Here is a 288,358-nt window from a genome sequence, read left to right as displayed (position 1 = left end):
GGGGAAATGGGGAAATGAGGGAGGTGGGGGAAATGAGGGTGGGGTAAAAGAGGGATGGGGAAATGAGGGAGGTGGGCGGTGATGATGGAGGGGGATATGAGGGAGGGGAAATGGGGGAGGGGTCAGATGTGTGGAAATGAGGGAGGGGAAGGGGAAATGAGGGAGGGGCAATTGAGGGATGGGGAAATGAGGGAGGTGGGTGGTGATGAGGGAGAGGGAAATGAGGGAGGCGGGGCAAATGAGGGAGGTGGGGGAAATGAGAGAGATTTTTAGAAATGAGGGAGGAGGGGAAATGCAGGAGGGGAAATGAGGGAGGGGGTGAAATTAGAGAGGGAAGGGGAATGGAGAGTGAGAAAATGGGGTAAATGAGGGAGGGGAAATGAGGGAGGGAGGGGAGAATGATGGAAGGAGTAGGGAAATGAGGGGGAAATGAGGGATGAGGGGGAAATGATGGAGGGGAAAGGAGAGAGGGGTCAAATGGGGGAAGTGAGGGAGGGGGAAATGAGGAAGGAGGAAATATGGGAGGGGAGGGGATATGCGGGATGTGGGGGAAATGAGTGAGGAGGGCAGGAAATGAGGGAGGAGGGGGAAAAATGAGGGAGGAGGGCAAAATGAGGGAAGGGGAAAAGAGGGAGGATGGGGTAAATGAGGGAGGGGAAATGAGGGAGGAGGGGAGGGGGAAATGAGTGTGAGAGGGAAATGAGGGAGCGGAGGGGGAAATGAGGGAGGAAAGGAAATGAGGGGGAAATGATGGAGGGTGAGGAGGGAAATGAGGGAGGAGGGGAGGAGGGAAATGGGGAGGGAAGTAAATGGGGAAATGAGGGAGGGGATGGGAGATGAGGGAGGGGAAATGGGGAAATGAGGGAGGTGAGGAAAATGAGGGTGGGGTAAAAGATGGATGGGGAAACGAGGGAGGTGGGCGGTGATGAGGGACGGGGATATGAGGGAGGGGGAGGGTGAATGTGTGGGGAATGAGGGAGGAGTGGGGAAATGAGGTTGGGGAAATTAGGGAGAAGGGGAAATGAGGGAGGAGGGGCAGGAAATGAGGTAGGAGGAGAAAATGAGGGAGGAGTGTGAAATGAGGGAGGATGGGGTAAATGAGGGAGGAGGGGGAAATGAGGGAGGAGGGGCAAAATGAGGGAGGGGAAATGATGGAGCAAGTGAAATTAGGGAGGGAGAGGGGAATGGGGAGGGAGAAAATGGGGGAAATGAGGGAGGGGGAAAGAAGGGAGAGGGAGAATTGAGGGGGAAATGAGAGAGGAGGAGGGAAATGAGGGAGGAGTGGGGAAATGAGGGAAGTGGGGGGAAATGAGAGAGGTTGGGGAAATGAGGGAGGTGGGGGAAATGAGGGAGGGGGAAATGAGGGAGGAGTGGGGAAATGAGGGAGGAGTGGGGAAATGAAGGAAGTGGGGGAAATGAGAGAGGTTGGGGGAAATGAGGGAGGTGGGGGAAATGAGGAGGTGGGGGAATGAGGGAGGGGTGGAAATAAGGGGAAAGGGGAAAATGAGGGAGGGGAATTCGAGGAGGAAATGAAGGAGGGGTTGAGGGAGGGATCGGGAAATGAGGGAGGGGGAAATTAGGAGGGTGAAATGAGGGAGGGGGTGAAATGAGGGATGGAGGGAGGAAATGAGGGAGGGGCAGGGGAAATGAGGGAGGGGAAATGAGGGAGGAGGGGGAATGAGAGGGAAATTAGGGGTAAATGGGGAGGGAAGGGAATGAGGGGAGGGAGGGTAATGAGGGAGGGGGAGGGGGATGAGGGGGGAAGTGGAGAGGGGTAAATGGGGAGGGAGAAATGAGAAAGGGTGGGAAATGAGATGGGGGAAATGAGGGAGGGGCCAAATGGGGGGAAATGAGGGAGGGGGTGCCAATGAGGGAGGTGGGGGTAAATGTGGGAGAGGGAAATGAGGGAGGGGAAATGAGGGAGGGGAAATGAGGGAGGTGGGGGGAATGAAGGAGGGGGGGGAAATGAGGGAGGGGGAATGAGGTAGTGGGAGGAGAGGGGATAAATTAGGGAGGTGTGGGGAATGAGGGAGGATGGGGGAAATGAGTGTGGTGTGGGGGAAATGAAGGAGGGGCAGAAATGAGGGGTGGGCAGTGGAAAGGGGGAATGAGGGAGGGGGAATGAGGGATGGAAGGGGAAATTAGGGAAGGTGGGGGGAAATGAGGGAGGAGGTGAAATGAGGGAGGGAGGGGGAAATGAGGGAGGGAGGGTAAATGAGGCAGGGGGAATGAGGGAGGGAGGGAATGAGAAAGGAGGGAGAATGAGGGAGGGGAATGGGGGAAATGAGAGAGTTGGCAATGGGGAGGGAGGGAAATGAGGGAGGTGGGGGAATGAGGGAGGTGGGGTGAAATAAGGGAGGGGGAAATGAGGGAGGGGCAAATGTGGGGGGAAATGATGGAGGGGGAACTGAGGGCAGGAGGGGACAATGACAGAAGGATGGGGGAAATGAGGGGGGAATGCGGGAGGAGTGGAGAAATGAGGGAGAAGTGGGAAATGAGGGAGGAGGGGTGAAATGAGGGAAGGGGAAATGAGGGAGGAGGGGGAAATGAGTGGGAAGAGGGAAATGAGGGAGGAGGGGGAAATGAGGGAAGGGTAATGAGAGAGGTGGGGGGAATGAGGGAGGTGGGGGAATGAGGGAGGGAGTGGGGGAATATTAGAGAGGGGGAAATGAGGGAGGGAGCAGGGAAATGAGGGAGGTGGGGGAAATGAGTGAGGTGGGGGAAATGAGGGAGCTGGGCTGGAAATGAGGAAGGTGGGGGAATGAAAGAGGTGGGGGAATTGAGGGAGGGTTAATGAGGGAGAGGGAGGGGAGGGGGGGAAATTAGGGAGGTGGAGGCATGAGGGAGGTGGGGGGAAATGAGGGAGGTGGGGAGGGGAAATGGGGAATGAGGGAGGCGGGCAAAATTAGGGAAGGAGTGGAAATGAGGGAGGAGGTAAATAAGGGAGGTGGGGGGAAATGAGGGTGCGGTGGATATGTGGGGGAAAAGAAGAAATGAGTGAGGAGGGCAGGAAATGAGGGAGGAGGGGGAAAATGAGGGAGGAGGGCAAAATGAGGGAGGAGGAAAAGAGGGAGGTGGGGGTAAATGTGGGAGGTGTAAATGTGGGAGGGGGAAATGAGTGAGGGGAACTGAGGGAGGTGGGGGCAAATGAGGGAGTAAGGGGGAAATGAGGGAGGTGGGGGAAATGAGGGAGGGGGAATGAGGTATTAGAAGGAGAGGGGATAAATTAGGGATGTGGGGAAATGATGGAGGTTGGGGGGAAATGAGGGTGGTGGTGAGGAAATGAGGGAGGGGCAGAAATGAGGGAGAGGGGAGTGGAAAGGGGGAATGTGGGAGGGAGAATAAGGGAGGAGGGGGAATGAGGGGGAAATTAGGGGGAAATGGGGAGGGAAGGGAATGAGGGGTGGGAGGGTAATGAGGGAGGGGGAATGAGGGATGTAGGGGCAAATGAGTGGGTTGTGGGGGAGAAATGAGGGGGAAATGGGGGAAATGAGGGGGAAATGAGGGAGGGGGAAATGGGGGAAATGAGGGAGGGGGAATGGAAGGGAGGAAAATGAGGAAGTGGGAATGAGGGAGGTGGGGGAAGTGATGGAGGAGGGGGGAAATGATGGAGGGGGAATGGGAGAAATGAGGGAGGGGGAAATGGGGAGGGAGTGAAATGATGGAGGAGGAATGAAGGATGTAGGGGAAATGAGGGCGTTGTGGGGGAGAAATGAGGGGGAAATGAGGGGGGAAATGAGGGAGGGAGGGAAATGAGGGCGGGAGGGGGAAATGAGGGAGAGGGAAATGAGCAAGGAGGAAATGAAGAGGGGGAAAGGTAAATGAGGGAGGTGGGGGAAATAAGGGAGGTGGGGGAAATGAGGGAGGGTGGAAATGAGGGGGAGGGGAGGGGATAGGGGGAATGAGGTTGTGAAATGAGTGTCGGGGAATGAGGGTGTGAAATGAGGGAGGGGGAAATGAGAGAGGAGGTGGGAAATGAAGGAGGAGGGGGCATTTGATGGAGGAGGGTGAAAAGAGGTAGGGGGAATGGAGGAAATGAGCGAGGGGGAAATTAGGAAGAGGGGAAAATGAGGGAGGGTGTGCAAATGAGGGGCATCGGGAATGAGGGGGGAATGAGGGAGGGAGGGGAAATGAGTGAGTGGGTAAATGAGGGAGGGAGGGAAATGAGGGAGGGGGAAATGAAGGGGAAATGAGGGAGGGAAGAACTGAGGGAGGGAGTGGAGAATGATGGAAGGAGGGGGAATGAGGGAGGGGGAAGGGGAAATGAGGGAGGTGGGGGGAAATAAATGAGGTGGGGGTAATGAGGGAGATGAGGGAATGAGGGATTTGCGGGGGAAATGAGAGAGGTGGGGGAATGAGGGAACTGGGGGAAATGAGGGATGGGGCAGAAATGAGGGTGAGGGGAGGGGAAAGGGGGAATGAGGGTCATGGAATGAGGGTGGGAAATGAGGGAGGGGGAAATGAGGTGGGGAAATGGGGGAGGGAGTGGGGGAAATGAGGGTGGGAAATGATGGAGGAGTAATGAGGGAGGGGGAAATGAGGGTGAGAGCTAAATTAGGGGGGGAGAGGGAAATGAGCAAGGGGGAAATGAGGGAGGGGAAATGAGAGCGAGTGGTAAATGGGGAGGGGGAAATGAGAGAGGGGATGGGAGAAATGAAGGAGGGGAGAAAAGAGGACGGGTGTAATGAGGGAGGGTGGAATGGGGAGGAAATGTTGGTGGGGAATGAGGCAGGGGAAATGAGGGAGGGGAAATGAGGAGGGTGGAGGAAATGAGGGAGGGGGTGAAATGAGGGTGGGAGGGAAGGTGTAAATAACGGAGGGGGAAATGAGAGAGTGAGGGGAAATGAGGGAGGGGAAATGAGGGAGGGGAAATGAGGGTGGGAGGGAAATGAGTGGGGGAAATGAGGGAGGGAGGGGGAAATGAGGGAGGGGGATGAGGGAGGGAGGTGGGAAATGAGGGAAGTGGAAATGAGTGAGGGGAGATGAGGAGGAGGGGGAAATAAGTGAGGGGGAATAAGGTGAAGGGGAAATGAGGAAGGGGAAATTGAAGGTGGGGGAATGAGGGATGGGGAAATGATGGAGGGAGGGGAGAAATGAGGGAAGAAGGGGAGAATGATGGAAGGAGTGGGGAAATGAAGGGGAAATGAAGGAGGGGGGAAATGAGGGAGGTGGGGGGAAAGGAGGGAGGTGGGGGAATGAGGGAGGGGGATGAGGGAGGGGGAGGGGGAAATTAGGGAGGTAGAGGCATGAGGGGGTGGGGAGGGGAAATGGGGAATGAAGGAGGGGGAAATGGGGAGAGAAGGAAATGAGAAAGGGGGAATGAGGGGGAATGGGGAATGAGGGAGGTCAGGGGAAATGAGGGGGGAATGAGGGAAGAAGGAAATTAGGGAGAGAGTGGAAGTGAGGGAGTGGGGGCAAATGATGGGGAGGGTGAATAAGGGGAAATGAGGGAGGGAGGGGAAATAAAGTGGGAAATGAGGGGGGAAATGAGGGAGGGGGTAAAATGAGGGAGTGGGTGAAATGAGTAGGGGGAATGAGGGAGGGGAGGGGGAAATTGGGGAGGTGGGGGAATGAGGGAGGTGTGGGGTAAATGAGGAATGGGTGGAAATGTGGGAGGGAGGGGAAATGGGAGAGGGGGAAATGAAGGAGGTGGAGATGAGGGAAGGAGGGGGAAATGAGGGAAGGGGGAAATGGGGGAAATGAGGGAGGAGGGAAATGAGGGAGGGGTGAATGAGGGAGGAGTGGGGAAATGATGGAGGAGAGGGGATATGAGGGAGGGGGAATGGGGAAAGAGGGAGGGGGAAATGGGGAGAGAGGGAAATGAGGAAGGGGAAATGAGAGAGATGGGGGAAATGAGGGAGGTGGGGGGAAATGAGGGAGGGAGGAAATTAGGGAGAGAGTGGAAATGAGGGAGTGGGGACAAATGATGGGGAGGGTGAATAAGGGGAAATGAGGGAGGGGTGGGGCAAATGAGGAATAGGTGGAAATATGGGAGGGAGGGGAAATGAGAGGGGGGAAATGAGGGAGGGGGAGATGAGGGAAGGAGGGGGAAATGAGGGAGGAGGGAAATGAGGTGGGGAAATGGTGGAGAGTGTGGGGGAAATGAGGGCAGGAAATGAGGGAGGGGGAAATGAGAGGGGGGAATGAGGGTGAGAGCTAAAAGAAGGGGGAGAGGGAAATGAGGGAGGGGGAAATAAGGGAGGGGGAAATGAGAGCGAGCGGTAAATGGGGAGGGGGAAATGAGGGAGGGGATGGGAGAAATGAAGGAGGGGAGAAAAGAGGGCAGGGTAATGAGGGAGGGGGAATGGGTAGGAAATGTTGGTGGGGAATGAGGCAGGGGGAAATGAGGGAGGGAAATGAGGAGGGTGGGGGGAAATGAGGGAGGGAGAGAGAGGGAAAATAAGGGAGGGGGAAATGAGAGAGGGATGGGAAATGAGGGAGGGGAAATGAGGGAGGGGAGATGAGGGAGGAAGGGGGAAATGAGGGAGTGGAAATAGGGGTAATGAGGGAGGAGGGGTGAGGGGGAAATGAGGGAGGAGGGGTGTATGATGGAGGAGGGGAAAAGAGGGAGGGGGAATGGAGGAAATGAGGGAGGGGAAATGGGGATGGAGGGAAATGAGGGAGGGGGAATGAAGAGGTGGGGAAATGAGGGAGGTGGGGGAAATGAGTGGGGAATGAACGAGGGAAGAAGTTATGGACGGGGGAAATGAGGGAGGGTATAAATGAAGGAGGGAGGGAAATGAGGGAGGGGACATGAGGGAGGGGGAATGAGGGTGGAGGGGGAAAGAGGGAGGTGGGGTGAATGAAGGAGGTGGGGGAAATCAGCGAAGGGGGAATGATGGAGGGGAAGTGGGAAATGAGGGAGGTGGGGGGAAATGAGGGAGGTGGGGAAATGAGGGAGGGGGAATGAGGGAGATGGGAGAATGAGGGATGTGCGGGGGAAATGAGGGAGGTGAGGGAAATGAAGGAACTGGGGGGAAATGAGGGATGGGGCAGAAATGAGAGGGAGGGGAGGGGAAAGGGGGAATGAGGGAGGGGGAAATGAGGGTCAGGAAATGAGGGTGGGAAATGAGGGAGGGGGAAATGAGGTGGGGGAAATGGGGGAGGCAGTTGGGGAAATGAGGGAGGGGGTAATGAGGTGGGGGAAATGGGGGAGGCAGTTGGGGAAATGAGGGAGGGGGTAATGAGGGAGGGGAAAATGAGAGAGGGGGAAATGAGGGTGAGAGCTAAATGAGGGAGGGGAGGGGAAATGAGGGAGGGGAAATGAGGAAGGGGAAATGAGAGCCAGTGGTAAATGGGGAGGGGGAAATGAGGGAGGGGATGGGGAAATGAGGGAGGGGAGAAAAGAGGGAGGGGGTAATGAGGGCGGGGGAATGGGGAGGAAATGTTGGGGGGAAATGATGGAGGGGGAAATCTGGAGGGTGGGGGGAAATGAGGGAGGGCTGAAATGAGGGAGGGGAAAATAAGGGAGGGGGAAATGAGAGAGGGAGGGGAAATGAAGGAGGGGAAATGAGGGAGGGGAGATGAGAGAGGGAGGTGGAAATGAGGGAGGGGAAAGGGGGGCAATGAGGGAGGAGGGGGAATGAGAGATGAGGGGGAAATGAGGGAGGAGGGGGATTTGATGGAGGAGGGGGAAATGAGGGAGGGGAATGGGGAAATGAGGGAGGTGAAATGGGGATGGAGGGAAATGAGGGAGGGGGAATGGGGATGTAGGGGGAAATGTGGGAGGTGGGGGAAATGAGGGGGAATGAGCGAGGGAGGAATTTAGGGATGGGGACATGAGGGCGGTGAAATGGGGATGGAGGGAAATGAGGGAGGGGGAATGGGGATGTAGGGGGAAATGTGGGAGGTGGGGGAAATGAGGGGGGAATGAGCAAGGGAGGAATTTAGGGACGGGGAACTGAGGGAGGGGATAAACGAGGGAGGGTGGGAAATGATGGAGAGAGGGGGAAATGAGGGAGGGGACATGAGGGAGGGGGAATGAGGGTGGAGGGGAAAATGAGGGAGGAGTCAGGGAAATGAGGGAGTGGGAAATGAGGGAGGAGGGGGAAAAAGGGAGGTGGGAGGGAATGAAGGAGGTGGGGGAAATGAGCGAGAGGGGAATGATGGCAGGGAAGGGGGAAATGAGGGAGATGGGGGGAAATGAGGAAGGTGGGGAAATGAGGGAGGAGGGGGAATGTGGGAGGAGGGGAAATGAGGGAGGTGGGGGGAAAATAAAGGAGGTGGGGGAATGAGGGAGGGGCATAAACAAGGGGAAAGGGGAAATGAGGGGGGAATTGGGGGTAATGAGGGAGGGGATGAGGGAGGGGGAAAGGAGGGAGGGGGAAATTAGGGAGGGGAAATGAGGTAGAGGAGAAAATGAAGGAGGAAGGGGAAGTAAGGGAGGGGGAATGAGGGAAGAGGAGAAATGAGGGTGGAGGGGGAATGAGGGTATGGGAAATGAGGGAGAGGAGGCGGAAATGCAGAGGGGGAAATGAGGGGGGCAATGAGGGAGGTGGGGGAAATGAGGGATGGAGGAAATGTGGGAGGGGGAAATGAGGGAGGGGGCGCAAATGATGGGGAGTGGGAATGAGGGAGGTGGGGGAAATGAGGGAGGTGGTGTGAAATGAGGGAGGTAGAGGGGAAACGGGGCTAGGGGTGGATATGAGGGGGAGGGGGAATGAGGGAGGTGCAGGAAATAAGGGAGGTGGGGAAGAAATGAGGGCGGTGGGTTGAAATGAGGGAGTGGAGGGAAAACGAGTTTGGGAGCGGATATGAGGGGGAGGAGGAATGAGGGTGGTGTGGTGAAATGATGGAGGTGGAGTGGAAATGAGGGATGGGGTGGAAATGAGGGGAGTGGAAAAATGAGGGAGGAGGGAGGAAATGAGGGAAGGGGGAAATGAGGCAGGAGGGGGAATGAAAGAGGAGGGGGAAATGAGGGAGGACGGTGGAATGAGGGAGGGGGAAAGAGGGAAGGGGGAATGAGGAAGGAGCAGGTGAAATTAGAGAGGAGGGTAGGAATGAGGAGGGATGGGTGAAATGAGGGGGAGGGGGAAATGAGGGGAGGGGAAATGAGGGTGGAGGTGGGAAATGAGGGAGGGAGAATGATTGGGGAAAATGAGGGAGGGGGAAATGAGGGAGGGGTGGGGAAATGAGCGATGGGAAAATGAGGGAGGAGGGGGAATGAGGGAGGGAAATGAGGGAGGAGGTAGGGGAGAAATGGGGAGGGAAGGAAATCAGGGGAGAATTAGGGGGAGGGCGGGAAATGATGAAGGGGAAATGAGGAAGGTGGTGGGAAATGAGGGAGGGGGTGGGAATGAGGGGGAGGGGAAAGGGGGAAAGAGGGAGGTGTGAAATGAGGGGGTTATGAGGGAGGGAGGGAGATGGGAAATGAGGGGGGTGAAATGAGGGAGGGAGGGAGGAAATAAGGGAGGGGGAAATGAGAGAGGGAGGGGAAATGAGGGGGGAAATGAGAGAGGGAGAGGAAATGAGGGGGGAAATGAGGGAGGGAGGGGGAAATGAGGGAGGGGGAAATGGGGGTAATGAGGGAGGAGGGGGAATGAGGGACAAGGGGGAAATGAGCGAGGAGGGGGATATGATGCAGGAGGGGGTAAAGAGGGAGGGGGAATAGGGGAACTGAGGGGGGAAATGAGGGAGGTGGTGGGAAATGAGGGAGGTGGGGAAAATGATGGATGTGATGGAGAATGAAGGAGGTGGGGGAAATGAGGGAGGTGGGGGGGAATGAGGGAGGGGGTGGGAATGAGGGGGAGGGGAAAGGGGGAAAGAGGGAGGTGTGAAATGAGGGGGTTATGAGGGAGGGAGGGAGATGGGAAATGAGGGGGGTGAAATGAGGGAGGGAGGGAGGAAATAAGGGAGGGGGAAATGAGAGAGGGAGGGGAAATGAGGGGGGAAATGAGAGAGGGAGAGGAAATGAGGGGGGAAATGAGGGAGGGAGGGGGAAATGAGGGAGGGGGAAATGGGGGTAATGAGGGAGGAGGGGGAATGAGGGACAAGGGGGAAATGAGCGAGGAGGGGGATATGATGCAGGAGGGGGTAAAGAGGGAGGGGGAATAGGGGAACTGAGGGGGGAAATGAGGGAGGTGGTGGGAAATGAGGGAGGTGGGGAAAATGATGGATGTGATGGAGAATGAAGGAGGTGGGGGAAATGAGGGAGGTGGGGGGGAATGAGGGAGGAATGAGGGAGGGAGGAAGTTAGGACAGGGGGAAATGAAGGAGGGGGTTCAAATGAGAGGGGAATGAGGGGGAAATGAGGGAGGGGATAAATGAGGAAGGGAGGGAAATGAGGGAGAGAGGGGGAAATGAGGCAGGGGAATTGAGGGATGGGGAATGAGGATGGAGGGGGAAATGAGGGAGGAGTCAGGGAAATGAGGGAGGGGGAAATGAGGGAGGAGGGGGAAAGAGGGAGGTGGGTGGGAATGAAGGAGGTGGGGGAAATGAGCGAGGGGGGAATGATGGAGGGGAAGGGGGAAATCAGGGAGGTGGGGGGAAATGAGGGAGGTGGGGAATTGGGGAAATGAGGGAGGGGGAAATGGGGAGGGAGGGAAAAGCGGAAGGGGGAATGAGAGGGTGGTGGGAAAAGAGGGAGGTGGGTGGAAATGAGGGGAGAATGAGGGAGGGAGGAAATTAGGGAGAGGGGAAAATGAAGGAGGGGCACAAATGAGGGGGAGGGGGAATGAGGGGTGAATGAGGGAGGGAGGGGAAATGAGGAAGTGGGTAAATGAGGGAGGGGAAATTGGGGGAAATGAGGGAGGGGAGAACTGAGGGAGGGAAGGGAGAATGACAGAAGGAGGTGAAAATGAGGGGGGAATGAGGGAGGAGGGGGAAATGAGGGTGGAGGGGGGAAATGAGAGAGGAGGGGGAAATGTGAAAAGGGGAAATGAGGGAGGAGTGAGGAAATAATGCAGGGGGAAATGAAGGAGGGGGAAATGAGGGCTGGGGAAATGGGGAGGAGGGGGAAATGAGAGGGGGAATTGATGGAGGAGGGGTGAAATGAGGGGGGAATGAGGTAGGGAGGAGATGAGGGAGCGGTAGAAAATGATGGAGGGGTGCAAATGAGGGGAGGGGGAATGAGGGGGGAGTGAGGGAGGGAGGGGAAATGAGGGAGGAAGAGGGGAAATGAGGGAGTGTAAATGAGGGTGGGAGGGAAATGAGTGGGGGAAATGAGCGAGGGAGGGGGAAATGATGGAGGGAGGAAATGGGGAAATGAGGGAGGTGGTTGGTAATGAGCGAGGGATGCGGGGAGAAAGGAAGGGAGGGGGAAATGACGGAGGGAGAACTGATGGTGGAAATGAGGGAGGAGGGAAATGAGGGAGGGGAAGTGAGGGAGAGGAGGGAAATGAGCGGGAAATGAGGGAGGAGGGAGGAAATGAGGGAGGAGGGAGAAATGAGTGAGGGGGCAGAAATGAGGGGGAGGAGAGGGTAAAGGGGGAATGAGGGAGGGGGAAATGAGGGGGTGAATGAGGGAGGGAAATTAGGGGGAAATGAGGGAGTGAGGGGGAAATGAGGGAGGGAGGAAATGAGGGAAGGTGTGTGAAATGAGGTATGGAGGGGGAAATGAGGGTGGAATAAAGGATGGAGGGGAAAATGAGGGAGGGGGTGAGGGAGGGGGAATGAGGGGGAAATTAGGGAGGGGGAAATTGAGGGGGGTGAAAAGAGGGAGGGAGGGGGAAATGTGGGAGGGAAGGGAGGGAATGAGGGTGGGGGAAATGAGGGAGGGGAAATGAGGTAGAGGGGAAAATGAGGGAGGAAGGGGAAATAAGGGAGGGGGAATGAGGGAAGAGGAGAAATGAGGGTGGAGGGGGAATGAGGGTGGGGGAAATGAGGGAGAGGAGGGGGAAATGCGGAGGGGGAAATGAGGGGGGCAATGAGGGAGGTGGGGGAAATGAGCGATGGAGGAAATGTGGGAGGGGGAAATGAGGGAGGGGGCGCAAATGATGGGGAGTGGGAATGAGGGAGGTGGGGGAAATGAGGGAGGTGGGGAAGAAATGAGGAAGGTGGTGTGAAATGAAGGAGGTAGAGGGGAAACGAGGCTAGGGGAGGATATGAGGGGGAGGGGGAATGAGGGAGGTGCGGGAAATAAGGGAGGTGGGGAAGAAATGAGGGAGGTGGGTTGAAATGAGGGAGTGGAGGGGAAACAAGTTTGGGAGCAGATAGGAGGGGGAGGAGGAATGAGGGTGGTGTGGTGAAATGATGGAGGTGGAGGGGAAATGAGGAATGGGGTGGAAATGAGGGGAGTGGAAAAATGAGGGAAGAGGGAGGAAATGAGGGAGTGGGGGAAATGAGTGAGGGAGTGGGGGAAATGAGGGAGTGGAAAATGAGGGAGTGGGAAATGAGGGAGGGGGAAATGAGGGAAGGGGAAATGAGTGAGGGGGAAATCAAGAAGAGGGGAAATGAGGGGTAAATAAGGGGGAGGGGGAATTAAAGGAGAGGCAGGGAATGAGGGAGGGGGAAATGAGGGAGGGATGAAATGTGGGAGGCGAATGAGGGGAGGGAAATGAGAGAGGGGAAAGGAGGGAGGGGAAATGAGGGAGTGAGGTGGAAATGAGGGAGGGGGAAATGAGGGGTGTGGTATATGAGGGAGGAGGAGGGGGAAATGAGTGAGGGGGAAATATGGGAGGGTGTGAAAAAAGGGATGGGGAAATAAGGGAGGGGGAGAGGGGAATGAGTGGGCTGGGGGAAGTGAAGGGGCGAATTGAGGGTGGGGGTAAAATGAAGGAGGGAGGGGGAAATGAGGGAGGGAGGAATGGGGGAAATCATGAAGGGGAAATGAGGGCAGGGAAAATGAGGGCAGGAGGTGGGTTATGAGGGAAGGATAGGGGAATGAGGGAGGGAGGGGGAAATGAGGGAGGGGGAAATGAGGGAGGGGGCAATCAGGGAGGGGGAAATGAGGGAGAGGGGGAATTGATGGGGGAATGAGGGAGGAGGGGGAAATGAGGGGAAAGGGGGAAATGAGGAAGGGGAGCAGAAATGAGGGGGAGAGGGGAAAGGGGGAATAAGGGAGGGGGAAATGAGGGAGGGAAATGAGGGGGGAATGAGGGAGGGAGGGGGAAAGAGGGAGGGGAAATGAGGGGAGAGGTAAATAAGGGAGTAGGGGGAAATGGGGGGAAGGAGAGGGGGAAATGAGGGATGGGGAAATGAGGGAGGGTGGGAAATGAGGGAGGGGGAAATGAGGGAAGGAGTAGTGGAAATGAGGGAGTGGAAAATGAGGGAGGGGGAAATGACGGAGGGATGGCAGAAAATGAAGGAGTGGAAATGAGGGAGGGGAAAAGAGGGAGGGGGAAATGAGGGGAGAGGTAAATGAGGGAGGATGGGGAAATGAGGGAGGACGGGGAAATGAGGGAGGGGAAATGATGGAGAGGGATACATGAGGATCTGGGAGGGGGAAATGATGGAGGGGAGGGGGAAATTAGGCAGGAGGAAAAGAGGGAGGGGATAATGAGGGAGGGGGAATGGGGAGGAAATGCTGGAGGGGAATGAGGCAGGGGAAATGAGAGATGGGGTGGAAATAAAGGGGAGGGGAGGTGAAATTGGGGAATGAGGGAGGGGCAAGATTAGGGAGGGGGAAATGAGGGAGAGGGAAATGAGGGAGGGAAGGCAGAAAATGAAAGAGTGGGAAATGAGGGAGGGAGAAATGATGGGGTAAATGAGGCAGGAGGAAATGAGGGTTGTGGTAAATGAGGGAGGAGGAGGGGGAAATGAGGGAGGGGGAAATGCGGTAGAGGGGTTAAATTAGGGATGGGGAAATGTGGGACGAGGGGGGAATGAGGGAGGGGAGCAGAAATGAGGGGGGAGAGGGGAAAGGGGGGAATAAGAGAGGGGGAAATGAGGGAGGGAAATGAGGGGGGAATGAGGGAGGGAGGGGGAAATGAGGGAGAGGTAAATGAGGGAGGAGAGGGAAATGGGGGAAAGGAGAGGGGGAAATGAGGGATGGGGAAATGAGGGAGGGTGGGAAATGAGCGAGTGGAAAATGAGGTAGGGGGAAATGAGGGAGGGATGGCAGAAAATGAAGGTGGGGGAAATGAGGGAGGGGGAAAGAGGAAGGGGGAAATGAGGGAGGGGGAATGAGGGAGAGGGATAAATGAGGATGTGGGAGGGGGGAATGATGGAGGGGAGGGGGAAATTAGGCAGGAGGAAAAGAGGGAGGGGATAATGAGGGAGGGGGAATGGGGACGAAATGCTGGAGGGGAATGAGGCAGGGGAAAAGAGGGAGGGAATATGAGGGAAGTGGTGGGAAATGAGAGATGGGGTGGAAATAAGGGGGGGGAGGTGAAATTGGGGAATGAGGGAGGGGGAAATGAGGGAGAGGGAAATGAGGGAGGGAGGGCAGAAAATGAAGGAGTGGGAAATGAGGGAGGGAGAAATGATGGGGTAAATGAGGCAGGAGGAAATGAGGGTTGTGGTAAATGAGGGAGGAGGAGGGGGAAATGAGGGAGGGGGAATGAGGGAGAGGGATAAATGAGGATGTGGGAGGGGGGAATGATGGAGGGGAGGGGGAAATTAGGCAGGAGGAAAAGAGGGAGGGGATAATGAGGGAGGGGGAATGGGGAGGAAATGCTGGAGGGGAATGAGGCAGGGGAAATGAGGGAGGGAATATGAGGGAAGTGGTGGGAAATGAGAGATGGGGTGGAAATAAGGGGGGGAGGTGAAATTGGGGAATGAGGGAGGGGGAAATGAGGGAGAGGGAAATGAGGGAGGGAGGGCAGAAAATGAAGGAGTGGGAAATGAGGGAGGGAGAAATGATGGGGTAAATGAGGCAGGAGGAAATGAGGGTTGTGGTAAATGAGGGAGGAGGAGGGGGAAATGAGGGAGGGGGAAATGCAGTAGAGGGGTGAAATGAGGGATGGGGAAATGTGGGATGAGGGGGGAATGAGGGAGGGAGGAAATGAGGGAGAGGGAGGAAATGAGGGAGGGGGCGCAAATGAGAGGGAGGGGGAATGAGGGGAGAATGAGGGGGATGAGGGAGGGAAGGGAAATGAGGGATGGGGGAAATGAAGGAGGGGAAATGCCTGACTGGGAAATGAGGAAGAGTGGAAAATGAGGGAGGGGCAATAAGGGGGCGGGGGAATGAGGAAGGGAGAATTGAAGGAGGGGGAAATGATGGACATGGTAATGAGAGAGGGAGGGGGAAATGAGGGAGGGGGAATGAGAGGAGGGTAATGAGGGAGGTGGAAATGAGGGATGGGGAGAGGGGAATGAGGGGAGGTGGAAATGAAGGGGGAAATGAGGGAGGGGTGAAATAAGGGAGGGGGAAATGAGGGAGGGGGAATGGAGGAAATGAGGGAGGGGAAATGGGGGAGAGAAATGTGGGAGGGGGAATGAGGGAGGTGGTGGGGAAATGAGGGAGGTGGTGGAACTGAGGGAGGTGGTGGGGAATGAGGGAGGGGAGGGGAGGGGGAAATGAGGGAGGTGGAGGAAATGAGGGAGGGTGGAATGAGGGAGGGGAGGGGAGGGGGAATGAGGGAGGTGGGGAAATGAGGCAGATGGGGCGAATGAGGGAGGTGGGGGGAATGAGGGAAGTGGGGGGAAGTGAGGGAGTTGGGTGGGAAATAAGTGAGGTGGGGGAAATGAGGGAGGGGGCAGAAATAAGGGGGAGGGGAGGGGAAAGGGTGTGAATGAGGGAGGGGCAAAATGAGGGGGGAATGAGGGAGGGGGTGGGGGAGGAAGAGGGAAATGAGGGAGGGAGGGAGTGGGAAATGAGGGAGGGGGAAATGGGGGAAATAAGAGAGTGGGGAATGAGGGAGGAGGGGGGAAATGAGGGAGGGGGAATGGGGGAAATGAGGGAGGGGGAAATGGGGAGAGAAATGTGGGAGGGGGAATGAGGGAGGTGGTGGGGAAATGAGAGAAGTGGGGGAAATGAGGGGGGAATAAGGGATGGAGGAAATGAGGGAGGTGGTGGAAATGAGGGCGAGGGTGGAATTGAGGGATGGGTGCAAATGATGGGGAGGGGGAATGAAGGGGAAATGAGGGAGGGAGTGGAAATGAGGGAGGGAAATTAGAGGGAAAATGAGGATAGAAGGGGAAATGATGGAGGGGAAATGAGGCAGGGAGAAATGAGGGAGGGAGTGAGGGGAAATGAAGGAGGGAGGGGGGAATGAGGGAAGGAGTGGGAAATGAGGGAGGGGTGGTTGAAATGAGGAAGGGGGAAATGAGGGATGGGGAAATGAGAGAGGGGGAGAAGGGAATGAGTGGGGAGGGGGAAATGAAGGGGCAAATGAGGGAGGGGTAAAATGATGGAGGGAGTGGGGAAATGTGGGAGGGAGGAAATTGGGGAAATGAGAGAGGGGGAAATGAAATGGGGGAAATGAGGAAAGGATGGGGAGTATGAGGGAAAGGGAAATGAGGGAGGGTGAAGTGAGGGAGAACAAAATAAGGGAGGGCAAAATGAGGGAGAGAGAAAATGAGGGGGAATGAGGAACGGGGAAATGAAGGAGGGGGAATGATGGAGAAATGAGGGAGTGGGAAATGAGGGGTAGGGCTAAATGAGGGAGGAGGGGGAAATGAGGGAGCAGGAGGGGTAAATGAGGGAGGGGAGGGAAGGAAATGAGGGATGGGGAAATGAGGGAGTGTGGGAAATGAGGGAGGGGAAACGAGGGAAGGGGTCAAATGGGGGAAATGAGGGAGGGTGGGGGAAATGAGGGAGGGGGATTGGGGAGGAAATGTTGGGGGGAATGAGGCAGGGGAAATGAGGGTGGGGGAAATGAGGGAGGTGGGGGAAATGAGGGAGGTGGTGGGGAATGAGGCAGTTGGGGGGAATGAGGGAGGGTGGAATGAGGGAGGTGGGGGGAAGTGAGGGAGGTGGGTGGGAAATAAGTGAGGGAGGGAGTGTAAATAAGGGGGATGGGAGGGGAAAGGGGGTGAATGAGGGAGGGGGAATGAGGGGCAAATGAGGGCGGGTATGAGGGAGGAAGAGGGAAATTAGGGAGGGAGGGGGAAATGAGGCAGGGGGAAATGAGGGAAGAAGGGGAAATGAGGGAGGAAGGGGGAATGAGGGAAGAGGGTGGAATTGAGAGAGGAGGGGGAAATGAGGGAGGGGGAATGGAGGAAATGAGGGAGGGGGTGCAAATGAGAGGGAGAGGGAATGAATGGGAAATGAGGGAGGGGGAATGAGGAAGGGAAATGAGAGGGGAAATGAGGGTGGAAGGGGGAAATGATGGAGGGGAAATGAGGCAGGAAGAAATAAGGGAGGGAGGGGAAATGAAGGAGGGATGGGGAATGAGGGAGGGGGGAATGAGGGAAAGAGGGGGAAATGAGTGGGGGGACATGAGGGAGGGGTGGGTGAAATGAGGGAGGGGGAAATGAGAGAGGGGGAGAGGGGAATGAGTGGGGAGGGGGAATGAAGGGATGAGGGAGGGGGTAAAATGAGGGAGGGAGTGGGGAAATGTGGGAGGGGGAAATGAGGGAGGGAGATGGGTAATGAGGGAAGGATGGAGAGTATGAGGGAGGGGGAAATGAGGGAGGGTGAAGTGAGGGAGGAGCAAAGGAGGGAGGGCAAAATGAGGGAGAGGGAAAATGAGGGGGAATGAGGGAGGAGGGGAAGTGAAGGAGGAGGGGGAAATGAGGGAGGGGGCAGAAATGAGGGGAAGGTAAGGGGAAAGAGGGGGAAGAGGGAGGGGAAATGACAGAGGGAAATAAAGGGAGAATGAGGGAGGGAGGGGGAAATGAGCATGGGAGGAAATGAGGGAGGGGTGTGAAATGAGGTATGGAGGGGGAATGAGGGAGGGAGGGGGAAATGAGGGAGGGGTAAAATGAGAGAGGGAGGGGGAATGAGGGAGGTGGAAATGAGGGAGGGGAGGGAAGGAAATGAGGGATGGGGAAATAAGGGGGCAAAGTGGGAGGGGGAAATGAGGAAGTGTGGGAAATGAGGGAGGGGGAAATGAGGGAAGGGGTCAAATGGGGGAAATGAGGGAGGGTGGGGGAAATGAGGGAGGGAGATTGGGGAGGAAATGTTGGGGGGAATGAGGTAGGGGGAAATGAGGGTGGGGGAAATGAGGGAGGTGGGGGAAATGAGGGAGGGAGATTGGGGAGGAAATATTGGGGGGAATGAGGTAGGGGGAAATGAGGGTGGGGGAAATGAGGGAGGTGGGGGAAATGAGGGAGGTGGAGGAAAGGGGGAGGGGGAAATGAGGGAGGGGGAAATGAGGGAGGGGGAAATGAGGGAAATAAGGGAAATAAGGGAGGAGGAGGAATGAGGGAGGAGGGCAGAATTGAGGGAAGATGACGGAACTGAGGGAGGAGGGGTAATGAGGGAGGGAGGAAATGAGGGAGGGTTGTGAAATGAGGTATGGAGGGGGAATGAGGGAGGGAGGAGGAAATGAGGGAGGGGTAAGATGAGAGAGGGGGGAATGAGGGAGGGGAGGGGGGAAATGAGGGAGGGGGAATGATGGAGAAATGAGGGAGCGGGAAATGAGGGGTAGGGTTAAATGAGGGAGGAGGGTGAAATGAGGGTGCGGTAGGGGGAAATGAGGGAGGGGAGGGAAGGAAATGAGGGATGGGGGAAATAAGGGGGCAAACTGGGAGGGGAAATGAGTGATGGGGAAATGAGGGAGTGTGGGAAATGAGGGAGGGGGAAACGAGGGAAGGGGTCAAATGGGGAAATGAGGGAGGGCAGGGGAAATTAGTGAGGGGGAATGGGGGAAATGAGGGAGGGGAATGAGGGAGGTGGTGGGGAAATGACGGAAGTGGGGGGAATGAGGGGGGAATAAGGGATGGAGGAAATGAGGGAGGTGGTGGAAATGAGGGAGTGGGTGGAAATGAGGGAGGGGGTGCAAATGAGAGGGAGAGGTAATGAATGGGAAATGAGGGAGGGGGGAATGAGGAAGGGAAATGAGAGGGGAAATGAGGGTGGAAGGGGGAAATGATGGAGGGGAAATGAGGCAGGAGGCAATGAGGGAGGGAGGGGAAATGAAGGAGGGATGGGGAATGAGGGAGGGGGAACTGAGGGAGGGGGGAATGAGGGAAAGAGGGGGAAATGAGTGGGGGGACATGAGGGAGGGGTGGGTGAAATGAGGGAGGGGGAAATGAGGGAGGGGGAAATGAGAGAGGGGAGAGGGGAATGAGTGGAGAGGGGAATGAAGGGGGAACGAGGGAGGGGGTAAAATGAGGGAGGGAGTGGGGAAATGTGGGAGGGAGGAAATTGGGGAAATGAGGGAGGGGGAAATGAGGGAGGGAGATGGGTAATGAGGGAAGGATGGGGAGTACGAGGGAGGGGGAAATGAGGGAGGGTGAAGTGAGGGAGGAGCAAAGGAGGGAGGGCCAAAATGAGGGAGAGGGAAAATGAGGGGGAATGAGGGAGGAGGGGAAGTGAAGGAGGAGGGGGAAATGAGGGAGGGGGCAGAAATGAGGGGGAGGTGAAGGGAAAGAGAGGGAAGAGGGAGGGGAAATGACAGAGGGAAATAAGGGGAGAATGAGGGAGGGAGGGGGAAATGAGCGTGGGAAGAAATGAGGGAGGGGTGTGAAATGAGGTATGGAGGGGGAATGAGGGAGGGAGGGGGAAATGAGGGAGGGGTAAAATGAGAGAGGGAGGGGGAATGAGGGAGGGGAGGGGGAAATGAGGGAGGGGAGGGAAGGAAATGAGGGATGGGGAAATAAGGGGGCAAAGGGGGAGGGGGAAATGAGTGATGGGGAAATGAGGGAGTGTGGGAAATGAGGGAGGGGGAAATGAGGGAAGGGGTCAAATGGGGGAAATGAGGGAGGGTGGGGGAAATGAGGGAGGGAGATTGGGGAGGAAATGTTGGGGGGAATGAGGCAAGGGGAAATGAGAGTGGGGGAAATGAGGGAGGTGGGGGAAATGAGGGAGGTGGGGAAATGAGGGAGGTGGTGGGGAATGAGGCAGGTGGGGGAAATGAGGCAGATGGGGCAATGAGGGAGGTGGGGGGATTGAGGGAGGTGGGGGGAAGTGAGGGAGGTCGGTGGGAAATAAGTGAGGTGGGGGAAATGAGGGAGGGAGCGGAAATAAGGGGGATGGGAGGGGAAAGGGGATGAATGAGGGAGGGGGAAATGAGGGGCAAATGAGGGAGGGGGTGAGGGAGGAAGAGGGAAATTAGGGAGGGAGGGGGAAATGAGGCAGGGGAAATGAGGGAAGAAGGGGAAATGAGGGAGGAAGGGGGAATGAGGGAGGGGAAATGAGGGAGGGGAAATGAGGGAGGGGGAAATGGGGGAAATAAGGGAGGAGGAGGAATGAGGGAGGAAGGTGGAATTGAGGGAGGTGACGGAAATGAGGGATGAGGGGGAATGAGGGAGGGAGGGGGAAATGAGTGTGGGAGGAAATGAGGGAGGGTTGTGAAATGAGGTATGGAGGGGGAATGAGGGAGGGAGGAGGAAATGAGGGAGGGGTAAAATGAGAGAGGGGGAATGAGGGAGGGGGAGGGGGGAAATGAGGGAGGGGGAATGATGGAGAAATGAGGGAGCGGGAAATGAGGGTAGGGTTAAATGAGGGAGGAGGGGGAAATGAGGGTGCGGGAGGGGGAAATGAGGGAGGGGGAGGGAAGGAAATGAGGGATGGGGGAAATAAGGGGGCAAAGTGGGAGGGGGAAATGAGTGATGGGGAAATGAGGGAGTGTGGGAAATGAGGGAGGGGAAACGAGGGAAGGGGTCAAATGGGGAAATGAGGGAGGACGGGGGAAATGAGGGAGGGGGATTGGGGAGGAAATGTTGGGGGTAATGAGGCAGGGGGAAATGAGGGTGGGGTAAATCAGGGAGGTGGGGGAAATGAGGGAGGTGGTGGGGAATGAGGCAGGTGGGGGGAATGAGGGAGCGGAGAGGGAAATTAGGGAGGTGGGGGAAATGAGGGAGGGTGGAATGAGGGAGGTTGGGGAAATGAGGCAGATGGGGGAATGAGGGAGGTGGGGGGAATGAGGGAGGTGAGTGGGAAATAAGTGAGGTTGGGGGAATGAGGGAGGGGGCGGAAATAAGGGGGAGGGGAGGGGAAAGGGGGTGAATGAGGGAGGGAATGAGGGAGTGGGTGAGGGAAGAAGAGGGAAATTAGGGAGGGAGGGGGAAATGAGGGAAGAAGGGGAAATGAGGGAGGAAGGGGGAATGAAGGAGTGGGAAATGAGGGAGGGAGGGGGGAACTGAGGGAGGGGGAAATGGGGAAATAAGGGAGGAGGGGGAATGAGGGAGGAGGGGGAATTGAGGGAGGATGACGGAAATTATGGAGGAGGGGGAAATGAGGGAGGGAGAATGGGGGAAATGAGGGGGGAATGGGGGAGAGAAATGTGGAAGGGGGAATGAGGGAGGTGGTGGGAAAATGAGGGAAGTGGGGGGAAATGAGGGGAGAATAAGGGATGGAGGAAATGAGGGAGGTGGTGGAAATGAGGGAGAGGGGGAATGAAGGGGAAATGAGAGAGGGAGGGGAAATGAGGGAGGGAAATGAGAGGGGAAATGAGGGTGGAAGGGGGAAATGAAGTAGGGTGGGGGAATGAGGGAGGGGGAACTGAGGGAGGGGGGAATGAGGGCAGAGTGGGGAAATGATGGAAGGGGAATGAGGGAGGAGGGGGAAATGTGGGAGGGGGCAAAATGCGGGAGGGGCGGAAATGAGGGGGAGGAGGAATGAGGGAGGGAGGGGAAATGAGAGAGGAGGGGGAAATGAGGGAGGGGGAAATGAGGGGGGTAAATGAGGGAGGGAGGGAAATGAGCAGGGAAATGAGGGAGGGAGGGGGAATGAGGGAGGGGGAATGAGGGAGGGAGGCAGGAAATGAGGGAAGGGGAAATGAGTGAGGGGGAAATCAAGAAGAGGGGAAATGAGGGGTAAATAAAGGGGAGGGGGAATTGAAAGAGGGGGAAATGAGGGACGGGGAATGAGGGAGGGGGGAAAGGAGGGTGGGATGAAATGTGGGAGGGGAAATGAGGGAGGGGAAATCAGGGAGGGGGAAATGAGGGATGGGGAGAGGGGAATGAGTGAGAGGGGGAAATGAAGGGGGGAAATGAGGGATGGGGAAATGAGAGAGGGGGAGAGGAGAATAAGAGGGGAGGGGGAAATGAAGGGGGGAAATGAGGGATGGGAGTGAAATGAGGGAGGGAGAAATTACAGAGGGGGAAATGAGGGAGGTGGGAAAAGAGGAAGGGGGAAATGAGGTGGGAGAAATGGAGGAGGAGAAATGAGGGAGGGAGGCGGGGGAAATGAGGGAGGGGTAAATGAGGGAGGGAGGGAACTGAGGGGGGAAATGAGGGAGGGAGGGGGAAATGACAGGGGAAATGAGGGAGGTGGGGAAAATCAGGGAGGTGGGGGGAATGAGAGAGGTGGGGGGAAATCAGGGAGGGGGTAAATGGGGGAAATGAGAGGGGAATGAGGGAGGTGCAGGGGAGGGGGAAATGAGGGAGATGGGGGAAATGAGGGAGGTGGGGGGAATGATGGAGGTGGGGGGTAAATGAGGGAGGTGGGGGAAAATGAGGGAGGGGGAAATGAGGAATGAGTGGGTGAGATGGTATGGGGAAGTGGGTGGGGGAATGAGGGGGTGGAATGACGGGAGGTCGGTTGGAGGAATAGGGGCTATGGGGGAATGAGGGGTGGAGGAATGGGGAATGAGTGGGAGGGGAATGAGTTGATGTATGGGGGATTGAGTGGGAGCGTGTGGGGTAATGAGCAGTTGGGGTAATGAAGGGGCATGAGGGATGAGGCGGCGGGGTATGGGGAAGTGGGTGGTGGAATGGGTGTGGGGCATGGGAGAATGAGGGGGCGTGAGGTTGAGAAGGAGGGTGTGGGAGAATGAGGGGGAGGGGGATGGGCGGATGAGGGGGTAGGGGATGAAGGGGAGGTAGAATGGAGAAGTGAGTGAAGGAATGAAGTTGGTGGGGGAATGATGGGCGTTGGGGATTGAGGGGGAGAAAGTGGGGAATGAGGAGGAGGTGGATGGGAGAATGAAGGGGATGGGGTTGTGGAATGAAGGTGAGGGGTGTGGGGTAATGTAGGGCAGGGCTGTGGGAGAATGAAGGGGAGGGGGTGAGGGAATGAGGGGCAGGGGAATAAGGGAATGGGGGGTCAGGTTGGGGGAATGAAGGGGAGGGGATGGGGGTATGAGGGGGAGGGGGAAATTGGGGGAATGGGGTGGAGGGATGGGGAATGAATGGGAGGGGAATGAGGTTGAGGTGTGGGGGAATGAGTGGGAGGGGATGGGGGAATGACGGATGGGGGGTAGATGAGGAAGGGGAAATGAGGGGTTGGGAGAATGGGGTGATGAGATGAAGGGGATGGGGGTGAGGGAATGAGCTGGGTAGAGGAATGAGGAGGAGGATGGGGGTATGAAGCAGGTGGGGGAACGGGGGGTTTGGGGGAATGAGAGGGATGAGGGCAATGGGGTTGGAGGAATGAGCTGGAGGGGTGACGAGGGTGGTGTGGGAATGATGGGGAGTGGGTGGGGGTCTGAGTGGGTGGGGGGATGAGGTGGGTGAGGAATGAAGGGGAGGGGTTGGAGGAATGAGGGGAAGGGTGAACGGGTCTGGGGCAGTGAGGGGTGGAGGGATGAGGGAAAGGGGGTATGGGGAATGATGGGGTGAGTGAATGAGGGAATGAGTGAGAAGGGGTGAGGGAATGAGGGGTGGTGGATGAAGGGCGATGGGGATAGAAGAGTGGGGGAATATGGGGGTTTTGGGGTAGGGGTAATGAGGGAGGGGTGGGGGAATGAGGGAGGGGAGATGGGGGTTTGGGGGATGATGGGGATGCATGAGGGTGTGGAGGAATGAGGGGGTGGGGGAATGAAGAGTTTGGTGGAATGAGGGTGATGGGTGAATGAAGGGGTGGGGGAATGAAAGGGGTTGTAGAATGAGGTGGTGGGAGAATGAGGGGGATTAAGGGATGAGTGGGAGGAGGATGAGGGAGGTGGCGGTTTGGTAAGGTGGGTGGGGGAATGAGGGTGGTGGGGGTATTAGAGACAGGCGCCATGAAGAGGTGGATGGAGGATGTAGGTGGTGGGATGGGGGAATGAGGGGTGGGGTTGGTGGAATGAGGGCGAGCGGGTTGGCGGATGAGGGGGTGGAGGAATGCAAGGGAGGGGGTATGGGGAGCTGGGTGGGGGAATGTGGGGGAGGGGGTTGGAGAATGAAGGGTGGGAGGATTTGAGAATGGGGGAAGGGGGATGAAGGGTATGGGGAATGACAGGGATGGGGAATGAGGGGAGTGGGGGAATGAGGTGGACAGGGAATGAGGAGGAGAGGTGGGGGAATGAGGGGTGGGGGGATGGGGCCCCAGGGGAATAAAGGGGAGGTGGGATGAAGGGGAAGAGTGTGGGGAAATGAGGGAGATGGGAAAATGAGGGTGTGGGGAATAGATAGGGAGGGGGAATTAAGGCGTGAGGGAATGGGGGTGGTGGGATGAAGGGGGTGGGGTGAGGAAATGAGCTGTGTAGGGGAATGAGGAGGAGGGGGGTGAGAGAATGAAGTGGGTGGGGGAATGAGGGGGATTGGGGGAATGAAGGCGGGTGGGCGAATGAGGGGAGGGGGTTGGGTGAACGAGAGGGAGGGGTGTTGGGGGAATGAGGGAGAGGTGGGCAAAAGGGGTATGGGGCAGTGAGGGGGGTGGGAGAATGAAGTGGGTGGGGGAATGAGGGGGATTGGGGGAATGAAGGCGGGTGGGGGAATGAGGGGAGGGGGTTGGGTGAATGAGAGGGAGGGGGTGTTGGGGGAATGAGGGAGAGGTGGGCAAAGGGGTATGGGGCAGTGAGGTGTTGATCAGTTGACTGCAGGGGTGGGTGGTGGTGGGGGAATGAGGATGTACGTTTCCTTGTTGATGTTTGACCTGATGCCATGAGACTTCAATGTTGAGGACTCCCAGGGCATCTCCCTCTTGACTGTATACCACCTGTGGTATACTGTGCCCCCACCTCTGTTGGGTCTGTCCTGCCAGTGGGACAGGACATACCCAGGGCTGGTGACGGTGGTGTCTATGGTATTGTTCATGAGGTATGACTCTGAGTATGACAATATCAGGCTGCTGCTTGGCTAGCCTGTGAGACAGGTCTCCCAATTTTGGCACTAGCCCCCAGATGTTAGGAAGGATGACTTTGTAGGGTCAGTAGGGCTGTGTTTGCCATTGTCATTTCTGATGCCTAGGTCAATGCTAGGCGGTAGGTCTGGTTTCATTCCTTTTAGACTTTGTAGCAGTTTGATATATGTGAGTGGCTTGCTAGACCAGTTCAGAGGGCATATAAGAGTCAACCACATTGCCGTGAGTCTTGAGTCACATGGAGGCCAGACCAGGTAAGGATGGCAGGTTTCCTTTCCTAAATGTAATTAGTGAACTAAATGGGTTTTTACAACAACAGACAATGGTTTCATGGTCATCGTCAGACTTTTAATTCCAAGATTTTATTATTCAATTCAAATTTTACCATTTGCCATGGTGGGATTCAAACCCAGAGCATTACCCTGGGTCTCTGGATTATCAGTTCAGTGACAGTATCACTACGTCACCGCCTCCCTCTGCATCCTTCCAAGAATTCTTGCATTCTTCCTGAAATGTGGTGACCAAAACTGAATGCAATACTTTAGTTGTGGCCTAACCAGAACTTTCTAAAGATTCAGCATAACTTCCCTACTTTTTTACAGTATCTCTATTTCTGAAGGTTAAGATTCCCAGATACTTTACCAACTACTCTCTGAATATGTCCTGCCACCTTCAAAGCTCTTTACTCATCCTCTATCCCTGCACACACTTTAGAACTGTACCATCAAGTATATATTGTGTCTCCCCAGCCCTTCTGTCAAAATGCATCACCTTGTACTTCTCCGTATTAAATTCCATCTGCCACTTGTCTGCCCATTCTGCTAGCCTACCTATGTCCTGTTGCAGTCAATTGGTATCATCCTCACTGTTTGCCACATCTTCAAGTTTCATATCATTAGCAAATTATGAAATTCTATTCTGTTCCTATATCCATATAAGACCATAAGACTATAAGACATTCATATATCAATAAAAGCAGTGGTCCTAAACACTGATCCTTGGAGGCCAGCATTTATTCCCCATTCCTAATTGCCCTTGGGAAGGTGGTGGTGAGCTGACTTCTTGAGTTGCTGCAGTTCATGTGGTGTAGGTACACCCACAGTACGGTTAGGGAGGGAGTTCCAGGATTTTAACCCAGTGACAATGAAGGAACAGCAATATATTTCCAAGTCAGATTGGTGAGTGGCTTGGAGGGGAACTTCCAAGTCTTCCCACGTGTCTGCTACCATTGTCCTTCTAGATGATAGCACTTGTGGATTTGGAAGGTGCTGTCTAGGGAGCTCTGGTGAATTCCAACAGTGCATTTTGTAGATGGTACAAACTGCTGCCACTGTGCATGTTTGAATGAGTGAATGTTTGTGGATTGGATGCCAATCAAGTAGGCTTCTTTGTCCTGGATGGTGTCAAGCTTCTTGAGTGCTGTTGGAACTGCACTCATCCAAAAAAGTGGAGAGTACTCCATTACACTCCTGACTTCTGTCTTGTAAATGGTGGACAGGCTTTGGGGAGTCAGGAGGTGAGCTACTTGCTGCAGGATTCCTAGCGTCTGACCTGCTCTTGTAGCCACAGTATTTATATGGTTAGAACATTTCCGTTTCTGGTCCATGGTAACCTTCAGGATGTTGCTAACTATCCATTTATGTGGTACTTTGTCAAACACGTTCTTAAAATCCATATAGTTAAAATTTAATACACTCCCTTCATCAACCTTTTCTGTTACTTCTTCAAAAAAATTCAATTATATGATTCCAACATATACAAATTGGTGCTGACTCTCCTTAGTTAACTCAAACCTGTCTAAGTGCCTGTTAATTTTTTCCCTGATTATTGTTTTTAAAACCTAATCCACCACTGATATTAAACTAACTGGCTTGTAGTAACGAGGAAAATCCTTATACCCTTTCTTAAACAAGGGTGGCACTTTTGCCACCTTCCAATCCTTTGGGACTGCCCCTGTATTTTGGGAAGATGAGAAAACTATGGGCAGCCCTTCCTTTATCTCCACTCCCGCTTCCCTTAGCAGTCTGGAGTGCGAGCCATCCTCACTGGGTGACTTATCCACTCTAAACATAGCCAACTTTCTAGTACATCTTGCCTATCAATTTTTACCCCATCTATTATTTCCACTGTCTCTGTTTCTACCGATATTTTGTCAGCACCCTCTTCCTTAGTAAACGCAGATACAAAGTACTCAATGTTCTAGCTTTGTCCTGCATGCTTAAGCACATATCAGCCTCTTTGTCTCTTATAGGCCCCACCCCACGTCTTACCATCCTTGTACTATTTATGTGACAGTGGAACATTTTAGGGTTCCCTTTTATGATAATTGCCATTCTATTCTCATATATGCTCATTGCCAGTCTTATTTTCTTCTTCTTCATTTCATCTTCAACTTATTACATTTGGCCTTGCTCTCACTTGAAGAATTTATCTGACATGCATCATACACCCCATTTTTTTCTTGTTTCATTATATTCTCTATCTCTCTCATCATCCAAGAAGTCCTGGATTTGGTTCCTTTCTCTCTTGTTATAATGTATCTAGCCTTTATCTGAAACAGCTCTTCCTTAAAGATCACCCATTGTTCCATTACGGTTCTTCCATCAATCTTCGATTCCATTTTATTCCATTGAAGTTATCCCTGCTCCAATTTAGAAGTTCCACTTCAAGGGCAGAATTTTACATTCGGCATGCGGGCATGTGCCTGACATGATCGCGTAGTCGCTCGATATTTCGTTCGGCGGGCGCATGCTGGAGTCAGCTACACACCCGCTGATACCTGAAAGGCCTATTAAGGTAATTGAGTTGAGTTTTACGCTACCCATCAAACCTTGGTTGGCGGGCAGGTGAAAAGGCGAAGCGGCTTTTACATTTTTTAAGAAACCTCATCCTCAAGCGGGATGAGGTTTCCTAAAGCTAATACTAGTTAAATAGAAACTTTCTTTTGAATATAAAAACATGCCCCATCTCATGTCACTAAGGGGGCATATTTCATTAAATTTATATTGTCTTTAGTTATTTTTTTAAAAAGCGCTTCAGTTTCCCTGAGGCAGCTCAGTGCCTCAGGGAGATTGAAGCGCTCTTTTGCGAACTGCGTGCTGGACTCGACTCTCCCTCCTCCCCCCTCTGGCATAGGTAGCATTCAGCACTACCGCTTGCGATCCACGCAGGGCGGGTCTTAATTGGCCTGCCCGCATGAAATCGCGGTGCGGAGCCGGTCGCAGGCAATGGTTGGCTCTGCAACCGCCCCCCTGAGCCCACCCAAAGACTGGAAAATCCTGGCCCAGGTTATTCCTTGCACTTCTCCGCTATGAGCTAAACCAGTCACAATGGTTTTGCAGTTTGTATTTATTACGAGAAGATTTGTGTACTGAATTTAAAAGTAATGAGTCTACTAACGCCTTTAGAGATTTTCAAAGTAAAATTAAAACACTTATTAACAAAAGAAAAGATTTTATGCACATACTTAAGTTTACAGTTTTTTAAAAATTAATTAATGGGATGTGGGCTTTGCTGGCTAGGCCAGCATTTATTGCTCATCCCTAATTGCCATTGAGAAGGTGTTGGTGAGCTGCCTTCTTGAAACACTGCAGTCCATGTGCTGTAGATACACCCACAGTGCTGTTAGGAAGGGAGTTCCAGGATTTTGACCCAGCGACAGTGAAGGAACGGCGATATATTTCCAAGTCAGGATGGTGAGTGACTTGGGGGGAAACATCCAGATGGTAGTTTTCCCATCTATCTGATGCCCTTGTCCTTCTAGATGGTAGTGGTCGTGGGTTTGGAAGGTGCTGTCGAAGGAGCCTTGTTGAATTTGTGCAGTGCATCTTGTAGATGGTATACACCGCTGCTACTGTGCAATGGTGGTGGAGGGAGTGAATGTTTGTGGATGTGGTGCTAATCATGCTTTGTCCTGGATGTTGTCAAGCTTCTTCAGTGTTGTGGGAGCTGCACGCACCCAGGCAAGTGGGGAGTATTCCATCACACTCCTGACTTGTGCCTTGTAGATGGTGGACAGGCTTTGGGGAGTCAGGAGGTGAGTTACTCATCGCAGAATTTTTAGCCTCTGACCTGCTCCTGTAGCCACAGTATTTATATAGCTAGTCCAGTTCAGTTTCTGGTAACCCTCAGGATGTTGATAGTGAGGGATTCAGTGATAGTAATGGCATTGAACTTCAAGGGGTGATAGTTGGATTCTCTCTTGTTGGAGATGTTCATAGGCTGACATTTGTGTGGCGTGAATGTTACTTGCCACTTGTCAGCCCAAGCTGGATATTTCCAGGCCCTGTTGCATTTGGACATGGACTTCTTCACTATCTGAGGAGTCACGAATAGTGCAGAACACTGTGCAATTATCAGTGAACATCCCCACTTCTGACCTTATGATGGAAGGAAGGTCATTGATGAAGCAGCTGATGAAATTGGGCCTAGGACAACACCCTGATGCACTCCTGCAGTGATGTCCTGGAGCTGAGATGACTGACCTCCAACAACCAGAACCATCTTCCTTTGTGCTAGGTGTGACTCCAACCAGCCGAGAGTTTTCCCCCAATTCCCATTGACTCCAGTTTTGCTAGATCTCCTTGATGCCACACTCTGTCAAATGCAGCCTTGATGTCAAAGGCAGTCACTCTCACCTCACCTCTGGAGTTCAGCTCTTTTGTCCATGTTTGAACCAAATCTGTAATGGGGTCAGCAGCTGAGTGGCTCTGGCAGAACCCAAACTGTCAGTGAGCAGGTTATTGCTAAGCAAGTGCCGCTTGATAGCACTGTTGATGACCCCTTCCATTACTTTACTGATGATCGAGAGTAGACTGATGGGGCAGTAATTGGCCGGTTTGGATTTATCCTGCTTTTGGTGTACCGGACACACTTGGCCAATTTTCCACATAGCCGGGTAGATGTTAGTGTTATAGCTGTACTGGAACAGCTTGGCTAGGGGTGCGGCAAGTTCTAGAGCACAAGTCTTTAGTACTATTGCCAAAATATTGTCAGGGCCCATAGGATTTGCAGTATTCAGTGCCTTCAGCCATTTCTTGATATCACATGGAGTTAATCGAATTGGCTGAAGACCGGCATCTGTCTTGCTGGGGACTTCCAGAGGAGGCTGAGATAGATCATCCACTTGACACTTCTGGCTTCAGCCTTATCTTTTGCACTGATGTGCTGGGCTCCTTCAACATTGAGGATGGGGATATTTGTGGAGCCCCCTCCTCCATTGAGTTGTTTAATTGTCCACCACCATTCACAACTGGATGTGACAGGACTGCAGAGCTTAGATCTGATCCGTTGGTTGTGGGATTGCTTAGCCCTGTCTATCACTTGCTGCTTATGCTGTTTTGCTTGCATGTAGTCCTGTGTCATAGCTTCACCAGGTTGACACCTCATTTTTAGGTAGGCTTGGTGCTGCTCCTGGCATGCCCTCCTGCATTCTCCATTGAACCAGTTTTGATCCCCCGGCTTGATGGTCATGGTAGAGTGGGGGATCTACTGGGCCATGAGGTTACAGTTTTTAAACCATCAAATGCATTCTGACACTCCTGCGCCCATTGAAACTTCTTGTTCTTTTTAAATAGTTCAGTCAATGGAGCAACCACACTGCTGAAATTTGGCACAAATTTCTAGTAAAATCCACTCATGAGGAGCATAGATAGGAAGAAACTTTTTCTCTTAGCAGAGGTGCCAATAACCAGGGGGCACTAATTTCAGGTAAGGGGTAGTAGGTTTAGAGGGGATTTGAGGAAAGATTTTTTCACCCAGAGGGTGGTTGGAATCTGGAACACACTGTTAGAGTAGGTGGTAAAGACAGGAGCCCTCACAACATTTAAGAAGTATTTAGATGAGCACTTGAAATGCCATAGCAAACAGGACTATGGGCCAAGTGCTGGAAAATGGAATTAAAAAAGATAGGTGCTTGATGGCCAGCATGGACACGATGGGCTGAAGGGACTGTTTCTGTGCTGTATAACTCTATGGCTTTACATGATACACCCTCTGCTTTTTCCTTCTATCTAAAGTATTTCTAAATAATTTTCCTCACTCAGTTTCTTTACAATTCTGTAAAGTCCACTAAATCTTGCCTTTAGTGAGTTTACCCAATACTGGTAATATATCTAACACTTTTTCCCCAGCAACAAAACTACAATCTGTGGCTCTCTTATCTGCTTTCACCTTCATCACCTGCTGTGATATCTTTAAATGTTCATTAACTAATTCACATGCTTTGTTCAATCTTTCTCTGAATTTTGTCACATAATCCAAGAGAGTAGTTTGTGAATTCTGATCCACTAACTTCTCTTGAATCAACTTAAGTGGTCCCCTTACCTCATGACCATAGACTAATTCAAAAGGACTAAATCCTGTCGAGTCATTAGGAGTATCCCTAATTGCAAATAACAAGAATGGAATTCCCCTTTCCCAATCCTGTGAATCGTCATAGAGGTCTTCAGCACAGAAAAAGGCCGTTCGGCCCATCGGGTCTGCACCGGTCAAACAAATACCTATTCTAATCGCATTTTCCAGCACTAGGCCCATATCTTTGTATGCCATGGCATTGTAAGTGCAAAATGTTCCCTTTGTTTTATTTGATATATTTGATTTTTAAGTAAAAGCCCAGAAAGGCCCTATCAAGGATCAAACTCGTGACCCTTCATTTATAAGACTAGTGCTCTAACCACTGAGCTTAATGGAGTCTGAAACACGATCTTGACTATAAGCTCTCATTGTAGTTTTTAAAGTTTGATGCCACCTTTCCGAAGCACCTTGTAAGTCAGGATGATAAGCTGATGACTTACTATTTTCCCCCCAAGCTGTTCATTTCCTTAAACAACTGTGACATGAAATTTGAACCTTGATTTGATTGTATTTCTTTTGGTAATTCATATCTTGTAAAAAATTCAATCAACTCTTCTACAATTCTCTTTGCTGTAATATTTTGCAAAGGTATTACTTCCAGAAACCTTGTAGACACATCCATTATTGTCACCAGGTGCTGATTTCCACTTTTAGTCTTAGGGAAGGGCCCTGCACAATCGATCAGAACCCTGGTAAAAGATTCCTCAAATACTTGAATTGAAATTAAAGGTGCTGGTTTTTTCCTGTCACCTGACATATGTGACATGTTATACAGAATTTGACTACATCTCTTTGCAATCCAGGCCAATAGAAATGTTTTTGTATTTTCGCCTGCGTCTTCCCAATTCCTAAATATCCCCCTTTTGGAATTTCATGAGCTACCCTCAATATCTCATTTTGGTATCTGGATGGTATAACTATCTGATGCACCACCATCTGTTCCTCATCTGCTTAAACATGAGACAGTCTCCACGTCCTCATTAACACATTATCTTTCAGGTAATAACATGCTGGAATACATTTTGCCTCTGTTTCCGAATAAGCTGTGTGATATAACTGTTTTATTCATGGATCCTTCTGGTGTAACTCTATAAATTTCCTTGAGCTAAACACTTCAGCTTCATTCTCTTCCATTATCTGTCCCTGAACAACCTCATCAAAGATAGTATCAGCTAATTGATTATCAGCATCTTTTCCCTGCCCTTTAAATTCCTCTTCTTCCTGTTTTAATTGTGAGTTTATGATCTCATTACTAGACAATCTGGAAACAATCCAGGATATTCTTCCTGCAACACTTCTGTTGAATGCACCTCCACAGGCTGCTCGACTAAAATAGGCATCATTAACATCTATGACCCAGCTATATCATTACCTAAAATAAATTGAATGGACAATTTTTCCACGGCTCAAACAATAACCTCACGTTTTCCACTTACTCTTTAAATGCACCTTCCACAATGGAATGGGTTTAGCATCTCCATGAACCCCACTTACTATCAGTTTTTCCTGCAATACTCCCTCTGAACAACAAATAGCACTATTCCATAACAAGGATTGACTAGTCCCTGTTTCTCTTAAAATTTTAATATCTTTACCTGCTCCATCCTGTGCATATGGAAAGACTTTTCCTTCACATACAAAATCTTCAAACATTTCTGTAACTTTAGCACTCCCTTGGGTAAATTGTGAACACATTCCCACTTCTTTACCTATCACTGATTCTTCTGGCTTTACCTGTATACAAACAATGATTCTTTCCTGTGACTGGACCTCAGAACTCACAGCACTCTTATTTCCAGAGCTTTTCTGCCTTCTAACTATTGCAACAGATTTTCCCTGTGACCTTTAACACATTGACTTTGTGTGCCCAACCTTATTACAATGAAAACACCTCAGTTTTCAAGTGTCACTTCTACCATCAGCACCTTCCTTTCTGGTCTGAGAAAAAACTTCCTGAGATTCTCCAACTGTTACTTCTCTTCCCTGACTACCTGTCTTCCTTTCACCTTTCCACTTTCTAACCTTCTTGGATTTAAAAGGGTGACAAAAAAAGGTTTAGATCTATGAACTAACTCAAAATCATTAGCTATCTCTGCTGCTTGCCTTGCTGTTTTAACCCTCTGTTCCTCAACATGAGTTCTCACTGCTGAAGGAATTGAATTTTTAAATTTTTCCAAAATAATTACTTCTCTAAGAGCTGCATATGTTGTCTCTATCTTTAATGCCTGTATCCGCCAGTCAAAATTACTTTGTTTTACTCTCTCAAATTCAATATAAGCTTGGCCAGGCTGTTTCCTTATAATTCTAAATTTCTGCCTGTATGCCTCAGGAAGCAACTCATATGCAGGCAAAATAGAATTTTACTGCTTCATAATCCACTGGTACTTCTTCTGAAAGTGAAGCATAAACCTCATGAGCTCTACCTACCAACCTAGGCTATAAAAGCAAAGTCCAGATTTTTTGTGGCCATTCCATCTGCTTAGCTATCTTCTCAAACAAAATAAAGAATGCTTCTACCTCCCTTCAAACTTTGGAAGAGCCTGCACAAATTTAATTATCTTTCTACTGGGTTTTAGATTGAAAGTGGCTGTTTCATCCCCAGAATATCCCTCAGCCTCCGAGATCTCTTTCTTAACTTCCAGCTTTTTAAGCTGATATTCCTTTTCTTCTTTCCCTTTCCTCCATTGCTAATTTCTCCATTTCCAATTCCCTTTCCTGTTTTCTTTCTCTCACTCCCTTTTTGCTTGCTCCTTTTGGAATGCCTTTTCTTGTTCATTTTCTTTTACTTCTGCTGCTAGCCTTTTCAATTCCAATTCTCTCTCTTTTTCTTCTTCCTTTTCTTTTGCTTTCTTCAGTTCCATTGCTTGTTCAAGTTCAAGCTTCTTCATTTGTAACTGAAGTCTCACTACCTTCAGCCGTGACTCACTAGTTTCAGGTATCCCTTCCAATTTCAAATGTTACTTCAATTATGCCTGATTTCTTTGCCCTACAGTTAACCTCAACTGCAACCTATCCTTCAATTCTGTTAACTTAACCTGAGATACTTTTTGTAAACCAAATTAGAGTTATATCACTCACTCCCAGAAAAGTTTTAACTATGGATAAAGCCATTTTTGCAGTCTCACCACCTTACAACCCCTCAACACCAACTCCTGAGTTCAATGTGCTTCTCGTACTAGTAGCCATAATATTCACCAACTCAAAGCCAATAAAGGAATTTCAAAAAATCCCATAAAGAGCCCCAATTGTGTTTTATGTGGCAGGTGAAGTGTGCCAGGCAGACCAAATCCAAAAGGGAAACTTGGCCATGATATCACAATGGTTTTGCAATTTGTATTTATTACAAGAAGATTTGTGCACTGAATTCAGAAGTAATGAATCCACTAATACCTTTAGAGATTTTAAAATTTAAATGAAAACATTTATTAACTAAAGAAAATAATTCAAACATAATCCACAATAATATACAATCATACATAAGATTACAGTTACTTAATACTATAACACATTCCAAAATTCCTATTTAACCTGAGTTCCAACTACACACCCTCTTTAAGGAAACAGTCCAAAATAGATTTTAAATTTAGATAGGCAATCCAGCAAGTTTACCACAGCACCCACACAACAATGGAATTTCAAAGGCATTTCTCCAACTTTGGTTACTAGATACAGCAGACTTTTGCAAAAGTGGCTGGAGGCTTTTTCCCAAGGCTGTTTTACATGGTTCTTTTAGATCTTACATGGCCCCCCAACATAGCCTTCCATCATTCTTTATAAATGTTTCGCTCTCTTTAATCAATAAATTCCATTGTTCTATATGTCTTTGGAAATTTACTTTCCCCATATTATGTAAATCTTTCATGTTGCCAATATGGCCAGGAGCTTTGGGAAAAATAAATATACTGCTTGGCCTTGCTTATCTTGTTATCATCCCTTTGAAACCTAGACAACCCCATCACTTATCTAAATATGCAAATTTTCTTCACACCCTACATGCTAAGCCTTCATCCATTAGCATTTCAAATATCTTTCGTATACTTAACTTCTTTTGAAAATTTCAAGCTTGCAATCTATCTGACTGTAATTCAATTAAGTCACACAGTATCATTCCCACGCACACTCATAAACCTATTTTACAATAAACCACAATAATATTATGAAAAATATCATAGTTTCATGGCAACTACAGAAAGAATAGTAAACAAGAAAGAAAAAGAAAAACCCAAATGTTGGATAGTTCAAATAAAACATATAAACACTAGTATCTCAAAGTAGATCAGTATACCCTGTGAAGAAAATGGCCCAGAAATTCTGGTGCTGATCCCACTGTTAGGTGCCACATGGGCACCTAAGCCTTCAATATGGCAGGCATATTGGTATGCTCTATCATACTAAGCTGGAAATGTGCTACTGCCATGTAGATTAAAAAAAAGACACAACGCCTGTGCCTGATACAGCCATTTGGCCCTTTGCAAACACAAAATTCAGTTGTTCTGAATGGTATGTGATCTCAATAGAAATCCCTAAAAAGACCACTGTGGACAGTTAGGAAAAATGGAATATTTGAAATGAGTGCCAAAAGGAACAAGAATGTTCCTCTTAGCTCTACATAAATGTAGACCACTGATGGACATCTCTTACTTGCCACACCGCTACCCCCCCCACCCCCACCCACCCCCCACCATACCGTTTCATCTCCCATCTCAATGTTCCATTCACACCCCTGTCTGGATTGTCCCAGCCTAGTCATTAGATTAACCCTCTCCTGGTTCTCCCCCTGCCAGTCACATTCCCGTTCCCAATTGCCCTCCATTTCTCCTTTAACCTCCTACCTGCTGTTGCTAGCAATGCAGAGGCCCAAAATTCAAATCTCTTAACTGGTAACCTACCTGGCGATGCCCAAATGGATGTTTGTAGTTCACCTGTCTCATTTATCGGAGGTCCAATATCACATGTGCCTTTGGTCCACCTGTTCAGTCTCAGAGATCATTCCCTGCTCCTTGTTGGCATAAAGGAATTTCAAGTCCAATGTTTTCAGTCTAAGCCTTCGTCAAAATGGTTAAATGCAAATTTTGTTTTCTATCTTGTTATATGTGACAGACTTAATTGTCCTTTAACCTCAGTTGCCTCCGTGTCATCTACAAGATGCACTGCAGGAACTCACCAAGGCTCCTTAGGCAGCAGCTTCCAAACACACGACCTCTACCCTGCTACCATCTAGAAGGATAAGGGCAACAGATACATGGGAACACCACCCCCTGGAAATATCCCTCTAAGCCACTCACCATCCTGACTTGGAAATATATCCCCGTTCCTTCACTGTCACTGGGTCAAAATTCTGGAACTCCCTTCCTAACAGCACTGTGGGTGAACCATACCACAGGGAATGCAGCAGTTCAAGGAAGCAGCTCACCACCACCTTCTCAAGGGCAATCAGGGATGGGAAATAAGTGCTGGCTTAGCCAGCAACGTCCATATCCCATAAATTAATTTTTAAAATCTGACCATCATAGACAAGCATTATTTATGGATGTTTGTGGGTGACTGCAGTGTCATTATCGATTAGTTTGCGGCCAACTGCAATGTCATTGCCCACTCTGCACCAGATTTACAAGCTATTCTCGATCTTTTCAATTTTGCAAGCGAGAAACTCAGCCTGTCCTTGAATGTACGCAAAACAAAACTCACATCAACCCACACCTGGTCAGCCAAATATTTCACCTTCCATATATGTTGAATGAGAGATTCTGGGAAATATTGAGCACTTCCCACACCTTGGCAGCCACCTCTCTCAAAAGACCACCATTGACGAGAAGATCCAACACTGAATAAGTTATGCCAGCTCAACATTCTACAAACTATAACAGCGAGTGTTTAACAACAAACACCTTGGCAAGTCAACAAAAGTGCTAATATTCAGAGTAGTTGTTGTAGGGTGTTGGATACCATTGGTAGGTCTTAATGAAGCCTTCATAGTCTTATGTAGGTTAACTGTATGCATTTATTAACTACAAGAACTATATACATATATACAGTAATGGGTTCAAGCTAGGAGCTGTCTCCATGCTTGCTTGTACACATGGCTCTGTCCAACAGTAGACTTGGTGTGGGTCATATGCTCTCTTAGATCACTGTGGGAAGTACTTTACTCAGTCTCACAGCAACCTTATATGTGTCAGACACTTATTCCACACCTCCCCCAGGTCTTTATCCAATGAATTTCAAGTATTCTAGTTTACCCCATGTATTGACATTGCTGTTACTGCCGCATCTCCCCTTTTCAAGTCTCCGAGTTCTATATCTTGTTCGCACTACTGCCAGAGCATTGGTAGGCTCTGTCACTGTAGGTAAACTCTGTTGATTTAGATGTTGTTCTGGCATCTGGGTATCCTCTTCAATGTCTCTCCACTGTACTATGGGAATGGGCAGTCTAGGGATGAGGATGAGACTCCTCCTCTTTCTCCTGTCTGCACCTTCTGGGTGCCAACCCGGTAGGACCGAAGTAGATCATTGTACTTCTTGTTGATAGTACCCTCTCCCTCTCGAGGTTTTTAATCCTCGAGGGAGTGGCAGCACAACAGGAGATGTTGGCCCTCAGGGCGGGAGGAGGAGGCTCCCCCACATGACCAAACGTGCCTGGGAGAAGGTGTCAATGCGGACACTAGCCGAAGCAATGAGCCACATGTCCGAGTGCCAAGCGTCCTCCATGGAGATAATGGCAACTCTTGTGGGGATCCTCCTCCAGGAGACCGTCAGGGCTTCCTGGCGATGCGCTCTGACCAGCAAGACCTCACCTCGGCACTGACCTCAGCTGGTCACTGCCAGTGTGGGAGATGGTGTGGGCATCAAGCTTCCCAGCTCGTTACCCATCCATCCATGGTGAGCAAGGAGGTCCGAAGCAACCTCATGTCAGTGCAGCAGCTGCCTGTCATCTCTGCGGGCCCCTCTCAGGGCACTCCGGATGAGGGCGGCAGATCCTCCGCCCCTTTCCCAGTGACTGTAGCATCTAGTGAGACTGCGACGACTGGGGAGATGCCAGCTGCAAAACAGGCAGCTCCCTCCCAGGTAGGGCCAGCACAGGCTCCACGGGCCAGAGGATGACCGCCAAGGCCATCGAGGCCAACAGGCTGGCTCATGTGCCACTCCAAGTGATGAGGCAGCACCAAGACATAGCAACTGTAAACGAAAGAATAAGTCACCTTAAGCACATCGCAGGTTTTTCACTGGTGCTTTTGTGTTGGCCTGGGATGAGGTCCTAAAGATTTCTTTTTGATTGTTAACACTATTATTTTCTTTTTGTGATAAGTTCTTTTGCTTCACACATTAAATACAGATGTGTGACCATGGCTGAGGGTGCCTCATTTCTTCTGCATGTGTATGGTTGACAAAGGTGTAATGAGTGATTTATTTAGAAGGCTCTTAGTTAGTGCTGGTGACCTGGCACATTTTGCACTTAGGTATCGAATAGGGAGCCTACAGCCCAGGCTTGTCCTGGTGGTCCCTCGGTGTTGTGCCAGCTGAAGGTTTGTTGGATTAAAGCCTCCCTGGAGTATGCCTGGGTCAGCGTCTACCCCCTCAGCGTTCCCCTGTGCATGTTCATCCTCGGAATCACTGCTGGACTCATCGTGTGCAGCCGCAGCCACTGCATCGACGTTTCCATCGTCCACTGCATCCTCCCTTTCCAGTGCAAGATTGTGGAGAGCGCAGTGTGCTACCACTATCACAGAGACACAATCTAGGGGGTAGTGGAGTGCGCAACCTGAGTGCCCAGGCACCGGAAATGCATCTTGAGAAAACCAATGGTTCTCTCCAACACAGCCCTTGTGGAGGCGTGGATCCTATTGTACCGCTGCTCAGCTTCTGTTCATGGATGGCAGAGAGACGTCATGAGCCACCTTCTGAGAGGATAGCCCTTGTCACCCAGCAGCCAACCATCAAGCTGAGCCAGAGCACTGAAGACCTCCGGCACCTGGGAGTGTCTGAGGATGTAGGCGTCGTGGGAGCTGCCTGGGTACCTTGCACAGACTTGTATAATCAGCAACCTGTGGTCACACACTATCTGCACGTTCGTGGAGTGGAAGCCCTTCCTGTTGACAAAGGCACCAGGCTCACCCTTTTGTGCCTTGATGGCCACATGTATGCAGCCTTTGCACCCTGGACGCGGGGGAAGCCAGCAATGGCCGCGAAGCTTCTGGCTCACTGTGTCTGGTTTGCCTGGTCCCAACAGAAGTGGATGAAGGTCAATGCCCATCTGAACAGAGCATCTGTAACCTGCTTGACACAAATATGGACAGCTGATTGGGAGATACCGCAAAGATCACCCACTGGGCCCTGGAAGGAGCCAGAGGCATAGAAGCTGAGGGCAGCTGTGACCTTCAGAGCCACTGGCATGGGGTGTCTGCCCAGTTAAGGGATATCTCAGGCCCAATCATCTGACAGATATAGTTGACCATCTCCCTTGAGAGACAGAGCCTCTTTTGGCATTGTACCTCAGACATATTGAGGTAACTGCTTTGCCGCCTGTAGACTCTGGCAGCAGGATAGTGGCATCTTCTGTGGCCCCTTCGCCTTGGACTACCTTTTGGCCCTGTGCCCCTTGTGCCTGTCCTTCCTCCCAAAGGTGGCTCCCCTGGAGGCTGAATGTGCACTCCTGGCCACCTCCCCCTCTAGCCCTCCCTTCCTCCTCAGAGAAGTTGCCTCCAGTGGACAGATCAGCTCCTGTACCCAGACAAAGGGAAGGCTTCCTGAAACCTGCAGGCCCGGAAAAGATTTCTCACTGCAGAGTGCTGACGTGAAGGTCAAGAGTCCAGAAAAAGCAGCTGGGATGTGTTCTGCAGTACTGCAGATCACACAGGCAAGTTTCAAAAACTTTCAACAATAAATACTTCACAGAGCAGATTCACAACCCCACTGAACCCTCTTATCCTGCCCGTGGATGAGGTTAGTAGAAATGTCTCCTACCCGCCTGCCTGTTGTGTCCATGCGCCAACCCAAAGATTGCACGGGCGCCGGAAAATCAGCGTCAGTTGAACACTAAAGGGCCTTAAGTGGCCTGTTAATTAATGGAGGGCACGTGTTGCACTTCATCGTGCGCCTGCCCAGTGAAATATCGCAATGGCGAGTGATGACATTGGGACGTTCGCCCGACGTCACCGCACGTCATTTTACGTGCGGACATGTGGGGGCCGCACCACCCCCCGCGCCCCACTCCCCCCACCCCCACCCCCGCTCCCCCCTCCCCGTGTGTCAAACGGAAAATTCTGCCCCATGTTTACCTAGTTAACATTTCAAACCTAACTTTTCTTCTTACGTCAAAGCACCCAGACCAGCTGCCTCTAATTCAATTAAGTCTCACACACACACACACCACACACACAGACACATATAGACACATAGACACATCCCACTACTATTCTATTTAACTATAAATTCCAATAACATTATGAGAATTATTGTGGCCCAGGAACCAAATTGATGTTTTAGAGAACTCACATTTCTCATTTAGCATCAGCCCTACTTCCTGAAGATGTTCTAAGACTGATGTGAATCTCTTTTCATATTCTTCCACCTTTGTACCATGAACCAATACATTGTACATGTCGCAAATGTAAGTCGTACAAAACAGCCAACATCGTACATTGAAGTAGTTCTGGAGCCAGAGAGATTTCAAACAGCAGGCAGTTAAACATACGAACAGGCAAATGAAGAGCAGGAGTAGGCCATTCAGCCTCTCCAGCCTGTTCTGCCATTTAATAAGATCATGGTTGATCTGACAGTAACCTGAAATCTACCGCTGATAACCTATCACCTCCTTGCTTACCAAGAATCTATCCACCTCTGCCTTAAAAATATCCAAAGTCTCTGCTTCCACCAACTTTTCAAGAGGAGAGTTCCAAAGACTCGCAACCCTCTGAGGGAAAAAATTTCACCTAACTTCTGTTTTAAATGGCCGACCCCTTATGTTAAACAGTGACCTCTAGTTATAGATTCTTCCAATAGAGGAAACATCCTTGACACATCCACCCTATCAAGACCTCTTGGGATTTATATGTTTCAATCAAGTTGCCTCTTACTCTTCTAAACTCCAGTGGACACAGTTCTGTCGAAGGGTCATGAGGACTCGAAACGTCAACTCTTTTCTTCTCCGCCGATGCTGCCAGACCTGCTGAGTTTTTCCAGGTAATTCTGTTTTTGTTCCAGCAGACACAAGCCTAGTCTCCCCAACCTTTGCTCATAAGACAACCCACCCATTCCAGGTATTAGCCTGGTAAACCTTCTCTTAAGTGCTTCCAACACATTTGCATCCTTCCTTAAGTAAGGTGGCCAATACTGTACACAGTACTCCAAATGTGGTCTCACTAGTGCCCTGTACAACTGAATCATAACCTCCCTTCTTTCATATTCAATTGCCCTCGCAATAAATGATAACATTCTAATAGCTTTCCTAATTACTTCCTATCCCTTTTGTGATTCATGCACTTGGACATCCAGATCCCTCTGCATCTCAGAGTTCTGCAATCTCTCATCATTTAGATAAAGTGATTCTCTTTTACTCTTCCTGCCAAAATGGATAATTTCACATTTTCTACAATTATACTCCATCTGCCAGATCTTTGCCCACTCACTTAACCTAAGTATATGTTTGTAACCTTCTTATGTCCTCTTAACAACTTACTTTCCTTCCTATATTTATGTCATCAGCAAATTTGGCAACCATCCCTTCAATCCCTTCATCCAAGTCATTTATATAAATCGTAAACAACTGAGGTCCCAGCACTGAGCCCTGTGGCACGCCACTCGTTACATCTTGCCAACCTGAAAAAGACCCATTTATGCCAACTTTCTGCTTCCTGTTAGCCAGCCAATCTCTATCCATGTCAATATGGTACCCCGTATACCATGAGCTTTTATTTTCCTCAATAACCTTTGATGTGGCACTTTATCAAATGCCTTCTGGAAATCTAAATACAGTACATCCATCCCTTTAACCACAGCACATGTTACTTCCTGAAAGAATTCCAGTAAGTTGGTTAGACACGAATTCCCTTTCACAAAGCCATGTTGACTCTGCCTGTTGACCTTGAGCTTATCCAAGTGCCCAGCTTTAACTTGTTTAATAATAGTTTCTAACATTTTCCCTAGGACAGATGTTAAGCTAACTGGCCTGTTGTTTCCTCTTTATGTCTCCATCCCTTTTTGATTAATGGAGTTACAGGTGCGATCTTCCAAACTAATGGGACTTGGCCCGAATTTAGGGAGTTTTAGAAAATTATAACCAATGCACCAAAAAACTCACTAACCACTGCTTTTAAGGCACTGGGATGAAGTCCATTAGGACCCAAGCTCTTGTCAGTCCGCAGCTCCAACTATTTACTCAGTACCACTTCTCTGGTGATTGTTATTTTCCTGACTTCCTTCCCCATTCCCATTTCCTGGTTTATAGCTGCTTCTGGGATGTTACTTGTATCCTCTGCAATGAAAACTGATGCAAAATACTTGTTCAATTCAGCTGCCACCTCCTTGTTTTCCATTATCAATTCTCCAGACTCACTTTCTATAAGATCAATGCTCACTTTGTTAACTCTTTTCTTTTTAAAATATTTACAAATCCTCTTATTATCTGTTTTTATACTCTTAATTTTTCCCTCCTTTTTAATTGTTTATTCAGACTTTGCTGTTCCTTATATTCTGTCCAATCTTCTTGGAATTCCACCTATCTTTGCACAATTATATGCTTTTTCTTTAAGTTTGATACTATCTTTAACCTTTTTAGTTAACCACGGATGGTGTGTTCATCCCTTGGACTTTTTCTTACTTGTTGGAATGTATCTATTCTGTGCATTCCGACATATCCCCTTAATATTAAACACTGCATCTCTATTGACCTCTCCCTTAACCTAATTTTCCAATTCACTTTAGCCAGCTCAGTTTTCATGCCCTCTTAATTGCCCTTATTTAAGTTTAACAACTTAGTCTCAGGCCCACTCCTCTCTTCCTCAAGCTGAATATAAAATTTAATAATATTATGGTTGCTGCTACCTAGGATTGCCTTCACTATTGAGCTGTGTCAAGTTGACGCAAATATGGGTGAACCTGTTTGGCTTTGGGACTGGGACCATCCTGGAACACCATGTGGTTGGTTGTGTGGCTGGGAAGTGACTCATGTGTTTGTCAACTTGTCCAGCTGATGCTGCACTTGTTTTATGAGCGGGTGGGGAATTTTTCATAACATGAACAGGCACACGGGTTTAGTATCCTCTCTGTGTGACCCTGTATGAGTTTTTCAGTTGCCCTAGTCCTGTGAAGAGCTTTGGGAGCTCACTTTATACTTGGAACCAGGCCCTTGTTGGTTGACCTCATCAATTTTTTTGTAGAAGGTTAAGTTCAGCACAAGCTTAGCAGCTTAGTAGTGAACAGCCTGGTTGTGGACCATGAACAGAATCTCTTGGATCCTTGTACCTCAGTGTCACCTACAGGGTGCCTTTCACCAAGAGCTTTATGCCTCCTGCTCTGTATAGGTGTGTTGTAGGTAGCATCTGCCACTGGGTCACCAGCCATGGTCCCCTGTACGACAGGACTTTAACACTGGCTCCTATGTCCAATTTAAAGTTTGTGAGATGGCTGTTAACCGAAATGTCTGCATTACAATTCGAAAATCCAGGATCTTTGACCTCACCCTAGAAGCATGGCTGTGTTCTCTTGGTGTGCAGTTTCAATCTCTTGAATCACCTTCGGGTCTTCTATGCATTTAGATATTTTGGCCTTGCACAGTTTGACAAAGTGTCCAATTTTGTTGCATGGAAATTATTGGGCTGAAATTGCAGGACATTGATCTCACCTGTGGGGGCGCTTTACTCCACAGTGCTGACATGGTCAATTTACTGCTTGGTTAGGGTATTGCTTCTCTTGCCTGGAGTGTCCCTGTTTCTGTGCTGTTTAACTAGCTGGACTGTGGGGTTTCCTATGTACCACAGTTTAATTTCTCCTAAAATGGACCTGTGCTGCACACGGAGTTCAGACTGTCTAACAATCTGGATTACTTTCTGGAGGGCTAGATCTTCATTTGCTTGCAGCATGTCTGAGAAACCTGCTGTCCTTACCTGGTCTGGCCTACATGTGACTCCAGACCTGCAGAAATGTGGTTGACTCTTACATGCCCTCTGAATGAGAGCAATTAGAGATGGGCAATAAATGTTGGTCTGGCCAGCATCCCACATCCCATGAATGAATAAATTTCTGATGGATGAATTATTTAAAAGTTTCTCAGGACTTGCTTTATCCTGGGATTTAAAAGTTTTTGCTCACTCCTGCTCAGTCTGCTGGCTCAGCATTCTGGGAATTGAAGCTAAAATTCTAAGAGATCCTATGGAATCTTTTGCTGCAATGAGGAATTATAAATTTCTGCCTTCAGCTTCCAAGCCTTTTTTTGGAGCTTTTCCTGAATGATTTTCTTTTGCATGTCTGCTTCTTGAGCTTTTCTTCAGGTCAGAATGCTTCTTCAAATGTTTCTTCAGTCTTGCAAGATTTTAGTTTTTCTCTGCATTTTTTGCGAGGTTTTGGGATTTTCCATTCTCAGCCACCATGTTGTAGGGTGTCAGATACCATTCGGTCGGTCTTAATGAAGTCTTCATAGTCTTATGTAGGTTAACTGTATGTATTTATTAACTACAAGTCTCCATGCTTGCTTGTACACATGGCTCTGTCCAACACTCGACTGACCCTTAGGTGCGGGTCATGTGTTCTCTTACATCACTGCCTGGGCAGTACTCTACTCAGTCCCACATTAAACCATATAAGTGCCTGACCCTTATATTACAGTCACCACACTCTTGTACTGCAGTGTGAACTGTGCTGTGTATCAGCAATACAGAAGAATGTGAGGGAAATTCCACTAGCAATGCCTCTGCTGCATCTTCTGGATTCAATGGGAGAACTGTCAAACAAATGCTAGTGTCCATCTTGAAGTCACATTCACAAGCATTCAGGTAAAACTCTTGTAAAATCGACTTTTGATGGTTTGGGCACTTGTATTCAAATAGCAAAAAAGTGTATCCCCTGCCATGTCCTGTTTTCTTCATTCTCAAGTGTCCAGAATTACAGGGAACGACAAAGAAGGTGCTTCAAAGAAACTCTGAAGCTCTCCTTGAAGCATTGGCTGAGAGGAACTTGCTATCAATCATTCAAACTGGTGACAACTTTCCCATCAAGCTGCTTCAAGTTTTGAGTCACAACGTCTTAATGATGAGAAAGAGTGGATGTATGTCAAATTAACTTACCATTCTGCTTGTGAATCGTATTCATGAAGCCTCAGATGGAGTACCAGTCATTTATGTACCTTTTTGCTCTGGGAAGTAAATAGCTCCAACCCAGTAGATATTCTCCTCACATTAACATAATAACATAAGAACTAAGAGCAGGAGTAGGCAATTCAGCCCCTCAAGGCTGCCCCGCCATTCAATACAATCATGGCTGATCTAATTTCGGCCTCAATTCCAATTTCCCGCCCTCTCCCCATAACCTTTCAACCCGTTACTAGTTAAAAATCTGTCTATCTCCTCCTTAAATTTATTCAGCGTCCCGGAATCCACTGCACTCTGAGGTAGTGAATTCCACAGGTTCACGGCCCTTTGAGAAAAGTAATTCCTCATCTCTGATTTACATCTACCACCCCTTAGCCTTAAACTATGGCCTCTCATTCTAGAATGCCCCACAAGGGGAAACATCCGCTACACCTCAACATTGTCTATCCCCTTTAGCACCTTATACACCTCAATTAGATCTCCTCTCATCCTTCTAAACTCTAACGAGTATAGACCTAAACTGCTCAATCTCTCCTCATAAGACAAGCCCTGCATCTCTGGAATCAATCTAGTGAACATCCTCTGAACCGCCTCCAATGCAACTATGTCCTTCCTCAAGTAAGGGACCAAAACTGTGCACAGTACTCCAGGTGCAGTCTCACCAATGCCTTGTACAGTTGCAACAACACTTCCCTATTTTTTATAATCTATTCCTTTAGCAATAAGTGCCAAAATTGCATTTTGCTTCCTTATTACCTGCTGTACCTGCATATTAGCTTTCAGCGATTCATGCACAAGGACACCCAGATCCCTCTGCACCAAAGCATTCTGAAGTTTCTCTCCATTTAAATAATAAGTCACCTTTTTATTCTTCCAACCAAAATGGATAACCTCACACTTATCCAAGTTAAACTCCATCTGCCAAATTTTGGCCCATTCACCTAATCTGTCCATATCCATTTGTAAATTTCAAATCCTTCATTGCAACTTACTTTCCCACCTATTTTGGTGTCATTTGCAAATTTAGCTATAGTACCTTCTATCCCTGAATCCAAGTCATTAATATAGATTGTAAATATTTGGGGCCCAAGGACCGAAACCTGTGGCACCCCACTAGTTACAGCTTGCCATCCAGAAAAAGACCCATTTATCCCGACTCTCTGCTTTTTGTTGGTTAGCCAATCCTCTATCCAAGCTAATATATTACCCCTAACTCAGTGTGATCTTATCTTATGTATCACTCTTTTGTGCAGCACCTTAGCAAAGGCCTTTCGGAAATCCAGATATACTGCATCTACAGGATCCCCATTATCCATTTTGCTTGTCACATCTTCAAAGAACTCTAGCAAATTAGTCAAAAATGATTTACTCTTCATAAAACCATGCTGACTCTGATGGATTGCATTTTGACTTTCCAAATGCCCCATTACTACTTCCTTAATAATGGATTCCAACAATTTCCCGACATTACTTGTATCTATCCTGTTTCTTTGCCGTTTCTGTCACAGATCAACCTGAGCCTGTTTTTCTACCACCTGCGCCTATCTTTAAATATAGACAGTTGCAAATCTACAAGTCTCCTGGCACCACTGGGTATGTTTTACTGCTGACTGGTAACACAAGCAGTGAAATTTGTGTGAATATGTTAATGGTCCAGTGGGAAGAGCGAGGCAAAGAAACAAATGGACTGACCATCCAGATGTGGAAGACAAGGCAAGAGAAATGAATATAAAAGGGAAAAATTGAATTAGAGAAGAATAAAATGGAAGTACAAAGAAAAAGTAAATATTAAGAGAAAAATTAAAAATAAATTAAAATATAGCATAGTCACTGATTGTGGTGAGAAATATATTGGTCAATCTATGATTCTGGACAAAAACAGAATTACCTGGAAAAACTCAGCAGGTCTGGCAGCATCCGCGGAGAAGAAAAGAGTTGACGTTTCGAGCCCTCATGACCCTTCGACAGGACTTGGCGAATCCCAGGAAGGGGTGAAATATAAGCTGGTTTAAGGTGGTGGGGGGAGAGAAATGGAGGGGGGTGGTGTGGTTGTAGGCAAAAGCAGTGATAGAAGCAGATCATCAAAAGATGTCACAGACAGCAGAACAAAAGAACACATAGGTGTCAAAGTTGGTGATATTATCTAAACGAATGTGCTAATTAAGAATGGATGGTAGGGCACTCAAGGTATAACTCTAGTGGGGGTGGGGGCAGCATAAAAGATTTAAAAATATTTTAAAATAATGGAAATAGGTGGGAAAAAGAAAAATCTATATAATTTATTGGAAAAAAACAAAAGAAAGGGGGAAGAAACAGAAAGGAGGGTGGGGATGGAGGAGGGAGCTCAAGACCTAAAATTGTTGAATTCAGTATTCAGTCCAGAAGGCTGTAAAGTGCCTAGTCGGAAGATGAGGTGTTGTTCCTCCAGTTTGCGTTGGGCTTCACTGGAACAATGCAGCAAGCCAAGGACAGACATGTGGGCAAGAGAGCAGGGTGGAGTGTTGAAATGGCAAGCGACAGGGAGGTTTGGGTCATTCTTGCGGACAGACTGCAGGTGTTCTGCAAAGCGGTCGCCCAGTTTACGTTTGGTCTCTCCAATGTAGAGGAGACCGCATTGGGAGCAACGAATGCAGTAGACTAAGTTGGGGGAAATGCAAGTGAAATGTTGCTTCACTTGAAAGGAGTATTTGGGCCCTTGGACGGTGAGGAGAGTGGAAGTGAAGGGGCAGGTGTTACATCTTTTGTGTGGGCATGGGGTGGTGCCATAGGTAGGGGTTGGGGAGTAGGGGGTGATGGAGGAGTGGACCAGGGTGTCCCGGAGGGCATGATCCCTACGGAATGCCGACAGTGGGGGTGAAGGGAAGATGTGTTTGGTAGTGGCATCATGCTGGAGTTGGCGGAAATGGCGGAGGATGATCCTTTGAATGCGGAGGCTGGTGGGGTGATAAGTGAGGACAAGGGGGACCCTATCATGTTTCTGGGAGGGAGGAGAAGGCATGAGGGCGGATGCGCGGGAGATGGGCTGGACACGGTTGATGGCCCTGTCAACGACCGTGGGTGGAAAACCTCAGTTAAGGAAGAAGGAGGACATGTCAGAGGAACTGTTGTTGAAGGTAGCATCATCGGAACAGATGCGACGGAGGCGAAGGGCAGGAGTCCTCTCCCTGTTCAAAGGATCCTTTCACCCAGCTCCAATATTCTCCCTCCACCTGGACCCCTCCCTTTGGATTCTTACCTTCTCTTGATCTTTTCATTGAGAACTGTCGGCGCGACATTAGTCGTCTGAATTTCTCTGCTCCTCTCACCCATTCTAATCTCTCTCTCGCTGAACTTACTGCACTCCATTCTCTCAGGTCCAACCCTGACATTGTCATCAAACCCGCTGACAAGGGTGGTGCTGTTGTTGTCTGGTGCACTGATCTCTACCTCACGGAGGCTGAGCGTCAACTCTCAGACACTTCCTCCTACCTCTCCCTGGACCATGACCCCACCACTGAACATCAAGCTATTGTTTCCAGGACTGTTACTGACCTCATCTCCTCTGGGGATCTTCCTCCCACAGCTTCCAACCTGATAGTCGCCCAACCTCGGACGGCCCGCTTCTACCTCCTACCCAAAATCCACAAACAGAACTGTCCCGGTAGACCGATCATGTCAGCTTGCTCCTGCCCCACAGAACTCATTTCTCGTTATCTTGACTCCCTTCTCTCTCCCCTTGTCCAGTCCCTCCCGACCTACATCCGTGATTACTCTGACACCTTACGTCACATCAACAATTTCTAGTTCCCTGGTCCCAACCGCTTCCTCTTCACAATGGACGTCCAATCCCTCTGCACCTCCATCCCCCACCAGGATGGTCTGAGGGTCCTTAGCTTCTTCCTCGAACAGAGGCCCGAACAATCCCCATCCACCACTACTCTCCTCTGTCTGACTGAACTTGTTCTCACACTGAACAATTTCTCCTTCAACTCCTCTCACTTCCTCCAAATAAAAGGTGTGGCTATGGGTACCCGCATGGGCCCCAGCTATGCCTGTCTCTTTATGGGGTATGTGGAACATTCCTTGTTCCAGTCCTACTTCAGCCCCCTTCCACAACTCTTTCTCCGGTACATTGATGGTTACTTCGGTGCTGCTTCTGCTCTCGTCAGGACTTGGAAAAATTTATTAATTTTGCTTCCAATCTCCACCCCTCCGCCATTTTCACGTGGTCCATCTCTGACACTTCCCTTCCCTTCCTTGACCTCGCTGTCTCAATCTCTAGTGATAGACCGTCCACCAATATCCATTACAAGCCTACTGACTCCCACAACTACCTTGACTACAGCTCCTCACACCCCGCTTCCTGTAAGGACTCCATCCCATTCTCTCAGTTCCTTCGCCTCCGTCGCATCTGTTCCAATGATGCTACCTTCAACAACAGCTCCTCTGACATGTCCTCCTTCTTCCTTAACTGAGGTTTTCCACCCACGGTCGTTGACAGGGCCATCAACTGTGTCCGGCCCATCTCCCGTGCATCCACCCTCATGCCTTCTCCTCCCTCCCAGAAACATGATAGGGTTCCCCTTGTCCTCACTTATCACCCCACCAGCCTCCGCATTCAAAGGATCATCCTCCGCCATTTCCGCCAACTCCAGCATGATGCCACTACCAAACACATCTTCCCTTCACCCCCACGGTTGGCATTCCGTAGGGATCGTTCCCTCCGGGACACCCTGGTCCACTCCTCCATCACCCCCTACTCCCCAACCCCCACCTATGGCACCACCCCATGCCCACACAAAAGATGTAACACCTGCCCCTTCACTTCCACTCTCCTCACTGTCCAAGGGCCCAAACACTCCTTTCAAGTGAAGCAACATTTCACTTGCATTTCCCCCAACTTAGTCTACTGCATTCGTTGCTCCCAATGCGGTCTCCTCTATATTGGAGAGACCAAACGTAAACTGGGCGACCGCTTTGCAGAACACCTGCGGTCTGTCCGCAAGAATGACCCAAACCTCCCTGTCACTTGCCATTTCAACACTCCACCCTGCTCTCTTGCCCACATGTCTGTCCTTGGCTTGCTGCATTGTTCCAGTGAAGCCCAACGCAAACTGGAGGAACAACACCTCATCTTCCGACTAGGCACTTTACAGCCTTCTGGACTGAATATTGAATTCAACAACTTTAGGTCTTGAGCTCCCTCCTCCATCCCCACCCTCCTTTCTGTTTCTTCCCCCTTTCTTTTGTTTTTTCCAATAAATTATATAGATTTTTCTTTTTCCCACCTATTTCCATTATTTTAAAATATTTTTAAATCTTTTATGCTCCCCCCACCCCCCACTAGAGCTATACCTTGAGTGCCCTACCATCCATTCTTAATTAGCACATTCGTTTAGATAATATCACCAACTTCGACACCTATGTGTTCTTTTGTTCTGCTGTCTGTGACATCTTTTGATGATTTGCTTCTATCACTGCTTTTGCCTACAACCACACCACCCCCCTCCACTTCTCTCCCCCCACCACCTTAAACCAGCTTATATTTCACCCCTTCCTGGGATTCACCTAGTTCTGTCGAAGGGTCATGAGGACTCGAAACGTCAACTCTTTTCTTCTCCGCCAATGCTGCCAGACCTGCTGAGTTTTTCCACGTAATTCTGTTTTTGTTTTGTATTTCCAGCATCCGCAGTTTTTTGTTTTTTGTTATCTCTATGATTCTGGAATCTAATTTCAAGGAAAGTCTGTCCTCAAACAGTAGCCTGAACAAACAATGCAGCAGAGAGTGTGGCAATCACATACCTGGGACGAAGCAATGTCAAAGTCATGTACTATAAATATGTTTTCAAATTATTTTAATGTCTACTTTTGGCTAACCAATAAACAGAGTGGGTGTTCATCTAGCGATGTAAATTACGTAAACTATATTTGTCAAGGTGAATGAGGATAACTAATGTTTTAAAACCTGAACTATGAAATGATTGACGTATACTTATGATATTCTAAATGCATTTTGCACCCTAATAAAGGTATTGCCAGAGGCAGAATATATGTCCTTGCTTACTGCCCATGATCAGTATGTTTGGTATGGGAAGAGGTGTGCCTTTTCTTACCCCCTTTGAGGGTGTATCCCAATTAAATAATTCAGCAGCAAAGAAGGTTGTTTATTCTCGCACACTTACCCTGAAATAAATGCAATGTCAGACATACTCATGGTCACTCACACACATAAATATTAGATACAGATAAAAGTCATGCACTTTTATGGAGCACAGTTATCTAAGCCTTTGGTTTATGATCTCTGGTCTCCCACATGGCAGGCCTGTAGTTTCTTGGATTTTTTTGAGGCTTTAAAGCTGAAGGAAGGATCTTGAAAAGCAAAGAGTTCACAGCAGGTTGTGAGGTTTCTTGTAGTCAGATTTATAGGAGGCTGGTTCTTGGGTGAACTTTAACTGGAACAGGTTATGTACCCTCGCTGCCTGCTGTCTCGCAACTTGTTTCTGTGTTCGTTCCCAATCAAGCTGAACCGATGGTTCGACAGCTTTGGTGGACCTTGCTGCAAACAGCTCTTAGCTGTCCTTTTAAATGGGCAAAGATAAAATGGTTGCCTGCATGTGGTTTTTCCCAAGTTCAAAGTCTTTTTCCAAATAAGGTGTTCATGTTGATTACACATCCAGTGTTGTGGTTTCATAGTTCCGGGGATTTGAGACAGTCAATGTTTTTGTTTTCAAATGACCCATTCAAATCAGATAATACCCTTTCGATTGGTTTTAAGGAAGAGTGTTGACTCACATAAGTTTATGTTCTTTATTGTTCCCTCTTGAGACAGGGGAATGGTCCTAATCTACAAAAGAAATCAGGTGACCTTGGGTAGCCATCTTTACCAGCCTTCTTGTGTCCAGTTTTAAAATATAAAATTAGTCTGAAGTTCAGGATATGACATGCCAGCACTCGGCATGGTAGTACGTTATGAGAAAGGGAAATGTGATGATCCATGAATGCTATTTCAGAATCATTGCAGCTAGACTTTACCTTGGCTTTCAGAATAGAGATTGAACTATGAATATGACTTAATTATTTCAATTATTAAATTAATTTTATAGATTCATTAGGTAGCCATTACTTGCACCCATTATTTCCAGAATCTCCTTTGTGTCTTCTGCTGTGAAGACAGATACAAAGTATTTATTTAATGTCTCTGCCATTTCCTTATTCCCCAACACAATTTTGCCTGTCTCTGCCACAAATGTAACCATGCTTACTTTTACTAAACATCTCTTCCTGTATATGTACTTATAGAAACATTTACAATTTATTTTTATGTATTTTTCTCATTTACTCTCATATGCTCTTTAACCTTTTCTTATCAGTTTCTTAGTCCTTCTTTGCTGAATTCTGATACCTTCTCAATCCTCAGGTTTACTACTTTGGCAATATCAGACTCTTCCTTTGATTTAATACTATCTTTAACTCTCATTGTTAGTCACAGTTGGATCACAGTTTCTGTGGGTTGTTCTGTCTTGAAGTAATGTGTATGTGTTGCAAATTATGTATTAATTCTTTAAGAGCCAATTACTTGTCTACCATCATATCTTTTAAGATAAAAGCAAAATACTCCGGATGCTGAAAATCTGAAACAAAAGCAGAAAATGTTGTGAAACGTCAGCAGGTCTACTAGCATGTGTGTGTGAGGAGTCAACTCACCCCTCACACCTACATGGCTTGTTTTGTTTAGATTTAAGGTTCCAGTCTCAAACTTTACATAAATCACTTTCAATCTTAATATAAAATTCTATCATATTATGGTCACTCTTTCTGGAAGGCCCTTTACTACAAGATTATTACTTAACCTTTCCCATTGCAGAATACTAGATCTAAAAAAGTTGTTCTCTAGCTGGTTCCTCGACATACTGATCTAGAAAACTGTCTGGTCTACATTCTATGAACTCCTCCTCCTCACTTTGACTGCAAGTTTTATTTGCCTAGTATATAAAATCTCCCACGATTACTGTATTACCCCTTAATACGTATGTTTTCAGTTACTTGATTCATACTCTGCCCTACACTGCAACTACTGTTAGGGAACCTTTAAACAACTTTTTGCAATGTTTTCTGCCTCTTGTTTCTTAGCTCCACTTAAACTGATTCTACTTCTTGACCTTCTGTGTTAAAATAATAGCAGGACTACATTTCCTCCTTTCCATTTTGCACATCTCTTCTGAAATTTAAGTATCATGGAACATTTAATCCCTAACCTTTATCACTGCAATCATATTTCTGTAATGGCTCTTAGATCAAACCTGATAATTTCTATCTGTGATATTAATTCATCTAATTTGTTGTGAATACTTTGTGTATTCAGGTATCATACTTTTAGTTTTGACTTCTTAAAAAAAATTCCCTGACATCACCTTATTCGCTAATGCCCCATTACCTTTCATGGTCTCAATGTACCCGACTCACTGTGCTTATTTTTACAGCGAACACTGCTCTGCTCTAGAACTTTGATATTTCTCTTGCTACTTTTCTTGTCTGGCATTACCCACTCCATTTTATTAGTTTAAAGCCCAGTTTATTGCCCAATTTATTTTCTCACCAGTTAATATAACTAACAACTAATGTACACCAACAACCAATTTAATGTTATCAGTCAGGCTTGCGGTGTGGCTCACTTATGCATGCTAGAAGCTTTATATATTCACACTCAGGGTCCTGGCCTTTGCAAACAAAAAGAATATGTCCACCGATTGTGCCTTTTTCAACTAAACAAAAGCTTAGGGGCCAGCCATTCTCTGATTCATTTCCCATGGCAATGCCTTGACCAATCAGAGTCGACATGCCTGATGTGAATTTAAACAAAAGCTTACAGTTAACTGTTCCCTAGTAAATTCTCCATTGCAATGCCCCTATCAATCATAGTCTATTAACCAACCAATCAGCACTCTCTTCTCATGCAGTATAAATTGTTGTTCCCTTTGAGATTTAGTATTCTTGTGATTCTGTCCTGATGAGTGCAAGAAAGAAAGTTTCAGCTGCATGTCTCTTTTTTCAGCAATATTCAAGTTCTGTACTACCAAGCAGCTACTTATATATGGTTGTCTGGGATTGCAATGCTCTCCACAAATGCCCACACGCTGCATCCAGTTCTTATTAGTCTTATATTTAAGATTGGAAATTTAAGTGGGGGTTATCTAGGAATCATTTTATATGCAAGTTACTGTGCTGGATCATACTGTAGCTGAGTTTGAGAAGAATGCTTGCTCCTTGACTGTTCCCATTCTGGAATTTCCAGAGCCACCTTTTCCTCCAGTTCCCAGTTTCCTATTCCATTCTCTCAGTTTGCCTTTCTGACTCCTAGGGGACGATTTTTCCCTCGGGCTCGATTAGGGCAGGTGGGGGTGGTTGGGAAGCTGACCGCCGCCTGCGATGGGGGCCAGACCGCAATTTCATGCTGGCGGGCCAATTAAGGCCTGTCCAGCTTGAGTTGCACATGGCAGCACTCAGAGCTGCCTGTGTGGGCGGGAGGGTGGGGGGAGGAGGGCAAGCGTGAGCTTCGTGTATGCGCGCAGGTACACACTGGAAAAGCTTCCTGAGGCACAGAGCTATATCAGGGAGATAAACGTTTTTGAAAATTAAAAATAAAGTTTTCTAAAATGTTATAAAACATGTACTCTCATGTGGCTCTGTCAAATGAGCAGGAATATGATATTAATTAAATTTTTTTATTTGCTGTTGGAAATCTCATACTGGCCGTGGATGAGGTTTCCTAAAGAATGCAAAGGCTTAATGATGTCAGGACACATGCCCAATGTCATCACGCATCATTTTACCTTCGGTTGGGTTGGGCGTGTGCCCGCCTGATGAGCGGAAAATTCTCCCCCTGATCTAGCTGCATTTATGTGGTATCACATGAAAAGAAGTAGGCCATTCAGTCACTTGAGCCTTTTGCTCCACTAAATTAGCTCATGGGCTGACCTGTACCTCAACTCCATTTTTTAAAATCCATTTATGGGATGTGGGCTTCGCTGGCTAGGCCAGCATTTATCTCCCATCCTTAATTGCCCTTGAGAAGGTGGTGGTGAACTGCTTTCCTGAGCTGCTGCAGTCCATGTGGTTTAGGCACACCCACAGTGCTGTTAGGAAGGGAGTTCCAGGATTTTGACCCAGTGACAATGAAGGAACAACGATATATTCCCAAATCAGGAGTGGCTTGGAGGGCAACTTTCATGTAGCAGTGTTCCCATGTGTGTGCTGCCCTTGTCCTTATAGATGGTTGCGGTCATAGGTTTGGAAGTGCTGCTTAAGGAGCCTTGATGAGTTTCTGCAGTGCATCTTGTAGATAATATATACTGCTGCCACTGTTTTTCGGTGGTGGACTGAGTGAATGTTTGTGGATGGGGTGGCAATCAAGCAGGTTGCTTTATCTTGGATGGTGTCGAGCTTCTTGAGTGCTGTTGGAGGTATTCCATCACACTCCTGACTTGTGCCTTGTAGATGGTGGACAGGCTTTGGGGGAGTCAGGAGGTGAGCTACTCATTGCAGGGTTCCTAGCCTCTGATCTGCTCTTGTAGCCACAGTATTTATATATCTAGTCCAGTTCAGTTTCTGGTCAATGGTAACCCCAGGCTGTTGACACCTGTACTCAACACCATTGTTTTTTTACTTGCCCTAAAATTATCATTTCAGTCATTTCACTTTCAAATTTCAATTGACCTTGCATTCATCATATTTTTGGGAAGGAAGAGTTCAAGATTACTACTACTGTTTGAAAAAAATGCTTTGTGATTTCACAGTTAAATGGCATAACACCAATTTTAGGATTAAGTTCATAATAAAGCAAAATACAACGGATGAAGAAAAGCAGGAATACAAACAGAAAATGCTGGAAATATTCAGTAGCTCAGACAGCACCTGTGAAGAGAAAACTAAAGCTTGGATTTTCATCTGCAAGTTGGGTGTGCAGAGCCAGCAGAAATCCCAGATCCGCAAACCTGACCTTTAAAAATGGCTGCCCAAGCATCATATTATGTGGAGATGTGGGGTGGGGGGGAGGCGGAGAGGGTGGGGGCTGGTGGTGGTGGGGAGAGGGCTACGTCTAACGCAGATTGGAAACCTGAGTGAGTGATGCCAGATATAGTGAGGAGGATTAAAACTGGGGTGGGCAACCCCAGGAGTAGTAAGGAGGATGGCGGGTGCAGAGGTGTGTTGGGTGCAAGACCTGTTTTAGGGCTCTGGCATTGTGTCCAAAAATTTTAGAAAAAATAAAGCATCCCTCCAGCCCTCACCCTTCTCACCCCAATATCTCCCACATACTCTCCATGCCAACCTAAGCCACATTATGCCCTGTACCCACCCCCATGGCCCTTCATACCCTTCATGCCATAGTATGCCCCTATATCCAGCTGCATGGCCCTTCATAGCCCTTATGCCAACATAGTGCCAACTGATGCCAACACATGCCACCCACCCACCGCTCTTTGCCCTTACACCAATCATGCCAACTTATCCATGGACATACCTCAGGACCCATGCAGAGATGAGATAAAATAAGGTTCTATCAAATGAAGTTCTATGTTCTATTGCAGACTTGTATATTGAAAAAAGCACTCATTATAAAACCCCATTTAGTACATTTACATTCCTTCAACCACATAAAGCCTTATAACAACAAACATTTCATTGATGCACAATCCCTTATTAAAACAAGCATTGGAATTCATTGTCCCACTTCAAAGAGTCTATAATCGAGTAGAGCTGCTAATCAAACTGAAAGGGCAGGTACCTTACTATGATAATGAATGGTTGTGAAATCAGTCATGCAGCAGTTACCCAGTAATGGAAGCCCTCAGGCTTATGTCAACAGACAGAGTGAAATAGCAAGTTTTTTTTTACACTCCAAATATTTTTCTTCAAAGGTTTAAAAGATGGTATTTTAAATGCCTTGACAGCTTGACAGCTCCCTTGGACAGGTCCTCTTGACAGGTCATCTTGACACTTTTGATTGGTCCTCTTGATAGGCCCTCTTGACAATTTTCACAGGTCCTCTTGACACTTTTCACAGATCTCCTGACACATTTTACAGGTCGTTTTGACACTCTCGACAGGTGCGTTTGACAATTTTGACAATTGATTTTGACAGGTCTGTTGATAGTTCCAATGAGCTTGACAGTTAATGAGTTTATGCGCTTTTTATGTATATTCATGCCTACATTTAGCACTTCCAAATGGAAGCATATCTCTCCCAAAGGACATCTGACCTCCACCAAAGGGCACCTGACCTCCCCAAAATGTGTACTGGGACCAGATCCAAAGGGGTAAGTTGCCTCCTGGTTATCCAAATGAATCCACAAATTTCAGACCTGCTCTTACCAAGTCTACTCTGCACACTTTGGATTTCACACTCCTGGGCTACCAAAATCCGACTTCAGTGAAGGCAGCCAATGACTTAAGTGGCCATCTGCCTCTCTAAACTGCGCATGAGTGAAACATGAACCGCCCCCATTCCCACACCCGCAAAAATGGGAAGTGTCGTATTCAGGCACTTTTGCCATTTTCTGCAAATATTTCCGCAAGTAACATTTTTTGCAAAATCTGGACCAGAGTTCACATTTTGGACCTGGTTACGCAGTTTATTTTGAATTGCCCCACCAAAGGAAGTAGTTTATGTATGCGTATACTTTCAAATTCCTTTTATCATTTTAAAGACCTCAATTATTTATTCTTTATACTCTATCTTTAAACTCAAGGGCCTACTAGGCAACCTGTCCTCACAATTTAATGCTTAAAACATTACTATCACCCTAGCGAATCTACACCAAATTCTCATGATGGATAACATATCTCTCCTGAAGCTCAGTGCCTAGAACTGAACATAGTACAGCAGATGGATGAGATCTGATCTAGGTTCTGTACAATTGAAGCATGACTTCCCAGTTTTTATATTTCAAACTCCTTGAGCTAAAGGCCAGCACTCAGTTAGTCTTTTTGTAAACAAAAGTTAATTTTTTGTACCTGTGTACTAGCTTTTAGGAACTTATGTTATTGGGATGTGGGCAGGCATTTTAAGAGTCAACTGCATTGCTGTGGGTCTGGAGTCATATGTAGACCAGACTCGGTAAAGATTGCAGATTTCCTTCCCTAAAGGTGAACCAGATGGTTTTTTTTTTACAACAATCAGCAATGGTTTCATGGTTTTCATCAGACTTCTAATTCCAGACTTTTATTGAATTCAATTTCACCATCTGCTGTGTTGGGACTTGAACCTTTGTGATTCCAACCAATTACCAATCCTTGTCATAAGGTTACCTCCAATTTCATGCACTTTCATTTTTGCCAATATCTGGTTCCAAACCTTTCAATGCCTTCTGGAAATCCATATCGACAACATTCATAGACATTACCTTATTTACCATGCTGCTACCTCCTCAAAAAATCCAGCTAGATTAGTCAGGCATGACTATCCTTCACAAATTCATTCTGTGTCTCTTTGATCCACTGATAATCATCCAAGTGCTCAGCCAATCTATCTCCAATCACAGATTCTAGTAACTTCCTCAAAACTGGTGTTAAATGGAAGGCAGAAAATTATTGTGTTTGGAAGGCAGAGGAAACAAAGGCTAGAACATAGATAACAGTTTGTTCATCAGTGCTAAATGGTATATACTTCAATGCAAGAAGTGTAGGGAATAAGGCAGATGAGCTGAGACCACAGATTGATATGTGAGAGTATGACATAGCTATTAATGAAAGAAGGGCAGGAATGACAGCTTGACATTCCTGGTTATAGACAAGGTAGAGAGGGAGATAAAAAGGGAACAAAATCAAAAATAGCTGGAAAAACTCAGCAGGTCTGACAGCATCTGCGGAGAGGTACACAGTTGACATTTCGAGTCCGTATGGCTCTTCATCATACGGACTCGAAACGTCAACTGTGTTCCTTTCCGCAGATGCAGTCAGACCTGCTGAGCTTTTCCAGCTATTTTTGTTTCAGATTTCCAGCATCCGCAGTATTTTGCTTTTATTTTTGAGATAAAAAGGAATATTGATATTGATATTGATTAAGGAAACAATTATAGCTGTGAGGAGGGATGATATGGTAGAAGAATCATCAAATGCCATATGGATTGCATTGAAGAACAAAAAGGCATTCTCACAACTGGGAGTGGACTATAGACACCAAAACAGCTATAGGGAGATAGAAGAGCAAATATGTAGGCAAATCTTTGAGAAGCGTGTTATGACCAGATGAAAAGGAGTGAACTGTCTCCCCTCTATTCAGCCTCCTCAGATGGTCACAACAAAGTTTTAAGTTTTTTCTTCATGAGGAAATACCTTTCCCGAATCCAAATGTATTCAACAATTCAGGTTGTGAACAATAAAGAGCCAATCAAACAAGATTTTCTTGAGTCAAAGAAAGAGCGAATTTATTAACCATAAACCAAGAGGAAAATATTAAATAAACATGATGTCACACACACAGAAATAAGGGAAGCTAGAGTCCAATCAAAAAAAGTTAAAAGAATATATGGTTAAGTGTGCTTTGATTGTTCTTGAGGCGTGGTTTTTTAAACATTGTGGCCGATTTGGATCAGCTGGATTCGTGGATGTGGTCAGATGTAGAAGATTATTACGAGATCTCAGTTTGCAGGTAGATTTCTAGTAAATTTGGCTTCCGAATTAGATAATACCTGTTCCAAAAGAGAGAGCGAGAGCGTCCATTTCAGCCTGTCTCTTCTGCTGTAAACTTTCTTGCAATCTCTCTGCAGTGGCTGGCAGACCTGAAATACTTCACCCATTGTATATTTTCAAGGGGTTTTGATTGGGTTTGTCTGTGATGTAGTAGAAGGATCTGGAATATTAAGGGTTAACCTGGTACAGTACCTCCCACTGGTGATATAAGAAGGTGCCTGACCTAGATCATGGGTCAGCAGTGTAGAGCTAGATAACAACATGGAAGGACATGCCATGGAGTCCTTTCCATACCTTTACCCTCTACTATAAATAGGTACACAGTTCAGTAATGCTAATAAAGACTTCTTGGTAACTTCTACAATGCTGTTTAGTGGTGCCTAAGCAGTGCGCCAGGGATAGCAACAACAAAATAGCAGCCATTGTTTTAATATCCAGCACTTTGCATTTTTAATGTCTCTTCTTTAGATAAAGATGAGTTTCAATGGGTCTCTGAATTGTGTGTATTGTCTCTCTCTTTGCACTCCCCTGAGGGTGATTTGTTTGTTTTTTTCACCTTCACCTTGGAAGGTGGCCTTGCATTTTTAAGTAGCTTGTTCTGTCTCATTCCAAATTGCAAAATTTCCAGTCAATTAAAAGTTGAAAAATCACATTTTCAAAAATAAAGTGGCATAGCCTCATGGCAAATTCAAAAACAATAGGACAGTATTAGTGGGGGATTTCAACTCCCCTAATATTAACTGGGATAGAATAAGTTTGAAAGGCACAGAGGGAGCAGAATTCTTAAAATGCATTCAGGAGAACTTTTTTAGCTAGTATGTTGCAAGTTAAACAAGAGACAGAGTGGTTCAGGATTTAGTTTTAGGGAATGAAACTGGGTGGAAGGAATATCAGTTGGGAAGCGTTTTGGTGGAAGTGATCATAATATAGTTCGATTTAGGGTAGTTATAATAAAAGGACAAAGATTGACCAGGAATAAAAGTTCTCAACTGAGTAATTTTAAATAGTCTTTTGGTAGTACAGAACTTGAGTAATGCTGAAAAAAGACACTTTGTTGAAGCTTTTTGTCTTGCACTCATCAGGACAATCACAAGAATGCCAATATCAGGGGAAGAAACAACTTTATACTGTATTGAAGAGAGTGCTGATTGGTTGTCAGGTGGACTCTGATTGTATAGTAACTGAAGGTATAGCCTCTCCTTCTGTCTATCATGGGTCACGTGATGTTTTGGGAGGCTCCGACCAATCAGCCCTAAGCACGGGCAATCTGGGGAGTGAGACTTCCTGACGAGAATCCTGGTCGAGCGTGCAGCACCTGAAAAGCCTCTCTATAATAAAGTTTATTTGTTTTTTTGTTGAAAGCTGTCCACTCCATCAAGTCATTACATTTGGTGACAAGGGTAAAATAGCTCCAACGCTGCACCTCGCCTTGTTACTGTGAGTGCAGTAATCTCAAGAAAAAGAGAAGACTACTCACCAATCATGCCACTCTTCGGCAGAAGCGATCCTTCTGATGCGATTAAGTAAGACTGAAGCCAGTATGTAGAGCGCCTTGGATTTTATTTCGTAGTGAACTAAATTACCGTAGAGGAAAAACAGAAATCTATTCTTTTGAGTGTATGTGGCAGGATGAAGTACAATCTCAACCTGACGGCCCTGAGCGCGCCCAATTCTAAGTCCTATAATAAATTAGTGGACCTCACGAAAACGCATTTCCAGCTGAAGTGAAGTAATAATGCAGCGTTTTAAATTTAATTCAAGAGTTAGGACCCCGAGAGAGTCTATTGCAACCAATGTAGCAAACCTTAAGCAGCTGACAGAACACTGCAACTTCGGAGATGCATTAAATGATATGCTGCGGGACCGATTAGTTTATGGAGATCAGGACGACGCAATTCAGGGCCATTTACTCGCTGAGGTTGATATTGATTTTAAGTGTGGCCTAGAAATCTCCCTTGCCATGGAAAGTGCTGTGAGAGACCAACAGGCTTTGCAACACATACAATGAGGTGCTGTTCTTCATGTGGGGTGGGAACCTACCATTGGGCGTGGCACAAAACCAGACCCACAGCATCGAAGCGAGATGCAATGTCTGCTTTTAGAAACATGGAAAGGCCTAGTAAAAACACCTCAGCTGTGATTCTAAGATTAAGTTGGTATAGATGTGGTGGTGACCACTGACTGGACACCTGTAAATTTAAAGGGGCAGAATGCCATTACTGCCGTAAGAAAGGTCATGTAGTAAGGCAATGCAGGGCAAAATGAAACAGCCCTTAGAACAGCAAATCAACATGATTGAATTAAAAAATACATCAGAACCTGAAGCTGCCGACACCAACATCTATCCCCTGTACAATGTATCCACTGTGAAAACTGAACCTATCACTGTCACAATCCAAGTTAACAAGAAGCCACTAATAATGGAGGTGGATACAGGTACCTCAACTACAGCGATGGGAGAGCACACTTTAAAATACCTTAATGAAGGTAGACTGCCAATAAACCTGGAATGGACAACCACTGAATTAAAGGCATACATGGGCGAATCTATTCAGGTAAAGAGCATCGCCACAGTACCAGTGTCTTATAGGCAACAGACAGCCCAGCTGCCTGTGATAATAGCAAAAGGAGAAGGATCCAGTCTTGTCGGCCAATGCTGGTTACAGAAGATCAAGCTTGACTGATCTGAGATATTTCACCTGGAAACAGGAGGAGCTCCTGGACTGCTAAGGAAACATGACATGGTGTTTCAGGATGAATTAAGGAAGTTAAAAGGCATGCAGGCCAAGATATATATGGATCCTCAGGTGACAACATGTTTCTTTAAGGTCAGACCTGTACCTTATGCGTTGAAGGAGAAGGTGGATGCAGAATTCTATTGTTTAGAAAAACTGGGCATCATCCACTGTCCAATTCTCAGAATGGGCAGCACCCATAGTTCCAGTGGTTAAGCCTGACCAAACCATACGCATTTGTGGGGACTATAAATTGACTGTAAATAAGGCAGTAAAACTGGACAAGTACCCAAGGATAGATGACTTATATGCAAAGCTGGCAGGAGGCAAGTCCTATACAAAATTGGATATGAGCCATGTCTATCAACAATTAGAACTGGATAGTACATCGAGAGAATACGTGATTATTAACACGCACAAGGGTCATTAACAGTACACTTGCCTACCCTTTGGTGTATCGTCTATATGCGCTATTGTCCAGCGAACATGGAGAGTTCCCGAGTGGTAGTGTACCTAGATGATGTTTTGATCATAGGGTAAACCAAGACTGAACATGTGGCCAACCTGGAGGAGGTGCTAAGAAGGTTCATGGAGGCTGGTGTACTGCTAAAGAAAGAAAAATGCACATTTCAAGTGTCAGAAGTTACTTACCTGAGTCACAGGGTGGATGCCATGTGTTTGCATCTGGTAGAACAGAAATTTCAGGCATTAAAAGATGCACCCCCACCATCCAATGTAACTGAACTCAAGTCCTTCCTGGGTATGATCAACTACTTTGGCCACTTCTTGCCTAACTTATCAATTGTGTCAGCACCATTACACTTGTTGTTAAAAAAGAATCACCATTGTTCATGGAATTCACAACAGGAAGAAGCCTTTGTGAAGGTTAAAGAACTGTTGCATCCATTGTGTTTATTGGTACACTATGACCCATTGAAAGAGTTGGTATTAACATGTGATGCCTCTCCTTACGGTGTAGGAGCTGTGTTATCACATGGAATGGAAAATGGCCATGTCTCAAGAACTCTCTCCACAGCTGAGAAGGGTTATTGCCAGCTAGAAAAGGAAGGTTTATCAGTGGTATTTGGAGAGAAGAAATTCCCTCAGTACCTATATGGACAACATTTCACCATTGTGTTGGACCATAAACCATTGATGGGTTTATTCAGCGAGGTAGGGCCATTCTGCCAATAGCATCAGCAAGAATACAATGTTGTGCTCTAATATTATCTGCGTATGAGTATACCTTTATGTACCATTGTGGCTTGCACATTGCAAATGCGGACGCACTCAGTCGTCTCCCTTTGCCAGATATCACTGTACATGCTCCTGTTCCGCAAGAAGTTGCGCTATTACTGAATTTCTTGGATTCTTCACCTGTGTATGTGAAACAAATTAGAAATCAGATGAACAGAGATCTAATATTGTTTAAAGTCAAAGACTTTGTTTTGCAAGGATGGTCAAATTCACATGTATCTGAAGATTTGAGACCATTCTACGTCAGGAACACATTAAGCTGTCAAGATGGAATTTTGTTGTGGGGATCAAGAGTTGTTGTCCCAGCACAAGGTAGAGAACCATTCTTGACAGAGCGTCACAGTGCGCATCCAGGCACATCAAAGATGAAAATGCTTGCGTGAAACTATGTCTGGTGGCCAGTCATTGACAGTGACATTGAAAACATTGTCAAACTCTGTCTCCACTGTTGGCAACAACAGAAGTTGCCTGTTTCAGTTGCCCTGCATCCATGGGAGTGGCCTGGTCGATCCTGGGTTGGACTTCACATTGATTATGTAGGACCATTCTTAGGTACCATGTTTTATTGATTGTAGATGCACATTCTAAATGGATTGGTGTATACGAAGTCAAATTGCCAACATCAAGCACAACTATCGAGAAACCAATACTTTAGCATACATGGCCTACCTGAAATTGTCAATTTTGATAATGGTACAGCCTTTACCAGCACAGAGTTTCAGAAATTCATGAATCTGAATAGAAGCAGACATATTGAAACAGCCTCTTACCATCCCTCATTGAGTGGTTTAGCTGAGAGAGCTGTACAAACTTTCAAATCTGGTATGAAAAGGTTATCAGAAGGTACTCTAGAAAACTAAATTTCCCACTTTCTTCTCAGTTATCATACAATGCCACATTCGACCTTCTGAGTTATTGACGAAATGTCGCCTATGTACATGGTTAAGCCTGTTGTTTCCAAATTTAGCGGGAAAGAACAACAAAATCAGAATAATCAAAAATTGAACCATGATATACACAGCAAAGCTCACACATTCAGTGTAGGTGACAAGGCATTCATGTGAAATTGAAATTTTGGAAGTGGACCTTGTTGGGTTCCTGGAATCATTGTCTCAGTGACTGGTCCATTATCTTTCCAAGTACATTTGGAAGGTAGAGTTGTTCATAAATATGTAGATCATACTTGTGCTGGAGAGACATTCCAACAACCAAATATTCCACCTGTGCTTAACACCGAACTGTCAATTCCTGGGGTGACAGACTGGCATAAAATAGACATGCCCGATGTCTCTGTAGAGTTGCCAAACCCAGAACTGCCACTTCCTAATGATGTGTCTCATGCTGAAATTCCAGATTCTGTCGATCCTGTTGAGGAACCTCAAGTTATAGACCTACTCTGCTCTAGCCGTATAGGAGAGCACCTCAGAGACTTGATCTTTAATCACCAGAAGTTGCATCTATGTGTATGTTGTTGGATATTCAAAAGTTTCCCCGTAAATAGAAATTGTAAAAAAAAACTAAAGGGGTGAAAATGTAGTAACTGAATGTATAGCCACTCCTGCTGTCTATCAGGGGTCATAGGATGTCTGGAAGGCTTTGACCATAAGCCCTAAGCATGGGTAATCTGGGGGGTAGGCTTTCCTGACAAGAGTCCTGATTAAGCATATTAAAAAGCTCTCTGCAATAAAGTTTATCTGTTTCTTGTTGAAATCTGTCTGCTCCATCGAGTCATTACAGATTGGTAGAGGCGTTGCCATGGACAATGCACCAGTTAATGGTAACTGACAGTTAACTGCCAAGCATTGTTTGAATTTTAAACCAGGCAGCTTGACTCTGATTGGTCATGGCATTGATCTGAGGAAAGAACCAGTGAATGGCTATCACTTATTTTGTTTAGCTGAAACAGATGCACTGTGTGTACTTGTTCTTTCTATCTGCAAAGAACTGGGCCTTGTGTATTAATATATGTAGCTTCCAGTCCACGCAAATGTCCCACACTGACAATCTTAAATTGGTTGTCAGCATGCTTTTTAGCACACTGAGGATTATTTTACTAAATTGAGATTAATTTTCCTAAATTGAGATGTGATTTAGCTAAAGTGGACTAGAAACAGCTACTTGAAGGTAAGTCAGTGTCAGGTGGGTGGGAGGCATTCAAAGAAGAGATAGATCTAAATCATTCCATAAATCTCCAGCTGCATTCTCTGAATCCACAGTTCCTATTTAACTATCATGCAGAAATGTTACAAGTAAGGTTGCATTTAGTTTTGATAACTATATCATTAATTGGATTAAAAATAACAAGAATCCAAATACTGACACCTGCAAGATTCTACTCAACATCTCTTTGCAAATTCTGCAAATACACCATTTCCTATTTTTGGTTTTTAGCTTAACTCTTTTTTTTCCAAAACACGACTTTGTCAAATGTTTGTGACAGTCCAAATCTCTTGTAGTGTCACTTTATACTCTGTAACATCTTTAAATAACTTAGGGAAGTTTCCCCCTTTCTAAATCTATACCAGTCATTTTTTTTTTATATTGTATCAACATTAATGGTTCGTTTGATTATCCCATGAAAGGGTGGAAGAAAGACAATTGCATTTATAAAGTGTCAGATATATATTGAAATGTTCTACACATAATCCAGAAAAACTTGGTGTAGCTTGGCAAGAACAAACACCTGGAACCACCTGGTGTGTTCAGGTGTACTGTTGTAAACAGCTGTAATTATACAGCCCACCACTACAGCCTACCAATGATGTAAAGAATAATCTTGGAGTATCAGAAGCAGAGTTTTTTATCCTGTATCAGACAGGGAACATTTCTATGTTATATTTTTATATTCAGATAAACTGGTTCAATGTGAAAACTGGCTTCAGCTAGCTGCGACTGAAAAATAATTGATTTGTCTCTGTGATGAGGTAGTCAATACATGAGAAATCCAAAGATATCCAGTTTCAATCAGCAAGAGACAATCTTTATTGTTAGTGCCTCTGCCTGATTAGATCAAAGTGTGTTTGGCGGCTGGGCCACCCTTCTTTGAAAACACTGATATGCACGGGTCAGCAGTCTGAGGACAACAGACAAAATTAATTATCTTAAATGGCTGTAGCATAAAGGGAGTTTTGTTTTAAGAGAAGTGTCAAAAGCAAATGCACCATTAGATTGTTAGGAGACTACTTGTGCATACCCTATTTGCTTAAGTGTAAGAATATTTCCATTGCTTAACAATTGAGAAGAATTAATTCCAAGATCAAATTTTTGGTTGAACATCAAAGTAAAGTCTGAAATCATTGACAGCCCTCTGTTCTCCTAGTGCCTATGGTCTCAATTACAAGAGGCAGCTGAAATGGGCTATGAGGTCAGTCTCCCACATGACATCTATCAGAAGTTCTGTTATAAGCCATTAAAAAGAAGTGCAAGCAGTTTGGACGGACTCATCGTGTTTTCAAACTGATTATGTATTGCGTAAATTACATAAGAGTGGTTAAAATGAACTCATTCAAGGAGCCATTAAGGAAAATGGCATAGATGCAATTAAGAGGAAACTAATCAAACATAAAGGAATAAATAAATAAACATAAAGGAAATAAACTTGTATGGGATAGAGTGGGGGGATGGGACTCACTGGATTGCCCTGAAGAGAGCTGGAAGGACTAGGCGGGTTTATGGCCTCCTTCTAAGCCATAAGTCGAAAGATATGTTGACAGGTTTAAATGAGGAAAGGTTGGAGGAGGCTTGTGCGGAGCATACATATGGGCATGGATTGTTGTGACAAATGGTCTGTTTCTATGTCGAAAATACTATGTAAAGCATATTGTACCATCTGGCAGTCTTTTTCTGCCCCTGTCTAAAATCTTACATATTAATACATGTTCATTTTAGTTTGTTAGTAATGGTTTGATAGTGTGGCATTTACTGCTTTTAAAATGAGACAGGATAAAGTGATAGGCAGCCTATGTGCATGGTCTCTGGTGCATTGTAAAGTAATTAATGATAGGTCCATATTATTAATAAGCACATGTAAAGGATGCAAGTTTCATTTTATAGCAGGCATCTCTGCATATAGAAATTGCCTTTTTGCTGCTAGCAGTAGAAAAAATTGCCAAAATGAAAACCCGAGTAATAGCATCTGGGGTTAATTTGGTTGTAAACAATATTAAGGAAGAACTGAAGAATTTACAGGACATGAATACTACTCTTGAGTAATGCATGCTTGAACTAATGGAAGCAAACAAAGTGGAATGAGACCTGCTGTGCAACACACTTGAAGACGCAGCAATTAAAGTTAAATATGCGAATGATTTACTACAACTATTGTGGCATTGAAGTTGTACAGCCAAGGCACAACTTTTAAACTTAGGGTTTTATGATGCATTTTCATAACTCGGAATATGAGGCAACAACAACAAATAAAAATCTCTCTTTCTCTTGCATCCGCAAAATCCCATATCTGGTAAATAAATGCGAGCCAATTTTCCCGTAAACTGGCTTTCTGCACGACCAGAAAGCACAATCCTGTAACAGGAATCCCAATGTGCTGTGTTCTTCCCAGAAATCATTCCAGAGGATGTCCCGGCACATGCTGCTCCTGATTGGTGAGTCCTCGTCACTTGGTCGCCGCTTGTGCATTGGCTCCGCTGCTGTCGCTCTGGGTTCCACTTGTCCAGGGATAGGCTGCTTAGACTGGGAATTGCAGGAGGTAGAGGTCGGCGATATTAGAGTCAAGTATGGCGGCTATTATAAGGAGGTCAGCGTACTTCTCCTTCAAGTATACTAAATATGTTCGCTACTGTGTTGGTAAGGCTTCTTTATTTAATTTGTTGACATTAAACTAAATTTAACTGCCGGATTAGATATAAGCAACGTCGATACTGAAGGGCTGAAGGTTTTGCAGGGCATAACCATGAATGGTTAGTAGGCAAAGTGGAAGCCGATGTAACTTAATGACATTGCTGCTGTTTTCTCCGTTGACACATAGAAATTCTCGAACAGACTTGTTTTCCTAACTTAGAATGAAGTAATAAAAATTGAGATCTAGCGTTGGAAATTTCTCGTACATCTTGGAATACACTTGCAAATTGTGGATTATTGCACACCAGTTGATATTATTGATTTTTTGGCATTACTCATCCACCCTGAAAAGTAGTAATATTTCACTTTGTTCAAAATAATATGCAGGACTTAGAGTAACTTTAAATAAATTTGGCTTCTAAAATTTTAACATTTCCATGCGACTGTTGGTATCAGTGTTTGCTCTTGATGGAATTTATAGCATCCTCTTTGCCAAAAACAGAAATCAGTTGCTCTTATTAAATATGGAATTTTATTGGATTTGTTTGGACATTGAACTTGGTAACAAATTTGAGAGTGAATTTGGAGTTTTCAAGCAAAAGACTGCAGAATTGGCACTTAGTGTTGCAAAATTGCTAACAACCATATATTTAAGTTGCATTTTTATTATGCTGATTTTCTTATGCCCACTTTATCTGAAGTTTAAAAACTGAACCTTTTGACTGAAGATACACCATAGAGGGTAACGTTTTTAATGGTACTTTTTCCTACATTTTCTGCTCTGCAGCAAATAGATGCTAGCAGCACTTCATCTAAGCCAAGGACCAATCATCATATGTTCGTCTAAACAAATAATAACAAAAGCTTATGTGATCATAGAGGGCAGTCTTGTTTACCCCTGTAACGACCCCTGCCTGCCCCCACCAACCTTTAATATTCTATGCAGGTTCTATATCCAATGTATTGAATTGAATCTCATTTTCAAATTAATTTATGGTCCTGTTTCACTCCTATGTTTGCAACCAATTCCAGTTCTACCTTTTTCCACCCACCCCCACCCCCGCCCCACACCCTTTATTTAAGTTTTCTGTTCCTTCCCACCGTTTGTAAAAGTGCCTTTAGCTGCAGCATCCTGATATTTTAGAACCTGCTCCCATACCTCCTGCCTCTCTTGATTTTTTTTGAGGCTTCAACCACGATTTTGGTCAACACTCCCAGCATAACTAAACATCCATTTCTTTTCCACTTTCCTCTGTGTAAAGCATTTTAGGGTTTTTTTCCATGTTAAGGTCATCATGTTACACACATTCTTTTTAAATTCTGCGTTGACCTTGGTGATGCCCGTGTGTGGCCTTTTTTTCAACTGTTTTTGGTGTAGAGTGATCAGGAACTCTTGGTGCCAGGGATTTGGGTGTAAAATTTGGTACTGCAAATTTTGCCCCAACTGAGGTCAACTGGTGATTGAACTAACATAAAATAAAAACAGAAAATGCTGGAAAAACTCAGCAGGTCTGACAGCTTCTGTGGAGCGGGAAACATAAATAAGAACTTCAGAGCTGAAGAAGGGCCATACAGACTTGAAACATTAACTCTGTTTCCCCCTCCACAGATGCTGTCAGACCTGCTGAGTTTTTTCAGCACTTTTTGTTTCTATTTCAAATTTGCAGCAACTGCAGTATTTTGCTTTTATCTTAGTGACGGAGCTAAGAATGGCCGCTTTACACAAGCCATTGGGAAAACTTCTCAAAATCGATACAATTTATACCTTGTGCCCATACCACCATTTATCTTGTAAATGCTGGCCATTCACTATACGTTATTGTATTTATATAGAACTCTTGTGTGGAAAAATACTGTGGGAAGGCGATGAGTCACTGAGTCTTAGGTAAGGTAGAATTAATGTAGAGCGGAGGACAAGAAACCAGAGGAAAACATTGAAAAAATTGAGACTTCCAAACATGTACCAAGGTTTCAGTGATTGAAAATCTAAGCAGGGTAGAGGTGAGAAATGTCATGGAGTAAATGATATTGGCAACAAAAAAAATGTGGGGTTTGGAATTCAGCTTTACATCAGGTTGGATGACAAGATTCTGAATGGTCTGCTTCAGACTGAGTGGGTTTTGCTGAGGAGGAGTTGAAGTTGGTGGCAAAGGAGCATGTGATTTTATTGTTTAGCCCAAAATTAGTTGCTTTATTCTTTGCAATCTTTAATGGCAGATACTTTGACTTATCAATGATTTGAAATCAGATAGGTTGCATTGATGTCACAGAGACAGTCAAAAGTAGTAGAGCAGCAATGATGAGTTTCATCAGTACATAAAATAAAGTTGGCTTTGTGATTGGAATTTAAATTGCCAAGGGGCACCAGGTAAACAAGGAATAGAAGGGCCGCAAAGACAGATCTTGGTGGAGGTGCAGGGAGGGAATCCTTGGAACGATGGGAAGAGAAGCCATCAGCAATTACAGATAAATGAGTATTCACATGAATTTGGACAATAGAGGAAAGGTGATGGAGGAGTTGGCATAGTCAATAACACCAAACTCTGCAGGAAGATCAAGAAGGGCAAGCAAGATAATGCTCTCAAGTCATAATCATGGAACAAGTTATTTATAACTAACTAGGGTGATGTTGATTCTGCAGTGGGGCAGAAGGTAGTCTGAAGGAATGAGATGGTCATGGAACTGGATGAAGACAATATACTTGAGGACTTCAGTGAAGAAAGGGAAATTAGAGATGTGACAGCAGTTGCAGGAGATTGGTGGGTTGAGGGTACACTTCGAGGAGAAGGGGTGCACATCAGTTGGGTATATTTACATTCTGAGATTGATTTGTTATGCCCCACTACACCAGTTAATCAGTAACATTTAAAGTATGCCAGACATCTTATCTTGAGATTTGAGTTCTTCATAATTCAAAATTAGTTGCAGCATTATATCAACCTGCATAACTGCAGTGACTACGTTTCAGAAAGTTCTTAATTGGCTGTAAAGTGCTTTGGGATGTCCTGAGATTGTGAAAGGTATAAATGCAAGCTTTTTTTTTGTGTGTCAACATATTAAGAATGGTGGATCAGCATGTACCAGACATCATTATTTGCTACATATACAAAATTATCTTATTTTAATAAAGCCACTTAATATATTATACTTCTTATCTGGAGCTGAAATTGTTGAGCATTTTTCAGTTTGCAAAAATCCTAATCAAAAAAAAACTCAGTGACTTAAACTTGATTAAGACAGATAAATGTAACCTAGCAGAATAATGCGGTGTACATTTAATACTATAAAACTGCAGTTATTAAAAAAAACTGAATATTATATGACTCCCCTTGAGCAGCACTTAACATGGTAAATGTACCAAATTGTTAAAGGTGCAAATGAAAGTACCTGGTATTTTAGTGTTGGGTGCTTGTGGCATCCACCTGAAACTAGTGAAAGCATTTCAGCCTGTGAAGTTTCCTGACCAAATACATGATTAAATTGGCAATCTCAGCCTCTGTTTACTTACAATAGATGCAAGAGTATCATATGTACATGTAATTAAAACAAGAAATCTTAACTTTTATTTCTATTCATTCATGGGATGTGGGCTTCGCTGGCTGGGCCAGCATTTATTGCCCATCCCTAGTTGCCCTTGAGAAGGTGGTGATGAGCTCCCTTCTTGAACCGCTGCAGTCCATGTGTTGTAGGTACACCTACAGTGCTGTTAGGAAGGGGGTTCCAGGATTTTGACTCAGTGACAGTGAAGGAATGGCGATATATTTCCAAGTCAGGGTGGTGAATGACTTGGAGGGGAACTTCCAGCTAATGGTGTTCCCATCTATCTGCTGTGCTTGTCCTTCTAGAAGGTAGTGGTCGTGGGTTTGGAAGGTGTTGCGTAAGGAGCCTTGGTGAATTCCTGAAGTGCATCTTGTAGATGGCACACACTCCTGCCACTGTGCATCGGTGGTGGAGGGGAGTGAATATTTGTGGGTGTGGTAAGTGGGCTGCTTTGTCCTGGATGGGTTCTTGAGTGTTGTGGGAGCTGCACTCATCCAGGCAAGTGGGGAGTCCTCCATCACACTCCTGACTTGTACCTTGTAGATGGTGGACAGGCTTTGGGGAGTCAGGAGGTGAGTTACTCGTTGCAGGATCCCTAGCCTCTGACCTGCTCTTGCAGCCAAAGTATTTATCTGACTGGTCCAGTTCAGTTTCTGGTCAATGATACTCCTAGAATGTTGATAGGGGGGATTCAGTAATGCCATTGAATGTCAAGGGGCGATGGTTAGCTTCTCTCTTGTTGGAGATGGTCATTGCCTGCCACTTCTCTGTAGTGAATGTTACTTGCCAGTTGTCAGCCCAAGCCTGGAAATTGTCCACGTCTTGCTGCATTTGGACATGGACTTCTTCAGCATCTGAGGAGTCGCGAATGGTGCTGAACATTTTGCAATCATCAGTGAACATCTCCATTTGTGACCTTATGATGGAAGGAAGGTCATTGGTGAAGCAGCTGAAAATGGTTGGGCCGAGGACACTATTCTGAGAAACTCTAGCAGTGATGTCCTGGAGCTGAGATGACTGACCTCCAACAACCAAAACCATCTTCCTTGGTGCTAGATATGACTCCAACCAGCGGAGTCTTTTCCACCGATTCCCATTGACTCCAGTTTGGTTAGGGCTCCTTGATGGCACACTCTGTCAAATGAGGCCTTGATGTTAAGGATAGTTCACTCTTGCCTCATCTCAGGAGTTCAGCTCTTTTGTCCATGTTTGAATCAAGGCATGTAATGAGGTCAGGAGCTGAGTGGCCCTGGTGGAACCCAAACTGAGTGTCAATGAGTAGTTTATTGTTAAGCAAGTGCTGCTTAATAGCACAGTTGGTGACCCCTTCCATTACTTTACTGATGATCGAGAGTGGACTGATGGGGCGGTAATTGGCTGGGTTTGATTTGTCCTGCTTTTTGTGTACAGGACATATCTGGGCAATTTTCCACATAGCTGGGCAGATGCCACATTGTAGATGAAGTTGAACATCTTGGCTAGGGGTGCAGAAATTTCTGGAGCACAAGTCTTCAGTACTATTGCCGGAATATTGTCAGGCCTCATAGCCTTTGCGGTATCCAGTGCCCACAGCCGCTTCTTGATATCACGTGGAGTCAATTGAATTGGCTAAAGACTGGCATCTGTGATGCTGGGGACCTCCAGAGGAGGCCGAGTTGGATCATCCACTTGGCACCTCTGGCTGAAGATTGTAGCAAATGCTTCAGCCTTAATCTTTTGCACTGATGTGCTGGGCTCTCCCATCATTGAAGATGGGGAAATTTGTGGAGCTGCCTCCTCCAGTGAGTTGTTTAATTGTCCACCACTATTCACAAGTGGATGTGGTAGGACTGCGGAGCTTAGATCTGATCCGTTGGTTGTGGGATTGCTTAGCTCTGTTTATCACTTACTGCTTACGCTGTTTGGCATGCAAGTAGTCCTGTGTTATAGCTTCACCAGGTTGACATCTCATTCTTACGTATGCCTGGTGTTGCTCCTGTCATGCCCTCCTGCACTCCTCATTGAACCAGGGTTGATCCCCTGGCTTGATGGTAACGGTAGAGTGGGGGATATGCTGGGCCACAAGGTTGCACATTGTGTTCGATTACAATTTTGCTGCTGATGGCCCACAGCACCTCATGGATGCCCAGTCTTGAGTTGCTAGTTCTGTTTGAAATCTATCCCATTTAGCATGGTGGTAGTGCCACATAACACAATGGTGTGTACCCTCAATGTGAAGGCAGGACTTCGTCTCCACAACGACTGTCCAGTGGTCACTCCTTCGGATACTGTCATGGACAGCTGCATCTGTGGCAGGCAGATTGGTGAGGATAAGGTCAAGTATGTTTTTCCCTCTTGAAGGTTCCCTCACCACCTGCCACAGACCCAGTCTAGCAGCTATGTCTTTTAGGAGTCAGCCAGCTTGATCAGTACTGGTGCTACCGAGCCACTTTTGGTGATGGACATTGAAGTCCCCCCACCCAGAGTACATTCTGTGTCCTTGCCACCCTCAGTGCTTCCTCCAAGTGGTGTTCAACATGGAGGAGCACTGATCTATCAGCTGAGGGAGGGTGGTACATGGTAATCAGCAGGAGGTTTCAGTGTCCATGTTTGACCTGATGCCATGAGACTTGGGGTCCGGAGTTGATGTTGAGGACTTCCAGGGCAACTTCCTGTCGACTGTATACCACTTTGCCGCCACCTCTTCTGGGTCTGTCCTGCTGGTGGGACAGGACATACCCAGGGTGGTGATGTTTGGGACATTATCTGTAAGGTATGATTTAATGAGGATGACTGTGTCAGGCTGTTGCTTGACTAGTCTGTGAGACAGCTCTCCCAATTTTGGTACTAGCCCCCAGATGTTAGTAAGGAGGACTTTGCAGGGTGAACAGGCTGAGATTTCTGTTGTCGTTTCCGGTGCCTAGGTCACTGCCGGGTGGTCCATCTGGTTTCATTCCGTTTTACTACTCCTGCATGCTCCTGTATGTCCATCACATTTCACATGGTACATTTTGTGACTTTGCAATCTTTAAGAAAATAGAAAGCCAAGCTCTTCATCCTGTGATTTTCTGACTTGGAACCTGAAATCCGTAAGGAATTTACTGATCAATAATTAACCTCAGTATTTTACAAGCAGTTAGAATTCCCATGATTTCCACAGAGCACTTGAGCCTTCATGCTAGTGACCTTCAAGGGACAAGTCAGAAAAACACCTGATGAAATGCTTGGCCTAACTTTTTAAATGTAACCATTATCCTGAACCTGATCCCAGGCTGTTCATCACAGAAACTTGTCTGTTAGGACATAATCAAACCTTGATTTCAAAATGCAGAGCAATTATAAATTGCAGCCTTAAAACAAAACACACCTACACTTCAGCAGTAGCATCCTACATGATGCTTTTTGTGGTATAGACAGAAAATCCTCTGACTTTCTGTAAATTGCATCACAGGAGAGCCACTAAAATCTTGGTTCAAACTGAGTAACTAGGTATTGCTGGCAGGTTTGTTCCAGCTGCAGATTTCTCTCAAACTGTGTACAGTCGTCTGGATTGTAAACCACGTTGGTTTCAAAAAAAACTTCTTCCTCTAATCCCAGGGTAAAATAAAACGTACACCTCAAATTACTGCTGACCAAGCTAATTGGAAAAGATCAAAAATGCAGGTGCACTTACTGACTATGAGCTTATAAACAATGTCCAAACCTGGGTGATGAAGAACTTTGATTCAGGTTATTCAGTTGTTGGAGCAAACCACTGATGCTGTTATATTGACCAGCTAATGGGGACTCTCTTCAATTGTGTTCTACCAAACTCAAATGACTGGCCAGTGTAACTAGCTTAAATGCCATTTAAACATACTTTTTTCCCTCAGTGTTTGCCTACTATAGAGGGAGAGGAAAATGATGGACTTAATTTGACACTTAACACTTTTTTTCTTGGTGAGATTTCCAATTTTAATAGGCAAATATTCAGCTTTCACAGAATCTCGCAATTGTTACAGCACACAAGGAATAAATATTTTTCCTTTTACCCTGTACATCTATGAGCTCGGTTTTTAAATTAAAATTTACATCCCAGTTAAAAATGGGAATTTAGATTCATGTTGCTTTATTGATTGAAAGAAAACTGCAGCTTCATATCATCAACAAAATAGTTTGAATTGTCATTTCAGTTGGGTGTGTTGCTTTGTGTTGTCTTATCTCTGTTCCAAGTTAGAAGATTGTAAATTCAAATCCCACTTCAGAACAGGAGCATGCAATCTCGGCTGACACTCCAGTCCACTGATGTTGTGTTGCAATGTTCAAGATGCTGTCTTTTGCATAAGACATTAAGGTATATTTACCTGTACCAGTGCTTCAAATAGATATTGAAAATCTCATGACAATAGTAGACAATGTGCTAGCCTCCATTCCTCCCTCAATCAACACCATCAAAGCAGATTAACTGATAATGTATTTTGTTTCAATTGTGGAATATTTCTGGCTGGCTGTCACATAACTTACTGCAAACTATTGTTTGTGAAGTGTTTTGGCATAATTCTTTATGCAGTGAGCTTTCAGTGGGTATAGTGACTGCTTCTGAACTGTGGAAATTTATAGCAGTACTGCAAAGAATATTTTCCCAGCTCAATTTAATAAATTGCTATTTAATTAGGTGAAGTACAGAAATGATACAAAGCATTTTAAACATTGGGTTGAGGCACTAGCTGTTTTGGCGTAGTTTAGGTAGTTTAGCTTGTGTGACTGCCACATATACTTTAAATCTTAACACTTATAATTGGGTTTTAGGCTACAATCCTGTCTTTCTGTTCTGCTATTCCCGTGTTAAATGGGATTGCCACAATTCTGGTTGAACAGCCTTTCTCCATCTTCGTTCATGTCAATCATCATTTTTGGATTTGGTCAGTGCTTTACTGCCAGATGCCCTCCTTACTGCTAACCCTCCCCATATATCCAGGCTGGAGACTGGCAGTGATTGGGCAACAATTATCTGTTATATATATATATTAAAAAATGCTGAGTGGCAAACATTCCAGCAGCATTGCACCTGTCAGTGTTGTCATATTATGTGGCTTAACATTAGGAGGGAGTCTGGCAACAGTTATGTGACTGGCTACTGTTTTCTCCCTTCTGATCCTCCTGCTCTAGCCTGTGTCCTATTATCCCCAGACCTTCTAACCCTCCTTGACCTAAACACTGCAGTTGGACTTGACTCTTTGGATGCCATGAGAGATGAATTTGTGTAAAATATTAAGTTATTTGAACATATTTGTAAGTAATTACCCTCCTCTATTTTAATACATTCTGTTTTGATGTATTCATTTTCAGTTCTCCAGTTCTTCAATATTTTTGCTTAAGATTTGTGTAAATCGATTTGTTTTAGATGATTCCTATTCATGTGTTGAGAGAAGAGGAACTAAAATGATTCATACTTTGGTCTTCAGAGGGTCACAGAGCTGAAATTAGTTTTATTGGAGAAAAAAATTGAGAACCTCTGTGTTTATGTGGTCTTTTATAATGAAAAATGTGTAGGTAAACAGCCTATTTGGCTGCTAATCACTGACCATGGAAAAGAGTATGAAATTAGTGAGCCTTGAGTGAGTGTAAAACAGCACAGCCCATACCTTTTTCTGTGAGGGCCACTTAAATGCATGCTATCCTTGCAGTCTGTATATAGTTTCTAAATCAATGTGCCTATTAACTTGTCTGTATCACAAGCTATAGATATTGACTGAGATTGTTGTAGCGATTTGAAGATTTATTTATCAATGAGGCAATAGCACTAAAAACTTCTTTTCCCAACTCTTGGGTCCACAGAATTCAAACAGGACAAAGAAGGAAATAAGAAATATAATACAATTAAAAACTAGGTTGTTTGAATTTGTTTCTAGGATCAAATTGCTGGGGCCAGTGGACCATGTTATTAGATTTAGACTGTGGATTAAAGATTAGGAGATTATTTTTCTGAAAGTGAAGTTGATGGTATGGAATAGTTTCCTATGAAAAACAATGAGTTATGCTGATTAACTCCTTTTAAAGAAATGGGAAAATATTTGTAAGGACATGCATAGAGGTGGCTGGGACTGAATGAGTCACTGTAGAAATGAACAGGACAGAGTTGTAAGTGGAGTTGTTAAACTGAATGAATTAAAAATTGGCTAATTTAGCATAAAGAAGTTGACCTGCACCGCACCCCCCCCCCCAATCTGTATTTTAGTACTATTTCAGATAATGGCTCCTTGCAAACCAAGACAGCCATGTTTTTTTTGCTCTCATTATGTACTAACTTTTTGTTTGGTAAAGTTTGACTGTAATTTGCAAAATATGAATTGCATTGCTCTGCCGTCATTAAAAATGATTAATCTGATAGTGTCTTCCAGATCAATGGCCTCGAAAGCCCCAGTGGGATTTATTGGGTTGGGCAACATGGGTAATCCAATGGCAAAGAACCTCATAAAGCATGGCTATCCCATTATTGCTGCAGATATCTTCCCAGAGTCGTGCAAAGAAATACAGGATTTAGGAGCACAGGTAATTAGATTAGTATTTAATTTTAATGAATCATGTTTATTGTGACAACCAGAAGCGAATCATGATTTATCTTGTTATTTTGCAAATCAGTCCTACTTCCTAATTTCACATTATGAATCAGTTGTTATTGTAGATAAAGTAAGCCTGGATGAGTTTCGTACAACGATAATTAAAGAATTGGCTAGCTAAATCACTGAGCTGCTTGCCCCTTCTGTTTAGGGAATCAGTGCAAATGAAGTCAGTGCCTGAGTTTTAGATAGTGACTAACAGAAGACCATTCTTAAAAAGGTTTATATCAAGATCATATGCCATTATTTGTGGGTGAAGGTATTAGAAGAAATCCCAAAATTAGATTTGTTGTAGTGGGGGGAAGCTGGGTTAATACCTGACTGGAAGCTGCAATATTTGTGTAATTTCACATACTTCTACAGACAATGGAACTTTGCTTGGGGCTTGTTTTGCATTTTGTTTTAACTGCATTCCAAGAGGTTATTTTGCTTTTAATTCTTTCTATTCAAAGAAATAAGTACAATTTGAGGAATAGTACTGTTTAAAACGAAAAAATTATTGTTCTGAAAAGAAATTCTCTGCTTATCCTTCTCCAAAGAGCAATGGCTCACTTGAAAACAGTTCTGCAAGTGCCAGAAGACCTCCAGAAAGTTGACAAACTTACAGTCCTTTAAGTGTGAACCTGGATCGTGATAGCTGGAAGTCCCAGTCTGCCCCATCAGGTGGATGTAAAAGATCCTATGACACTATTTCAAAGAAGAGCAGGGAATTTATCCCCAGGTCCTGATCAATATTTATCCCTGAGCCAACATTACAAATACAGAATGTCTGACCGTTTTCACCTTGCTTTTTGTGGGAACTTGCTGTGCGCAAATTAGCTGCCATGTTTCCTCCCTTACAACAGTGATTGCACTTCAAAAGTGCTTCATTGGTTGTAAAGCATTTGAGAGGCCCAGTGGTCATGAAAGGTGCAATACAAATGTAAATAATTCTTTTTACTCCAAAAGTTGATCTTCATATCTTAAACTATGACGAAATAACCCTTAATAATCTAGATTCCAGGGAAGACAACCCTAGTTTGTATAATCTCTCATTGTAATTTAACCTTTGGAGTCCAGCTATCATTCTGGTAAATCTATGTTGCACTCTCTCCAAGGCCAGTATATTCTTCCTATGATGTGGTGACTAGAACTGCTTATAGTACTCTGAGGTGTGGTCTGACCAGGGCTTTGTATATTTGAAGCACAATTTCTACCCTGATGCATCCTATTCCTCTAGATATGAAGGCAATTAATTCCATTGGCCTTTTTAATTATTTTCTGTACTTGTTCGTGACATTTTAATGACCTGGACATCTAGGACTCTTAAGATCTAATACACCATTTAGAAAATACCCTGTTTTATCCTTTTTAGATCCAAAATGTATGAACTTTCATTTGCTTACATTGAAATCCATTTGCCACAGTTTTACCCATCACTTAATCTACCAATATCTCTTTGTAACTTTCTGCTTCCACCTACACTGTTCACAATGGGTTTGTGGGTTTTTATTCCATCACTTAATTTGTCAGTAAATCTGGTGAAAGTTGAACCTTAACACCGATCTTTGCGGCATACCACAAGTCACATCAGTACCTGCCCACAATCCCTGGTCTCTGGCTTTTGCTCAGCCAGCTTCCTAACCAAGTCAATAATTTGCCTTGAATTCCATGAACTTCAATTTTAGCTATGAGTATCTTATGAGGGACTTTATCATTAGTCTTCTGGAAGTCTATTTAAATAACATCCATGGATATTCCCATGTTCACTACTTTAGTCACCTCTTCCAAAAATTCCTTCAGGTTTGTCAGATATGACATTTACTAATTCATGCTGTCTCTCACTGATCAGCTGGTGTTCAGTCACCCTATCCTTAATTATAGACTTACATTTTCCTGACAACAGATGTTAGGCTAATTGGTCTATATTTCCCTAGTTACCCTCTGTCACCTTTCATAAATAGAGTGACGTGCAATTTTGCAACCTAAAGGAACGGTTTCTGAATGGAGAGAACTTTGGAATGGCCTCTCCCGTTCCCTGACCCTTTCTCTCGCTGCCAATCCTGCAACTTGTGCCCTCTCCTGCTCCCTGTCTCTTGCTGATCCTTGCACTCACTAAACATCCCACTCCCCGATCCTCCTGCTTGCTGCTTCCCTCTCCTGAACCCTCAGTGTGAGTGAGGGTTCTGGAGATGAGTAGTGAGAGGCAGGAGGAGCAGCTTTTGACTTGTGGAATCAAATCTTGCCATCCACAAACTCCCACCTATTGCAGTTCAGATGCACAACCTGCTTTAACATTTATTGGCTAGATATAAGTATAAATAAAAATAATTTAGATTAACTTATATCTAGCCTGTAAATATTCTGTCCAAGTTTTTCTTTTTCTACAAATTAACTTGCACTAAGCAGTGGACAAAAATTTTAAAGACTTACCATCTCAGGTTCCAATATAAGTAATTCAAAGTTTAAAAGGTGAATATAAAATCAGTACCTTCTGCCTGCTCTGTACTGAATTTCCACATGCACCATTCAGCATTCTGTTAATGATGATGTACTTAGTTCTGCGATCACTCTATGCTCCTCACTCTATTGCTGGTACAGCCTTGAATTGTCTGTAACTTCCTTCCCAGACACCACCATTTTGCTTTCGAGAAGGTCTTTCAATCATTTGGTTACCTCTGTCAATTCTTCTGTAATAACTTGGCATGGGTACCTTTTTTATTCTTTTCTAAAGCACCTTCGGGGAAGGTAACACAGTGGTAATGTTACAGCATTAGTAATCCAGAGATTTACTTTTGAAGACACACATTCAAATCCCATCACAGCAGCCGATGGAACTTAAATTGAATTAATTAATAAATGTGCAATAAAAAGCTGGTCTCAGTAATGGTGACCATGGAACTACAGAATTGTCATAAAAACATATTTGGTTTGTTAATGTCTTTCAGGGAAGGAAATCGGCTGTCCTTACCTGGTGTGGCCTGTATGTGACTCCATAGGAACATAGGAGCAGGAGTAGGCCATTCAGCCCATCGAGCCTGCTCTGCCATTCTATATGATCATGGCTGTTTAACCATGTCATTGATATTTAGAAATCTGTGTATGTTTAAAGATGAGATTGACAATGTCTGAGATTCCACAGCCCTCTGGGGTACAGAATTCCAATGATTCACAACCTCTGAGTAAAAATACTTTTCCTCATCTTGGTCCTAAATGGCTTCTCCCTTATTTTGAAATTATGTCCCCTGGTTCTAGACTCCCCAACCCAGGGAAACATCTTACCTGCATCCACCCTGTCTACCCCTTTAACTATTTTGTAGGCTTCAATCAGATCACCACTCCTCCATCGAAACTCTCGAGAATACAGGCCCTGTTTCACCAATCTCTCTTCCTATGACAGTCCTCCCATCCTGGGAACCTTTGGTGCACTCCCTCGATGGCAATAATATCTTTTCTGAGGTAAGGAGACCAAGACTGCGCACAGTATTCCAGGTGCGGCCTAATCAAGATTCTATAGAATTGAAGCAACACTTTGCTGCCCCTGTACTCAAATCCTCTTGTGATAAAGGCTAACATACCATTAGCCTTCCTAATTGCCTGCTGCATCTGCATGTTAGCCTTCAGTGACTTATTGTTGAGGACACCCAGGTCCTTTTGTACATCTACACTTTGTAATCTCTTACCATTTAGGAAATACTCTGCACATCTGGCCTTTCTACCAAAGTGGATAACCTCACATTTTTCCACATTGTATTCCATCTGCCATGTTCTTTCCCACTCACTAAGTCTGTCCAAATCCTCTTGAAGTAGCTTTGCAACTTCCTTCAATACACTTTCCCACCTGGCTTTGTGTCGTCCATGAACTTGGAGATATTACATTTGGTCCCCACATCCAAATCATTGATATATATTGTGAACAGCTGGGGCCTGAGTACTGATCCACGTGGTACTCCAGCAGTCATAGCCTGCCAATGTGCAAATGACCCATTTATTCCCACTCTGTTTTCTGCCTGTTAGCCAATCCTTACTCCAGAAGCACAGCAATGTGGTTTACTCTTACTGTACTCTGAAATAGCCGAGCAAGCTATTCAGTTGTTTTAAACTGCTGCAGAAAAGTTGAATAAGAATAAAATTGGGGGAAACCCTGGAATCGACCGAGGCATACCCTGCCCAGTTGAACATGAAAAGTCCTCCTCGCTAATATCTGAAGACTTGTGCCAAAATTGGAAGAGTTGTTCCAAAGACTAGTCAAGTAACAGCCTGACATTGTCTGTAAGATGTGTTTTGGTGCTTATGACTATGTCCCAGACTTCTCCATAACCATCCATGGATGTGTCCTGTCCCATTGGTAGGACAGACCCTCCAGAGGTGGCAGGACACAGATATACTGTTGGGAGGGAGTGGCCCTGGGAGTCTTCAAGATTGACCAAGGATGCATGAAGTCCCTAGGATGCATGAAGTCTCATAGCATTAGGTCAAACATGAGCAAGGAAACTTCCTGCTGATTACCAATTACAGCCCTTCCTCAGCTGATGAATCAACACTCCTCCATGGAAGAAGGATTGAGGGTTGCAAGGGCACAGGATGTACTCTGGGTAGGAGATTTCAATGCCCATCACCAAGGGTGGCTTGGTAGTACCATGACTGACTGAGCTGGCTGAGTCCTGAAGGACATGCCAGACTGGGTCTGTGGCAGGTTCTGTGAGAACCGACGAGAGGGGGAAAAAACTACTTGACCTTGTCTTTTCAGATTTACCTGTCGCAGATACATCTGTCCATTAAAGTATTGGCAGGGGAGACCACTGCACAGTCCTTGTGGCGAAGAAATCCACAAGGGACCTGCAAGCCACACCAAGGATACCCTCTATCTTGTGTGGCTTTACCACAGAGTTAAATGAGAGAGATTCAGAACAGATCTAACAGCTGTAAAATGGGCATCCATCAGCAGCAGCAGAACGGTATACAACCAAATCTAAAAATTAGATGCTAACCTGGTGAGGATAAAATGCAGGACGACGTATGCTAAACAATGGCAGCAGCATGTGATAGACAGAGCAGAGTGATTCCCACAATCTTTGGATCAGCACAAAGTCCTGTATTCCTGTCACATCCAGTCATGAATAATGGTGGACAATTAAACAACTGACTGGCGAAGAATAGCCCACAAGCACCCCCATCCTCAACAACAGCAGAGCCCAGCACATCAGTACAAAAGACAAGCCTGATGCATTTGCAACCATCTTCAGCCAGCAATGCTGAGTGAATGATCCATCTCTGATTCCTTTTGAGGTCCCCACCATCATATGCCAGATTTCAGCCAATTCGATTCACTCTGCTTGATAAGAAATGGCTGAAGATATTGAATACAGCAAAGGCTGTGGGCTCTGACAATATCTGGGCAGTTGTACTGAGGGTGAAGTGTTCTCCAGAATGAGCTGTGACCTTAGCCAAGATGTTCCAGTCCAATTGCATTATTGACATTGATCCAACAAAGTGGAAAATTGCACCGGTCTGCCCAGTCCTTTCAGAGAAAGTAGGACAAATCCAATCTGGCCATTTACTGCCCCATGAATTTACTCTCAGCTGTTATGGATAGAGAGAGAGAGAGAGATGTGGGATAATTATCCACCAACCCCCCCCGCCGCCCCCAATTACCCCTCGGCTGATCGCAACAAAATATATTTTTGAGAGGTGTTTTCATCCCTTGTGCGCCGTCACTTTAAAGAACTGACATGAAATTGGCTTTCTTGTGGATTTAAATGAAAAGAGAGGATAGATGTTTATTTTTTACAATATCTGGAATATAAATTCAACAAACTCTCATTCCTTGCTCACACCAAAATCACACACATGTATACACAAGGAAAGATGACTTCTAAAGACATAGCATGAGCTTAGATACCTTAAAGAATTTTAAAAAAAGGTTACTTATCATCAGTCTGCAAGATGGTAGTTGAAACTAGTTGAAGAGAAATGAAGGTCAGGGGTTTCTTGGGATGGATTTACACTGTTTCGTCCCAGTGAACTTCTGGTTTTCCCGTCAAAGTTGGTTGAGCCCCTGTAGTTAGGAACTATAATCTTGCAGGTAGAATGAATAAGCCTCAATTCTCTGCTTAAGATGGTTTTTGAGGCAGGGTCCTTCCTTAGGTGGGATATAGCTTCCCTGTAGTCTTGGTATCCCAGACTGATCTTTTTTGAGCTGGTTCTTAGATTAATAAGATATTGCGTTCTCAAGCCAGTTTTGATCATATGACCACAGATTCAATACTTCCATTGTCCACACAAATGATTCAATGTCATAAGTCATTGTCACACAATGAAGAATCAGTGGCGGTCGTTCACACCTCCTTGTGATAAAATGGTTCTTTCACACCCCATTTTGTTAGATTTCAAGTTTGCACACTGAGTTTAGGGTGATCATTATAGTTAAATTTCTGTGAATATCCAGGCAATAGTTTCTGTAAATTCCATAAGTGACCTTGTTACATCCTGACTCTATTCAATGGAGGGTTCTCCACAAAGACATGTACATTTTAATAACTTTACAGAGGCATGTTCAGACATGAGTTAATCCTTGTCTGTTTAGAAACTACAAAATAACGCTGGAGTCCATTTTATTAAGGAATTCTGTCCATTCCATGCTGCCTTTTTTAAAAAAAATGTTAAAGTGCCCATCTGATGATTAAGTTTTAAGGGCATGAGATGCGCACATGACATCAGCAAAGTTATGAAAGGTGTCATTGACAGTACTATTAAGCAGCGATAACTTAGCATGAACCTGCTCAAGAAGGTTTGGGTTCTGCCAGGGCCACTCCGCACCATACCTCATTACAGCCTTGATTCAAACAAGGACAAAAGAGCTGAACTCCAGAGGTGAGGTGAGAGTGACTCTACTTGACATCAAGGTAACATTTGACTGAATGTGGCATCAAGAGCCCTAGCAAAATTGAAATCAATGCGAATCGGGTGAAAACTCTTCACTGTTTGAATTGCATGTAGCACAAAGGAAGATACATTCTGAAGTTGGGGATGTTTTCTGATGATTGCACTGTGTCCAGTATCCACTTGCAACCCTTCAGGTACTGAAGCAATCTGTGTCCATATGCAACAAGACCTGGACACCATTCAGGCTTGGGCTGATGAGTGGCAAGCAGCATTCGTGCCACTCACGTGCCAGGCAGTGACCCATCTCCAACAAGAGAGAGAGAGAATCTAGCCATCTTGCCTTGACATTCAATGGCATTACCATTGCTGAATCCCCTACTATCAACATCCTGGGGGTTACCCTTGGCCATAAATTGAACTGAACCAGCTATGTAAATACGGTGGTTACAAGAGCAGAACAGAGGCTGAGAATTCTGTGATGAGTAGCTCGTCTAACTCCCCAAAACCTGTCCTCCATCTACAAAGCACAAGTCAAGAGTGTGATGAAATGCTCTCCACGAAGCTTGACACCATCCAGGACAAAGCAGGAAGCTTGATCAGTACCCCACCCACCACCTTAAATATTCACTCCTTCCACAGCTGGCACACATTGGCACCAGAAGATGCACTGCAGCAGCTCACCATGGCTCCTTTGACAGTACCTTCCAAACCCGTAATGTCTACCACCTACAAGGACAAGGGTAGCAGACCCTTGGGCACACCATCACCTGCAAGTTCTCCTCCAGGTTACACACGGTACTCAATTGGAACTATATTGCTGTTTATTCATTGTTGGGTCAAAAACCTGGAACTCCCTTCCTGAAAGCATTATGGGCGTACCTACACCAGATGGACTGCAACAGTTCAAGAAGGTGGCTCATCCACCTCCCTTCTCGAGGGCAATTAGGGACGGGCAACAAATACTGGCACTACAAGCGACTCTGTCATCCCATGAACAAATAAATCATATACTATGTCTAGGGGAAGGCCAGAGGCTGGGAATTCTGCAGCGAGTATCTCACCTCCTGACTCCCCAAAGCCTGTCCACCATCTACAAGGAGTGTGATTGAATACTTTTCACATGCCTGGCTGAATGCAACTCCAACCATATTTGGAAGCTGAACACCAACCAGGACAAAGCAGCCCATGTGATTGGAGTCCCATCTGTCACCAGCGCAGTGTGTCAGCAGTAGGTACAAGTTTACTGCAGCAACTCTCCAAGGCTCTTTCAGCAGCACCTTCCAAACTTGCGACCTCCACCACCTCAAAATACCACCATCTTCAAGTACCCCTCCAAACCACACACCATCCTAACTTGAACTTTATTGCCGTTCCTTCACTGTTGCTGGATCAAAAGCCTAGAACTCCCTCTGTAACATCACCGTTGGTTTACTTACACCTTATGGATTGCAGCGGTTCAAGAAAGTGGCTCACAACCATCCTCTTGCAGGCAGTTAGTGATGGGCAATAAATGCTGGCCTTGAGTGACACACATCCCTTGGATAAAAAAAAAACTTTGATGTTTTCTGACAAAGAAGTTTGATTTAAATGCAATGTTACTTGTGAGTAATTACATTAAATAACAGTGCCTTGCAGAGTTGAGCGCTGGACTGAGTCAATCATGCTGACTTTGCACAAAAATGATTTGTGAAATTGCTCAAGAAGAAGAGGGTCGCCCTCTGTCACAGAAGCGGGCCACAAAAGAGATTGCTATTCTAAGGAAAAACTGTAAATGGAGAAAATAGCACACGAAGGACAAATTCTCACTTCTGCTTTCAAAGAAGTTAAAACACTAAAAGATCCAAGTAGAAAATGCATGTGTTGAAGACCAGATTGGGCATCCACAATAGCTGATATTCACTGTCTAGTCTCATGCACGAAGAATGAGAGCTTGGGGGCTTTTGATGCTCATGAACCACATTGAGTCACCACACCTGGGTGGTAATGTAGCGGTAAATTGAGATCAACTTTGTCTATTACTGTTTATTTTAGTTAGATGTGGAGTTACTATACAGTAACAATTTGCATTTGTTTATTTTTTTAATGCACAAGAATATACTAAAGTTGTCAGAGGTGCAAGCACCATGAAGGAGATGTTGGATAATCAAAAGCTTGTAAAGGAGTTGAGTTTTAAAGGGATAGTAAAGAAATGGAGGAGTTTAGGGAAAGAGTTCCTGTGAGTGTGCTTAGGCAGTTGAAGAAACAGCCACAATTTGAGGCAAAGAGACAAAGAATGCGCAAAAGTTCAGAGTCAGGACTTCAGTGTTTTGGTAACGATCGTAATACTGACAGAGGTGGAGATAGGAGAGTTAATGAAAAAGTTTAAATGTAAGGATGAGAATTTTAAATTTCAGGCATGGATAAGTGTTTCAGTTGCAGATGGCCTGAGGTACAGGCAGAGATGGCCTATGTTAAAAGTGGAAATAGGCTTCTTGGTGATGGGGAGAATACGTAGTTGGATATTAAGAAAATGGACAGCCTGGCTCAGTTTGAAACAGTGGCAGAAATTTGTGGCAAAGGTATGGAATTTGTGTCAGGGGCTCAAGGTCATGATTTCAATCTTCCTCATGGTTTAAGTGAAGAAAATTGAGCTCATCCAAGACTGTATGTTTGGCACACAGTCTGCCATAATAGAGGCTTAACACACAGTTTGTCATAATAGAGGTGACAGAGGGGAGGGCCTGGGAATTGTGAACATATTTGTGGAAGCTGACCAATGATGTCCCCAAGGGGCAGCATATAGTTTAGGAATAACAGGGTCATGGAAGAGAAGTTGGAGGTGCTCTGGTGAAAATTGGATAGGTAAAATGGAGCCAGGCGAGGGGAATTTCACTGAGCCGAACACAGGGCATTAGTTGGAGGGTGGTGTGGTTGATCATATCAAAACAGTACACTATAGTTACAGTCACAGGGTATGATTTTGCTTCGGGCTGGTTTGGCTCTTTTGCAGAGGAGAAACATGAATAGTGAGAAATAAGTGGTATCATGGGAAGTGGACCATTTGTTTGATAGCCGTATAGCATATTTCAGCATTTTGGAGAAGAAAGGAAATTTGGAGATGAAGCAGTAACTTGAAAGGACAGTGGGATTGATGCTAAGGAGGGTTGATGATGACAGCTTTGAAAAGGAGGGGGGAAGCTACCCGAGGAAAGGCAAGTATATACAATTTTAGCAAGCGGGTGATCGAAAGGAAGTTGTGATGTGAAGCAATTTAATGGGAATTGGGTCATGAGAGCAGTGGTCAATTATTTTGTGGCAAGATGAGATCAGATGGTGCATGGTAGAGGATGAGAGAGAAGTTGGAGATAGATGTGAATGTTGTTGGCAAGGCCAGCATTTGTTGTCCATCCCTAATTACCTCCGCCAGTGAAGATGGCCAGAGGCAATGTTTTGGACTCTGTTTGTAAACAATATGTCTCAAAAACTAATGTATGGTTTCAACGAAACTCGTTACACTTATAAGGTATGGCCCATGGAAAAACTTATTAACTTTTGGCAAGGTACAGATCTGGATTCAGATCCTAGAATTTTTTGAAGGATCCATTAACATTGGGAAATGGAGCAAATTGACCTTTTTTAAAGAATGTTGTGGGTTGTCTTATTTAAAATGTTGATTGTTTTAGAATGTTGTGGATTATCTGCTGTGGTGGAATTTGTCACAACTGGCAAAATGAGACCAGAATTTTCACAGCAGGTTGTTGGATGTGAATTGGTCTGAAGCCTCCTGAGTGAGATGGAAGCTCTTTAGAAATTTAAAAAAAAAAAATTTTTAGTGAGCATCAACTAGACAGGGAAAAGCCTTAAGGACGAGCTCCATAATTGTAATAACATTGAGTTAACACAGCATGGCGGAGGCATGCTTCTACTGAGTACCGTCTTCACATGTTGCCCTTGAGAATGTGGTGTTGAGCTGCCACCTTGAACTGTGGCAGTCTCTGATGTAGGTGCGCCCACAATGTTATCAGGAAGGGAGTTTCAAGACAAGAGGGGGCATGGGGAATGTAACAAAGGCAGCTGAGCAAATGGTCTCAATCATGGTGACAAAGTTATCCATAAGCTCTTTGCATTTGTTGTTGGTGAGGTTGAAAGGTGTTTACGGTGATCATCAGTTGTGGAAAAAAGTCAGGAATACGTTTTGCCCTTCAGGATGATCCTGAAGCCTGGATGCCTTTGGCAGGGGAGAGTGAGACCCTTTAGTGTTTGATATGGTCCAGCTGGATCTGGTGATAGGCAAGCAAGCCAGTTATGTGCCGGATGTAGAGATCTGCCTCTTGGACTTGTGACAACGAGGTCCCGTCCAGAGGGCTAGGAGACAGTTAATTGTTTGTTGGGCCAAAGGTGGAGATGAAGGGATAACTGCTTAAGTATCTTGGAGAAAATATAGGGGGAAGAGTTATTTTTAACCGACAATAGGATTTCCTTATGAACGGTTGGGAGGGGAGAGCAATTCCCTGGCAAAGTGTTATTGCAGCTACTTGTTTTGTATCCACTGAATGTACGTTTATAAAGTAATTTTGCATTCTACCAAAATGTACCATAACATACATTTGCTTTCACAAGGTAAAGTCAGTAAATGGAATACTGATTTTTGGTAGTACAGCTGCATTGTGTTTTCCCAAAAAAGTCACATTTTTTCAAGTAAAGACTATATTTGTAACTACACTAATTAACCATCTGATCAGAATTGTTGGTTTATGCAGAGTAAACTGTTATGAGACATTATGACATTATAGAGGTGGTGGAGAGAGAGAGCTAACCATGGGAGTTGAGTGTATGTGGAAGCTGACCCAGTGTCTTCAGATGAAATTGCCAAGGAAGATAAGCCGTTGCTGGAGATGCTCGGCTGACAAACAGGGAAACGTGAAACTGTTTCCAGCTATTACAATGAAGCTAAGTAAAACACAAATATCAAAATAAACTGTGCAGTGAGGTGATCTTACCTGAGGAATTGACTTGTGAAAATTGTAGCAGTTATCAGAATGTTGGAGAATAGTGTGTATATTAGAAATTCTGCTGTTTCTTGCGGGGGTGGGGCTATAAATTGTTAATAAACGCATTTAACGTTGTCTTGTCCTTTAACTGTTTTCTTTATTGATTCTTCCACTGATGCTACAAAAGGCTAGTATAATACTGGGAATTCGAGCAACTGTTGCAACCTTGAATTCAAACTGAAATGTTCTTACAATAGCCCTGTGCGTGTCTGTTGTGGATCCGATAATAAACTATGACAAGCATTGATTGATCACTAATCTTTTGATTTAAGAACTACTTAATGCCTGCTAAGTAGCTTAATGAGAGCATTAATAGATTGCTGGTGTTTCTCTGGCTGTAGAATTCTGTTTATAAAATTAACGTGAATACTTCAGCTGTTTGGGCAAACTGTTGTCTTTGGCTAATTGCATGCTGTTCAAGTTCCAGTAATTGGAAATGGAACAATGTTCTGAAAAAGAGTCATACGGACTCGAAACGTTAACCCTGTTTCTCTCTGCACAGATGTTGCCAGACTGCTGAGTTTTTCCAGCATTTTCTGATTTTACACTTAGTTTGAAGTTGGTTACTTAAAACTATCAATTTATTCAAATAGAAATTGTGCAAAACCTGATTGCGATCTTTAAGATAATGAAAGGGTTTGATAGGATAGACATAAAATATTTTGACTTGTGGCAGGGGATTGGGTGGGTGGAGGTAAGCTCAAAACTAGAAGTTAGAAATATAAGCTAGTCACAAATAAATTCAATAAGGAATTCAGGAGAAGTGTCTTTACCCAAAGAGTGGCAAGTGTGTGGAAGATGCTGTCATAGGGGTAGTTGAGACAAATGATATACATGCATTTAAGCGAAAGCTAGATGAGCACAAGAGGGAGAAATGAATAGAGTATACTCTTAGGGCTAGATGAAGAGGGGTGGGAGGGGGCTCGTATGGAGCATAAATGCTGACAGAGATCATTTGGGCCAAATGACCTGTGCTGTAGGCGTTATGTAACTCAATGCAAAATGCTAGTCACTAAAAATGCTTTGAAAACTTATGGCAAAATTCAAACCTCTTAATTCCAATTATTTTGTTTATTTGCATTCCCACTCCAAATGGGTCTTCGCCAGTTGAATTTGTTGCTTCATTCAAATTCATGCCTATGATCAATATCGGGTGCCGAGATGTGGCAGCCCTTGAGTGCAGTGTTTCCTTTTATGTTATCACTAGTCATTTACTTCACCTGAAAAACTCCAGCTCAGGACCTTGGCCAGTAAGTAGTGGGTGCTATTGATGTTCATGTTTTCATTCAGCTTTACTAATTGAAAGCAGCATCACATTAAAGTTCCATAATGGTCATCTTGACACCATTGATTCATCTCTCACTTGATTTATTTGAAGGAAAGTGGAGTGTTTCTGGACAGGCATAGAACATAATGTGCGAGAGTTACTGACCACTGAGCCTTCAGCCAAGCTTTCCATATTCCCTGGTGACCTTCTCTCCTCACTCCCCCACCATGCTCACAGTAATCAGTCGTCTTGCCAAATATAAAAAGTTTGATTTCCAGGCACTGATATCTGTCATTTTAATAAGTGCAAGGATTCAAAGCAACTATTGGCATTGAGTTGATTTAAAGCACTAATTCAGATGGGCATTTCCACTGACACTTACAAATGCCATTCGTTTGGTTTGTGGCATCTTCTAAACAGCAAATTTGATCGGCTGCTATGTCTCTCATCAGCAGCCATCAAATACACTTGACAATATGAGCATTAGGCGGGACTCTCCTCTCTGACTTGGAGAGAGAGACCAAAAGACGAGCAGGGCTGGACACTGCCTGGTGCAGGGTGCAGACTCGGAGGAGGGGGAGCTCGCAAGCCCAATCATAGATTCTGAGAGCCCAATGGGGGTCGTGACTCATGGTTTGGGAACCTCTATTAGAGTTTTTGTGAGGGTGTAGTAGATGTAATATATTTGAATTTTCAAAAGGCATTTGATAAGGTGCCATACAAAAGGCTGTTACACAGGATAAGGGCTCATGGGTTTGCGGATAATATATTAGCATGGATTGATAATTGGTTAATAGGCAGAAAGTAGAATGAAGGAATTAAGAGGTTATTTTCTGGTTGGCAGGCTGTTACTAGGAGAGCACTGAAGGATCAGTGCTTGCGCATCGGCTAGTTGCAACCTAAATCACTTACTTAGATAAAGGGACTGACTGACTGTAATGTATCCACATTTGCAGACAATAGAAAGTTAGTTGGAAAAGTAATCTGAGTCTGTAAAGAAATCCCGACAGGTTCAGTGAGTTGGCAAAATGGTGGGTAGACGGAGTATAATGTGAGCAAGTGTGAAATTACCCACATTGGGAGGAGGAATAAAAAAGCAGACTTTTTTCCTAAGAAGGTGAGAGATGATTCAGTGAGTAAATGTTTAGGTTCAGAGGGATTTGGGTGTCCTTGTGCATGAATCACATGTCCTGTACAACTTTTCAAGGGCAACTAGGGATAAGCAATAAATGCTGGCTCAGCCAGCAAAGCCCACATCCCGTGAATGAATAAAAAAAAGCACACAAGTACAACAAACCATTACTCAGTTAAATGGCATGGTGATTCTTATTGCAAAGGGGTGATGTATAAGAGTAGGCAAGTCTTGCTGCAATTGCAAATGGCTTTGGTGAGAGCATAGTTGTGTGCAGTTTTGATCCCCCTATCGAAGGAAGGATATTTGCCTTAGAGCGCAACGAAGTTTCACCAGATTGACTCCTATAATGAGGGTGACTGACCTATGAGGAGAGATTGAATGGAAGGCCCCTGTTCTCTGGAGATCAGAAGAACGAGAGGTGAAGTCATTGGGGCATGTAAGGTTCTAAGAGGGCTTGACAAGGCAGATGCAGAGATGCTGTTTCTCCTGACTGCAGAGTTTAGAACTAGGAGGCAGGGTCGCAGGATAATGGGTCATCCCTTTTGCACTGAGATGAGGATTTTTTTCATTGAGGGTTGTGAATCTTTGAGTTTGTCCTTCCCAGATAGCCTAGGATGCATAATCATTGAATTTATTCAAGGCTGAGGTCAATAGATTTTTGAACATAAGGGTATTGAGGAATCAGGCGGAAAAGTAGAGTTGAGGTGGAAGATCAGCCATAATGGAGTAATGGCAGAGCAGGCTTGAGGGACCGTATGGCATACTCCTGCTATTTCTTAATTTATTCTCAGGCTGAAATATAATCAGGCAGTGAACTACTGTTATGGTTTGCACTAATGTGATGGGGAATAAATAGAAATCTGGTGGTGAATGGGAATTCTAAAAATCCTCAATGATCTGTTGGTGCTGATCTTACTCTGCCTGTAACCTATATGATAACACAAAGGGTAGGTGGCTGATCTTTTTCATGCGGTTTCTTTTTTTATTTTAGCCAAAGCATGATATTGCAAAACCAAAAGCTGCCTTGTTAGTTGACAGCTGTGACTTGAGTGTATTTCTACCACCTGTACCACCAGACGCTACATCCCTGATCCAACCCATGGTTATTGATGAACAGCATTACAAGAAATGCTTGGTGCAAAACATGATCATTATGCCTGGTAGTGCTGTGGCATTTAAATTGGATGTCATTCTGACGTTCCCACGTAATCCATTGATCGTGGGAGGTGTTGAAAATAGGATCCATTTCCAAATGCTTCCGACACTAAGTTCAGCCCGCCAGAAGAGAAGACAATTGAATTTAAAGTTGAGGATTTCACACCGTATCAGTGGACTACTGTGTAGCCACAGACTGAGTGCATGAGTTCTCTGTTGTGACTGCCTGCAGATGTGAGTCTTGAATCCATTGACAGTGATGATAACGATGAAGTCCTAACAACCAGGTTATTGATTGGCACAAAAATTGTTGTCGTGTGGGATGACACGGTTCTAGTGTGAGGAAGAAGTTCATGTGATTAGAACTGACCGACCTCGACAGCTGCACATTGGAGGGTGTCCTTAGTGTGAAGAAGAGTCTTGGTCACCACAAGAACCGTGCATTGATCACTGTCTTACCACTGTTGTCATGGACAGACAAATCTATGATTTAAAACGGAACCAGCAAATTAACACAATGCCTACTTGACAGTGGAATTCCAAATGGCTTTTCCCCAACTTCAGTTCTGTTATATAGCAGACTTATGCACACATGCTGGAGGCTTTGTTAAGGCTATTTCACACACTCCTGTTAGATCTTACATGGCCTTCTGACGCACAGCCTTTCATTCTCCTTTATATATGTTTCTCTCTATTTAATATTTAAATTGTACTGTTCCATATGTCTTTGAAACTGTATCTTCCTCATAATATAAAAACTTTCATGTTGCCTATATATTGTCATTAACTTTTGGGAAAAATAAACACATTCCTTAGCCTTGCTTATCTGGCTAGTTGTAAACAGTCTAAGATCCCTTTGAAATCTAAATCTCTTCATTTATCTAAAAATGCAAATTCCTTTCGCACCTAAAATGCTAAATGTGTAGCAGAGGAAGAAAGCTTTATTAAAAGCTTCTAGTTCGGTTAATGAAAACAAATTGCACTCTTTACTCATTAGCATGTCAATCACCTAGCTTCTTTTGATGATTTCAAATTTGCAGTCTACTTGATTCCAAATGTAATTACATCACATACACACCCAACTATACTTACTCCCATAAACCTACTTCACAATAAACCAATATTACGAAAATTATTGTACTTTCATCACAAGTCTTGGTATAATGTAGGAAACATGGTAACCAAATTAAGCCAATGCCCACAAGCAGCAATGTGAAAATGACAAGATAATGGCCTTGATTTTGCACTGACCTTGAAGAAAGCTTCCCACAAAGATGTAGCAAGCTCTGTGGAATGGATTTCACCCTTTCTGATGCTAATTTCATTCTGGCACCAGCTGGAGGAAATCTCTGGTGTTCAGCAATAGTTATGTCATCAAGCAGGCTGAGCAGCAAATCACATTAAAGAATTCTCAGACAGAAACCAGCAAGTTTTATCATTTCCTTTTTATAATTTTATCGAAAAAAAAGATTGAGACAGCCACATGGGATTAAGGTTGAAGCTGAAATATCATAAACATTAAAAAAACAATTTAAATATCTGTGGAATTGCTATCATCGAAGGGATAAATTGGATGTTCTACAAATATAAAATTAGCTTTACAGGGTTGGAGAAATTGTACAGCGGGCCATTTAAAAACTCAGCTACACCTTATTCAACATGGTGTACCTTGTTGAAGGTTTGTACAGCAAGGATAATGGTGTAGAAAGTTGCAGTTCATATCAAATCAGTGATTTCTAATTGATTTCCATCTGTGAGGATTTCAGCACACTCTGTGGAGGAGCAGGGAATCAGTGACCACAGTGTCTGGATTTTTGCATCCAACTGCATGTATGCAAACACAAGTTGTTTGTCAGCTTCACAGTATAATGCTGGTGTTGTAAGCTGGTTCATTGTCATTAAAACCACAAAATCGAGGCCATTGTGTTTTAATGATATTGGTCAAAGGCTAAGTACAGGACATCGGAGAACTATTTTCTTTGAAACAGTGTCATGCGATCTTTTCCTTCTGCCTGAAAGGACAAACAAACTCTATATTTAATATCTCATCCAAAACACAGCATCTCTAACATTGCAGCACTCCCTTAGTACTGCACTACAGTGTCTGTCTAGATTTTGCGCTCAAGTCCCTGGAATGGGATTTGAGCCGATGACCTTCTCATTCATGGGTATGTGTACTACTACTTAATCACAGCTGACACCTATGCTTTTGCCACCGATCTCTGATCATCGTTTAATGCTGATAGGGTTACATGAAGTAGGGTGGGAAGAAGCTCATTTGGGACATAAATGTTGGCAACACCAGTTGGGCCAAATGGCCTTTGGTTTGCTTTGTAATTGATATAACTTGATGTTTCTGAATGTTTCTTTATTTACCCTGTGAAACCTTTCTGCTTTCTCTCTGCAGGTTAAGTGGAGGCCACTTATTATTTTTAAAAAATCAACTTTGATCTGTTAATTTAGCTCGAGCATGTTGATCAATATTTGTAACTATCCTGCATGTACTTAAAATGATACCTTCAAAGGTGTTCCACTTGCCTTCTATTGAAGAGTTTTGAACTACCCCTCAATCATTGCAAAAATTGTTTACTCCTTCATACTTGGCCCTTTTAAACTTTGACCCCATATAGTTTTAGCCATTTACTTGCCTGATCTGTTCCTTTAAATTTCATTTTGTCCACTTTTGTTTTGTAGATCATGGACTCTCCTGCTGATGTAGCCGAAAGAGCTGATAGAGTCATAACCATGCTGCCATCAAGCCCTAATGTGATTGAGGTTTATACTAGTCCAAATGGCATTTTGAAGTAGGTAATTCAGTGTACTGCTTAATATTTATTTTAAACAGTTGTAGTTGATGTCAGAGTTGCAGTGGAAACTAAGGCTCTGCAGTCACAAGTTTCATTCTCTCATGTTCTCACTTTGACCCACCCTCAGTGGAAAATGTCATTGAGATATTAAGTCCAAGCACAGAAGTTTTGAATTATTGCTCATACATAAAACAAATTGCCGTGTTTAATAAACTAATGTGGTAGGTTGTAAAGTTCATTTGACCATGACCTTATTTTTGGCTTTTAAGAGCACCTAACCCCACGTATTTTTGGCATATTGTCAGAGCAGTTATCAAATGGAGATTGCTTTTGTTGAAGTTGGTTCAATCCTGCCCAAATTTAGCACATATTTTGTAACACATCATGGTTAGTGAACTTCAGTTTCATGATTTTATCTTTTTTCCCCAGGCATTTAATTTGCCAGAATTTAGTTCTAGTGCTAGAACAGCCATGCAATAAGAATATGACCACAGGGACAAGAGTACAAAAAGGCTTTGATGAAGACATGCAGGTTATTTGCACTCCCTCACTCCCACCCCCACTCATCCTCCTCTGAGGAAGGTATATCTGTTGTGTGAGAAGTACAAAGAATAAGGGAAAAAGTTAATATTTTTGGGCCAATTGTTTATTTGGTTTCTGTTTTATTCATCCCATCACACAGAGGGCTAAAATCAACAGCGAACAATGGATAGCTTTTCTAATGGACAGCAGCACAGATCCTAGGTGGTTGTCTGCATGGGCTTTTGTGGCACTTATGGCCAACACCTATTTATGTTCCAGAATGCAGTTGCAAGCAGGTGATCATTGATTAAAGCAGTACGCAGGAAGAGGAGGATGCAACCCATTTCATCTGGGGATCAGTATCCTGTATACTTTATTAAAGTATTGTTTGCATAGCTGTCTGTCTGTAGTAGTTTTCAGAGCTGTCTTTGCTAAGGTCTTTTGTTCTGACATCAGAGTATCTAGAAGAAGTCATTTGATAATTCAGCCATCTTTGTGGAATGGTTCTTGAATGACAGCTGTGTTGGGATGAGTGTGTGGAACAAACTTTTTTTATGAAAGGTTTGATCCATGATTTTTTATAGTCTCTCTGGGCAGCCTTGTGGCTCGTGCCTCTGATAATGAGCGTATCTGAGTTGGTCCATGCCTGGGCCGTTGGTCAGTTTGAAGCCTGCAAAGAGATTGTGCTGTCAAACTTCATGGCAGCGTTTTATCTTGTTAGAAATGTGCAACTATTTTTAAGGGTCAATGTTGAAAAATAGCTCAGAACTGTCTTTATCTTTTGACATTGGAAGGAACAAAGTAAAGCTTGTTAACTCTTGTAATGTCCTGTTTGTGCTACATACCTGTTGAGGTACTTGTTTAGTTCATAGTCTGAGCCTCATCCTGAGAATGAGTATTCATTTGCTTGCCGAAGCCATGAAAAATAATTTAGTTGCATATGATATATTCCAAAACGTTACAGTAGTGTGGTAAGGGTTCTCTGTTTGACCCCTGGATTTTGGCTTCCTAAAGATTTTCCAAAAAAATCTTGCAATAGGATAGGAAAAGATGCAGCATTTTACAGTAATAATTGAGTCTAATTCATCAGTGTATATTCAGAGGCATAATGCATAAACATGTTTGGCAAATCATATAAATTCTTTTTGCGTCGGATGGGAGAGGACATGCATTATAAGAAAGTGGAAAGACAGTTTTCAGCATAATTTATGATATGCGGTTGAATGTGGCAACCTTTTTCTGTGAAAATAAGGTCTGTTAATAAGCTCATGCCTTATTCCCCTGATGATCCAATGTCTATTGTGGCATTCCTGGCACCTGTCCTATTTAGCGTGACCTCATAATCCCTTGAGCGGCCCCCATTCCTGATCATTGTCCAGTGACCCTTACTGGAAGGTGTGTTTGTGGAGGTAGGACCAGGCTCAGCTATAATGCCCTCCAAGGAAAAAGTTTCTGACCTTCACAGGATCTTTTTGGTAAGCAGCCAGTGCAAGTGATGTCACTGGAACTCTATCCCAGTTGCTGCCTTCTGGAAATTAGGGAGAAGGATTTTTTTTCAGGTATTACACAGGATTGCAATTTTATTTTTTGTGGTGAATGAATAATTTAATAGTTTTGAAAGACTATAGATCTTGAACTAACTTTTCATATTTTCTTTCTAGGAAAGTCAAAAAAGGTTCATTGCTAATTGATTCAAGCACTATTGATCCTGCTGTTTCTAAAGAAATGGCCAAAGCAGCAGAAAAGACCGGAGCATTGTTCATGGATGCGCCTGTATCTGGAGGTATGTGCTCTTAAAAACTAGAGGAATGTTTTTATAAAGGAAATGCCAACAAAAAGACTGTTTACTATGAGAGAGCCACAAAATCTAACGGACCAGAAATTAGGGCCTGGATTTCACTTTTCAGGGTGAAGTTAATGTGTGGTGGGGTGGGCAAATCCTTTTGATGGTCCAAGTTCTGATCCATTTTCCTGGGCTGAGGCTCCTGATTGAAGGGAGACCATTAGTGTCGGCCAGGAGTCTCCGAAACACATTCTACTGTAGAAGTTAACTTTCATGTTGTGGATGAGGAAAAAGCAGATCGTGGTTCTTTCAACAGGAGAGGGACACCTGGGGTAGTTGGCAATAGACCTCACCGTCTGAATTTTCTAAAATCCTTTTGTGATTCTGGTTGATTTTGGGGATGCCATAAGGCATACAAAAAATTAGGACCATTAACTTATAGTGACCCAACAGATCAAATCAGTTTTATTATTATGAATGGAACTTATTCAGTTTTGATTACTATATTGAATTATTTCTTTACTTTTATCTGGCCTTTTGGAGTTATGGATACGGGGGAGGTAGCTTGTAGAGACTGTGCTTAGCAGTTTTTGGGGAGTTATGGAGGCCCAATGTGTTGAGAGAATGATAGTATGTAGGAGCATGTGATAGCAGTGAAGACCTGGGAAAACCAGGAGCGTGCTCAGCTAGGGTGTGGTATTGCAGGCATGGGGCATCAGCAAGAGATGGCAGGAGGGAAGGGTGGCAGATGGTGAATGAATTCCCTTCACTCTCTGGAATAAAGAACAGTGTTCTTCTCCCTGGTAACTTGGGGATATCTATTATTCTAACATGGATACAGCTAAGTAATTTCATCCTTCCCATCAGACTGAACTCCAGTCTTTGTTTTTAACAATTTTGGTACGTTAGAAATACTGAAAATCCATTTAAAGAGCCATAAGCAAGTTATTGGCAATGATGAGAATGTAATTAGAAGAGACATCAGTGCTCAGGGTCTGAACAGTGTTTGGGGACTGGTTGTGACAGGAGGATGACATTGGTTTGAGATTTGCTGGAAGGGACTGCTAGACATAAGAGACCAGAAACCTGAGTTTAAGGCTCCAAGTTGGTTTGGTAATATGCACAACTATGACACTGCACCACATACCTTGGAGACAGGACTTAATTAAAGATAACTGTAGGGTAGATGCAGGTACATAAGTCAGTGTGATTTAAATACTGTCAGAAGAAAGAGTTGCAGGAATTACATTTGCATTTTTTCTGTTGCACATGCAAGAATTGAACATTGTAAGAACATACGTGGTGAGAGAGAAGATTTGGTGTTCTATAACAAGGATGTTAAACAATGAAAGTCATATCAGAGTCAATGGTTTACAATGACTAAAACAAATTTTAATTTAATTGTAGGGTATTGTGGGATTATTCGCAGAGTTCTGATACCCTGTACACTTGTATCTGTGCAGCCTTCATTTTCTGTGTATTGTAATACCCACATAATTAATTTTTACCTGTTGACTTTTTAATGCTGTGGATACACGGGTGGTACACTTGTTGGAGTGAGGCAATCCGTATTTAGCAGCCCTGAGGAGGGTAGTATGCCTTTAGGACGGTGGGGACGGTTCTGGGCGTGTGTGTCACTAAAGAGTGATCCTGAGGTTTGACATACCGGAGTGCTGATCCTGCAATTTATCAAGTGAGGTAGATACGCAAGGATTTGACAGCATCTGGGAGATTTCCTGTAGTCTGATACCATTTGGATAGGATACACAAGGCTTGACTGAACTGTGGAAGGGGATCCTGGGTTTTGACAACCCTATACATAAAAATATATTGAACATGAAAGCAAGAAAATGATGTTGAATAGGTTTGTTTCAGATGTTGGTTAGATCATAGTTGAAGTATTGCATGCAATCTGGGAAGTTTATGAGAAGAATATTTGTTCTATCTTAATTTGTTGGAATAATACCAGGGATGAGAGGTAATATTTGTGAACTTTTGAGGACACCTAAAGCAATTCTTCAAAAGTATGAAAGTTTTTTGGAAGGTGTAAAGTGATGAATTGTTTCTGTTCATTTGCACACCTGTGTCAATAAGGCACGGACTTTGCATCATCGCTTTACAAATAAAGGGGAAGGGAAAGTTAAAATTTTGCCACAGAGGGCTATTAAAATATGGAATGCTTTACAATACATGCCCTGTTGGGATTGGAATAGATAGCTTCAGTGTTATATCCAGAATGATGGGCCACGTGGTGCGCCCTGTGCTCTAGATGCTGCAGTAGATGGTGCTTGACTAAGTGGCAACTGGGTTAAACAGCTTTCCGATATGTCGTCAAAGAGGGTCTTTTGGCTATAATAGGAAAATATTTCTTGCTGGATGGGACTGATCACATCAAAATGTTTCAATCATGTAATTTTGTGGAAAGCATTTGACAAACTGACTTTAATGGTATTTGTTACTTTTTAACTCCGGTAAGAAATACTATGCCGAGCGGAAGTCAACTGCACGTTTGGCACCAGACTTAAAAAATCTGCTAATTAGCAATGTGTCTGTTGCTTGAAATGGCCTGTAATTAGAATGGGCACTTAAATTCTAATTAATTATTATTGATGAGTCAGTAATGAGATGGAGAATGTTACAAATATTGAATTTAAAGGATGGTCATGTTTTGGGACTGTCCCTTTAATTTAAGGTAAAATGGAGTAGTGAAGGGGTCATGTGACCTGCTCTGAATTCTGCCTGAGTGACTTGGTTGCTATGGGGACAAGAGGGGGCCAAGTCAAAAAACTTGCTGAGAAGGTGCAAGATGTTCATACTTGTGGACAATGGTGAGGGCGTCTGTACTGGCTGTGGGTAGACTGTTAACCTCCAAGCCACAGGGAGGTATTAGGAATGTTAGGCTTTATAAATAGTTATACTTTAGGCTGAAATAAAAACAAAAATTATGGAAATACTCAGTAGGTCAGGCAGCATCAATGGAGAGAGGCATAGTTATCTTTTCAGGTCAATGACCTTTCATGAGAACATTAACTGTATTTTTCTACACATGCTGCTTGACCTGCTGTGTATTTTTAGCATTTTTTGTTTTTATTTCAGTTTTCCAGCATATGCAATATTTTGCTTCTATAAACTCTAGGCTGTCTGTTTAATTCCAGTATAGAATGGAGTTGAGGGTCCACAGGATAGCTAATAAGCATTTCTACCTGGATTCAAGGCCCGTGTGATTCATCATGCCATGGAGATGAGCTATGAAAGGGAAAATGTCCACACAAAAGCCATTGTGTTATTGGGTTGCAGTTTTTCTAATAAAACCCTGAAACTCTCAGCTGCAAGTCAGCCTGCAAAAATATGAGGGAGAGCAGGAAAAAAAGAGGCAGCCAGACCTGCACCTGAAGCAGAGAAAATGCTGACCCTATTGTACACCACACAGAAAGCAGTTGGGAGCTTGCACTCATATTGAAGAGACCAAGTTTGTAAGCATTTAAAGGAAGCTGGAAGATTCACCTCATCTGGGCTAGAGAGAAGTAATCTGCAGTGTAACCTTAACAGTGAAAGTCAGTTTTGGGATTGGAAGTTATCTAGCTGGGAAAGGGAAAAGGAAGCAGGCCATTGGGTACAGGGAATAGCTTTTGACTGACCCCAGGAGAGTAAAGTGTCCATTTAAAAGACAGAATAAAGTAATACTATGGCAGGCGATTTTCAGTTGTTTTAAAAATTAAACAGGGAAATTTTTCTATGGTTTAGAGTATAAATTACCCACTGAACAGTGCTTAGATAATGTTGCTTTTAGTTTGTTACAGTAAAAGTCTTAAAACTTGAAATCTTGTTCTGTGATCCTTCCAGACAGTCGCTGAAAATTCAAGTATCTTTTTTAAAGCTTTCGGTCCCTATGGGGATCATACCAAGAAATGTCAGGGAAATCTGTTATCTCTGGCTATCACAACAAATTGAAACCCTTTAGCATAATCATTGGAACTGCGTTTTGTTTTTCTCATTAAAGCTCCTGTGCTGATTCCTTGTTGTGCGGTTCTGTATATTTGAGTACCCTGTTTAAATAGCAGAATGTAGACAATGAATGTGAGTAGGCTGTTTGACTGTGGGAATACTGTTACCTGAACCTGTATCAATGCCCACATAGACATGGCTTTAGCAGTTGATGGAACAGAGCTCTGAACTTATTTTTCCCCTTTTTCTGGCCTGAGGCTTTAATGCCACTGATGGCATGCCTACCACTGCCTCAGCTGAGATCAGCTAACTTGGTACAGATGAAAAACATAGTTCTTTATTGTGCTATTGTGACTCTTCATAGAGATTCTGCTTGCTGCTGGTGTAATTATCCATGGTTAGATTAAATTTCATTTTTGCAAATCATATAGCATTCAAAGTTGCTGCTGATTGTGATGTGGAGAAATTCAGCTCTTAAAGCAATGATAACTTTTCTTCATATGGTCAGCAATACTTTGCTGCTTGCCTGCTGACTTAATTGTGTCCAGGCTCTCCATTTAAAAATAGTCCCAGATGGGATACATTATTCAGAACACTGGACTACAAAATACTACCTTGCAGTTTATTAGTATGAATAATATTTTGCAAAGTTGAATAAAATGTCCACTTCCAAAAGAAGATTTGGACTGTTGCTATTTTAAAATAATTAAATAAAAGTGTTTTGCTTTGGTCTTGGTTCAAAAATTACTGATTAGACTTTACAAATTAGTCACCTGTCAACATAATAGCCCATAACTCATTTCAAAGATAATTATTTATGACACTGAAAATACTGTACTTCCCTTCCTCAAAAAAGCTTCAATTAACAAGACATTTCACTTGCATTTTCCTTTCATAGTTAAGAGATTGCACCTACTGTCCTGAAAAGGTAATTCTATAATAGGCCTTGTAAACAGGCCTCAATAATTGATCAAGCTGTTTTCTAAGAATATTGTTTGTTTTTTATTCCTCATACCACTTTCCCCTGAAACTGGGAGCTGACTCAGTGGCCACTGCTGCTGGGACATGGCACAAGAGGCTATTTTTTATACTTAAGTCTAGATATTGAAGGGCAGCAGCCCCATTCCATCACGAAGAGCATCAGATTCAGCCCATTCTATTTTTCTCTTTCACTTGCAGAATTTTTAAAAAAATCTTTGTTATCCAACCAGTCTAGAGACTCCATGATCAATTGGAGCACCTGAATACAATCCTGGCTATGTGATCAGCTAACTAAGAGATAAGTAATTGACCTTCTGATTCAGTACCATATCATGCAGTATAGTTTTTTTGCTGAGCTATCTGGGAGCTAAGAGCAGATTTTAAACCATGAACTTAATTCAAACCCAACTTTGAGGTGAAAGGGCAGTACTCACGCCCCCTGCATTTGTGATTTCCCTGATATTAAGTGAAAAGCTGTTTTTATAATTTTTTCAGTGTTTTCTTTAACAAATAAGGTAAAATACTGCCAAATTTTTCTGAGCCATGCAACATTTCTTAAGCAGCATAACTGGAATTAGTTACTTCTTGCTGTCTGGTGTTAACTTTGATGTAGCTCTTGAAAGGTTTGTATGCATTTAACATTTGTTCCTGTATGTAATTTAATGCATATTCTTTGTACACTGAATGTTCCAGTGATAAATCACTTAATGTAAAAAAGACTAGTGAATTTATTAAATCTTCATGCCTCCTCATGCTTGAATTGTTATTGTTATAGGATATTGTATACAGGTTACTAAATAATGTAAATAAGGAAAAGAGCAAATAAATTTAAGTATTCTAGCTGAGAGATTCGCCCCTCATGTTGGCTTCCATTTGTTCAACCTCTGGCTGTGCCTCACTGCACAATCTGCCTCAATGTGTATCACATGTTTTGGCAGTGACTATCCAGCCACATGTCTGTTTTGTTATCCAGGGAAAACTGATATTCTTTTTGGCACAACATTCTTCTTTTAGAGTGAGGAAAGCTCTTACCCACTTATTGGTGAAGTAGCTAGTTATGGTTTCATCAGCAAGGATAGTAATGGGCTGTAAAAGATTTAATAATTTAAAAAAAATTCAGTTGGCTGCATGATCTGGAATTTTTGTTTTTGGCAGAACATTAACTTCTGTACAGGAAGCATTTGTATTTTTAGCATGTCTTTATATGTTGAATTGCTTTGAAACAGAGTTTAGGAAGTTCAAATGGTACCTATTTACTTCAGTGCCAAAATCAGTACATTCTAATGATTGCCTTTTTTAATACGATAGCTAGTAGACACACACACATAATCGTATCAATCTGTCATTGATTTAAGGAGATGTCTGGTATTGTACACATCAAATACTGAGATTACTTTAGAGGCTTCTAACATGAGTTAATGACAGCTTTACTCAACTTAGGACTTAGTGGAAAATGAAGCTAGGCTGTAAATTACCTCTCCAAGTCCATAAAATTTAGGATATGGGGATCGTGTGGCCCTTGATTTTAGATTGTTTGTTTATCAGCTGGCGCCTGGTCTGGAGTTGAGATTTGTAGATGTAAATCTCTGACAGAACTTGGAAACTCCTGCAGGCTACTTTCTTTATGACTTAGGGTAAATTGAGTTGAAAGCTCGACCTTAATCATGAATAATGATGCATGGACGTTAATTTCTGAACCATTTTACCAAAGTCCCTTTGTTTGGAGGTTTTGAATTCTGACCCTATGATGATGGGTGTATTAAGAGGAGCTGTTGCTATCATAACTGTGAATATACTTTTTCAGAATGATTCACCAGCCCATGGCATGTTTTGTACTTTTCTCATGAGCATGATAGTGAAGCAGTAAACTGTTTCACAGAAATCAAGCATCAGCATTCAATAATGTTGAAAGAGAAGTACTTTAAATTAGATGAAGCATCATCTCATCATATTGCTTTAACAATCAATTACATTTTTCTCTTTCGCCACAATGTGTATGAATTCATATCTTAGTTGGAATCATGAAACGAAAATGTAATGAATGCCATCAAATGATCGACTAGGCTCTGTAAATAATATGTCCGAAACTGCTGTAGCCAGTTTGGTTGTCTCCAGACATTTACTAAGAAAACATTTCAATGTGCATTCACTTGGGACTTTGAACCAACTGGTTGCAAGAAGTCAAATTGATGTCTTCACTTATGCAGAATAGTCACTGCTGTATGTTTTCATGGGAGCAGTTTTTAAAAAAAATGTTTTCTGCATATGGCTGTATTTACTGCTCATCCCTTGTTCCCCTGAGAAAGTGAAACTGTGCTGCCTTGAACTACTTCGCCCTTGTGGTGGTGATGCTCCCACAATGGTCTAAGTGAGGGATTTGCAGAATTTTAATCCGGTGAGTGAAGGAATGGCATTATAGGTGACTTGCTCTACTCTGTAGTTAAGAGCTTAGAGGGGTGGGTGATACTGTCAGAGGATGTTTGGCAGGTTCAGTTCTTCCTTCTCCAATCTTTTCTCCTTTACCCATGACCTTTTTCATAACTTATTAACTATTTCTCCTGAAGATTCTGCTTCATATTTGGATAGAATTCTACAGAAACTCCTTATCTTCAACTCAAGTGGTACCTTTCAAGTGTAAATCTGCGTTCCAGTTTTATCAGGTGTTTGGTCATGCAGGGTGCCAAATGTGAACCTAATCCTGCCCTCATTTCATTTCCACATATATGCACATTTCATCAGGAGTATGCAGTCCCACATTTAGTGTGTCTTCCTGACTTTGGAGCACTCTGGTAGCCTAAGATGATGGAAATTGTGTGAAAATGTTGAATATTTAATCTATGATCCTTATACTGTAAAACTGGAAGCGTGTTTAAACAAAATTATTTTAAGAATATATTGGCTTCTCAGCCAATATTCAGTCACTCTCCATGAGTAACTTTACTCAACCATGAAGGACCAATATCCTAAAAATCAGATTTTGTTTCAGAAAACATTCTCCCCTGCTTTTCTGACAGTGCTGTATTGTGCTGAAGTCACAGTCCCGTGGCTGTCCATAGCCTTCTCATATCTTGCTAAGGTAGCTATTCCTCATGTGTTCTAGTGGATGATGGCAGACTATTTAACTCACAACTGAGTTCAGTCCTATCTTTTCCTTGATGAGATTGCATGTGCTTTTTCCAGCAGGAATCACTAGAGAGCAAAAGTGAACAGTAGTACTCATGGCCTGGGTACTGAGATCAGTTGTAGCATTCCCTGCTAAGTCTGGCTAACTCAGCACCAGATTTGTTAGTGAGCAAAGAGGGTATTGAATTTTGGCAAAGAGAAATACAATATACAACACTTCTATGTGATCCCACATAGCCTACATGTGACTGATTATTTTAATAGTTAAAGAACACCAGTGACTGCACTAGTTAGTATTAAATATGCCATTCTCCTAAACTCAAACTAAAGTTTTAAAGCATTTTGTAAGTGAAATGCAATTGTATTCGGATCACAAATATGCATTTTTTTTAACCTTTTGTTAATGGAGCATATGTGACTTAATATTGTAGTGATGCCACATTGTTTAAATAATGAGGCAGGAACTGTATATTCTTGCATATTTTAATAATCCAATAGCTGTATTTCAGAATGTTCCATATTTTTATATAACATTGTCTGTAATTTATTCCCTTTTGGAAAAATAACTGAAGATTTGTAGAAACTGGTTGTTTGTTAGAGTGCATCATTTTATATCCTTGTAGACAGGCTCCCTTTTCTTTTGGAAGAAAGTATGCAAATTTGAAAAAGTGTATATATTGTGTGGACCTTTAGTGAATGGCTTTAATGGTTGTGTTGTACTGGCGTTTTCCTATCTGTCTCCATCAAGATCTGAACAAGTAGATGCATTACAACCAGAATAACGCTGGATTCACTAGAACTGGCACAATACTTCTGTCATGAGGTGCAGTGCAACTGTCTCATCAAGTTGCCAGTGAAAGTCGATCTTTCTCTTTCCTCCCACTGCCCACTTTGGGAAGGAAATTTTTTCTTTGGGTACATAAAATGTGTGTGTGGCCACATGAAACAGGCCGCACTTTGGGTGCTCCAGTTTCCTCCTTACTATGGTGCATTGCTGCACATAAGAGTGCTGAGTGTTTTGAAGGAAACGAGCATCACCAACCATGACAAATAAAGCTCCGCGCACATGTGGAATGGTATGACTAACACGACTTTGTGTGCTGAACTTAATATTTCTGTTGAATTTCTGCAATAATTTGTTGTAGCTAACTTGTATAAATGTTTCAAGTGAATTCAAATACATAAAGAAAACCTTTTTAAAATGCAAATATCCCAGTATAGTTCTGCTGCCAACCTAGTTGGAATGTAACTTTAAAAAAAATTAACAGACCAAGTTGAAGGGCAAGACCCTCCAAGGCTGAAGAGTGAGGGAGAAGGCCAACTAGATCTAGAAACAGGAACTAGGTGACTTCTGGTTCGGAATTTACAAGCCTGAAAATCGTAGATAATAAGACTGAGGGAGCTGAGGAGTTTACAGAATCATGGAATGGTTACAGCACAGAAGGAGGCTGATCGGCTTGTTGTATCTGTGCCGCTTATATTCAAGAGCAACTTATATAGTCCTCTGCCTTTTCCCATAGATCTGAAAATTTCGTCCCTTCAGATAATTATAAAATTATCCAAAAAGCCTCTATTGAATCTGCCTCCACCACACTCGGGCAGTGCCTTCTAGATGCTAACCACTCACTGCATTTTTTAAAAAAAATTCCTCGTGTTGTCTTTGCTTCTTCTGTCATTCACTTTAAATCAATGTGCTCTGGTTTTTGACCCTCCTGCCAACAGGACCAGTTTTTCCCTATTAACTTTGTCCATGATTTTGAACACCTCTATCAAATCTCCTCTTAATCTTCTCTAAAGAGAACAGCTAGCTGCAACTTTTCCAATCTATCATAACAATCTAACATAAGTTCCTACTCCCTGAAACCATTCTTATAAATATTTTCTGCATTCTCTCGAACACCTTCATATCCTTCCGAAAGTTTGTGTCCGCTATTGGACATGATACTCCAGTTGAGGCTGACTAGTGTTTTATAAAAGTTCATAAAGCTTTGAGTTCTTGGGAAAGAATTAATTACTTTCTATATATGGAAGTAACGTCTTGAAAATAGTATCCATAAATATATTGGAATATGGAATCCACAAGTATAACATCTGTGCAGAAATGTGGTAAATACATGGGTGTAATTGTGTGAAGATAATCCATTAAAAGAGATTAAGGTTGATACTCTCATGTATATAGTACCAGCAGATGGCATTGTAGCCAAACCCGTTCAGCAATTGGAGCTGTTAGAAGAGGTATTATCCAAACGTAGACCTAACTCATTATTTTATACACTACAACAATGGTACTGGACAAGGCTTCAATTTGTGTCCTTTTTGAGCAAACTGAGTTACTTGCAGAGGATTAATTCACCACGCAACAGATTCAAGAGTCTTCCTTCAGCAAGCAGTCTTGAACTTATTGCCTACCAGGTGTGTTTGAAGGAGTTTAAGCTGATTTTTTTCCCATTTTGTTTTAAATTCCAATGCTGTGATAGGAAATTCTAAATTCTAGTTCGAAACGATATAAACTATATACAGCTGTGAAAATGGTATCCCTTTCTGGATTAGAATGAGTTGAAAGTTCTGCAAATTGATTTCTAGCACTGCATTACATTATTCCTTTGTCAGCTCAAGGATGTGTCTTCTTGCGTGCAGTTATTAAGATTATAGCTTATTGACTGACCAATGGATATTGTTGTTCAAAATTAGGTGGCATTTTGGAGCCATGCTTGCCTTTTACATTTTAAACTTTGCAGATATTCACTGAGCCCCTGTAGGTACAAAAATGCAGAAGTTGTTGGATTGTTTGTTCCTTTGGAAAATTTTGAATCCCCCTATCAGTATGCTGCAGTTATAATTGCCACAAATCAGATTATTCATCAGCACTTGTTTCTGTGATCTCACTGATATGGTCTTTTTGCCTTGCACATTTTGCATTTTTCGTGACATTCTGTCTCTGTCATCCTTGTGGACTCTTGCTGTTTCTGGTCGACGTGCACTCTAGCCTCTTGTCTTGCATTCTCGTGCTCAGATTGATGCATTTGCTCTCTGTTCTACCTGCTGTCAGTTGTCATTTTTGCCTACGTTAACATGGCTTTTTCATTTCCTTTTGGAATTTTGATCCAATTTCGGGTGAGTGAGCTCTGCATTGCTTTCTCTTTTTACACTTTGCACTGGGGCATTGGTCACTGGAACTCCTAATGGTTCCACTGTTCATTAGACCCATTGTCGAAGCAGCCCACTGGCTCCACAAACGCCTTGATTCAGCTGGAAGTCACGATCCAATGCATTTTCGTAGTGCCATAATTATTAGTTTACTGCAAATAGAACAATTTACACTATTCAATGGTGAATGAAATGTGAGAGTGTAATAAGATCCATTCCTGGACTGAGAACAGCTAGCATATGGCCTGTTTATATTGTAGAGAACTGCCTTAACTGGGAGGAGTTCTGGAATTCTGGGTTATGTTGTGGGACAGATTTTAAACACTGAAAAAATGTGTTTAAAGCAAGTTCATTTAAAATTCAAAGACTTTCACAGTTTTCAGTGGAAAGTCTGTACAGACTGAGAATTTGAAAAGTGCGTTCCCAATCTTGACAGGTTGGCTGGATGCTGAAATGGCAGAATGTTGCATCAAAAGCCACCAACAACAATTGTTTACTTGCCACTGGTTATGTTGTACCTCGAGTGGTGCAGGGAAGCAATTTTTGTTTGAGTTGGAGGTAGTGGCCCATAACTTCTGTGTTCCCCAGTGTCGGATTTTGTGGGTACCTGAAAGATGCACTGGGGAATCCCTCTGGCAAGTTCCCAGGCAAGGGTTTGCATGGCAATTGGCCAGAAATGCACACTTCCTCTGGACAATTGTGCTGCGCTGGGAACCACCCAAAAATGCGATTTAAATCTCAAACTTCAGATGGTTCTGCCGGAGTTATATAAATAGTCACCCAGAAAAAGCTGCATCAGGGATAGATCTCCAGAGGATTGGGAATCCCAGTACTTTGCAGAATCGTAGCACGTAGAGAATACTTTCCTGTATAAATGGGAAATCAGATCTTTAAAAATTTGCTCATGGGATGTGGGCATCGCTTACAAAGCTAGCTTTTATTGCTCGTGATTTATTTTTTATTGCCTTTGAGAAACGCCTTCTTGAATCAGTGCACATGCAAAGTGTTGTTAGGGATTTCCAGGATTTTGACATCATGATGATGAAGGAATGGTAATATGTTAACAAGTCAGGATGTTGTGTGATTTGGAGTGAAACTTGCAGGTTGTGGTGTTCCTATGCACCTGCAACCTTTGTCCTTGCGGGAAATAGAGGTCACGGGTTTGGGAAGTACTGTCAGTGAAGCATTGGCAGGTTGCTGCAGTGTATCTTGTAGATGGTACATCCTGCAGCTATGGTCTGCCAATGGTAGAGGGAATGAATGTTACAGGTAGTGGATGGATTGTCAGTTGAGCCTGTTGCTTTACCAGGATGGTGTTGAGCTTCTTGAATGTTGTTGGAGCTGCATGCTTCCAAGCAAGTGGAGGTTATTCCATCACACTCCTAACTTGTGGCTTGGTTAATGGCAGAGAATGCTTTGAGGAGCCAGGATGTGAGGCACTTGTCATACAATTTCCAGCCTTTGACCTGCTCTTGGAGCTACAGTATTTATGTGACTGGTTCAATCAAGGGAGATTCTCCCGTTGGCAGAAATTGCGAAAGCAAATTCATCCAATCTGATTCAGTTTACTTCAGTTACCTGCCTATTCCTCTCTGTGAAAAGCTCCATATGCAGTTGCCTCTTAAAGCTTGTTTCTTTGCCACTGTTTTTCCTCATCAGCAGGAAAACTAAAGGCTCCGTATCTGAGTGGACGTAGCATTCATAAAGTAAATGGATTGATAGTGCACATTGAAGTAAATAAATATGACCTGATAGCTATTTATGGCTACAGGATGACATGGATTGGGTCCTCAATATTGAGGGATGTATGACATTCAAGAGGAATAGGAGGCTCGGTGGAGGGATAGCACTGTTAATCAAGGATGGCATTAGTGCAGTAGTTAGAGATTACCTTGTTTCAGGAGATCAGGATGTAGAATCAGTTTGGGTGGAGATAGGAATAGCAGGGGAAAAAAATCACCAGTGGAAGTGGTCTGCAGGACCTCTAACAGTAACCATATGTAGGACAAAGTATACAGGAAGAAATATTGGGTGCTTGTAATGTAATAATTATGGGTGGTTTTAATCTGCTTTTAAACTGGAAAAATCAGATTGGTAGTAGAAGCCTGGATGAAGAGTTCATAGGATGCTTTCGGGAGAGATTTTTAGAGCAGCACGTTCTGGAAACAAGCAGAGAGCAGGTTATATTAGACTTAGTATTGTGTAATGAGCTCAGCGTGAAGACACCCCTTGGTAGCAGCGATGACAATATGATTGAATTTTACATCCAGTTTGAAAGGGAGAATAAGGGATGTAAGACTACTATTTTAAACTTAAATAAGGGCAACTATGTGGCCATGAAAGCTGAGCTAGCTGAAGTGAACTGGGATACAAGGCTTGGGGATAGATTTTTTTGTTCATTCACAGGATGCGGGCTTCGCTGGCTGGGCCAACTTTTATTGCCCATTCCTAGTAGCTTTTGAGAAGGTGGTGGTGAGCTGCCTCCTTGAACTGCTGCAGTCCCTGTGGTGTAGGTACACCCACAGTGCTGTTAGGGAGGGAGTTCCAGGATTTTGACCCAGCGACAGTGAAGGAACGGCGATATATTTCCTAGTCAGGATGGTGAGTGACTTGGGGGGGAACATCCAGGTGGTGGTGTTCCCAAACAAAAACAGAATTACCTGGAAAAACTCAGCAGGTCTGGCAGCATCGGCGGAGAAGAAAAGAGTTGACGTTTCGAGTCCTCATGACCCTTCAACAGAACTGTTCTGTTGAAGGGTCATGAGGACTCGAAACGTCAACTCTTTTCTTCTCCGCCGATGCTGCCAGACCTGCTGAGTTTTTCCAGGTAATTCTGTTTTTGTTTTGGATTTCCAGCATCTGCAGTTTTTTGTTTTTATCTCTTGGGTGGTGTTTCCATGTATCTGCTGCCCTTGTCCTTCTAGATGGTAGTGGTTGTGGGTTTGGAAGGTGCTGTGTAAACAGCCTTGGTGAATCCCTGCAGTGCATCTTGTAGATGGTACACACTGCTGCTACTGTACGTCGGTGGAAGAGGCAGTGAATGTTTCTCAATAGAGAAGCAGTGGCAGACATTTAAGGGGATATTTTAGAATACTCAGAATAAGTATATTCTTACTATAAAGAAAAATTCTAAGGGGTGGGCCCATGATCCATGGTTAACTGAAGAAGTCAAGGAAAACATCAAAGTTAAGGAAAAGTCTATAACTGCACAAAGATGAGTGGCAGGTCAGATGATTGGTCTGAATATAAAGAACGCCAGAGAATGACTAAAAGGTTAATCAGGAGAAAGAAATTACAATATGAGAGGAAGTTAGCTAGAAATGTAAAAATGGATAGTAAGAGTTTCTACATGTATTTAAAAAGGAAAAAAGTTAAATAAAGTGAGTGTTGGTCCTCTCAAGTATGACAACGGGGAGTTAATAGTAGACAATAAGGAAATGATGCATGAAATTAACAAATATTTTGCTTTTGTCTTCGCTATAGAAGATACAGAAAACATCCTAGTAATAGCTGAAGTAAGTGAATCAGATCGGATGAATTTGTATTTTACGATTTCTGGAATTACTGGAATGTAAATCAGGAGGTGGAAGGGAGAGGGGAACTTGGTGAAATTACAATCATTTAAGGAAGCTGTACTGAGCAAACTGATGGAGTTGTGGGCTGACAAGTCTCCAGGTCCTGATGGACTTCATCCTAGGGTCTTAAATGAGGCGCTGGGTGAATTGGTGTTTATTTTGTAAAATTCCCTAGTTTCTGGAAAGGCTCCATCAGACTAGGAAGTGGTAAATATAACCCCTCTGTTTGAGAAGGGAGGGAGGCAGAAAGCAGGGAACTGTAGGCTAGTTAGCTTGATGTTTGTCATTGGCAAGGTGTTAGAATTGATCACTAAGGATGTTATAGCTGGGCACTTAGAGAAACTCGAGGTAATCGGGAAGAGTCAGCATGGTTTTGTGAAAGGGAAATCATGGTTAACCAATTATTGGAATTCTTTGAAGGAGTGCCATGCGCTGCGGATAAAGGGGAGCGTGTAGATATATTGCACTTAAAGTTCCAGAAGGTATTTGATAAGGTGCTACAGCAAAGGTTATTGTGGGAAATAAAAGCTCATGGTGTAAAGGGTAACGTATTAGCATGGATAGCAGATTGATTGGCTGGCAGAAAACAGAGTATGCATAAATGGGTCATTTTCTGATTGGCAGGATGTGACGTGTGGGGTCCTGCAGGAGTCTTTGCTGGGGCCTCAACTTTTTACAATTTATGTCAGTGACTTAGATGAGGGGAGCAAAGGCATGGTAGCTAAATTTGCACATGACATGAAGGTAGGTCGGAAAGTATGTTGTGAAGAGGACATAAGGAGGTTGTAGACTGATATAGATAGGTTGAATGAATAGGCAAAAATCTGGTAGATGGAGTATAATGTGGGAAAATGTGAAGTTGTTCACTTTGACAGGAAGAAGGAAAAAGCAGAGTATTACTGAAATGGAGATGGTTGCATAATTCTGAGGTGCAGAGAGATCTAGGTGTTCTAGTGCATGAATCACAAAGATGGTATGCAGATACAGCAAGTAATTAAGAAGGCCCATGGAATGCTATCCTTTATTATGAGAGGGTTTGAACTTAAAAGTAAGAATGTTATGCTTCAGTTATACAAGGCATTGATGAGATCACATCTTGAATGTTGTGTGCAGTTTTGGTCTCCTATTTAAGGAAGGATGTAAATGCGTTGGAGATGGTTCAGAGGAAGTTTACTAGATTAATACCTGGTATGAGCAGCTTTTCTTATGAAGACAGGTTGGACAGACTGGGCTTGTTCCCACTGGAGTTTAGAAGAGTGAGGGGTGACTTGATTGAAGTATATAAGATCCTGAATAGTTTCGACAAGATGGACGTGGAAAGGATGTTTCCTCTTGCGGGTGAGTCCAGAAACAGGGGGCACTATTTTAAAATTAGGAGTTGCCCTTTCAGCACCGAGATGAGGAGAAGTTTTTTCTGAGGGTTGTGCGACTTTGGAATTCTCTGCTTCAAGGCTGGGTCATTGAATATTTTTAAGGCGGAGGTAGATAGGTTCTTGTTTGGCAAGGGAATCAAAGATTATCGGGGGTAGATGGGAATGTGGAATTTGAGAAACAAACAGGTCAGCTATGATCTTAATGAATGACAGAGCAGGCTCGAGGGGCCAAATGGCCTACTTCTACCCCTGGCAGCATCGGCGGAGAAGAAAAGAGTTGACATTTCGAGTCCTCATGACCCTTCAACAGTTCTGTTGAAGGGTCATGAGAACTCGAAACGTCAAATCTTTTCTTCTCTGCCGATGCTGCCAGACCTGCTGAGTTTTTCCAGGTAATTCTGTTTTTGTTTTGGATTTCCAGCATCCGCAGTTTTGTTTTTATTTCTACTTCTACCCCTATTTTGTATGTTCGTAAAAGTTTTGACAGACTTTTGGTTTACTCAGGAAGAGGAAAGGGAGAGAAAGAGAATGCAGAGAGAGAACCTTCTTAGAAATAGGTCTTTTTTCAAAGTGCTTTTAAAATGTGAATGTCCTTCCACAAAATGTCCTAACTGTTCAGTTTGTAAATGCATCATTGTAGACTACTTGGCATGGAGACCAAGAAGTCCCAGTAGATTTCAGGCCTGTCCTGATTTTGGTTAGGGTGTAACTGTGGATATCATATGTTACCTTGGCTTTCTTGAGACATTCAGAGGAAAATTGGCTAACTTTCTTTTTTCGGCTAACTATGGGATTGTGCACCTGCAGAGGAATGAAGTGACCAGATCCCATAATGAGAGATCAACTCGTTATAAAAATTTGGTGTTTCAGAGTGTAGTGTGTCATGACTCACTGGGGATAGTGTGCTGTAATATCAAGCCTCGCTGTCCCCTGAGCTGTGACAAATGTGAAAAGTTTGACCAAACCATCAGATTGCCCCAATTCTATTTTACTGTTTAATTTAGGTTGACAGAATATGAGCACCAGGTTTGTTAACTTAATAAGTAAATAACTGTTTATTGAACAATTGAACAGAAATTGTCTTTAACTAGTTACAAAGGAAATATGAACTGCTAACTTCTAACACTATAACTTAAGCTTCTTAAATCCTTACATGCACACACACAAACATGGATTTTTAAGGGTGGGATAAAACAGTTCAGTAGCTCCAATCCGGTGTACAGGATTCAATGGGTTGATTTTGATTGATGTCTTCCAAATTCATTTCACTTCTTGTTGATGACATGGGGTGGTCTTCCAGCACTTTCAGTATTTAGTTCACTGGTTGAGGACTTGCTTTTCAATGCCTCTATCAGTGGCTTTCCACTTTTCCTTTTTACAGGGGTTTCATCAGAGAGAGAACAGGTTATAGAGATATGAGGAAAATAAATTTTAGATGTCTTCTCTTTGCAGGCCAGGAGCTTTCTGCTGCCCTACTCCTTATGCGAAACCTTGGTCACCTGGGCAGGAGCCAATTAAAATGCTGTTGTCAGGCAGCTCCCTTGGTCCAGGACTCCTTTCTGGCACCATCCTGGCTTTCATAGCACACACTGTTCCAGGGCTACAATATTGTATATGTATCTCATCCTGTTCCAGTGGACATTTCTTTCAACCTGCAGCCATTGTATTTCTAATCCACAGTCCGACAGAAGTAAAAAGATATGTTCCTTACAACATACGACATGCTACAGAGTGCAGAATTACAGCTGGGAATTTTGTGCTTGCAGACACTTAGGACTTGCCCATTGTACACTACTAGGATTTTTCAGTGTTCAGGAGTGCGGACCCAAGGCAGCAAGGATAGGAGACAGCATGCAGGAGTGCCCATTGGTTTTGTTGTTTTTGAATTGAGGCTCCTCTAACATCCATTCAGGTGCTTCATTCACATAGTGTGGAGTTTACAATGCATTTATTGTGGACCTTATCTATAGACATCTGTGGCCAATGCTGAGGGAAGTGAGTGCCTTGCATTATTGGTTCCTGCAAGTTAAAACGTCCTGCCCACAATTTGTTACACTGTGCAAATCCTCTTTGCACTTCAGCCTTTCATTGGTTTTGCCTTCCTTTAATACCATCAGTTCCAAACATCTCCATCCTTTTTTCATTTATAGTTGTCAATCAGTATTAAGGTGCACAGTTAATACAGCAAACTGGACTGATCTTTTAACATGCTGTGTCAAGAGTCTTTGGCCCTGATTCTTTACAGGTATAAACTCCTAATCTTGGTCATGGAATTGGAGGTGAAGAAGAAACTTAGTGTTCCCTTTTTATAGGGAAGAAATATTACTAAGCGAATCTGGCAGCTACTTGCAGAGTGCAAAAATTTGGAAATGTTTGTCTGACTGCAGATCACCTGATCTCAGTGCTGCTGAGTGACTTAACGTAAAGGAAAAGTGTTCTTTTTACATATATCATTTAGCTCCTTTAATTAAACCACTTGATTTTCTTTTCATTCTATTGTAAACCTTCAGGGCCATATTCTACTCTTCTTCCCTTTGCCAAGCTAATCTAAATTCCCCAATAGGCTGCTTCCGATGACTTCATCCAGTCAGACTATATTTGTATGTATGCTTTTTAAAATGATTTTTAATTTGTTTTTCCTCTTGGCCTTTATAGTATGATACATAGTTCTCTTAATTTCCATTCAATCTGTTTGATATCGCAAGGTGTATTGAACTGGAGCTTCCAACAAATAATGATTATTTTCTTTCAAAAATATACATTATTTATTCTGTGCTGCAGTTCTGATTTTAAGAAGCCAGAAAATATATTTCTGGACAGGTCCTTTACTTCCTCTCTTTTTTGCAGCTGTATTATTTTTGACCCTAAGTTGCTTTGGATTTATGGTTATTACTGGATTATATAGGAAGCTTCTGTTCTTTCTTCACAGTGTGTGCACCATTAGCTGGTTTTGGACAGGCCTGCAGTAGGGATGCTGCACAGCAGCTTTAGCACCTTTGGACTGGATGAAAAGTACAGCTTGGATTCTCACTCCTGTTTGCTATCTAGTGACCAATAATGAAAAGTACAAATGTGTAGTCATCATGTGAGAATAGAGCAGGGCTTCATGCTGGAGTCCTACAAGGTTTGAAAAACATGCCAGCACATTCTGTTTCAGGCTATTCATAAAGCACAACAACTTGGGCAATCTGAGAGAACTGCCAACAGTGAGAGACTTGAAGTTCTGACTTATTTCAAATTGTATGTGAAAACGTTTTATCTGTCTTTCTGGGATAATTGCCAGTACTCCTTCTATAGTGCTCCGGATGAGAAATACTCAAAACTGGCTGGTATATTAGCATGCGCTTCAAAGATAATAGTTTATTTGCTTGTCTCACAACAGGTTATTCAATAGATATAAAAGCCACCCAGGCACCAGAGATAATGTTCATGCTCTCTGCAATGGTTTTTTCAGGATGCTGTATGCAAAACTGCACGTGTGTTGATTGCTTATTAGGTTTCTGCCTTATTTTGAGATCCATTATTAATCTACAGTTTTGATTAATTTTGTGATGGCTTTTTATCATTTTTCATATTTTGCAAACATTGAAAGTGAAAGGAGGCTAACTGTATGTGCCCTGTGTTTAGTTTCCTCCTTACTGTACTGAAGCATGGACTGGACATTAACTGAGAACTTTGTGCATTGTCTTTCTCACAGACATTTTTCCTTGCACACTAAATCCAAATTGTCAGTGATTGGGAACTGTTGTTTTAAAACAAATATAATTGATTAGGAAAGTATTTTAATCTAAATAAATCAACTATTTAGTATTTGTTTAATATTACTTAATAAATTAGTCCCCTCCTTTGAATTGTCATCTCTCCTATATCCTGCTCCAATCCATCACTGCTCCTCAGTCTCCTTCTCTGTCACCATCCTGGGCTTCAGTAAGTCCACCTTTATCATTTGTGCCTATCTCTATATTCTCCAGAAATGCCTATCGAGGTACCAGTTGTTGCCTTCCTACAAGCACTAGTCCTAATTGCCCTTGCCCTTCTCTCTAGTCAACTTATTGCCCAGCACATCAGCTGGGGACTAACTCACCAACCTTATTTATTACCTCATTGACCTTCACACTCTTGGACTCTCCCAGTGGGCCAACAATCATTACCCCCTCCACATTTCCTTCCAGAATGTCAGTTTATTTGTGAATAACGCCCTTTCAATTCGCAACATTTTGGATGATTGCATTGAAATCCTGATTTTGACTGAAGCTTAGTTCATGTTGATATCACCTTGTGCCTTAGTGAAATTTCTCTGCCTGGCTATAATTTCCATCACCTTTCCCATCGGTTACATAGGTGGCCTAGCCCTTAAACAAGGTGTAACAGTATGATTCTTTCTCTTGTTAATGATGTCTCCTCCTCCCTTTGATCAATTTGTGTTTAAAATAGCCATTGTCTATTTCACCCCTTACCCAAGTCCCACCCTGAGTTTCACACTGGCATATTTTCTCTTCCTTCCCCCCTTAAGCTCTATGTTGATTGACTTATTGTCCTCGGTAATTTCAGGTTGTCTCAACTTGCTGTTGCTTCTGAATTCATTATTCTTCTGACCTCCCTAAACCTCTCCTTCCATATAAACTCTCCTACTCATGTTAATAACCATCACTTCAACCCTACTACCTGCCATGGTCTCACTACTCTTGCGCTGTTGATTGTTGTATCTCTGACCACTTCCCTGACCACCGACATTGCTTTCTCTCCTTTCAACCCCACTTTCTTCTGCATCTGTCTGGGAGAAAAAAATCTTTCCACAAGCAACTTACAAAGGCACCATCAAGCTCCCAATTGCATATCCTATGGCCCTCCATTGATCAATGACCTTCCCTCCATCATAAGGTCAGAATTGGGAATGTTCACTGATGTTGTTTGGCGTCACTGAGCCCAAAGAAAGATGTTGTTGTTGTTGGAGGTCAATCGTCTCAGTCCAAGGAAGTCACTGTAGGAGTTTCTCAGGGTAGTATCCTAGGTCCAACCATCTCCAGCTGCAACATGAATGACTTTCCCTCCATCATAAGGTCAGAATTGGGAATGTTCACTGCTGATTGCACAATGTTCAGCACCATTTGTGACTCCTCAGAATGCAGTCAGTGTCCATATGCAGCAAGAACTGGACGAGGTTCAGGCTTGTACTGATAAGTGGCATGTTACATTCACACCACACAGAAGTGCCAGGAGATGACCATCTCCAACATGAGAGAATGCAACCACCGCCCCATGACGTTCAATGGCATTTCCATCGCTGAATTTCCTACTATCAACATGCTGGGGGTTACCATTGACCAGAAACTGAACCGAACTATCCATATAAATACTGTGGCTACAGGAACTGGTTAGAGGCTGGGAATTGAGTGGCAAGTAACTCACCTGACTCCCCAAAAGCCTGTCAACCATCTACAAGGCACAAATCAGGAGTGTGATGGAATACTTTCCACTTGCCTGGGTGAGTGTAGCTCCCACAACACTCTGGAAGCTTGGCACCGTCCAGGACTAGGCAGCCTGTTTGGTTGACACTCCATCCACCACCTCAAACATTCACTCCCTCCACCACTGATGCACAGTAGCAGCAGTGTATACAATCTACAAGATGATTGCAGCAACTCACCAAGGCTCCTTTGACAGCATCTTCCAAATTTGCATCCTCTACCACCTAGAAGGACACGAGCCGCAGATTAGTTGAAACACAAGTGCTATCAGGTCTCATTCTTCTCTGACAAAACTGTCCATTACCCCAGGATCATCTTGTAGAGTAAAGGGAACACATCTATCCTTCAACCACCCTTTGCCCCTTTTCCACTAAATGACCACCCAACCCCCCCACTTCTTGGACCAATGCTGGGTGACATTGTAAATGGTTTCCTCTCCTCAGGTTCTGTCCCCTCCTTTTTCGTGACCACTGCCATTATCTCCTTCCTCAAACACACCTTTGTCACTCTGTCCTTGCAAATGACTGCCCCATCTTCAGCATCTGTTCCTTACCTGAAACACTTAAGTGTTTCTCTGTCTACTGCAATGCTATGTTTGAATCTCTCTAATCAGCTTTCTGTCCCTGCCCTGACTGAAAAAACCATAACTAAAATTACAAATGGGTCCTCTGTGATTATGATCTTAGTGCACCAGCTTTCCTTCTTTGGCACCTCCACCATTATCTGATTCAGTTGGATTGCCTCTGCTTTGTTCTACACTTAACACTCCACTCGTAGCCAGAGCATCTCTATGATTATCTTCTCTTCCTACCACTGCACCATTCCACAAAAAACTCATCTCTTTTTCTCATGTTTTTGGTCACCCTTGCTAATCTTATTTTTGTCTGATTGTCCATTTTGTTGATTTGCCTGCTGTAGTTGCTATTATTCTATGCAGTGGGCACATGCAAACATCCTTACAATAAGCCTATGCAATTCCGGATTCACCAAGCATTCTTGCATATTATTGGGCTTAGAATGATATTCTGTTACTGTCACATTTATGCCCCTAAAGCCATTAGAAAGATGGACCTTTTTCTTTTAAAAAGCAGTATGGAATATGCACAATTTACCTCGACAAGATGAACTCCAGGGGTTTAGGTGACTTTGTGAGTTTTTTGCTGACTCGGACAGATGTATCTGGGCATATCTCTGGACAGTTACTTAAAATGTAAATAGCTTTCCCAGATGTTGATTGACTACCCCTCTCCATTTCAATTAAAAAGATTTAAGATGACAGTGGCTGCCAGATTTGCCGGCCCCTTGAAGATTGAATTACAAATAATGACATTTTGGAGGATATTCATAACTGGCATGTTGATGGGATATCAAACACTCTCCACTGTGTGGTAATTTGCCTAGTCATCAACCCATTGTATGGACAATGGAAAACATTGATACTGTTGTCATGTGGCAGAAACTGGCTTGTGATAAGAAATGCCTTTATTAATCCACAAGGGCAGCCCAGTGGGTCAGTCTGGGACAAGAATCTAATCTCACCCAGCAAAAGGAAGGATCCTATCTAGAAAAAGTCACCTCGTGCAGAGAAATGGAGTTTTTTTCATATCTGCAAGATTGTTTTTTTCCACTACAGATGCTCGACCATAGCTTTAACTGGAAAAGTCAGAAACCTGTTATTGCTTGGAGTACCATTGTGAATTCAACACTAGAGACCTTCAACCTCTATTGTTCATTCATGAACTGAAAAGAAAATTCTCAGGCCTACAACGCTTCTGACAACCTTCTTGGAAAAGTAGAGTAATATTGATTTTGGGACTTCAAGTAATATAAATGCTTGTTGCATCTTTGTAAATGATCATTTCTTGTGAGTGTGTGAGAGTATCTGTGTGCATGAGGAGTAGGTGTTTGTTATGATTACATTCCAAGTGTTGTGAAAATAAACATTTATCATTTGATTTAAACTTGTCAGAAAGCCTGTTTTGTGTCTGTTCTTAAGAGTCGTAGCACTCAAGGGGTTAAGGCAATTCTTTTTAAAAATACATCATCTTGTGATCAGTCAAGAGGTGGGAAAAAGGGAGAAATTATCTCATATCTCCCCAGTTCTTAACAATCTGTAGATGATGTTTAAACACTTGGGGGCTGATTCAGTTGCTGTTCTCTGAGTATTTATACTGATTTTTTTTCCCCCATATGCATTTTCCTTGTAATTAAATCTTGCATAGCTTTAACATGAATGCAACCAGTGGTGTTTTCCTGTTTTTTAGCTGGGGCATTTGTCTCTTGGAGGATGAAACTGGGGGATTAATAATGGGAAATGATAGGTTTTGAACAAGTATGTTGTATCCATTTTCACAGAAGAAGAAACAAAAAGCATCCTAAGGATTGTAGAAATCAAGAGGCAAAATGGAGGGAGGAACTTAAAATAATCACCTTTACTAGAGGAAAAAGTAATGGGAATACTAATGGGACTTAAGGCTGACAAGTCCGCTGGACCTGATGGCCTGCATCCTAGGGTTTTAAAGGATGTGGACACATTGGTTGCAATCTTCCAAAATACCTTGGATTCTGATAAGATCCCATCGGATTGGAAAACTGCAAATGTCACATCTTTGTTCAAGGGAGATGGATAGAAAGCAGGAGACTATAGGCTAGTTGGTCTAACATCTGTAATTAGGAAAATGTTAGACTCTATTATAGAAGTAGTGGGACATTTAGAAAATCATAATACAACTGGGCAAAGTCAACGTGGTTTTGTAAAAGTGGGATTGTGCTTGACAAATTTATTAGGGTTCTTTGAAGATATAACACAGAGTGGACAAAGGGGAACCAGTAGATATAGCGTATTTAGATTTCCAAAAGACATTTGATAATGTGCCGCATAAAAAGTAACAACACAAGATAAGAGTTTATGTTGATGTTAGGGGTAATATATTAGTATGTAAAGAGGACTGGCTAACTAGCAGGAAATAGAAAGTTGGGATAAATGGATCATTTTCAGGTTGGCAAACTGTAACTAGTGGAATGCCACAGGAGTCGGTGCTGGTGCATCAACTATTTATGACCTATATTAATGATTTGGGTGAAGGGACTGACTATATTCTAGCCAAATTTTCTGATACAAAGATAGGGAGAAAAGCAATTTGTGAGGAAGATACAAAGAGTCTGCAAAGGGATGCAGATAAGTTAAAAGAATGTACAAAAATTTGGCAGATGGACTATGTGGGAAAATGTCGGGGTTGTTCACTTTGGCAGGAAGAATAGAAAAGAAGGATATCATTTAAATGAGAGAGGCTGCAAAATGTTGCAGTATAGAGGGAGCTAGTTGTAGTATGAGGGTGCTCGGGCAGAGCATGGGTTAGAGTGTGACTCGGGAAACAGTCCTGTCCGTGGTATGATGTGAAGAGTCACATGATTGTGGACTGTGTTTAGTAGAGTCTGATGAAGACAGCACCCACGCAGGGCTGTACCTTGGATATGTATATTGTTATGAGTTGTCAATTAACAGTTTCTGTTCAACCATACCAGCCTTCAGAACTCTTTGTGAGATGGAAAACTATGTTACAACATGGTGGCGGTGAAGGATGGACCCCAAAATCCCAAAGAAGCTGGAGAAGGAACCCAGGATCTCAAAGCCTGAAAAACTAAAGAAACTACAGTCTGATCTGCAAGAAGTGTGCCTAAATTGAAGGCACAGATGTGGAGGCTGAAGGACTCCTCCAGGTCATGTGGAGGTCTGTTGCCAGACCTGATCGAGCACAGAGTCAAGGGACCTTGGTTGATCACAAAAAGGCTGATCAAAATTCAAAAATGGATATAAAAAGGCTGAAAGGCAGCAGAAATGAAATCCACTGTGCAGCTGAGGAATCCACGGAGGTCCATTGTGAATACCTACAGATTGCAGAGTCAAAGACAGAATGACCTTTTGAAATAGGCAGAAATCAGGAACAGCACTAGCATTCCAAAGCGCAGATGGAAGAAAGCTGCAGCAAAGGTCCACGGCCAGTCCCATAAAAAGTGGTGGCTGAGCTTGAATGAAAAAAGTTTTAAAAACAGAAGGCAAAAGTTCACTAGATGGCCCAAACCTCTTGTTTTGTAGGTTTCCTGCAGAGAGGAAAAGTTAAAAGAGCAACAGGAGCCTGTTGAAACTGACAAGCACCGGAAGAACAAGGAGAAGAAAAAACAGATACTGCACAGCCATTTGAAAAAGGGCAACATACTGTGAAGTAATATTCCCCTGTGTAGAAAAACAGCCATGGATAGTAAAGTAACGTTACCAGGCCAATTTAGGTTAATGCAAGAGCCAAACCAGACCCAAAATTGGGCTTAATGGAAAAAAAATTAAACCTAAGGATTGCATCAGGAATAATCAAGAAATCAGAATAAGTACAAGTTAATATATTTTTATACTTGTTTCGTATATTTTCAGATGAAGTAATCCTAAGGTAAGGTATAGATGAATCCTCAAATGCATTGGTGAGAGATTAGAAGCTTTTGACAAATAGTTTAAACTGCAAGTTATGGAGAGTGTAGACCTTTTTTTAAAAAAAAAAATGTCTAGAACACTTCCAATAAAGCACCGAAGGGGCAAGGAGGCCCCAGGGCAAGAGAGACAGGAGATCCCAGGTTGGGGGAGACTTAGGCTGAGGGACACAACACCGAAGAAAATCACAAAATGATTGCAGACCATGTCAGCACAATGAAGTGCATGAGTTGGAGAGTGGTGCAGAAGAAAAGTGGATGAAAAGCAGCCATAAGGCTTAAGAATGGAACTCTTTGAAAATGCTGACACATTACCCAAACTGCGACAGCAGGTGGCAGTGTGGAGCACACAGCTGGCTGTGAATGAAGGAAAGCTACCTGAGGTAACAGAAAAGAAACAAAACCTACAAAAGAAAATGAAGTTGTTTCACAGGAAAATGTTTTTGTCAAAGCTGAGTTGGAAGAACTCAACCAGAGGTACAGCCAGGCACAACAAGCAAGTGGAAAAGGTACTCTAAGAAGTAGCTGCCCTGAAATACTCTCTTGAAGAATTAATATGTGCTCCTGGAGAAACAGAAAAAGTCAAAAAAAGATGTTGAATACTACTTCAAAAAAAGCTGTGTTGGAACTGTCAGTAGCGACAAAGCAATGCACTGATGTGCAGCGTGAGCTGGCAAGAGATCAACAGGAACACAGTTGAATGAACAGCTAATTGTACTTCAAGATCAAGTGCAAAAGGAGTACATAACCCATCAGCAGCATGAAGAAGTGAAGTCTGTTTTGAACAAATGAGAGGTAGATAATCAGCCATGATCTGTTTGAATGGAAGAGCATGCTCAATCGGCTGAACGGTCTACTGCTCCTATTTCCTGCGTTATTAATGGCAGAATGGATAACCAGCAGAACAAAGTCGAGGAGACTCTGAAGTATAAAACTCAAAACGAAGCAATTGAGCTTGGCAAGGAAAAGGAAAATATGTTGAACGACCTTCATAAGCTACAAGGATCCCTCAGGTCAAAATTTGTTCCTCTGAAAAGTTATGAAGAGAAGCAAAATTAATTTAATGTCATTCTGAATGAACTGAAGAACCAGTTGGCAGAGAAGACTCAACAATGTTCAATATTCCAGGAGGAAGGCAAGAAGAAGGAGACTTAAGAGCTGAAGAACCAGCTGAATGGGGAAAAAAGTAGGCATTGGAAGGAAAAGCCATGGAGCTTTCCAAACTGCATGTGGATAATGAAGCCATGAGTCGCTTGATTACAGAAATGAAACAAGTTAATACTTTGCCGGAGAGAGACCTGGCCAACAGTGAAACTAAAATGGAGGATAAGGACAAAGCTCAGCTGCAGACAGAGAAAGAAAAGACAGAAATAAGATCGGAAAATGTAAATCTGATGCTGAAGCTCGAGCTGGAAGAAAAAGCACTGGATGCCTCAAATGTACTGAGAACCATTGAGTTATTGAAACGTGAAATGGCTGAAGTGAAAGTCAAAAACATGGAATGTCAAGGAAAAGTTGAACAGTTGCAAGAGAAAGTATAAGTTCTCACAAAGGTGTGTGAAAAGTCTTAGAAACAACTAGCAGAAGTAAAATTAAAGAACGTGAGCTCAAAAGATGCACAGAGGAATTAGGCTCTGCTAAGGAAAAGCTGTTTGGTGTAGAGAACCAACTTTCATGTACAGAAGATGAGCGTGCTAATGAAAAATTAGAAGTGGATGAACTTCAGGTATCAGAAGTATCAATTAAGGATCATGAAAAATGCCTGAAACAGGAAAAGGAATTGCTGATTAATCAGAACAGTTGAATGCAGAATTAACAACCAAAACTGATGACGTTCTTGAACTTCGATCCAATCTGAAAAACGTGAAAGATGAGGTGCGGGTTCTGGAAGAGCAAATCCAGACTTCACAGATAACTCTAAAATAGATAACTGAACTCACCAGAGTAGTTGCTGAGCTGAATGAAGATTCATAAGCTTGATATGGGATTGGAAAATAAGAGAGTAACCAAATATCTGGCTGAAATTGTGAAACAAGTAAGTGAAGGTTCCATTTTTGACAAGTCAATGTCCAGAAAGATGGCAGACCGCACAGAAAAAGAAAACCCGAGTCCACTCTCGGAACGAATGGAGTAAACATTACCTTCAGGAGGAATGGGACAAACCCACAATGTCCAAATAAAGCAGATGGGTTGTCAGTAAAGAGCAACGCACTTGGAGTGGAAAAAGTGAATCAAATGGAGACAACCAAGTGCCAGAAACATCGCTACAATTTTAGTGCCAAACTGACAAAGTCAACCCAAAATAACTGAGGCTACTATTCCTCCAAATGTGACAGACCAAGATCTGGGAGAATTGTCAAGTCTCCAGACTGTCCGTCTGAATTTATAAAGTCAGAGACTTGAAGGGAAGGTGGGAGCAGCATGGAAGTCAAGATTGTTGTAAGTATACTTGTGTAAGGATTTGTATAAGGGTGTTTGGTCAGAACAAGTGTTACTGTGGGACTGAAGAATAGTACCGCCCATGGTGTGATGCAGTGAGTCACATGATAGACTATGTGTAGATGAATCTGGAAGAACACCGCACCCATGCAGGGCTGTACCTTAGAGATGTATATAATTATGAGCTGTCAGTAAATAGTTTATGTCCAACCATACCAGCCTCCAGAACTCTAATGAGCCACCAAACAACCTTACACCACTGGTATTCTTGTACATGAATTACAAAAAGTCAGCTACTGGTACAGCTAGTAATTGGGAAGGCAAATGGAATGTTGGCCTTTATTGCAAGGGGCTTGGAGTATAAAAGTTGGGAAGTCTTGGGCATTCAGGAGGTCACACCTAAAGTCATCTAAAATACTGTACACATTTTTGTTCACCTTACTTAAGGAAGGACTGAATTGCATTGGAATCAGTTTAGACAAGGTTCACTAGGCTGATTCTGAGATTAGTGTTTTGCTTTATGAGGATAGGTTATGAGGATAAGCATTTTGGGCCTCCACTCATTTAGAAGAATGAGAGGTAATCTTATTGAAACATGAAAGATTCTGAGGGAGTTTGACACAGTAGATCTGAGAGGATGTTTTCCCTCTTGGGGAATCTAGATCTAGGGGCATACTTCCAAAATAAGGGGTCTCCCATTTAAGATGGGGATAGGGAATTTCCTCTCTGAGAGCCATTAGTGTGTTTGGAATTCTCTTCCCCGGCAAGCAGTGGAGGCTGGGTCATTGAATATATTCAAGGCAGGGCAGTCAAGGGGGCAGGCAGGAAAGTGGAGCTAATGCCACAGTGGGATCAAGATCAACTTAATGATGGAGCTGGCTCAAAGGGCCTATTGGCCTACTCCTGCTCCTCTTTCTTATGTTCTTTTGTAAGTCACTGTAGACCACTCATGCAATCTACAGTACAAAATAGTAAAATACTAAGTTATTTGTTGTAAGTTCTGAAGCAAATCATTCCCATTCTTAAGATAAATATGAATTTACAGCAGAGATTGATTTATTTATGGAACCTGCATTTTTACCTTGAACCCCAGTTTAACAAGTTGGAACAGACCTTGAATTATTTTGCAAAAACCAGGTGGTCTGGTCTTTTATTTGTGCAAGGCATGATACAATGGAGTTGGGAAGGGGTGGCGATGGGGACGTACTTCCAGTATTACTCGGCTTGCAGCCTTTTGGAGTCTTCCATATAATATTAAATCATATGCAGCTTTGTGCTTGTTTCTTGCTCACAGTAGGGACTGATTTGGCACAATTAAAGCTCACTTTTTTAAACCAGGCAGAGGGAAATATACATTGCATCATGTCTAGACAGGATTGCAGAAGCAAAAGGACAGGAGTTGATTTTTTTTTTGCTTTTTGGACTGACTGGCAGAGACTAGATAATATGCTCATCCCTGAAAATTGATACTCGGGACATGTGGGATAAGAGCTCAGGGAGCTTTGTGAGAATCCTTAGCCTTGTTGAGAAACCTGTTGAGAAGTTTATTTTGGGGAATAAAAAAACTTGGTTGAGCCAAGGACCTCCCCTGATTTGGTTGTCTTTAAATTTAGCTGATGCTTCTTGAAAGTTGTTACCTAATCATTTCTGACTAACTGCAGTACCTTGTACAGCCCCTAACTTCCTATGCTGATGCATGACATCATTTAAGTTTTATATCCTGTAGAGATTTGGACTCGAGACTAAACCCAAGAGTAAGAAAATTCTTGTCAAAGAATATTGGCAAAAAGGATGACTAACAAGGCTACTTGAACAATAAAGATTGATACTTAACATTTCATTAATCGAGGTATGGCCCAATACACAAGTTCAACGCGTGTCAGTCTGTCTTTCCTGTGGATTCTGGGACGTCTGGGTCTTCTCTTGATTCCTTGAACCTGGTCTCTTGACTCATGATATCCTTTGAGATTTTAGTTTAGCCAGCTTAACTCTAACATACATTCAACTCCCTTTACAGCTTTAAAACTTTAACTTCAGTGAATCTTTTTCCAACGCACAACTTCCCAATCTACTTAACTGCTAGAGCTGCACACTTTACAGCTGTCTGCTGAGTATTCTCTCTCTCTCTCTCTTTAGCCCTAGCAATCTTGTCTATACTTGATCCAGTGATCCCTAATACTGGATTCTTACTGCAATCCTCAGCCCTGTGACAATTTGTTTAGCCACTTTCTACTACTGGGTTCTTACAACAACTTATCATCTTGTGACAAATATCCATCGACTGGCAATTTCCTATATAAATACTAAGTTCACAGCAAGTGCTCTACTCCTGGAAAGGGCTCTCCTGATTGATGCCCCTCCCAGCAACTGTCCCGTAACAAATGCTAACACTCAGCAAGTGCAAAGACCTCAGTGATGTACCCCTATTTTTATATCCTTTTTTTTAGCTAGCTTTGCAACATTTAGGCTAAGTATATGCACCTGTGTCAACACAACTAGCTACTCCTAACTCAATATTTGCAACCCTTAACCAATGGGAAGAGCACTCCTAGCTTCTTCACAACAATCTAACCTTAATTTATGTTTTCGGAGTTCCTGGAATATTCTAGGCCAAAGAACATTCTTCTAGCCATGCAGCCTTGATTTCTGTTCTAACTGCTAAACTATAACTTGTATCTTTTGACTGGGGGCCCTGGAATATCTAGTGTTCAGGTTGCCTTCCTGGCCAGTCAGCATTGTAACTTTGGTTTCTGTTTACTGCTAAACTGGACTCATTGGAGCCCAAATGTGCAAAAATGTCTTAGTGATAATTTCAGTTCACTCCGTTTGTTCTTTTTTTAAAGCTATATCACAGTATTTGGCGCTTAGAGATACGAACTTTAAGACTTTCTTAACAATGTATCCCCCAAATTCCAATATCATCCCAATAAAACTTTTCATCACTAAGCGTTTGTACAATACAATTTGATAATTTCAGCCTTATTAATTACTCAGATGTGCCAATGAAGTGAAGTCTAACAATTCTCTAAGAAGTTCCATATTTTTAATCCAGGATATCCTAACTCTAGATGGGAAAGACCTTTCAGTGTAAACCACATAAGGGATTGTGCCTATTGTGTGTGAAGGACAAAGGTTTTCAGGAAGTCCTCCCAGATTTTATTCGCTTGCAGACTAAATGTTAGCTTTCTCAATCTCTAACCAGCATGTTGTATATTTGATTGGAATGTATTAGTCTGTTAACAGTTAACAAGGCCTGAAGCATCTGGTGGCATTACAGGGCATGCTACTAGGGCAGCAACCATTTCATGGGTTCAATTATGTTGCACTAGGCGTTCAGCAAATCTGGAAAGCAGCTACATGGAGTTATAGAAGAATTCTTATTAGATAGTATTGTCTTGATTCTTCAGCAAGCTGGCAGTTTGACAGGGGTTTGCTACTCTCAGCCTTGGCATACTACAAACGGATTCTCTTGGTTGCTAAGAGATTATGTATGATATTTGAATGCCCAATGAACAAAGAAATATTTCTGGCCTGTGACATACAACATTTGCAGGGAAGCTAAACACAATGTGTTGCACTTGAGGAAAGAAAAGATGAGAAGACTTGGTAGGTATGACCACAGATCTTGTCATTTTCTTTCAATTAAAATATGCTTCATTGTGTTATGTTTTTCAGTGCATCAAAGTGACAAATTACCTTCTAGATTTTTCCATTTAATCACAAGCATTGAACTCGTTCTTTGAAATCCCATCATGGTCTTGCTTCTCCTCTTTCCCTTTAACGCACCCACTTCTTTGAACAAAAGTTTGATCACCCCTTACAATCTCTCCTCCTTTAGTTCGGCATAATGTTTTTAAAAATTGTACCTCTGTGCAGCTCCTGGGACACGAAGATGAAAGGCACTATATAAATGCAAGCTGCTCTAAATGATGTGTTAGCAAATTTCTTAGTGGTTACCATCACAACAAAGGGTTGTTAGTCCAATGACAATTTTGCTTAGTTATCATTCACACATGAGTATTATTAATAAGAGTTATTACATTGTCAGATTTGGTCTTTTTTATATCAAACATGCAAATAATACATCCTAGTTTTCAGGCTCTGACTACCTCAAACATGCTCCCACTCAAGAAAATAACACAAGGTGAGTGACCAGTTCCTGCCTGTCAGGCCTTCCGTACATGTGGTTGCAAGGCCCAGGATCTCTGCTCTAACTTTATAGGAGATCTGGTTCTATTCTTGTACTAACATAAAATCTGGGCCTGTGCTTAAGTAATACATAGATTGAAAGTTTAGTTGAAGCTGCATTTTTATGTGTTTATCCAGCTTCTAATCTTTTTGGCCTTTGCCTTTGTATTTTGTTTACAATAGCACAAGTACTTAGGCCAAATGTTTATCCCGTTCCCTAGACCTGGATGTTTTCATTCTCTGCCCTCGCATTTCCAAACTGTCTGTCTGTTCATATACTGAGACAAGATTAAGATCTCCCTTTCTTCCAGATTTACTTTGCCACTAAAAATGCTCAAAGGAAGAAATGCTGGGTTGGATAGATTTATTAAATTATCTTAAAATAGTTCAGCAGTGTTGTTGGAATTTATTTGAATTGCTGCTCTTTATTTCTCATAAATGGGGTTATATTTTTAAGCTTTTTTTTAAACAGTTGCTGTATTATTAAAAAACATTTTAAGAAAAAGCCTTTTTTCTGATTTTATTTATATAGTCCCTTCCCCAAAAGAAATTGTTAATAGAATTTGATATAGTGAAAAACAAACCTATTGTAGTACTGTAGTACCACCGTCCCAAACTTTATATTAAATCCAATTAATGAGTTCACTTTGGAAGCTCCCTTTTCCCAAACTGGCAATAGAAATTAAGAGGACTATGTTAACCAGAGGGTGTGAGAATGATGTAGACACAACATGTTATCCTTTGATTTATGGACCTGATTCAGCTAATCTTGCAGAGTGAGTGAGGGTCCACTTTCTCTCAAAGGCAGGTGTGTCTCTTTCAAAGTTCAGCTCTCAGCTCCAGAGGATGATTCCTTAAAAGAGATTGGCGATCTGAAGTATATGATATAGCTAGAAATATTCAGCATTGTAAAGGTTAAGCAGCTCCTTTAAATTTCAAAACAAAAACAGAAATACCTGGAAAAACTCAGCAGGTCTGGCAGCATCGGCGGAGAAGAACTTTTGAGTCCTTCAACAGAACTAAATTTCAAGTTAGATGTAGAAAGCAAAGGTCAGGAAATAGTCAACAATTAAACAGGATCTTCACAAATGAAGGTTGTAGTTAAATCCTGGACCCAGTAATTTTGACTTGAGAATCAATTGTACAAGTGGACATCAATCTGGAAAAAAACAAAACTTAAAGCTAGGAAATTATGTGTTCTCAAGAAACCAAGTGAGTGTTGAATACTCACTCAAATAAATTGAGTGAGTGTTGAATATTTTTAAAGCCTCTTAAATACAGGAGCTGTACATGAACGTTGAAGAACTTTGAATATTATTTTAAGAGTAGGAATGAAGCTTAAACTTTAATATTATAAACAAGTTCACCAAACATTGGTAATGAGAAACAATGCTTAAGCATCGAATTGTATTAATTCTCACTGAAAGAGGAGAGACCGTGAAAGTATAGATTTGGAAGCATGAGATCATTATACTGCAGTAACCCACTGGAATTCTTATAGGAGGAAAACTAATGGGTGTAACTGGATTTTCAGAAAGCATTTGAGGAAGGTCCACATATGTGATTTTTGAAAAAAAGGGTTAAGGGTCATAAAATTAATAGCAAATTAGCTAGTTCAGGCCAAAAGGTTCTGGGTTTGAATCTTGGCAGAGCCATTTAGCCTTTCATCCTTCCAAAAGGGATAAATTGAATCCCATCACATCAGGATGTCAGGGTGAAAGTAGCAGATTGTGCTTGATGCTTGCTATGCTGTTATGTTATGTGTCCTTGCACCTTCTGGAGATAGAAACCTGGTGGACACTGTGGCTGGCACATAAACTTCCATTTGTGCCTGGGTGTGCTTTTGTGTCTTCCCCATGCTTTTGCTCACAAGCAGCAGAATATGAAGAATGGGAAAAACTTGTATGGGGGCCAGTGGCTCGTGGAGCTTTTGGTGTTCTGTGTTCCTACCTGCTCACACTATTCACAAAGATAGTGGAGGAACTTGTGTCTTGTCATGTAACAAATTTTATAAATATGTAGTATTTACAGCTTAGGAATGAATAACTCGGCCCCAACAGGTCCATTTCAGCACAAGCCTCCTTCCACCCTCCTCCTAACCTCATTAATATATCCTTCTATTCCTCTCTCCTTCACGTTTACCTAGGTTCCCCTTAAATGTGTTTATGCTACTTGTTATGGTAATGAGTTCCACATTCTAATATCTCTGGGTAAAGAAGTATCACCTGAATTCCCTATTGAATTTATTTATTCGTAACTACCTTGCCTTTATGGCCCCCAGAGAATGATACAGTACCAAGTTATGGAACGCCAGTGCAGCCAACTCCTTTCCTTGCTCCATTTCCAGATAGATATATTTCAAGCAGAGATTTCTGGTTTGTCATTTACACCAGTAGCATATCTGTAGATATGTGCTCAGCTCTGACCAACGTTTTTGTTCCTCCCCTTGTTTCTAGTTAGTGAAATCAATTACATTGTCTAATGACTCAATCTGGAGCCTCAATTGATAAAAGTGTTAATGGTAAATAGGGTTGAAATACAAATGCAACTCTTTTTCTGTTTAAAAAGATGCAAAGGTGGCAGAGAAGCCTCATAGAACTACCTCCAAAGTATCTATTGCTGCTTGAGTTTAAACTCATAACTTTTATTATATAACTGCTTTAATATAGTAAATATCCCAAGACACTTCATAGGAGCATTACAAAGCAAAGTACTAAACCCAGCCATCTGCAACTGCTTCGTCAATAACCTTCCCTTCACCATAAGGTCAATAATGAAGCTGTTTCTGACTGCAAAGTGTTCACCCCTATTTGGAAAGCTCCTCGATAACTCCAGATACTGAAGCAGTCCCAGTCTGTATGCAGTAAGATCTGGACAACATTCAGGCTTGGGCTGATAAGTGGCAAGTAACATTTGTGCCATACAAGTGCCAGACAGTGGCCATCTCTAACAAGAGAAGAATCTAACCACCTCCCCTTGATTTTCAGTGACATTATCATTGCTGAATTTCTGAATCCCTGACCATCAAAATCCTGGAGGTTATCATTGACCAGAAGCTTGACTGGACCAGCCATATAAATACTGTGGCTACAAGAGCAGGTCAGAGGCTGGGAACTCTGCAGCAAGTTCCTCACTTGCTGACTCCCCAAAGCCTGTCCACCATCTACAAAGCACAAGTCAGGAATGTGATGGAATACTCCCCATTTGCCTGGGTGAGTGTCATTCCAACAACACTGAAAAAGCTCAGCACCATCTAGGACAAAGCAATCCACTTGGTTGGCAGCTTAACCACTACCTTCAAAATTCATTCCCTCCATCACTGGCACATGTGGCAGCAGAGTGCATCATCTGCAAGGCGTACTGCTGCAAGGCTCCTTGGATAGCATCTTCCAAATCCACAACCTCAACTACTTAGAAGAACATAGGCAGCAAGTGGTTAGAAACACCATTGCCTGCAAGTTCCTCTCCAAGCCTCTCACCATCACAACTTGGAAATATATTGCTGCTCCTTCGGTGTTACTGGGTCAAAATTATGGAACTCGCTTCATAAGAGGACAATAGCACAGGGACTGCAACAGTTCAAGAAGGTAGCTCAACACCACCTTAGGACAAATTGGGATGGACAAGAGATGCTGACCTTGTGAGAAACTCATCCCATGAAGGGAAAAAATGATTTGACACTGAGCTTTGTGATATTAGGGCAGATGATCGATAGCTAGGTCTAAGAGGTAAGTTTTAAGGGGCATCTTAAATGAGAGAATAGAGAGAGGCAGACAACTTTAGGGAGGGAATTCCAGAGCTAAGGGCCTAGGCAGCTGAAGGCATGGACACCAGTGGTGAAGTGATTAAAATCAGGAATGCTCAAGAGGTCAGAATTAGAGGAGTGCAGATATTTCAGAAGGTTGTGGGACTGAAGGAGATAACAGAAATAGGGTGGGGTAAGACCATGCAGCAATTTGAAAATAAGGATGAGAATTTTAACAACAAGGCGTTAATTAACTGGGAGCTAATGTAGGTCAGCAAGGACAGAGTGAAGGGTGAATGCAACTTGTTAGGACATGGGCATCAGAGTTTTGGATGACCTTAAGTTTGTAAGGGATAGAACATGGGAAGCTGGCCAATAGAGCATGAAATATTCTAGTCCAGAGGTAACAAAGACATGTGTGAGAGTTTTAGCAGATCAACCAGGCCAGGGGCAGAGGTGGACAATGTTATGCAGGTGGAAATAGGCGGTTTTAGTGATGGCGTGGATATGTGGTTGGAAGTTCAGTGCTGAGTCAAATATTGATACCAAAGTTGTGAACAGTCTGCTCAGACAGTTGTTAGGAGAGGGGTGGAGTCAATGGTGGGGAAGATCCTCCCAATATTTAATCAGAGGTTATTTCTGTTTATCCTGTATTGGATGTCAGAGATGCAGTCTGAAAATTTAGAAAGTGATAATGAGGTCGAATTTGGGGTCGCCAGTATACATGTGGAAACTGACATTGGCGGGATTTTCCGGTCCTGCCTGCTGCCAAGATCGTCCAGTCCCGCTGAAAGTCAATGGACTTTTGGCTGAGCCGGCGAATCTCCTGCTGTGGGTCCCATGATGATGCAGCTGGAAAATCCCGGCCATTGTGTTTTTAGATGATGTTGCCAGGGGGAAGCATGTAGATGAGAAATAGGAGGGGGGTGCCAAGGACGGGTCCTTGGGACACTGGAGCTGGAAGAGAAGCATTTAAATGTGCTGGAATTTCCTCCCAACACCTTTTTGCCTCTCTACTTTGCTTGCCTCCTTTAAGACACTAAATGAAACTTTCCTCTTTGACCAAGCATTTGGTCATTTAATCTGATATCTCCTTATGTGGCCCAGTATCATAGTTTGTTTGGAATGCTCCTTATAAGTGCCTCGGAAGGTTGCATTATGGTTAAAGGTGCTATATAAAAAATTTTTCTCTCCAAATTTATGAATGCTGACTGGAATTAACATTCATCTTTGAATCAAGTAAGTTGTAAGCCCAAGAACACAATTGGACATTGAGGCGGTCATGTACTTTTGGTACTCGCGAAGTGATGTGAGGCCTGATACTTGTTTTTCTTCCCACCAGCTGAACAAACACATCATAAAGGGTGACGGCAAAACAACTGTGCAAAAAGATGCTGTACAACAGATTATGTTTAAGTAATTAAATAAACAACCAGTTTAGCTGCAAGTGGTTAGTGATTGGGGTAGCAACAGTTATTCACAATAACGGAGATCAGTGGTTTACCTACCTAAGCATCAGTTTTAATACATCCAATAAACTTGCTCTGTGGGGTGTTTAATGGTACAGGTTTTGAAGTTTGAGATGCAATGAAAAATGAATTTTGTGTGATTTTTCACTTTCCAGGTCTCTCCAATGTTGTTCCTTATCCAGATACCGCCTTCAAAAAGAATATATTGCAGGCACTGGAAATGTAAAGTCTTAAATATCTTCTCCACTCGTTCAACACTGCCCTCAATGCTGATGATCCTGTAGTACTTCTACCTGCATCATTCAGATTAAACACTGTTGGTAATTTTAAAAATTCTTTCGTGGGATGTGGGCATCACTGGCAAGGCCAGCATTCTTTGCCCATCCCCAAATGCCGTTGAACTGAATGGCTTGCTGCACTATTTTGGAGGGCATTTAAAAGTCAACCACATTTGCTGAGGATCTGGAGTCACATGTAGGCCAAGACCAGGTAAAGATGGCAGTATCCCTTCCCTAAAGGATATTAGTGATCTGGATGGGTTTTTGTGACAATTGACAATGGTTTCATGGTCACCATTACTGAGACTAGCTTTTCAATTCCAGATTATTAATTGAATTTAAATTCCACCAGCTGCCATGGTGGGATTTGAACCCATGTCCCCAAAGTGGGATTTGAACCCATGTTCCCAGAGTATTAGCCACGGCCTCTGGATTACCAGTCCAGTGACATTGCCACTATGCCACCATCTTCCCCCTAGCCTTAATTTCCTTGATCACTGGATGAAATACTAGGCCGGTGTAGTGTACGACTAATAATCCAGAGGCCCAGGCAAATGCTCTGGGGACACAGGATCAAATCCTATCACGTTAGCTGGTGGAATTTAAGTTCATTTAATAAATCTGGAATTAAAAAGCTAGGTTCTGTGATAGTAAGCATGAAACCACTTTCAATTGTGAGAAAAACCTACCTGGTTCACCAATGTCCTTTAGGGAAGGAAATCTGCCATCATTACCTGGTCTGGCCTACATGTGACTCCAGACCTGCAGCAACGTGATTGACTCCTAAATGCCCTCTGACATGACCAAGCAAGCCACCCAGTTGTGTCAAACTTATGAAGTCTAAAAGGAACGAAGGACCACCCAGCATCACCTAGGCATGAAAATAACAACAGCACACCCAGCCCTGTTGACCCTGCAAAGTCCTCCTTAATAACATCTGGGGGCTTGTGCCAAAATTGGGGAGCTGTCCCACAGACTAGTCAAGCATCAACTGGACATAGCCATACTCACGGAATCATACCTTACAGACACCACCATCACCATCCCTGGGTATGTCAGACCCACTAGAGGTGGCAGCACAGTGATATATAGTTGGGAGGAAATTGCCCTGGGGGTCCTCAACATCGACGCTGGACCTCATGAGGTTTCATGGCATCAGGTCAAACATGGGCAAAGAATCCTCCTGCTGGTTACCACTCAGCTGATGAAAGCACTCCTCCATGTTGAACACCACTTGGAGGAAGCGCTGAAGGTGGAAAGGGGATAGACTGTACTCTGGGTGGGGGACTTCAAAGTCTATCACCAAGAGTGGCTCAGTAGCACCACTAGTGACAGAGCTGACTGAGTTGCTGGATTGGGTCTGCAAGCGGTGAGGGAATCAACAGGAGGGGAAAACTACTTGACCTGGATACTGCAAAGACAATGGGCCCTGATAACATTCCAGCAATAGTGCTAAAGACTTGTGCATCAGAACAAGCCGCACCTTTAGCCAAGCTGTTCCAGTACAGCTACAGCACTGACAGCTACCCAGCAACATGGAAAATTGCCCAGGTATAGTCTGTCCACAAAAAGCAGGACAAATCCAACCTGGCTAATTACCGCCTTATCAGTCTGCTATCAATCATCAGCAAAGTGATGGAAGGTGTCATCGACAGTGCGATCAAGCAGCACTTACTCAGCAATAACCTGCTCACTGATGCCCAGTTTGGGTTCCGCCAGGGCGTCTCAGCTCCTGACCTCATTACAGCCTTGGTCTAAACATGGACAAAAGAAGTGAAATCCAGAGATGAGGTGAGAATGACTGCTCTTGACATCAAGGCTGCATTTGACCAAGTGTGGCATCAAGGAGCCTGAGCAAAACTGGAGTCATTGGGAATTGGGGAAAACTCTACAGGCTGGAGTCTTACTTAGCACAAAGGAAGATGGTTGTGGTTGTTGGAGGTCAATCATCTGAGCTCCAGGACATCACTGCAGCATTCCTTGGCCCATCCACCTTCAGCTGCTTCGTCAATGACCTACCTTCCATCAACAGGTCAGAAATGGGGATGTTCACTGATGATTGTACAATGCGCAGAACCATTCGCGACTACTCAGATGCTGAAGCAGTCCGTGCCCTTGTGTAGCAAGACCTGGACAATATTCAAGCTTGGGCTGATGAGTGGCAAGTGACATTTTTTTTTAAATTCATGAATAGGATGTGGGCGTTGCTGGCTAGGTCATCATTTGTTGCCCATTCCTAATTGCCCTTGAGAAGGTAGTGGTAAGCTGCTGCCTTGAACCGCTGCAGTCCATATGGACTGCACACCCACAGTGCTATTAGAAAGGGAGTTCCAGGATTTTGACCCAGCGACAGAGAAGGAGCAGGATGGTGAGTAGCTTGGAGGAGAACTTCCAGTTGGTGGTGTTCTGATGTGCCTGCTGCCCTTGTTCTTCTAGATGGTAACAGTCGTAGGTTTGGAAGGTGCTGCCTAAGGAGCCTTAATGAGTTCCTGTAGTGCACCTTGTAGATGGTACACACTGCTGCCACTGTGCGTCACAGGTGGAGAGAGTGACTGTTTGTGCGGTATCAAGCAAGCTGCTTTGTCCTGGATGGTGTCGAGCTTCTTGAGTGTTGTTGGAGCTGCACTCACCCATCACACTGCTGACTTTTGTTTTGTTTATTCATGGGACGTCGGCGTCACTGCCTAAGCCAGCATTTTCTGCCCATCCCTAATTAAAAGTCAGTCATATTGCTGTGGGTCTGGAGTCACATGTGGACCAGACCAGGTAAGGATGGCAGGTTTCCTTCCCTAAAAGGCATTCGTGAACCAGATGGGTTTTCGCGACAGTTGGCAATAGTTTCATAGTCATCAGACTATTAATTCCAGTTTTTTATTTAATTCAAATTTTGCCATCTGAACCTGGGTCCCCACAGCATTACCCTGGGTCTCTGGATTACTAGTCCAGTGACAATACCACAATGCCACCACCTTGTAGATGGTGGACAGGGTTTTGGGGAACAAGGAGGTGAGTTACTTGTTGTGGGTTTCCAATCCTCTGACATGATTGTGTAGCTGCAGTATTTATTTGTCTAGTCCAATTCAGTTTCTGGTCAATGGTAACTCCCAGGATGTTTATGTTGGGGCTTCAGCAATGGTAATGCCATTGAATGTCAAAGGGAGATGGTTAGATCCTCTGTTGTTGGAGATGGTCATTGCCTAGCACTTGTGTGGCGTGAATGTTACTTGCCACTTGTCAGCCCAAGCCTGGATATTGTCCAGATTTTGCTGCATTTGGACTTTGACGGCTTAAGTATCTGAGGAGTTGTGAATGGTGCTGAACATTGTGCAATCATCAGCCAACCTCCCCACTTTTTACCTTACGATGGAAGGAAATCATTGATGAAGCGGTTGAAGATGGCTGGGCCTAGGACACTACCCTGAGGAACTCCTGCAGCAATGGCCTGGAACTGAGATGCTTGACCTCCAACAACCACAACCATCTTCCTTTATGCTAGGTATGACTCCAGCCAGTGGAGAATTTTCCCTGATTCCCATTGACTCCAGTTTTGCTAGGCACACTCGATCAAATTTGCACCACACAAGTATCAGGCAATGACCATCTCCCTTGACGTTCAATGCCATTACCATCACTGAATGCCCTACTATCAACATCCTGATGTTAGCATTGACCAGAAACTGAACTCGACTAGCCATATAAATACTGTGGCCACAAGAACGGGTCGAGGCTGGGAATCCTGTAGCGAGTGACTCACCATCTGACTCCCCAAAGCCTGTTCACCATCTACAAGGCACAAGTCAGGAGTGTGATGGAATACTCCACTTGCCTGGATAAGTGCAGCTCCATCAACAGCCAGAAGCTCACCTTCCAGGACAAAGCAGCCCGCTTGATTGGCACCCATCCACCACCACCATTCACTCCCTCCACCAGTAGCAGCAGTGTGTACCATCTACAAGATGCACTGCAGCAACTCACCAAGGCTCCTTTGACAGCACCTTCCAAACCTGTGATCTCTACCATTTAGAAGAACCGGGGCAGCAGACACAAGGGAACACCACCACCTGCAAGTTCCCTTCCAAGCCACACACCATCCTGAATTGGAAATATATTGCTGTTCCTTCACTGTTGCAGGGTCAAAACCCTGGAACTCCCTAACAGCATGGGTATGCAATTCACAATTGTTATGATGTGTCATAGAATAATATCAGTGATTTGATAGAGCTACCATAAGCCAAGCTCTGCAGTAGCTGAGTCAAAGATTGCCTTTTCAACAATCAAACAGTACCTACATTTGTAACTCATTGCAGCTCCTCTGGGATGCATTAATTTATAATAATTCACACCTCTTGTTAATAATGATCCAGGTTTTAAAATAATAGAACCAAAATAACTGTGAATCTAAAGCACAATCTTTGTTTGCACCAAGTAAGAAAAAGCTTTCTGTTAATAACATGGACATATTGACCAACATGGACTAATCCTTTGCTTTTATGTTTCCAATGGATAACATGACAATGAAGCAAAAACATTGATGTTAAAGCAGAGGAATTGTTCGGATTAATGTCTTATCTAGTCCATAATTTTTAAAGCATTAACAAATTAGCAATCAATGATACCTAATGCCTTCCTGTTCCCTGTACAATTCGTGTTTGAGCAAATATATAGCTAGCTTTTCTATTCACAGTCCTTATTTGTTATTTTACAAAAAATGTTTTATTTAACAAGTAAAAACCACTGCATGGGCAGAATTTTCTAGTTGGCGTGCGGGGGCAGGCCCGACATGCCGCTGCATAAAATGACGCACGATGACATCGGGCGTGCATCCCAGCGTCATTGCGCGATATTTCGTTCGGCGGGCACGCGCCAGAATCAGCTGTGTGCTCGTCGAAATGTAAACGGCCTATTAAGGCTATTAAGAAATCAATTGTGCCACTTGTGAATGCTGCCTGACAAACCTTAAGGTTGGTGGGCAGGCAGAAAGCCCAAGCAGCCTTCACGTTTTTCAGGAAACCTCATCCACGAGAGGGATGAAGTTTCCTGAAGTTTATTAAATAAATAAATAAATTTTCATAAATATGAAAACACGTCCCCGTCGTGACACAGTCTCATGAGGGGACATGTTTAAACAAAATTTTATATTGACTCTTTAATTATTTTAATATCCATTCAATCTCCCTGAGGCAGCTCCGTGAAAAAGCGCTGGCCCCAACTCTCCCCCCTCCCCTTTCCTGCACAGGTACCAGCCATATATTACGCTGGGTAGGCCTTAATTGGTCCGCCCACGTAAAATGGCGGCCTGGAGCCAATCGTGGACAGAGATTGGGTCCACCCCAGCCCAGCACGCCAGCCATAGGAAAAATTCCTGGCCCGTGAGTTTGTTGGCTAACTTTTTAATATCATAACCTTTTTTCATCATATGCACTAACTAGGTATTAATATTTTGTTCTTCAGACTCCTTTGTTAAACCTTATTAAATGGTCAAGTTGTTACTTTTAATATGTTTCTGCATGTGAAATTGCTGTTAACCATAGGCTGACACAGCACCTGTTTAGCATAAATTCATAGGCAGTAATCAATGAACAAAAATAGTGTATCAAATGGTCATTATTTTGCACTCATTAGCCAATGAGCAACATACTACATATTCTGTTAATTCACTTGAACATACGTTTCTCATGTTATTGATAGATATATTGCCTTGTAACAATATTTGAACTTGTTGCGGGCCACCTTTTGGTAGTTGAAATACTGCATATGGGAGCCCCTGCAGTCACATCATCCTGTACCAAGAGAATTACTAACCAGGAGTAAATGAGGTAGTTTTGATGAGAGAAAAAAATGTGAATTGCCTGTCTGTTTAAGATTAGTTTGAAGAGTAGTTAGCTGGCTGTAATAGGGCACACTTGAGTAATTGCATTTGTGTAACAAGCCCGGCTGAAGAGATCTGACAAGCGTAGAGATTTGTCTGGCGAGGATCTCCAGATGGACATGACCACACAGCAGCTGGGTGGCACATTTCTCAGCATGGTTAGCAATGCCCAGAGTGTCAGCTGTTCCCTATGACCACAGAACCCTGGTAGACCAGCTGGTGGCTGCTGACAGGCAGCAGCCCTGGTAGACTTTCTCTTCAAGCCAGTTGTCAGTGAGCGAAGCCAGCAGGGATGACCAGCACAGCATAACAATTCACTACTGAGAGTCATTAGGAGAGCTTTAAAACTTGCTTTTGCCAAGAAACTGGGTATATGAACCAGAAACGCCCATTTCTTAATATTTTGAGCCATTTAAACATATGAAAATCGCTGTTTTCCTAACTTGCTGTTAGATATCTAGCTGCTTCCTTAAACAAAATAACAATATGATTGTTTTCATTTTTTTATACATGGCAACAGTTGGGACTCCTCCAAGAGAAAAGGGGGAAAAAATATGGGTGGAAAAACCTGGCTGTTCACACGCTGTTAGGCATTCTACTAATGGAGCAATTAGTGCTACAGGTCAGGTTTAGTAACATGGATCCAAATAATATTTCTTGCTGGGGGTCATAGGCACTTCATAATGACATCAGAACTGTTCTCTGGTGTGGCAGGAAGCTACTTGTTCTACTGCATAGGACAGCCTCTTAAAGCTACTGATTTTTTTTAAAGTGCTTAATTTTTTTCAGAAACTGAGTTTATTGATGCTTAACCTACTATCCTTTTACACACAACACCTGATTTTACACTTCCATGAGCTTCCTTTAGTCTTTGTCTCGCTGTGCTACAGACATTATGAACTGTAATAAAACTAGAAGGAAACTAGTTAATCCTTAGAAGTTTAGGACTTCACAAAAGATATCCAATGTAGCAATTATTTGATTTACATCATATAAAAATGAATATGTATGTACACTTTGTGAAAAATCTACTTAACACATTAGAAAATAGATGCATAGCAGCAGAAAAAGAATATTCTTGGCTGCCACGTTTCCCCATTTTCTCTCCTGAACCATCTTTTAGCTAAACGGAAATTCCAGGCCAGGACTGCTATGCGGATCCATCAGACCCAAATATCCTATAACACTGCTATTTTTTTTTTTTTGTTTTGATAGGCTGACAAATGACCAATTGTGGGGTCACCTTTGTACTATTCACATTGATGAGTATGTAAAATTTGACGCCGATCATGTTTTTGCCAGTGGGGGTTGGTGGTGATGTTGAAGCCATTGCTCAGCATCAGATGCCAGCCTTCAAGGGGTTGAAGAAATTCCACATGGGGAGGGATTTTTTTTAAATTTGGTTTTAGATGAAGTTTTCTAAAATGAAGAAATAAATGCCCTTATCCTGGTGTATTCCTGTAATTTTATTCAGTTGTTTATGTTAGTTGGGCAATAAAGTAAAGACTGGCTTTCACTTCTGCATTGGATTGGGGTACAGCTGGTAAGACTGTAATTTTAATTTTATTAGAATAGTTCAAATGTAGCGGTTTTCTGTATCATATAATTTTGTCTTATTGTCATTGTCAGGTTTACCACAATGAAGTGCTGATTCTGAGCAAATGCATGTTTTAGAAGTTGCATATTTTAGAACTTGTAACAACTTCAGTAATCAAAAAGTTTTTGTTCCATGCAATTGTATCCCAGGTTTTGGTGCCACATATATTACGGGAGTCCAACAACCTCAAGGCCTGCCTTTTTTTTTGGTGGGGGTAGTCCACTTAATTTTTTTTGTTTTCTTTCCTGAAACATATTTCCTGGAGACAACCATGTCTACTGAGTAGCAGGTTTATGCTCTCCTCCTGGCTCAATTGAGATGTTTTTACTTTGAGTATCCATTGGAAAGTGTTTTTTTAAATCAGTATTCTTCATTTGTTAGCTTGTCTAAGCCTGTGAAAATGCAGAGCAAATTCTACCATACATAATGCTTTACCTCCATTGTTTTGGTACTGATTCCCAGATGAACATGTGCTCTAATTTTTTGTGCAGCAATGGTGATAGCGTTTAACTAAACCTACATTGCGTCAAGAATAGCCTAATTATTAATGTTAGAGCTTGGATTTACAATCCAAGAGGCAAGCTTCAATTGATTCTCTGTCCTGACTGGGTGTTTTTTTTTATAAATATACATATGTATGTGTATATATACAAGACATTCACGTCTCTTGTGATGAGGTGGGGGTTGTGTGTGCGTAGAGAAAGAGAAAATGAGCTTCATGATCTTACATATGTGTGCCTCCTGCCTACTCATTATAGAATGGTATTAATTACATGTAGAGCAATCAGACCAGGACTATGCCACCCCCTTCTTGCCAGGTGAAACATAAAAAGAAATATTCAGCCCACGGAGGAGAAGGGCAAACTTTGTATATGTTGAGTTGTGTCTATGTTCTTTCTCTCTATTCCAATCAAATATAATGCAATATTTATGTTACAATATTTTGCTGTTACGCACAAGCTATCTAACAGTGTAGTGTTCCATTTTTGAATCAAGCTAGTGTGGAACAATCTGAAATTTCTATTTAAATAGAAATGAGGAAAAAATTGAATTCATCGTATAAATTGTTGTAGGATAAATTGGCATAAAACACTTAACACTGTTTTGATGGACAAATTATTAATATCTCTGAAGAAGTGTTAGAACTATAATTTGTTAATTTGTGAATTTTAAATTGCTTTTACAACCAAGCAAGGAGCCTTTTTCAGTTTATTCTTGTTTGAGAGAAGCGGAAGAATTAGGAAACTGTAGCCCACTAGAGGTCATTGTTCAGTTGTAGCCTATTAATGAACCAGAAACATCTGAGAGGGCAATAAATTACACTGTGGATTTTTCTAATTATGAATTCGTGCTTAATCATTCAATGACAAGTAGGTTGTGGCAGCACATCTATGTATTTTGCATACACAGTTATGCTAATGTGCTATTATATTTCAGTAGATGTTGGTTCTTCATCATTAGAGCAGTTCATTAAAGAAAGCTCTCTTGCCAAATCATAATTGCTGATTATGGGTAATAATTAACTTTTCTTCCCCTCTTGATTCTGTCTGTTTAGTCAAAAAGACCCAGTTTGGCTTTTCCATGCTTTTCTTACCTTCTGTCTTTTTCTGTTCCCAAGCTCTATGTTGCTATGTTAGCATGCCATTCTGATAGTTATCAGAATTCAAACCCAGGCTAATTAAAAGTCCTGCTGACAGTTGTTCTGATCTGACTTTGACTGGTGTTTGATGGTCATTATGGGCAAATAATGAACCAAGGCCACAATTGCAACAGCTGCCAGCTCTGGACTGTGTTGCAGCTAACTAGTAAAGGCCACTCAGTAATAATGAATGCATCTATCGACTGACTGATTTTCTGCTTCCAACAGAGAAATTACTTTTATTGCAGTTTTAATTTTTTGTTTTATTTTTGGGTAAGCCATTTGGTGTTGCTCTTAGCAGTGAAAAGGCTATTGTGTTTTAAATGAGTAATACTGTCCTTACAAAATATGTATTAATAAAATTGACCAAAGTGGTTTTAAGCATCGAATAGTATATGAACATATGGTTTTTATGTTTATATCTGAAATCACCTACTGTGTACTGTATTCTTCAGAACCCCAGAAAGGGTGATGACTAAAGAAAAAAAGACCAAACATCTAACATAGAGATAAAAACAAAAAAACTGCGGATGCTGGAAATCCAAAACAAAAACAGAATTACCTGGAAAAACTCAGCAGGTCTGGCAGCATCGGTGGAGAAGAAAAGAGTTGACGTTTCGAGTCCTCATGACTCTGTCGAAGGACTCGAAACGTCAACTCTTTTCTTCTCCACCGATGCTGCCAGACCTGCTGAGTTTTTCCAGGTAGTTCTGTTTTTGTTTCAAACATCTAACATGTAGTTCATTTCTGAAAAGAAGGCAGAAGTAAATCTAGTATAGTTTGCATCTTCATTATAATATTGGCTTCATGCTATCTTGAGTTACTTAATGTATAGTAGGGATTTTAAATAGCTTTAGATTAATTAACTTTAAAAGATCAATAAAGTTAAGTTTTACATTGATACAATTGTACTGCAACAGTGAATTCCACCAAACACCCCCTCCCTACCAAAAAAAACCCTCCTTGCACTTTCTTTCATCTGTTACTTTCCATAAACAATATACCTGAGTCATGAATATGTATGCATGTGGGGGGAAATTACTTTTCTAATTCATCCTTCATCAATTATAACTATCTTACAGCATATAGCTCTTGTCTGTGCCATCTCCATTTAATTCATTTCACTCCTGTTGTCAGTGAGAAGTCTTTGCTTCAATGCCAAATTCATATCTTATATAAAATGCTATTGGAAGAAAAAATAAAATCAATTAAAAAAGCCTCATTGAATCTGCATGTGAAAGATTGAGGCCTGTGTATAATTATTTCTAAAAATGTCAAAGTATTAATTTTTTTATTGAAAAGTACTGTTCAAGATACCATATACTTGATTGCTCAAGGATCGGTACTCAAGATTGTCATGAAGTGGAAACAAAATCCAGTGGAACACATAGGAGGAATTTCTATTTATATAACGACTTTCATATCCTCAGGACGTCACATTTACAGCTAATGAATCGCTTTTGAAGTGACGCTACTGTTGTTTTACAAATGCAACAGCCAATTTGCACACACAGAAAGCAGTGTGATAAATGATCAGTGGAGATGTTGAATGACCTGTCTTTGCCTCTCCACATTTGTCTCCTTTTAGATCTTCCCTAAAAACCCTTTCTGTCCAAGCTTTTTGTTACCCCTCTGTATCTCCTCTCCGTTTGGTTCAGTGTCCGTTTATTTTGATTAAGCCTCTGTGAAACATCTTGGCATGCTTTCATGCGTGAAGGGCATATCTAAATGCAAGTAGTAGTAGTAGTATAATAAATATTAGCCAAGGCACTCCAAAAATTCTACTGACTTGCTTCAAATAATTCCAAGGGACCTTCTATGATCCCTTGAACAGACATACTGGACTTTGATTTGACATTTCATCTCCAACAATGCAGCACTCCCTCAGTGCTGCATTGAACCACATAGATTGTTTTTAAGTCCCTGAAGTGGGGCTACCAGAGGAGTGAAGTGTTGCTGCCAATAGGCCCAACTTTGTAAATGCAGCAGAGACACTGCTTCCAACTATAGGGCTGACAGCATTTTCGCAAAATATTATTTGTTTTAATTTGCATTTCTTTTTGCGCTTCTCATTGTTTTTCTGATAAATATTCCATTAAAAAGCTTTTGTGGGATCCTATGATAGACCTTAGTTCTTTTAAAAATTTGACCAATTTTAATCCTAACAAGTTTTGAGTTTTTCCTTCCTGCTGCCTCCATTTCTTCTCCCACTTGTTTTGAATTTGATTAACGTCCAGGTGATCTCAAGAAGGGAAGAGAAGTTAATTTGCAAATCTGTGCCATTTTCCATTTGTAACTTTTCATCCATAGAATTAGTATACTCATTGAGGTGCATTCAATAAAATTGCCTAACTTCTTTAACCATGTTATCCTTGTGCATCCACTAGGTCCTCTGGTCTTCTCCAAACCTCAATACACCATTACCTGGAAAAACTCAGCAGGTCTGGCAGCATCGGCGGAGAAGAAAAAAGTTGATGTTTCGTTTTTTTTTCTTCGCCGATGCTGCCACACCTGCTGAGTTTTTCCAGGTAATTCTGTTTTTGTTTTGGATTTCCAGCATCCCCAGTTTTTTGTTTTTTTATCTCAATACACCATTGTCCATGGGTAGATGCTTACATCTTACAGGATCTGTGTGACTCTACAATGACCTTCATGTTCAGAGGAAAGCAGAAGACCTACTTGTGTCTTGAGTATAATCCAGCTGGCAGCATGTTGGGCCAGATTTTGTTGTCAAAATAATGGTGAGGCTAATTGCCCTTACCATTATTTACGTGTAAGTGATACAGCAGATTGAGGCAAGGAGCAAATATGCAGTTAAATGTCAAATATCCAAAAGCTGCTGCCTGAGTTGTGCAACTCTGTCATTAGCTTTGCGAAAACAATTTTGCTGCTTGATTCACCACTGAAACACATTGCATGCCCTGAAGTTGCTGTATTTGGGCAGTAGATCAAACTAACCTCACAAGAATATTCAATTTAGTCATTTGGGGCATACATACTCTTTTGGCAATGTGATTGGCAATAATTAACAATCAACCACTTGGGACACTGAGAATTGACAAGTATGGAGACTCTTTCTTGAAGGAATTAATTTTATATTTTAAGATTGTCAAATTAGAGAAAAAAGACAACAGATTTTTTAAAATCTCAATCTAATTTTTTTTCTCAAGTTCCAGATGACCTGCTTCCCTTGCTGTACCATTCTCAACTCACTTTTTCAACACATTGTTCCGTAAAAATGTGTTGAGGTGAACAGTGCAAGGGCAAGTCTAACTAATAGTCCAATTGCTGCAGCAAAGTGGCCCATTAAATCTTGTGTAATTCCAGTATTCTCTGAACCAAAAATAGAAAATGCTGGAAAAACTCAGCAGATCTGAAGAAGGGTCATACGGACTTGAAACATTAACTCTGTTTCTCTCTCCACAGATGCTGTCCGACCTGCTGAGTTTTTCCAGCATTTTCTGATTTTGTTTCAAATTCCCAGCATCAGCAATTCTTAAAATTTTATCTCACGTGTGCTAGCCTGGTTACATTATGCATGCACTCTCATTAGTTTAACTCTTCAACCACCATTTGTAGATGCAAATGGCTACACAGGCAACATGCCTGTGATAAACAGCATATTGTGCATAAAATATGTGTGGTGGTTGTTCTGGTGGTTCAAGATTCAGAAGAAGAAGGGTGTGTGGTCAGTATTAGCAATATAAAACCTCTTCACATGTAGTTAATCAACCCAAGGAGCCTTATTCAGGCTGTTTGGGGCATACAATGGCTCCTGGGATGTATTGTTAATTCCTTGTTTTTTGCACTGGGCCTGACACTATAGCAATCCACCATCTTGCACATTTCTTACAAGATTGCACGATATATGGATGTTGCATAGAATTTGAGAATCAGACTGTGTTCATGAAAACAAAATACAGGTCCCATCTCCTCAAATACCTTGCTGCCTCCAATATTCTATCCAGATATCTTTTTAAATACTGTTCATTCTTTGTATAAAGTGATATCTTGACATTGGTAGTAAATTTGCCTTTTGCTACTTTGAGCTTATTCCTTACGCTCCTGCATAATAATTTAATTTGAAGTAATGTCTTGGACTTGTCTTCTGTAACACATTTACTATTCTTCCTGCCTCTAAAAGGTCTCTCCTTGGTTGGCTTCTTTCAAGACTTAAATAGCTCAAGTTTCTCCAGTCTTTTCCTCATAGCCCAGCCCCCTGACAGTCTTACGACTCTGGCGAGAGCTGAAATGACTTTCTTTGACTTGGTGACGACAACAATAACACCAGCAACAAAACTTGTGTTTATATCGAACCTTTAACTAATAAAAATCCCATGATGCTTCATAGCAGCATTATAAAGCAGATTTTGACGCTGAGTCACATGGTAACATTAGGGCAGATGACCAAAGGTGTGATCAAAGAGGTAGATTTTAAGAAGCATGTTAAAGGGAAAGAGAGAGGTGCAGAGGTTTAGGGAGTGAATTCAAGAGTTTAGGACTGAGGAAGCTGAAGGCAGGGCCACCGATGGAGTGATTAAAATTGAGATAAATAAGGCCAGTGTGAGAGTTGTGCAGATATCTTGGAGGATTGTGGGGCTGGAGGAGATAACAACGGTAGGGAGGGGCAAGGCCATGAAGTGATTTGAAAACATAGATGAGAATTTACAAATTGAAGTGTTATCCCGGAGCCATGGAAGGTCAGCGAGCACATGGATGAGCTGCTGCCTTGAAGCACTGCAGTCTGTGTGGCATAGATACACAGTGCTGCTAGGTGGGGAGTTCCAGGATTTTGACCCAGTGATGGGTGTAATCATTTCCACTTGTCCACATTATATTTCATTATTAACATACATATTTTATTTAACTTATTTTGTAGCTCTTGGCTGCCTCCCCATATTCAACTTCCCTTTCCAGTTTGATATTATCAAAACATTTGTCTAGTGTGCATTGAGACTAGATATATTATAAACCTTATAGCGTAGCATTTTTCAGTCTGAAAGAAAAGTATTTTCTTAAAGTTGAGGAAATTGGACAACAAGATCTTTCCCAGATGTAACGTTATTCATGTAAACCTGCTTGCAGCCACGGCATGAGCACCCTGTTTCTAAGTTTCCTGACCATAGAAACATTAGGCCTTCGAACCTGCTCTGCCATTCAGTATGATCATGGCTGATCCTCTATCTCAACGTCATACTCCCGCTCTCTTCCCATACCCCTTGACGCCTTTAGAGTCCAATAATCCATTTCCTTCTTAAATATATTCAGTAACTTGACCTCCACAGCTTTCTGTGGTAGAGAATTGCACAGGTTCACCACCATCTGAGGGAAGAAGTTTTTCCTTATCTCAGTCCTAAATTGCCTGCATCCTGAAACTGTCACCCCTTGTTCTGGATCCCCCCAGCCAGAGGAAGCATCATCCCTGCATCCAGTCGGTCAAACCCTGTCAGAATTTTATGCGTTTCGATGAGATCCAATCTCTGAATGCTGCGGGCATGATGACGACTCATGCTGTGTACAGCATCCCTCAGACCAAAACTGCAGGTCCATTCAACCCTCTCCAGACATCTCTTCATCTCCAAATCTAAGCAACCAATACTCAGTCACCCTCATCTTTTAGCATTGTACACCCATGTCTCACAGTCACCATCCTCAAATGTTCTCATTGCACCCTTCTGCAGAATCCATTTCTCACGTGTAACTCTGCTTTCTCCCCTTAGTAGAAGAGCATGCAGAACTACAGGGAGAAACTGAGAATGAGGGTTGGAAAGGTGGGTGGTAGGGACCTTCAGTGATAGTCACCTTGACAGCTACTGGGAATGTATGCCCACCAGGTCCACTGTGAAGGAGGCTGCAAGTGTCAGCAACAAGTTGTTGTGAAAGCCTGATCCTTAAGAGGCACTGCTGCTCATACATGTCCAGAAAGCTGATCCTCTGCTGATAGACCCAATATTGGGTGATCATCTCCTTCTGGAGCTCTGTGTTGATCCTGTCTGTCTTGTGGAGTGAAATGTGACTGAGGAGAAGGCAGCCAGTGCTGCTGCTAGTGCTGTTGATGTTGCTGGTCCATCTCCTCTTGTTCATCTTCAGAGATTCAAGGTCAAGCCACATAAGCTGCTCCCAAATTAGAGTGAAAACTGACAGCAAAGATGATCAGATCAAGGTAAGAAAAGTCCAAGTTAGGTGAAATGACTCCAAACATTTGGAAATCGCCTGTGAAGCAGTGAAGGCACATTCTCAGAACAAGTGCTGTGAGCACACGCCTTTCACATAGGCAAGGCTGGCATCTATGCAGTTCCACTGTTTTAAGGCTTTTAAGACCATCGGCTTCAATGATCCATAGCTCCCCGCTGTGCTCTTGCCTTGTTCACCCTGGCAAGTTCTACGCAGCTCATGAAACCTGTGCACTAGCTGCTAAAGCTAGAATTCAGGTTTAAAGACTCAAATAATTGATTCATTAAATATTTAAATGATGTAACAGCTCCACATGGGTTTCCCATTCACCCCCAAACGTGCCCTGGTTAAACCTGGAAGTGAGCAGGATCACCTTGGGTTTCTGACCACTGATGTTTTTCGGAACTTTGAACCCCCCCACCCACACCTGACTACGTCCTCCCTTTGGCATTTAAAATTCTGCCCTATTTTTACCACAATTAACTTTAAACTGTACTGTTTGTCTTTACAAGTTGCATGTGTTTGTAATAAGGGTGAATTCTCAAAGGCCCAACATTTTTTTTATTTTCATGTTTTTGGTTCATTCAGAGAAGCAAGATGCTGATGCACTGATTCTGGATCTAATTTTCTTGAAACTACCACAGATTGAATCTAAAGTGGGAAAAATAAATTGCACAGTACAAGGTTATGCACATATATTTAAAAGATGCATAATTAAAAAGAACTAAATATGGTGATGCCAAATACATCCTCAACCACAGGATCAGACTTTAGGACCTGAACCTTCACCCTGATTGCAAGAAACTGAAGACAGTCCGCTGACTGGCAACTAGAGGGGACTAGTCGTATAGCTGTGTTATGCGAAACTAAGTTAATTTGACTTTATTTTACTATAATTTTCTAACTATAACTAAGTGAGAGATGATCAATGGTGGGGGGTGGGGGGAGTTGGTTTGGGCGGGTGCAGAGAGCTGATACCTTTTGAGACTCGATCAGAAAATGATCACCCATGAAATATAATCAAAAAGATAAAATATTAATAAGCAGAGTGCATAAACAGATGCAATGTAGTATGAATACAAAGTGACACTCGTAGAGGGATAGACACAAAAGAAATAGGTAAATTATTTTAACAATATATAGCAATAATATCTTGTGGAATAGGATTGCAGAATTCAGTTTCCCTTATATAGGGAATAGGCATGAAGATTTAAATCAGTCCCTAAATAAAGAGGTGTATTTTAAACTGATTTAGATTGGCTAAGGCATACACAGAGTCATACATCTGTGCATATGAAGCCTCTGGAGAACTGTCAAACACAGAAATGGGAACGACACCAGAAACTGGTTACAAATAAAACATGGCATGGTCTTAAACCAATTGTGCATGCTTATCTTTGGCAGAAAAGAAAACTAATTGAACATGATAAAGTGTAAAGTTAATTAACACACACAAGTTTGTTGATTACCTTCACAGGATTATATTGTTCTTTTGCTATCAGCCTTCCATCCCAGCTGTCTCCCTTTCAGAAAATGTCATTGGTAAACAATAGAGACACCATAACAAGTCGTAAATGGCTCCAGTGACAGCAGCCCCTAGTGAAGCTGCATCTGTAGAAAATGATTGTGTCTGATTACCTTTTGAAGACAGCAGTGCAGACATTGCATACTAAGTGTCACTTCTGCATCACTTTACTTTGCACCTGATGTATCCATTACAAAAACAGCTGAAATATATTTGCTAAATACATTTTCACTGTCGGTGGAATTTGAAATCAACATTTTCAGATTGGAATTAATCGAATTCCAAGAATTGTCATCATTTGGTGAAACGTACTTTCATCCGTCTAGCACTTCAAGTAAGAAGTGTGTATAAAATCCTTAAGAGCTTACTTGAGCTTTTATTTCTTCTTTAACTACAATAAGGACCTAAAATAAGAAGCAGGCAAAATTCAGACAGCTTCATACTAACCAGAACCTGCTGTTGTAAAATGGGGATTGAACTGAACCCATTAGACCAGTGAAAGGTTGGTGTTAGCTTTTAAAGAGCTGTATTAATGATTGAGGTTTGAAAGAGAAGAGAGGACTAAACTATTCATGCTTGAAATGAGCTGCAGATTTTTTTATTAGAAGGCTAGATATTTGATGAACAGACATTCAAGGTAATTTTTATATTGCATTACCTGCGACCTGAATTGCGTTCACTACTAAGAGACCTTATAAGATGCACAGATTTGATTTTTAACAAAAATACCTTCCTTCACATTTGAGCTGGTGAGGGAATTGATGTATAGAATATTTTTGTAAGGATTTGTTACTAAAGATTTATCAACCATTTCCCAAATTACATTTTGCCTGTATTAATGTATTATTCCTTCATCTAACATAAGTGTTTATACAACTGAAAAACTGCAGCTGTCGAAAGATTAACCAGCTGAGGAGTGTTGTCAGCATTAGTTCAGGTCTAATAAATGACACTATGAAGCTATTTATCAATCCCTGGTCCAGAATAAAAACTTGGCCTATGATTAATCGAATTCTGTTCGCAAGCTTTGACTATGCTTGTGTAATTATTGTGCTTGTTTTTAGATAAGGCATGTTGAAGGGATGAAGGAAAAAAAATTACAAATCTTTTAATATCAATGGTTATGTGACTCTTTCAGGTGTCGGGGCTGCACGGGCTGGCAACCTCACGTTCATGGTCGGGGGATTGGAAGGAGAATTTAATGCAGCCAAAGAATTGCTGAGCTGCATGGGAACCAATGTGGTTTACTGTGGAGAGGTTGGAACTGGACAGGTAATGAAAAGGAGAAATTGGATTTGAGTATGTAACCACGTCATCTGATCAAGTTAAATACTCCCTAGTGTCAGAATCTCACTTTGAGTAGGTTTTTTTTGTAAGTGTTAATAAATGTAAATGTAAAGCATGGAGATTATAGCTAAATGGGGTTGCTAAATTAATAAGTGTCAATAATATACAGCATGTGCTGCCCATCTCAGAAGAGACTTGAGGGGGTGATGTAGTTTGAATTTGGCGGTAGCACAAAATGAATAACAGCGAATCAGCAACCTGCTTTACACTCCATCCAATTTTATTTTCTAGAAATCAATAGAGTCGATAATTGGGTAGGGTGTAAAACGGCCTTCTAATTTACCCATTTTGCACTGTTAGTGAAGTGAAATTTCTCACTCAAAGTTGGGAGGTTTATAACTGTAAATCGAGCTGGTTGTTTCAGGAGTAACTGAAGGTTAAGATACTTCCAGGTCAGCTCATTTTAAATTTCCTGACAACATTTTGAATCGTTGCAGGAATTTGTTTTTTTGGTATTTAAGTGCACACATCATTTTAAAGTTATTTACCACTTTCATCCATTGTGACCTTCGTTTACAGGCAGCAAAGATCTGTAACAACATGCTTCTAGCTATTAGTATGATTGGAACTGCTGAAACAATGAATCTGGGAATCAGGTTTGTTCGTTATTTTTGTTTTTGCTTTACTCGCTCTTTCCTTCTCATATTTGCTTTGCTAGAGTTATTTGGTTAAATGTGCCTTTGAATCATATCTTTTCATACCCTCACCTAACAAAAATATATGGATTTCAGTCTTAAAATTTCAGTTGACCCACGCCACCAGCCTTTTACCCTTTGTGTCAAAAATGTTTCCTGATTTTTCATCCTGATTGGCCTGGCTCTGATTTTGGGATTGTGCCCCCTGTTCTGGATACTGACACCAGAGGAAATAGTTTCTCTATATCTACCCTTATAATTCTGATTCTCACCTTTAAACATTTTACCCTCTCAAGCCCAAGGAATGCACACTTGAACATATCTGGGACACAGCTGTTTCGACCATACATTGCCAGACTAGGTTGGACCACATCAAGTATTACCAGGCCTTTCCCTTCTCTGCCAAGACTACTCCGGTTCAGAATATTCTAGAAAGCACCGATAGCTATTGGCAGCTTTTGTCCACTTCTAATCACCCTGCTCAGTCCCTCTTGCCCTGCCCTTGCCTCCAATAATAAGTGTGATGAGCTCCTGGGCTTTGTCTTTAAGATTAAAACCATCTTTTCACTGTCTCTGTTGGTTGGCCCCTTTCTGTTGCTGTCCTATCCCTGAACCCCTTTATTTCTCCTAATGCTACCTCCAAGCTCATCCTGTCCATGAGACTCATCACTGCTCCTTTAACCCCTTTCCACTAACCTGCTGAACACCAACTTCGCTTCCTGGCCCCAAACCAGCTGACAATGTAAATGGTTCCCTCTCCTCAGGTACTGCCCTTTTCTCTACAAAACTGTTATTATCATCCCACTTCAAAATACCCACTCTCAACCCTCGCAAACTGTCATTCCATTGCCAACCACCTTTTTCTTTCTGAAATTCTTGAATGTAAAAAAAATTATACATAAAATGCTAGACAGATGAAAGTATCTGTTTCACCAAATGATCATAATTCTTGGAATTAGATTAATTCCAATCTGAAAATATTCAAATTCTAATGTAAATTTAAAATTCAAAAGTTTGAAAAAAAACCTCCCATAATTGTACCCATCTTAATTACAACTACATGTTTGAATTTCTCCAACCAGATTTCCAACCCTGACACGACATTTAAATGACCCTAATCAAAGTTACAAAGAGCATAATTTCTGACCATGATGCATTGCTCCTCATTGTCCTAATGTGTCCCTTGCTTTGACACAGTTGTAACAGATTGTCATGTTTTGGGACTGTGTTTGATTTAGGGTAAAATGAAAGGGGGGGAGGGGGAGGGGGGGTACATGTGACCTGCTATGAAGTCTGCCTAACAACAGGCCTGGGCGACATGGCTTTTAAAGATTAAAGGGAAGCCCAGGTTGTCTTGCTGCTCACACTTGGAGATAATGGCAGCAGCATCTGTGCTTATAGTGGTTAGATTGCTCATCTCCAAAATCCCAGGAAGGTGTTTAGAATGCCAGATTGTAAACAGTTGTGCTTTAAACTGCCCATTTACTTCCAATATAAAAGAGTGTTGGGGTCTTGATTGTTAATCAGCATTTCTACCTGGATACAAGGTCCCTGTGCTTCATGTTGCCATGGAGATGGGCTTTGAGAGGGGAAGGGTTTCTAATATTTCCCTGAAACACTCAGGCACAGGCAATCTGCCAGGACCTGGGAGAAGGGGAGGCTGAAGGTCACTGTAATTCACCATGTAGGAATGTGAATGGGAGCAGGCACTCAGATTGATGAGACCCAATTCATGAGAATTTGAAACTAGGCTGGAAGATTCACCTGGCTTGTGCTAGAGGGAGAGGCTCCAGGAAGAGCCCTCGCCGTGAAAGACAGTTCTGGGGTTAAAAGTTAACAGGCTCGGAAAGGAATAGAAGAAAACCTTCAGGAGCTAAGTATCTTTTCAGATTGGGCCTGGGAAAATTGAATGGCTACTTAAGAGACAGTGTAAATTTTACCCGTGAAGTGGATTGTTTGTCTTAAGAGTAAAAGGGGAAAGTTCTGTTGTGTAACTTAAAGTATAAGCTGCCAACAAAAAAGTGTTCAGTTAATAGTACCTTTACTCTCTTTTACAGTAAAAGTCTTAAATCGTGAAATCTTGTCATCTTTTCAGCTATCAACTGTTTTTAAAGTTAATGGTCTCTATGGAGATCGTAACATGGCTGACTGCCTTTGATTATATTCACTTTTACTTATCTAACCATAGTCAAAGCATCTCCAGCAATGCCTTCCCCCAAGGAAGTATCCTTAGCCTCATCTTCCCCTTCCTTATCTATGTGCTATCCCTTGGTGACACCTTGCAAAGTCATGGGTCAGGGTGTACACTGATGACATCTAGCTCTGTCTCTCCAGCACTCCTTTGATCCCCTTATCAAAGTTTTGTTGTCAGGGTTGTCTGGCATCCAGTTCCGAATTACTTGGCTATAGTTCCTCCAGTTAAATATTGGTCTCAGAAAATTATTGGCTTTGGTCCCTGCAACTAATTCCATATTATTGTCATCAATTCCATCACCCTCCCCACTCTCACTCTCTGGTTGAGCCAGATGGCTTGAATTTTCGATCTTCTATTTGATCCTGAGCTGAACCCTATATCCTGTCATAAAGACCACTTCCTTTCTCATCTGCAATTTCATACAACTCTGGTCATTTTTTTATTCTCCAAACTCCATGAACTTCAGCTCATCTAAAATTTAGCCACCTGTATCCAATCCTGCACAAAGTCACTCCTGTCCGTGCTGACCCACATTGGTTGTCAGTCTCCCAGTACCTAAACTTTTAAATAGTTATTTGTGTTTTAAATGCCTTCAGTGGCCTCACCCTTCACTAACTCTATATCCTTCTCTACCTAGAACCCTTTGAGAACTCTGCATTCCTCTAACACCAGACCTTTTATGAATCCCTGACTCTCTTCACTCCACCATTGGGAGCCATGCCTTTTGTCGTCTAGACCCTAACCTCTGGAATTCTCACCCTAAACCTCTCAATATCTCCACCTCCTAATTTGCCATTAAGCTTTTCCTTAAATCTGTGCCCTGGCTAAATGTTCTGTCCCTCTTAGAATTTCCTCCTTTGGCTCAGCACCTGTTTTTATATTATTGCACTTCTGTGTAATGTCATGTGACATTTATATAACGTTTTTAGCTGGAAAAAATGGAAGACATTTTTAGGCTTGCTCAGAATAAAACTACAATGTGATGAAGTTAACATACAAGAAGGATGAACCAATTGTCCTTTTCTCATTCCCAGCTTTTCATCATCTTCAAGAAAATACACTGTATTTTAAACTTTTAGGTTAAGCTCATACCCCTCCCAATCTTACGGAATGAAGAGCTCAAGGTGTGGGGTATAACATATTAGCATGGACAGAGGATTGGTTAACTAACAATGGGCCATTTTTGGGTTGGCAAGATGTAACAAGCAAAGTGCCACAGGAATCAATGCCTGTGACCTCAACTATTTACAATCTATATCAATGACTTGGATGAAGGGACCGAATGTCTGGTTGCTAAATTTGATGATGACACAAAGATAGGAAGGAGGGTAAGTTGTGAAGAGGACATAAGGAGTCTGCAAAGGGATATAAATAAGTTAAGTGAGTGGGCAAAAATTTGGCAGATGGTGTGTCATGTGGGAAAATGTGAACTTGACAATTTTGGCAGGAAGAATAGAAAAGCAGCATTTAATTTAAATGAAGAAGATTACGGAACTCCACTGTACAGAGGGATCTGGGTACCCTAGTACATGAATCACAAAAAGTTAGTTTTTGGGTACAGCAAGTGATTAGGAAGGCAAGCGAAATGTTGTTTATTGCAAGGAGAAAAGAACATAGGGAAGTTTGCTACAGTTGTACAGGACATGTACAGTTTTGGTCTCTTTATTTAAGAAATGACATAATTGCACTAGAATCACTTAAGAGAACGTTGACGACTGATTCCTGGGTTATCTTATGAGGAAGGGATAGAACAGGTTGGGTTTGTACCCATTGGAATTTAAAAGAATGAGAGGTGATCTTATTGAAACATATAAGACCCTGAGGGGACTTGACAGGGTGGATGCTGAAAGGATGCTTCCCCCTGTGGGAGAGACTAGAACTAGGGGACACAGTTTAAAAATAAGTTCGCTCCCACATAAAACAGAGATGAGATTTCTTTTTCTCTTAGAGGAACTGGAGTCTGTGGAATTCTCTTCCGAAGAGAGCCCTGGTGGCAGGGTTCACCAAATATTTTTAAAGCAGAGTTAGATAAATTCTGGACTAATAAAAGGGTATCAGAGTATACGGGGTAGATAGAAAATTGGAGTTGAGGCCATAATCAGATCAGCCAAGATCTTACCAAATGTCAGAGCAGGCACGTGGGACCGAATGGCCTCCTAATTCATATGTTCGTGTGTGTGAAAACCTGCTCTGTCTGTTGGCTGTAACTGTTCTAGATGAAAGTTGTTTGAGCAGTCTCAGTCTAGTTCCTAGTAGAAATGTGCCACTAATTTGACATCTAATTACAATCTCGCTCAGAGACCATAAGGATAAGTGTTCTGGTACAGTAAGTGGTGTAATTTTGAGGTTGGAGTTAATTATTCGGTTAGTGTAAAGAGTGCTTTGCCTCGTAAATGGTTATACTGTGCCAGAACTTGAACTACTTGACGCTGAAGATGAGTGGGAAAAATTGGAGATGCTCCTCTACTTTCGAGCACCGCCTTAATGAGGATAAAATCACCCTAAAATAAGGATGACAATGCAATACCAGGCCCACTTGTACAAATTAGAATATTCACAGTAAAGGGTAGCTGTGAGCAGAAGTTATTTTCTGGAAGTAGAGCTTCAGGCAATGACTAGGCTATTTAAAAATTATGCAAGTATTGTCTAGCTAGTATGACCATTGACTATCTTGGATCTCATTTAACGTTAATTTAGACACATATTTGTGAACTTTTTAGTTTTGCCATTACTATTCTGGCCACTGACAATGCTTATAATGTTGACAGCATTTAGGGCCAATTTGTTGCAATTAGATTATTGGCAACATTTGCCATAAGACCATTGTTTGCCCCAATTCAAAGCTAGAATTTGTTGGAAACTCTGCCATAATCTACTATTGATGGTACTGATCCAAGGAGCTTGGAAATGGCACTACTGCTGAGAAACAGGCCAGCTGCTTACACAGGTCAGTTTCATTTCACCGATGTTTGATTATTCAGTGCTCAATGGTGGAAGAGATAAATTAACAACAGCATGAGCGAGATAAATTTTAGCAGGGGAGTTAGTTGATTTTTTTTGTTGCATTACTCTTCCAATCATTTGTTAATAACAGTCGCTATTCCTCCATGATGCTGGGATGTCTTTGGGTTTTTGAATTCTGATGTAACAAATTCACCCTAAATATTAAAATTGTCTGGAGCTGTCCATTTACCAAAGGAGAAAGTCTAACTGGGGCAGCCAATGAGACTGAACCCAATGCAACCAGATGAGCTTAGCTTTTCAAACTTCATGCATTTAAAAATATTAAACGTTTTGCCGGTCAGTTTAATGATTTTGACTCCCTTCTTGAACTTCTCAAAAGTCCACAGTTCTCCGAGAGAATTTCAATCCGTCCCAACTCTGCTTTGCTTCGATCAATAAACTGCAAAATTGAATTTTAATTCCAATTATTGTTAGATATGAAACATTTTGAAATCCCCATTTCAAGGATGTTGAAGAAGTGGCATCAATATTCACAAAAATGGAGGAAGGAATAAAACTCTCCAATTCGGCACAGTTCGCTCTTAATTAAAGTCTCAACATGTGTTTGCAGTAAACACCTGTTTAATGGTCAAGCTGTACTTAGAGGATAAATATAGCTCTAAAGTTCTAAATCACTGCATTTATTCTTGCTGTTTGTCTTATTCTACCATATGCTTGAAAATAAAATCATTTATTAGAGGAAGGCAGTAACATGTATTAAGCTTTTCAGTTGTGAGAGAGAGTAAGAAATCTTGAATGCACAAATGATTGTTGCTGTCTTTCTCTGAACAGCCCACCTTCTCATCATCTTTTTCCACAATCTTAACAGCAGATAAAGCTTTCAATGTTCATTGCAAAGACTTGTAAAAGCAGCGTAACCTAGATCATTGTTTCTTTAGACAAATTACAGTTTGTATTTACATATTTTAAATTGTATTCCAAATGTATATTGTACATTAAAAGTAATAATCATCTGCGAAGTTAGTTAGCTCTCAGTAACCAGCATAATTGCTTTTTCATTATTATCGATATTTTCCTAAAACAAAAGATATATTTTAAAGTTACATTATTAAGTATGATTTTTTTAAGCTACCTTTTTTTTGTCAATTTCTCTTTTTTTATGAAGGTATTCATTTTTTTCTTGGGCTATGGATCGATGGGCTCCCCTCCCCACAGTTCTTTGTTCTAGTCATCATTCTTTTAAGAGCTTGAACAGGGAAGATTAACTGTTTAGCCAAACATGATCCTGTCCTCGCCTAAAAGTTCACATACACTTTACAGCTGGGTCATTGGAAACCCTGCTGATTTTTCTTCCTCCTTCCTGCCCACTCTCTCCATGACTCAGTGGTAGACTGAACATTATCTTTATCCTTTGGCCCAACAGGTGATCTGTAGTAATGATTTTTTTGTAAGTTACTAGTTATGCATGGCACTATTAGGAGTCATAAAGGCTGCCAATGATTGAAGGAATATGTTTTGGGTTTCTGTCCTACACTGAGCTCTCCTCCTTCAACTCAACCATTGGCTGTCCTCCAAGGAGTACCAAATGCTCAGTCAGTGGATGGGAGAAATGTCTGTTACTTGATATGAAGACTAATTGCATCAATGAAGAGGACCAAACACTGTCTGAAGGATTTTTGTAGGTTTACAATATATTCGTATCTTTTTTAAAAGAAAAAGACAGAAAATTTCTAAATGGTACAAATCAATTTTCTTTTTAGCATAGTAAATGTGTAGTTAACATTTCATGTATTAAACTTGCAGTACTTTTTATTATCTCTGCAGTGCTTCAGCACAATAAAACAGTTTGATGTACATTTTGCAGCAGATTACTTCAACTGCAGCAGCAATTTTAATGCAGTAGTATTTACTGGTGATAAACCTAAGAGGAGACATTTACTTTCAATTAAAATTTGAAGACATGGTTGTTCAGCTACTGTGGCCTTGCCTCAGATGTGAGGCCATTTCTACCTATTAAGTTGTCATAATGTAACTGAGATAAAAGAGGAGTTTAGCCAGAAGAGACTAATTGGATTGTCAATATATTTTACCATTTACATTTTAAAATCAACTCCCTGGAACAGCCAATTGTGATCTTTATTTGGTGTTGAAACTGCAGATTGACAAAGTACAGAACACTACTTTCACAGTATGTATACTGTTTTGGGGTCAACTTAGTGCCACAAATTATTTTGTTCTTGCCTATTAAAATCCACTTAGTACATGGCAATGATCATTCTAATTTCAGTTGAGAAATATTACAGCTTTGACAGCTGAATACTGAAGGATTTAAAGCCAGCCAGTAAAGAATCTTTTGCTTTGTAAATCAAACTGTAATATCCTTTCTAATCAGCAGCAAAATAAAAAATGCTGTCACTGCAGTTTTAAAATTAATACAATTTCACTGGAGGATGTTCATTGTTGGATGGCACCATCGCTCCACTGAATATGTTGGGGATATTTGAATAAAACCCAAAATAATGAGCAATGTTTTGTCATTTGTAAATTGGGTAAATTCTAGGAGCATTTGGCCTTGGATATCATCATTAATCCTTTACTGACTGAGGAAGGGGCTTGATTAGCACACGAAATTAACATTTTCTAAAATCAAACTAAGCTGAAGTAGCATGATTAGCTTGTTATCTAAGTAATGAGAGTTTTAAATACTGAGGCGTTGTAATACTGTGTAAGTATCAGTGAACAAACACTTAAATTTTGCATATAATTCACTTTTAATTCTTAAGAGACATTTAACTTATAAATAAATACATTAATGCCTCCATTAAAATAGCAGACAAATGAATTGGATGTAAGCAATGAAGTGTGTCTTTTATTAATGCACAAAAGTAATTTCAGGGCCTAAGAGTAAGCTCAGTAGCTTTTTCCTGGATTCTGACAGAAAGGTCAGTCTAAAGACTGGTGCTTCATTCAAACTTGAGTTATACTGGGGACTTTGTTCTGGGGTAAATAGCATTGAGATAACAGTTTACAGTTGTTATTCTATGTAAAGTGAATATCAAAATTTAGCCCTTACATTGGAATTACTTACCCAAGCATTTTTTTGCCCCACATTCCTGTCTGCTGAATGTGATTCAGCACTCAAGCCAATTAGTTCTTGTGCATGGGCATTCCATGAAATTGGAGGATCTCAAGAACGGGTATGGCAATCAGAACATACAACATTGGCAACTTACCGGTCTGCATCTACCTTTGCATCTCTCTACCTACCTCAATATATAGATTGTATAAATATGAACAAATCCACAAGGGAAGGACAGTTATCCTCAAGCTTAACTGAAGAAGGGTTACCATGGAATTTACAAACTAGTGAAGAACACTTGCTGCAAGTGTTGAAAATATGTTAATTGATAATAGGTGTGCTTGCCATCTTATTGGTATATTTTTCATTGTTCATAATTAAGACACTTATAGGTCATGTGGGTATCTTTCTTGCTGTGATTTCCAAGCCCTTCCATGCTCATCCACCCCCACCAACACATTCATTTTGTCCATCCAATGTAAAACGAGAGCAGAAGATGTTTATTTCAAATAGTCACTTGGTAGCACAGAACTTGAGTTTTGCTGAAAAAAGAAACATACTGTCGAAGCTTTTTGTCTTGCACTCAGCAGGACAGATTCGCAAGAATGCCAAATCTCAAAGGGAACAATGATTTACATTGCATGAGAAGAGGGTGCTGATTGGCTGGCAAGTGGAATCTGTTTGGTTGAGGCATTGCCATGGAGCATGCACCAGGGAACAGTTAACTGCCAAGCTTTTGTTTAGATTCAAACCAGGCAGGTTGACACTAGTCAAGGCATTGCCATGGGCATTAACCAGGGAATGGCTCTGCTCTAAGCTTTTGTTTAGTTGAAAACGATGCAATGCGTAGTCATGTTCTTTTGGTTGCAAAGTACGGGGCCGTGTGTGTGAATATATGTAGCTTCCAGCACGTGTAAGTGAGCCACACTGTGAGCCCAATTGATAATCTTGTATTGGTTGTCAGTGTAATTCTTAGCACAATCAGGATTGTTGATTTGCAAAATCACATCTAATGTTGGATACTATGTTCTGAATTTTGCAAGTACAGGCTGGTTGGGAAGCAGTCTGTACTTTGCCTTTTGCAAGCAGCCAAAGGGACGTGCTGTTTGATCAATCCACCAGTCGATGGGACGTATGGCCTAAGTACCTGGCATCACACTGGCACTGAAATTCATATACTACATTAATCATTTGTGTGGTAGGCAGAACATATTTTTGGCTTGACTACAGAATCCTTTTAGTTGTGAATACCACTCATGTTACTACTGCATAGTAGCAGCGTGAAACGGCTGGCTTCATCTGTTTCTCAAATTTTTGAGACACCTTACCCTTCCAGGGTAATCTGAGGTAGACTGGGCAATTTTCAAGACTGAAAGTGGTAGCCTTGGGCAATTATCTGATCAGGGTAGCCATTATCCCGCAGGATAGCTTTGATTAGTCTATTTTGGCATCAAGCTTGCACGTTGAGTAAATGGCTCAGGCCCTTTTTTACGAGGTTGCCAATAAGGCCAAAATTATTGTGCGTGGAACTGTAGGAACCCCAACGCATATATTGACCAGTGAAAGTGAACTTGTGAACCCATTGGCTATTTTCTCAACTAGCACTTCCAGGAAAGGGAGCTCATTTGACTCGTCTGTTTTAAAGGTGAATTTGAGTACAGGATGGAGCCCATTAAGGGGTGTAAGGAAATTCTTTCATGCAGCTGCAGATTCCAATATAGCAAACATATCATCTACATGGTGGAAATATGCAAGGGGGGGGAGGAGGTTAGGGATCATCCATCGATTATGCATTTCTCATGGAAACCAACAAAGATGTTGGCGAGAGCTGGGCCTAGAGGGGTCTCATGGCAATGCCATGGAAAACTTGGGGAAAACTACGTGAAAAGCTTGCTCAGAACTGATTGTAGCAATTCTCTGAACCACATGGCAATCGCATGTTGTGCAGAAGCAGGCATAGATAAGATAGGGTGTTAAGGGACATCACTTGCCTGTGTCTTGGGCAGCCCATATATACGTGGTCGCAGTGAACCATGAGGACAAATCCCATCCTATTCACCGTCAGGCAGCTTGGTACTCTTAGAGCAAGCACTTTTGTAACTTGCTTTCAAGCAGGGCTGTGCAGTCATGGTTAGTGGCAGGCCTAATGGATACAAATTTGGACCTGTTATTAAGAACGGAGTGCATTTTGTTGATATAGTCACACTTGTTGAGGATAGCTATCCCAGTCCCTTTGTCGGCTTTACAGAGATGTATGTCTGGATTGGCCTCGAAGCTTTGCAATGCTACCAGATATTCGCAGTGCATATGAAAATCCGCCAAGTTGTTGGATATCCTGCAACATGCATGCACTAGATCAGCTAAGTGTGCTTTCAAGGATTCAACGTCTTCATTGGACGCTGGTTTCTGGTGGGATAGCTGGGAATAGAGAAGTTCGAACTTAGCAAATACCTGTTCCCATTTGATGTGGGACAAAGGCACATCAAAACTTGAAGTCATGTGAGAACAACAGCCTCGCTTTCAGTGTGTACATGGTCAGAGAGATTTACTATGTGTTTGGTGGTGTCAAAATTAGTATAAATTGTTGTTTGCTTTGAGATTTGGTATCCTTGTAAACTGTCCTGATGAATGCAAGCTGAAAAGCTTCGACAGCCTGTCTCTTTTTTTCAGCTATGTTTATTTCAGTGTATCACTGTTTTAAAGCATTTCTTCTTATTCCAGATGAAGATTTTGGTGTTTTCAATTGCATATTTTCTCCTCCCAGCCAAAATATAGCGCAGAATTTAATGCTCCCCCTTGGAGGCAGGCTGGGAGGTTGGAGGGTCCGTATAATGGGGCAGGAAGGTTTGAGCAGCGGCGGGCAGGTGCCACGCTACATGGGCATACCTGTGGCTTGGCAGTTGGGAGTTTCCCTTCTACTTGGCAGCCTGTGCCCAACTGAGGGACTCACTTGCAGAAAGGACTGCTCACATGGGAAGAACCCCATCTGCCACTTTAAACTGACCCTCTCCCACCTCTCATTTTCCTGACTGGCTCTGGCAAACCCGCCTCGCCTACCTTTCTTCCAGGGCTCCAGCAATGATCCTGCTCCTAGGCCCTAATGCGGTACCGGCAGTGGCCTGTACTGTGGTGGCACTGCCAGCACTGCAGAGCTACTAGCCTCTGATTCTCAGAGGTGCGACATTTGCCCTGAAGCTGCTGAAGGAGCTCTTTGCCAATCAGTGCCTGATTGGCATTATATTGGGTTGGAGGGGTGCTCAGAATGGCTGTGGCAGGGTTTCCGCTGGCTCTTCAGCTGGTGGGTGGGCCTACCACTGTGGCCATTAAATTCTGCTCATAGTTTTCTCAATTTTTCCTTTGAGAGTCAGTGAAGAACTCCCCATGCTGCACATCGTTTAACACTGCCTGGCCTTTATCAATACTAATTTATAATTTGCTGCTTGTGATATGGGCATCAATGGCAAGGCTGTCAATTTATTGCTAATTCCAAATTACTCTGAGATATTGGATATACAAATGCTAGGCCGCTCTAGAGGACAGTTCAAAGTCAATCATGCTGATGAGGAGCTGGAGTCACATATAGGCCAGACCAGGTAAAGACAACACCTTTTCTCTGCCTACAGGACGTTGGGAAAAGAGGGCTTTTTCTACCATTCATTTAGTTCGTAGCTGATCTGGATCATTATTGAATAATTTGGGCCCACTACTTACAGGTCCCAGGGTTGTTAATTGTCAGCTTTTGAAAAATACTGCACCAATATTTCCTTAATGCTTTCACTGTTTGGCTGGGTATTTGAGATGAGGGCACAATCAAACACAAAACTGTTGTAAACTTTATGAGCAAGCAGTTTTCAGCTTCGTTAACTGTTAAGAATTGGAGCCTGAGTCTAGATTTTCTCCCTTCCCTCACGGCGCAGTGTTACTAAGGCAAATTGAAGCATTCATCTATCTAAAGTAGCACAAGAGTTAGGATTTGGGCTGAGATAACAGGCCAGAATTTAATGTTGAAAATAATCACGCAGCAACCTAAGGTGAGCACAGTTAAATGCAAAAATCTCAAAGTTGAGGTCCCAGATATACCACTTAAGCTGCATGAAAATAGCATCTTGTTGTCTGGCTCCCAGTTTAAGTGCTTGAACCGCATGAAGTTCCTGTACATGCATGATAGATATAGACAAAATTCACCAGAGAACTTTAGAGCTTGCCCATTTCAGTCTAAGTACTCCTTTGACAAGTGATAAGTTTTAATTACTGTGAACCGGCCTCTGGAATTGACTTTTACATGTGTGGCACCCCATTCCTCCTGTTTTTAATTGTTGGAGATTTTTAAAAGTTTGGATTGTTTTTTGCTTTCTGTCACGTTTTTCTTTCTTAATCTAATCATTCTTTCCTTCGCGTTTCGTTTTTATGCATCTGACTTGACATTGCCGGAATGAGAGACTAATTTGTGGAACACATGTTAAGTGTGCTTTGTGACTAATAGTTAAGTTTTTTGCTCTTTAATTTCAATTTCAATAAGAAGGCTTTCTGCACTTGACAAGTTTTACAGATATAAAAATAATGTTCTTTGCATCAATATTTTCTGCTTTAAAATATTTTATTTATATCTATTCAAATAATTTATGATGCCGGTAGGATTGCAGATTACTTTTGTTTACATTATATTCATTGATAGTACCTCCATAGATTTATTCCCACAAAGACATTTCAGAATAAGTTATCCTTGACTTCAAATCATAGTACTTTAAAGTTGCAAAATGCACTGTAAAAGGTGTCAAAGATGTAACAGTTCCTGGGTACACATACTCCATCAAACCTTAGGAAATAAAATTTTCACCATTGGTGCACACTTCTCCTTTCTAACATTCTTGGAATCTCTGGCAAAAACTCCAACTTCATGTGTACTTGAGTTCTTTCCCTCTCATGCAACCGATGCAATGCAAAAGCAAAATGCTGCAGGTATTGGAAAACCGAAATGAAAACAGGAAATGTAGGTAATACTCAGCAGGTCCAGCAGCATCCGTGAAAGGAGAAACTAAGGTAACCTTTTAATTGGTGAAAAGTTATCAACCTGAAACGTTAAGTCCTGTTTCTGACTCCACTGCCTGACCAGTATTTCTAGCGTTTCTGTTTTTTTGATCATCGCTGTAATATCAGACTTAGCTGGAATTTAACTAATGACTAAACTCAATGGAGCTGGATTAGATGGTTGGAAACAGGATAGGGCTGATGTATATGCACTTGAATTCAAAGGAAAATTATTCGACGGAGGTTTGCTCGGGTTTCAGCTATTCACTACATTTATTAATGAGTTAGACCACGCTAATATCCAAGTTTGGTGATACAGATTAATGTTTACAAAGAGACGTTGACAAGTTAAGTGAGTGTTTAGAGTTGTGGCAATGGATTTCAACACAGCTGAGGGTGTGAGGTCATCAAAGATTCAAAGAGACCCTTTGGAGCCAATGTCCACAGATCAGTGAAAACCTAGTGGTTCGGAACAAAAAATAATCAAAAGACCTCATGGAAAGTTAGACTTTGTACCCAGAGGGCTAGCATATAAAGGGAAGTTTTGCAACAGCTATACAAATTTCTAATTAGGCTACCTCTGGAATATTGTGTACAGTTCTGGGCAATGCACTTTAGAATGGATATATTGACTTTGGTAGGAGTGCAGTGCAATTTCACCACAATGTTATCAAGGCTGCAGGAGTTAGATTATGAGAATAGATTACATAAACTAGGCGTGTATTCTCTGGAATACGGAAGATTGCGGTGTTACTTGATTGAGGGTTTTAGAATTTGAAAGGTATTGATAGGATAGATAGAAGCCTGCTGCTGATTGGGGTGTCTAAGACGAGGGGACGTACCCTAAAATCAGAGCCTAGTCATTCAGGAGAGACGTTAGGAAATGCTTCAACAACAAGAAGAACAACTTGTACCTTTTTAGTGTCTTTAGCTTAATAAAATATCCGAAGGTGCTTCACAGGAGCATTGTAAAGCAAAATATGACACTAAGCCGCAAAAGGACACATCAGGGCAGGTGGCCCAAGACCAAGAGGGAAGTTTTAAGGAGGAAAGTGAGATAGAGAAGTGGAAAGGTTTTGGGAGGGATCCAGAGTTTAAAGCATTGGGAACTGAAAGCACACCACCAATGGTGGAACAGTTATAATTAGGGATGCTCAGGATGACAGAGTTAGAGGACTGTAGATACCTTAGGATTGTGGGGCTGCAGAAGATTAGGGGAAGAATTTTTTCCCTGTCGGGTGGGCCAGTTGGGAGTGAGCATGGGTGGGCGTGGAGTCAATCACCGCCCGCGATCAGCTGCGTGCCACCATTTTACGTGGGTGGGCCAATTAAGGCCCGCCCAGCATGACGCATGCCCAGAAGTGCTCAGCATTACCTGTGAGCAGTGGGAGGAGGGAGAGTCGGGGCCTGCGCTTTTACGCATGTGCACAGAACCTCCCTGAAGCCCGGAGGTGCCTCGGGAAGATTAATTTCATAATAAAACATTGGAAAAAAAAGAAAATAAAATTACTCAGACATGTCCCCTCATGTGACATTGTCATGTGAGCTGGGATATGTTTATGAATTTTCATAAAACATTTTATTTAATTAATAAACTCTTCAAGAAACCTCATCCTGCCTGTGGATGAGGCACCATGAAAAATGCAAAGGTCGTCTGGGCTCTGCCTGCTTCCAACCTTAAGGTTGGATGGGCAGCCCTAACAAATACTTTAATTAGTTCATTAATGGCCTTGACAGGCCTTTGACAGTTCAGCGGGTGCGCAGCCGATCTCGGTGCGTGCCCGTCGAACTGAAAATTGGAATGACGCACTGTGACGTCGGAATGCTGAACAGAAGATTCTGCCCTAGAGGTTGAAATGATGAGGCCATGGACATCAAAACCAAGGCTGAGAATTTTAAAATTAAGGCGTTGCTTAAACAAGAACCAATGTAGATCAGCAAGCATAGTGGTGATGAGGGACTTGGCAAGAGTTAGGGCACAGATAGAAGATTTTTGAATGTCGTCAAGTTAATGAAGGGTTAAACATGGGAGTGCAGCTAGGAATGTGTTGAAACAGTCAAGTCTGGAGGTATCAAATGTATGGGTGAGAATTTCAACAGCAGATAAGCTAAGACTGGTCATCTTGGGTGATATTATGGAGATGGAAAAAGGTGGTCTAAGTGGTGGCATGAGTACATGATTGCAAACTCATTTTGGGGCCTCATGACACCAAGGTCGTGAGTAATCTGTTTCACTCAGACAGTTGCCAGGAGTGGGATGGAGTCGGTGACAAGGGAGCAGAGTTTGGTGGGTTCTGAAGACAATGGCTTTGTTCTTCCCAGTATTTAGTTGGAGGAAATTTCTGGATGTCAGACACGCAGTTTTGATAATTTAGAGATAATAGCAGAGTTGAGGTAGCACTGGGTGTTGTCAATGTAAACTGATGTGTTTTTGGATAGTGTCATCAAAAGGCAGCATGCAAATGAGAAAGAGGCCAAGGACAGGTCCTTGGGGAGATCATTTATAACAGTATGGAAGTGGGAAGATAAGACTTTGCAGGTAATCCTCTGGCTATGGTTAGACAAAAAGAATAGAACCAGTTAAGTACAGTCCCATCCAATCAAGAAATATAGTGTGGTCCACCTTGTCAAAAGCTGCAGAGGAGTTGAGGAGCGATAGTTTACTTTTGTCACAGTTGCATAGGATGTCTTTTGTGACTTTGATAAAAAACCATTTTGACACTGTGACAGGGCAGAAACCTGATTGGAAGGAATCACACATGGAATTCTGGGAAAGCTGGATACAGATTTGGCAGGCAACAGCACACAAGGACTTTGGAGAGGAAAGGGAGGTTGGAGATGGGACGGTAGTTAGCAAGGGTGGAGGAGTTGAGGGTTTTTTTTGAGGGCAAAGATGATGACAGATTTGAAGAAAGAAGGACAATGTTTAAGGAGAGGACAACATCAACAATTTCAGCTAAAATGGGAGCTAGGAAGGGAAGTTGGGTGGCCAGTAGTTTCGTTGGAATAGGGTTGAGAGAGGAGGTGGGCCTCATGGACAGGATGAATTTGGAGATGGCGTAAGGGGTGATTGGAGAGAAACTAGTGAAATATGCGAGTTTGGGACAAGGGCAGGGGGAATCTTCGAGGAAGATTGACTCAGTGGGCTAGGGAAAGGGAGAAAGGTAACAGAGATAGCTGATTGGATGGTCTCAATCTTAGTAACAACGAAGTCCATGAGTTCCTCATATTTATTGGAGGAGAAAGTGGAAGGTGGTTTACTGTAGAGAAAAGAAGCTAGGGGTTATATTTGCATTCCAGGATGATCATGGAATAGTGAGCTGTTTTTGCAAAAGTAAGCAGGACACAATGGTGCTTTATGTCATTGAGGTCTGGTGGTTGAAGTGTATTGAAAATTGCATTTTGTCCACTTAAGGCTACCATACCCATATACCAGCTGAGGGTGTCTGGAAAGGGAATGAGGACCACATGTTTTAACAGCACGTGGAGTTATGATTCTGAATGCTTCTTATTGTTTCTTCACAAGAAATTCACAATGGTGACAAAGATGGTAAGCAACAGGAAACATTACTTTCAAGTATGAAGCTTTTGGAAGGTGTTTATCTACTTTATGCAACCATTTAAGGCAACCATATCCATATACCAACAGAGGGAAAATAAAGGAATCCATGTTTTAATAGCATGTGCAGTTCTGATTCTGAATTCTTCTTACTGAATCTTACTGTTCCAAGAGTTTCACAGTAGTGAATGGCTAAAGCAGTTGTCCACCATAAATGTTCAATTCTGCATCCTTGGGCTTAAGGGGTGGAGATGAGGTTTGTACCGGGGTGAACAACCAGGATGATAGAGAGTAATGTTTTAATGGGGATGAGGGTATTGAAGGTGGAGTTGAGGTTGTGGTTGAACAAATCAGTAACTGCAGAAATGTCATGGTGAATGGAGAGTTAAAGGCTAGACAGTTGGAATTTTGAAAGTAAATCGATTAGGAGAGTGTTTTCCAGTGGTGTAAACAGAAGAAAATAGGGCTGGGAGGGGGATTGGGGTGGAAAGTGATACAAGGAGGTGATCAGATACTATGGGAGTAGCAAGGTCAAATGAAATGGCAAGACAAAAGGTGGTAGAAGTGTGGAACACTCTCCCACAAAAACAATGATGCTACCTCAATTAGTACTAAATTTGAGATCAACAATTTTTCACTAGACAAGGGTAATAGAAGGCTATGGAGCCAAGGCAGATGGATGTAGTTTGGATTATAGATCAATCATGATCTAATTAAATGGTTGAACAGTCTCAAGGGCCTACTGCTGTTCTTATGTTCATATTCCATTGCACCCTGAATTTTAACGACAGCTATTTGTGCCTCTTGCATAATTTTGGATTTTGGATTTCAGATTCCATAGAAGAGTAAACTGAAAGATATAGTTTGATCCCAAAAGACTAATAAATCCTGAAATCTGATGTGATGAAAAGCTGTCGCCTTGGCTACGATCCTTTATTTCAGACTGTTTTTCAATTATGCATTACTTTTAAGTTGTCAATTTCATTGAAACTGCCGGCTTTCCAATTCGCGTAGCGTGAGATGATGGATCATGGTTTTCTTGGTGTAGGAACTCTTCAATGTTGCCTTCTCTACCTTTGCATTCTTTTCCACCTAGTGCACATTAAAAAAGCTGATGGAGCTGGCCATTTTGGGAAAATTGGGACTCGGGTCAAAGCAAACTTTGGGAGTTTTAAAAAGCACCTACAAAACCGCTGAGCCATTTCAGCTGTGCCCTCCATTTGACTTTCTCAGCAATCAAATATCAAATCTGTTCTTTCTCATCCAGAAGGGATTGAACTGTTGGACCAATTTATGTTATGGAAATTAAGTGTTATTGGGATGGTCAGTAGATGCAGCAAAAAAGGGAAAATCTTTCCTCCTCCTTCCATCATGCTATGATCCCCCACACTTATCCTTTTCTTTCTCCTCCTCTCTCTCTTTCTCCCTCCCGTTTACTCCCCTCTTCCCCCCCACCCCCCCTCCCCATTCCCTACTCTTCCAGTAAATTGCTTTTGAAGACTTAAGGTTGGGCGTGAAAGGTACATTTAGAGATTTTGCTAATTGGCATCAGAGTTATATTGTTGGGAGCAATGATGAAAGAATTGAGTTTGGGAACAAGGTTCGATGTGGGCACATTACTAAATAGCCATTGCCAAATTTGATAGCGACATATAACATTTTGTGAAAACCTGGCAGAGTGTGAGCACTTGGGAAACTTTGATCTTGCTATACTTGGACTGTGATTTCCACTTGGAGCCTGTGTACAGAGGGTTTGTTTATGACGATCTGCAACACAGAAATCTTGAACAGTTTGTAGCATGCACCAATCATAATTATTATCTGGACTGGACATCTCTGGATAATATACCCTTTGAGTGTCGTGTTCTATGCTGTCCTAAATATGCAGTTTTTCATAATCCTACCACCGGTTTTTTGATTGCCTTTGGTATATTTCCTGTTTGTATGTGGCAGTGAAATGAATGTGCAATGGAATTAATCAACCTGCTGTGGGTAAAAGTTTCATTTTCTTTGAACAAAGTACAGCTTCCACATACAGAGCTTCTTCGGGTCTCCATTTGATTCTCTTTCTGACCCAGCATAATTTGGAGCTACTTGTTAAGTGTTAATTGTTTCATGTTTCAGTGCTTTTTGTTGCTTTTTCTAAACCTGAAAAAGAGACTTCATATGCACCAGACTTTAGGGAGATCAGCTGGCCACTTGGGGGACAGTTTTCTTACAGGAGTGCCCCAGGTGATTTTCCACAGGATTACGGTAATACCCTTTTTATATGTCGAGGTTGAACATCTTTCAAGGAATGGAGGCAGTCGAATTCACATGGGAGTAATCTAACACTTAGCCAGTCAGAAGCACATCTGAAGTATTTTCTTAGCAGAAACACTAACATATTTAATTAAAATGAATAGAATATTAACATAATTGTCCTTAAAAAAAAAATAAAATAAAATTATGATTTTAAAAAATTGAGAGTCTATTATGGAATTGTAATACTAAATGTAATCAAAATTGGCATTAGAGTTAAATTTAAAGATAATATCAGAGTTTAGGAATGCAGGAATGTTTTCATTGTTATAGCAGCATTAGGAATTTGATTAGACCATTCAGCCTCTCGGGTCTGCACTGCCATTCCATTAGGGTTGTAACTGTTCTGCACCTCAACTCCCATTTTCTTGCTTTTGCTCCATATCCCGCTATACCCTTACTTAATGAAAGTCAACTGAGGGAGGGGTGAGTTTAAAGTTTCTAGCAGAAAAAATGCTTCTGATTTTCTTCCTAACAATTAATTTTAAGATTATACCACATCAAATTCTTTTAATATTTTACATACCTTTGATTACTCCTTAATCTTCTATACTCAAAGGACCACAAGCCAAGTTTATTCCATCGTTTCTCATAATTTGACCCTCTGATATTCTGGTGAATCTGCACTATACCCCTTCCAAGGCCAGGGTATCCAGGATTTCTGGTGCCCTGAAATGCAGTACTTCAGACAGGGTCTAACCAAGTTAGACTGCTTCAACTGAAGCATAACTTGTCCCCATTGTATTCTAACCCCCTTCAGATAAAAGCCACCATACCGTTATCCTTTTTGATCGCTTCTTGTAGCTTTATACTAGCTTTTAATGATTTCTGTGCTTGGACTACCAAATCTCTTTGCTCTTCTACAATTCCTAGTTTTTCACCATTTAGAAAATACTTTGATTTTTCTTTCTTTCACCCGAAATGGGACCTTACACTTGCCCACATTGAATCCATTTGCTCACTCACTTACTTACTTGTCATTTTGCTGTTTGTGTATTTCACTGTCTTATTTAACAAAACTGAAAGAAACAACGTCCTGGAATGGTTTAAAAATATCAGTTATAAAATTGCAGTTTTTCCAGTTTATATCCATACTTGAAGCACTAAGTACTTAACTTTAGAATTTTAACTTCAAAAGCTACCATTCCTTAATGGAGCAAGCTATATGAAAGTACATTTGCACTGAATCTGCAATGGTCAAATTACAACAGCAACATTGAAAAACAGCACTTTTAACATGGAAAAATATCCCACACTGCTTTACAGAGGTATAATTAACAAAAATGGGCGTGAGCCAAAAAATGTAATATTAGGAGAGTTGAGAGCTTCATTGGAGTGGTGGATTTAACGAATGAAAGGGAAGTGGAGCAGTGGATAGTTTTTAAAGAGAATTATACATTGGCACCCAGTCCCCCAACACGTTCAATGTAGGTGAACAAGGACAGAAGTGAAGGGTGATTGTTTAAAAATTATTCGTTCATGGGATCCGGGCGTCACTGGCTAGGCGAGCATTTATTGCCCAGAGCTAAATACCCTTGAGAAGATGGTGGTGAGCTGCCGCCTTGAACTGTTGCAGCCCTTGTGTTGTAGGAACAACCACAGTGCTGTTAGGAAGGGAGATCTGGGAATTTGACCTAGCAACAGCGAGGGAATGGTGACATAGTTCGAAGTCAGGATGGTTTCTGGCTTGGAGATCAACTTGCAGGTGGTGGTGTTCTCATCTATCTGCTGCCCTTATCCTTTTAGGTGATAGAGTTTGCGAGTTTGGAAGTTGCTGTCAAAGGAGCCTTGGTGAGTTGCTGTGCTGCACCTTGTATATGGTACACACTGCTGCCACAGTGCATTGGTGGTGGAGGGAGTGAATACTTAAGGTGGTGGATAGGATCAGTCAAGTGGGCTACTTTGTCCTGGTTGGTGTTGAGCTTCTTGAGTGTTGTTGGAGCTGCACTCATCCAGGCAAGTGGGGAGTATTCCACCACGATCCTGACTTGTGCCTTGTAGATGGTGAGCAATACAAATGAGACCAGGCTGACTGTATAAAGTGCAGAGAGGCAATGTAAAAGGAAAAGAGAGAATATGAGACCAGACTTGCAATTTTTATTAACAGAAATGCAAAAGTCTTCAATAGGCATATAAATAGTAAAATGTCACTAGGAGGAGGAGTCAGATCAATTGGGGATCAAAAAGAGAGTCTGTGCATGAAGGCAAAGGGTATGCCTGAAGTACTAAATAAGTACTTCACACCTGTCTCCAAACAAGGAAGAAAATGCTGCAAAATTCATATTGAATGAGGAGATAGTTGAGATACTAGATAGGCTAGAAATTGAAAAAGAGGTATTTGAAAGGCAGGCTGTACTTGGTAAGTCACCAGAATTGGATGGGATGCATCTGAAGGTGCTGAGGGCAGCAAGGGCAGATGTTGCAGAGGCACTGGCCATAATTTTCTAATCCTCCTTCGATATAGGGACAGTGCCAGAGGACTGGAAGACGGCAAATGTTATGTACACTCTTGTTCAAAAAATGGCTGCAAGGATAAATCCAACTACAGACCAGTAAGTTTAACCTTGGTGGTGAGAAAGCTTTTTGAAATGATAATCGGAGACCAAATTAATTCTGGCAAGGGTGGATTAATTGAGGAGAGCCAGCAAAGATTTATTAAGGGCAAATCATGTTTAAATAAGTTGATTGAGTTTTTGATGAGATAATGGAGATGGTTGGTGATGCAGCTGATGTGTATATGGGCATCCAAAAGACATTTGACTGCTGACAAACCTATCATAAGGCACTCAGAATTGAAGCCCAAGGAACAAAAGGGACAATGATGGCTTGGATACACAGTTGGCTGAGTAACAGGAAACAGAGTCGAACTTAAAGCTTCCCCACCTCCAAGGTTAAAATGGCTGGTCTGTAATTGCTGGGTTTATCCTTACACACTTTTTTTCACTGGAGGAAGGTGTACACTAGTGTTCCCCAAGGGTCAGTAGCAGGACCACTGCTTTTCTTGATAAACATTAATGACCTATACTGGGTGTGTAGGCTACAGTTTCAAAGTTTGCAGATTACACAAAAATGGGATGTAATGTAAATTTTGGGGTGAATAGTGATACATTTCAAGAGGTCATAGACAAGCTGGTGGAATGGGCGGATTTGTGGCAGATGAAATTTGATGCAGAGAAATGTGAAGTGGAACATCTGGTGGGAAGGAGGAGGAGAAGCAATACAAAATAAAGGGTACAATTCTAAAGGAGGTGCAGGAACAGAGACACCTAGATGTATATGTGCACAAATCACTGAAGGTGACAGGGCAGGTTGAGCAAGTGTTTAAAAAGGCATTTGGGATTCTGGGCTTCGGAGATAGAGGTACAGAGTATTAAAATAAGAAAGTTGTGATGAACCTTTATAAAACCCTGATTTGGCCTCAACTGGAATACTGCGTCCAATTCTAGGCACCACACTTCAGGAAGCTGTGAAGGTTTTTGAGAGGATGCAGAAAAGGTTTGTAAGAATGGTTCCAGGGATGATGGACTTCAGTTGTGGGGATAGGTTGGAGAAGCTGGGGTTCTTCTTACAAGAGAAGGTTGAGAGGAAATTTAAGAGGTTTTCAGAATCATGGGAGGTCTAGGTAGAATAGTCAAGAACCAGATGACACAGCTTTAAGGTGATTTGCAAAAAGAATAGGCGACAAAATGAGAGAGCATTTTTTGCTGCGGTGAGTGCTTAGGATCTGGGATGCACTACCTGAGAGTGTGAGGTGGAGGCAGATTCAATTGTGGCTTTCAAAAGAGAATTGGATAAACACCTGAAGATTAAACATTTGCAAATTTGCAGGGTAAAGAAATAGAAGCAGGTTGGACCATAGGGCCCCTCACGCCGGTCCTGCCATTCATTGCGATCACGGCTGATCATCGCTTTTAACTCCACTTTCCTGCCCACTTCCCATTTTCCTTGATACCCTGAGAAACCCAAAACCTGTCAATCTTAGCCTTAAATATTTTCAATGATGGAGCAAACATAACCCCTGGGGTAGTGAATTTCAAAGATTCACAGCCCTTTGAGTGAAGAAATGTCTCCTCATCTCAGTCTTAAAAGATCAGTCAAGAGACTGATGAGTCATACGGACTCGAAATGTTAACTGTGTTCCTCTCCGCAGATGTGGCCAGACCTGCTGAGTTTTTCCAGGTATTTTTATTTTCACTTAGCTTGTCCACATCTCTTTGCAGCTTCTTTGTGTCCACCTTACAGATTACATTCCTACCTAGCTTTGTATTGTCAATAAACTTAAATACGTTACTCTAAGCCTCTTTGTCTAAGTCATTTATATAGATTGTAAATAGCTGTAACCGTAGCACTGAACCTTGTGGCACTCCACTAGTCACACTTGAAAATGCCCTATTTATCCTTACTCTCTCCTTCCTGCTGTTAAACAATTCTCTATCCATGCTAATATATTATCATGAGTCCTTATTTTGTGTAGTAACCTTTTGTATGGCACCTTATCAAATGCCCTTTGGAAATCCAACTATACTACATCTATTAGTTCCTCTTTACTTTCCCTACCATTGCTGATTCACCCACTTTCAACATCCTGGGGGTCATAATTAACTAGAAACTGAACTGGATCAGTCATATAAATACTGGCTACGAGAGCAGGTCAGAGGCTGAGAATCCTGTGGTGAGTAACTCACCTCCTGACTCCCCAAAGCCTGCCCACCATCTGCAAGGCACAAGTCAGGAGTGTGATGTAATACTCCCCACTTGCCTGGATGAGTGCAGCTCCCACATCACTCAAGAAGCTCAATACCATCCAGGACAAAGCAGCCCACTTGATTGACACCCCATCCACCACCTCCAACTTTCACTCCCTCCGACACCGACACACAGTAGCAGCAGTGTGTGCCATCTACAAGACGTACTGCAGTAACTCATCAAGACCCCTTTGACAGCACCTTCCAAACCCATGACCTCTGCCACCTAGAAGGACAAGGGCAGCAGACACGGGAACACAGACACATGGGAACACCACCACCTGCACATTCCCCTCCAAGCCACACACCATCATGAATTAGAGCTACATTGCCATTGCCTCACTATTTCTGGGTCAAAATCCTGGAACTCCCTTCCTTAACAGCACAGTGGGTGCACCTGGACTGCAGCAGCTCAAGAAGGCAGCTCACCACCACCTTCTCAAGGGCAGTTAGGGATGGGCAATAGATACTGACCTAGCCAACTATGTCCAAATCCTATGAAAGAATAAAATAAACAAATTACATCTTCAAAATACTCTGATAAATTTGCCAAACATCATTTCCCTTTTTGTAAAACCATGTTTGAGTCCTTTGTTGGGGAAGGCCTGAAGGAATTAAACACTCATCAGGCACTTAACTCACCATTCTTGGGTCTTCTTCAGGATTTAAGACCTCAGAGTAGAAATCCCACCCTCCATAAACGCAGGCAGTGCCACTGGGAGTCACTGCTGCTGGTAATACACCTGGGGAGAAGGTTTGGATCGCCGACGGACCCCAAACCACAGGTGAGAGGGCAGGATGAAGGTTGCAGGGAGTGGGGGTCACCAGCTGAGGGGATTCAGAAGAAAGGACACAGGGACGGCTGTCATATCGTTCCACCCCCACTCTTTCCTGATACTGGGTCCCTTGAACAATCACCGATTGCCTTTGAATAAAGGACCCTCCCTCTGGGTGGGCTCTTGGGTTTGCTTGTTGGTGTCCCTGCACAGCAAGTCCCCCCACACATTGGTTGAATACCAATGACGGTGGGATGAGGCCCTTTAGTGGCCATTAATTGCCTACGTTAGGACTTCAATTAGCATCTGGACAGAAGGCCATCAATGGGTGGGTTGAGGTCCCCACCCCGCACCCTCCCGTCCAATCAATTGCTTCCCCACATTTCAAACTCACCTCTAGAATTCTGCCCAAAGTATTTGTTCAAGTTTCTGCCATTTCCTTATTCCTCATGATTGTTTCTCTTGACACCGCCTCTAAGGATCCAATGTTTACTTTAGCTACTCTCTTTTGTAAAAACTCTTACAATTTATTTTTATATTCTTGGCTATTTCGATGTCATTCTATTTTTTCCATTACTATTAACATTTTGCTGGCCTTTTGTTAGTTTCTAAAACATTCCCAATTCTCAGACTTACTCCTATTCCTTGCTGCATTATAAGCCTCTTTTTTTAAATCTAATACAGTATCTTCTTTAAGTCAGAGATGAATATTTCTTGCTGAGTTTTTTTTTAATGGAATGTATTTTTGTTGAACAGTTTGAATTATTTCTTTAAATGTTTCTCGTTTTACTTATTGCCTTTTTACTTATCATCTTTAAACCTATTTACCCAATCAACTTTAGCCAGCTTTCCCCACATAACCTATGTAAAAGGTTATGTTTAATTTAAAAATTTGTGTTTGGGCATGAAGTACATCGCTTTCAAACTTAATATGGAATTCAGTTGCATTATGATCATTTTTTGCAGTGGATCTTTTAATATGAGATTACTAATTAACCCCTCCCCATTGCACAGTACAAGATCTAAAATAGCTTTTATTGGCTCCACAATTTATTGCTCCAAGAAACTGTCAGAGAAGCATTCTACAAACTCATCTTCCAAGATACCCTTGCCAATTTGATTGGCCTACTTTTTATGAGGAATCAAGTCCCCCATAGCTATCACATTTTTTTTGTTACAAGCTTCAATTAGTTGTCGTTTAATGATTTGTCCAATGATCACATTACTGTTAGGGGACCTATAAACTACTCTGACCAGCGCTTTCTGACCCCGTTTATTCCTAATCTCCACCCATACTGATTCTGCTTTCTGATCTTCTGATTCAGTATCCTTTCTCAAAATTGTCCTTGTATTATTTTTTGCTATCAGAGCTATCCTCCTTTTCCACTCTGCCTGTTTTCTCGATAGGGACATAGGACTTAGGAGGAGAGTAGGCCTTACAGCCCTTCGAGCATGCTCCGCCATTCAGTAAGATCAAGGCTGATCTGAATGTGGTCTCAACTTTAGCCAGCCTGTCTGCCACCCATAACCCTTGTCTCCGTTGTTTATCAAAAATCAGTCTAACTCTGCCTTGGATAAATTCAATGACCCAGCCCCCACTTCTCATTGGGGAAGAGAATTCCATATACTAACGACCCTCTGAGAGGAAAAAAAATTCTCCTCATCTTCATCTTAAAAAGGCGACCTCTTATTCTTAAAACGTGTCCCTAGTTCTAATCCCCCCCTCGAGTGGAAATCGGTATCGACCCTGTCAAGTCCCCTCAGGACCTGGTGTTTTAATATGATCTCTTATTCTTCTGAACTCCAATGGGTATAGGTCCAACCTGTTCAGCTTTTCTTCATGGGATAACCCCTTCATCCCAGGCATCGTGGAGATTCAGGAGTTGAGTGAACCTTCTCAGCATTGCTTCTAACGCAATTATATCCTTCTTCAAATAAGAAGATCAAAACTGTACACAGTAATCCAGATGTGGTCTCACCAAGGCCCTGTACAGCTGCAGTAAAATTTCCCTACTTATATATTTCATTCCCCTTGCAATAAACACCAACATTCCATTTGCCTTTCTAATCACTTGGTGTACTTTCATACTAACTGCTGATGACTCGTACCAGCACACCCAGATTCCTCTGTACCACTGAGTTGTGCAAAATCTCTTAATTTAAATAGGATACTGCTTCACATTTTCCCACATTGTACTCCATCTGCCAATTTTTTTACCCACTCACTTAACCTGTTGATATTCCTTTGCAGACTCTCTACTTCCTCTTGACAACTTACTTTCCTACCTAACTTGGTGTTATTGGCAAGTTTAGCTAGTTCATCCAAATTATTGGTCATCCTGTGACCATGGGCGGAATTCTCCCATGCCCCTGGCGGTGGGATTAATGGCGGGTGGGGCAGAACTCAGCAGGAGGTCCAAAAATCGGTTTCACGTCGACGTGAAGTGATGGTGGATCCTTCTGATACTGGCCACCATGGCGGATAGTGGTTCCTGCTGTGGCCGGTGTGAAACCGATTTGGATGCAGGTGGAGGCCTGACTGGAATCGCTCCCCACACCTGAATCTCTATGATGCCAGTGGGCAAACGTGCTGGACCAGGACACGTCTGGACCAAACGTGACGTGCAAAAGTTGGGACTTACCTTAAGGGCTTTGGTCAGCTCATGGACATCTGACGAGAAAATGGAGGCCTCCAGCGACCAGATACTGGAGCACCATGTGCAGCACAGGGTGGCTGGAGCTTCATCCAAGTGGCTCCTCCAGGAAGCAGCTTCCAGAAGGTGGGAGTTCTCCACGCAGCAATTTCGCTCAACCTTTGGACCTTCTTCCTGGAACTTGGCCATGGGATCGGACCTTCTCCCAGGGTCATCACCACGGGATTGGATCCTCTAGCCACAGGTGAAAGGCAGCAGGAGGTCCTGTTGGACAGCGAGGGGCTGTTGGTTGCGGGGTGGTGGGGGCACAGTGGTTAAAGAAGGTTAGGAGAGGACTGAAGAGGCTGTGGGGGGGGTGGGGGTGTTGAAGACCTAGAAGGTGTGGGGGGCCATTGGCGGCTGGGGGTGCTGGAAAGGGTATTACAGGGGTGTATGTAGCAAGGCGGCAGAGGAAACAGAGCGGGAACTTGGGAAGGGCCATGTTGGTTGCCAGGCCTGGCAGGAGGGGCGGTGGTTATATCCAGGTGTAAGATGGGGGCAGTATGTTAAGTCAGGTGTATGGGGGAGGGGTGGCGGGGGGGCGGGTGTTAAGTTCAGGTGTATGAAACGGGGGAGTTATGTCCAGATGTGAAGGGAGGTGGGTAATATCCAGGTGTGAAGGAACTCGCAGGAAGGGGTTGGTGGAGTGAACTGTTGACCCCTGGGAAGTGAGCTCAGGGTAGGCGTGGATTGAGGGAGTGGTCAGGGTTACGGGGGCAGACGGAGCTGGTAGGGTGGGAGGGTGAGGGTGCGATGGTGTCACGAAAAGCGGCAAAGGTCGTTGGTCGGGACGTGTAGGTACACACTGACTCAGGAGGGTAGGCAGGAGGAGGGCGGGCAGGTCAATGTTTACTTAAGTGGGATTCTTGGGGAGGAAGGGAGTGTGAATGTTTACCTGGACATTATCAAAGGAAAAGAGAGCGGATTGGAGGGTTATGATGGGGAGATCGAAGGTAATGCCAGGAGGTTCAATGGTAATGGGGGAAAGGTGTGGTTGACGGTGGGAGGGGAAATGGTGGCAATGCACAGGAAATATGTCACAACCAGCATTGCTGGTCTAGTCAGAACTAAGCATAGCCTCATGTTGGAAGTCCCGAGATGCTTCATGGGAGTTGAGTGGGTGGGTGAGTGGGCGGAGATGCAGGTCATCTCAACTGGACAACTGAAAGGGAACCCCAGCAGGCAGTATTGACAATGCTAGGGACCTGGGAAACGAGACTCTGGTGAAGGCTCAGCGTGCGCAGGAGAGTGCTTGCACATGGCTCGCAACGGCCCTGCCACATAACCTTCTTTCTGCCGATTCACTCAGGAGGTCGGATGTCCGCAGGAGAGGTGCTGGGGGCGGGGAGGCATTCGCTAAGCCTTAAGCACACGGAAACAGAGCAGTAGGCATTATTGCAATGAAAGTGATTATATTTACATAACTTATAATTGTGCAAATCATTTGCTCACCCATGCAACCGGTTGTGAACAAACTTTCTTTATTTTCCATGGCGTACTACTACTTCTAGGTGCTCCCCCAACATCCTCAGCAGGGTTAGAGGGAGCCTGCTGACTAGTTGGCCCTGTTGCCTTTGATGGCTTTGGCGGCCATCCTCTGGAAAGCTGAGGCTTGGCTTCCTTCGGCTATCCTCCTGTGGCTGCTCCCTCTGTGGTGACAGAGAGTGAGGTTGAAGGGGTCGCAGCCAAAGGGGATTCAGAAGGTCTGGGCAACCTCTGAGATTCCAGAGTGGATGACCCAGGGGTATCCAGTTGCTTTTTCTCCTCCCTCAGGTGTTCACAGGCCTCAACCTGACTCCATGAGGGGAAGGGGCACCTGTAGGGAGGTTGAGGTGCCCTGACCCCTCTTGCATGCCAACCGCAAAACCTCCCCCATGCCTACCACAGTGGCATGCAGGTCTGCACTCATCTCCGCAGGATCTACTGGACTAGGATCTCCATGGAATCTGCCACCTTCCCCACGGAGACCTCAGTGCAGACACAGGTCAGCACCACTTCATCAGAGAGCAGGCAGACGGACTCCTCCATCTCACATGCAACTCTGTTGGGGGCCTCCAGCACCTCTGCCTGATGATCCCCTGTTCTTTGCTGACCTCTGCCATTAGTTGGAAGGCCGATTGCAGAGGCCTGTCATCGGACTCTGATCTTGCAGATGTCTTTTCCCCAGCAGTCCTCCAAATGCTGGTGAGTTCTGCTGACCCTGCCTCCTCCTGCTGCAGATACGTGTCCGTATGGTTATCATCAGAGTGTGAGACCCTTCCTAAGCTAGAACTAATACCTGTGTCTTTGGGCTGATAAAGGGTGTTGTGATGCCTCTACAGGTACGCATTTCTCCTGATGCCCTCTCTCCTGCTTCCTCTCCGGGCTAGGGCTTCTGAGGCCTGACAGTGAGTCCTTAGCCTCAGGCATTGGCACTTGTAAGCGAGAGAGGAGAGAGTGAGTGGCATGAGCTGCCTCCAACATGGATGCATACTTGGTTCTCAGGTGGATGGATTCTTACTATGGGTGGAGGCCCAAATCCAAGCTTCCCCAACGTCAACTGCCCGGTCCCGCTCCATGCCTGCCAGCTGGCCTGCTCTCTTCAAGCTTTGTGAGAGCCCTCCGATGTGAATGCCCCTCTCCTGTATTCACCCGTTCTCAATGGTTGAGCCTCATCTTCTCCTGCTTTTGACAGCAGAAAAGATGAGTTTGAGAGGAGTTGTATGTTGCATCCATTTGTACATTGCAATTTCACGCTCATTTCTCATACTTCCACTCTATAGATAGTCCATTGTTGTGTGACATGGCAGTACTATTGTGCAAGTTATCCTGAAAGGTTGTGGGCACGCTCCTTCCGGAGTGCTGAGCCCATCCACATGCAAGGATAAGGCTCAGAGAGGCATCTGACTTGCCGAGGTTGCTGGTCCTCTCCGCGCCTAAGCCCATTCCCACCCCCTTCCATACAGCATTGATCCCTATATGTGGAAGGGTGAAGTGGGCACAGTGGTCACTCCACTGAAGGGTGGATGCACTGCAGTGGGGCTCTGAGGCACGACTATACTGTTGGCACTGAGGCTTATGTACCCTGACATTCATTGGTCTCATTGTGGTTAGTGCGAGCAGCTGAAGCTTTCCTTACCCGGGCAGAGCGAATGACATCGTTCATCCTTTTCCGGCATTGAATTGCTGACCTGCTGTGGACAGCCTGGGCACTTACAGCATAGGCCTCATGTGCCCATGCAGGGTTCATTCCTCTGCTCTGCTGCCTCCTTCCATCAGCTGTGTACAATACACCTCTCCTGACCTCTACGTAGTCCAGGAGGATGTGCAAGGAGGCACCACTGAACTTGGGCACTGGACTTCCACCTCCCCTTCCAGACATCTCAGTAGGTTCTGAATATGGTGCCCAGGTATGACAGGGCACACGCCAACCAGCCCGCTGCCCCGCACAAAACATCGGGAAACCCCAACTGCACAATTAATGACACTGGGGCTGCAAAATACTGCAGAATTTCCCATCAGCCTCTGCAGCAGGAAACACTCCCTACTCCCGCTATGGGACTTAGTCCTAGATGGGAGAATATCACCCCATTCCTCTGTAATGGTGATTAGATTTAAACCATTTATCTCTTCTTGTGCCACTTGTTCATGTATCCTATTGCAAATGCTTCCTGCATTCAGTTAAAAAGCCTTTAATTTTATTTTTGTTGTAGTGTTATTTGCTTGGTCCTTATTTGCTGATGCACTATTAGTGTTTAACTCTGTTCCTTCCTGTCATACTCTGCTTATCTTTACCCAGATTTTTAGATTTCTAAATCTCCTTTCGACTGAACCCTCCCCCCTCCCACCTTTTATTTTAAAGGCCTATCCACAGCCCGAGATTTTCAATTTGCCAGGACGTTGATCCCAGCCTGTTTTAAGTAGAACCCATCCCAACAGAAGGATTATGGGGAAAGGTTGAAGGGACTAGGACTAACTGAATTGCTCTTTCAGAGAGCTGCATGGACTTGACTGGCTGAATGGTCTTGTTCTGTGCTGAAACCATTCTATAATTCTATATGGCTAACAGAGTTTTGTATCAACAGCTTAAGCTCAGGAGATAGGAGGCTAGCCAGGGAAGCTTTGGAAGTTAATCTGAGGTTGTGACAAAGGCATGGTCGACGGCTTCAGTGTCAGATTGGATGAGACTGGAACAGAAGCAATCAGTTAATAAAAGTCAAAGTGGAAGTAAACAGTCTTTATAATGGTGAAAGTATAGGCTCAGAAGCTTGACTCTGGGTGAGTTAGGATGTTGAAGTTGCAAACAGTCTAGTTTAAACTGAGAATGATCTGGAAGGGGGGTTGAATCAGTGGCAAGAGTTCGTGGCAGGAGGCATTGAGATGATGCCTTAAGTTTTTACAAAGCTCATTTGGAGGAAATTGTGAGTAATGGAGACGTGGATATTGGACAAGCCTGCCAACAGGAGGTAGTTTCGGATATGGTGGAAAGGTAGAGCTCGGAGTCAAAAGCTGCATGTGGAAAATGAATGTGTCTTTTGGATGATGTTGATAAGGGACAATGTATAAAAGAAGTCGAGACAGGAACCAAGAATAGATCCATGAGGGACTTTGAAGATCAGGTAAAAGGATAGGAGGAAAAACCATTGCTGCAGATGCATTAGTTATGGTTTGATGGGTAATTACAGAACTAAATAACAGCAGCCTTACTGAACTAAACAATGGAGGAGAGGTACTGAAGGAGCATAGAGTGGTTCACCATGTCAGACTACAGCAAGGTCAAGAAGGGACAATGTGCCGAGGTCGCAGTCACATTTGTGACTTTCCAATGCTGTGGCAGTGACGGAAACTCAAATTAGTCACCAAGCATGATTCCATTTACCACTAAATGGAGCAAACATCTGAAATTCAGCTCTGATTAGAAATCCACATAATATATTTTATACAATTAATGTTTTTATGACCATATCGATTTAAGTTTCTGGCATATATATGGTACACAATGTGTTAATATTACAGTTTGAGCCACTGCGATTTTTTTCTCCTCTTTATCAGTGGTCCTTTCTGCAGGATGGTAAAATTATTCTTTAATAGAGGCTTTGGTTATCCCCTACAGATTTATAGGTTTCTAAATGGCAAGAGAGAAAATTGATATCAGCAAGTATAAATTTGCAACAAAATATTATAGTGTCACAAAGGGGATGCTACATAAGTAATCATTTGATGCACTAAACTTTCTCAATAGCTAAATTTACTATATATAAAAAAGGGAATTGTAGCATATACATTGTTAATGGGTGCATGTGTTAAGGTGAAGACCTATTTTATTTAATAAATTGGTTTGGGTTTTTCTGCACTAAGGGATGCTGGAGCGGTTGTAAGTGTGTGCTAGTATGCCCAGTGACATGTTATTATGAGGATTGACAGCGTCTGTCAAGCATTTTGATAGCCTGAGCAGTAGATCACTCAAACAGCAACAGTGTTCCTATGTAGAAAATATCACATGTTCCTCCCAATTTACAGGGAAACAGCAATAACATTTTATCATGGTTGAGGGCCCAGTAGCTGCTTCCTATTAAACTTGGCCTTTTGGATACCTGTCCAGGATTAATTTGTTGATTTTCAAATGGAAACTCAGACCCTCCACTGAAGCATGACTTGCTCGGAGAGGCACAATCTGAATGACAATTATGTTGTAAGCAGGTTTTAGACCACTACAAACATGGACCCAGTGGAAAGCAAAGATTTCAGTAACTGATTTTAATAACATGTCCAATTTAAACTGTCAGTTATGTGTGCACTTGTGGGATGGTTTTTAGAAGGGTAACATAACAAAATGTTCTAACGTGCTATTATAATGATACACTTGAAAAAATGTTTTTGAATTAAAGAATAACGGTTTCCCCAAAGAGATTTATATCCTGTACTAAATGCCAGATTTTGAAAGTTGCAGATTAAATTGTGAGCTATCTCAGGAGATTTCATTCATGACTGTAATGGTTACTTTCCATTTCTTACATTTAATAAGGAAACATAAATCAAATTATGATTTTTTTTTTCTCATTGCCACAGTTATTAACTCTACTTCATCGTCCTCAACATCCCTTGACTTCTATGGGGGGAGGGGTTAGGAATGAGTGAAATATAATTTGAACAACTACGCATGTTTGCAACATAATTATTGGAATTTGTTTTAACATGGTTGGATATAGACCAATATCGGCATTTCTCTCAAAATCAATTGCCTTTTTCAACAAATAACCTATAAACATAATGGATAACTGTGAAACCATCTTTACCCTAAACTAGTGTTCTCTGCAAAATGTAAGGTGAGAAATACTGCAGAAATTTAGTTGTAGTGTTGTTTGTACTTAGTTTTTTAAGATTTGAAATTAGCATATCTACTCTGGAATTATTAAAAACCAAAACTGTTTGATATTTTAGTTTTCATTTGTAAAGAAAGCAGCATTTCTGTTGTGAAGTCAACCTTGGATGTTAAGAAGGGATTATGATGGTGTTTCTATTTTCCCCTTTTGGTATGATTATCTCTTGTGACCTGAGCAGATAGTATTTCATTTTAAAGACCTGCTTCGATCATGCTATACACTTCATGGAGTTGGAGCCCAATTAGTTATGAGCCATGTTATCTTTCCCTCAGTGTTTAGCACACTGAAACAAAAGTATGAGCAATTGAAGTAAATGCTAGGTCAAAGTTTTAAAATTTATTTAATTACTGTTTCATGTAACTTAATGAAAATCATGGTTTATTAAATAGAATCTTGGTCTTGCCCCCGCATTGTGAAATGAGTTATTATATTTTAGCATTTCGTTCTGATATTTATCCAAAATGAAAAGGTCAGCAAGGTGTAGAAAATTAGGAGTGCTTTATTAAGAAGAGTAATCTTAATGATATGACTTTTTAAAGAAAAGTCACTTTGTAAATTCAATTTAAATTTATATTATTTTCCCCTCTCTTGCATTTTTCTGTCCTTTGCTGAAGGCACTGGCTCTCACTGGATTAAGCTTCTATGCCACATACTGCCTGCTGACATCTAACTTAAATAATCATTCTTTATGTGCAAACCCAAGTGTGTGTATGTCAGCAGGCTATTTAGCAATGATGGTTGTTCCAGGCAAGCTTGATCACCACCTGGCATATCTGGTTACACATTTCCATGTGTCACTGGATAATCATCAAACCCAACCCCCACATAATATTATGAAACTCATTTCAATATTTGGGTGATGATACTGCTATTTATAGCATGTAAGACTTTGGGAGTACCATAGTGGAACCAACAGGCGCATGGGAACACTACTACCTGGAAGTTCCCCTTGAAGTCACACAGACTTGGAAATAGTCGCTGTCCCTTCATTGTCACTGAGTCAAAATCTTGGAGCTCCCTACCTAATAACCCATTGTGTGGACCTACACTACACTGACTGCAGCAATTCAAGAATGCAGCTCACCACCGCCCCTAGGGTAATTGGGAATACAAAATAGTAGCAGAAGTAGGCCATTTAGCCCCACAAGCCTGCTCTGCCATTCATTAAGATCATGGCTGACCTGTTTGTGTTTCGAATTCCACATTCCCTTCTACCTCCAATAATTCCCTTGCCTAACAAGAATCTATCTACCTCCGCCTTAAAAATATTCAATGAACCTGCCTCCATCACCTTCTAAAGCAGAGAGTTTCAAATTCACACAACCCTCAGAAAAAATTCTCCTAATCTCTTTCCTAAAAGGGCAAGCCCTAATTTTAAAACAGTGTCCCTAGTTCTGGACTCACCCACAAGAGGAAACACCCTTTCCACATCCACCTTGTCAATACCATTTAGGATCTTATATACTTCAATCAAGTTAACCCTCATCCTTCTAAATTCCGGTGGAAATAAGCCCAGTCTCTTTAACCTTTCCTCATAGGACAACCCGCTCATTTCAGATATCAATCTAGTAAACCTCCTCTGAGCCGCCTCCAACACATTTACATCCTTCCTTAAATAAGGAGACCAAAACTGGGTGCACATACTATTTGAGATGTGGTCTCACTAGCGCCCCGTATAGCTGAAGCATAACATCCTCACTTTTATGTTCAATTCCTCTCATCATAAAGAAAAGCAACAAATGTTGGCCTTGCCAGTGGTGTTCATTTCCCATGAACTAATAAAAATGTTGGGCTTAAGCAGCAGTGGCAGGGCTGCCACCCCTGTAATGCCACCATCTCTTTTACTGTAAGATTGAAGCATAGCAATCCTTTTTCATTGATCAGTCGTTGGAGATCAAAGAAGAGAAGCAGCAGACAAATGGCCGCCCAGCAGATAAAATCTTCTTGTTTGGCGCAGGCCTCCCCTGAAATGTACATTTGAAACACATTTTGGGGACGACAACAATTTACATCAAAGCAGGCTCAGAACCAGACCTAAATGAACTGCATGTACGTCATCCACAGAGCACTGGACTCTCAGTGCTGTAGTACGCAACTTATATGTTTCACAGTAAATTATACCAGCTTGGTATGAAAATGGGCAAAGGCAATGTTAGTGTTGGAATTTATAGGCCTGAGTGAATACAGAGTAGTTTCAGTTTTGAAATATGGAACTTGCTGCCAACTGCATGGCATAGTTGAAGCAAATAGCACACCTTGTAAGGGGATCCTAGTTGAATACATAAAACAAATATGCAGGTATGGTGGTAGGGTGAAGAGGCGGCTGGTGTGGAGCCTAAACAGTGGCATTGGTCAGGTGGGACCCTTTCTGTGCTATAAATTCTGTATAGTGTGTAGATGAATGGGCTCCCACTGATGCATGTATTTCAAATGAGAAATCATGCAATGATGAATTAGTTAAATAGAATGTATGTTTCCTGACAGAGTACTGAAAGTTCTGAGAGATTTTAACATAGTCACAAACCTGCTAAATGTAAGTGCTTGTCAATGCATGCCTAGATATTGCCAGAACTGGTTCTTACATCCACATCTGTGTTTATGCTTGTGTCACTTTCAATGTCAACATCCATGTCTCATTCTGGTAGGTTGGTTGGCTCTTTTGAAGCAGAATTATTCAATTGAGGTGTTACTCATTCAAAGAAGTAGATATAGTATGCCTTTGTTCTTCATTGTCATTATATCTTAAAGATTAAAATATCCACATTGCTGGATAGTAGACTATACCATCTTTCTTAGAATAAAGTAATTGGGATTGGTCTATCATGCATCTAGAACTACTAGCATGAAAGCCACTTGAAACAGCGAGGGAATATTAGTGATGTCAGTTTGGTGAATAAAGGATCTGTGGTGCCAGTGGAAGAACTTGAGTCCATCCCAACGCAGGTTCCCTTACCATCTTTTCAAAGAAAATGGAATGTGGGATATCTCCCATGTAGGGAGGATGTTAATACCTATAAAGGAGAATTCCAGTGTTTAGGTTCCTGTGGAAAGTAGCTATATGTCATAGTGATACTCTAAATACAGTTAGTGTCCTATATGAGGCCTCACATGAAATGAATGTACACTCAGACTGTTGTTCAATTCAATAGACATGATGGTTGACCAGATTGCGGCCCAAGCTGAGTTGGGCAATATTGCACAGATGGCAAGATTTACTACTGCAGTCACCCATGAAATGGAGATTTTGGACATGGGTATTTGGGCAGTAGTTCACAGTATTGTGATGTAAAAATGTATAATTCATGATTTTAGAGGATCCATCTGTATTGATATTACCTTTAGAGGAAAAGAAAATGCTTGTATACCGATAATTATCATTAACCTCCTCAGATTTGGCATTATTTCTGGCATGACTTATCCCACTTCATAGTAATGTGTAAAAATTTTTAAAAATAGATTTTTTCCTTCTAAAAAATGAAGTGAAATAGTTTTTTTTGGAATAGAAGGAGAAACTGGTTATTTATTTTTCTTTCCTAGGGCAGCTTGAGGGGCAGATGCACCAGTTCTCATAATTTTCTTCTTTGAGTCGAGAACATTAGATCATGAGAAGCACACCCTCTGTTTTATTGAAGTAATTTCTTATTCTAAACTTTTGCATGGCAATTGATAAAAGAAAGAAAATATTAGTTCACTCAGTTGAAGTTTAATTTTGTCTCAGTCTTTGAACATGTGGACGATTGGTGTACAGGCCTTGCTGCAGAACAAGATGATGGCAGTGAAGTTTGGATGATTTAGATTTATGGAGGATGGATGTTGGGGGAACCCACAAAGAGGGCATTGAAGAAATTAAGTTTAGTGGATAGTGAAGATGTGTGCATGAGTTCCTACAAAAATGGATACAATAAGTGTGAAGTTATTCATTTTGGTAGGAAAAACAGAATGGCAGAGTATTATTTAAATGGTGATAGATTGGGAAATGTTGATGTATAAAGAGACCTGGGTGTCCATGAACACCAATCACTGAAAACAAGCATACAGGTGCAGCAAGCAGTTAAGAAGGCAAATGGTATGTTGGCCTTCATTGCGAGAGGGCTTGAGTACAGAAGCAAAGGTGTCTTACTGCAGCTGTACAGGGCCTTGGTGAGACCACACCTGGAATATTGTGTGCATCCTAAAAAGGATATACTTGCCATGGAGGGAGTGCAGTGAAAGATCACCAGACTGATTTCTGGGATGGCAGGATTGTCGTATGAGGAGAAATTGGACCGACTAGGCCTGTATTCACTGGAGTTTAGAAGAATGAGAGGAGATCTCATTGAAACATATAAAATTCTGACAGGGATGGACAGATTGGATGCAGGGATGATATTTCCCCTGACTGGATTTCTAGAACAAGGGGTCACAATCTCAGGATAGGCCATTTAGGACTGAGATGAGGAGAAACCTCTTTACTCAGAGGGTGGTGAACCTATGGAATTCTCTACCACAGAAGGTTATAGAGGCCATGTCACTGAATATATTTAAGAAGGAAATAGATTTCTGGACTCTAAAGGTGCTGAGGCACATGGGGAGAGCGCAGGAGTACGGCATTGAGATAGAGTATCAGCTGTGATCATATTAAATGGCAGAGCAGGCTTGAAGGGCCAAATGACCTACTCCTATTTTCTATGTTTCTAATGTTGATGTAGGAAACAATCAATGCTGTGAAAATGAAGTTATGGGATCTTACCGATGGTTAGGATATGAGGTTTGAAGCTTCACTCTGTATAGAACTTGACACATTGGTCATACTTATCCCAAACAACCAGACTGGAGGTGAGATGGAGTTCGTAACAAGGGTTCAGCTTTTCTGAAAAGGTCCAAAAATAATGACCTTGCTCAATTGATGGGAATTCCTCTCATCCATGACTTAGTATCCGACAATCTCAGCACAGAGGTGTTGTGGGTTATCAAAAAAGAGCAAACTAGCATTTATATAGCGCTTTATTGCTCTGACAATAGCAAAGTTCTTCACAGCCAATGAAATGCTTTTGAAATGCCACTGTTTTAAAGGCAAATTACATAAACTGGATATATGGCACAGAAACAGGCCACTCAGCCCAACCAGCCCTTGGTGTTTCTGCTGCACTCGAGCTTCCTCCCATCTTTCCTCATTTAAAGTTGTCATCATAACCCTCTTTTCCCTTCTCTCTCAAATGCTTGCTTAGCTTCCCCTTAAATGCATCTATACTACTCACTTCAACCACTCCCTGTGGTAGCGAGTTCCACATTCTCACCGCTCTTTGGGTAAAGAAGATTATTTTGAATTCTCTTTTGGATTTCTAGGCGACTATCTTACGCTGATGGGCTTTAGTTATGCTCTTCCCCACAACTGAAAACATTCCCAGTCTATCCACTCTATCACAGCCTTTCATAATTTGATAGGCCCCTATTAAGTCTTAGGCTTCTCTTTTTTCCCAAGAGAAAGGAGACCTAGCCTTCCTGTTATATAGACCCACACATTTTTGGTTATCCTGCTTGTAAATCTTCTCTGCACCCTCTTCAGTGTCTCTGTCTTTTTTATAACACGGCGACTAGAACTGCACTGCACTGGTACAGAGAAAACTTATAAGGATGATGCCATAACCAAGGTACAATACAGGCTTAGCATAACTTCCTTACTTTTCCATTTTCCCCCTCTAGAAATAAGCCTAGACTTTGACTTCAAAGAGGAAAAAGCAGCAATCTATCATTAAGGTTTATCAGGGTTTAAATCTTTCATTATCACATAGTAATAATCACTCCTTATTTCTGCTCTACCATCCTTTATAAGCTAAATACAAAAGCAAATAAAACTAACAACTTCACCAGGGGAACAGCAGCAAGATTCCAGTTCTCTCTCAGCTGGTTGGAAAAGGACTAAATTGCAGTTAACTGGGGCATGACCAAATCAACAGTTATATTCTTAAAATAAATGCTGCAAGAACTGTCAGCACAATGTTATTTTGCAAATAACAGACATTATTTACACAATGACACCTGAGTTTAAAAAAAATTCTTTATCCCACTCTTTAACAGTTGTTTATTTTCATACCTTCGTGCAAGCAGAAAATAAGTAATGAAGCAGAAAATGCATCAGCCGAAAAAAACAAGATGGGTGTTCTATAAATTTTAACCTTGGTGTGAGCAGGCCAATTCCTTTACAGCGCTCATAAAACAAAAAAAGTAGCTCTTTTTATGTTGGGTGCAGCAGTGCCTCTGAGAATCTTCATTGACTGCTAACCCAATGAAGTCTCAAAGCATCAGATCAAATATTGGCAAGAAAGCCTCCTATTGATTATTACTTACTGCTCTCCTTCAGCTGATGGATCAGTACTCCACACTGAACACTACTTGGAAGAAGTACTGAAGTGCCAAGACAACAGAATGTACTCTGGGTGGAGCACTTCAGTGTTCATCTCAAAGAGTGGCTGAGCCCTGAAAGGCATAGCTGCCACAATGGGCCTGCAGCAGGTGGTGAGAGAACCAAAGCAAGTGAAAGCAAGCTTGTCCTCACCAGTCTACCTGTTGCAGATGTATCTATCCATGGTTGTATTGGTAAGAGTGACCATCGCAGAAGAGACAAAGTCCTGCCTTCACACTGAGGACACCCTCCATCACATTCTGTGGCACTACCATGATTGTGAAACGCGATCGATTCGGAATAGATTCAGCAACTCAAAACTTGGGCTTCCATGGGCCACCAGCAACTGCGGAATTGTTTTCCAGTACAATCTTTAGCCTTATTATCTGGCATGTCCCTAACTCTACCATTATCATCAAGCCATCAATGAAGAGTGCAGGATAGTATGCCGAGAGCAGCAGGCACATTTAAAAATGAGATGCCAACCTGGTGAAACTATAACACAGGGATACAAACAGTACCAAACAGCATATTATAGATAGAGCTAAGTGCTCCCACAACTAATGCTTCAGATCGAAGTTCTGCAGTACTGCTGCATTCAGTTTTTAAATGATGGTGGACAATTAAACAACTAATGGGAGAAGTTCCTTAAATATCGTCATCCTCAATGATTAGTGGAGCACAGCACGTGAGTGCAGAAGGCAGAGCTGAAATGTTCTGATCATCAGCCAGATGTGGCGAGCGGATGGTCCATCTCAGTCTCTCCCGAGATGCCCAGCATCACAGATGCCAGTTTCAGGCAATTTGATTAACAGCATGTAATGTCAAGGAATGGCTGAGCACACTGGATACATCAAAGGCTGTGGGCCCAACAATAACTCGGCTGTAGCATTGAAAACTTGTGCTCCAGAACTAGCCCCACCTCTAGCCTAGCTATACCAGTACACTACAATACTGGCATCTACTCAACAAATTGCTGAGTACAGTCAGTCTGTCTACAAAAGGCAGGGCAAATTCAATCCAGCCAATTACCACCCCATCAGTCTACTCTCAATCATCAGCAAAGTGATGAAAGGTGTCAGTGACAGTGCTGTCAAGCAGAACTTAAAAACCAATGCTCAGTTTGGATTCCGTCCAGGCTACTCAGCTCCAGACTTCATTACAACTCTGGTTGAAACATAGACTAAAGAGCTGAACTCAGTAAGTGAGATGAGAATGAGTGCCCTTGACACCAAGCTGCATGTAATAGAAGAGCCTTAGTAAGATTGAAGCCAATGGAAATCAAAAGAACACTCTCCACTGGTTAAAGTTGTACCTAACACAAAGGAAGATGATTGTGGTTGTTTACCTCAGTCTTAGGACATTTGCTGAAGGAGTTCTTCAGGGCAGTGTCCTGGGCCCAACTATATTCAGCTGCTTCATTAATGACCTTCCCCCCATCATAAGGTCAAACTTAAGATATTCGCTGCTGATTGCAAAAGTGTTTAATTCCATTCACAGCTCCTCAGATACTGAATCAGTCTGTGTCCGCATGTAGGAAGACCTGGACAACATTCAGGCATGGGCTAGTAAGTGACACATGACATTCGTGCTACACAAGCACCAGGCACTGACCATCTTCAGCAAGAGAGAATCCAAGTGTCTCCCCTTGATATTGAAAAGCATGACCATCGCTGAATCACCCACCATCAACATCCTGGGGGCGACCATTGACCAGAAATTTAACTGGACCAGTCACATAAATACTAGCCTGAATTTTCTGGTTGGTGATTTGGGGGCGGGGCCCACTCTCCGATGAGAAAATGACGTGAGACGACGTCGGGAGGAACCCCCGAAGTCATCCTGCCCCATTTAAATATTCAGGAAGGCAGGTGGACAGCAAAACCACCAATTGAGGCCATTGACAGGATAACTAAGGTAATTAAAGGCCCTGCCCGTCCAACCTTAAGGCTGGTGGGCAGGCCAGGAGCCCCAGTGGGCTTCTGATAAAACACTGGCGGAATGAGGTTTCATGTCCGTTTTAAAAATCTCAAATAAATTTTGAGAGGTTTATTAACATGGCACATGAGGGGGACATGTTAATTTCTTTTTATTTTTCTATTTTGACATTTTGAAGCACTGTCAGTGATCTCTCTGAGACAGCATTTAGTCTCAGGGAGATGTGCGCTCTTTCGCGTGCATGCACGAAAGAGCGCACTTTGACAGTTGGGGAATCCCTCCCCCCGGCACAGGAAGCACATAGCGCTTCCCATGGGCAGACTGCTGGGCGGGTCTTAATTGGCCCGCCCACTTAAAATGGCAATGGGGCCCTCTTCGGCGGCAGAGTTCAGCTGCCCGCCTGTCACTGAGCCGGTGGGGCCTGTCCGCCAACCTAGGGCAAAATTCTGCCCATTTTGTCTACTTGAGCAGGTCAGAGGCTGGGTATCCTGTGGCGAATAACTCCACTCCTAACTCCCCAAGGCACAAGTCAAGAGTTTGATTGAATATTCCCCAGTTGCCTGGATGAGTGCAGCTCCAACACTCAAGAAGCTTGACATCATCTAGGACAAAGCAGCCCGCTTGATTGACATCACATCCGCATCTTAATTATTCAGTCTTTCAATCATCGATGTACCGTGGCCGCTGTGTGTATCATCTAAAAGATGCATTTCAGCAATTCGCCTAGGCTTCTTCAACAACACCTTCCAAACCTGCGACCTCTAGCATCTAGAACAACAAAGACAGCAGGTGCTAGGGAACACCACCAAGTTCCTGCAAGTTCCCCTCCATGGCACACATCACTATCATTGGGTCAAAATCCTGAAACTTACCACATAAAGAAATGATAGATGCAACTTGATGCAAGGATGTGTGCGGTGATGCATTTTGGCAGAAGGAATAGGGAGAGGCAATGTAGACATGGTGGCACTGTTCTAAAAAGTGTGCAGACACAGTGGGTTCTGGGATTATGTGCAAACGTGTTTGAAAGTGGCAGGACTTATTGGGAGAGTAGTTAGCGCAATATGTGTGATCTTGGGCTTTATAATTAGAGGCATTAAGTATAAAAGCAGGGAATTTAAGCTGAACTTTTATAAAACTCTGGTTTGGCCACAACTGAGTATTAAGTCTGGTTCTAGTCGCCATACTTTAGGAAGGATGTAAGGGTCCAAAAGAGGAGATTTACCAGAATTGTTCCAGTGATGAGAGATTTTAGCTACCATGTTCGGTTGGAGAAGCTGGGATTGCTCTCCTTCGAGCAAAGGAGATTGAGGCAATATTTGATAGAATGTACAAGAGTATGACAGGTTTGGATAAAGTAGATAAGAAAATATTGTTCCCCTTAGCTTACTAATGTAGGGACTCGGAGACACAGATGTAAGGTTTTAGGCAAGTGATGTAGGGGGGGTGTGAAGTTGAACATTTTTTATGCAGCAAATGGTAATGACCTGGAACTTTTCTAGGAGGGTGATAGAAGCAGAGACAATCAGTAATTCCAAAAGGAAATTGGATGGGAAATTAAGTTGCAGGGCTACTGGGATAAAGCGAGGCAGTGGGGCTGCCAGGATTTGTCTATAGAGAACTGGCATGGACTCAATGAGCTGAGTAGCTTCCTTCTATGCTGTCATGGCTCTATAACAGCACTGTGGTTCTACATGCAGCACGCAGACTGCAGCAATTCATCTCCACTTTCTCAAGGGCCATTAGGGATGGACAATAAATGTTAGCCTTGCCACATCCCATGAATAAAATTTTTTTAAAAAATTGAAAGGCATGCTCTCTTGCCATTTAGAGTTCATGGCAAACCGATAACCTTCAGCAGCAATCAGGTCTCTGTATCTCTGCACCATTGTTGCCTTTACTCTATTGCAAAGAAAGGTAAACTCACCTTCAGCTGCTGTTTGCATTTGCACCCTCGTGCTGGGTGCGGCATCAATGACCTCTGCCGTGTCATGGAAGACATTTGAGTACAGCCGTGGTCTGTGTTGTATAAGATCCTGAACGGTGTTAACAAGGTGGACGTGGAAAGGATGTTTCCTTTTGTTGGTGAGTTTGGAACTAAAGGACACTGTTTTAAAATTAGGGGTTGTCCTTTTAGGATACAGATGAGGAGAAATTTTTTTCTGAGGGTTGTGCGACTTTGGAGCTCTCTGCCTCAGGAGGTGGTGGAGGCAGGGGTCACTGAACATTTTTAAGGTGGAGGTTAGATAGATCCTTGTTAGGCAAAGAAATCAAAGTTTCTCGGGGATAAATGGAAATGTGGAATTCAAAACACAAACAGGTCAGCCATGATCTTAATGAATGGTGGAGCAGGCTCGAGAGGCCGAATGGCCTACTTCTCCTATTTCGTATGTTCGTAGAGTAGATGCTGCTACTATTCACTGTGCATCTGCTGTCTAGATGAATGCTGCTGCACAAACTTTGAAGTTGATATCGTCAAAGCATGTTGGTTCCAAGGTGAAATCTTTTCATCTGCCATCAAGATGCTCAGCAACACAGGTGATTCTTTCCCACTGTTTATGTGCTGTGGTCAGCATAGTCTTACATTTATGGAGAGGTTCTATGATGCTAAAATTTCTTTTACTCATTACTCTTTATCCCTTGTTGCTTTCAACTTGTGCCACCTTCTCAGTTGTGTCAGTAATTCACTCTCATCATTTCTGCCTAGCTGTGTTGAATATATGGTTGAGTGCATATCTGCTTCTGAATGGTTAGACTCTTGAACACATACAAAGTTGTACTAACCAGTGCTTTTTGGAATTTCTGGAAATGCTCACTTCACTTTGGCCTGTGAGAAGGACACAGAAGATTTCAACCAGTACTTAAATGTTGTATCTGTGGCTGGGTTAATATTAATGGAGGAGCTATAGAGATCATAGGTACTGTAGGTGTTCAGGGGGTAGTATGGATTGAATAGGAGGTTAACATGACTGAACATTCTATAAGCATATACGTGCACCTAATGGTGGGTCAACACTGACCTGCTTATCTATGTTTCCAATGTCATAAGTGGCCTCATCGTGTCATAGAGTTATACAGCACAGAAACAGACCCTTCGACCCATTGTGTCCATGCCGGCCATCAAGCACCTATCTATTCTAATCCCATTTTCCAGCACTTGGCCCGAAGCCCTGTGTGCTATGGTGTTTCAAGTGCTCATCCAAATACTTGTTAAATATTCTGAGGGTTCCTGCCTCTACCATCCCCTTGGTGTGTTCCAAATTCCAATCATCCCCTGGGTGAAAAAAGTTTTCCCCAAATCCCCTCTAAACCTCCTGCCCCTTACCTTAAATCTATGCTCCCTAGTTATTGACACCTACGCTAAGAGGAAAAGTTTCTTCCTGTCTACCCTATCTATGTCCCTCATAATTTTGTATACCTCTATCAAGTCCTCCCTCAGCCCTCCCTGCTCCAAGGAAAACAACCCTAGCCTATCCAGTCTCTCCATAGCTGAAACGTTCCAGCCCAAGCAACATCCTGGTAAATCTTCTCTGCACACTCTCCAGTGGAATCACATCCTTCCTGTAGTGTGGCAACCAGAACTGCACCTGCACACACTACTCCAGCTGTGGCCTAACTAGCGTTTTATACAACTCCAAAGGCAAGTATCCCATATGACTCCTTAAACACCTTATCTACCTGTGCTGCTGCCTTCCAGGGATCTATGGACATGTACACCAAGGTTCTTTTGATCCTCTGTACTTCCTAGGATCCTGCCATTCATTGTGTATTCCCTTGCCATGTTAGTCCTTCCAAAGTGCATCACCTCACATTTCTCAGGAATAAATTCCATTTGCCACTGCTCTGCCCATCTTACCAGCCCATCTATATCATCCTGTAATCTAAGGTTTTCCTCTGCTATTTACGACACCACCAATTTTTGTGTAATCAGCGAGCTTATTGATCATATCTCCTATATTCATGTTTTAATCATTAATATACACTACAAACAGCAAGGGTCCCAGCACCAATCTCTGTGGTACACCACTTGTCATAGGCTTCCAATTGCAAAAACTTTCGACCATCACCCTCTGCCTCCTACCACGAAGCCAATTTTGGATCCAATTTGCCAAATTTCTCAGGATCCCATGAACTCTTACCTCCTTGACCATTCTCCTATGTGGGACCTTGTCAAAAGCCTTACTGAAGTCCATGTAGTCTACATCAACTGCACTACCCCCATCTACACAGCTAGTCACCTCCTTGAAAAATTCAATCAAATTTGTTAGACATGATCTCCCCCTGACAAAGCAATGCTGACTATCCCTGATTAATCCCTGCCTCTCCAAGTGGAGATTAATCCTGTCCCTCAGATTTTTTTCCAATAGTTCCCTACCACTGATGTTAGACTCTCTGGCCTGTAATTACCTGATTTATCCCTACTACCCTTCTTGAATAATGGTACCACATTAGCTGTCCTCTAGTCCTCTGGCATCTCTTCTGTGGCCAGAGGATTTGAAAATTAGTGTCAGAGCCCCTGCAATCTCCTCTCATGCCTCACATAGCAGCCTGGAATACATCTCATCTGGGCCTGGGGACTTAACCACTTTTAAGCCTGCTAAAACTGCTAATTTCTCCTCCCTTTCAATGCTAATTTGTTTAAGTATATCACAGTCCCCCTCCCTGATTTCTACACCTACATCATCCTTCTCCAAAGTGAATAGAGATGAAAAGTAATCATTTAAAACTTCACCTACATCCTCTGGCTCCATGCACAGATTGCCACTTTGGTCCCTAATGGGCCCTACTCTTTCCCTGGCTATCCTCTTGCCCTTAATATGTTTATAAAATGCCTTTGGATTTTCCTTTATCTTGCCCACCAGTGTTTTTTCATGCCCCCTCTTCACTCTCCTAATTACTTTTTTAAGTATCCCCTTATACTTTCTATACTCTCCCAGGATTCCACTGTTTTCAGCCCTCTGTGTCTGCCATAAGCCTCTTTTTCTTTCCTTATCCTCTATATCCCTTGACATCCAGGGTTCCCTGGACTTGTTGGTCCTACCCTTCACCTTTACAGGAACATGTTGGCCCTGAAGTCTCACCAATTCCTTTTTGAATGACTCCCAATGGTCTGATGTAGACTTTCCTACAAGTAGCTTGGCCAGATCCTGTTTTGTCTTATATTGAAATTGGCCTTCCCCCAATTCAGGACCTTTATTTCCAGTCCATCTTTGTCCTTTCCATAACTACCTTAAATATTACTGAGTTATGGTCATTATAACGCAATGCTGCCCCACTGACAATTCTACCACTTGCCAGCTTCATTCCCTAAGATTAGGTCCAGTACCGCCCCTTCTCTTGTAGGACTTTTTGTGTGCTGGCTCAAAAAGTTCTCCTGGATGCACTTTCATATTTCCCCCCCACCCCCCCCCCCCCGGTTAAGCCTTTCACACTAAATCTTTGTTCCAGTTAATATTGGGAAAGTTGAAATCCCCTACTATTATTACCCTATTATTTTTACACTTCTGAAATTTGCCTACATATCTGCACCTCTATCTCCCCCTGACTGTTTGGAGGCTTATAGTACACTCCCAGAAAAGTGATTTCCCCCTTTTTGTTTTTAAGTTCTACCCTTAAGGCTTCATCCAAGGAACCTTCTAAGATACCATCCCTCCTTACAGCAGTAATTGACTCCTTGATCAACAGTGCAATGCCACCTCCTCTTTTACCCCTGTCACGCCTGAAGATTCTATACCCCAGAATAATAAGCTGCCAGTCCTGCCCTTCCCTCAACCATGCCTCTGTGATAGCAACAAGATCATATTTACATGTGTTAATCAATGCCCACAAATCTTTCTTGTAGGACTCTTTGCGTTAAACTTAGATGCAATCTGGCCTTGCATTATTCCCTTGTGCCTTAACAGGCCTATATTTGCACTACCTTCCAGACTGACTTAGTTTCTCTTCTATATTTGGCTGTGCGTCACCCTCTACGGTACCTCCACTCTGTATCTCATCTCGCTGCAAAATCAGTTTAAACCCCCCCTCCCCCCAAACAGCACTAGTAAACCTCCCCGCAAGGATGTTGGCCCCTTTTCGGTTCAGGTGCAACCCGTCAGACTTGCACAAGCCCCATCCTCGCCAGAAACAGACCGTGACCCAGGAAACTAAAGCCCCCCTTCCCTGCACCATCTCTTCAGCCACACATTCACCCTCTTTCTCCTCCTATTCCTATACTCACTAGCACGTGGCACAGGGAGTAATCAAGGGATTACAACCTTTTGAGGTCCTGCTTTTTAATCTGCTGCCTAGCTCCCTAAATTCTTGTTGCAGGATCTCATCCCTCTTTCTACTTATGTCATTGGCACCAGTGTGAATCATGACCTCTGACTGCCCTTCAGAATGCCCTGCAGCCGTTCACTGACATCCTTGACCCTGGCACCAGGGAGGCAACACACCATCCTGGAGTCACATCTACAGCCGCAGAAGCCCCTGTCTGATCCCCTCACTGTTGAGTCTCCTAGCACTATTGCTCTTGCACTCTTACTCCTCCCGCCTTATGCAGCTGAGCCACCCACAGTGCCATGAACTTTGCTCTGGCTGCACTTTCCAGAGGAACCTTCACCCTCACCGTTTTCCAATGCAGAAAAGCTTGAGTGAGATGCACTCTGGTGCTTCCCTGACTACCTGCTTGCCTCCCTTCTACTGACTGGTCACCCATTCCCTCTATGGCTGCACTTCCTTAAGCTGCGGAGTGGCCACATCTTAAAAACGTGCTATCCATGTAACCCTCAGCCTTGTGAATGCACCGTTGTGTCTCCAGCTGACGCTCAAGCTCTGAAGTCCGTTGCTCAAGCTGGTGGCACTTGCAGTCTGGATGACCACGTGCAGTAAGGGGTGTCCAAGAATTCCCACATGCTGCAGGCCGTACAGCACACGGGACTGAGCTCCCTTGCAGTACTTTTTGTTTGTTTTTAATTTAAAAAACTACTTCCTTAAATTTAAGCCAAGTAGAAAACTATTTAAAAGCAAAACATTGTGGATGCTGGAAATCTGAAACAAAAACAAAAGTTGCTGAAAAAACTCAGCAGGTTGACAGTAGCTGTGGAGAGGAAGACAGTGTTAAAGTTTCAAATCCATATGGCTCTTCATCAGAACTAAAGAGAAGTGGAAATGTGGTGAACTATATACTGTTTAAGGGAGGGTGGGACAGATGAAGCTGGATAGAAGGGAAGTGATAGGTGGAGGCAAAGGAGAGACTGCAAAAGATGTCATAAACAAAAGGTCGAAGGGGTGATGCTGGCTAAAGGGGGAGCTAATGGTGACATTAAGAGTAGAAAGCAGGATGAGCAAGTGACAGATGGCCCTAGTGGGGGTGGGATGGGGGGAGGGGACATTGTGGGGAAAAAAGATCAAAATAGGCTTAAAGGTGGGGATAAAACAATGAATAGAAATAAATTTTAAAAAATAATAAAAGTAGGTGGGAATAAATATATATATAAAAAATAAAAATAAATATTTGAAAAAAGGATAAGGATGGAGGGGAGAGTTCATGGTCTCGAGGAGTTGAACTCAATATTAAGTCCAAAAGACTGTAAAGTGCCTAATCAGAAGATGAGCTGCTGTTCCTCCAGTTTTTGTTGAGCTTCACTGGAACATTGCAACAGGCCAAGGACGGACATGTGGGCATCAGAGCAGGGTGGTGTTTTGAAATGGCAAGCGACAGGAAGGTCTGGGTCATGTTTGTGGACAGACCGAAGGTGTTCCACAAAGCGGTCACCCAGTCTGCGTTTGATCTCTCCAATGTAGAGGAGACCGCATTGGGAGCAGCGAATGCAGTAGACCAAAACTATTTAGTTTTTCTTTTTAAAAAAAAACAAATGCTGAGACTCTTATCTTCTGTAATGTCACTTTAAAGTGGGGGAGGAAAACAACTTACACACTACCTACCAATCAGCTCTCTCCCTTGTCCTGACATCACTCCTTTCAAATTCCAGCACTGCTGAGGGCCTGGGTGAGACTGGCTCCCTCGCAGGTAGACTCCTGCTCTTTATACAACTGCTCCACTCCCTCACAGGTAAAACCCCTGCCCTGTATACAGCCGCTCCGCTCCCGCTCTTTATACAGCCGCTCCGCTCCCGCTCTTTATACAGCCGCTCCGCTCCCGCTGTTTATACAGCCACTCCGCTCCCGCTGTTTATACAGCCGCTCCGCTCCCGCTCTTTATACAGCCGCTCCGCTCCCGCTCTTTATACAGCCGCTCCGCTCCCGCTCTTTATACAGCCGCTCCGCTCCCGCTCTTTATACAGCCGCTCCGCTCCCGCTCTTTATACAGCCGCTCCGCTCCCGCTCTTTATACAGCCGCTCCGCTCCCGCTCTTTATACAGCCGCTCCGCTCCCGCTGTTTATACAGCCGCTCCGCTCCCGCTCTTTATACAGCCGCTCCGCTCCCGCTCTTTATACAGCCGCTCCGCTCCCGCTCTTTATACAGCCGCTCCGCTCCCGCTCTTTATACAGCCGCTCCGCTCCCGCTGTTTATACAGCCGCTCCGCTCCCGCTCTTTATACAGCCGCTCCGCTCCCGCTCTTTATACAGCCGCTCCGCTCCCGCTGTTTATACAGCCGCTCCGCTCCCGCTCTTTATACAGCCGCTCCGCTCCCGCTCTTTATACAGCCGCTCCGCTCCCGCTCTTTATACAGCCGCTCCGCTCCCGCTGTTTATACAGCCGCTCCGCTCCCGCTCTTTATACAGCCGCTCCGCTCCCGCTCTTTATACAGCCGCTCCGCTCCCGCTGTTTATACAGCCGCTCCGCTCCCGCTGTTTATACAGCCGCTCCGCTCCCGCTCTTTATACAGCCGCTCCGCTCCCGCTCTTTATACAGCCGCTCCGCTCCCGCTGTTTATACAGCCGCTCCGCTCCCGCTCTTTATACAGCCGCTCCGCTCCCGCTCTTTATACAGCCGCTCCGCTCCCGCTCTTTATACAGCCGCTCCGCTCCCGCTGTTTATACAGCCGCTCCGCTCCCGCTCTTTATACAGCCGCTCCGCTCCCGCTCTTTATACAGCCGCTCCGCTCCCGCTCTTTATACAGCCGCTCCGCTCCCGCTCTTTATACAGCCGCTCCGCTCCCGCTCTTTATACAGCCGCTCCGCTCCCGCTCTTTATACAGCCGCTCCGCTCCCGCTCTTTATACAGCCGCTCCGCTCCCGCTGTTTATACAGCCGCTCCGCTCCCGCTCTTTATACAGCCGCTCCGCTCCCGCTCTTTATACAGCCGCTCCGCTCCCGCTCTTTATACAGCCGCTCCGCTCCCGCTCTTTATACAGCCGCTCCGCTCCCGCTCTTTATACAGCCGCTCCGCTCCCGCTCTTTATACAGCCGCTCCGCTCCCGCTCTTTATACAGCCGCTCCGCTCCCGCTCTTTATACAGCCGCTCCGCTCCCGCTCTTTATACAGCCGCTCCGCTCCCGCTCTTTATACAGCCGCTCCGCTCCCGCTCTTTATACAGCCGCTCCGCTCCCGCTGTTTATACAGCCGCTCCGCTCCCGCTCTTTATACAGCCGCTCCGCTCCCGCTGTTTATACAGCCGCTCCGCTCCCGCTGTTTATACAGCCGCTCCGCTCCCGCTCTTTATACAGCCGCTCCGCTCCCGCTCTTTATACAGCCGCTCCGCTCCCGCTCTTTATACAGCCGCTCCGCTCCCGCTCTTTATACAGCCGCTCCGCTCCCGCTGTTTATACAGCCGCTCCGCTCCCGCTCTTTATACAGCCGCTCCGCTCCCGCTCTTTATACAGCCGCTCCGCTCCCGCTGTTTATACAGCCGCTCCGCTCCCGCTCTTTATACAGCCGCTCCGCTCCCGCTCTTTATACAGCCGCTCCGCTCCCGCTCTTTATACAGCCGCTCCGCTCCCGCTCTTTATACAGCCGCTCCGCTCCCGCTCTTTATACAGCCGCTCCGCTCCCGCTCTTTATACAGCCGCTCCGCTCCCGCTCTTTATACAGCCGCTCCGCTCCCGCTCTTTATACAGCCGCTCCGCTCCCGCTCTTTATACAGCCGCTCCGCTCCCGCTCTTTATACAGCCGCTCCGCTCCCGCTGTTTATACAGCCGCTCCGCTCCCGCTGTTTATACAGCCGCTCCGCTCCCGCTGTTTATACAGCCGCTCCGCTCCCGCTGTTTATACAGCCGCTCCGCTCCCGCTCTTTATACAGCCGCTCCGCTCCCGCTCTTTATACAGCCGCTCCGCTCCCGCTCTTTATACAGCCGCTCCGCTCCCGCTGTTTATACAGCCGCTCCGCTCCCGCTCTTTATACAGCCGCTCCGCTCCCGCTCTTTATACAGCCGCTCCGCTCCCGCTGTTTATACAGCCGCTCCGCTCCCGCTGTTTATACAGCCGCTCCGCTCCCGCTGTTTATACAGCCGCTCCGCTCCCGCTGTTTATACAGCCGCTCCGCTCCCGCTGTTTATACAGCCGCTCCGCTCCCGCTGTTTATACAGCCGCTCCGCTCCCGCTCTTTATACAGCCGCTCCGCTCCCGCTCTTTATACAGCCGCTCCGCTCCCGCTCTTTATACAGCCGCTCCGCTCCCGCTCTTTATACAGCCGCTCCGCTCCCGCTGTTTATACAGCCGCTCCGCTCCCGCTGTTTATACAGCCGCTCCGCTCCCGCTGTTTATACAGCCGCTCCGCTCCCGCTCTTTATACAGCCGCTCCGCTCCCGCTCTTTATACAGCCGCTCCGCTCCCGCTGTTTATACAGCCGCTCCGCTCCCGCTGTTTATACAGCCGCTCCGCTCCCGCTCTTTATACAGCCGCTCCGCTCCCGCTCTTTATACAGCCGCTCCGCTCCCGCTCTTTATACAGCCGCTCCGCTCCCGCTCTTTATACAGCCGCTCCGCTCCCGCTCTTTATACAGCCGCTCCGCTCCCGCTCTTTATACAGCCGCTCCGCTCCCGCTCTTTATACAGCCGCTCCGCTCCCGCTGTTTATACAGCCGCTCCGCTCCCGCTCTTTATACAGCCGCTCCGCTCCCGCTCTTTATACAGCCGCTCCGCTCCCGCTCTTTATACAGCCGCTCCGCTCCCGCTGTTTATACAGCCGCTCCGCTCCCGCTGTTTATACAGCCGCTCCGCTCCCGCTCTTTATACAGCCGCTCCGCTCCCGCTCTTTATACAGCCGCTCCGCTCCCGCTGTTTATACAGCCGCTCCGCTCCCGCTGTTTATACAGCCGCTCCGCTCCCGCTGTTTATACAGCCGCTCCGCTCCCGCTGTTTATACAGCCGCTCCGCTCCCGCTGTTTATACAGCCGCTCCGCTCCCGCTGTTTATACAGCCGCTCCGCTCCCGCTGTTTATACAGCCGCTCCGCTCCCGCTCTTTATACAGCCGCTCCGCTCCCGCTCTTTATACAGCCGCTCCGCTCCCGCTCTTTATACAGCCGCTCCGCTCCCGCTCTTTATACAGCCGCTCCGCTCCCGCTGTTTATACAGCCGCTCCGCTCCCGCTGTTTATACAGCCGCTCCGCTCCCGCTCTTTATACAGCCGCTCCGCTCCCGCTCTTTATACAGCCGCTCCGCTCCCGCTCTTTATACAGCCACTCCGCTCCCGCTCTTTATACAGCCGCTCCGCTCCCGCTCTTTATACAGCCGCTCCGCTCCCGCTCTTTATACAGCCACTCCGCTCCCGCTGTTTATACAGCCGCTCCTCTCCCGCTCTTTATACAGCCGCTCCGCTCCCGCTGTTTATACAGCCGCTCCACTCCCGCTCTTTATACAGCCGCTCCGCTCCCGCTGTTTATACAGCCGCTCCGCTCCCGCTCTTTATACAGCCGCTCCGCTCCCGCTGTTTATACAGCCGCTCCGCTCCCGCTCTTTATACAGCCGCTCCGCTCCCGCTCTTTATACAGCCGCTCCGCTCCCGCTCTTTATACAGCCGCTCCGCTCCCGCTCTTTATACAGCCGCTCCGCTCCCGCTCTTTATACAGCCGCTCCGCTCCCGCTCTTTATACAGCCGCTCCGCTCCCGCTCTTTATACAGCCGCTCCGCTCCCGCTCTTTATACAGCCGCTCCGCTCCCGCTCTTTATACAGCCGCTCCGCTCCCGCTCTTTATACAGCCGCTCCGCTCCCGCTCTTGATACAGCCGCTCCGCTCCCGCTCTTGATACAGCCGCTCCGCTCCCGCTCTTTATACAGCCGCTCCGCTCCCGCTCTTTATACAGCCGCTCCGCTCCCGCTCTTTATACAGCCGCTCCGCTCCCGCTCTTTATACAGCCGCTCCGCTCCCGCTGTTTATACAGCCGCTCCGCTCCCGCTGTTTATACAGCCGCTCCGCTCCCGCTGTTTATACAGCCGCTCCGCTCCCGCTCTTTATACAGCCGCTCCGCTCCCGCTCTTTATACAGCCGCTCCGCTCCCGCTGTTTATACAGCCGCTCCGCTCCCGCTCTTTATACAGCCGCTCCGCTCCCGCTCTTTATACAGCCGCTCCGCTCCCGCTCTTTATACAGCCGCTCCGCTCCCGCTCTTTTTTGTTTCACCTTTATTATTTAATTTCCCCCTATCATTAAGTTACTAATTTAATAATAACCGACAAGTGCTAGTTACTCATCTGCTAATTTAAATCTAAAACAAAGCTAAAAGCTGAAATACTCATCAGCCAATCACCTGCTTGTTCTCCTGTGACGTCACTCTTTGTTTCTTCGATATTGGTTTGAATCGCTGTTTGGGGCCTATGTCTCTCTGCCGCTCTTTATTCACTCTCCCTGCTGTTTTCACCCAGGGCCGCTCTCATTCCTGCCGCTGATAGTGAAGCCTCTGTCTGTCTGCCTCTCTTTATTCACTCTCTCTCCCCGCTGTTTTCACCCAGGGCCGCACTCGCTCCTGCTGCTGATAGGTCTGTAGAATGACTGGTTGCATTGTGTTTTTTCTGAACACCTGCTGGGGACTTCTTTGTTGGAGTACCCTGCCTGTACCCTCCAGTAGCTCTCCTGTGTAATGTAACTCCCTTCACCTACAAAAACACGAGCAGTGAGGTGTCAAAAATTGAATTGTTTATCTTGGATTTTTTTGTGAAATCTATTAATAATAGCCGGGAAGATATGCTTTGCAATGTGCTACTCCACATTTTCTTAACAGACTTTACAACATGCAGCTTGATGCTTCTACATGAGTCTGAGGACAGTGTTTGATAGTCTCAGATAAAGACCATCTGAAGTATGAAATTCTCATATGTAGATTTGACAAATGTCTCTGAAAATGTCTCCTATTTATAAATCTAATTATTATTGACCTTTCATGTAGTAAAGTGCTGTGCTAGTATTCACTGTTTGCCAATCATGATATTAGTAATAACAGTTTGGTTATGATCATAGCTAGTCATTTCATTGATCTATTTGCATACTTACAAGTTAATAGTCTTGTTACCACAAAAGGCATATTGTGCTCTTTTTCAGAACATAAAATGCCTTTAACTGTATGTTTAAAAACGTATTTTTCACAACCTCCTATCAAACGTTTAAGTCTCACCAAGGAAAGGTCCAGGGATTTCTCTCGAATGCATGCAACCAAAGCCTGGCAAAGCATCGTGGTTGAATTTGCAACTTTGTGTTTGATGTCCGACCACCGTGTTTGAGATTTGTTGACTAAACAGCAGCTTTTGTGAATTTTCTAGTTTGTGCAACTTTTAACAATGCTCGTGATTGCAGCTTTTACTTCATTGATATACCAATGTTCGCCCATTGTAAAACGTGCAGGTATTACCATCCCATAGTAAGCTGATATCTTGAAACGTAAAATTACCTTTTTTTAAAAATCGGAGGAAATGTGGGTCATTTGTTTAAATTTAGGTAACCATGTAGATTGAGTTAGGGAATAAAGATACACACTAGAATTTGTTTGTATGTGTCACCTATTGAAATCTTGAGAAATATTTATTGACTGAATAGTTGTTAAGATTCAAGAATTTATGAAACAAAGATTAGAATAAGCAAAATGGAATGTTGTGTGGATATTAGTTTGACACTATTTATATCCAGCCTGTGCAATCCAGAGAATACTGTCTCTTTAAAGTTTATTGACCATGTATTTAATAGCTTGGTTCAATTTGTATATGCTGGGCTGAGTTAGAATCACTTTAATGTCATGTCATAAATCCAAAATAAATGCAGTATTATTTTCGAAGATGCTTGCTAGAATGAGACAAATGGTTACGTGGGGTCAAACAACAGATAACTGGTCAACCGTACCTGCACTTTGACCTTAAAACTACTCATCTGTAACTTTTGACAGGCTAGGGCTTGACCCGAAGCTTCTGGCAAAAATTTTGAATATGAGCTCAGGTCGATGCTGGTCAAGCGACACCTATAACCCAGTACCAGGAGTGATGGATGGTGTTCCTTCTGCTAATGACTATCAAGGTGGCTTTGCAACAATGTTGATGGCAAAGGTACTTTTTTTTAAAGAAATGATTAGAACTTCGTTTTTTTCTCTGTCCCCTTTAGGTCACTCAGGCCACATGCCATTTAGCCTACTAAGGGAACCTACTGAGCCTGTTCAAAGGATTTTATTGTTATTCTACAACCAGCTGATTACAGGTGCTTAATATTGGCATTAAGGCCAATTATTGGACATCAAATCCTGTCCCCACTGGGATCAGTTACTAGCACATGCAATGAAATCTTGGATTTTCTGGTTCGTACTTTTTTTTGCTGTCTGGAGAAATTGCACACTTCAGCCCATTTGTTTTCCTTTTTAATGGTCCAGCCAGGATGATGACCTCATTATTTGACAGCTTGCAATTTTTGTGTTATCATACCTGGAATAGTAAAGATATGACATTCAGGAACCTACTGTGACTTGGATGGATGCGCTTCCCATTTTTCTAATTTCTAGATTGCTGCATACCAAGCAACACGCCCTGATGAGAAGTGCAGTTTCACTGACTTCCCTTCTAATCTATGATTAATGCTGTAGCTCTGGGGAAATGCCTGAAACTCACTCTGTACCTTTCTACTTTACATGGAAATGGCAAACCCAGTCCCTCACTCTGTTGAGCCATGTGGACAATGCATTGAAATGTTATTGTGCTGAGTTACTACATTATTAGTAAGAACATGTGTACACACTACAGTCTGATAAAAATGCGTGTCCTACATTTACTTCCTTTGAAGAGCTAAAGATCTAAAATAAAACAGACACCTTGGCAAACAAGATTTCCAGCAGGCCCATTGGCTTCTGTAGAGAGAAAACAAGTTAATGTTTTTGTTGTGGGTCTTTGGAAAATAAGCGACCCCCTAAATTGGACTGAACAAAACAACATGGAGGAAGGAGGGAACAAAGAACAGGAAGGAATCAGGAACGTGAAGCCCTGTCACAAAGCAAAATTCAACAGCTAATTAGCTAGCAAAAATTATACTTTGAAAAGCTGACAAGGGGTAAAAACTGGTTATCTCTCTGGAAAGTGCTGGATGTGCACTACTCACCATCTAGGCCCACTTCATATGAGTGTGCACTTCATATCAGGCAAACAGAACCTGTACCTGGTTTCTCAGCTTGTTTGTAGATTCTAAAATATGATTTTTCAATTGCTTCAGACACTTTGTGGCCCCCCCAAAAAATCATGGAATGTACTTGTAATTTATTGTAAAAAATGTACATTGTGTCCATTGTGGTCTGAATAGGGCCACAGTGTTGAGTTTTAAAGTGAGGGTTAATAAATGATTCTCTAACTGTCCCTCCATTTCTTCCATTTAGGACCTGGGATTAGCACAGAACACTGCCACAAGCACTAAAACTCCCGCTCTACTAGGAACCTTGTCCCATCAGATTTACAGGATGATGTGTGCACGGGGCTATGCTCAGAAAGACTTCTCTGCAGTGTTTCAGTTCCTGCGTGAAGAGGAGAATATTTAAACTTGACCAACACCAAACTGCATCTTGCGCAATAGTCATGAAAATGTCAGTGAGTGTTCAAGTAATTTCAGTTGTCCAACAAAAAAGGACAGGATAATTCTATAGCCATAAATCATGGTCCCAGAGAGGCTGTCTAGTTTTTTAGTGAACAGCTTGTGTAATTGTGCACTCAGAAGTCCCTGATTTAACTATATGGAATTAGATAATGAAAGCATTTTGAAACTGAATCGCAAGCAAGATGTCTAAGTTTTGAGAAATGAGACTGTTACATATTATGTAGGTTTGCTCTTTATTACAGGGGGAATGATAAGGAAGCTAGCTTTCTGTTTTATGTTTTTTGAGTTTCATTACCAATTACTTCACTAAGAGATGACAAATTATGAACTTTCATTTTTGCTTTCTGGTTTGTTTTCTTGGATAATACATAGACCGGAGGCTGTTACACATTTATAAATAGATGGCAACAATTACATTTCCTTTAAATATTTAATTAAAATGTGATTGTAAATTGAAATAAAATTTTATTAATTATGTACCATATTCAATCATCTGAGTTTTTTGATGTAATTCAAAACTTTGGCCAATTTATTTTGAGGTCTGATGGTAGTTTTGTGTTCCGATCCAAGTTGCTACGAACCAATGAAGAAGGGTGCAAGGATTTCGACTCAGTTGATCATAACAGGTTTTTGAAATTTATAAGGATAAATGTGCCAATTCAGTGTATGTACTTAACTGCTTACTTGCTGATTGTTAAGAACTCAGTCAGACAGGCTTTCTTCAGTTTAAACAAGAAAGAGTTTAGGCTTTTACTGTGCTAAAAACCCACCCAAGTAAAGATATTAAAGTTTTGGAAAAGGTAAACACATGTCCCAACTGTCGTAACACACACATACACGTGTAAGCATATAAAATTACAAGTTACAAAGTAGAGGAGGTTAACTTTTTGGCCAAATTAAGATTCAGCAAGAAAGGCAAATAAATAATTTGAGAGTTCACTAACTGTAAGTCCTTGTTATTCATAGCTGAGGCAATTAAGTCCTTGGTTTTTCCTCCTGGAAATGTTGATGTGGAATTTGAAGCTTTTAAAAAAATTCTGTCTGCTGTGCACAGCATAAGATAAGCAAAACCAGGGTGCAACTTATTTGAGAGAGACAGTGGGCTCATCACTGCTGAGGCCAATCTTGTCCTCATCCAACAGTTCCACAGACTTCCAGCAGAAGCTACTGGATAGCAATCAGGAACTGGAACTATGTTCCAGCTATCGTTAACACACCGGCTGTCTAGTCTAGTAGTAGTGAAGCTAATTGATGTGCTGCTATTGCTGCAACAGATCAAATCAGTTAATTTGGTGCAAATTTAATTTGCCTTTTAAAGAAATAATTTGGCTTGGGCAATTGGATACAAAAAAAAATCCTGTCTCAATATTAAAACAACCATTCAGCCCTTAAGGGTCAACCCTGGTATAATTAAGGTCATTTTTTTTGTGGTGTGTATGCACCAAAAGCCAAATAATTTTTTTTGGCAAATGAGTTATAATCATTTGTACACCTACGTTGGGTGCATGGGTTGAATTTGAACCCTTGATCCAGAAGTGAAAGGACAGTGGAGACTTAGGAGCTCGATCTCTCTTTTTCTTTATTAGTTTTGCAAATCTCAATCTCTGCATATATAATTGGATAATATTGTATAACAGGTTAATACAAGAGCTAGGAACAATATATTTACATCAAGATCTCTTAATTAAGTTAATTTCTTGTTCTTAATCTTTTCCCTTTGTTCTACAAATTTCTTCTTGAAGGTATCATCTTTTGGAGAGAGCAAATATTTAAAAAAAAACACTTGTTTTTGTAGAGCATAACATGCACCTTAAAATCTTACAACCCTTAGCCTGTGAATTATGGAGTTGCATTATCTATTTGACTGCATTTTCAAATTATAAGCTAAATGTTATTGGAAAACTGAATTCTGGGACCTGGCCAAATCTGGTATCTCCATTTAATGAAGCTGTGGTATCTCCATTTAATAAAGCTGTTAATCAGATCAACTTCCAAATAACTCATGAAAACAAACTACTGGAGCTTATTTATAGATTTATAGTTGCATGTTGATACATGGTGGTAGTCATTCTCTGTTTATTGGTCTTAATATAATTGTGTAAAGCAGTTTGGAGCATAGTGTCCCTTAAAGACTAAGTGAAATATTTGATCATTGTTTTATCTTGAGGCAGGTCAGTACATAAAGCTAAGTTATCAATGATCAAGTGGCATGCTGGGAGCTTCTGCCAATCTTGCACCCCAACCTAACAAAAGTCTTGACTGCTTGAAGTAATATGATTGATGGACAGTTAATTCACTCATGTATGGAGGTAGTATCGTGTTTTCTTTGAGCCTGAAAGTGAACAATAATCAAAGGTTGGTTTGGAAGAAACCTGTGGTTCTGTTTTTTTTTTAAAAAGGCACAAGTTGAGTAACGATGTAGATACACTGCTGAATAATTGTTTCTTTGAGGGAGTAATTGATTATTCATGCAAGAAACTTTTTTGCCTAATGATTAACTAACCATCTGTTTCTCTTTACTTCAGTAAAGTGCTCAAAGAAACATTAGTACCAGTCATTTTGTATTGTTAACAGCCGACAAGCTTCTGTTCAATATTAAAATGATAACTCTGTGAAAAATAGATTGATAACCTTTCAATAGTTTGTATTAGCAACTATAATTTCCAGGAAGTAAGTTCTCTCAGAAACATTATCAAATAACTCTAAATATGGAAAATGAGCTCAGATTTGCAAAGAGTAGTTTGATCTGAAAGAGTGCCTGATAGCTGAATGCAGGTTTATTATGTTGTAAGTCAGACTGCATTAACAGTTTGAATACAAAAGTGCCAAAAAAAATGGAAAAGTTGATTGCTTTTCAGATACATTCAAAATTGAATTGCAGCTGTTCCTCCAGAAATTATTTTATAAGCTCATTGACTTTCACGTTGTGGTACAAATATTGTATTGAGAATAATGATAAAGCTAACAGCATTCTCCGTTATTATGGAGTAAATCAGACTGCAGCTTCTAGAGTGCGCATGTGCACAGTTAAATGTGGAAATCCAAAAGTTACCCTGCTACTCCATAATGTCATAACAGTGCCTCGCTGATAGACTCAGCATTGAAATCTATGTAAAGGGGTGAAGCTGCTAGTTACCCACAAAAAGTTAGGACTGGTGCATTCAGGTTCAAGTGAATTTTTAAAGGTGCAATTACTGACAGGCAAAACCTCATTGGCACTGAACATTTAATTTTACAAGTTGTGAGTCTCTTCAGAAAGTGTTGCAGATTTTTAAAAAAATGTTATTTTTACTCTCTTCTATCTCCTAACCAATCTATCTTTCTTAGTTCACTTTTTGTACATGATTTTAAATCTGATTGCTGTAAAAACCTCACTTGTTTCTTTGCCTGCTCACACATGGTGCAGATCCCCTCTAAAGAGCGCCACACTGGATCTGACACCTGGTGACCGTAAGTTGCTGCTCAAAAATCTGTGTAAAGTCTGTGTGCTGCTGTTAGTGTATTGAGCGGCAAGCATCTTACTTCACTGCTGGCTACAAAATCCAGGCCGTAGTGGTTTCAACAGACTTGGCATAAAATGCAAATTTTCAACCATATTAGTACAAAACACAGGTTTTTATTTTTATTCATGCATACATCTACATCTCATATAGATACCTTTAAATCATCTGATTACTGACCCTCTTAGATGGCAGAACTTACTTAATCCCAACACTTTATATTTGGAAGAAACTATGAATTTGCTATTTCATTTTTTTCTCCTTTTCTATCAAAGGTAATGATGGATCCTAAGCCAAAGTTTCATAATTACAAGCAACCTCTTGGTATCTTATGCAAGTGATCATTATTTATTTCTGAGCCTAGATGGTGAGTTTTGTGTGGTGTTTGACATCATAGCTCAACCCAATCCTCTCCTAACTTGATGTGTATATACACACACACACACACACACACACATACATATCCCTGCACACAAGGTCAATCATTAGACTGCGAGAAGAAGCAAAAATTCCAGCTCAGTTCCTAAAAGCTCTCTGTCCTCATCCAGGGCAACTGAAACATTCCATTTGAGATCAATTATCTCAGCACAGGTAAGCAGTTGATTCTGGATCTTTCCGATAAACGTGCCTTGCTCACAGCACCATCAATGGCTCCTGTTTGAATTCTGAGAAAACGTTTTCCTAACCTAGCTCACTGTTTGGTTTTGCTTTTGGAAACATGCCAAAATAATTAACAGGAAAAGTGTGTTGCAGTGCATAACAGAGACACTAGGTAATCTTTTGTTTAAAACAACTTTTGAAATATTTTTCATGCTCTCATTACACTGCCTTGCGCAACTCTGATTCCAGCTTATTCTATGAATTTTTTCTGCATCAATCACAAGATATAGAATGGATTCGTCTAGAGGAAATGGAATAGATATATCTGTCCAAGCACATGCAGTATTTCCTGGCTGCTTGCAGTGAACCACAGTCTTGTTATTACAGTAGATGCTGGGTTGGGGGAGGGGCACTATCTCCAAAGGGAAAAAGAGAAAGAAATTTGTAAGTGTTCTCCCCAGAGATGGTAAACTTTTTTAGATGGTTCCTGCATGACAATATTTTCATTGGATTGCAGGCAGTTCCATAAATAATCATGCCAGTTCCTGAAATATATCCCCACGTGTAATATAGGGAAAACGGTTATTTCTTCTTATCATTACTTGGGATTGGCTTTTTATGGTGAAGGTGAAGTAATAAATAAAACTTAATTTTTTTTATTATTTGCATCTTTGCTTTTCTTTAAACCAGATATCTCTGCAATAGTTTTTAGTGTTCTTATGCAACATCTGTGGGGTAAAATTTTAGATTCAGGACTTTGATTCAAAACCTCTCTCCAAACCAAAATATTGATAAAGTATGTCCACAATCTGCTATTTATGAGCTATGGTTATCATTTCATATAATTCTTTCAGAAGTTAACATTTAACATTTATTTATTTTATGCTAAAAACAAACTAATTGCCATTCCATCCATAATCCTGAAAATGGTTTCCACAGATGAAAGGGGAGACACATTCCATGAATCGACAATGCTGCCACTCAACATTTTGAGAGGTAATATATGCGGGTGCATACTGGGAGATGTACCCACTGGCTTTGAGTCTTCTCTCCTAATAGTAATGTGCCTGGAAACTGCCATAAACTGAAGGCTCAGTATTTTAAAATGAATGCCTCTAATGTTGTAAGTGAGCAAAAGATCCTAACTAAGCTTTTAATTTTTAAAAGAAAATTCTTATTTTAATGACTAAGTTAAATGTAGAGAAAAAAATAACTTATGTTGAAGATACTCTGCGGAAGGGTTTTCAGCTGGACGTTAAAATGAACGTTTAACCTGGAACCAACATTGGTCAACAAGCAAAAAGGTGATGGGTTAATGAAGTGTGAGTTAAAATGCAGGCCACAGAGTTTTGAATCAACTGATATGTACAGAGGGTAAAGGATGGTAGACTGGCAATGAGAACATTGAAGTAGTTAAATTTGAAGGTAACAAAATTATGGATCAGAGTTTCAGCAGGCAAATAGACAGAAGCAGGCATAATATTAGAGGTGATGGAGTGGCAAGGGTTGAAAGCTCAGCTGTAGGTCAAACTGGATACTGAGGTTGCGAATAGCTTAGTTCAGTCTCAGGCAGTGGCCAAGGAGGGCAATGGAATCAGTGGCTATGGAACAGAATTTGGAGCAGGGGGCTAAAGATAATGACAATGATCTTCCCAAGACAAACAGGAAATACTTTGCATCATTAAATTCAATCTTTTTCTGATATATTTGCAGTCTTTAGGCTTCTTTTGAATTGTGAATTTTATCTCCCGTTCAAATTGCTCATGTTCATGAAGAAACAAGGTGAAAGGATTTTCAAACAATATTTGCAGCAGTTTATTTAGTTCACTTTTTACTCTTTGATTGTGCTGATTGCTAATGCTTAGTAGTTTTCTATCTAATTCCTTTGCATCAGATTTTTCTGTTCCTTAACTCAGATCATGCATGACATGTTGCTGTTCTTTGAACAAACCTTGATGCAATATCACAGAGGAAATTATAGACAAAGAAGTAATAGCTTAACTATGTGCTCAGTTCATCACTTGATACTACCTGGTGTGCTTTAGTCTTAAAACAGTTTTTCACAGCTTTGTCCCCTCTTAAAAGCATTAACTCTTGCTTGGGTATGGTTCCATAAGCATCAACAAGAGGTGTATGTTTATTTGAAGAATGGTGAATTAATCCACTTTGTAGATTATTTTGCTTCACATGCCACATTCTCATCTCCATGTTAAAGGACATGCAGCAAAAGTCCAAATTTCAAATATGCATTTCTGGCAGCCGGTGGTCCCTGTTGGGAACTTGATGGCAGAAAATTACTTCTTGTGACTACTGAGCCATTGGGGGTGAATTTTAGCTTTTTATTCATCATGGGCTGTTGGCGTCGCTGGCTGGGCCAGCATTTATTGCCCATCCCTATTTGCCCTTGAGAAGGTGATGGTGAGCTACCTTCTTGAATGGCTGCAGTCCATGAGGTGTAGGTACACCCACAGTGCTCTTAGGGAGGGAGTTCCCAGATTTTGACCCATCAACAGTGAAGGAATGGCAATATATTTCCAAGTCAGGATGGTGTGTGGTTTGTAGAGGAACTTCCAGGTTGTGGTGTTCCCATGTGTCTGCTGCCCTTGTCCTTCTAGATGGCAGCGGTTATGGGTTTGGAAGATGCTGCCTAAGGAGCCTTGATGAGTTGCTGCAGTGCATCTTGTAGATGTGCACACTGCAGCCACTGTATGTTGGTGGTGGAGGGAGTGAATATTTGTGGATGGAATTTCAATCAAGTGGCTGCATCTGTCCTGGATGTTGTCAAGCTTCTTGAGTGTTGTTGGAGCTGCACTCACCCAGGCAAGTGGAGAGTATTTCATCACACTCCTGACTTGTGCCTTGTAGATGGTGGACAGGCTTTGGGGAGTCAGGAGGCGAGTTACTTGCCACAGGATCCCTAGCCTCTGACCTGCTCTTGTAGCTGCAGTATTTATATGACTAGTCCAGCTCCGTTTCTGGTCAATGATAATCCCCAGAATGTTGATCTGTGAACTGAATGCAGATCGTGCAGGTTCAAGCTGTGTTTATACATCAATCTTTTTGGAAACACATTAGAGTAAAATAAGCCATGTAGTATGACTAATTTTTATTAACATAAATTTAATATAATAAATTATGGATTGCCTTCAACAGACAAACAGGCATTTAATTTTTACATAAAGTGATCAGCATTTTCTGATTGGATTTTCTATAATTGAACAAACCATCAAAATATAAGGGGAGATTTGTTTGGAAATACTTACATTTTTAAAATAACAATTGCAACATAGGGAATATCTGGTTTGTAAACCAAAAAAATCCCAAGCAAGCACAAAATTATTCTGATTCATTAAAAGGCTGAGTAAGTGCCAGGCTGCTGCAATTTTCATGAGAAGATTTTAAAGTCTGCAAAAGTGTATGCTGTGCTCACAGTTAATTTGAATGGACAGGCAAGATACTGGTAGTACCAGTGAAAATAATTAGACCACAACTTCAGAAACATATAATGTTCTATTAAGGGGCATGCTATCCTTTTTACTTTCAATTTTTAAAATTGCTCATAGTTCACAGACTTACTAACGTTTCAATTCTATTGGTTTGGGGGAGGAGGAAATTATATTCCTGCTCAAAGTTAGTGCAAAGTTGGTGGAGTGACCATGCTGCCCACTTTTGGGTTTGGGTCTCTTTGAATGTTGTCACCCAGCTGTGGATGCCAAATGAGCTGCACAGGTCAGTCCATTCATACCTCAAAATTGCAATTCAAGTCCTTTGACTAACATAGGACCCCTGTTTGCATATTTAAGCGGTCTTAAGGTGACAACCTGCTGACACATTTACAGGCCTGTTTGAAAATTGCATCAGTTGGGTCTTGAACATCAATAATGCAGACATAGCATCCCCTCACCTCTCTGATTTTCAACTGTCGAAACACCCTTTTTTCAGACAGGGCTTAGGCAGCTGAAAATCAAGGTAATTGGGTATGTTTACTGAGTGATTAATACATCCTTCAAGAAGATGGTTACTATTTATTGTGGCTGTTAGTATGTCTCTAAATATTTTAGCACAAGGTGCTTATTATCTAATGGTACAATTCAAGATTCACAAGCAGGATTAAACTCAACCCAGAAGTCTACTTCAACGAAATTCTGAACGTTGCCAAATTTCCGTTATGTTGGTGCCGCAACAAGATTTTTCACTAAATTGTTTACAAAGTTCAGTACTTATTATCGTCATGATTATAAAAGCTAGATCACCTCCAATATTTCTTCATTTAGAACCATAAGCATAGAAACGTAGAAAATAGGAGCAGGAGTAGGTCATTTGCCATTCAGTATGATCATGGCTGATCCTCTATCTCAACACTGTATTCCTGCACTCCCCCCATACCCCTTGAAGCCTTTAGAGTCCAGAATTATATCTGTTCCCTTCTTCATGAATACATAATACAGCCTCTGGCAGCACAGTACCTGTGCATCAAACTTACATTGTTGTTCTATTTACTCTGCAGTCAGTTCTTTCAGTAAGAAGGAAGTGGAATAGCAGAAGTGAAGTGTGTGTCCAGTAGAAACTGCAGTGCTTGTCAGTGTACAGCGATAGTATAACCGTGGCATACTGCTGCTTCAGATTCTGGCACTGCTCCTACATTAAACCTGTAAGAGTAAGAGAAGGCAAAAGTGCTACCAATTGAGCCAATATGACACATAATTAGTGCCCCAGATTATGCTGTCAGTGGGAAAAATTCTGACCATTTTTAATTATGAATATAAAGTAGAATTTATAGAAATTTGCGGAACTGTAGACTGGAAGTGACTTTTATTTATGGGGTCAAAGTCTTTCACTCTATATTTTTGCAACGCTTCCTTCCCTGTCCCCTGATGGAATTGATGCATTGCTTGGACGGTTCCATCCATGGCACTGTATTTCTCGTTTGCTGTCATTCTTAATGTGAGATTTTAGCCACTGAATTCAGCAGGACATGGGAGGGGATCACAGTCAAACATGGCCCTCTCTTCATCAAATGCATAGACTACGAACAGAGATTATTTCGGAATAGCAACCATATTCCCTACCTAGATGCTGAGGCCGATTCTGCCTCTATCCTATTTGATATAAGCTGATGGTCTATCTCCTTCTTAGCCAGTCCTTCAGGACTGAGGATGATTTTATTCCACACTAGGGTTCTGGATCCCGAAGTGACTAAAAAGTCCAATGATGGATCTGCACCCTCTGCCACAGGTTGGACAGGTAGCGTTTGATGAGGTGGATGGGTGAGATGCTTGGATTTTGGTATACTCCTTCCGCTGTTTGTGCTTGGCCTCCACCTGCATCTGTCGGAGACATTCAGAATGGTTGGCACCGTCATGGATGCTTGTTCTCCAGTTTGGGTGGTCTCAAGCAAAAGACTCCCACAGATCGGTGGGGATCGCGGAATCACACAGTGCAGAAGAGGCCTTTTGACCTGTCAAGTCTGCACCGACACATGAGATAGACCTGACCTACCTACCTAATCCCATTTACCAGCACTTGGCTCATGTCCTTGAATGTTAGGTCGTGCCAAGTACTCATCCAGGTACTTTTTATGGGATGTGAGGCAACCCACCTCCACCACCCTCCCAGGCAGTGCATTCCAGACCGTCACCACCCTCTGGGTAAAAAAGTTTTTCCTCACATCCCCCCTAAACCTTCTGCCCCTCATCTTGAACTTGTGTCCCCTCATGACTGACCCTTCAACTAAGGGGAACAGCTGCTCCCTATCCACCCTGTCTATGCTACTCATAATCTTGTACACCTCGATCAGGTCGCCCCTCAGTCTTCTCTGCTCCAATGAAAACAACCCAAGTCTCTCCAACTTCTCTTCATAATTTAAATGTTTCATCCCAGGCAACTTCCTGGTGAATCTCCTCTGCACCCCCTCCAGTGCAATCACATCCTTCCTATAATGTGGCGACTAGAACTGCACACAGTACTCCAGCTGTGGCCTCACCAAGGTTCTATACAACTCCAACATGACCTCCCTACTTTTGTAATCTATACCTCGATTGATAAAGGCAAGTGTCCCATATGCCTTTTTCACCAGCCCACTAACATGTCCCTCTGCCTTCAGAGATCTATGGACACATATGCTAATGCCCCTTTGTTCCTCAGAACATCCTAGTGTCATGCTGTTCATTGAATACTTATTTGTCAAATTATTCCTTCCCAAGTGTATCCACCTCACACTTTTCTGGGTTAAATCCCATCTGCAACTTATCTGCCCATTTGACCATCCCATTTATATCTTCCTATAGCCCAAGACATTTGATCTTACTGTTAACCACCCGGCCAATCTTTGTATCATCCACAAACTTACTAATCCTATCCCCCACATAGCCATCTATATCATTTATATAAATGACGAATAATAGGGGACCCAGCACAGATCCCTATAGTACGCCACTGGACACTGGCTTCCAGTCACTAAAGCAGCCTTGTGTCATCGCACTCTGTCTCCTACCACTAAGCCAATTTTGAATCCACCTTATCAAATTACCCTGTAACCCATGTGCATTTGCCTTCTTTATAAGTCTCCCATGTGGGACCTCGTTAAAGGCTTTGCTGAAATCCATATAAACTACATCAACTGCACTCCCCTCATCTACACACTTGGTCACCCCCCTCAAAAAATTCAATCAAATTTCTTAGGCATGTCCTCCCTCTGACAAAGCCATGCTGACTATCCCTGACCAAACCTTGTCAAGTGGAGATAGATTCTCTCCTTCAGAATTTTCTCCAATAGTTCCCCTACCACTGACATGAGACTCACTGGTCTGTAGTTCCCTAGCTTATCTCTACAACCCTTCTTAAATAGCGGAACCACATTAGCTGTTCTCCAGTCCCCTGGTACATCCCCCCTGGCCAGAGAGGAATTAAAGATTTAGGTCAGAGCCCCTGCGATCTCCTCCCTTGCCTCCCTCAGCAGTCTGGGGCACAAATCGTCTGTACCTGGAGATTTGTCCACTTTTAATCCTGCTAATACCTTGTCACTCCCACTTATCAATTTGCTCAAGAACCTCGCAGTCTCTCTCCCCGAGCTCGATACCTTCATCCTCATTCTCTTGGGTGAAGACGGGGTATTTGTTCAACACTCTACTGATGTTCTCTGGCTACACCCATAGATTGATCCCCTTGGTCGCTAATGGGGATGTTGCGTTATTTTCAAGGAGGCTTTGAGGACGTCCCTGAAATGTTTCCTCTGCCCTCCTGGTGACCGCTTTTCCTGCTTGTTCGTTGAGGTTGCGCTGGCACACTGGAGGTGATGTTGAGTTTCATTGTCGATGTCTACCCTCGCTGGGAGGAAGCTCCCAAGGTATGAGAAATGGTCCACCGTGATCTTGATAGCCAGGGGACAGTGTTGCGCAGTGGGAGCAGGCTGGTAGAGGACCTTTGTTTTCCAAATGTTTAGCCTAAGATCCATTCCTGCATACATCGGTGATAGTTTGGAGCTCGGCCTCTGAGTGTGCACCTATGCAAGCAAGCTTCATCAGTGTAATGTAGCTCGATGGCAGATCTTGGTTCTGGATTGGAAGCGACATAGGTGGAATAACTTCATACCCGTCCGGCGGGGAGCTTCATGGAGATGGAGTGCAGTGATTCATTCATGGAATGTGGATGTCACTGGCTTGTTCAGCATATATTGCCCCATCCCTAATTGCCCTTATTTAGGGGCATTTAAGAGCCAAGCATTCTGAATCTGAAGCCACATGTAGGCCAGGGCCATTAGTCAACCAGATGGGTTTTTAATGGTTCTGTGGTCATCACCAGACTTTTAATTCCAGATTTTTATTGAATTCATATTTCACCATCTGCTGTGGTGGGATTTGAATCTTGGTCCCCAGAGCATTAACCTGGGTCTCTGGAATACTAGTCTAGCGGCAATACCACTATGCCACCGCCTCCCCAGTGAGGAAGATGGAAAAGAGCATTGGTACAATGCACTTGTATTGGGTTTGTGGCAGATCCATTGGTAAGGATGATGGCTTGCATCATGCAGCAGGCAGAGGATGGTGACAAATTACTGAGGGAAGCCAAATTTGAGGAGAACACTCCACAATCCCTCCCACTTGATGGTCTATAACCAACTGTGAAATCGCAGGAGTTTGTCATTTTTGTTTTTAATAAATGAATGTAATAAGATGCCAAACCGTCTAGGTGATGCATAAGTTGTAATAATGCTTCATCCAGAGATAAGATTTAATGAATGTATTCCAGGAAGTAATGAGTTTTTGCAAAAGATTTCTCTTGTTCCTTGATTTCTATTGAATCATAGAATCATATAGAGTGGGAGGTGGTCAGTCAGCCTGCACTGACTCTTTGAAAGAGCTATCGAATTAGTCCCACTTCCCTGCTCTTTTCCCATGGCCCTGCTATTTTTCTTTTTAAGTATATATCCACTTCCCTTTTGAAAGTTATTGTTGAATCTGCTGCGTACAATGTATTCCACATCATAAGTCATAAAAATTATTTTATGTGCCTGGTATTTTTGCCAATTACCTTAAATCTGTGTCCCTATCTACTCCATCAATACCCCTCTTAATTTTGGATACTGCTATCAAATCTCCCCTTCCCTTCTTTGCTCTAAGGAGAACAATCACCGTTCCTTTGGTATTCAAAGGTTGGCTCTAGTCCACACACTGGTGCACGATTGGAAACCTAAGGGGGGGGTGAAATTGGGTTTGGTGGCACTTATTCTTTGGGGGCCACAAATCTCCTTAAGGTTCCAAAATGGTGTCCATGGCCACTCTCACTTCTAAGGGCTTCAAGTGCTATATTGGTGAAGGGCTTATTGTGCATGCACTTGATATCAGCCAGAAGTATGCAGAACTAGAAGACAGACATGATGTCAACCTATGTGAAACTGTGCAGAAATGAGAAGGGACTTGGCTGAGGTGGACTGGACAGCATTGCTGGAGGATAAAACAATGGAAAACCAGTGGGAAACACTAAAAAGCGATATCCTAATTGTTCAAAGTAGACATGTCTCCTACAAAAATAAGAGTGGTACTGCCAAATCTAGACCCCCCTGGTTGTCTAGAGGAATACAAGGGAATTACCAATACATTAATGCTAAAAGGTTAGTTAAGCAAAAAGTGGAACCTATCAGAGATGAAGATGGAAACTTGTGTGTAGATGCAGAGTCTGTGGGAAGAGTTTTGAATGAATATTACAAAGGAAAGGGAGGAAGTAGATATTGTAGTCCAGGAGGAACACTGCGAGACATTGGATGGGATAGTCATAAAGAGAGAGGAAGTATTCGAAGGGTTGAAATCCTTAAAAGTTGATTAGTCACCAGGGCCAGATGGATTGTTTCTGAGGCTGCTGGAGGAAGTCAAGGAGGAGATAGTAGATGCTCTCAGGATGATTTTCCAATCTTCACTAGATACAGGGGAGGTATCGGAGTACTGGAGAAATGCAAACGTAGTTCCATTGTTTAAAAAGGGATCAAAGGAAATGCCAAACAATTATAGGCCAGTTAGTCTTACATCGGTGGTGAGCGAATTAGTAGAATCAATCCTGAGAGATAGGATTAGCGGTCATGTGGAAAGGCATGAATTAGTCAGGGATGGTCAGCATGGATTTGTTAAAGGAAGGTCTTGCCTCACAAATTTGACTGAGTTCTTTGAGGAAGTGACAAGAAGGGTTGATGAAGGTAGTGCAGTGGATGTTGTGTACATGGATTTTAGCAAGACATTTGACAAGGTCCCACATGGCAGATTGGTCAGGAAAGTAAAAGCCCATGGGATTCAGGGTTATGTGGCAAACTGGATAAAAGATTGGCTTTGTAACGGAAACAAAGGATAATGGTTGATGGATGCCCTTGTGAATGGAAAATTGTCCCAAGTGGTGCTCCACAGAGCTCGGTGTTGGGAACCTTGCTGTTTGTGTTATATATTAACGATTTGGACATGCATGTGGGGGGCATGATTGGGAAATTTGCAGATGGCACAAAGATTGGCTGAGTAGTGGATAGTGTAGAGGATATCCATAATCTCCAAAACGATATAGATGGATTGGTGGAGTGGGCAGTAAAGTGGCAGATGGATTTTAACATAGAGAAGTGTGAGGTCATACATTTAGGGAGGTCAAACAGTTACAGGGATTACACAATAAATGGGAATATATTAAGAGGGGTAGACGAAGTGAGAGATCTTGGCGTACGAGTGCACAGGTCCCTGAAGGCAACAGTTCAAGTAGACAAGGTTGTAAAGAAGGCATATGCTTTCCTTCATTGGCAGAGGTATAGAATATAAAAGTAATGATATAATATTGGAATTGTATAAAACACTGGTGAAGCCACAACTGGAGTATTGTATGCAGTTCTGGTCACCACATTACAGGAAGGACATAATAGCTCTGGAGAGAGTGCAGACAAGATTTACAAGAATGTTGCTAGGGTTAGAAAAGTGTAGCTACGAGGAGAAATTGAATAGGTTGGGTTTTTTTCCTTAGAACAAAGAAGGCTGAGAGGTGACTTGACTGAGGTGTACAAAATTATGAGGGGAATAGATACAGTGGACAGGATAAAATTATTTCCCTTGGTGGAGAATTCTAGAACCAGGGGACATAGATTCAAGATAAGTGGCAGAAGGTGTAGGGGGGACATGAGGAAGAACTTTTTTACTTAGAGGGTAGTGGGTGTCTGGAATTCGCTGCCCAAGTTGGTGGTAGAGGCAGAAACTCTAAACTCTTTTAAAAAGTATCTGGATCTGCAGCTTAAGTGCTGTAAGCTGCAGGGCTATGGGCCGGGTGCAGGAAGGTGGGATTAGAAAGGGCACCTGGGTGCCCTTGGGCCGGCATAGACAAGATGGGCCGGATGGCCTCCCTCTGTGCTGTAATTTTTCTATGGTCCTATGGTGTGGAAAGCTGATTTGACATTAGCGCTTCCATCCTGGAGCTCCATGTTCCAGCTTATGCCTTTTCTTAACTTCCCAAAGCTGAACACCCATCAATGGCACAAAAGAACCTCCCATCCACCCCTAGTGCTATTTAAAGGGATCTGTGTTAATTGCTGGGTTATTCCTTCCACCTGTTGCTGAAATTCTATACATTTTGGGTGCTTTTCCATACTTAAAAGTATCAAGAGTCTATAGGGCATTGGCTGGTTCTGAAGTATTTTTTATTTGTTTATGGAATGTGGGCGTCACTGGCTAGGCCAGAATTTATTGCCCATACATAACTGCCCTTGAGAAGGTGGTGGTGAGCTGCCTTCTGAACTTCTGCAGTCCATGTGATGTAGGTACACCCACAGTGCTATTAGGGGGCGAGTTCCAGGATTTTAACCCAGTGGCAGTAAAGAAGCAGCAGTATATTTCCAAGTCAGGATGGTGTGAAGCTTGGAGGGGAACTTCCAGGTGGTGATGTTCCCATGTGTCTGCTGCCCTTGTCCTTCTAGATGGTAGCAGTCGTGGGTTTGGAAGCTGCTGCCTAAGGAGCTTTGGTGAGTTGCTGCAGTGCATCTTATAGATGGTACACACTGCTGTCACTATTTATTGGTGGGGGAGGAGTGCCAATCAATTGGGCTGCTTTGCCCTGGATAGTGCCAAGCTTCTTGAGTGTTGTTGGAACTGCACTCATCCAGGCAATTGGAGAGTATTCCATCATACACCTGACTTGTGCCTTGTAGATTGTGGACAGGCTTTGGGGAGTTAGGAGATGAGTTACTCGCAGCAGGATTTCTAGCCTCTGACCTGTTCTTGTAACCACAACATTTATATGGCTAGTCCAGTTCAGTTTCTGGTCAGTGGTAACCCCCAGGATGTTGATCTGGGGTATTCAGCAATGGTAATGCCATTGAATGTCAAGGGGCAATAGTTAGATTCTCTCTTGTTGGAGATGGTCATTGTGTGACACTTATGTGGTGCGAATGTTACTTGCCGCTTGTCAGCCCAAACCTGGATATTGTCCATGTCTTGCTGCATATGGACATGGACTGCTTCAGTATCTGAGGAGTCGCAAATGGTGCTGAACATTGTGCAATCATCAGCGAACATCCCCACTTCTGACCTTATGATGGAAGGAAGCTCATTAATGAAGTAGCTGAAGATGGTTGGACCTAGACACCACCTTGAGGAACACCTGTAGTGATATCCTGGAACTGGGATGATTGACCTCCAACAACCACAGCCATCTTCCTTTGTGCTAGGTATGACTCCAACCAACAGAGAGTTTTCCCCCTGATTCCCATTGACTCCCATTTTGCTAAGGCTCCTTGATGCCACACTTGGTCAAAAGCTGCTGAAAGGACAGTCACTCTCACCTCACCTCAGGAGTTCAGCTCTTTTGTCCATGTTTGAACTAAGGCTGTAATGAGGTCAGAAGCTGAGTGACCCTGGTGGAACCCAAACTGAGCAGGTTATTGCTAAGTAAGTGCCACTTGATAACACTATTGATTACCCCTTCCATTACTTATGGCTGAAAATTTTCTTTTGCACTGATGTGCTGGGCTCATCCACCATTGAGGATGGGGACTTTTGTGCAGCCTCTTCCAATGAGTTATTTAACTGTCCACCACCATTCATGGCTGGATGTGGCAGGATTGCAGAGCTTAGATTTGATCTGTTGGTCGTGGAATCGGGGCCATGAGGTTACAGATTGTGGTTGAGTACAACTCTGCTGCTGCTGCTGATGGCCCACAGCACCTCATGGATGCTCAGTCTTGCGTTGCTAGATCTGTTTGAATTCTATCCCATTTAGCACGGTGGCAGTGCCACACAACGCAATGGATATTCTCAATGTAAAGATGGGACTTTGTCTCCACAAGGTCTGTGCGGTGGTCACTTTTACTGATACTGTCATGGACCGATCCAACTGTGACAGGCAGGTTGGTGAGGATGTGGTCAAATATGTTTTTCCCTCTTGTTGGTTTCCTCACCACCTGCCACAGACCTAGTCTAGCAACTATGTCCTTTAGAACTCAGCCAGCTCAGTCAGTAGTGGTGCTACTGAGCCACCCTTGGTGATGGACATTGAAGTCTTCCACCCAGAGTACATTCTGTGCCCTTGCCATCCTCAGTGCTTCTTCCAAGTGGTGTTCAACATGGAGGAGCACTGATTCATCAGCTGAGTGGGGTGGTACATGGTAATCAGCAGGAGGTTTCCTTGCCCATGTTTGCCCTGATGCCATGAGACGTCATGGGCTCCAGAACGATGTTGAGGACTCCCAGGGCAACTCCCTCCCGACTGTATACTACTGTGTTGCCACCGCTGTTGGGACTGTCCTGCTGGTGGGACAGGCCATACCCAGGGATGGTGATGGTGGTGTCTGGGACATGATCTGTAAGGTATGTTTCCGCAAGTATGTCTATATTGCTTGACTAGTCTGTGAGATAGCTCTCCCAGTTTTGCCAGTAAGGAGATCTTTGCAGGATCAACAGGACTGGGTTTGCCGTTGTCATTTCTGGTGCTTATTTTCAGGCAAAAAGTGTAAGTGTCAACTTGTACACAAATAATATTTTCAAGGGGTTGACTTGTGTACTTGATTTGTGCCTACACAGGATGAAATGAAGACCAAAACAAATGAATAATTGAAATCTGGAAAAGACCATTGCCCCCTCGACTAAAATGTGCAAAGTTGTAGACTTAGTTTCCATTGTCTGCAGTCGTTATTTTCCTCATTCATTGTACGCTAAGGTTCCAGCATCACTTTTCACCATTTAAATAATCAATGGAATAAAGTAAAGACCAAATTATGGTAGAAATAACAAAAGCATGAGAAATTCGTAAAATTGACAAGCGGTATCCAGTCTCTCACTTCTAACCAGAAGATTTGAAGAACCTCACCATGGCATGATAAAAATGTACTTTGACAATTTTCTTGATTTTAGTGTCTTAAATCTTCATGAGCATCTCTGGAATTAAACTTTGGTTCTGAAAGTTTTTGTCTTTGATCACTAAAAAACTAAGGTTAGCTTTTACATGAGGTAATTGAAAAAATATGGGGCAGAATTTTTCGTCCTGCGGGCGGGCATGGGCCCAACCCGATCAGGAGTGAAAGTGTGCGACTATGTCGGGCAAGTGTCCCGCCGTCATCACGCACTCTTGCGACCTTTCGGTCAGCGGGCGCGCGAGGGGTAGAAGCACGCCCGCCGACACTTAAGAGGCCTAGTAAGACCTTTAAGCAATTAAATGATTTGTATTTTTCGCTGCCTGCTCAACCGTTTGGCTGGCGGGCGGGCGAATAGGCCAGGCGGCCTTTGCATTGTTTATGAAACCTCATCTATAGGCGGGATGAGGTTTCTAACGGTTACTAAAAAAACAATAAAAACTTTTTAACATTTCTTACATATCCTTCTTCATGTGACTGAATCACATGTGGAGGCATGTTTATATAATTTGTAAAATTTTTATTTTTATATTTAAAATGTTTCAGCTCCCTGAGGCAGCTCTGTACCTTCATGGAGCTTCCCAGGGCATGTGCAGACTTCAGCACTCACGCTCCTTCTGCTCCCACCCCAGCAGCGCTGAACGTTTCAGCACGCCTTTCATGCTGACTGGCCGCTAATTGGCCAGTCAGTGTGAAATTGCGGTGGGAGCCTGATCACGGGCAGCGGTCTGTTTTGTGGCCATTCCCGGGCCAGCCCACTCCTCCCGCCTGACTAGGGGAAAATCCTGCCCGTTAACTTTTGAGCCAAAAATCATGGTTTGACTGTTATGAGATTGACTTTTACGTGGGTATTTACAGTAGTTGGCCTTGGCAATAACAAAGATATGTGGTCAAAGCTCATCTCAGGTCCAAGTATTACACCGAGGTTGTGAACGGTCTGGCTCAGCCTCACACATTTACCATGAAGATGAATGGATTTAGTGGCTTGTGAGCAGAGTTTGTGGTGGGGACCAAAGTCAATGGCTTCAGCCTTCCCAATATTTAACTGGAGGGAATTTCTGTTCATCCAGGTCTGGATGTTGGATAAGCAGTCTGACAATTTAGAGACAGTAGCAAATGAAAGATGTGGTGTTGAGGTGGGGCTGGATGTTGTCAGTGTACATATGGAAACGGATGTGTTTTTTGATGATTTGACTGGGGGACACCAGAGGTAATGGTACAGGAGCAGGAAGAGAAGCCATTGATGCTGATTAAGATTATTTAGATAAGATTATATAGATAAGAATGCAACTAGGCGAGCGTGGTCTCACCATGCTGGAGGACAGTGAAGGGACATTGGAGGAAGATGGTGTGATCAGCCATGTCAAAGGCTGCAGACAGGTTAAGAAAGGTGAGGAGGGATAGTTTTCTTTTGTCACCATGATATAGGATGCCATTTGTGATTTCGGCAAGGGCAAAAGCCTGATTGGAGGGATTCAAACATGGAGTTCCAGAAATGACAGGCATAGATTTGGGAGGCAACAATACATTCAAAGACTCTGGAGAGGAATGAGAGATTGGAGATGGGGTGGTAGTTTGCAAGGATGCAAGGTCCAAGTGTTGGTTTTTGAAGGATAGGGCAGAAGAGAGCAGATTTCAAGAAGAAAGGGACAGAACCTGAGGGGAGAGAACAATGTCAACTAATATGGGGACCAGGAAAGGAAGTTTATTAAGTCAGCAGTTTAGTGGGAATAGTGTCTATTCTGCTCCGTGGGCACTTTCTCCTCCTTTGAGCACCTCACCTCATTCCACCCTTCCCCTCTCTCATTCAAAATCCTCATTCTCTACCACCCTGCCAAGTACAAGAAAAATTGTCCCACTAAGGTGTCCAGCTGCTTCCCCACTTAACTTCTGCACTGAGCGATTTCTCATCCTCAGTGATTTCAACATCCATCTCATCATGCTCTCTCTTCTGAATCCACTGCTCTTATCAGTCACAAATGACACCCTATGTGACTGTGACAAAGGTTAACTATCCTAAGTAGCACAGTCACATGTTACCAAAGGGTTTCTCGTGGAGTCTTCATTATTTTTTCTTTGCAAGTGGGCAGCTAGGCCAGGCGGGTGAATACACGATCAGCCTCTGTGCTGCATGGCAACTGAGGCCAAAGTGTGTGACAGTTGGGCTTGTGTGAGTGCTTGGATCCAACATACCGCTGATGGGCCAGTATATGTGATGGGGATGTGTGCAGACAAGGAGGTTAAGTGTCACTTGACATATCACTAAATCTGTGCATTGTCATTGCAGAAGCATACTCGCATCGCAAGGACTGGAGGTAGAGTGTCTGACCTGAACCTGCTCACCTCTGCAGAGGAATAGGCGCTGCAGATTGCAGGAGAGGAGGAAGGCCAAGTGATCACAGGGGCAAAGCTAAAATGATCAGGCATAAGAGTGAAAATGTATCCAACATGGTGTTGGTTTGTAGGCACACAGGAGACATGAGGAAATGCAATGCGGTGGCTCATAGACTGTGCTGATCCTTAATGTGGTTCTTTTTTCTCTCCACTGCAGGTCTTCATAGTGCCCAGCCAAGGTCACAGCCATGGCATGAGTAAAGACACCACTAACCCAGAGGATGCACTGTCACCTGCCTCTTCCACAGTCTCCACCAGTGCAGTTATACCCACATGGATTGTGGAGGCTTCGTGTTTAGAATCAGGAGCAGAATTTGGTGAGCACATCACAAGCTGAGGGAGACTGTGGCAGCCAAGGCACCTGACACTCAGAGGACTGCTGGGGAACAGACCAATGCTGAGCTCCACGCTGGTGATGGGCCTTTGGTTGTGACCAAAAGAAGCCTGCTGGGCGCAGCAAAAGGTAGGGGAGTTCATGGCAGAGGTGCCAGAGGCCATGCAGAGTTTTGCATGGAGGATAGAGGAGTTCATGCAAGGCACGTATTCTGCTATGTCTCAGGTGTGTAAGTGGATGGCTTCCTCCGTGGAGAGGTTGGTGACCGCCATGGAGAGCCAATTCCAACATATCACTCATATGCTCTCCACCTCTATTCTTTCACCCTAACCATGGGCTCCATACAACAGTGGTGAGGTGAGAGGGAGTGAAGCACCTGGACCTCCCTCCAGGTGCCCATTCTCCTCTGAGAGACAGAGAGGTGTCATCATGTACAGAGATGGGGGAGGAGCATGTGCCAGCTGCCCTGGGGGTTTCCTCTCAGGGCATCACCAGTGTGAGTAGCATTTCCTCATTTGGTCTGCCATTGACCCCATTGCCTCCAGTAGACAAGGTCGAGGGTCTCTAATGCAGGAGACCCCAGTAAGCCAGAGCTCTCAGGGCATCAGCCTCCTGAGATTGCCACCATGGTCATCAAAGGTAATTGGGCAGTTCACTGAGCAGACTCCCTCCACCTCAGCTGTTGATGGCGTGGTTACCATAAGTGAAAACTTAAGACTTTGAGAGCATAAAGATGGCATGAGTGTTTTAAGAAAGCCCAATTGTCACATGTAAAGATTGCACATTATACTGTTTTCACTTTGTTCACCTGGGCATCGTCGTCATTTGTTGGAACTAGCTTAGTTAGAGAGCTATATGTACTGACACGTCTCGTGATTGGCACACATTGATGGTTACAGGGGAGTTAGGGATATTTTCTTTATTGTGGAGGAAACGATGTGTGTTTGTGTTCACTCTTTATTGAATGTTCTTGCTAGTGTCCAGTTTTGTACTCGCCAATCTGTGGGATATGGCTGAACATGCAAGCTTATCTCACCCTCCCTTCTTTGCATTGACAAGGAGATTGTCTCTTTTAGGTGGCAGAAGATGCAAGTTCAGAAGTAGCTTTGCCAGGGAGGCTGGCAGTGGTTGGTAAGCATCCCCAGCAGGTAATAGAAGTCCAGTGTAGGAACTATGATTATGTACGTATTGCATTCTTGAGCAAACCGGGTGTATATTAAGTGGTCTGTGGTATTCCTTACTCACCCTCTCCATCACCTTGGCATCCAGTAAAGGCTTATGCACACTCATTGCCTTCCCCTCAGGCTCATCCAATTCATCCTTATCTGAGGAAGAGTACTGTTCCTCCCACTCCTCCTGTTGCAATGGCTCTCCATGTTGCATGGCCCATTGTGTAGTGCACAACAAACCATAACTATTCATGATACTCTCTGTGGTGTGTACTGCAGTGTCCCTCCAGACCAGTCAAAGCAGTGGAAGTGAATTTTCAATAAGCCAATGGTTTGCTGGATGATGGCTCTTGTGGAGGTGTGAGCTGCATTGTGGCGCCCTTATGTTGTGCTCTGGGGATGCCTCATTGGCGTCATCAGCCAGATCAGGAGGGGTTAACTCTTGTCACCCAGGATCCAGCCGTCAACCCAAGCAGGGGCCTCAAAAAGCTCTGGGAGCTCCAGTGAAGCCCAACGCAAACTGGAGGAATAGCACCTCATCTTCCGACTAGGCACTTTACAGCCTTCCAGACTGAATATTGAATTCAACAACTTTAGATCTTGAACTCCCTCCTCCATCCCCACCCCCTTTCTGTTTCTTCCCCCTTCCTTTTGTTTTTTCCAATAATTTATATAGATTTTTCTTTTCCTACCTATTTCCATTATTTTTAAATCTTTTATGCCCTGCTAGCCTTTCCACCCCACCCCCACTACAGCTGTACCTTGAGAGCCCTACCATCCATTCTTAATTAGCACATTTGTTTAGATAATATCACCACCTTCAACACCTCTGTGTTCTTTTGTCTGTGACATCTTTTGATTATCTGCTCCTATCACTGCTTGCTTGTCCCTACAACCACACCCCCCCCACTTCCCCCACTTCTCTGCCCCCACCCAACCATCCCCCCCCCCCCCCCCCCCCCCCCCCCACCTTAATCCAGCTTATATTTCACCCCTTTCCTTAGATTCACTCAATTCTGTTGAAGGGTCATGACGACGCGAAATGTCAACTCTTTTCTTCTCCGCCGATGCTGCCAGACCTGCTGAGTTTTTCCAGGTAATTCTGTTTTTTGTCTGGGAGCTACTAGTTGTACAAAATGTAGGTGCCATGGGAGCTCCCTGGGAAATGAGCACAGATGTGCATGAATCTTTGTTTGCAGTCACAGGCCAATTGTACATTCAAAGAGTGAAAGCCCTTGCAATTCACAACTGCCTCTGGCTCCACATGAGGGCGCTCAGTGACCCCTTGCACTATATAGAAATTAGCGATTACCTCGAAGCCCAACGTCCTTGCTGTCCTCATCTGTGGAGTAATTGATTAATCCATTTTCATGATGGAAGAGGGTATTGGTCACCTCCTTTATGCACCCGTGTATGGTAGCTTGTAATGTGCCACATCTGTCGCCAGTGGAGCCCTAGAAAGAACCAGTGGTAAAAAAATTGAGTTCAGCAGGAGACTTGAGGGCCACTGGCATAGGGTTCACGTGGCTGCAGGTCTTCCGCAGGATCTCATATATCTCTGTGACCATTTCCCAGGACAGCCTTAGCTATCTCTGGCCTTGCCTCTCTGAAATTTGCTGATATAAATTACATGTGTGTAGATGTGCCAGTGCCCATTTTCTACAATACTTTCCATGGATCCCAGCCTCCCCCTCTGGTGCTTCCTGCTTCTGGCCTTGCAGCATCCTCTCCTCCTGCTCCCGAGGTTCCAAGAATATTGGGTGTATCAGACCCATAGCGAATCCATCAAGTTAACTGTGAAGAAGGCAGGCGATTAAATGATCACCTGTGTGTTCATTGCTCAACAGCTGTATGGATGAAAACCATGAAATTTTCAAATCCTCCAATGGGTCACACCCTAAACTGCTCCCGCCTCCTCCCATCTCATCCCTCCCCCGCCCCACATGGCCTCCTGCCACTTGGGCCTGGGTTCCTACCAGCTTAATTGTAAGTTTGATGCAATCAATGAACAGCAACAGAACCGGAATTAGCCTCCACCTAGGATCTGTCATTATTCACACACACTCTGTCACCTTCTAGTTTGAGCCATTACCCTTGACCCTTCGAACATTGCTATGCTCTTTCCCTCCCTCATGAAAACCTGCTTTATATCAAAAAATGATTTTGAGTCTATTGGCTGGAAACAGCTAATTGAATTTGTTTGGAAAAGAGACTAAAGCCTCATTCCAGTGATTTGAGCTGACAGCCAAAGATAACAACGCAAATTGCAACACTATCAAACACTGAACACACTCAAACACCATTGGGATGGAGCCTACTTGTCAGCAAAAACCCACCAAAGACAATGACTTCAGGGGAATGTGTATGAACCACATCCCCTAATCCATTAGCACAGCATCCAGACACTCATCTGGATACTCAACTGGATGGAGATAAACCATTAGATATGACCACTTGGACAATAGGACCCCAGCTGAGGGAAGGATGCCCAGATATAATCCAATAAAGCTATCATTGGAATATACTGACCATGACTTTATTTGGGTCCCTGAGCATTTGGAGAGGAAAGTTTATGTGACAAGCTAACCTTTTGGATAGTTTAAGCACCTGCTTCCTCTACAGAACGTGACAAGCCGCCGAAAAGTCGAAGGAACAAGACCCAGAGTGGGTTCCTTCATCTCTTTCTCTCTCCAACTTCTAGGTTTTTGAACCCTGTCTGTTGATTGTGATTATCCAGGTGCCACAGACAGAGATTTTTGAAAGAAATTAACCCAACACGACTGTCAGCAGAGGAACAGATAAACCGTCTGTTGGAAGAATCGGGAACAACGAGTGAAAGCAGCAGGATCGCCAAATTCATTCTGACACCAGCCAAGTCTCCAAGCTCCATGAACTGAATACCTCTTTAATCTTACACAACTCTAACTTGTTTAAATCTATCCTTCCCCACTCTGTAATCTATGTATGAAATTCCAATTTGCATGTGTGCAAAAATTGGTGCATATTTTATTATTTTACTTTTACAGGGTTATGTACAATAAAATCTATCCTATTTTCTTTGTTAAAACTCAAGAAAACCTGTCTGATTGTGTCTTTTATTATCACAGCACATAAACAGTTAAACACTTGCTGAATTGACAAGTAGATCTGTTTTAACAAAACAACTTGTTGTGGTCAAAAGAGGAGGAGGAAAAGGGGGTGCCATGGACCTCTCCTTGTCTGATCATAACACCTCTGTGTTAAATCTCAGAGGGAAACTTGAACAACTGTCATAACCTATATTTTCAATTGGTTTGTTTGAGATGCAGCTCTGAATTCAGGAATAAAACCATCAAGCCTCAATAGGATTTTTTATATATATAAACCCAAATTAAACATTTATTAACAACAAATTAAACACACACATGTCTACAAATTACTACCATAATAACTTTTAAACAAATCCCCAAATTAATCACTACCAGGTAAGTCTTCACCAAGGCATCATTAACCCATAGACTTTAAACAGACACCAAGCAAAGCACATTTGACCTTCCAAATTCAAAATAAGGTTCCTTGCAATTTGGTTCCTTTGCAGACAGCTGTAAGCTTACAGGCTGGTTAGATCTTAAATGCCTCTAACTTGTGCACACAAACTCCTTTCTGTTTATACCCAGCTTCCCCCTTGAATGTAAATTTTCCATTGTATTACTAGGTTTTTTAATTTTACCTCTCCTAACAATAATTCTTTCATTCCACCAATTTTATTAGTAATGTAAACATATTACTTGGTGTCTCCCAGCTAGGTGCAAGATTTTACCCATTCTTTTGAATGGTTTATTCAACAAATGCAAATTTACACTTTACCTTCTATTCTTTACATTTATCTAATTAACATCTCAAAACTGCTGTACATCAAAGCACCCAGACTAGCTGGTTTTAATCGTATTAAGACATACACACACATATGGACACAGACCCTACTACAATTCCAATTTAACAATTTCCAATAACGTTATAGACAACATCTCTTTATGACATTTGTCATCCTCAAACCTCTCACCACCTGGACCCTGTAACAGTGACAGTGAGCATGCCATCTCTCCCCATTGACTCTACCCCCTCACTGTAAACATTCCTCCTCTGATCCTAGGCATTGCCACACCCCCCGTTATCCTTGACTTGCACTCTGAGAACTTCCATTAACCCTTTTTAACCCTTTCTCTGACTGGACCAGCCCTCGTACTGTATCAACCTTCCCCATGTAACTGTGGAATTTCAAGACATCATCTTGTTTTAGACACCCAGGACCCAACATTGCACATGACAGAACCCACTCTTTAGGCCCCTAATTTTGCATTTCTGACAGCTCCTCACCTCAATAACGCCCAAGATGCCAGGCCCTTCCTGTTGTGCACTTCAATGCCCCATTCCCATCTGCTCCCTTTCCTCAAAACCCTCTTGCCCAACCTCACTTGTCCCTTCAAAGACCTCTGCTCCCTGTAAATGTCCTAACCAAAACCTCCCCAACCCTCAATTACCCTTGGCCCTTCCAACCCTCCATCCAAGCTGTCAGTCTCCTGCTCCCTGCCCAGATTCCCAAATGGACATACTTGATAGGTGCATAACGCCTTTAAAGGACTATGAAACCAGTGCCATGGGTTTCCTGTGTATCACTGACTTAATTAGGACTTAATTTGAAAAGTTTTAAGATGATGAGTATTCATTGGATGCAAATATATTGAAAATAGAAAGCTGCCACTGGACGGCATGAGGCCCGACACACTGCTGCAACGCCACTGATTATACATTTCAACCCATCTTTGGGAAACCAAGATTTTGACTTCTGCCTAATTAAGTCCCCCTGTCCGCCATATTTCTCACTCGTAAAGACTTATTAAATTCCATCCAATGAGTTTCCATATGTATGCTGATAACATACAGCTCTATCTCATCACCATTTCTCTCAACCCCTCTGCTGTTTCTAAATTATCAGGCTGCTTATCTGACATTCAGTATGGGAAGAGTAGGAGATTCCTGCAGTTAAATATTGGGAAGACTGAAGCCATTGTCTTTGTTCCTGGCTCCAAACTTCATTCTCTTGCTACCACCTCCAAAGCTGTATATTGCAACTATCTGAGACCAAACCTGACTCTTCACAGCCTTGGTGTCATATTTGACATTATGATGAGCTTCTGGCCATGTATTCATGCCATCAATAAGCCCGCTATTCCCACCTCTGTAACATCACCAAAATTTGACCATGTCTCAATTGCTGCTGAAATGCTTGTCGTGTCTTTGTTACCTCCAGACTTGACTATTCCAACACACTCCTGGCTGGTCCCCCACATTCTACCCTCTGTAAACTTGATGTCATCCAGGACTCTTCTGCCTGTGTCCTTACTCGTACCAAGTCCTATTCACTTATCATCTCTGTACTTGACCTACATTGGTTCCCGGCCAAACAACAACAGATCTCCCCATGATGCATGCACGTTGCTTTGCATGCCCCTTATGTTAACTTTGCCATGTTCCACTCCCTCAAGCAGGTGTGTGACCACAGGCAGGGCACCATGCTTATCAATGCCTAGTAGCTTGGCAGCAGTCCATTGTGCCAGCTGTATTTCAATCTCCATGAGAAACCAAAGGGTAGCCGTGGGGGGGGACAAGGGCTATCTACTGATGGCAGGCTCATGGCACCAGTTCACAACCTACCCACATGGCATCTATTGAGAGCCATGCTGCCACAAAAACCTGATACAGCAGACCACTGGCATCAGGAAACAACCATTTTGCTGCCAGGGCAGTTCTGGAGGGTTCTTGCTGTAGTTAGCTGAGCAGGTCTGAAGATTTGTAATGATATGTTGCAAGCTCCATAATGTTGCCATCATGAAGGGACAGGCTTGACCACCATGTAATCAGCAAGAAGTTGAGGAGCAGGATCATGAGGAAGAGGCAGAGATGGAGAAGATGAAAGAACAAGAGGAGGGATGGAAGTTAAAAACTAATAGCCCTGTGAGCTACTAATAAAACAACAATACCTGCGCCCATCACATCATCCTTTTTGTCACAATGCTAAAAGTAAGGACAATACAAAATATACATTCCAATGTAAATTTATAAATAAAACCATGTCATATTACATACAAGAATAAACTAATAATTCTTGTGCATTCCTTTAGAGCCTGTCTTCTGGGTGTGTTTGCCTGTACTAGTGTTCCCATGTATGTAGTGTTACCCCAGTGGATGCAGCATGGTTGGCGGAAGGCTGCTGAGATTCAGCGGAGGAACACAAGAACATAAGAAATGGAAGTAGCAGTAGACCATATGGCCTCTTGAGCCTGCTTCACCATTCAATCTGATCATGGCTGATCTTCTCCATCAACTTCGCTTCATGCCTGCTCCCCATATCCCTTGATTCTCTGAGACCAAAAATCTGTCTAACTCAGCCTTAAATAAACCCAACAATGGAAATCCACAACCCTCTGGGATAAAGAATTCTAAAGGTTCACAACCCTCTGAGTGAAGAGGTTTCTCCTCATCTCAGTACTAAAAGATAACCCCTTATCCCAAGGCTGCACCCCAGAATCCAGATTTGCCAATGAGGGGAAATAATCTCATTGTCTACTCTGTCAAGTCCCTTGCATGTGTAAATATAGAGGAAATTGCAAATGGCCTTTGTTGATAACCTCAAGCAGGCTTGGGCCTAGATGACCCAGCTTCAGACTGCACCACCTTGGCCTGGATCTGGGCTGGCTGAACACAAGAACACAAGGAGCCCCTCAAGCCTGCTCTGCCATTTGATAAGATCATGGACAATCTGAATGTGGCCTCAACTCCACTTTCTTGCCTGCCCCCCACAGTCACCCCCCACACCGCGCACCCGCCACCCCCCCACCACCCCCACCTCCATCCCCGAAACCCCCCCCCCCCACCGCACACACCCACCACCAGCCCCCCCCCCCCCCCACCTCCCCACTAACCATAATTAACCCTTGTCTGTCAAAAATCTGTCTAACTCAGCCTTGAATATATTCAAAGATCAGCCTCCACTGCACTCTGGGGATAGAATTCACAGACTAATGACCCTCTGAGAGAAGAAATTTGCCCTTATATCAGGCTTAAATAGGAGACCCCTAATTTTTAAACTGTGTTCCCTGGTTCTAGACACCCTCACATGGGGAAACATTCTCTCAGCATCCACCCTGTGAAGTCCTCTCAGGATCTTATATGTTTCAATCAGATCACCTCTCATCCTTCTAAACTCCAGTGCATATAGGCCTAATCTGCTCAACTTTTCCTCGTAAGATTATCCCTTTGTCCCAGGAATCAGTAAAGTGAACCTTCTCTGAGCTGCTTCTAATGAAATTATATCCTTTCTTAAGTGAGGAGAACAAAACTGTACACAGCACTAATGTGGTCCCGATATGGCCTCACCAGCACCCTGTACAACCTACTTTTAACTCAATTCCCCTTGTAATAAATGTCAACATTCCATCTGACAGACAACAGCAAGGACACTGGTGGAGTAACAGGGCAGTGAGCAAGAAGGACAACAGGTTTGTGCTCAAATTAGCTACTCCCTTTGTCCCTAGGTGGCAACTCAGTAATCCTTAACAATCTTTTAGAGGACATATTGCTCATCGACTGTGACACCCTGAAAGTCCTTTTCAACATTCCAAAGCCACAATGACAGCACTCAAACTGTGTGGCTGCTGCTTGTGCTGCAGTGGAAGCTGGGACACTGGCCATTGGATGCCACATCATGTTGTGGTCTGCAAGTGTGCTAATGGGAGTTGCCACCAGTTCCATGCTGGAATAGGTTTCCAAGCACTATGCAAAGTTGGTGTGGACACCTCCATGCTCTATGGCAGTACTTGGAATCTTTTTTGCAGGCTCCTTAATGGATCGAAAATTTTAGCCTTCAGGAACCCTGGAGCCATTTTCTGTAATCTGGCATATTGAGCTCCTCATCTGAGTCCTCTGCATCAGAATCAGTGTGTAACGTCACCCTCTGATAAACTGGCACCTGGGGTCTTCTTTCCCCCTGCTCAGGCTGTAGTGCACTTGTGCCTAATGTCTCACTGCATGCAGATGCCACCTCTATGCTATCCTGTATGTTACATATGAACACATGAATTAGGAGCTGGAGTAGGCCACTTGGCCCCTTGAGTCTCCTCCACCATTCAATAAGATCATGGCTGATCTGAATGTAACCTCAACTCCACTTCCCTGCCTATCCCCAATAACCTTTCACCCCCTTGTTAATCAAGAATCTATCTAGCTCCGCCTTACAAATATTCAAAGACTCTGCTTACACCACCTTTTGAGGAAGAGAGTTCCAAAGACTCAACCCTCTGAGAGAAAAGATTTCTCCTTATCTCTGTCTTAAATGAGTGGCCCCTTATTTTTAAACAGTGATCCCTAGTTCTAGATTCTCCTACAAGAGGAAATATCCTCTCCACATCCACCCTGTCAAGACCCCTCAGTATCTTAAAGGTTTCAATTAAGTCACCTCTTACTCTTCTAATTTCCAATGGATACAAGCCTAACCTGTCCAGCCTTTCCTCATGAAACAACCTGCCCATTTCTGGTATTAGTCTAGTAAACTTTCTCTGAACTGCTTCTAACGCATTTACATCTTTCTTTAAATAAGGAGACCAGCACTGTACACAATACTCCAGATATGATCTCACCAATGCCCTGTACAGCTGAAGCATACTCCCTACTTTTGTAATCAATTCCCCTCACAATAAATGATAACATTCTATTAGCTTTCCTAATTACCAGCTGTACTTGCATACCAACCTTTTGTGATTCATACACTAGGGCACCCAGATCCCTCTGAATCCACGAGCTCTGCTATCTCTAGTCATTTAGATAATAAACTTCTTTTTATTCTTCCTGCCAAATTGAACGATTTCACATTTGCCCACATTACAGTCCATTTGCCAGATTTTTGCCCACTCACTTAACCTAACTGTGTCACCTTATTGCCTCCTTACTTCCTCTTCACAGTTTACTTTCCTACCTATCTTTGTGTCGTCAGCAAATTTAGCCACCATTCCTTCGGTCCCTTCATCCAAGTCATTTATATAAATTGTAAAAAGTTGAGGCCCCAGCACTAATCCCTGTGGCACACTACTCAGCACATCCTGCCAACCAGGAAAAGACCCATTTAGGCCAACTCTCTACTTCCTGTTAGCTAGCCAATCTTCTATCCATGCCAATATGTTGCCCCCTACACTATAAGCTTTTATTTTTCTGCAATAACCTTTGATGTGGCACTTTATCAAATGTTTTCTGGAAATCGAAGTACAGCAGACCTACCAGTTCCCCTTTATCCACAGCACATACAACTCCTTCAAAGAACTCCAGAAAGCTGGTTAACATGATATCCCTTTTACAAAAAAATGTTGGCTCTGTTTGATTGCCTTGAATTTTTCTCAGTGCCCTACTATAACATCTTAAATAATAGCTTCTAACATTTTTCCTATGATAGATGCTAGGCTAACTGGCCTATAGTTTCCTATTTTCAGTCTCCCTCCCTTTTTGAACAAAAGAGTTATATTTGCTATTTTCCAATCTAATGGAACCTCCCCCGAATCTAGGGAATTTTGGAAAATTAAAACCAGTGCATCAGCTATCTCACTAGCCACTTCTTTCAAGACCTTAGGGTGAAGTCCATCTGGACATGGGGATTTGTCAGCCCGTAGCCCCAATAATTTTCTGAATACCATTCCCCTGGTGATTGTAATTTTTCCAAGTTCCTCCCTCCCTTCCATTTCCTGGTTTACAGCTATTTCCAGGATGTTACTTGTCTCCTCTATAGTGAAGACCAAAGCAAAATATCTGTTTAATTCATCTGCCGTCTCCCTTTTTTCCATTATCAATTCTCCAGATGCACTCTCTGTAGGACCACTGCTCACTTTGTTAACTCTTTTCTTATTTAAATAGCTATAGAAACTCTTACTATCTGTCATCATATTACCAGCTAGCTTTCTCTTGCACTCTAATTTTTCCCAATTTATTAATCTTTTTGTCATTCTTTGCTGTTCTTTATATTCTTTCCAATCTTCTGACCTACCACTCGTCTTTGTGTAATTATATGCTTTCTCTTTCTGATGATGCCCTCTCCTTGGAATTTTTCTTTCTCATTGGAATGTATATATTCTGTGTATTCTGAAATATCCCCTTAAATGTCTGCCACTGAATTTCTATTGACATATCCTGTAACCTCATTTGTGAGTTCACTTTATCTAGCTCTGCTTTCATGCCCTCATATTTGCCCTAGTTTAAATTTAAAATACTCGTCTTGGATGCACTGGTTTCTCCCTCAAAATGAATGTAACATTTAATTATATTATGATTGCTGCTACCTAGGGGTGCTTTCACTCGGAGGTTATCAATTAATCCCATTTTGTTCGTCAATATCAGGTCTAGTATAGCCTGCTCTCTGGTTGGGTCCAGAATGTGCTATTCTAAAAAACTATCCTGAAAACATCCTATGAGCTCTTCATCTACGCTACCTTTCTCCATCTGATTTTTCCAGTCTATTTGTAGATTAAAATTCCCCATGATTATTGCTGTACCTTTCTGGAAAACTCCCATTGTCCCTTCTTTTATACTCTGTCCTACTGTGTGGTTACAGTTAGGGGGCCTGCACACCACTCCCACAAGTGCCTTCTTGACTTTATCATTCCTCATCTCAACCCAAACCACTTCTACATCCTGGTTTCCTGCACTTAGGTCATCCCTCTCTAATGTGCTAATACCGTCATTAAGTAACAGAGTCACCCCTCCACCTTTTCCTAACTTCCTGTCCTTTCTAAATGTCGCATACCCTTCAATATTCAGTTCTCAACACAAGCCATCCTGTAACTGTGTCTCTGTAATGGCTATCAGATTGTACTTAATTATTTCTATTTGCTCTATCAGTTCACCTGTTTCGTTTTGAATGCTATGTGCGTTTAAATACAGAGCCTTTAGTTTTGTCCTTTTATTATTTTGTAGCGTCTAGCCTTATCTGCTGATTTACTCTTAGATTTGTACCCTCTATCCCTTACTGTCACAATCTGGTTATCATTTCCCATATTAATACCTGTCTCTCTTGCTGTCTCTACTCTTTGGTTTACCACATTTTCCCAAATTTAATCCCTTGCTCCTACTATTCAGTTTAAAACCTTCTCTACTGTTGGTTGTATATTAATTGTGTTTAATTATTTACAGGTGGTGGGCATTAACTAGGATGTCCCTTGAGCACATGTACAGAGATAGTTGGGCTTGGCCTAAATAGCCAAGTGGTTATGGTACTGGGTTTGTAACCCCAAGATCAAGAGTTCAAATCTCACAATGGCAAACTATGAAACAATGTAACTTCATCTGAAACAGATGGAAACAGGTTTACTCAAAAAGAGTATCAAGAGTTCAAATCTCACAATGGCAAATTATGAAACAATGTAACTTCATGTGAAACAAATGGAAATGGGTTTGTACTCGAAAGAGTTACAGAGATAGTTGGCTTGGCCTAAATAGCCAAGTGGTTATGGTACTGGGTTTGTAACCCCAAGATCAAGAGTTCAAATCTCACAATGGTAAACTATGAAACAATGTAACTTCATCTGAAACAGATGGAAATGGGTTTGTACTCAAAAGAGTTACAGAGATAGTTATCAGAACTATGATGAGGTTAGGTTGGGAGATGTTTGCTTGTAATATTTATCTCTGCAAATAAGGGCAAAACTGAGTAAATATTGGCTTCAGTGTTATCCTTTACCAACTGACTTTCTGGAATATGACACTTTTGAGCTCTGTGACTGAGAGCGTGAAATCAAATGACCATGTCCCTTCAGATTTACTGACTTCCTGCTCTTCTACCATTGCCTGGTCTGGTTCCAGGTACTTGGGTATCTGAAATGAAAAAGGGACAAGTTTTAGATGAAGTGGCAAAAACAAGAAATGCATGCATATAGCATCTGCAACTTTTAAGTCAGAAGAGTTAGGGATGAGGGAGAGTGAAAAGTGAGAAGGAGAATTAGGTGTGAGGATACTGTTATCTTCAGCCCCACCAGTGACCATGGCCTCAGGGATAGTATATTCCCATAATAGTCAGCACCATCTTGCCCATGGGGAGTCATAATATCCCTCCTGCTCTGGTCAGTCCCTGTTGCCTCTGATTTTATGCCAACTTTTCCTGCAACAGAGAGGAAAGTGTGTTAGTGTGGAAGAATCTTTTTGGGTGATGTGGCTGTCATGCTTGAATTGCTGTTATGTGTGAAAACTGTGAGGTGTGTGTGTGTGTGCGCGCGCATGCTGTGAGGGTGAGGTGAAACATATGAATGGTAGGAAGCACCGATTGATGGAAATTGTTGGTAAGTGAATGATGGGGATGCGGTGAATTGAGCAGTGGCTGGAGGACACTAGTGCACTTGATGGGATATGGCATTTGAGGCCAATAAACTTCTTGGAGCTCTGCATCCAGGCTCTTGAGACCACATTCCTGGCGTTAACCTCTGAGGCTATTTGTTACACAGCCTTTTCATCGTATGTCGAGGGTTCCCTGTCCTCCAAAGGGTTTAGGACATCTCTCCGTCTTTCCATCTCCTCCACCAAAACTCCAGTGCAGTGTCTGATAATCTGGGGTCTTCTCCCTCCCATGGTCAGCCATCCTTCCCTCTTTCCCAGGTCAGGTTCAGTTGCAAAATGACTCTGCATCTACTATAACCAAAATGCACCTCCCCTTTATGAGGCGCAGGCTAGCTTTAAGAAGTGCAGGCTAATCTTAATGAGTGCAAGTTACTAATAATATTAGCCCCCCCTACTGATGCATACAGTCAATGAACAGCATGGGTACTGCATGCCTGCATGCAGAAATCATTAAAAATAGCAGGCAGCAAGAAGTTCATGTGCTTCCTGCATTCCACTCAAAAAGTGTTGATTAATTATGCATCATGATCCACCCACCCATTTTCAGGGGCTAACCAAAGACCCCAGGTCTCTCTTATGTTTGAATGCAGTCTCAGAAAATGCACATTGACCTCAGCAGCTCTTTCAAATTACAGTGTTGATGTCAATGGTGGGCCCTAACTGTAGCAGTAGTACTCCAAGGTAAACAAGGTGGCACTGCTGCCCTGTACAAATCATTCAATAGATTAAACATGTGTGGTTGTTTTTTTTTCTATTTCCATTGGTGCTGTGAACTCCATCCTGTAATATGAAGGTGACAATGGACACTGCACTGGGATTGAAAGCAGGTCAAAAATATGAAGGGGGTAACTCACTCACAGCAGAGAATTGTTGGAATTGTAAGACAGCATAAAACTGATTAAAACTACATAATAACTTATATTGTAATCCTGTTTCAAAATAGTCAATATGTTGAAATTAAATTGTGCAGGTCGCATTCCAATTGAGTAAGACTTAATAGGTCTGTGTTTTTGTTTCTTAGACCTTTCAATCTAAAGGTAGATTTATAATTCCCTGAATAACCGCTGTTACCGCTGGCCCATTTATAATGTGATATCACTATAACACAATGAAAACCCTTGGACAGTATTGATATTGTACGATAGTATTGGAGAGTTGTTTCACTAAAACAATAAAACTACTCCATTATAATCCTAGCGTGGTGTTGTGAAATACTCCTTGTGCAGAGACATTCAAGACTGAGTGTACGCTCTGCTGTGTACCTCCATACAATTTTACATTTAGTATGTCTGCATTTTAAAATCTGTGTGCAGACTGATTCCCCTTTTCATGATGGTAGAATTGCAAACCAGTAAAAATGTGAGGCTCTGATTCTACAATCGAGATAAGAGAAATTGTTTTAGCGATGTAAACATGCACAGCTTTTGGTCTCTTGTGATCAGATCTACAGAGGCCCTAAATGTAAAAGCGCTTTTAGGTATTTCTCTTTAAGGGATAGGAAAATTGAAATCGATGGAGTGTCCCCACAAGATCAATGTTACACAGCTCCTTGCAGCTAACTGAGACAGGCCTTCCCTGCCTTCCTGGTTATAGAGACACATAGCTCAGAAAAGCACTGATATCAGGAGTGACGAGGAAATGAACCTATATGTGTAATGCTTAAAATCAACAAAAAATAAATTGAGATTTGTTTGGGTTAAGGTCAAAATCGTGTTGTCATAAATTATTCTCTCTGTTTTTGAGAAGAATCGGCAGGTTGGTTGGTGGAAGTAATGACCTCATTTAGAACTAATAAAATCTTTGATCTTTGACTTCTCGAAAAGTATGTTTGCCCTGTCACTTGAAACACAGAAGAGCACCATAAGTAACGCTGGTTTCCTTTGATGGTAGTAATCAAGCATGCCCAGCAGTCTTGATTTTGTAAACAGATAAGTAAATACTCATCAGCATGTATTTGCATATCACAAACTCTTGTGTGCTGCAGACTTCTCTCCCAATACTAATGAGCTGTAAAGACTCCGAGTTAAAAAATGCCATTAACTCATGAACTGGAGTGGAAGTCTCTAAATGGGTTCTTACCTGAGGGGATCTTCATTATTGCCAAATAAGGCATTGAAGCAGTAGCTGTTGTTAATGAAGAATAGCTGTGAATTTAAACAGGGATTTTCTTCTTCCTACCTTGTTTTTGAACTGAGGATAAAGATGAAGTATACTGCTGCAAGAAATAACATGGAACTGAAATCTTCTACAACCCGCGTGCTTGTAAACAATTTGCCTGGTGTCAGTTTTACACTGGCTATGTTTTATTGTGTTCCTTTTCGGGGAGGGACTATATCACAATCCCTGTATCCATAGTCAGGAACTTATGGTGTGTGACCCCATTGTGGAATGCAGGGACCCATTGTTGAATCAGTGGAAATAAACTCTCTACATTCACATTGTGAAGCTTTGTGCTCATAATCTGACAGCACAGTTGTAGAGAACATTTTGAATCTAGAATGCTGTCAGCTCTTTCCATTGGGAACTATTTACCAGAGGAGAGGGCCCTGCACTCCTATAATTTAAAACCATCTCATGGTTAATTTAGTAATGAGGGGTGCAGGGGGAGTGATACTTACATTCTTTAGTACATCATTTTAGATAAATGATTTATAAAGTTTGTGAAAATAAATTGTATTTACTTAAAATTGTTAGATGTTTTTAACCATGTCAAAGAAACAAGACATCTCAGTTCTCCTGTGACAGTCCTGGGGGTGAATGTACCTTGTTATGTGGTGTGAGCTAAACAGATCAGAAAGTCTCCGATTTTTACACTGAGTTGGCTGATGGCAGTTTGGCCCCTGTGGCCTTGGACTAGAAATGGCTATTGGTTACATGAGTGTGCTCTTGACCCTTGGAGCCATGTATAGCAATAGCTTGAGGCCTGCAGAAGATGTGTCAACAATACTTGTTTAGAAAAATGCAATCTTACTACTTTTGTATCAGCAATGCTCTTACAGAAGCATTGCCAAAAGCTGTTTTTAGGCTGCCTATTATTTAGTTTAGATTCTGGGATTATGCTGTCTCTCCCTGAGTTTATTTTTGCTGAACCTAACTTTCTATTCTGGCAGCAGAATAATGAACCCAGATTTTTTGAGATCTATGATTCTACCACCTAGGCAAGGGATAAAGGCAGAAAATGCTAACTGAACCCAACATGTCAGTCAGTATAAATGGTTAACATTGTAAGATCCTTCCTCAGAACTGAATCAGGGTGTTGGATTGATTACTGTAAGAATGAGGAGGTTCATGTTCTCTCATGGAACCCAACCTGGTGTGAATGGATCATTGCATTTGTGTAGCAACTGGCATTCGTAGAGCACCTTAAACATAGCAAAATCTCCTAAAGCACTTCAGAGGAGCATTAAAGCTTTTGGCCGCCTAATATCTGCTTACTTAACTCAGTGTCAAATTTTAGGATATAGAACTTAGGAGCAGGAATAGGCCATTCAGCCCTTTGAGCCTGCTCCGTCATTTCATAAGAGCATAGCTGATCTGATTGTTGTCTCAACTCCACTTTCCTGTCTGCTCCCCCTAACCCTTGACTCCCTTGTCTACCAAAAATCTATCTAACTCAGCTGAGGATAGGGAAGGACAAGACCATGGTGGGATTTTAAAACAAGGGTTAGAATTTTAAAATTGAGGTGATGTCAGGCTGGAAGCCCATGTAGATCACTGAGCCCAGGGCTGCTGGGTGAATGGACTTGGTGTGAGCTGAGAGATGGGCAGCAGAGATTTTGATGAGTTGAAGTTTACAGAAGGTGGAATGTGAGAAACTGGCAGATCATTGGCATTGTTGAGCCTAGGGGTAACAAAGGGAAGGGCGATGGTTTCAGCAGTAGATGAGCTGAGGCAGAGATGGAGACAGACAATGTGTAGGAGGTCTTGGTGATGCAGTAGATATGACGTTGGAAGTTTATTTTGGATTAAGCCTCAGACATTGGTCAGGGAGAGAGATGGAGCCAGTGACCAAGGAACAAGTGTGTTTGTAGTGGGAAGTAAGAATTATGGCTGGGTACAGGTTTTACCAAATATCCTGCAAATTTAACTGCAGACCACATTTTAAATGTTTTTCTCTAGCCTTCCCAATTGACAACCAGCTGGCTTAACCATTGGGCAGAAAACCTGCAGCACTGGGTCATAGCCAATTGCAAGTTGGTTTAGTAATGATGGTGGTTCATGTAGTCTGGTGGTAGTTGGGGGCCGATGGAGAGATTGGGGGCCATCACATTGAGGATGGAGGGATCAGTTTGTGATCAGTGGTGGTGGGCTCGTTGATTGCAGAGGAGCAGGGGTTGGATGTCACGGAGTTTATCTGGTCAACAATACAGTTGTGGAAGCTTGAAGCTTGATGTGTGCACACTAGCTGCCATGTTTTCTACATTACAACAGTGATGACAATTCAAATGTACTTCATTGGTTGTAAAGGACTTTGGGACATCCTGAGATTGTGAGAGGCACTATATAAATGCAAATCTTTCTTTCTTGCTTGCAAACTGTACTCACCTTTCCTGACCTGGTTAGCTCATCAAACCGTCTCCAGCACTAGTACTATTCTTGAACAGGCGCAATACTCCTGTTGCTGACTTCCTTAGTGTTCTTGGATTTACAGCAGCAGGTTTTGTATTCTTCTTGCTGAGGAAGGTAGGTGCAAATCTTCCAGTATCCAGAACGTCACCAATTGGACATAAGTTGGGAGATTCACATCAGGACCCCACAGGAGTCCTGATGAACACTATCCCCTCCCACCCCACCCTGCGCACCCCCCACCCCACCGAGACCCAACCCCACTACCTCCCTAACCCAACTAATCCCTTCCAACCTGACCAGACTACCCCCTAGCACCCAACTACTCCTTGATCCATCCCAACTATGCCTACCACCCGCCTACCCCCTATCAATCGATGATCCCCATGACCTGACTTCCCTCCCATCCGGCTATCCTCCTGAACTGACCCGACATCCCCCCTCCCACCTGACTGCTCCTGACCCAGCTACCTCCCCTACCTGAACCGACTAGACCCCCGATCACCACTGAGTACCACCTGATCAAGCCATGCACTCATTCACCCACCTCACTCACTCTCCCACTAACCCACCTCACCTATTCATCCACCCACTCATCTACTCACCCACCTCACCTACTCATCCACCCATTTATCTACCCACCCACCCACTCATTTACTCACCCACTCATCCACCCATCTCATCCACTCTCCCACTCACCCACCTCACCTACTCATCTACCTGCTCACCCACCTTACCCACTTATCTACCACTCACCCACTTCATCCACTCACCCATCTCAGCCACTCATCCACTCACTGAAAGACTTGGATCTTTAAAAACATACCTGATTATGGTAGCTACTGTCATGAAATGGGGTGTGTCCTCTCCTTGTCCATCTTTTCTTGTGCCTGATGGTCTTGCTCTGTGATGTCTGTGCTGACCCTTCAATGCTTCATCCAGGATCGGAAGTCACTGCTGAAAAATGATGGAAGAGTTGGGTCGCAGAAATCTTTGTGGCCACCGTCAATGCAAGCAGCATTGGCATCTCTTTCCAAAAGCTCCCAACTACTCCAATTTCCAACTTTGATTCGGCCCTTTAAATAGTCAAGTTGAGAGCATGTCATGTGGGTGCACATCATCCTACTGATGTGCATTGGACCGGAGGTAAAATGGAAAATAGGAATCCATGCCGAAATCGACCAAAACATCATCCAGTTTCACGACTGTTATTGCTTTAGCACTGCCCCCCACCCAGCCCACTCCCCTATCCATCCCCCACATCCATCCCCCACCACTCCCTGGCTCAGAACCAGCCTCTGCTCCTCATCTCTGTCTAACATTATAAATATCTCTTCAGCCAATGAAATCTACTTTCTCAGACAATTACAGGTTATGAACTGATGGGCACACCTTCTGAAACCCTACCACTGTATTACTTTTCCTTTCTTCTGGCATTCTCTCTCACTTAACACTTCCTGTTCCTGATGAAATCCAAATGTTACAATTAACTTGAGAAAATGTAGCCTTTTTTTAACTTGTAAATTCTTTCAAGTTACTATCGGCGGCTGTGTCTTCAGCCACTTAAACCCGCCGCAATCTGGAATTCCTCCTAAATTCTTTCTTAAAAGGCCCTCTTAAAATTCACCAATTTGACCAAGCTTTTGGTCACTCATTCTATTATCTACTTTATTGGCTTGATTACCATTTTTTGGCTTGATTGTGCCTTTTTTAAAGTGCCTTGGGAGGCTTTTCTATATTAAAGATGTTATAAAAATGCATGTTGCTGGTATATTCTACCCTCCATAAGCCTGAGGTCATCCTAACTCTGCTGCCCATGTCTTAACTCACAGCAAGTCCCAATCCCCCATTATCCCTGTCCTTGCTACCTGCATTGTCTTTCAGTCAAACGACATCTTGGCTTTAAAATTCTCATCCTTGTTTCCAAATCCTTCCATTGCCATGCCCATCCTTATCTCTGTAATCTCTTCAGCCCCACAACCCTCTGAGATAACTGTGCTCCTCTAATTCTGGCCTTTTGTGCATTCCTAATAATAATTGCTCCACAATTGGCAGCCGTACTTTCAGTTGCCTAGGCCCTAAGCTTGGAATACTCATCCTACATCTCTCCACCTCCCTACCATGCTTTCTTCCTTTAAGACACTTCTTAAAATTTCCCTCTTTGACCTAAGCTTTTGGTCATCTGACCTAATATATACTTAGGCAGTTTGGTGTCATAATTTGTTTTATGTTGCTCCTTTGAAATGCCAGCTTGTTTCATGATGTTGTCAGCATTATATGAAGAGAAGTTGTTATTCTTATTGTTGTGTCAAAGTAAAGAATTCTGCACCTTGAAAACCAGAGCTTGTACGGAAACTAACTACAAATTAGCAAATAATTTGTTAATTAATAATTAAAATGTTTCAGATGTAATTTAAATTAAGCCAAAGTGAGTACTGAGGAAAACAGGATTTACACACTGTGCCAAGTGGAACCCTGCTGGCAGACTACACAAGATTAAGGATGTTAAAACACCACCATATCAGTAACAGAAAACAACAACAGTCATTCTGCTGAACACCTACAGCTTCACACTTCAATTGCAGACATTAGAGGGACAGTTCTCCTCTTTGCCATGCTGGTGTGGAGACCTTAATCTAGGATGAGGAGACGCATGTCTACCTGGGAAGTCTGGAGGTGGTGTTTACAATGGACTGGGGCAATGAACAAAGCGACTGATATCACACTTGCAGAAGAGGGGTAATTGTCCTTAATGACCCAGACAAAAAAAAAAAAACAGAATGTCAGGATAAAGGCTTACTTCCTCACTGGATGAGACATTGATTCAATTCAAAGTCTTTGAACAAAGATTTGAAGAGGCAATAGACATAAAGGAAAGTTAGACTGTCCATTCAAGACAATAAAGGAAATGGAAGGACTATATAATTGCAATACTGGAAGCATTTGGTATATTAGGCCATGAAACCAGTTTCAATATAGGTGTCAATATAAAAATATACTTTTTAACATATATTCTTTCACGGGATGTGGGTGTTACTGGCTAGGCCACCATTTATTGCCCACCTCTAATTACCCTTGAGAAGGTGAGCCATTTTCTTGAACCGCTGCAGTCCATGTGATGTAACTATACCCACAGTGCTGTTAGGGAGGGAGTTTGACCCAGTGACAGTGAAGGAACGGTGATATAGTTCCAAGTCAGGGTGGTGTGTGACTTGGAGGAGAACCTGCAGGCAGTGGTGTTCTCAGGTATCTGCTGCCCCTGTTCTTCTAGGTGGTAGAGGTCGCAGGTTTGGAAGGTGCTGTCAAAGGAGGCTTGACAAGTTCTGCAGTGCATCTTGTAGATGGTACACACTGTTGCCACTGTGTGTCGTTGGGTGGAAGGAGTGAACGTTGAAGGTAGTGGATGGAGTACAAATCAAGTGAGCTGCTTTATCCTGGATGGTGTCAAGCTTCTTGCACTCATCCAGGCAAGTGAGGAGTAATCCATCAAATTCCTGACTTGTGCCGTGTAGATGGTGGACAGGCTTTGGGGAGTTGGGAGGTGAGTTTCTCACTGTAGAATTCCCAGCCTCTGATCTGCTCTTGTAACCACAGTATTTATATGGCTAGTCCAGTTCAGTTTCTGGTCAATGATAACTCCCAGGCTGTTGATTAATCAAAGAGTTAAAAATACATTTCAGAGATATGACATTTTTTTATAATAATGTGAAGTTGTGCTGGATCTGTATTCTATTTTGACAATAAACAGAAACATTGATTCTCTAATGCCTTAACCATTAAAAACTATGGCCTAGATTTAGACGAGTCTTGTGGCACTGTAATGGGGCATCTTTAGCATATAGATAAAAACAAAAAAACTGCGGATGCTGGAAATCCAAAACAAAAACAAAAACAGAATTACCTGGAAAAACTCAGCAGGTCTGGCAGCATCGGCGGAGAAGAAAAGAGTTGACGTTTCGAGTCCTCATGACCCTTCGACAGAACTCCTAGACTCGAAACGTCAACTCTTTTCTTCTCCGCCGATGCTGCCAGACCTGCTGAGTTTTTCCAGGTAATTCTGTTTTTGTTTTTGTTCATCTTTAACATATGATGGCACAAAAGAAAGAAGGATTTCTGGGACTAAGTGACTTACAACATTAATGTCACTATCTTATATTTTCCTGAGACTTTGCCACTTTACTGAAAATAGAAGATAATTATCATAGTTTCGTACCCATTAAAATTAATGGCAATTGCAATTTTACTGCATTTAAGCAACTTTTCACATCGCTGCCACTTAGGCTGAATAACAATGATGTTGGCAGAATGTCAATGGCATGATTTATGAATTTTACTTTTTTGCATTTAAATAGTGTGCTAATTTTTTATGTCAGACAATGTTTAACATTATACTTTTAGAATTGCAAGTAACAATAGCTATACAACACACTAAATTTTAAAATCTGCAAAATCTGAAATATTAAATGCTGGAATGAATATTACATGCACAGGCCCCAAAATTTGACTCTGTAACTCTGTTTTTTCAACACCAAGGGTGCTGTTTGGATGTAAAATGGCCTTTACGCCATAACACTGCTGATGTTAGTTTGGTGAGGTACCACCACAGGCATTAGGAGCGTTGAAAGTATGCAGAGTAAGCAGAACTTGACATCAGGTAGTGTGTAACACTGCTTTGATTGTAGCAATGCCATTTTTCACCACAATGCTCTCAGCGCTGCTCAGCAGTAGCAGTAAGGACCCCCATCCTCCCTCCATCAGGGATAATAATGGCTTTCAGGTTAGTTCCCCTGGCTCTGTTGTGTTTTGTAGAATTGCTGTGAGTTTTTCTACTGCTGTTTTAAAGTCAATGAAGTCAACAGGGAGTGTTGTTGCACGTGGAGAAGTTCTTGCTTCTTACTTCAAATGTTCTACTCAGATTGCTTGCTTTCAGCCATGGCTGCCATAGCTAACATGGCCCTTGACCTACAGCATGAAAAGGAGACAGAGTAGAAGCAGCACAGAGGAGGACAAGCTGTTTGAAGAGGGAGGAGGAGGAGAGGGAGAAATACAGGAGGTCATATCTACTCAGGGCATTCAGGGAGCAATTCTCTGACCTAAACCTCTATAAGAAAGGACGTGTGATGTCCCAGTTTAATGAAGGAGGTACTCACAGAAATCTGCCATCTTGAGAGGCAGACTTGCAGCTGCAGAGCAGGGAGGGCACGGAGCTAATAATGCTGTGAGATGACTGTGACCATGAACGTCTTTGCACAGGTGGGCTCTTTCATGTTAGAACAGCAGCATAGTGATAATGTCACTGGACTGGTAATCTAGAGGCCTGGACTAATACTGCAGAGACATAGGGCAGGATTTCCTCTCCCACCAGTGGTGGGAATCATGGTAGGCGGGGACACAACATTTGGAGAGATGGAAAAAGTTAGATTTCCACTGACGGAAAAATATTTTCCCCTTTTGACTTTCATGGGCTGAGGTTCCCACTGCTCCATGTCAGAAACCGTATTTGCATCTCATGAATGCTCATTGAAAACCCAGCTCACCTGAATCACATTCTCACTCCAAATCTAATTGCCTTGCCAGTGGATAATTAGACATCTCATTCACTACCAGATATAAGTGGCATGCACCTGGTGACCTGCACTTGACTTGTGATTCCAGGTTTATAAGCGTAGTGTTCACCGGCATTTCACTGTGCTGTTCTTGCAGCTGCTCCGACTTCGCGCCAAGGCTGCTCAAGCAAGACCAGCAGAAAGGGAAGTGGGTGGAAGGGAGACCCTTGACTGAGGTGGGTGGGGTGGTGGGAGGCGGTGGGGGTGGTTGACTGGGCAGAGGCAAGGGGAAGTGTAGAAAGCACATGCTTGATTGGGGGCTGGGTGGTGGGAGACTGGAGCCAAGGATGAAAGGGATGGACAAAGACAGGTGACTGGGGGGGGAGGGTGAGGTGGTGGAGTTGAGGGGGGTTTCAGTGGGTGACGAGCCCAGGATGGAAGGGGTAGACCGAGGCAGACAGATGACTTGGTGGGGCTAGGGGTTTGCAGGCGGTGACTGGAGCCCAGGACTGAAGGGATGGACAGAGACACATGACAGGGGAGGTGGGGTTTAAAGGAAGAGGGGGGAATAAGTGTGAGTTAGTCCTGGGGCAGTGTGGACCACAATGTCAGGGCCAGAATTTAAAACTAGTCCTGGGGCAGTGTGCACCATGCTACCAAACTATACCTGGCATGCATATCTTTGTCCTTGTCCAGGAAAGGGGAGGGCCTGCTGTTTTGTGACAGTTATGAACAGCATGGTGTTCAGGGTGCGGTCAGTCCCTCACACATTTGGGCCCTGGGGGGTTGGTGCCTTGGCACTGGGCAGCAGATGGCACTGACATGGTCAAGGGAGGCATCTACACCCTATGAATGGGGGCCTGGTAAGTGAGAGGCTAGTTAATGGTCTAATGGAAGGGGGTCACTGTGTTTAGGGCCTCAACATGGGTAGAGGGTGAGGTCGATGGTTGACATGGGGCATGGGGGCATCAGAAAATGGTTTGGGGAGAGGACAGGAATATTGACTACAATGATGAAGGGCTCGAGGGTTAAAGGGGGAGCCAGGAGAGTGATTGGAGGGAGGGAAACTTGCACGTGATGAGCTTCAAGGATGATAGGAGGGATTTGGATGGTGATGGGGACATTAGAAGCTGGTCTTGAAATCAAATTAGAGCAGCAGCATCTCCACAGCCAATGGAATGATGCAGTTGAAAAATAACCTTAGAAAAAAATTGGTAGGGGAGGGGTATGAGGGCTTATGGGAGGAGTTGACTACTGCACTTCTGGGCCGATTGAAGAGGTGTCCTAATAATTACCTTCTCAGGTCACGGGGAGCAAGGCTCAGCTGAGACATGTTCGGAAGTCTCAAATGCCAATTGAAGGATTTGGGCACCATAACACATGGTGCACATTCTTATGAGAATCCATTAGGGCTTGAGCCAAATGTAGAGTTGGTATGAATGATCATCCGGCCCTCACAGAGGAATGTGAAAAGTCAGAACGATCAAACGATTAAGCGGCCATGGCTACGGTAGGTATGCAACGTGCTCCAGACAGCCCTACACATTGCAGTTGGGAGGTTCAGGCTTTACACAGCCCAATGATTGCAGTCATTAAATGAGTGCAAGGCTGGACTCTAGTCTACTCCAAAGAAGGCAGCCTGGCACTGCCCTGAGTGAGGTTGATAGCTGTACTTATCCAGATCCAACCTCCTGTGTGAATGCACTGTCATGCTTTGGCTGGAGAGAAGCTTAGCTTCCAATGATCCTCAAGGATGTGCTTCAGCTGCAAGCGAGGATCTGGGGATGGAATGTCTAGAATGAGGGCAGCCCAAGGGCTTCACAATGACTCCCTAACTTGGCGATGGATGCTGATCATTACAGGCAATGTTCAACCATGTCTCTCATCTATTTTTTCATGGACACAAGGAGGAGTGCAGAATGCAGGCAGCAGGCAATGCTGCCTTCTTCATGGCTGTGATGCAACTGAGGAGAAGAAGAAGGGCCCGTTGCCTTCAGGCAGGGCAAATGGAAGAGCCTCGCCCTGGGGTACATGGACCAGTGGGGCCTTATGAAGACCCAGAAGCTGAGGAGAAGAGACCAATTCCACGCAGGTGTTTGGCATGACCCAGGGTGTACCAAAGCTGCCTCTCGTACTTGGAGATGAGTGAGATACAGTGCTGCAGATGCCTTTGCTTGACAAGGAATGTGGAGGCTCACATCTTCCACGTTCCTCAAGAGGATCTGAAGCCACAGGGATTCAGAGGCCATCCATTGCTAGTGGCTCTAAAGACGGCCACCACACTTTAGGGGGAGGTGGTGGCATAGTAGCATTATCGCTGGACTAATAATATAGAAACCCAGGGTATTCCTCTGGGGACCGGTGTTCAAATCCCACCATGGCAAATGGTGAAATTGGAATTCAATAAAAATTTGGAATGAATAGTCTAATGATGACCATAAAACCATTGTCATAAAAAACTATCTGGTTTACTAATGCTCTTTAGGAAGGAAATCTGCAGTCCTTACCTGGCCTACATGTGACTTAACTGTCCTCTGAAATATATGAATTTGCTAAAAAGTCTAAAAGAAATGGAACAGGACGGACCACCTGCCATTGACCTAGGCATTGGAAGTGATGACGTCAAATTCAGCCCTGTCGACCCTGCAAAGGGCCTTAACTAACATCTGGGGGCTAGTGCCAAAATTGTCTCACAGATTAGTCAAGCAACAGCCTTATATTGTCATACTCATGGAATCATATCTTACAGGTAATCCCTGGGTATGTCCTGTCCCACCAGTAGGGCAGAGGTGGCAGCAGCACAGTGGTATACAGTTGGGAGGGAGTTGCTCTGGGATACCTCAACATCAACTCTGGGTCTCATGGCATTGGGCCAACATGGGCAAGGAAACTTAATGCTGATTACCAGGTACTGTGCCCTCCCCACCCCTTCAGCTGCTGAATCAGTACTCCTCCATGTTGAACACCACTTGGAGGAGGCACTGAGGGTGGCAAGGGCACAGAATTCTACTCTGGGTGGGGGCTTCAATGTCCATCACCAAGAGCAGCTTTGTTGCTCTGACTGAACTGGCAGAGTCCAAAGGACATAGCTTCTAGGGTGGGTCTGTGCCAGTTGGTGAGGGAATGGAGAAGTGGCCCCAGTCATCATGGCCCACTTGGCCACCAACTGCCAGGACTGTGTGGAACCCAGTTGTGCACCGGAGTCCCTGTGCTAAACTGTGCCGCGCGCAGGCCTCCATCAGGCAAAAAACCCTGTGGCGATGGAGGGTTGGTGACGGGGGCAGGGTGTGATACCTGGAGGTCCCCAGCCAAGATTCCGCGCACAGGTGGCAGATGTGTGATGGTCATGGGGCACCTGTGTTGGGACAGGGGAACCTTTCAGCAGCTGCATCTGTTACCGAGCAGTCCACTTCATGTTATCTTCTACTCACCCTGAACAGGGAGGGGGCAAAAAAAGCTGCCCCAAGAATAGACTGTCCCATTTCTCCTGGCTGGGAAACCATACCCAGCGGTCGAAACAAGAAAAAGCTAAACTTCGGATCCTGGATTTTGAGAACGTTTTTTGCCAACCCAAAAAGCGATGGTGTGGAAAGACAAACTGCCATCGTGGCCTGGGAGTTAGTGAAGCACAACATCAACATTGCTGCTCTTAGCGGAACCCGGCTCGCTGGGGCAGCTGAGGGAGGGTACATCTTCTTTTAGAAAGGGAAGTCAGACTGTGACCCCTGCATCCATGGAGTTGGTTTCGCCATGAAGAACAGGATAGCTGCCATGCTCTCTGAACTCCCCTTGGGGATCAATGAGATGCTGATGACCCTAGGGCATCTCAGCCACAACACCTGTCATCAGTGCATTCGCCCTTTAGACTCTGACCATGAAGTCAAGGAGAGGTTGTACTCTGATCTTGATGGCATCCTTGCTTCCATCCCCAGGAACAACAAGGTCATCCTCCTAGATGACTTTAATGCCTGAATTGGACGTGACCACAAATTCTGGAGTAGAACTATTGGCAAGAATGGTGTGGGGAAGGCCAATACCAATAGCATCCTATTCTTGACCAAGTGTGGCAATACGGTCTGATTGTGACAAACACAGTCTTCCACCAGAAGAACCAGCTCAAGACCATGTGGAAGCACCTAAGGTAGAGCATTGGCACCTCCTGAAATACATCATTGACTGAGGCAGAGACCTGAGCGACATGCTTGTCACGAGGGCCATGAAGTGTTCTGAATATTGCTGGACGGACCATTGACATGTGCACTCGCGATTAACATCTGTCTGGCACAAATACACCAGAGTACTCCAAAGGCCTTCCAAGAAAGCTGAATGTTGCAGCATTAAAACGCCTAGGGCTGCAGGAAAAGTTCCAGGCCCAGTTGCACAGTGCACTGAAGCAAGTTCCCATTACCGATGCCATTTCCACCCAGGCCTACCAGGAGCAACTCCAGTCTGCTATCCTAGACACCTGCGCACAGACCATTGGGCTTGTGGCACAATGGAGCCAGGACTGGTTTGATGCCAGTGACACCACGCTATGTAATCTCCTCAAGAGGAAGCAAGTGGCCTTTGTCACATGGCAAAGTTACCCACATAACTGGCGAATGACGGCAGTGTACCACTAACTGAAGGTTGAGGTCCAGGGGCGCATTCGTGACATGAAGAAAAACTGGTGTTTGGAGAAGGCACACGAGATTCAGACATACGTTGACCAGCATGACATGCGCAACTTCTTCCAGGCTACCAAGACAGTCTATGGACCTCGCTCGACTGGACAAAACCCTCTCCATCACAGGATGGATCCTGGTTCCTCAAGAACGATGACACCATCCATCAGCATTGGAAGGAACACTTCGAACTGCTCCTCAATTGGGAGTCTACCGTATCGGAGGAGACCCTCCAAGCCATCCCAGAACACCTTGTGGAGGATTCCCTCAGCAACCCAATAACTGTCAATGAGCTTAAGCGGGCCATCCAACAGATGAAGACAACCAAAGCCTGTGGGCCAGACAGTGTACCCACAGAGGTCTACCATGCTGGCAGATTTCAGCTCACATCACAACTCCACCAGTTCATCCTCCACCTCTGGGATGAACAGGCAATGCCCCAGAATCTCAAGAACATGACCATCATTACTATTCACAAGAAGGGGGACAAATCCGACTGAAAACTACAGGGGGATTTCCCTCCTGTCCATCGTGGGTAAGATCCTGGCCCGCACCCTCCTGAACCATTTTCATCCAGTCGCTGAAGAGATCCTCCCAGAAACCCAGTGTGGCTTCTGACCATCCTGGGTTACTGTGGACATGGTCTTTGTGGCTAGATAGATCCGGGAAAAATTTCGGGAGCAAAATCAAGAATTGTTCCTTGCCTTCATTGACCTGACCAAGGCATTTGGTTCTTTAAATCGCGAAGCTCTATGGATTGTCCTCCAGTGCTTGGTTGCCAGTTGAAGTTTGTCACCATCCTGAGACTCCTGCATGACAACACGATTGCCACTGTCCTGAGTGGAGGATCTGAAACTGACATCTTTCACATCTGGACCAGATGTGTGATCGCCCCCACCTTGTTCACCACTTACCTGGTTCACCTCATTCAGGATGACCTACCACCTGGTGTCAGCGCTCAGTATTGTCTGGATGGGAAGCTCTTCAACCTTGGTCATTCCAGGTAAAAGCAGAACTCACCACCGTGGACACCTATGACCTTCAGCTTGTGGATGCCCGTTGCGTGATGGCTCACACTGTACAGGGCAAGCAAAGAACACTTGATCTCTTCAACACCTTGTATAAGAGGCCTGGTCTGTCCTTAAACATTGCCAAGATGATAGCCCTTCACCAACCTTCCCCGTGCTAGTTGAGCATCCCCCAGGCCATCCACAAAGATGGGGTGATTCTAGAGTATGTGCAGCACTTCTCTTCTCTCAGCAGCCACATCTCCCATGGGACTATAATTGAATAGGAAGTCCAACACTGAATCAATTGTGCCAGAGCTGCCTTCTTCAAGCTGCGCCAACGTGCCTTTAACAACAGGGACCTTTAGATGTCAACAAAGGTTCTGGTTTATAAGGCCGTTGTGTTGACCACCCGCCTCTACTGCAGCAAAACATGTCTACCGATGCCACATTAAGATCCTTGAGAGCTTCCATCAGCAGTGCTTACACAAACCCTGGGGATCAAATGGGAGGACCACCGGACTAATGTGAGCGTCCTCTATGAAGCTGTGTCTACCAGCATTGAAGCCCTATTTCTGTGAGACAAACTCCAATGGACAGGCCAGTGAGTCTGGATACCCGAAAATTGCCTCCCTTGGCAGGTTCTCTTCTCACAGCTCTCTGTTGGCCAACATTCAAAGGGCAGCAAAAGGGAAAGGTATAGGGATATGTTCAAAGTTGTCCTAAAGCACAGAGGCATTAACACCACTGACCGGGAGGAGAATGCTGCCAATCGCCCAGCAAGGCACCACCTGGCCCATAAACGCGCAAGCCACTTCAATGCTCAGTGACTCGACAGCGAAGTGGAATGGTGGCAACAGAGGAAGGAGAGGGAAGCCAACCTGTAGATGCGAGCTCCACTCCCCTGTGCAACAATGTGTCCCCACTGTGGAAGAACATTTGGATCCAGAATTGGGCTCCTCAGTCATCTGAAATCTCACCAAGCCTGACAGACATCATCCTCGATTCCGAGGGACTTCCAACGATGATGAAAAATGGGGTAGATTTCAAACAAGTCTAGCAACTCAAAACTGGACAACAATGAAGGGCTGTGGGCCATCATCAGCAGCAGAATTGTACTCAACCACAATCTGTAACCTCATGGCCCAGCAAATCCCCCACTCTATCATTACCACCAAGCCAAGGGATCAACCCTGGTTCAATAAAGAGTACAGGAGGGCATGCCAGGAGCAGCACCAGGCATACCTAAAAATGAGGTGAAGCTACAACACAGGACTACTTGCAGGCTAAACAGCATATGCAGCAAGTATTAGAACTAAGCAATTCCACAACTAACGGATCAGATCTAAAACCTGCAGTCCTGCCGCATACAGTCGTGAATGGTGGTGAATAATTAAATAACTCACTGGAGGAGGATGCTCCACAAATATCCCCATCCTTAATGGTGGGAGAGCCCAGCATGTCAGTGCAAAATACAAGGCTGAAGCATTTGCAACAATCTCCAGCCAGAAGTACCAAGTGGATGATCAATCTCGGCTTCCTCTGGAGGTCCCCAGCATCACAGAAGCCAGTTTTCAGCAAATTCAATTCACTCTACGTGATATCAAGAAACAGCTGAAGGCACTGGATACTGTAAATGCTATTGGCCCTGACAATATTCCAACAATAGTACTGAAGACTTGCACTCCAGAACTTGCCGCGTCCTCTAGCCAAGCTGTTCTTATACAGCTACAACACTGGCTTATATCTGGCAATGTGGAAAATTGCCCAGGTATGTCCTGTAGACAAAAAGCAGGATAAATCCCGCCCAGCCAATTACTGCCCCATCAGTCGACTCTGCATCATCAGTAAAGTAATGGAAGGGGTCATCAACAGGGCTATCAAGTAGCACTTACTTAGCAATAACCTGCTCACTGACACTCAGTCTGGGTTCCACTAGGGCCACTCAGCTCCTGACCTCATTACAGCCTTGGTTCAAACATGGACAAAAGAGCTAAACTCCCAAGATGAGGTGAGAGTGACTGTCCTTGATATCAAGGCTGCATTTGACCGAGTGTGACGTCAAGGAGCCCTAGCAAAACCGAAGTCAATGGGACTCGGGGGAAAACTCTCCAGTGGTTGGAGTCATACCTAGCACAAAGGAAGATGGTTGTGGTTGCTGAAGGTCAATCATCTCAGCTCCAGGACATCACTGCAGGAGTTCCTCGGTGTAGTGCCCTCAGCCCAACCATCTTCAGCTGCTTCATCAATGACCTTCCTTCCATCATAAGGTCAGAAGTGGAGATGTTCGCTGATGATTGCACACTCATTCATGACTCCTCAGATATTGAAGCAGTCCATGTCCAAATGCAGCAAGACTGAGACAATATCCAGGCTTGGGCTGGCAAGTGGCAAATAGCATTCGCGCCTCACAAGTGCCAGACAATGGCAATCTCCAACAAGAAATAATCTTACTGTCACTCCTTGACATTCAATGGCATTACCATCACTGAATCCTTCATATTCAACATTTAAAAAAATTCATTCACAGGATGTGGGCTTCACTGGCTGGGCCAGTATTTATTGCCCATCCCTAGTTGCCCTTGAGAAGGTGGTGTTCTCATGTGTCTGCTGCCCTTGTCCTTCTAGATAGTAGTGGTTGTGGGTTTTGAAGGTGCTGTCTAAGGAACCTTCCTGTAGTGCATCTTGTAGATAGTGCACACTGCTGCTACTATGTGTCGGTGGTGGAGGAAGTGAATGTTTGTGGATGCGTTGCGAATCAAGTGGATTGCTTTATCCTGGACAATGTCAAGCTTTTTGAGTGTTGTGGAAGCTACACTCAACTAGGCAAGTGGGGAGTATTCCATCACACTCCTGACTTGTGCCTTGTAGATGGTGGACAGGCTTTGGGGAGTCAGGAGGTGAGTTAAATTCTGGGGGTTGCCATTGACCAGGAACAGAACTGAACTAGCCATATAAATACTGTGGCTACAAGCACAGGTCAGAGGCTAGGAATCCTGCGGCGAATAACTCACCTTGTGACTCCCCAAAGCCTGCCCATCATCTACAAGGCACAAGACAGGAGTGTGGCGGGATACTCCCCACTTGCCCAGATGAATGCAGCTCCAACAACACTCAAGAAGCTTGACACCACCCAAAGCAATGCAGCCCACTTGATTGACACCCCATCCACAAACATTTGCTCCCTCCACCACCGACACACAGTGCAGCAGTGTCTACCATCTACAAGATGCACTGCAGGATCTCACCAAGACTCCATAGACAACATCTTCCAAACCCACAAAGACTACCATCTAGAAGGACAAAGGCAGCAGATAGATGGGAACACCACAATGGAAGTTCCCCTCCAAGCCACTCACCATCCTGCCTTGGAAACATATCACAGTTCCTTCACAGTCACTGGATTAAAGTCTTGGAACTCCCTCCCTAACAGCACTGTTGGTGTACCTATACCACATAGACTGCAGCGGTTCAAGAAGGCAGCTCACCATCACCTTCTCAAGGGCAATTAGCGATGGACAATAAACACTGGCCTAACCAGTGACACCCACATCCCATGAATGAATAAATAATGAATAGAACTTAACATTTTGCAAGCGGCTTGTTCCAGGGCTCCCACTGACAACCTCTGTAGAATATCACAATCCTCTACTCATAAATGCATCCGAGAGGTCACTGATGCCCTTTCCAATATGGCACACAATTACATCCAGTTCTCCCTGGATGAAGCCAGCCAGGCTGCCAGAGCAGTAGGATTTGCAGTGATTCCCACAGGTGCCATCAACTGCAGCTTTTAAGAGCTCCCTGGCAGCTGCCACTAAGATTTATCAATAGAAAAGGCTTCCACTCTCTCAACGTGCAGCTGATCTGTGATCACTGAAAGCAGATTATGCAGGTCTATGTGAAGAAGCTTGCACGACTCTAACATCTTGAGTCACTTGTAGGTGCACAGTTCTTCGAGTACCCTCAGCGCTTTCAGGGTTGGCTCATTGGTGATAAAGGCTACCCACAATAGATGTGGCCATTGACACCTGTTCAGTGGACGCAGAGTGTTTCAGGTGAGAGGTACAATGTAGCTCATTCTGCAACACGCTCCTTGATTAAGCAGACCATTGGCATGTTGAAGATGTGTTTCAGATGTCTGGACCGATCAGGTGGTGCTCTCCCCAGAGGGTATCCCACATCATTGTAGCTTGCTGCACTCTATGCAACCTGTGCTCCAAAGTGGGGATGGGTTGTCACATGGCGAGATGGAGGAGCTGCACTTCTCCACTGATGAGGAGGATGCCAAAAAGGATGACATTGAAGAGGGAGAGGAGGATGACGTCCCACAGGGAGAGGCCATTGCATGGGCCAGATGCAGCAGATGTGCTCATGAGACCCTTATAGCAACAAGGTTCCAGGGTGATGAAGAAGACCAGCGCATACAAGTCCATTTCGCCAGTCCCTTCGATGCATGGTAGACATTAACACCTTCTTTGTTATTCTCAACATCTCAATGAAGGACATCAATCTCAGAATGAGTAGTCACAATCTTGCGTAATGATGGACTCATCCTTGGAATGCTAGGCAATCTATGGAGCATGTGACCATTCTGTAATGGGATAAGAACTCCACCAGCGCTCACTCTGAAGCAAGTATACATGGTGCAGCCCTTTTAATTAACATGCCAATATTTCCCTGCCTACAGCAGCCTTCAAGAGGCAGGAGCAGCACTGTAAACTTCAGTGCGCTCTTGGCAGTATGCCTGGAGCATTGCAAGGTGCCTCAAGGAGGACAATAGCAGTCATTGGTTCTCACTTGACTGTCTGAGTACTGATCTATATCCAGACATCGGCAACTCTCCAAAGCCTGCGAGCCAGGTTACCTTTGTGAGCACAGAGAGAGCTTCAGCAGAATCATCGTCTGATCATTGACAAGCACTCATGACCTTGCCTTCATAGGGAGATTCCCAAGTTCATGTCCAGCTTGGCCACGGAACCTTGGAGTGACGTGTCCCAGTCAGTCTCAACACCGCATTTGAGGATTACTTCGTAACTTCATTTATACTAAAGACCATACAGCGGTTGTACTGGAGCTTCACTCTCATCCAATTATAGGCCTCCACATTTTCATTCTAGCAGATTGAGATATGTATGGAAGCCTAGGACACTGATGGTACTGTCACAATCAGATAACTATGTCCATTGCCCTTCCTAGAGCTAGCATAGGGATTCTGTCAAACCATGCTAGCCAGACCTTCAGGTGCAAACTAGCATCCTCACGAGGCTAGGCACACACCTATAACATTGCATAGTCATGGCCGCCTAGCAGACATTTCAAGGGTCACTAAGTGCTAGCCAAGTCCGTTGCTTTGCATCATGCAGGTGGAGAGTGGGAACTAATATAGGGGTAATGTTTAGCCATAATTGTAGTCACGACCTAAAGTTGCAGGCCGCCATGTAAGGCTAAGGTCCCCGACAATTACTTAAATTGTAACCCACGCCTGAACCTGACAGTCATTACATGGAGGCCATTGAAAAGTTCACTTGGTTGGAATGACTCCAATGGGGGTCACATTTAAAATCTATAACATCCACAGAGAACAGACTTCAGTGCAGCAGCGTCAGGATAATAAAAAAAACTTTCCAAAATCTATACTCATGAGGCCACATTATATGATCCTCTGATGCAAGACCTACATATACATTGTCCAACTACCATGTTGATAGAGCAACTGGCTTTAGTCATGTCGCTTCTGTGGACATAAAGGCAACTGACTGAACTGAGATTGAGCAAGACACCATAGGCCTGAGGGAAAGAATGGAAGATAAGTGAGGAGGGGCGGGGAGGCATCTTACACTTGGATGACCTCAGAGCATTGCATCACATAGACGAGCCATTCACTAACTGAGACTTTGAGGTAGGAAAGCAAAATATATTGATACTTGTGCAAAGTATATACAGTGAGTGAACATTCGTGCCATCATTGTATTCTCAGTACTTCTTAGTTTTTCTAACCTTACTGCTACATCAAGGTGCATACCCGACACCCACAGCAGAGGTGGAGACAGCCTGCTGACTTCAATGCCCTGTTGTCTGAGATGACCTTGGTTGATGTCCCCTGGAGGCCTGAGGCCTGTGTGGCTGAGGTCTGATAAGGGTGTCCTGCTTGGGGGCAGATGCACCCTCCTTGGCCTGACTAGCTGGAGTTGATGGGGCCACAGGCATATGGGATTTGGAATGGTTGGACTTCCTTGGAGTGTCCTGTGTGGAGGTGTCCAGCTGACACACCTCCTCCCTGTGGGTGTTCAAGGGCCCCTCCCTGACTCCTTGAGGAGAAAAGATACCTGGAAGGAGGTTGAGGTGCCCAGTCCCCCTCTCACCTAGCCACTGATGGATCCCGTTCATGGCTTCAGTGATGGTGTCCGAGCGCATATCTGGCACAAACTGCTGGACTAGGGTTTCCATGGTGGATGCCACCCTTCCAAGGATGACGTCGATGTGCTCGCTTGCCAGAGCCACAACAGCAGACAGAACGAGGATGGACTCCTCCATCCTTCGTTCTAATCTGGTGACGGCCTCTGACAACCCTGCCTGCTGTTCCCCTGCCTGTCTTTGGAGCTCCACCATCTCTCTGAGGGCCAATCCCAGAGGCTCATCATCTGACTTGGACTCAGCAGGGTCTGGCTTCCAGCAGTGCAGTCCTCCGAGTGTCAGAAACCTTGACTGTTCACTGCTTCCAACTTCTGTGGAGCTGTTTCTGTGCTGCGCTCACCAGATAATGACCCCGGCCCTGCTGTAGAACAAGGACCCACTGAGGGGAGTGTCCACGCTGGTGGAGGGTGTAGGTGAAGTGATGGGTCTTCCTCAGATGCTTCCTCAGGATCTACATCTGAGGTGCTCAGGGGGCTGTGGCTGATGGGCTGGCTGGTGGTGACCCTCCGCCTTTTCTTGCTGGTGGCTGCAATAGAGAGAAGCGGCAATTAGTGATTGGCTACAATAAAGAGCACTCACAGTGTCCACAGGTAGCTGGTGACTACTGCATGGACCCTCACTGGCTTGTTGGGAGGTGCCGATCTTGCCTTGCCAACCAGCTCTGCCACATGCTCCTTGAAGGGGGTGAGTGGCCTCAACTCCAGCATTCCACCTCCGGTCTGGGATTTCTCCCTCTTGTTCTGGGAGATCTTGTCCTGCATAAAGACAGATGGATAGACTGTGAGCAGCATGGATACAAGAACAGATTATAAACATGCAAGCCTCTGTGTGTGCTGAATGGTCCCCAGTAAGGACTTGTGCTGGATGTTGCTGGAGATGATGATGTTAAAGTGTGTGTGAGAGAGGATCAGTGGTGATGCCATTCTGTTGGTAATGTGTGAGATCCCTGTGGACTGTAACCCTGCGAATGCCTTTTGGCCTTATGAGTGTATGAATTGGGAGTGAGGAGAAGGTTGACTTACCCTGGCGGAGCGGATGATAACATTCATCCTTTTTTGGCACTGCATGGCGGTCCTCTGCTGAGGTCCACTTGCATTGACCTTACTGGCAACCTCCTCCCAAGCCGGAGTGGTGAGGTGGGTGGATCTCCTGTTACCATCTCTGGGATAGACAACTCCCCCACCGTCGTGCCTGAACGAGTCTATCCAAGGAGCTGCCACTGAACCTAGGAGCAGAGGGCTTATTCTTTTGGGGGCCATCACTCGCCATAACAAATCCTGGGCTGCAGAGAGCAAGTATGTGTATGGGTGCATTTTAACATACGGCAGCTGGTCATTTGACCCCATGAGATTTCACAATCTGCTAAATAGTTGGCTGAAAAGTGGACGATCCAGTGCGAGACCCAATGTGGCACTCAACGACAATTGGGCCGACTTCCCCGCCCGCCACCAGACTTAGTCTCCAGAACAGAAAATTCCGCCCATAAGTTCAAATCCCACCATAGCAGCTGAGAAGATTTAAATAATTAATCAAACTGGAGTAAAGAATTAGAGAACTGTGAAACTGCTCTTTAAGTCCCCCATGCACTGCTGGGAAGTTACCAAGGCAAATATCAAGAGGTCCTTCATCCTCAAATGTGTTCAGAGGGGGAGAGGAATTCGACAGAAGGAAATGTCCTGACTCCAGAAAAGTATGCAGAATCTACTTCTACTGCAGGCGATGGGGGTAGATGAGGATCTCCAAAAGGTGAAGAGACAACAAACCCTGCTCTTTGCCTCAGAATTTTCTAAGACTGCCAATTCCGAGTCCGCTCTGTGGAGCAGGTTGAAACGAGCTTGCGTTTCTCCTTCTAAAAGGTACAGAGAAAGAGCTCTGTTTTCAGCAGGGAAGATGGTTTGGTAATGTCATTAAAGTCAGACATGCAAAGAATTAGCAACTCCTTTTCTGCTGGACTGTATGGCGTGAAGCCCACAGACAGCACAGCCTCCAAGTCTTTCCTGTCTTCTAGCAAGCGGCAGAGTCTGGACAAATCTCTAACTCTGGATGAACTGACAAAGACTGCCAGGTCATTTGAGATGAATAAGCCTGTCTGAAGCAACCATTGAGGATTCTATGGCCCCACAGAACCATAGAACCACAGAATTGAGACAGCACGGTAGAAGGGCCATTTGGCCCATCATGTCTGCACCGGCTCTCCAAATGAGCAATTCACCTAGTCCCATTCTGAGGCCTTCTCCCGATAACCCTGCACATTCTTCATTTTCAGATAACAATCCAATTCCCTCTTAAATGCCTCGACTGACACTGTCTCCACCATACTTTTAGGCAGTGCGTTCCAGATCCTAACTACTTGCTGAGTGAAAAAGTTTATTTTCATGTCGCCATTGCTTCTTTAGCCAATTACCTTATATCTGTGCCCTCTGGTTCTCAATCCTTTCATGAGTAGCAACAGTCTCTCCCTATCTACTCTGTCCAGACCCCTCATGATTTTGAATGCCTCTATCAAATCTCATCTCAGCCTTCTCTTCTCCAAGGAAAACGGTCCCAGTTTCTCCAATCTATCTACGTAGCCGAAGTTCCTCATCCTTGGAACCATTTTCATGAATCTTTTCTGCACTGTCTCTGATGCCTTCACATCTTTCCTAAAGTGTGGTGCCAAGAACTGGTAATACTCCAGTTGAGGCCAAAGCAGTGTTTTATACTGGTTTAATATAACCTATTTGCTCTTGTACTCTATGCCCCGGTTAATAAAGCTTAGGATACTTTATGCTTTATTAACTGCTCTCTCAACTTGGCCTGCCAACTTCACTGACTTATGCACGTATGCACATGGTCAAGGGAAGTAGTCAGGTGGTCAAGGGGTAGCCGGGTGGTTGGGGGAAAGTCGGGTTGGGTCAGGTGGAAGTTGGGTGGTCAGGGTGGGGTAGTCAAGCCTGGGTGGGAGGATAGTTGGGTGGTCGTGGTAAGTTGGGTTGGATCAGGTTAGGGGGTAGTTGGGTGGTGTGTGTGGTCAGTTCAGGGAAGTAGTTGGATTGGGTTGTCAGGTGTAATCAGCTGGTCAGGGGCTAATTAGGTGTTTGGGGAGTAGTTGGGTGGTTGGAGGGATAGTTGGGTCTTGGTCAGGTCTGTTTGGGGAGTAGTTGGGTGGTTGAAGGGGTAGTTGAGTCTTGGTCGGGGGTGTAGTTGGGTGCTGGGAGTGCAGTTGGTCAGGGGAGTAGGCAGGTGGCCATGGGGTAGTCAGTTCAGATTGGAGGGGTAGTCAGGTGGTCAGGCTGGTGTAATTTCCTCAAATGTCTACACATCAGGGTTTCCCCAAGGTGTTGGCGTATATCTTCCAGAGACTGGAAGATTTGGGCCATTGTCCCTCTGTGCTCTTCCTACCAAAATGAATCACCTCATATTTCTCTGCAGTGAACTTCATCTACCACATGCCTGCCCACTCCACCAGCTTGATTTTGTCCTTTCAAAGTTCTACACTATCCTCCTGATAGTTCACAATGCTTCAAAGTTTCGAATCATCCACAAAATTTGAAATTGTGCCCTGTACACCAAGGTCTAGGTCATTAATATATATCAGGGGGAGCAAAGGTCCCAACACTGCCCCCTGGGGAACTCCACTACAAACCTTTGTCCAGGTGGAAAAACATCCATTAATCACTACTCTCTGTTTCCTGTCACTCAGCCAATTTCCTATCCATGTTGCTACTACCCCTTTTATTACATGTGCTATAACTGCTCACAAGTCTGTTGTGTGGCACTGTGATGAATGCCTTTTGGAAGTCCATGTATGCTACATCAGCAGCATAACCCTCATCAACCCTCTCTGTTACCTCATCAAAAAACTCCAACAAGTTAGTTAAAAGTGATTTTTCCTTAACAAACTTGTACTAGCTTTCCTTAATTAACCCTCTTTTGTCCAAGTGACTATTAATTTTGTCAAGAATTATTGATTCTAGAAGTTTTCCTACCACTGAAGTTAAACTGACTGGCCTGTAGTTGCTGGGCTTATCTTTACACCCGTTTTTGCAAAAGAGTGTAACATTTACAATTCTCTAGTCCTCGGGCACCACCACTGAATTTGAGGAAGACTGGAAAATTATGGCCAGAGCCTCCAAAATTTTTGCTCTCACTTCCTTCGGTATCCTTGGATGCATCTCATCCGGTCCTGGTGCTGCCTCATCAACTTTAAGTACAGACAGCCTATCCAATACCTCTGTCTTATCAATTTAAATCCTTCTAGTGTCTGAATGACCTCCTCTTTCATCATGACCTGGGCAGCATTGTCTTCCTTTGTAAAGATAGATGCAAAGTAATCATTTAATACTTTAGACATGCCCTCTGCCCCCATGTGTAAATCTCCTTTCTGATCCCTAATTGGCCCCAGTCCTCCTTTTACAATTTACATGTCTATAGAAGACTTGGGATTCCCTTTTATATTAGCAGCCAGTCTCTTTTCATACTCTCTCTTTGATTCTCATATTTGCTTTTCCACTTTCTCTCTGAACCTTCTATATTCAACCTGGTTCTGCAATGTATTACCCATCTGACTTCTGTCATAAGCAGACTTTTTCATCTTCGCCTTAATCACTATGTCTTTGGTCACGCAGGGAGCTCTGGATTTGTTTGCCCTATCTTTTCTTTTGTGGGAATATTCCATGACTCTGCCTGAAATATCTCTTCTTTAAAGGTAGCCCATAGATTTTCCTGCCAACATTTGATTCCAATTTATCTGGTCCAGGTCCATTCTTAACCCAATGAAATTGGTTCTCCCACAGTTAATCATTCTTACTTTGGATTTTTTTTTTCTCCTTTTCCATAGCCAACTTAATTTTATGCCCCACACCCCCACTGCAAGTGTATTTGAAGGTGGGGGATCATGTAAAAAAAAGTGGGTGGTCAGCCCTCCATCTTCCTGCTCACCTTCTACCTGGCCCCATGTTATGAGGAAGCGGGTAAGGCATCCGGCAGCCCAACCACACTTAGTCCTATTGAGGCCCTTAAGTAGAGAATTAATTGCCATTTTGAGCCTCAATTCACCTCCGCAGCAATTTTTCGTTTGGCTGGACAGGGTGGGGGAATGGCAAGCAGCCTGGCAGCTTTGACAGCTATTGGGCAGCAAGGGGAGTGCCTCCTTTGTGGGATCATTTATGCCCTTTTGGGGCAATCCTCCCAAGATGGTACCAGCCCTTTGTGCCTCCCTTTGACCTGTAAAATCCACCCCTCATTGCTGGGGTCTCCAATCTCTGCCCGAGCAAAATGTCCAGACTTACCTTCAAGTCCAGGAGACATCTTCTTCCTTCCTTGGATGGGTTGTAGTCCCAGAAATGACCAATACTGTCTTCTGGTGCAGCTTGGACTACAGTGCTATGGGCCAATCTGATTGGCTGGCTGCACTCGAGGGCAGGACTCCCATTCTGAAGTAGTTAAGGCCACCCCCAGCATATTATGGCTGTGGGCCAGCCAGATTTAAAGTCAGCAAGGTGCCAACCGAGGAGTTGGCAGAGGCAAGGGGCACTGTGGTCAGTCCTCCTTGGAGGTGGGAGGACAAACACAATCATGCTTAGCTGGGCACAGATGCATGACATCAGGAATCACAGGAAAGGAGTCTCTACCTGGATTAGCAGCAGCAGATGTACACTTGCATGTCAGAATATGGGGCCTTGGACTGAGAATTAAGGAGTTAGAGTTATGAGTGATTGAGCTCCTCCACAGAGAGAGTGGAAAACTTCTTGGAGAGCCATATGCGACATCCCTCTAGTTGGATGCAGAAGCAGTATACTGAAGTCCACAAGATCCATGAGACGCTGGGTAAGGTGGACCAGTCAATGGCTGGTAGTGCAGACATCCTTGGAGGAGATGCCAGTTGTTCCCCCTGTGCCTGGCAGGGTTGAGGATATTATGGAGGAGGGTAAAGATAGCAATCCTCACAGGGCACTCATCCTTGGGATTGTTGCCCCACTGAGGGATTATCTGTCTATCAAGGCCAAGTAACAGAGGCTGCCCCTGAAATGATGTAGGAGCAGCATCCTCTGGAGATACCCCCAAGGGCATCTCCATGATGAGGATGACTGCCACATGCATCTCAGCCAGAAGTTGAGGCGGCTGAACATACTGCCTCCAGCTCACCTGAGACTCCACGTAGGAGTGGCCGAGTGCGGAGGTTACCACGTTGCATAGAGCGCTGAATGTATCTTCCTACTGTTTTCCTCTCTGTGCATTGTTTAAATGACGACACTTTAAGCCACAAGTCGGGAAGTCCCTATATTGCTGCTGTCACAGGAAAAGTAGTTTGAGTTAGTGAACCACATGACAGGATCCTCCACAGTGCAGGCAAAGCCTCTGGGCAGATGTGCTTCCTCCATTGGCAGTAAGTGATTAGACTGTGTCTTCCATATAGCACAGCAATCTCTGACGCTCTTCCTTGCCTCAACCTGGGTCAGTTGAAATTTCCCTGTAGCAGGAGATCTCTGATATTCATGGCATCCTCATGAGACTTTCACACTCTGAGCCATGCCCGGCTATCTCATTATACAGCAGAGGCACTTCATCCTCCTACCTCACTTCCTATTCCTGCTCATCCCCCCAATGAGCTGTCCTGTTCCATGGCCTCACTGCCCTTAAGGTCCAGACCCATGGAGGGCCATGTTATGGAGAATGCAGAAAACCACCACATTGGCAGAGAATATTGGAGGGCGCCACCCAACCTGTCCAGGCACTGGAAGCGTATCTCAATAAGCCCGATGGCCTGCTCCATAGTTACCTTAGCAGGTGGCTCTGGTTGAATCATCTCTGCACCTCTGTCTGGGGCTACCAAAGAAGGATGAGTTGCTATTTCTTCAAGGAATTTCCTTTGTCTTCCTGGGATCAATCCACACACTTTGGGAGTTGGAGTGAAGGGCTGAAGCAGCCTGGACTGACAGAGGATTGAAGAATCATGGTAGCTGCCAGAAAAGCGAGTGCACACATGGAGGTAAGCTTGTGTCAGTCGCAGACCGGTTGAATACTGAACGAGTGCAGCCCTTCCTGCTGATGAACCTCACTGGCTGGCTGCTGAGTGCCTTGATGGCCACATGGGTGCAATCAATGACGCCCTGCACCTGGCGGGAGAACCCAATCCCCTGTGTGACTGTGAGGCCACGTCTGTTGTGAAATGAATGTGTGATGCTCTTGTAAACAGCATAATGTTGCCAGCGACTTGAGGTGGTGTGCTGCCACTTGCAAGTGCAGTGGATCTTTGCGAGGAGCCAGAAGTGACAAAGTTCAAAGCCACAGGGACTTAGATGGACACGGGCAGGGCAGTGTGACAAGTGCTAGGTATTTGGCAATGAGGGCACAGATGTCTGTGACATCCCCCTGGTGAGTCGCAGTCTCCTGTAGTACTCAGTCATCTCCAGGTAACTCTCTCTCTGGTGATAGATCTTGTGTTGAGACTGTAGCTTCCATTGCCTTCCTGCCTTTCTTTTCTCTCCCATGGCCTCCTGTTGCTCAAGGATCTTCCTTTCCTGCTGAGGGTGTTGTCCCTCATTGGGCCCAAAATGTGGTAGTCATGTCTCCATTGCCAGCTGCAGCCTTCCAGCTGGGCAGATTGCTGTCCCACTGTTCTTGGCAGCCTTAACCCCCTGCTCCTGTGCACCCACAATGCCAGGGGGTGACAATCGAGAGCTGAGTGCCCACTTTTCCTGCCACTAGAGCAGCACTTACTGATGCCCTATGGCAGCCATGACTGGCTCCCCACTCTGTACCTGCCTCCCGCAGCTGATCTGTTTCAGAAGGCACATGTTACCCATGGGCCTCTTTAAAAACTAGAACTCCAAACTCTGACAGGCTCAGAATTCACTTTTAAATTGCCTTAGTAGGGGGAGGTGGTGGTGTCGTGGTAATGTCACCGGACTAGTAATCTAGAGGCCCAGGCTAATACTCTGGGGCCATGTGTTTGATTCCCATAATGGCAGCTGGTGGAATTTAAATTCAGTTGATAAATCTGGAATTAAAATGCTAGTGTCAGTAATGGTGGCCGTGAAACCATTGTTGCTTCTTGTAAAAACCCACCTGCTTCACTAATGCCCTTTAGGGAAGGAAATTTGCCATCCTTACCTGCTCTGGTCTGTATCTGACTCCAGACCCTTGGAAATGTGGTTGACTCTTGAATAGTCTCTGAAATGGCCTAACAAGCCACTCAGTTGTATCAAACAGGTACAAAGTCTACAAAAAGGAATGAAAGTGGACAGACCAACCGGCATTGACCTAGGCACCAGAAACGACAGCTACAAACCTCCCAGCCCTGTCGATTTGGCAAAGTGCACCTTACTAACATCTAGGAGTTTCTGCCAAAATTGGGAGAGCTGTCTCACAGACTAGTCAAGCAACAGCCTGACAGAGTAATACTCACGGAATCATACTTTACAATGTCCCAGACACGACCCTCACTATCACCATCCCTGCGTATGTAATTTTCCAGCGCCAGGACAGACCCAGCAGAGGTGGCAGCACAGTGGTATACAGTCGGGAGAGAGATGCTCTGGACTCCATGAAGTCTCATGGCATCAGGTCAAACATGGGCAAGGAAACCTCCTGCTGGTGGTTACCACCTACCACTTGGAGGAAGCACTGAGAGTGGCTAAGGCACAGATTGTACTCTGGGTGGGGGACTCCACTGTCCATCACCAGGATTGGCTCGGTAGGGCCACTACTGGCCAAGCTGGAGTCCCAAAGTTCATAGCTGTTAGCCTGGATCTGTGGCAGGAGGTGAGAGAACCAACAAGAGGGAAAAACCTACTTGACCTCATCTTCACCAACCTGCCTCTGCAAATGCATCTGTCCATGAAAGTATCGGTAAGAGTGACCACTGCACGTCCTTGTGGAGATGAAGCCCTGTCTTCACACTGAGGGTGTGTTGGGCAGAATTTTCCATGCCCACTGGCATCAGTAGTGTTTGGCGGCATGAGTAGGCAATAAGGCGAGAAGGCCCAAAATCTGTTTCTTGACATTGTGAAACCTGTTTGCAATCGTCTGCTCTGTCCGTCAATGGCGGTCTGCGTATCCTGCCATTGGACATCAGGAACTTCATTGTAATACATCTTCATATCATTATAAGCCCAGCTCACCGGAATCATCCCCCTAAGCTGGATCATCCGAGCATGTCGGCGTGATTACACACTGGCGTGTTTCACAACTGTACATAAGCAATGTGCACCTGGTGAGCTGCACTTTACTTGGGACTTCAAGATTTGTCTATCTACCTTGCTTTGGGCAGCACTCTCAGTCATCAGCGCCAGGCTTCACAGCCAGCACTGCATCATTTTTAGGGGGGCTCACGGGCAGGTCTCTACCTATCAGACCAGGCACAAGGCAGGGGTGGCTTTGCAATGGCTGCAGGGCTAGGGCTTTCTTGGGGAATGGGGAGAAGTGGCCTCAGGCAAGGGAAAAGACTGCAGGGTAAGGGCTGTACTGGGGAAGCAGGGTATCCCAGGGTGTGTGTGGGGACACATGTTGATCAGTGCAAGTGGCCTCAAGATGGTGAGGGCTGAGGAGGCAGTGTCCAGAGGAGATGAGACCAGATAGATATGTGAGGGTATGTGTGTGAGAATGGGTGATGATGTTCCCTTAAGCTGGCAGTGAGTGAGAAGCCAGTGAATTTGTGATGGACTCGATTGTGCGTTAGAGTGATGAGATGGTTGCCTTACCCTGGCGGTGCAGATGAGATCATTAATCCTCTATCTGCATTGGATGGCCAACCTCTTCTGTGCAGCATTGGACTACCAAACTGGAGTGGAAATGTTGCTGCCCCTTCTGTGGCCAAAGTGGAGATGGAAGAGATCCTGACGAGCCTCCAAGGCATCTAAAAGGCGCTCAAGAGGCATGTCACTAAACAGGGGGCTGCCATATTCTTGCCTTTCGGGGACCATGTCTTCTTTGCAGCAGTCATGCGCTGGAAGCACTGAAAGGAGTGCGCACGGCTGCACTTTAAATGTGGCACCTGGCACAATAAAGCAGCGATGTGACAACATAGTGGGCAAATTGGAGCCTGCCCACCATCAAGATGCATGAATGGGAATGCACGATTAGTGAGGCAAGATTGGGACAATATGGCATGAAAAGCTGCCATTGCAGCCGATGGATAAAACGTCCTTTTCCAGTCTGCTACCGCACTTAGTGTAAATCTGGGATGATTCCACCCGTTGTGTGGCATTACCATCATGCTAAATGAGCTAGATTTTGAACAGATCTTGCAACTCAAACCTGGGCTTTCGTGAGGTGCTGTGGGCCATCAGCAGCAGCTGAATTGTATACAACCACAATCTGTAACCTCATGGACCAACATATTGCCCACTTTACCATTACCATTAAGCTGGGGCATCAACCCATGAAGAGTGCAAGAGGGCATGCCAGGAGCAGCACCAGGCATACCTAAAAATGAGGTGTCAACCTGGTGAAGCTACAACACAGGACTACTTGCATGCCAAACAGCATAAGCAGCAAGAGATAGACAGGGCTAAGTGATCTCACAACCAACGGTTCAGATCTAAGCTCTGCAGCCCTGGCACATCCAGCCATGAATGGTGGTGGACAATTAAAGAACTAAATGGAGGAGGAGGCTCCATAAATATCCCCATCCTCAATGATGGGAGAGCCCAACACATCAATGCAAAAGAGAAGGCTGAAGCATTTGCAACAATCTTCAGCCAGAAATGCCAAGTGGATGATTCATCTCAGCCTACTCCAGAGGTCCCCAACATCACAGATGGCAGTCTTCAGCCAAGTCAATTGACTCCATGTGAAACCAAGAAACAACTGAAGGCACTGGATACTGCAAAGGCTATGGACCCTGACAATATTCGGGCAATAGCACTGAAGACTTGTGCTCCAGAACTTGCTACTCCCTGCCAAACTGTTCTGGTACAGCTACAACACTGACATCAACTCGGCTATGTGGAAAATTGCCCAGCTATGTCCAGTCCACAAAAAGCAGGACAAATCCAACCCAACCAATTACCACCCCATCAGTCTACTCTCAATCATCAACAAAGTGAATGGAAGGGTCGTCAACAGTGCTATCAAGCGGCACTTACTCAGCAATAACCTGCTCACAGATGCTCAGTTTGGGTTCTGCCAGGGTCACTCTGCTCCTGACCTCATTACAGACTTAGCTCAAACATGGATAAAAAAGCTGAACTCAAGAGGCGAGGTGAGGGTGCATTTGATTGAGTGTGACATCAAGGACCCCAAGTAAAATGGAGTCAATGGGAATCAGGGGAAAAACTCTCTGCTGGTTGGAGTCATACCTAGCACAAAGGAAGATGGTTGTGGTTTTTGGAGGTTACTCATTTCAGTCCCAAGGCATCACTGCATGAGTTCCTCAGGGTAGTGTGCTAGGCCCAACCATCTTCAGCTGCTTCATCAATGACATTTCTTCCATCATAAGGTCAGAGGGGGGGGGGGTGGAATCTTCACTGATGATTGCACAATGTTCAGCACCATTCGCGATGACTCAGATACTGAAGCAGTCCATGTCCAAATGCAGCAAGACCTGACAACAGCCAGGCTTGGGCTGATAAGTGGCAAGTAACATTCTCACCACACAAGTGCCAGGTAATGACCATTCCCAACAAGAGAGAATTCAACCCTCTCCCTTTGACATTCAGTGGCATTATATTGCTGAATCCCCCACTATCAACATCTTGGGGTTTACCATTGACCAGAAACTGAACTGGACTAGCCACTTAAATACTGTGGCTACAAGAGCAGGTCAGAGACTGGGAATTTTGCTACGAGTAGCTCACCTCCTGACTCCCCAAAACCTGTCCTCCATCTACAAGACACAAGTCAGGAGTGTGATGGAATACTTTCTACTTGCTTGGATGAGTGCAGCTCCATTAGCACTGAAGAAGCTGGACATCATCCAGTGCAAAGTAGCCGTCTTGATTGGCACCACACCCACTATCTCTAACATCCAATTCCTCCACCACCACAGTGGCAACAGTGTGTACCAACTACAAGATGCACTGTAGGTATTCACCAAGGCTCCTTCAACAGCACCTTCCAAACCTGTGACCTCTACCACCTAGAAGGACAAGGGCAGCAGGTAGATGGCAACACCATCACTTGGAAGTTCCCCACCAAGCCACTCACCATCCTGACTTGGAAATATATTGCTGTTCCTTCACTGTAGCTGGGTCAAAATACTGGAACTCCCTCTCTAACAGCACTATGGGTGCACCCAGATCATATGGACTGAGCGGTTCAAGAAGGCATCTCACTGTCACCTTCTCAAAGACAATCAGGGATAAGCAATAAAAATGCTGGCCTAGCCAGCGATTCTCACATCCCATGAAAGAATTAAAAAATAAATTGCCCTCAACTGGGACATCCTTATGTCACCCTTCCCCCACCATTCTGATCATTGCTGCTATTGGAATCAGTGTCTTGAAAATGACACACAACCTGCCCTCATTTCCTCCATTCCAGGCTTCAGGGGTGGGGGATTCAACCCAAAATGTCACTATGTGCTGAGTGTCCAAGTCCCTGGTCTTTTGGAGGAGGAACCTGGCCATATTGCCATGGAATGCTGCATTCAGTTGGACCATGCTGTACTGCCTGATCCTCTTGGAAAAGTTTATGCAGAAAAACACCTTTGACCTATCAGGCAGTGGTCCACATGTGATGTCTTTGCGACCCTGCAAAAAGAGAAGATGGATTCTGTTGGATAGTTCCCTGAGCAGACAGTCAAAATCATTTGGCAGAATGCCTCATCACCAGAACTTTCAAACAAGAACCAAGCTGTAGCTTGGCTGGTGGTGACATAAAGAAGCCATGTCATACCAAGGTAAAGTGAAGACTCCCAGATTTACCAGTGCTGCCCTGGGCTTACTCTGCTGGAACACTGAAGCCAGGAAGGAGGTCATATTTCTGGCAGAGACAAGAATCCCTCCAGAGTGATGCCGAGAAGAGAGTGGGTGTGGGTGAGGGTGAGGGTAGTCAATGCCTGGGGCATGGCACCATGGACCCATCTTTGCTCCCGCAAACCTAAGGAGTACAAACTTGAACATGTGGATGCATTTCAGGGGAAGCTAGACAAGCATGTGTGGGAGGTTGGAATAGAAGGTTAAGGTGATAGTTATAGATGAGGAAAAGTGGAAGGAGGGTCAAGTGGAGAGTAAATGCTGGCATGGATTGTTTGGGCTGAATGGCCTGTTTCTGTGTCATAAAACCTATGTAATCCTGTGTATCTGGCATACAACTGCACAAGAGAGTGAAAAACTCCAGGGAGAGGCGGAGATGCAGGGTGTGGGTGGGCCTCCATTGGCAGCACTTTATTGGCCACTGAAATGCATGCCCAGCTGCTTCACTGGGAAGAAGATCTTGCTCCAGGAAGCAGCAGGCATCAGCAATGAACTACTGTAAGAACCTGATTCTCCTGAGGCACTGATGCTCAGACATGTCAAGAGAGCTGGTCATCTGCCTGTAGACCCTGTGTTGGGTGTATCGCCTCCTTCCAGCTTGATCCCGATGTCCATCCCTTTGCCCTGTAGAGAGGCATTCAGCTGGGATGAAGGAAGCTGGTGCTGCTGCTGATGGTGTTGTGGCTTTTGCTTTTGTTCCTCACCCAAGATGCAAGGTAGGGCAGCATAAGCTGTTCCTCTGCTGTGGTGAAAGCGGGCAGAAGTGCAGCTGAAGCCTTGCAAGAAGTTGGCAGTCACCTGTCAGGCAGTAAAAGCATGCTCTGAGAGAAGAAATTCTTTGAACAGCAGTCTCTCACCTGGTCATGGCTGGAACTCTTCACCGTAACAGATCAATGTCATTTTCACTGAAGAAACTCTTCCCACTGTGCACTCACCTTGGTGACCCTGGTGAGGTGCAGACAAGTCAAGAAAGGTGTCTTGGCTGGGAAATCTTGAACCCAGGGTTCTTAATTAGCTATTTAATTACCTTAATAGCTCAGCCTACAATCTTCAATCCCACGTTGCAGAAACTTGGAAAAGGGCAGGATAATATCTGGATTCTGACGAGGTCAATTTCAGTGCATTTAACTCACCTCACACATGCAAACCTGCCTCACCTGTCTGTGAAAACTCCCTCCCTTGATCTCAGACAAGTGGAAATAGTGCCTATGTGCTACCATAGTGGATAATGATAATGGACAAGCAAATCCCACAGTGAAAGATCATGAAATTAAATTGAGTTTGTGGGCTAGCACCAGGGAAATCAAAATTCACCACAAAAGGTGTTGGATTGTTGTAAAAATTAATGGGGTTTCCAATGTTTTTCAGGGAAGGAAACATGCTATGCATATCTACCTGGCCTACATTACACAAGTTCTGTACCATACAGTCTGTTAATTCCTTCTGAAATGGCCTGGCAATCCACTTAACTGTAAAACAATGGTTACCAGGACAAGTAAGAATGGGCATTAAACGCAGCCGTGCTAGTATTGCTGATGTTCTGGAAATCATAAATGTCGGAACATATTCACATCTCACGGTCAGTCAAAACCACCTGACAAACCTTCTACAATGTGCCAAGTTTTAATATATCATATTTTTGAAGTAGTTGTTTTCTGAAATGAAATGATGTAGCATGTAAGGCGGAGCTAGATAGATTCTTGCTAGGCAAAGGAATCAAAGGTTATCGGGGGTAGGTGGGAATTTGGAATTCAAAACCCAAACAGATCAGCCATAATCTTATTGGGTGGTGGACCAAGTTCAAGGGGCTGAATGGCCTACTTCTCCTATTTTGTATGTAAACACACCAATGTACTATGCCAGTGTTTGGGAACACACAGGTCAAGTCCTCATATTTGGGAAGAGTCACCGAGCAAAGGTCATGCACTTTCCCATAAAGAAGGATAGAAAATGAGTGAGCAAGTGACTCCAGACTCTACAGCAGTTAGCTGCAGATTAGATCTGGCAATAACTTGAGGGCAGATCACCTTTTGTCTTTCAGTTTAGGGAATAGTACATGATGTAATTGCAAACCCGAGAAAACGAAACAGAATTAAACAACCTAGAAATGAGAATAAGCAATGAGGTTTTTAAATACTGTGCTGGAAAAACTGATAACCCATTACAACAACAGATTTTATATGGCACCTTTAACATAATTAAACATTCCAAGGTGCCTCCTTCACAGGAGCATGAGTGAACAAAATGTGACACTGAACCACTTAAGGACATATTGGGGCAGATAAAAAGGTTGGTTTTAAAGAGCATTTTCCAGGGGGAGAATGAAGTAGAAAGGTAAGAAGTTGTAGGAAGGGAATTCTAGACCTTATCCTTGGCAAGTAACCGATGATTGGGGCTGCTCAGAGACTAGAATTGGAGGAGCAAAGGTACCTTGCAGAGATTCAAAGTTGAAGAAGGTTACAGAGATAATGAGGGGTGAGACCATGGAGGGATTTTTAAACAAGAATGAGAATTTAAAAGTCAAGACATTACTTAAATGTGAGCCAATGTAGGTCAGCAGGCGAATGAGACTTTGGACAGAATCACCCAAGGTTTGCTGCAATGGCAGGTTTTCAGGCAATACGGTCCCAAACCTGCCGCATTACGTATACATTCCCAGGAAACACGCCATTTTGATGGCAGGCAGGCTCTCATTTGCCTGGCACGCCATCACCTCACCGCTTCATCGTGCCAGGCACATATTTAAAGTCCAGATGCACGTGCAGATATCTCAGTGCTTCCAGCCCTGGACTACTGCAAGGAAGATGTCCACGAAAGGCAAAAAGATTGCAGCCCCCAGGGTTAGTGACACGTCACCAGACTGCCTTTTGGACACTGTGGAGGCCTGCCACGATATCCTCTACCCCCACACTGGCTGCAGGATGGGCAGCGGCATGACCAATCAGGCTTGGGAAGCGGTGGCATTGTAATCAGTGCCAATGCAGCACAGAAGAGGTTGGCCATCCAATGCAGATAGAACCATCTACAATCATCTCATCACTCTAAACTCACACACTCAAGCCTGTCACACATTCACTGGCATCTCACTCACTGCCAGCTCAAGAGACATCACCACCCATTCTCACACACATACCCTCATATGTCCATCTGGTCTTATCTCCTCTGGAGATGCCTCATCAGCCCTCACCATCTTGAGGCCACCTGCACAGATCAATATGTGCCCTCACATACACCCTTGGTTACCCTCCTTCCCCAGTACAACCCTCGTTCTGCAGCCTCTTCCCTTACCTGAGGCCACTTCTCCCTTTCGCCAAGCAAGCTCTAGTCCTGCAGTCATTGAAAAGCCACCCACATATGGTTGATCTGGTAGGTAGAGACCTGCTGTGAGCCCCCCTGTGGTGCTGTCTGTGAAACCTGGCGCTGATGATGCGAGTGCTGTCCGAAGCAAAGTAGGCAAACAAACCTTGAAGTCCTGAGCGAAGTGCAGCCCACTAGGTGCACATTGCTTATGTGCTGTTGTGAAACACATTGTTGTGTTTTCCCGCTGACCATGGCGGACGATCCAGTGTGGGGGGAATGATTCTGGCGAGCTGGCCTAATAACGATATGCAGATGTATTACAACAAGGTTCCCGACGTCCAATGGCGGGAAATGTGGCTGGCCATTGACGGGCTGAGTGGATGATTGAAAACTGATTTCACGCTGTTGTGAAAACGATTGGGCCATGTTGTCCGCTCACACCACTGAACACACCCGATGCCGGTGGGCACAGAAAATCCTGGCCTTTGAGTGAATTAGGACATGGAAGCAGAGTTTTGAATGACCTCCCATTTACGGAGGGTAGAACATGGGAGGTCTTTCAGGAGACATTTGCAATAGCCACATCTAAAGATAACAAAGGCATGGTTGAGGTTATCACCAGCAGATGATCTGAGGTGGGGTGGAGTCATGCAATGTTATGTCAGGGAAAATAGGCTGTTTTAGTTAAAAGCAAAATACTATGGATGTTGGAAATATGAAATAAAAACAGAAAATGCAGGAAAAATTCAGCAGGTCTGGCAGCATCTGTGGAGAGAGGAAAAGAGTTAATGTTTCAAGTCCATATGACTCTCCTTCAGAGTTCCTCCTCTCATGTTTCCATTCAGCCTTTAGCCCATACATTAATTAATAGATTGCAAGAATATACTGTAGGTTAAGAGCACAGTGCTCGAGGAGCGCTGCATTGTTGGCGTGCTGTATTTCAAATGAAACTAGGCCCTTTCTGTCTGTTCAGATCCCATGACACTATTCAAAGAAGAGCAGGGATTTCTCAGAGTCCTGGCCA

The 288,358-nt window shown here is 43.8% G+C and overlaps 1 protein-coding gene across 3 annotated transcripts; it reads left to right on the top strand.

Moving 5' to 3' along the window:
• The first annotated feature begins 68,920 nt into the window (after nt 1-68,920).
• On the top strand, nt 68,921-239,570 carry hibadhb (3-hydroxyisobutyrate dehydrogenase b). 3 transcript variants are annotated; one of them, XM_041184713.1, is made up of 8 exons: nt 68,921-69,050; nt 78,934-79,094; nt 97,308-97,417; nt 99,604-99,725; nt 155,878-156,011; nt 156,606-156,682; nt 212,997-213,153; nt 214,461-215,159. In XM_041184713.1, exons 1-8 carry the CDS (start codon nt 68,981-68,983, stop codon nt 214,617-214,619), a joined length of 990 nt encoding a protein of 329 aa, XP_041040647.1. In that variant the 5' UTR covers nt 68,921-68,980; the 3' UTR covers nt 214,620-215,159. The 3 variants fall into 3 exon arrangements, with proteins under 3 accessions (XP_041040647.1, XP_041040648.1, XP_041040649.1); XM_041184715.1 differs by lacking the exon at nt 68,921-69,050 and adding an exon at nt 82,090-82,600; XM_041184714.1 differs by lacking the exons at nt 212,997-213,153; nt 214,461-215,159 and adding an exon at nt 239,268-239,570.
• Nucleotides 239,571-288,358: the final 48,788 nt, after the last annotated feature.

Source organism: Carcharodon carcharias, chromosome 3, assembly GCF_017639515.1.
Source record: "Carcharodon carcharias isolate sCarCar2 chromosome 3, sCarCar2.pri, whole genome shotgun sequence".
Taxonomy (NCBI): domain Eukaryota; kingdom Metazoa; phylum Chordata; class Chondrichthyes; order Lamniformes; family Lamnidae; genus Carcharodon; species Carcharodon carcharias.
The sequence above is the reverse complement of the archived record's forward strand: the minus strand, read 5'-3'. Positions and strand labels throughout refer to the sequence as shown.

Excerpts from the sequence above, each read along its gene's own strand:
- hibadhb (XM_041184713.1), top strand. The coding sequence starts at position 68,981 with ATGGCGGCTATTATAAGGAGGTCAGCGTACTTCTCCTTCAAGTATACT. Across the intron at positions 99,726-155,877 it reads GGATGCGCCTGTATCTGGAG|GTGTCGGGGCTGCACGGGCT; the intron begins GTATGTGCTCTT and ends TGACTCTTTCAG. Across the intron at positions 156,012-156,605 it reads GAGAGGTTGGAACTGGACAG|GCAGCAAAGATCTGTAACAA; the intron begins GTAATGAAAAGG and ends CTTCGTTTACAG.